We start from the raw sequence: 274,634 nt of genomic DNA on the forward strand, positions 1-274,634 counted from the left end.
CTCTAATACCTACTAACTAGGTATTTCCGCAACTAGCACATGCTTAATCTGAATCTCTTAACTCCAAAAGTCTTTGTATGAATATTTATTTCCTTTATAGTCTGTGGTGTCAGGTGAGATGTTCTCAAAAAGGCTAGTACTCGAGCCAGTATAAAAAATGTCAGCTCGAGTTGTCAAACTCGAATAACTCAAGTCAATGTCAAATTATTGTCAAATGTCAATTGTCATTGTCAAATTGTTTTTCGTTTTTCCGCTCCCGTCGAATTTATAGTGATACGAGACGTTTCGAATTGAATTTTCTCTTGATGCCATCGGCAATCAAATATTTTTTACGGATATGTGATCTGATTTAGAACTATTTAGTGAATATCTTTAAATTTTGCTAGCATAATCGACAAATGCTTCCATAGTCACCGTCGGCGTTATAGGTTAAAATAATTTCTAATGTAACGTATGGAAAGAGTCATTGAAAATAAGACTGTTTTTAAGTGATTGTAGTGTAGTTTTATTTCATACAGAAGTAATAGTCGCCTGGAAAGAGAAATGGGTCTGATCATATCTAGATTTCGAGTGAGTATTTTGATATATTCAATTAATCTTATTTTGTAACTCAGCCAAGACTATTTCTATTGTGGATTTATTAATCGTTCTGGCGCGTATTCAAATCTTCACCCATGACCTGTAGTGTTAGGTTTTTATAAGTGCGTATGAGTAGCAGTTGCTCGCGATCTATATTGTCTATATTAAAATAAGGTAATTGCCCGGAATTCTCATAGTCATGCAAAGCCCCTTGTTGGCAAAACAATATTCGTAATTTGTTTTGAATTTACAAAGCTACAATTTTTTTCAGTACTGTGATAGCTTTGTATTCAATAGAATTAAATATCAGCCTATATTATTGGCCTACTACAGGGCTAGGCCTCAGTGGCGTGCACTTCATAGATGCTGAAATACTTTGCCTACCCTAAAGACTCACTACAGACCTATGTTGGACCACAGAACACGTAGTTGGACAAGGAATTTTCCAATCACTACTTACTAATGTGCATACCCTAGTTATAAACCTTATGTTCGCTATTGCCAGGCGTACCTCCATAAATCAATATTTATTTATTTATGTATCTCAAGACAGTGCTGTTTAAAAGTCTATGTCCAGCAGTGGATGTTTATCGGCTGTTAATGATGTAATGATTTATTTAAATATAAACTTTATAAGGGAAAAAAACAATGACCAAATAAAATAGTAGAAAAACATCTTATTCTATAGTCTTATAAAGCAAAATCTGCCAGACTACCTTTGAATAAAGGGATTATTGTATTAAAATGTTATATGGATGGTGCAAAACATAAAAAAAAAATAACAATATAATAGGGGCTAGGCCTTAGTCCACCATGCGGGCTTTACACACATAGAGAATTCTCACTTGTGCAGGTTTCCTCGCATTTGAGACATGTGATGTTTAATTTAAAGCCTCAATAGCTCAACGGTAAGAGCGCTCTGACTTATCACCGTGGGCTGGTGGTTCGATCCTAACCCTGTTGGTCTATTGTCTTACCCACCCTGCTCTAATAGGATCTTACCAAATTTGGCTAGGCAGGGAGAACAACACGAGCAGAGAACGGGGAGTGTTGATCAATCGTCAAGGAATTCCTTAACCCAACAACCTGTAGTCACAAGTTCAGGACTTTGCTCGGAGCTCTTCTCTCTACCACACGATGGACCCGGCACCCGCACGGTGAATCCATGGAATGCTAAGATATTCGTTGCGACTGTAATGTTTATAAAACACCATTAATGGTCGCTGACTATTTTTTTGATCTTTTTGAGAGTATCAATTAACTTTAACAGATTACACAGTGCACACAATGGAAGCTCTCAAAAGGGGCATTTATTTTCCCATTTTTCAATGATAATCTATGATAATCTATTTATTATCTATTTATTATTATTATTTATTTATTATTGAGTGTTGTCACCCTACTTGAATAAAACAGCAATATACAATTCCACAGTACAAAAAAAAGGCCATTGTACCTTCCAGCGCACCCGATTATAATGCACATAATATACAATACAATAACAGTGGTCGTCCGTGCGTCCTGATTGATTTGTGCTAAGTATCAACATGGTAGTTCAGAATTATTATTGTAATCCGTAGACTATAGTTATGACGTGTCTGAAAATATTCGCACTCACTCAGACTGATGTTTGAAACGCCATATTTTTCTAATTAATAAAACTTTTTGATTTTAATTTGGCATGTAAACGTGATTGGAACTTATATATATATATATAAAAAATGATAAATATTCAAAATTTAAAAAAAAAATCAAAAAACGTTTGATTAAAATACGTTTTTTACGATGTCCCGCTTCCCACGAAAGAATCCCGCTTTTTTCATTTCACAAGTTCCTAAATCCCTTCTTGGTAAAAAAACTGGTAACGCTGGTTTACCTTACACGTAAAAAAAAATTATAAGGTCAGACGGTTCGAAGCGTGTGACGGTGTAAATATAAAAAATAAAAAAAAGTAATCAAATCTATTTTTGTCCTAGGTATCATGTAAAGTTATTTCAATACTCTGTCAATGATATTTGAATGTTCCGTTAGTAGATAGGACATTATGTGAGTAAAATAAGTCCGCCGCGCGCCAATCGTCAAATTCTTTGATCCTATAGCTATTGAGTTAATTAAATTTTGGATGTAGATCGTAGCTGCAACACTGTCTTTTTGTAGTCATCAAAATAAAACCTATAAAATTGATTGAGTTCCTGATTATAGATGAAATTTCCAAAAATCTTAGTGAGACAGGAAACTACTGTCTAAACTACTGTCCTTAGCTGATACTATTATTAGAAACAGCTAAGGACAGTAGTTTCCTGTCTCACTAAGATTTTTGGGAATTCCATCTATAATCAATTTATGCTATCAGATAAGTAGTATCGGAAAGGAGTTAATGTAAGTCAGTATTTTTTACACTCTAAATTTTAAAAACGGCACTAGAAGTGGGTACAAAAATAGTTCTAAATGACGAATTTAGAACCCAAGAAGTGCAAGGGTAGGGTAAACCTTGAAAGTTCTTGAGTTCTGAAGCCCCCTGGTGAATTGTCCTATAGTAATTAAATATGAAGCTGTCCGTTTCATAATACAGCGTTTTACGCTCTACGCTAGTAAATCTCTTTGGTGTTGCATGATCTCAGTATTTGCGTACGTAATAGGCACGTATCGGAAACAGCCGATCGCATAGATCGAGTGATATCATGTAGCTATTGTAGCAAGGCCTGGGTAACCTGAGAACGTGATATTTTATATTGTTATTAGCTATTGCCCTCTCTGTTACATATTCAATACTATATCGATGTTCGATAAGAATTACAATGGTCTAAGCCCTCATTCACACGAGAGTTTTTTTCAAAGTACGTTCAAATGAAGTTAAATGAAGGTCTATTTCCAACGCCCAAATATTGAAAATGCAACACTGCTCGAAAAAAAGCGTCGTGTTTTAAAAACCTACATACCTACATATATGTACTTGGGAATGCATTTGTTGTATTTGAACGCTTTTTGGGGTCGGATCACGAGGTCGTGAGTCCTGGATTGGACTATGAAATACTGAGCTTCTAACATTTTTTAGAGACTCAAAATCAAGACCTCCTTAATCCGGCTCCCTGCCCAATTTGATTTTTGTACGTCAAGCGGTTTTCGATATTTCGTGACCTTGTGGCTTTTGTATATATCAGCAGCGAGGAATCTAAACAACCCGATTCCTGGCGGGTTACCTTTTAAAAATCCTTACATACTCGTACATTATCATAATTATTCAGCCACAGCATTTCTTGTATCTGTACAAGAAACGTCTGCGCGCATGACTAAAAACACAGTACCGGGTTACCTATTATAAAATTTAAGCCTTCGCTACTGGTATGTATAGATTAAGTTTATATCGCTACTGATCATGAATGAGCTGGTTTGAGAAATTCCGAGTACTAACCCAGTTGGAATGTTGGAGGTGTTATTAAGGTGCATCTTTGTGTCTCAGTCATTGACGTACCTATCTAGGATTATATCCTGACATGCCGCTGAGGAGCCGGTCACACGGCCCACCATACCAAGCACCAAATTCCCGTTTTTATAAGGGAGACCTGGCTCTGAAATGGGCTTAATCCAGGCTAAAATGATAAAGTTAAAGACACATTATAACCCAAAAGTTGTCTAAACACAGCACAAAGTGCACAGAGACCAAAAATTGTCTCAAAAACGTGCACGTATTAATTTCTTTGATATGAAAGCGAATGCACTAGAGTGTGACTAACACATGCGGTTGGCTCTTATTGCGCGGTGATAGAGTTTAAATTACCGCGGTCGTGTCGCGCACTTTCGAGACGCTTTGTAGGTCGCGATTCAGTTTGAAGTTGAAAGCTGTCTTAACTTTGAAAAGTGTAACATATCTACCACAGAAACATTGGTCTGCACACGGTTAATGACGAGGGTATGACTATGTTAGTAAAGTTTGTGGTTTCGTTGTCAACCCATATTCGGCTCACTGCTGAGCTCGAGTCTCCTCTCAGAATGAGAGGGGTTAGGCCAATAGTCCACCACGCAGGCCCAATGCGGATTGACAGACATCACACATGCAGAGAATTATAAAAAATCTCTGGTATGCAGGTTTTCTCACGATGTTTTTCCTTCACCGTTTTGAGACACGTGATATTTTTTTTTTAATGCACACAACTGAAAACGTTGGAGGTGCATGACCCCGACCGGATTTGAACCCACACCCTCTGGGATCGGAGGAAGAGGTCATATCCAGTGGGCTATCACAGCTCACAAGGGCTTGTAGGGGATAATAGAGTAGATCCAGAATCTACTGAACCGATTTTGAGAATTATTATACCAATAGAAAAGTGGCTGGTGGGAGGCTTCAGCCGTGGCTAGTTACCACCCTACCGACAAAGACGTACCGCCAAGCGATATAGCGTTCCGGTACGATGTCGTGTAGAAACCGAAAGGGGTGTGGATTGTCATCCTCCTCCTAACAAATTAGCCCGCTTCCATCTCAGATTGCATCATCACTTACCATCGGGCTTACTTGTAAAGAATAAAGAAAAAAAGCCACGTTATCTGTGAGTGTCATAGGCGGGTGGGAACGGGAACTACACTGGTGAAACCGCGCGGTGTCGGCTAGTATACAGAGAAAAAATATATCTGTACGTATATCATAAACTAGCTGACGTCGCGCGGTTACACCCGCGTAGTTCCCGTTCCCATACAAATACGGGTATAATATATACCCTATAGCCTTCCTCGATAAATAGGCTATCTAACACTGAAATATTTTTTCAAATCGGACCAGTAGTTCCTGAGATTAGCGCGTTCAAACAAACAAACAAATAAACTCTTTAGCTTTATAATATTAATATTATAGATATTACAATTATTGTGATTCCATTTTGAACTATAGATGATGAAATGGTTCTTAGAAGTAATTGAGGGATCCATTGGCAAATCCCAAGTGATAAATAAGACGTTATCTGCCATTGACGAATGATAACGAAATACAGAAAAGTCCGTCAGATATTGGTCCTCGTATCGTCGGAATATTTTTTACTAGCTGACGCCGTGCGGTTTCCCCCGCGTGGTTCCCGTTCCCGTTGGAATACAGGAATAATATATAGCCTATAGCCTTTCTCGATAAATGGGCTATCTAACACTGAAAGAATTTTTCAAATCGGACCAGTAGTTCCAGAAATTAATTTCAATTTCAATCAAACAAACAAACAAATTTTCCAGCTTTTTTAAATATTAGTATAGATTACTAGATCTATCTACATTCTACGTGTACTAAACTCGTTAGTTCAATGGTTTGCCCATGTGGCTTCGGTTCTCGAGGTCCTCCGAGGGTTCGAATCCTGGTCTTTCTAATTTTCAGAAAACATCCTCAGCTGGAGCTACTTATTACTTACACCCCTGTGCCTAAGAGAGAATTAGCTCAAATTTGGAGTAGAGATAGAATATAAGCTGCATTAACACATAGGCTACTTTATTACTGAGAAAAATCATGTTTCCCGTGGGATTTGTGATGTACAGAACTTTCGAAATCGGTGTTATCATTAAATTACATATATGTACATACTTATTTTTACACGTTTTAGGTTACACGGTGCAGCTAGTACTACAAACAGTACAAACAGGCACTGTTCTTTGAAAAAATATTTTACAGTTGTGGAAATTTTCGGATCGGCCACCATTGATTGACCATGTCTTTTTCCTTCACGAAATTTATGTCGTGGGTCGCTTAGAGAACATCTTCCTAAAACTCCATCATTAATAAACTAAACCTTTTCAATTTCCAGCGCAAGAAAACAACGACGGACATACTCGAAAATCTCGAAACACAGATAAAAACCATCGAGCAAGATGGCCAGTACAAAGAGGAGACACACAAGCGCGTCATCGGCTACGTCATGGCGTATTCAGTGGCTCTTTACCTGCTGTTCGCTGTGTTGTACTACTTCATGTATGCCGGCCGCAGTCAGTACTGGCTGCATTCGGTACTGCACGCCTCGCCGCTGCTCATCCTGCCGGTTCTGTAAGTGCTACTGTCAAACTCTTGACGTCCTTTTCTGTCTTAGGATGTTCGCCTATTAATAATGCACTCGTCCTATTCTGGCTGTGCTTTATAAATGCTACTTGTATGCCGGTCGCAGTAGCTAGCTTGCCTTGGAGGGGCACTGTATCAAAATTAATTGAGGGGTCCAAATGAAGTGTAATAATTTCTAATTATGATGTTTCCAACTTTTGACGGCCTCCGTGGCGCAGTGGTATGCGCGGTGGATTTACAAGACGGTGGTCCTGGATTCGATCCCCGGCTGGGCCTTTTGAGGTTTTCATAATTGGCCCAGGTCTGGCTGGTGGGAGCCTTCGGCCGTGGCTAGTTACCCACCTACCGGCAAATACGTACCGCCAAGCGATATAGCGTTCCGGTAGAAACGTCGTGTAGAAACCGAAAGGGGTGTGGATTTTCATCCACCTCCAAACAAGTTTCCATCTTAGATTGGTCATCACTTATCATCAGGTGAGAGTAGTCAAGGGCTAACTTGTAAAGAATTAAAAGAAATCGATCCACAACTGCATCAGAAAGTTCATCCTAATTGTACTTCAGGAATTAAGATGTGGTTGGTTTCAGAGTCGTCTTCCTTCGTTCTGGGATATCGTGGTACTACAACTGGACGTTGAACAAGAACAGAGCGAAATTGAAGAAGATGAGGGAAGAAAAGAAGAAGATTCTAGAAGATGTCATGAACACCGAGACATATAAAGTACTTATCTATTTTAAAATTCCAAGTTGTTAAGTTAAATGTATGTTTATATAATACTAACTGACGCCGCGCCGTTTCACTTGCGTGGTTCCCTTTGCCGTAAGAATACAAGGATAATATATAACCTATAGCCTTGCTCGATATATGGGCTATCTAACACTGAAAGTGTGTAGGGTTAAAGGAGCCTTTGACAGTTAACAAAAACTCCCCTTGTCCACTCAAGTCACATTCCCCGCCTATTCCAAGTAAGGATAACCATAAGGAATTACACAACAAGAAATGTGGACGGCTCAAACGCCACGAACATACTGAAGCCAACTGGACGACGAGCGCCTCATATCGCAAGTAGTTCCCGCCAACTGATCGCTACCCCTCTCTAAATCCCTACTCTTTACGAAACAAGTCGCGCCACCTAGCGTCGGCACGAGCCAACACGAGATCGAGCGCCGTCATATCCGTCCAAGACTATTTCTTACAATATGAATAAATTTAAATGAATTAAATAGTAAGCAGCAAATAACCTTACTGTAGCGTAGGTGTGAAATTTATTGTTAAATTTAATATTTAAACTCAATTATAGGTCGCGAAAGAAATCCTGGATAAATTCGGTGGCCCAGACGAGCAGTTGAAAGCGATCAAACCATTCCCGCCTCTATCAGCACCCGGCACCCCCGGTATGTCTGTACTAACTTTTAACCTTGGATTTGCATTAACAGTGCCCAACGACATTTTATGCTATAGACCAGAGGTTCTCAAACTTTTTCTTCTTATAGACCACTTTCAAATTTAACTGATTCCGGGAAGAAATGTCTATCCAAACGTGACAAAAAATGTGATAAGATTAATTAATAGAAAATTTCGTTGCAACTGAATCAACAGCCACCACAAAATAACAGTTTTCAAAAAATATATAAATTGATTGTGTTGTGAGTGGAGGGCAAAAAGTAAAGTTATCCAGGCAAAAAGTTGTTTCAGCCAACTTTAATTTTTATATCTACTCACAGCACAAGGAAGCAATCAATTCACAATTATTTTATATAGAAAACTCTTCATTCGGTATCAAACCAGATAAATTTTCATGGACCCCTGTTTAGGAATCGTGAATCTTCAGTAGTAGCGGCGTTAAAGAGTAACAAACATACATCCATACAAACTTTCGCGTTTATAATATTAGTAGGATAGAATGAATATTTTGTTTGTAAATAATAATAAACGTAATTATGATTAAAAAGTAAATTATAAATGTTTCTCAATGACTTATACAGGTGTCCCGTAATCACTCAATATCAAATCAAATATTATAAAGGCGAAAGTTTGTGTGTAAGTATGTATGTTTGAGGACTTTTACGCTGCGGCTACTAAAACAATTTGGCTGAAATTTGGAATGGAAATAAATTTAACTCTGGATTAACACATAGGCAGGAAAGATCCATAGTTCCCGTGGGATTTGTAAAAAAGTGAATTCCACGCGAACGAAGTCGCAAGCGTCCGCTAGTTAATGGATAAAACGCAAATGGTAGATACTAACACCACCTAATTATCTAAAACTAATTTCAATAGTTTGGATGTGCACACTTGAAAACTTTTTTCTTGTGCAGACAGACAGATTAAAATTTTAATAAGCACTTGAGAAAACACAGTTTTAGTAAATACATAAATACTATACACAGACATACAGATTAATGTTGTTTATATATATATTGATTCACAGTGCAGTCACCACAAGTGCGACAGAGGCTGGCTATACAGAACACTTCCACTCCAATATCTAACAACATGATAGTGCCCGTCAACTTCCCCATGGGCGTTGGCAAGGGACCCAGACTTACGGTGAGTCATCATTCATCATCATTATCAGCCTCAGACCAATTATTGTATAGGACCTGCCTCGCTAGACCTTACTTTTCTGTCAAAGTATATGATCAACGATCTAATGCGATTATAAAAACTGTCTCTATAGAATCGATGTTAAATAGTTGTAATCGTGTTTGTCGGTTAAAGAGCTCCGTAAAAATACCTTTTTGTTTAATTGGATTGTGTAAAAAACGGGCAAAAACTTCTAGTTTAGTATAAGATATATACAAAATCTAAGCTCGTTTTCCTCAGAAAATGACAGACAATTTGGTTCGTGACTGTAAGTGCGATACAGGTCCTTCTATAATTGGTCTGAGTTATCAGCCTATGGACGTCTACTGCTGGACATAGGCCTCTTGCTTGGACTTCCAAACACCACAATGTCTTCGGTCCACCTAGTGGGGGGTCGACCAACACTGAGCTTTCCGGTGCGGGGTCGCCATTCCAGCACCTTCGGACGCCCATCGGCTCTTCTTACGGTGAGTGCTATTTATAAATTACGATTTATGAACAATATTTAAGAACACTTAATGCGTCATGACTATAATAGTTAGGCATAAGCTGTCTCGACATATTTTGGAAAAAATTATAGATAGATAGATAGATATACTTAATTTGCACACCACAAAGACAAAAACAAGTGAAACAAAAACAAATTAAGAAGAGATCAGCATACAAAAGGCGGCATTATCGCTAAGTAGCAATTTCTTCCAGGCAACCTTCGGTTTAGGAAAGCTTAAGGACATCAGCAGGTGGCGTAAAACAAAAATAACCATAGTATTAGTAATACACATACGTACAAATAATTTACATCCTAATACATAAACAATATTACACAAATACCTACAATCATGAATAAAATACATATCAAAATATACCTACTAATAAATACATTATATTGAAGAGAAATAATATATACAGATCGTCTTTACTGCACCAGATAATGAGTCTTTACGGCATTTTTAAAAATGTCCAGTGATCAGTGAATCAGTGTCTTGATGATGTGTTCTACAAAGTTTGACAGCCTCCGTGGCCCAGTGGTATGCGCGGTTATTTACAAAACGGAGGTCCTGGGCTCGATCCCCGGCTGGGCCGATTGAGATTTTCTTAATTGGTCCAGATCTGGCTGATGGAAGGCTTCGGCCGTCGCTAGTTACCACCCTACCGACAGAGTACATTTTTCATTTCTGTATCATTCTGAAAAGTGGGCCCAATTACGAACATCTTTGTAATGGGGATGATGACTAGGTTTGAATATATTGATTTTAATGATACATTCGGGTAAATAAGGTCAATGTTAACTAATTTATACATAAAAAGCAAAGATTGACTGGATATTTGCAAAATAAATAAGATTATAAAATTTCAAAATCTATTAGAAATATTTTATCGTAATTAGATGAAAATTCATACAGTTTTAGCTTCCTTACATTAAATGTGCCATTTTTTAATATCTGAACTATAAACATAAACGCAGAAATAACAAAGATATTAGTAATTTTGTTTAAACGCCCATACAAATCTAACGGTCATTAATTGCCCACGACGTCATAAGTTCGTGCCATTTTGTATGGGGCGTTTTTCAGGGACCGCGGCAGCGCCGCAAATCTGACCCTTTAAATCCCTGTAGCTCCGAAAGTAATGATCGCAGATACCCTGTTACTTTTACAAAATTGCTTTACTATTAGCATACTCTTAATTTATGTACAATTTAAAAAACTGTCATCATCCCTATTTAATCTTCGGAACCCTACGCATGGTCAGACATGAACTTTGCTGGTTGTTTACATCTTCATCATTTTTCTTTTCAGTCGGAACATCTTCCCCGGCCTTTGCCCGACAGAAATCGGTCGGCCTTGGACAAAGTGGTCGACTACCTCTTGAAAGACGGCCCCAACCACCGCATGGCGTTAATTTGTGCCGCGTGCCATTCGCATAATGGTGAGGAAAACTTTTCTTTGCACAACAAAATCGTTGACCAATAGTGTTATTTTATTTGTTAGTTTCAAAAGCGAATTTGAATTTAATTAACATTGCTTGGTAGTAAATATAAATATGTAGTTTAAAACCGAAATACATAAAACATAATGAATCCAATGTATATTAGTGTTATTAAAAAAAACAAAGCACAATTCAAGAAATTTTGTATGTAACAAACTTTCAAAAATTAATTATTTTAAAACACCCTGTATTTTCAAACACCTACCTATTGGCCGCGATGCCGCTATGCGACTCGTCGGTCCTTTGAGCTCATTTGCTTTAGCCTAAATTACGTCTAAGTTCAATGACTTCATACTTACGAAACAATTTTTTCATAAATTAAAAAAAAAAAAATTCGCTGGTGTGTGACTTAGCTTGACGTCATTTTTAATATTGTTAAGGGGTTTCTTGTATTGGACTAATAACGGTCGGGGCGGCTTACAGACAGTGAAACTAATGATGATGATGATGATGATGATGATGATGATGATGATGATGATGATGATGATGATGATGATGATGATGATATGTTTCAGGTATGGCGATGGCGGAAGAGTTCGAGTTCGTGTCATACGTGTGCGCGTACTGCGGACACATGAACGCGGCGCGCAAGCAGAAGCCGGCCGCGCCGCCGCTCGCGCCCGTCCGCGCGCTGCCCGCGCCGCGCCTGTCTCTGTCCGGTACGGTGCCTGTGTTAGTCCACTGTGCCTGGTGCCAGTTTGATACTGTGACGATCGCGTAAATATATTGATTTTGATTTAATATATTATCTAAGTGTAATGTATCTTCTACTTTTCTTTTTATGTGTACATCCGTCATTATGCATTATTCCTTGTATTTATTTTCTCATTTTCGATTGGTTGTCTGGAAGAGATCGCTCATTAGCGATAAGGCCGCCAATTGTACATTAGTTTTTAAGTTAATTTCTTGCCTGTTATTATTATTTTTGGTGTACAATAAAGTATATTTCATTCATTCATTCATAAACGTTAACGAACTGAGGAATTGAAACAGCGCCATCTAGTGGCACTACTGCGCAACTGTTTCAATTCCATATGAATTCGCGTTTACGTTTACGCGATCGTCACAGTATGAAAACATAGAAAACTCCCACTAGGCACTCTGTTCGTTGCGTACAATTATGAACCAAGAGCCCGTGGTAAATTTTGAAGAAGTGCTTGATAACTATTAAAAGGCCGAGACCGAAGGCCATATTAAAGCAATTATATACACTACGTATTGTTCGTTTGTCGATTAAAAACGAAACCACATGTTAGTATAAATGAATAAGTGTGCTAAGCTTAATTCTTACATTTTGTTTACAGGTTGTGATGAGTCGCCATCGCCTAGTTCCGGCAGCGACAGCGAATGCGACAAAGTCGATGACACTATTACTGAAAATGGCGGTAAGTTTCATAGAAAAATAATTATTTAAATAACTAATATATGACAATATATAACTAGCGCACCCAGTCAAACTTCGCTTTAACAGTAACGCAAGCAACCAATCGCAAGAAAGCTTCGCGACAAACGGAGTTTTTAGCCGCTTATTTAAAGAAAAATTCAAAAATAGTTATTCTCATGTTGTGACATGACCAAATCAATCAATCAATTTTATATTTATGGAAACTTTCTTTTTTCAGAATGCAGCCCTATTCGCCCCCCCTCACCGGTGGAGGAGGAAGCGAAGAGTGAGCAAGAGAAAAAAGAAGACTGACGAGAAAGTTGTTATTTATTGAGATAAAAATAATGCTCTGAGAGTGGGTGGTGAATTTAAACAAGGTGCTTGATAACTAATGATATTTAACCGCTTTAGCATTAGACCATCTGCTAGTTTAGTCAATCGTCGTCAAAGAGTATATTTATATGTTTACAATATTTTTTTTATGAATTTGAACATTTTGTATGATTAATATCTCATAAATAAAACAATGAACAGCATTTGTATACACAATTCATAAAATTGAGTGGTGCTCATCCTCAAATGTGCATAAAAAAATATTCAAAAGCATTTTGCTGAATGAAATTTTTCATGATACCCAATTTTACTGCCAAAATATACAAACGAAATACATAATAATACATTTATCTTTATAACAATTTTATTTACTTTTTATAGACATGATCTCAACTTCAAAAAGCTGCATAATATCTATATTATGTGCTTTGGACGTCATTTATTTAAAATGTTTACTTTGGTTGATGAAAATTTTATTGAATTTTGGTAATTTTAAAGAAATGTTTCTAAGAATGTCAAACACATACATTCTTAGAAACATTTCATTAAAATTACTGTTTGCAAATAACTAACATAAATACTCAGGAAATAGTAATTATTATACTCAAAGTTTCCCAAGAAATCATATCATCAGAACAATTTGACAGGTTTCTTAAATTTTCTGACAACAATTTTAATAGTTATCAAGCACTTCTTTAAAATTTACCACGCGCTCTTGGTTCATAATTGTTAAAGGTAATTAATTATTAAATTAATTAAAAGACAAGATGCATGTGGATAATGGAACAAAAAAAAGGATAGCCTTACCGCGAAGCAATATTTTAAAAATGTTTACTTAAAATATTAAAACCGATTTTAACCGGGATAATAATTTGAATTCAATTTGGATGTATTTATTTTCTTATATAAAAGTTTTTAAATGTATAAACAAAATTATAGGAATATCAAGATTTTACAATACTTTTGCATTGATGTTTTGTATAGTCGGAAGTGATATTTATGACGTCTCCGAAATAAAGTTGTACCTCCGCGCAGGTACATATTGCCCAGCGCGGGGTGATGCCATGCCGCCGCGCCCCTACGTTATCGGTGATACCTAAAATCTTGTATTGCGCGGCTTGACGCACGATGTTCCAAAACGTCTTATTAATAGGCTAGTTGAGCTTTTTAAATGATCATTATCATTCTACTAGATTAAATAAATCATATTATTATGAAACGTGAATACAAAAAAAAATTAAATTAAATAATATATTTTTGACAATACAAGCCAAAAAGCACTCGGCCATGATGGTATATATTTTATCATTTCATGACGTCACGTGAACACTAAACTTTAACCAAACGGTTTAGTGTTTGTCAAATTTATAAGTTAATAATTAGTTTGACGTTTATTCCTTAAGTACATGGAATAACATTGTGACGTCACAAAGTTGACGACATCGTTTTGACGTTTGGAAAAATTTATAAAATACATAATTTTTAAATTAAGTTTTCTATGAAATCCTTAACTTTTATTAATTAATTCGGACTTCGGACCCTTATTCCATGTGCTATACGAAATTAATATTGTTTATATTTTTGAGGGTCAACTACCCTATTGCATTCGGCTAAGTATATCACTGTACGCGGAGTAAAATACCAGTGGTGCCATCTGTTATTAACGAAAAGTACTAATGACGATTAGTGTATAATATGAAAAAAAAAACGAATATTTACTACACTTGCATATTAAATTTTATTACAATTTATCGATTGTATATATAATTATTATAATAATTATATATACAATCGATAAATTGTAATAATTTAAATACACAATCGCGTAGAAACTCGCGATTTATCGACTGAAGACCGTGCGCAATTTGTTGGCCGCGTGTTAAGTACGTAGACAAAGAAGTAAATAGACAGATATAAAACCTTGATTGCGTTCCCTCAAAAGTCTAAAATCGAGACAAGGCAATTAGATATTTTGGTGCCATGACGCGTGCCGTATTTTTTAGGCACAACGATGGTCCATGCAATAGTTATCGTATTGTGAGCACTAAATAACAGCCTCAAATTACGCTAATTAAAAAATTGCAAATAACCAGTTACCCTAAAATATATAGTGGTAAAAATGATTCAGTGCTATATTGCCGTGCCTTGCTTGATAAAACACTGTATCTACAAAACATCAATTGTTTCATTATTTGCGAGAAACAGTATGTACCTAGCTATGCATGTTTTAATAATATTTAAATGTCAGTAACCACGTGTGAGGAACTCATTTATGTGTGTTACCACAAAACACTATCTGAAGATACACGGTAATGTCTTGGCACGACAGTGTAGTATGATGGGATGTCAAAATCGTATATCTTTTGATTTACAAAGGTACGCCAATCTGTTGTCTATGGATTTCTCTGTCTACGGTTAAGTTTGTGACACTGAGAGCGTTTAATAAAATCTCATAATCCTATCCACAAAATGATGCAACTAATCCATTGACGATCAACCCAAAAATAACCGCAGAATTGACTTAATAATTTTATGCTGAAAACATTCTAAATAGTGTTCATAAGTAAAAAAAAAGGCGGACGTGTTGGTTATATTTAAATATTTTTGTTATAATTAAAAATAAAACATTTTATTACAAATTTTAATTGGGTGTTAAAATTTGATTAATGCTGTTTTATGCGAGTTTCTACTTTACACTGTAAAGTGGCTCTGTGTTATATTTTTTTTAATTTTTGGCCACTTGGATTTTTATGATACATACAAAAAGCTTTGTTTGCTTAATTCACACAATTTACTTGATCTGTTTTAAAGATGTTGTCAGAGGTTATATATTCAGGTAAAACTGAATGTCTTACATAATGATAGTCCATTCAAAAGACATTATTTTCATTTACCTACCAGATGGGTATTTCCTATCTTTATCGATGACGCCCCATATGTATACAAAGCGATACCAGTTCTTTGAATACAGATAATTTCGATATATTTTACAATACCGCAGTTTAGCAAAGTATACAGTTCAGAAAAAGTCATTGTTTGGCATTTAATCGTATGATTTTATAACTATGGTTCAACTTATTTTCCGCTTGTTTAGAATTCATCGACTAATCCATGCGGCAACGCCAGTCAATTCCAGCAAAATAGTTCCCAGTGTCCTTGCATTTGAATATTATTGTATTCGATAATCAATATTTGTTGTATCTCTAGACTCTAGAGGTTGATATGGTATCTTTGTGAAAGTGGTCGTTCTTTTCACAGCCATATTTAACAAAGGAAGAGCTATGGAAAATAAATAGTTATTGCGCTTACCTAGTTTTAATTGCTCAAAACAACCACAAAGTTCAAAATACAATCTAAACAGCATTTTGTGGTTTTTTATATGCTCATCTGTAGTTTTGTTAGTCTGTGATTTATTATTATATAAAATCCCATAAAATTTATTATCAATAAATATTTCCTAATGAGTCTTAATTATGACCCCAAGGTTTAGGAAAGCGGTACGGAAAATCCACGTTTCTGTTATTGAATATCATTTCTCAGTGTTTTCTAATGAGTATTAATAAGGTCTAAGATCATTGTGCAATTAAACAATAATTATAAACGAAACACGTAAATGTGCAAAGCAATAAAATAAGACGCATATTTTTCGCTATTACCTAACAACTTACGTACTTGAGTTTATAATCTATACTCTATACTAATATTATAAAGAGGTAAAGTTTGTAAATTTGTAAGTTTGTCACATTTTTTAAATGGGGTAATCTTCGGAACTACTGGTCCGATTTTAAAAATTCTTTCACCAGTAGAATGCTACATTATCGGGGAGTGCTATAGGCTATATTTTATATTGGTATCATATATATTAGCCGAGTTATGACAGTTTTGGTCATACAGGTCGGACTGAAAATCCTCTTAAACAGACTTATTCGCATGCGCTGCCTTAACTATTGTGTAAAATTGAAATTAATGTATGGAGGCTTTATGTATCTTTAAAAGTTCTACAAAAAAGTCCGCGACACCATACATCTATCTTCTATATATTAGCAGATATAGTACCTTTTGTGTTTTAAAAATTATTTATTTTATATACTTAGGTTTACGTCATTATTTATACAACTAAACTTTAATCCTTATTAAAATAAATTATTTAATAATCACAAGGATATTATGGAGATAAGATTTGCCCTTTACAGTATGTTAATTACTTAAATAGTTTTGGAGATAATACAAAATTTCTAAAAGTGGTAGGGTAGGGGTAGGATAGGCGTGAGATAGGGGTACGGGTGGGATAGGGGTAGGAAAGGGGTAGGGTACGGGGAGGGTAGGGGTAGGATGGGGGTAGGGGTAGGATGAGGGTAGGGTGTAGGTAAGGTAGGGGTAGGGTAGGAGTCGGTTTGGGGTAGGGTAGGGGTAGAGTGGGGGTAGGGGTATGGTAGGGTAGGGTAGGGGTAGGGTAGGGTAGGGGTAGGGTAGGGGTAGGGTAGATGTAGGGGTTGGGTAGGGTAGGGGTAGGGTAGGGTAGGGGTAGTAGTAAAGTTGACATCGAAATTTACGCGGACGAAGTCGCGGGCGTCCGCTAGTATATTTATATATATATAGTTTGATGACTTACGTCATGGGCCGGTTTTTTTAACTTCCGCATGCCTTTACAGGGGAGTTAGGGGTGGGGAGGGGGGGGGGGGTGGTTAATTTATACTTCCGTTTAAAAATTGACAAAATTAAATTACAATTTGATTTTCAAAAATTCAACAGTGTAAAACGGAGTAGAAACTCTGTTAGACAAAGTCTGAACGATAAACTTAAAAACTTATTTAACGAATGCGGTTTATTTCTATCGTGATAAAGTCCTATCTACGTCATTACCAAAAAAATAAAACCTGCTATACACCCTCGAACACGGTCAACCAGTTGCGCGGGTCCTTAAACTTTTCAAAATATTTTGCAATTTTTTTTAATTATAGTTTTATAAAGTTCGCGGCTGTTATAAATGTATAATACATTTCCGCAAGTATCCTAAATTTAGCAAAGGCTGCCACTATAGTAACTATTGAGTTAATTTCCAATTTTTTTTTTCTTAAATTCAAAGTTAATTAATTTCAAGTAAGCTTAGTTTACAAGCATTTTTGAAACGTCAGTTGACTATTTGTCAGAGCAAGTACATGTACCTACAGTACGGTTTCATGAATGCTACCTCGACTATAAATATTCTATAGATAATTATTACAAAATATTTTGAGAAAATGTCTGGTTATTTTTGAATAGACTATACTGACTATATGTTTGAGGCATACCTATAGGCCGTCTGCAGTTAAGAAATTACCTCAATATCTCGACATTTCAACGTCAAACGTAACAAAGTTTCTGTAATGTTGCGATAATACCACTTTGAAGTCGATTAGAAGAGACTACATCTAACTTTTGGAATGACACGTTCGCGGCTGGCACTGGCACCCGACTTGGAAGCGGCGTGTGTTACTGTCAAACTATTATTGACATTGCATACATTAAAATAAAGTCGAAAATCATTTAACACGACAACTGAACTATGTGATGCGATAAAAGCATGCATGTTAATTAATTTGCGTCTTTATTTCAAAGGTAATAAAGTCGATGTTATAATTATTAATGTGAGGCCTTCTCTGCGTCACTAACACCTGGAAATGTGTTACAACGCATAGTTCAACTTACAGGCCGTTTACTATACCTACTCGTACCATGTTACTTAACATTTTTTGTTAGTCTATGTGTTCATATACAATAAACACTACATTTATTGTGTGCCGCAATTAAAAAAAAAATCAAATTGGTGAAAAACAGCTAGGTTTAATGTCTTCGATCAATCACTATTTAAGTCTCCAATTTACCCTGACAATTATCGAGTTGAGGAGTTACAAGGCGCGCATATACACAGCACCTCTCTGTCGTCATACCCCGCACCCCTGTACAACGCGGGGGAGGACTCACTTCAACTAATATATATATATATATATATATATAATAATATGGGAATATTGGTCATATTATATAATGATTTATTTATTTTGCTATCATCCGCGAAAATTCGGCGAACCCATGCGACAACGTCACCCAGGTCCGACAAAATACTCTCTACGTACGTTTCACCCCGAAACCGGAGCATCCTCAGGAGATGTTGACTCTACAACGTGCAATTGCACGTTGTAGAGTCAACATCTCTGGGTTCATGGGTTCGCCGAATTTTCGCGGATGATAGCAAAATAAATAAATCATTATATAATCATGATGAACTTCCGCAAAGTAACGCCTGCTTCTATCCAATATTGGTCATATTTCTAAGATATGACAAATTTTCTTCAAAAAAAAAATGTCGTTTTTTTTTTAATAATGAGCTTTACGGCTCTGGGTTCTAGCCCTTTTGAGCCCGTAGTAACTTTGTCATCACGGTAGTTTAGTTTATTTTGAAATGTTAATCACAAACTCACAAGTTCACGTTCATTAATTTTAGACTTTATTCCGACGCTGGCAATGTCTATAATCGTTTGACAGTAACAAACGCCTCCACGTCGCACCGCGTGGTTTTCGCCGGTTGTTAGTTTACAGTTGTTACTTGTTTTTGGTATGGTACGTGTTTGGTTATGGTTTAACATGCCTAATTTAATCGTGCACTGACTATTTATGCATAATTTATTTCAGAATTTGCAAAAATGCAGCAAGTTGTGGCATTTTTGTTTCATTTATTAAGAGACATTAATTTTTGACATTTATGTTAAGTAATTATTTTTCCGGGCACCTCAATATATTTACGCGTCGTGCCTCTATATTGTCTATAAGTGTTTCGAATCATAGACACATAAAAACATAAAGCTCAGAAAGTGAGTCAATTTGTTATTTACTATTCACAGATGGCGCTTTTTTATGGTTCACAAAAGATTTTTGCTGTATTTTTTTTTACATTTTCTACAAAATCACAACATGTAAGTTTATTTTGTATTTAAGTACCTATATTATTTTTGTTTTTTGTACATTTGCTGCATTTTTAAAATTCTGACTGATTAAACTGATTTTAGTGTAATAAACTAATTTATTCGAGTTGTAATAATAAGTTCTTTCGAATCTTCCCTAGCTCTAGTTTTAGATGATAAAAAGTTAATTTTACTTACAACCTTATCAGGGCCCGCTACTTAATTATTTTGTTAATGTAATATCACACGAATAAGGATGACGCTTGATTTCTTAACAACAAAGAGTAACCTTTTCATACATTTAAACATTTCATGATTATATTTTTGAAATTATAATATAATAGTATATTCCATGAATGTTTATGAATGAATGAAGTATAAGCCAGTGACGTATTAATTAAAACCGTTTCTGAAAGAACCACGGGAAAGAACTGTCCTTAAATCCTAAAAGTTCATGATTTAATCTGCTTTAGTTAATGCCAACACATCACTGTGTTGGCATCGACTTCAAAGTTATCAGAAGGTAGCACATACGATGTTATTTTTCGCTTTTTAGCTTATTTTTATGATTTTGAAGTCTGTTTAATTTTTTTGTTAAAAAGATTTTATTTTTCAAACATTAAAAAAAACATACTTACGCGTCGAACCTACTCCTTTTTTTGAAGTCGGTTAAAATAGTAGTAACGCGGGTTGAAAACATATCGTTTCTTTTGTAGACTAAATTTGTTATCATTGAAACTCAGTTTTAACATCAGTCTCATTGTTCATTGTACGAAAATGCCTGACTCTTGAAACATGTAAAAAAGTTGATCAAGCGTATCCTTAAGGTCCCCGCATACACAGTATTCTCAATAAAGGATTAGGTCGCTTGTAGTCCCCTAATGCTGGAGTAAGACTTACACTGTGTATTACTTTAGATAACCTAATTCTATTTTATTGACAATATTATCAAATGTGTGGCTAGCCTAACGTTTATTTAGCGTATCCTTAAATTGCACTTATGAAAAAAATCTTAACCATTGTTTATTTTCCTTCTCTAGCTTTAATTTTTAATTTGCAGTTTTTACATTATTCTTTTACACATAAAACCTATTATAAAAAAAATACTATTTTATAGTATTTTTTGGTTCTGTTTATCAGATTTTATAAAATACATAATTATTTTATTTGGTTCCCAATATATTTTAATAGTTTTCAACAATATTTTTTTTATCGAAATTAATAAAAATTGGTTATGTATGTATACATTTTACTTGTAACTATATTTTGTTTGTTATACAAAAGGTTCAAACTGATCTTTTAATGCAAAATATTATATCACATACTCAAAAGCTTTTTCTAGTCAAATTGTTTATAAAACACTTTTTACGTGAAAAATTTTGTGAAATGCAAAATGTTATAGAAACCTATAGTTTCTTAATATTTTGGCCCTACATTTCTTTCCTCTTACATTCCTTGTTTGATAACGAAATTACAATTTATTATACAACAATAATTCCAAATTCGTGCAACGATGAATAGTTTAGAATTTTTAATTTTTCAAAAATTAGGTGACATCTTTACATTACATTTTTTTTTGCTTGACATTTTTTATTTATATCGTGGAACTGGTTTAGAAATAATAATAATTTTAGTTACCTTCAGTACTCAGAAAAGTCCAAAAACATTTTTTCTTAGATTTTGTTGGACCTGTCTTGCGCCTTCATTTAATGTAAATAATTTCATTACTTTTCAAGTTACTTTCTATAGAACATAGCCTGACCTGAAATATATTATTAAAACCCTTTTAAATAAAAAGGCCTTGTCCGGCAGCGCCATTGTCATATTTTCATTGCAACCATTTCATGCGAAAAAAAATTAGTTCCATTTTTTTTTCGCAACATGGCGAGGCTTTATAGTATTCTGGTTTGGCTATTACAAAATACGAGTATAGCGTTCAGACATTGTTAAATCTCAATGCTATACTCATTTCTATGTAGTTTTAATGTGTAATTCGGAATGTCTTGAATTTTTTACAATGTGTGTATTTAAAATATGATTATTAATTCCAGCCACTAAAATGACAAGTGCAAATGTCACTGAAATGTCATTTTACTAACTGGAATTAATAATCATATTTTAGGATGAGTGATAAATGTAATTTTCTTGAAAGTAATGAAATTTTAATTGGACGAATGTGGCGGAATCTGTCATTGAGTATAAAAAAAACTTGATTTTTTTTCCCTAAGAATCCTCAGCTGTAAGTAACGAGTCAAGTGGAAAGTGTTATGGAATTCGTTATTTATTGCTTGTGTCGTTGGTTAGCTGTTTTTTAAAGGAACTAATATATAAGTACCTAGTTGATGTGTGGTTTTATTTCTCGTTTTTTCTTTCCAAAGTTCAAAGGGCTAGAACAAAGTTCCTCGCACAGATAATATGGTAGAGATGTTAATTAAAATGCATTCTATAAATTATAATATTTAGAAGCTCTAGCTCTGGTCTGTTTCAACTAGGTTATTAGATAAGCTTTAATGAAGTACTTCCTACTTGATAAAAATACGAAAACTACTTACATTTTTTTATATTACCGTACAGTAACCGTCTCTTGAAAAAATTAAAAATATATTAAGTATTTTAACTTTATTTCTAGACCACCTTTAAGGACTGGTTTTTCATGAAGAAATGTTTTATAGCATGATTTTTTTCCTTATAAAAAAATGGTAAAAAATCAAGTAATTTAATTAACTTAAACTAAATCAACCATAGATATAAGATAGATAAAGTACCTAAATCTATGAAAGCAACGGCCTCTTTCTTTAGAAAGTGTGTTACTGAACGAATAACGGTATATTTGACGTTTTGACATTTGCTAGAGGTTTCGAACGTTTCGAATTTGACAGCTCCAAATCAGCTGCAATCTCCAAAAAAGCAAGGTCGAAATAATTGGAGATAAATGCAAAATTAATCACTCATATACGAGAAAATGATATATTATCAGTAGTATAAAGATAAATAAACATACCAAACGACTTATCGGCATCGCAAAACTTACTGTTCAAGAACAAGAAGAATTCAATTTAGTTCATTCATTGACTTGGTATCGTGTGCACGTAACCCGATTCTCGTGTGTGATAAGAAATTTATTATTTATTTACAATCGATATAAGGATAAGTGTGTAATATGTCAGTGCTAAATAACTTTACAGTGTCAATAGCAAAGGGGATAAGGCGTAAGTATTTATTTTGTTTTATCATTTTATCTATCAATTAGTTTGAAGTCATTAGTTTTGGAAACGTAACTGTTTTTATCGTTAGATAAACTTTTGCAAAGTTTTTTAGCGCAGTGATAAATTTCTGGCACACAGCGTGATAACAGAGAAGTCACTTTTTATCTGTTAAATAATGTTTGTAACATTAACCTCAAAACTTTTATAGACATAGATTGCTTCGTTACTTGCTCGAAGTTACATACCTTTGACTTATTCTATGGTAATTTGTATAATTACTAAAATTTGACTAAAGGTTTTGACAACCTTTTTTTGCACAGTTGGTATTGCCATGGTTCTTCAACAGAGAGGTCCTGGGTTTGTTCCCTGCTTGAGTCGTTTAAAGATTTTAAAATTTCTAAGTCCAGGTCCACATCACCCTACCACAAAAACATACCGCCAACTAATTTAGCATTATGGTATGAGGTACGGGTAGAGCTGAGTCTAGACGTGTGTAACATGTAATGTAATGCAAATTCTGCGTGGACAGCCCTACGAGCATTACATGTAACGCTCGCGCCGGCGTTTGGGCTAATCCATCGCCTGACGGTTTTTTGCGCGAACACAAGGATGCTTGCATTGCTCGCAACTGTTGGAAACCGCTCTTGAAATAAATTCTCGTAGACAATACGCTTTGAGTTCATGTGCCTTCCACACTGTTGACACTAAATTACACATAATCTTACATTACATGTTACACACGTCACAAGAATAAATCTGTATCTCTTCCAAGTAAGCCTGCTTCATCACATCAGGTGTGATTGTGGGGAATATGGTGGTATGACACTGACATGTAATGTGGCTTTCTATTGTACAACAAATTTCAAAATCCGGTCATTAGATCCAGAGATACCCTCTACAACATCATAAACATAAACTCACGAACTTTACCCACTTAAAATCTTAGTAGTAAAAGTTAAACTTAACAATAGCCCTGCCTGAATTCCTGCCTGCCTGGTTTCTTTACCGAGGAGTTATTAAAGACTCAATTTCAAGGTTTTGGTGTGATGACAAATCTTGATATATTTGATATATATATTGTCATGGCTCTATTTTCATTCTGTGGTGGAGACTTTTTAAAAGTACTTATAAAATATAAGGGAGCTTGAAATAAACAGTTTTGAATTTTAGCTTATCAAATACTTACATTAAGATATACTGTTTAAGGAACTGTTTATATTGAATTACTGCAGAACACTTCAATTGTATTCCTTCCTGTTTATTAGAATGATAATCTTGTATCATTTTGTAAATATAGGCAAAGTAGGTATAATTATTAAAATAATATTATGATATGCTGATGTGTAGGAATATTATTTATTGCTGATTAGCTTGGCATTTATAGAATGAAGGTTTTATAATATCCTTCACATATTCTTCATTTTCTCATATTATAAGTACATGTCAGTGGCTTAACCTTATAGTTGAAGCCTGTTGCAAATTGTATGTGGCTGAAGAAATATTGTCACAATGTTTATTTTTAATTTCCAATTTTGTCAATCCTGTCATCTAAGTTATGCCACTGGTCTGTGTTATAAAGTTCAGATAGGTTTCAATACTATGTATTCTTCACCAATACAACAAATGTATATATTACACTTCACTGCTATCATTTTGTATTATTGTATTATATCAATACAATATTTACAATATATACAATATACAATATTATATTGCGGTGAATTGTAATATTTGTTACCTCTGTGATAGACTGACTCGCAAATAAAAAACCGATAGCTTTTGTACAATACCGATAGTTTATATCATGACAATATCTCAATTTATTATTTACAATTGTCTAGGTCTATTTCTTGTCATGATACGTCAATGTACCGGCATATCATGACGTAAGTATCATGAGATAGTAGGACTAATATTTAAAACAGTATATTCCCTTTTCAAATACTTAGCCCTCATTTGCATGAGGGTTTTTTTACCAGATTTTAAAAAGAAAAACATTCAAATATAGTATGAAGTTAAATGAAGATCTATTTACAACGCCCACAATCAACAGTTATAGGGATATTGTAGCCAATTTATTACCTTCCTTATAAATAACCTGTTTGTGAAAATGGAATGAAAATCTGTGTAGTAATTTTCGAGTTCTTCTGTAGTCCATCCATCCTTCTTGCTTTAAACTAAGCTTAATTAAAATAGGTAAATGAAATTAAACTTTGACTATATGCCCAGACTATCGACATCTGATAGGGCTTGATACAGAGGAAATCATAACATTAGAAGTCCACCAATCCACATTGGAGTAGCATGGTGGATCTAAGCTCTAAATCCCTTCTATAAGGAAGGCCTTGCTCCTTTAATGCTAATAACTATGACAAACAAACCACACTACAAGTTACTACAAGTAAGGACTTTGTTCCACAATATACAGTGATCATAACCATTACAAGTTTAAACAATAACATTACATATTTAGTTTGCAATGAACAAACAAAACATGTAGACTGTCACTTTGTTTAATAACAAGTGCTATAAATAGATATTGTGGACCTAATCTATTAACATCAATTGAACTTCGACAAACACAAGATTAACAAAACAACTGGATGGAAAATGTAGAAGATTTTGAACAATTATAATGTTAACTATATAACAATACTTAGGGGACTAAACATTTTTTGGCGTTAAAGAGAGTGAGTGGTTTTAAATGCAGAGAAATACAAGATATTATTTTACCATTCCATACCATTATCAACCCATATTCGGTTCACTGCTGAGCTCAAGTCTCCTCTCAGAATGAGAGGGGTTATGACAATAGTCCACCACACTGGCCCAATGCGGATTGGCAGACTTTACACACACAGAGAATTAAGAGAATTCTCAGGTATGCAGGTTTCCTCACGAATGTTTTCCTTCACCGTTTGAGACATGTGATATTTACTTTCTTAAAATGCACACAACTGAAAAGTTGGATGCCCCGGACCCGATTCGAACCCACATACTCCTGAATCGGAGGCAGAGGTCATATCCGCTGGGCTATCATTGCTCTCTCATCTGCAATCTTCAACTACTCCTCCAAAACTGCTGGACCGATTCTTATGAAATTTTTTATGCACATTGAGTATGTCAGAGAATCGGCTACTATCTGTTTTTCAAACCCCTAAACCCCATGTTTTTCAAACCCCTAAGTGTTAAGAGTTGTCCATCCTTACATATTTTATTTACTCCTATACAAACGATACATAAAGGCAATTTGAACTTAAATACCATACCATGAAGTTCAAGTTTTTGTGGAAAAGTACCAAGAAGGCAAAACAATTGATTGACGTTAGTGTAGGAGTAGGGTAGGGTAGAAATAGGGTAGGGTAGGTGTAGGGTAGTGGTAGGTTAAGGGTAGAATTCGGTGGGGGTAGCTTGGGTAGGTAGGGGAAGGATAGAGTAGGTAGAGGTAGGGTAGGGTAGGGTAGGTGTAGGGTGGGAGTAAAATAAAAATATGTTTTTTATTAATACAGTAGGTAAACAATTTACACACAAGAATTATCATTACAATACAAATAAAAAAAATGTAAAACTTGTAAATGAAAAAAATAAATAAAAAATTAAAATAACAATACCTACCTATTGCTTTTATTAGACAATAGTTTTTCATTGTCGTTTTTACTGCAATGTTTCAATTGTATTTTCTTTATAATATATATTTTCTTAAATTGTAAAATATTTAACAATATTTTTTTTTTATGTATAATGTATTTATCTAATCGTTTAAATAGCTACCATTTTAGATTGCATCATCACTTACCATCAGATCAGGTGAGATTGTTGTAACTCTCTCTAACTTGTAAAGAATAACTTTTGCATTTATACTTGTAAATATTAGTAGATAAGCACCTTTGGATTGGGGTGTGTCTCTAAATTTATAACCATATATTTTTTATTTATTTTTATCTCATAAATTAATTTAAGAAAAACAAAAAAGCATTACAGTGCACTATCTACACGTGTAGGTATTTAGTGATAAAATATAATTCGCCTAATCATTCATTATCTGTTACACTGGCATTGGATATAATTTCGCTATGTTTTGTTATGTGTAGATAAATTACGTAAGGTCGTGCTAGGAGAACGATATCTATACTGTACTAGCTGACGCCGCGCGGTGTCTCCCGCGTGGTTCCCGTTCCCGTAGGAATACGGGGATAATACATAGCCTATAGTCTTCCTCGATAAATGGGCTATCTAACACTGAAAGAAGTTTCCAAATAGGACCAGTAGTTCCTGAGATTAGCGCGTTCAAGCAAATTGACAAACAAATAAAAAACTCTTCAGCTTTATGATATTAGTAGGTATAGATGATTTCCGTGTGATGGTTTATTTCAATTTCTCCTGCTTGCTCGAATGACTTTTCCTTTTGTGCGGTACCCTAAAAATAACCTATACTTAAGTACGATTTTCGTAGACAATCTTATGAAAAGATAGATCTTGAATTTCATTTCTCAACTGCAGATTTGCTGACAATTACTTAAAAGAAAAAATTCGCAGCTAGTGCTTTTCTGGTCTGTGAATGACCTAATTAACACAGCTCAACCTAGGACTCAAACCTGGAGCTTACCCAAACCAGTAAACTAATAAAAATAAAAATAGAAACCAAAATGAAAATTCAACAAATTTTTTAGCTTGCCTTATACATCACAGAAAGAAAAGTAACAGAAAACCACTTTAGGGGGCCATGTTATCTAATCTGCTAATCATTATTTTATTGATTACCCCTCATGGTCCGATGTTTGTAGCATTTGACTAACCGATATTGAGGTAAAGGTCACAGTAGATATTTGTTTGTTTATTTTATGTTTATTTACATACAATTGTCTCTGTATATAATGAAAAAGTTATTTATGAGCAATCACAATACCTACATAAATAAAAAATACTCATTACGTACATCTATATTATATATTATATTATTAAAATATATATATATAATATTAATATCTATACTAATATTATAAAGCTGAAGAGTTTGTTTGTTTGATTGAACGCGCTAATCTCAGGAAATACTGGTCCGATTTGAAAAATTCTTTTAGTGTTAGATAACCCATTTATCGAGGAAAGCTATAGGCTATATTTTATCCCCGTATTTCTACGAGAACGGGAACCACGCGGGTGAAACCGCGCGGCGTCTACTAGTAATATTATAATATAAAGCTGAAGAGTTTGTTTGATTGAATGCGCTAATCTCAGTAACTACTGGTCCGATTTGAAAAATTCTTTCGGTGTTAGAAATAAAAATTATTCCCGTATTCCTACGGGAACGGGAACCACGCGGGTGATATTGCGCGGCGTCAACTAGTATTAAGATATACTCGTAGCTCTCTCCGTCACTTGATATTTTGTGCTTTCTTATCTGTCATAAGTCATAACTTTAATAAAAATTTTAATAAAAAAAATTCAACCGACTTCCAAGTCAAAAAAACTTTAACTAAAAAGCAAAAAATAACATCCTACCTATGTGCTACCTTCTGATCAGTTTGAAGGCGGTGCCAAGCCAGTGATGTTTTAGTTAAACACGTTTTAACTACAAAATTTATGTGGTTCTTTCAGAAACAGCTTTAATTAAAACACGACACTGGCTTGGCACCGCCTTCAAACTGATCAGAAAGTAGCACATAGGTAGGATGTTATTTTTTGCTTTTTAGTTAAAGTTATTTTTTGACTTGGAAGTCGGTTGAATTTTTTTTATTAAAATTTTTATTTTTTTATTTTTAGTGTTAGCACACCTACTGCGTGTGTACAGTCACAACCTATCTAAGTGGAAAGTTCTTATCAATACAAAATTATCAAGTCCAAACACAAGGTAGCTACTGTGAGCCGTCGAGGAGTTCTCTTCACTGTGCTTCGTCTTCATCACCAGACCCTTAATACAGTCACAATCCATCTAGGTGGAAAGTTCTCATCAATACAAATTTATCAAGTCCAAACACAAGGTAGCTACTGTGAACCGTCGAGGAGTTCTCTTCACTGTCCCTCGTCTTCATCACCAGACCCTTAATACAGTCACAATCCATCTAGGTGGAAAGTTCTCATCAATACAAATTTATCAAGTCCAAACACGAGGTAGCTACTGTGAACCGTCGAGGAGTTCTCTTCACTGTCCCTCGTCTTCATCACCAGACCCTTAATACAGTCACAACCCATATAGGTGGAAAGTACTCATCAATACAAATTAATCAAGCCCAAACAAAAGGTGACTGCTGTAAATCGTTGACGAGTTCCATCGTCTGTGTTTCGGCTCCATCATCAGACCAACTCCAAACCTTCATAAAATTGTAGTGGTTTAAAATATCTTATGGAAACACTAACAAACGCACTAGCCGTCTCTACAACTTTCGAAAGTTCCCCTCAATTTCTCCAGGATGCCATCATCAGATCCTGACATGAAAAAAATGGAACCACCCTGGAAGTAAACCCTTCAAAACAAAAAAAGAATTTTCAAAATCGGTCCATAACTGACGAAATTATCGCTGGACATACATAAAAAAAAAAAAAAACATACATACAGCCGAACGTAGAACCTCCTCCTTTTTGGAAGTCGGTTAAAAATAGATTACATTGCAATAAATACTACTGGAGTCGAGTTATTTAAAACACACACACGTAGATAAAACTGTAAAAATAAGATCAAGGTCGAGGCGTCGGGTTAATGTAGGTAATTGAGACTTGCGTACGTAATATATTTGATACTTGCGGGTTAATTTAGTATCCCAGATGGTCAAGAACATCTGTTTACCCGACAAAGAGTAAGCTGTTTTGTGTTAGAGTAAGTTTGGGAAAGTTGCCATGCCATGACAAAAAAATTGGTTATTTAAAATCGCAGATAAGTATTTTTTTTAGTTAAAGGAGAATCTTTTTCTTAAGTACATTATTACCTAAAGCATTATTTTCTCAGTATTTTTTTTTCAAATGTTGAAATGACAGTACATGTATTTGTACCTATACCATGTGCGGTGAACTCAATTATGAGTTTTACCAAAACTGCATGCATGCAAAAAACCATTTTTTTAAATATTTACAAGTTAGCCTTTGACTACAATCTCACCTGATTGTAACTGATGATGCAATCTAAGATGGAAGCGGACTAACATGTTACGAGTAGGATGAAAATCCACACCCCTTTCGGTTTCTACACGACATGGTACCGCTAAATCGCTTGGCGGTACGTCTTTGCCGGTAGGGTGGTATCTAGCCACGGCCGAAGCCTCCCACCAAACCATTGCAGTGTTTAGGCTTTTATCTGGTACCCACTAGGCGATGCCACACGGTTACACTCGTGTAGTTTCCGTTTCTGTGGAAATACGGGTATAAATTAATATAGCCTATGCTGACGGGTAACGTGGCTTTTTATTGGTAAAAGAATATTCAAAATCGGTTCTGTAGATCCTGAGATTACTTACCTCCTACCAATAATACCACAAACTGTACCTCTTTATAATTTTATAGACTAGCTGTGCACAGTTTAACCCGTGTAGATCTCCTTTCGTATTAAAATAAGCCAATGTGCTAACCTATTTCTTTGCCAAATTTAATCGATATTCGTTCAGTCTTTCTGGTTTTATAAATGGTGTAAATAATAGTATTAAAAAAACCAAGGTCGATAGTCTGCGGTACTTGTTTAACAGGTTACACCGAAGATCTAGGTTATCAATTGCCCAAGTTACTGAAAAGAACAACTATAGTATATTAAAATGCCAATTTTAATATACTATAATTTATAAAAGTTTATATAAAAGTTCATAGCTCTTTTTTTAATAGTACCTGTAAGGATCCTCGTCCTTACTATAAGATAAGTTAATCACTGGCTCATTCGTACACTGGTATGGCAAGAAGATCGCACACGACCGCCTTGGTCAAGCGCCGATGATAGACTGTGACTGTCCCATTGCCCCCACTACCAATGTACATGAGTTAGTGTATGTAATATTGTAGTATACACAAACACTACAGTACCTAATCTTTGTACATGCCCAATATTCTCCATTCTCCTTCTGTAGATAAGTACCTCCCTGAGTAGTTAGGCATCTATGTAATCTGCAAATGATTTGACGCGTACTAAACATGTGATTGATCAATTTTTTTTTTAGTTTAAAAAAAACGTAGTTACATACAGCTTGCTGAACATAGAACCTCCTCCTTATTGGAAGTCGCTTAAAAAAAATAAAGTATGAGACACAATACGCTTGTATTGTACATTTACCTACATACACGACAAAATAGATACGTGTAGCTTAATTATTATTATTAGGTTAGTATACCTAAATGTTACCAAACCTGAAACACGCATGCGAACATACTATCCAAATTAGCATTCAAATATTGGTGATATTTACATAAGACTGGCAATTTATCAAGTGGCATTATCAGAAGTGGGATGATAACGAAGTTACATTAACCGCTTCACAAAACTATCTTTAGCGGAGCATTCCAAACAATTCCAGTGCTTATCAATCAACCCCTGGCCTTATTCTGCATTGAAGGCAGTTAACCGATTATTTCCGGTGCCTATCAAGTACAATGTTACTGTCAATGTGTTACCAAATGCGCAGATTCGGTTTTATCCAGGTGAGGTGGATGTCGGTTTTTTTATTCAATGATAAGTTATCTCTTGACTGCGACGATATTTTGTCTATTTCTTTTCACATGGACGCATGTTAGCACCGCACCACTGGTGTCGATGCAGTATAAGAAGGAGCAGGTTAATTTGGCAGAAATGCAAGTTAGCCTACGGGCTAATTTACGTTGTCAGAGATATTATATAATACGTTCTACGTATAATATCTCTGACAACGGATACTATTTGTTTTTTTTTATATACGTATTTTGTGGCATAAAACGCTGTCTGTATCTTTTATAATGCTTTTATGCTGCAAAGAACTGTAGATCTGAGTAGGTATATGTATATGGTTTCAATCAGAGCATATACTATGGTCAATTATATACCTCCACGTGTTCCCGATATAATACGGTATTGACAGACAGACTGACGGACGGATAGCTAAGTCAGGTTTTATAGCTTGGCACCTTCGTTCGTAACACTCCCGATGTTGCACGCGGGCCGGGCGTGTAGCGAAGACTAAAAAGCCCACGACTGATGCACATCACTTACCCGCACGCACGATTTCACACCTGCGCAGCCTTTCCCCCTGTGAGTGTTATCTACGAATTTGCCAGACAATAGTGAGGGGTCCTTTTTTTACTTAGAGGTAGGGAACCCTAAAATCGAGCATTGTCTGGTCAAGCCCAACTTTTCCGGTGCTTCCTTATTTACCAACAACATGGACCCCCAGTGGAAAACTACGGTAGAGTGATAGCGAGAATCGGTTATTGGGTCGCTTGTAATCTCGTTATCGCGGAGGTATGTACGCTATGAAAATAATTCTTTGTTACGAATTAATTTACGCGCATCACATGAGCAATGCTGTGATAGGCGGGCTTCTAGATTATTCCAATATCGTGATTAAATTAGCGAATTAATGATAACTGTGTTTATTATGTAGTAAATCTTTAATATAACAAAAACTTGAAAAATTCAGTCGGCTTTAAAAACATAAAAACACAAAAAACTGATAGGGACCTGGGTCTCTTTCTACAAACGTTGGCGCTTCGAAAACTACAAAATTGTATAAGAATGACAGATAAGGGCCTGTAGCCAAGTGGCAGTTCGTGACTACGATCGCAAACGCTTTGAAAATTCAAAAATATATAGGAATGACATTTGATATCGACAGGCTACGTGATGGAGTTATCGATTGATTCCGTCATTCCCATACATTTTTCTAGTTTCCGAAGCGTCAGCGTTTGTAGAAAGAGAATCGACATGCAACATGGCTAAGGCCCCTGAGCGATAACTTGATTAACAAATGTTATTCCCATATGTTACTGAGTCATCCTAAGGTCGAATTGCATTGAACAGCGTGATGGGTCCAAGTTAAGCAAGAACAAGGGTTAGGCCTGGCCTTTAAGTGGTCTGTTAAGTAATATAGCTTGCTAATGATGATGATGATTCCTTGCAGGCCTCCGTCAGAACAAGGAGCTATGCGACCGGATGTCCGGCCGACGGCAGCACGGCGGCAGCGAGCCTCGGCTGAAGCTGGACAAGTGCCTCATAGTCTCCAAGGTCACCAGATACGAATACGAAAAGTACGTCAGCATTTACTACTTAAGGTCATAGCACACTCAACTCTGAAAGCGATCGTAACCGTATCACCTCGCCGTCAACTAGGGAACTCTGCTGCGACTAGGAGATGCCGCATTTGTGCCGAGAGCGGTTTGACAACGAGGAGCAAGCGTGCACGAAGAGACGAGTTCAGACGTTTGAGTACCTACGCCTCAGGTTCAGATGATGAATGATTATAGTCCAGGAACTGGGGAACTTTTTCACAGATAATTATAGGGTCTTGACAGACAGACTTGCCAACGAAGTTATCCTTTAAGCCTTCTGTTTGTTCCTTAGAAGGAATGGATAATGGTAATAATAAAAATATCCTGTTCCTTACAGACACAGCCACGACAACATCCCGGATGCAGAACTGGAGAAGATATTAAGGAAGCGAGGCTCAGACTACGACTCCATGATCTCCAACCACAGAGAGCAGAAGTCCTTTGAAGAAGGCGTCGCTAAGAGTCTCAAGGAAATGGGATTGCAAGTTGAAATGGCTAGCAGGTACTTCGAACACAATTATTTCTTTAACTATTCAGTAGATCACCGGAACTTCATCCTTAACTGTTGACATGACGGCCCCTTTACTTTGTAGCAGCAACAGTGGTGTCATCTTCTCCCGAGAGCATCGGATGGGGGTACGGGCTTCGAGGGTTGGCCGTCTTACCTAAGTAAGACGCGGGGAAATTTGCGCCCCTGGTTATTTCTTCCAGCCCCTTTCGTGGCCGAGGCATTTTGTTCATTGCCCCTGCGCGGACTGCGATTCCTCGCTATCCAGCGTTAGGACTTAGAGACCATTCTAGAAGGGTGTTTTGGCCTGAGTATATAGGTCCGGGCTTCTCCGAGATCGTGGGTTAAAAGACCCACTTCCTAGTGACGTCAGATATCGGGAGAAGGCGCAAAGTCACTCAGCGGGCGATAAAGCCAGCTATGCTTAGAGTTTCTCTGCGAGGTCGACTCAGAAATGAGGAGATCCGCAGAAGAACCAAATCAGTGACCATAGCTGAGCGAGTTGCAAAGCTGAAGTAGCAATGGGTAGGGCTTATAGTTCGAAGATGGATGGATGGTTGGGTTTCTAAGGTGCTGGAATGGCGACCCCGCACCGGAAAGCGCAGGACCGAGGATCAAGCGGGTTTCAGGGAGCCGCTTGATGCTGGCGGCTCGAGACGGTGGTGTTTGGAAGTCTATGCAAGAGGCCTTGGAGCAGTGGACTGTTAATGATTAAGTTCATGTTACACAAAAACTATGTCACCAGTTAAAGGTTAAGAGACAATAAATATTTATCCATATTATCATTCTTGCTTGCCTTTCTCCTTATAGGAGAGGCAAATGCAAATGTCATTCAATGCCTATAAATAAACTCAATTCATACTAGTCTATCTAAACTATATCTACACGAGATCCAACAGACCATAGTCCAAATGAGTTTTTAAGCGAACAAACTAGGGGCAGGGTCAAAGATAACTATAATAAATAAGATGTAAACTGTTTAATAGTTAATCTATTGACTATTTCTGTTTAGATAATGTATATAATACGTGTTTTCCCGTGTTATTGCTGATAAAGGCTAATTATACATGATTTACATGTCAACAAACGCCTTTCATGTCATAGTCATCATGATTATCAGCGTATTTTGATACAGGGTTAGACCTCCCATATAGGAGAAGGAATATGGAAGTAAATCCCACAATGCTGTTCCAATGCTGGTTGGCGGTGATAATCAGGAGCGTAGCAATTAATAGCAATTAATAAATAGCCGTATTAGCCCCTGGCTGTACTTGTAAAAGCAAAAATTAGTAAAATGTAATTATAAAAAAAACTGATAGAGTTTTCACTTCACTTTTGAGACGTCAAGTTATGTCATGATTTATTGGTGGTAAGGTTGGTAAGGTTCCAAGTGCGCCTTGGTCCGAGAAGAACCCACAAAAAACTCAGCCATGGTTGTTTTTCTTTGTTTACCGCCATTTCACAAACGAGGTTCACTAACTTATCTAGAACTAATGTTATAGTGTAGTTCAACAACAAGCTTTTTTACCATTGCGATGGCGAGGCGATAAATATACAATCTCTTTCTGAGTTGATAAGTGTGCTATGAGCCTTAACCGGTATCAAGGTCAGCCAGCATTTATTTAATCAGGTGTGTTCTGCTATCGGCACCTCACATGATATTCATGCATTGATTGCAACAACAGGATTATGGAAATCCCTCAGTATTAGCCGATAGTGATCTGTCAGGCTTAATCTTGACAATTTCGTATTATTTGATAAGTATTTTCGCAAAAAAACATATGATGATGTAGGTGTTAATAACAAATGAATTATTTGTTTTCCAAAAACAATAATAACAGTGAATGACCGATTTTTAGACATGTAGCCTTATATCTACTTTAAGAACACTTTAAGACCTATACCGTTTAGTTGACGAATATAGGACTCTTTACATAGGACGTGCCTCATAAATAAATAGGGGAGGCTTTACGAAGTGTTTCTCTGTTTATACTTACAATATTTGTAGACACAGACCTTTGAAACGGCTCGACTTATTTATTATTTTTTCTTTGTATCTATGGTAGGTATCAGAAAAGATCTTAGTATATTTTTCAAAATATTTATTACTTATAGGTTTTTCTTTATTATAAGTTGTTATTGTTATTATTTGATATTTTAAATGAGATTTTCTGTATAATTATTAGTATTTCGGCGTTCATCATGGAATTTCAAATCGGTAGCCCAGTATCCTAGGGTGGGATACCTGGACTGGACTATTCTAGGGTGGGCCCGGCCCACCCGGCCCGCCCGCTATATACGCCTATGGCCTTGGGGCCTTGGGGTCACTGACGCTGATGATGAGTTTGGGGCTAAACGCGGGAACCATGGATTTTATATCGCTAAAAATTTGCCGATATTTTGCTTAATAATCTCCTCTATCTTGCAGTGAAAGTTCCATTAAAATTAGTCCAGTCTTTTCAAAGATTAACCCGGACTTACAGACTGCACAGACAAAAATTTTAAAAACTTTGATTGTGTTTTAGTATAGTATAAATAGCTACCACATTTTTTTTTAATTACAGACGGACACTTCTTCATTTATATGTATTGATTTCCAGGTTAACATACAATGACAAGCTGATAAACTGGTGCGACGTGGTGCTACCGTGCGGAGGTGATGGCACATTTCTGCTCGCCGCGTCGAGGGTCCGAGACGCTAAGTAAGTTTTTCTCTGTGTCCGTCTCGCATAGATTAAAGGGACCGCTTAGTAACCGGCCGCTCAGAGATATATATAATAACTAGCGGACTCGCTCAAGCTTCGCTTTGACTTATTAATTTATTTATTTGCACTTCTTCCCTATCCCTACCTTACACTACCATACTCCTACCCCTACCCCTACCCTACCCCTACCCTACCTCTACTCTACCCCTACCCTACCCTACCCTACAACTACCCTACCACTACCCTACCCCTACCCTATCCCTATACCATAAACCTACCCTACCACTACCCTACCCTACCCCTACCCTACCCCTACCCTACCCCTACCCTACCCCTACCCTACCCCTACCCTACCCCTACCCTACCCCTACCCTACCCCTACCCTACCCCTACCCTACCCCTACCCTACCCCTACCCTACCCCTACCCTACCCCTACCCTACCGCTACCCTACCCCTACCCTATCCCTATACCATACCCCTACCCTACCACTACCCTATCCTAGGATTTAGAGGTTTGAAAAATAGATGTTGGCCGATTCTCAGACCTACTGAATATGCACAAAAAATTTCATCAAAATCGGTCAAGCCGTTTCGGAGGAGTTCAAGTTCGAACACCGCGACACGAGAATTTTATATATTAGACTAGCGGACTCGCTCAAGCTTCGCTTTGACTTATTAATTTATTTATTTGCACTTCTTCCCTACCCCTACCCTACCCCTACCCTACCCCTACCCTACCCCTACCCTACCCCTACCCTACCCCTACCCTACCCTACCCCTACCCTACCCCTACCCTACCCCTACCCTACCGCTACCCTACCGCTACCCTATCCCTATACCATACCCCTACCCTACCACTACCCTATCCTAGGATTTAGGGGTTTGAAAAATAGATGTTGGCCGATTCTCAGACCTACTGAATATGCACAAAAAATTTCATCAAAATCGGTCGAGCCGTTTCGGAGGAGTTCAAGTTCGAACACCGAGTTCACGACACGAGAATTTTATATATTAGATAATCAACCTTATTCGTTTGCCGAAATTCAGTCGCTAACAAAGGACTCCAACATGAATACTGAGCATAGCAAGGGATTCAAAAGAAAGAGATGAAACTGTTATCGCACGGCAATGAAACTTTTCAAATCATCACAGTTAGGCAAATACTCGAAATTATATACAAGAGGATAAAGTATAATTTTGCGCATTCATTTAGAGTTATAAAGAAAGTCTTTCCGAGCAAAAAATATTGTAATTAATTGTAATTTAATTAAATGTTCCCAGCAAGCCAGTGATAGGGTTCAACAGTGCGCCGCACAAGTCCGTCGGGCGGCTTTGTCTGCCCACGTGGTGTTCTAACGATGTCAAGGGCGCGCTGACGGCTTTGAAGGAGGTATGTTGCTCTTTTTATTGTATACAAGTTAGTTCTAGACTACAACCTCACCTGATGGTAATTGATGATGCAATCTAAGATGGAAGCGGGTTAACTTTTTGGTTTGTTAGGAGTAGGATGAAATCCACGCCCCGACGACTACTGTCGTTCTACACGACATTTTTTTTTTCTTTTTATTCTTTACAAGTTAGCCCTTGACTACAATCGCATCTGATGGTAAGTGATGATGCAGTCTAAGATGGAAGCGGGCTAACTTATTAGGAGGAGGTTGAAAATCCACACCCCTTTCGGTTTCTACACGGCATCGTACCGGAACGCTAAATCGCTTGGCGGTACGTCTTTGCCGGTAGGGTGGTAACTAGCCACGGTCAAAACCTCCCACCAGTCAGACTTGGACTAATTAAAAAAATCTTAATCTGCCCAGCCAGGGATCGAACCCAGGACCTTCGTTTTGTAAATCCACCGCGCATACCACTGCGCCACGGAGGCTGTCAAACCGGAATCGTACAATACATACATACGGAATACATCGTACCGGAACGCTAAATCGCTTGATGGTTCGTCTTTGCCGGTAGGGTGTTTGATTTGTATGAGTCAACTACCCTATTCTATGCATCTAATTAACAATCACAGCCTTATATTTATTGCATCTAATCATCTTTTAGCCTGCTAACTTTTTGCCGTGTTACCCAAAACTTTCCCAATGACTACGTCCTTACCTAAGTGCTATTTACTTATGTAAGTAACACTTAGATGAGTAACAAAAGGGTGAAGTACCTAAGGCATGTGTTCCAGTAATAAGAACGGTAAAATGTCATTTCAGGGCAGGTTCCGTTGGATGCGTCGCTCCAGAATACGCACGACGATCACATGCGAACCCAAACTGCTGGACACCATCACACCAGTTGACTTGCACACCTTACACTATTGCAGGTAAGTGGCATTCATGGCATGACTCTCATAAATCTATAATATAAAAATGAATCGCAAAATGCGTTGGTAAGCGCATAACTCAACAACGCCTGGACCAATTTGGCCAATTCTTTTTTTTAAATGTTCGATGAAGTTTTAGGATGGGATAGGAGAAAAATTCGAATATTTGCCGGAAAAACCATAAAAATAGCCCTTTTCTTTTTCCCATACAAATGTTTTTCTGGCTAAAACGTTGTTAATTTGAGCTTTATTGTTATTGTATAAAGTTCATATTAATTAAAATTAAAAAACGGGATTGGGGTGGGGTAGGGTAGAGTAGGGTAGGGGTAGGGTATGGGTGAGGTAGGGGTAAGGTAGGGTAAGGTTAGGTCAGGGTAGGGTTAGGGTAGGGTAGGTTAGGTTAGGGGTAGGGTAGGGGTAGTTGAAAGTTTAGATCGAGTTCAACGCGGACGAAGTCGCGGGCGTCCGCTAGTAAATAATAAAATAGTAAGGGTATTTATAGCTTGTGTTATGGGTATATACCTGGTTTTATCACATGCTTTTTTTTGTGACTGTGGGAAATCTTTTTCTGAGATAACCGACTTACTAGGGGAGAAGACGGGTTATGTGGGACTTACCATTAGCTGGAAAACATCCATGGATGGATAAAAAATACCGTGGAGGCCGTCAATAAATAAAAAAGCTAGTTACCACTTTACCGGCAAAGACGTACCGCCAAGCGATTTACCGTTCCGGTACGATGCCGTGTAGAAACTGAAAGGAGTGTGGATTTTCATCCTCCTCATACTCATATTAGACTGCATCATCACTTACCATCAGGTGATATTGTAGTCAGGGGCTAACTTGTAAAGAATAAAAAAAAAAAACATAAGAAGGCTCAGAGACACTCAGCGGGCGATGGAGTTTTAAATAAAACTTGAATTTATAATATAAAAATAATTTAAACTCTTTAAATGCCACGAGCTGAAATATAGAACACTGGAGTTTTCTTTTAAAACCACAGCTTTATCAAATGCGCCAGAGATTTTCGATGATCTCGAAGAAAAAGAAGAGAGTATACGTTGAAAATTTGTTTGAAAAAAAGAAAAACTCAATATCTCATCGGCCAACCTAAGACTCCAACCAGGAGTTTTCGTTCCACCTCGTGAAATAACCATAGGTCTATAGAGATGAGACAGTTTTAACAACTTATTATATTGCTTTAACATTGACTTATACCTGCAGATATCCCCCAGTAAGAAATCCACTCGACAGTCCGGAGAGAGTGACAAATCCTGGCAGCTTCAATACGGACGACACTAACTCCGATATGGCGACTAAAGTTTTACCGTTTTTGGCTTTAAATGAGGTATGTATAGCTCAGAGAATCTAGCTTAATTATTCGTTATCAACCCATATTCGGCTCACTGCCGAGCTTGAGTCTCCTCTCAGAAAGAGAGGGGTTAGGCCAATAGTCCACCATGTTGGCCCAATGCGGATCGGCAGACTTCACACACGCAGAGAAACAAGCAAATTCTCTGGTATGCAAGATTCCTCACGATGTTTTTTGTTCGCCAGATTCGAACCCACACCCTCCGGAATTGGAGGCAGAGGTCATATTCACTGGGCTATCACGTCTCCCAAGCTTAATTTAATTATTATTATATGATTTTCATTTAATAAAGTAACTATCCTGTGTTGTGGCCCTCATTAGAAGGCTCAAAGTCACTTAGAGGACGATGGAGCGAGCTATGCTTGGAATTTTTCTGCGTGATCGAATCAAAAATGAGGAGATCCGCAGACGAATCAAAGTCACTGACATGCTCAGCGAGTCGCAAAGCTGAAGTGGCAATGGGCAGGCACATAGTTCGAAGAGCCGATGGACGTTGGAGTCCTAAGGTGCTGGAATGGTAACCCCGCACCGGAAAGCGCAATGTTGGGTGACCTTTCACTAGGTGGAATGAGGACTATCAAACGGGTTATTCATCATCATCATTAACAGCCGATAGACATGAATTTTGACTAGTAGGAGGTGTAGCTAGTTATAACCCTACCGGCAAAAATGTACCGCTAAGCTATTTAGCGTTCTGGTACGATGTCGTGTACAAATCGAAAGGGATGTGGATTTTCATCGTCCTCCTAACAAGTTAGCCTGTTTTCATTTTAGATTACATCATCACTTACCATCAGGGGAGATTGTAAGTAAGATTGTCAAGGGCTAACTTGTAAAGAATAATAATTCAAGCAAGAGGCTTATGTCCACTGCTGGACATAAGCCTCTTGCTTGAATTTCCAAACACAACAGTCTCAATCAGCCAGCATCCAGTGGCTCCCTGTGACCCGCTTAATGTCTTCGGTCCACCTAGTGGGAGGTCGACCAACACTTCGTTTTCCGGTACGGGGACACCATTCCAAACTTTGGGACCCCAACGTCCATCGGCTCTTCGATATGGCCTGCCCATTGCCACTTCAGCTTCGCGACTCGCTGAGCTATCATTACCATTTATCTTAGCCTTATCACGTTGGTGGCAGGTATTCATAGGCGAGAGTGTAACATCCCGCGTGTCTCTGCTGCGGCTGCAGATCGACAACGGCAAGTGGACACACACAAAGAGCTCCGGCCTGTGTGTGACCACCGGCACTGGCAGCACTTCATGGCATTACAGGTACAAATAAACAAAATACTATTGTAGGAAATAGTAGTCTGAGACAGATATGACGTCGCTTGATCTCATGTTGGCTCATGCCGACGATAGGTGGCGCGACTTAGGGAGTTCGAGAGGGGTAGCGATCGTTTGGTGGGAATGAGTTGCGATATGAAGCCTCGAAGCAGACTCTGAAATGGATAACAAAAATAAAAATAACCAATGTCGAACAAAGGTCCATCCTTATTTCAGAATTCTCAACATTCATCAGAACAACTTAATTAACAAATCAAACTTTAACCAAAATAAAAATAACCAATGTCGAACAAAGATCCATCCTTATATCAGAGACCCTAGAATGGCAGAGAATGACCTTGAGTGGAGTCACGCACTTGTGAATGTTGTGTTTAGGGTTGAAGGCGCCTTTGACAGTTAACTAACACTCTCCTTCTCCAACCAAGTCACTCTCTACGCTTATTCCAAGTAACCCAATTACACAACAAGAAATGTGGACGGCTGGAACGATTCGAGCATACTGAAACTGAAGGTGCGACGAGCGCCTTGTATCGCAAGTCATTCCCGCCAACCGATCGGTGCCCCTTTCTAACTCCCCACTCCAAAAAAACAAGCCGCACTACCTGACGTCATATCCGTCTTCAGACTATTATTTCCTACACTAAAGTAAAGAAGACGTGTGGCCAATATCTTGGCCTCTCTAGAACAGCGAGTTCTATATTAGAATGGGTATCCAAAGCTAATCTAGTAGGATCTTTGGCTCAGCAGGGAGAACAACACGAACAGAGAAGTAGATTTTACTTAACTGTCAAGGTCATCCTTAACCCTACACCCATCGTTCACAAGCCAGGGGCTCTGCTCAGAGTCTTTTCTCTCTGCCACACGATGGGCCCGGCATTGTCACAGTAAATCTGTGGAATGTTAAGCATTAATTTATCCCGTCTCTGAATAAACACCCGCTTTCAGTATTAACTGTCTCCGAACACACTCAGTCCTGGAGCTGATGAAGATCCTGGGGGAAGACTACAACATGAAGATGGACACCACGCTTGAGAAGGCGAGGGAAGTGGCCGAGCGATACAACCAGAAGCTGATGTTCCCTGCAGGTGAGGCACGCTCATCATTTCCCTATGTTTAAATCGCTTTTATTTACGGGTGTTATGGAGCCACTTAGTGAAGGGCGTAACAATAAAATAAATGTATCGATAAGTAACATTTATCACAAATTGTTCATAAACTTTGAAAATTTAATAAAGTTTTAATATCAAACTATCCATTTACGAGTTTTACGTTTCTTAAAAAGTTCATTCTTGCACAACCAATATCTAATTTTTCTTTGTATTCGAACCCAATTTCCTTCACGAGTGATCTCGGTAAAGTATTTACAAAAATATAATTAATAAACTTAATAACAGTATTTAATAAAATATATTTTCTTACTCCCATTTCATAGGTGAGACTATATAGAGGAAGCAGTATATATATTATTTACAAGGTTTAGTTAATTCTTTTATTTCTCATGGTTGTAGAAAAAGTATTGTATGCCACTGCACGTAATTAGCCATTGTAGCCCTCGTGATGTCTATTGTGCAAATCGTCTTCGCCTCATTGCACAAAAATCAATCGTGCAATGGCCTTCAGTATACAACAGTGGCATAAATAACTAATATCGATAATAAACTAGGTACGCTGCACATCCTTGTCTCAGGATCGTTAACAAGCGTTTGACAGTAGACAGTTAAAAGACATCTTTGTGTAAAATCGAATGTTTTCTAACGAAATCGAACAGTTTATACACTCAAACATCACTTGATCTGTGATCCTACTATGATCCAATGTCAAAATACCCAAAATAGTTTTTTTTATTCTTTACAAGTTAGTCCTTGACTACAATCTCACCTGATTGTAAGTGACGCAGTCTAAGATGGAAGCGGGCTATCTTGTTATGAGGAAGATGAAAATCCTTTCGGTTTCTACACGACATCGTACCGGAACGCTAAATCGCTTGGCGGTACGTCTTTGCCGGTAGGGTGGTAACTAGCCACAGCCGAAGCCTGTCACCAGCCAGACCTGGATAAATTAAGAAAATCTCAATCTGCCCAGACCTCCGTTTTATAAATCCATCGCGCATACCACTGCGCCACGTAGGCCGTCAAGTTAACCCAAAATAGGTTGACTGGATATGTTTTGGAAAACTGGATAATGGTTATGTTTTGTTGTTCAGATTCGGAGTACTTGGCGTATTCAGTGCGTGAATACATAACGTTCGAGGAGTGGCCCACGCCGCGCGGACTGCGCGTGCGCGACCGCGCCGGCGCCGTCAGAGTGCGCTCGCATTGTACGGACGCCGGTGAGTAATCTAGTATATACTAATATATAAAACTGAAGATTTTGTTGGTTTGTTTGTTTGGTATATAGCAAGGTTATATGCTGTATGGCAAAAAACGGGAAGAAATTTCATTTTGTAAAGAGCTTCTGTTACGTTAATGGGGATGATGACTAGGTATGAATATATAGATTTTTATGATACATTCGGGTAAATTAGGTCAATGTTAACTAATTTATACATAAAAAGCAAAGATTGTCTGGATATTTGCAAAATAAAAAGGATTATAAAATTTCAAAATCTATTAAAAATCTTTTATCGTAATTAGATGAAAATTCATACAGTTTTAGCTTCCTTACATTAAATGTGACATTTTTCAACATATGAACTATAAACATAAACGCACAAATAACAAAGATATTAGTAATTTTGTTTGAACGCACATACAAATCTAACGATCATTACATTGCTTACGACGTCATTAGTTCGTGCCATTTTGTATGGAGCGTTTTTCAGGGATCCGCGGCAGCGCCGCAAATCTGACCTTTTAAATCCCTGTAGCTCCGAAAGTAATGATCGCAGATACCCTGTTACTTTTACAAAATTGCTTTACTATTAGCATACTCTTAATTTATATACAATTTAAAATACTGTCATCTACCCTATTGCCTTAAACTGTTACAATAATTATGTATGACGGTACTGTTTCCCTTCAAACGATATTGTTCTAATAAAAAGTCTGCGACAGTTATATCTATCTTTTAAGGTTTTTAATGGTCATTATATTTTTTTGACTATCATAATCATATGGTAATCAAAATTTTTATAAAATAATTTCATTTTAGTAGGTTCGAATCCGGTCCGGGCATGCACCTCCAACTTTTATGTGCATTAAAAAAATAAAATATATCACGTGTCTCATACGGTGAACGAAAAACAGTGAGGAAACCTGAATACCTGAGAATTTTCTTAACTCTCTACGTGTGTGAAGTCTGCCAATCCGCATTGGACCAGTGTGATGGACTTTTGACCTAACCCCTCTCACTTCTGAGAGGAGACTCGTGATTAACAATGAGCTGTAAAAGGGTTGCTAATGATGATGATACATTTAATTTTATTTACTAGGTTTAGTGGTAGACGGCAGCGTGTCGTTTCCCTTCAACGACGGTACGGAGGCGTTGCTAGAGATACACCCTGAAGACTCCTTGATGACTGTGCAGATGGAGGACGCTTTGCCTTATTAAATTGTATATAAATACTGAAATAGAAAAATTTCGAACCCATTTTGGGTTCTTAATCAAGAGCCTGATCGGTTAAAGCTCGTTTATATTGTGGCGTGAGGGTATGATGAAAAAAACTCAAAATAGTTTAAAATATGCCTTATATTGCCTTAAATAAATGTTTTAAATAATTATTTAACGACCTCAGTGACCTTGTCTGTTGTATTGAATTATTTACAATTGGGATCAAGTTAGCAATGTATACTTTCTTAATTAATTGCGGCAGGAGCATGTATATATTACCGTTAAATTGTAAAATATGTTACTTTATAATTTCACTCGTGATATTATAATCTGCCGTCATATTGTGAACTGAAAATACTGATTACAATTTAACGTGTTATTTTTCGGTATGGTGACAGACTGACAGACAGACACGTTAAACTTATAACACCTTATACTTATCTTATCACACTTTTTACGTCGAGGGTTAAAAACATCACAGCACATTAACAAAGCCCTTACATAATTGGAAATTATGACGTTAATTAAAAATATGACACATGTTATTTCTTAGTGTTTGAAAAAAGAACTTAATTGCCTTAAATTTAGAGTTGAAACTTGAAAGTTGTATATTCTTTAAAACTACTTATTATTTTCTCAGTACAACTGTGACCCAGTGAGGAAAAGAGAGTGGACCTGTATATATGGACACACTTGTGCATTTTACTGCGTACTTATATTTAAGTCACGTAGTAGATCCTATAGATTTTTTTTTAAATATAAAATTGTATGGACTGTTGTATTCTCAGACCAATTATTGTATAGGACCTGCCTCGCTTGATGTTACTTTTCTGTCAAAGTAAATGATCAACGATCTAATGGGATTATAAAAACTGTCTCTATAGTATCGATGTTAAATAGTTGTAATCGTGTTTGTCGGTTAAAGAGCTCCGTAAAAATACCTTTCTGTGTAATTAAGTGGTGTGAAAAACGGACAAAAACTTCTAGTTTTGTATAAGATATATACCAAATCTAAGCTCGGTTTCCTCAGAAAATGACAGACAATTTTGTTCGTGACTATGAGTGCGATACAGGTCCTTCTATAATTGGTCTGAGGTTGTATTATATTGTATGGACGTGTTTAGCATAGACTAAGACTGAATTTTGTAATATTTTTCTTTATTTATCCTATTGCAATTTTCTATGTGATATAGTTTCCTTATTTTTAATTTTTTAAGATAATTATTTTAATTATTTTGTACGCAACGTCAGTGTTGTTGGAAATTATTTATATTGTATTGTTTATTTATGTACTTAAGTATAGTTGTAAGCATACGTGTGTAAAAATAGATTAATTTTGGTGTATGCGATTTAAAGCAGCTTTGACGCAGCAAACTGACGACGTTTACCTGACGAGTGGCATTTTTTTATTTAATTGATAGGGTAATTAAATAATTTTATTAACATAAACATGAACTTCAAGGATGTATTTCAGTTATTTTTATTTTAACATAAAATGACTAAACCGATTTCAATAAAAATACAAAAAAAATATTTTTATAAATTTATTAATAAATGATGATAACAGATGTTAATAACAGAACAACAGATTAAAAATAAAGAACGAAGTCAGACGCGGCGGAAGATTTTGTTTTATATTTATGGAAGACAATAATTGTAATCAATTTTCTCATTGGCAGTTTTTAATGCATAAATCCTTTGTCGTATTATTTCTCGTGTTAATTGATTTTCGATATTTTTAATCTTAAATATGATACAATATATCGTTTCCCGTCCACCTAACTTTCAATTTGGCAGGCAATAGTTCAACAAGCAGGGTTGTAACCCTGACCTTTTCCTGAAGATGTCAATATTAGTCAATAGAACTAACATAATATGTTTTCACCGCACCTCGTCAGTGAGCGCTGTATTTTACGTATAATCCTTATAGTGTTTAAATCCTTTGTTGTCACCATTTAATATTGTTAAAGAATTATTTGGTTTCTTGTCCAGTTTGTCGACCAATTACTAGATCATTATGCTCCTATGTTGTACACAAATCTCTAAACATAACGTAAAGGCCCTCTTTCACAATTATTGTCAATGGAATAAGACAAAACTATTAGACTTGTTTCAGTTCGCGACCAGCCTCTTAGGTATATGAGCATTGGAGGTGTAGAGGCGTCACCGAAGAGTAAGATAGGCCGCAAAAGAAATCGGATTTTCCGAGGTTTTAGCTGTTTCTTAGGGTCTTCAAGGTGAAGCTGTTTCTACCTAACTAAAATAGCTATTTATATCTTTAACTAGCTATTTCGGATGCAGCTAACTTTTGGTTGTTTTATAGATAGCAAAAATGTATTAAAAAGGCCAGATACCGTCTCCTGAACCAAACAGTGATGCAACTGGGAGTTTTATCGAGTTCAGAATCTGTTATCGCCATTCATGCAATGCTTAAATATCGATTTTGAAAGAAATCGGTGCAGGAATAAGAAATTTAAAAACGGCGACCTTTTTTTAATTTTACTTCAGAATCTGTTCTCGCCATTTATGCAATGCCCAAATATCAATTTTGAACGAAATCGGTGCAGATTAGAATTTTCAAATTTTTTTTTTTAATAATAACTTACCTGCATGTCAAACACAGACAAATCGTTAAATAGCCTCATACATGGGTACCTACATAAAATATTGAATGGTTATTTCTGTATTGTATGTATGTATGCCAATTTACTGTAAACTGCAAGAGCTTCGTTCCAATAAAAAGGCAAGTCTTAATCCATAAGACCTGAGTCTAAACTACGACTACAAAACATTAAGCCCTAAAATAGGACTCGAGTCTAAAAAGGCTTGAGCTTTATTTACGACTCGAGTCTTTTTAAAAGGCTTTCCAATCGCCGAGCTCTAAAAAACACTGAGTCCTAAAGATCAGGGCTAAAAGGCAAGATGTTTAAAGGCAAGATACCGTCTGCCTATTTTATAAGTCTATAATGGAAAGCTTCTAAATGTCATTCCCAGCTTAAGTCAATTTTAATTTATATTTTCTAAATTAGTTCAGGACTAGATGCGTACCATAGTTTTTAAATTTGTGTACAGCTGTATTAGCAACAATGTCTAGACGTTTCGAGGCGTTTATATTATGTATTTAATGCCATTAAAAGACAGTTTTATTATAATTTCATTGTTTTAATTTAAACTTTAAGTAGGGTTGAGGGTATGGGAGGGTGAATTTTGTTTCAAAGGTTTTTGTTTCTTAAAAATTAGTTTGATTTGTAGTCTGACCAGAAAAAAACCTTGTAATTTTGAGGAAAAAGAGCTAAATATTTTTCTACTTGCAAAGTAAGCACATAAGGGCTATAAAGTAATTGTGGCGTCCCCTTTCCAGATTTTATAGATTTCTGGTTAGGCAGTAAATTTTACTCTGAATAGTAATGTTATTGCGGATAAATTGTGTATGGGAGGAAACATCTAATAAATATTTCTCATAAATAGATGTTAGTTGTGGTTTTCGAAGTTCAATTCTGAGAGGGTCATAAATAAGTGTAAATCCTTATATGCCCATTATTAAACTTGTAGGCAGTGGCGTAAATATACCAGCATAGGTCCGTATATTGCCTACGTATAATACGTACCTACGCATATTCCTATTCTAGTTAAAAGCCTTGTGCACGCCAATGCTAGTTACATCACTGCTTGGAGCGAATGTTTATGTTCGTTTACTACAAAATATATTTGGTTGGAAGTTGGGGTTGGAATTAAATTAATACAAAAACAATTATATTTAAAGTCAGTATATTTGTTAAAAATTCGTACAGAGTAAACCTTCAACGGTTTAACATTTCGATACGGTTCCAGAACCCCATTGCTACAAAAAAAAAAAACAACTAGTAAGTACATCGTAAAGTTAATCAATGGAGTAAGTATGAAACACGTATCAAAATTCGTTGTTACCAAAAATATACATAGGAAGCGAAAATCACAGACTTGGGGAAAAGTAGACGGCGGTGTTCTCTTGACCTTATGCCAAATAAATCAAATATATTTTTTTCTAAATGTAGCAAGATCAACCTACCTGGAAAACATATAAAATCAAAATGATGAAAAAGACGCAAATCTATAACAAACAACGTATTTTACATCATAAAATATAGTTCAATAATTACGCCTTGAGTCACTAATTTATCATTATTATTTTATATCAATTAAGGTCAGTGTTCTTGTATGAAGAGAAAAAAATAAACTGATGTTGGTTCTACCCTATTGTTTTGTAGACAAACAAAATATATGATAAAACCTAATGTTGCCTACTTATTTTTTTGATTTCAAAGCACTCTATTTATCGTCTATCTTTTTCTTCAAGTCTGTGCAAAAACTAAGCAATACAATAAGCTATATTATAAAAAATAGCACCTATATTGGATGGATTAAGTAACTTTGCTATATACTAAACATATTAGGAAATTAAAATCAGTATGGCATCCATTTATAGAAGTTAATTGACACATCATATAATCATAAAATATTAATAAATGACTAACTACTGTTTTGTATTATATGTGTGAATTCTTAAATTAACTATTACAATATTTTTGATTATAGATATATAAATTATATAATACATATAAAATCACAGATATTTTGTAGTTTCACTATAAATTGTTTTTAAATCTTTAAACCATAGATTGGATTTCCCGCCACCGGAAAAACATACCAGCTTGTCTATGACTAAATTATGTTGGTAGGTTTATATTCTTGTAGTTACTGTTATTATAAATTATAACTTAGTTAACACAAGTCCTAAACTGAATACAATCATCTAATATAATAATTGAGTCAAAAATTGTAGAAAAGATTTTGAAACTTTTGCTACAAATTCGATTATAAAATAAAATATTACGTAATGCAAGGCAACCTTCCAATAAAATAAAAACTTAGAATATAATTTATGGACGGATAATAATAATGCACGAATTATCACAAAAATTAGATAGGTTATTTAATTTTTATCTATGTGAATTCAAAAATACTTATACAACTTAAAATTATTTTATTCCATAAAACCTAAACTTAAACAATGACTGAATCGTTGCGGTTTTTTGAACACAACATTCTATATTTAAATTACTAATAGATATAGAAACTATATTTTATTTAGCGGCTAGCTACCCTCTGTTTAATGAATTTAATCTTGTTAATTTTTTATTTTAGTTGTAGGTACGTATATAAAATCATATATAAACACACACAAAATGGCTAACACACAATCACACACAAAATGCAAACTCACAAATTAAAATTTCGTTGTACCTGAAAACCAATTTGAATTCGTCGCACTTTGTTAATTTAAAATCTAAATGACACTAGCAGGGTTGTTTACCCTATCATCTATCCCATTCTTTTTAGTATAAAACATTTCGTGTTCTTTTCGCACATACCAGATTTTTGTCACTATTTTGTCGTAGGTATATTGTACGACAAGAAATTTAGCATGTTTTTATTTAGCACGATCATTGTTAATGCTAAATTGAAAATTTATATTAAAAAAAAAAACTATGTTTATAAACATGACCATTATAGAACCCTGTGCGTACGACAATCCCAACCCAAAAAAAAAAAATCAACGGATTTAACTTCTATCATTTTAGTCCAAACCTTGGAATAATTTAGGCCTAGTTAGGACATTATACAGGGTGTTTAACTTGTCTGCGAGTAACCAGTGTTGGTGTAAGGGAGTGTGCTGTAGAGAGAGCTGCCTGTTCTGGAGTAGGCTTTGGGGTTCCGCCGGCGCGCCAGTATGAAGGCGATGGCAGCGATGACGCATATCATCAGGATGACGCCCGCCACGCAAATGGCGATCGCGAAGTGACGCTGCGATATGCAGATGGTGTCTTCTTTCTGTAAATATAGGAAAATATACCAATTTAGGTATGTATTCGATGGTTGACTTCCTCTTTTGACTAATGATTAGCTAATGCTACAGATCAGGAGAGTCCTGTACCGAAGGTTTACAATTAGTTTTTATTTGTCCTAAAACACTTATTCTTAGTGGCAAACCGTAGTTGGGAAGTAAGAGGTTAGTGACTATCCTATGAAGAATAGTTTCGTTAAGGGGATTCCGAAAGCTGAATCGCGGAAATATGAAGCAAAGAACAAAGTTACTGTTTTATGTTTCTTGTTTTTAAACAGCGTTTAGAAAAGTGATGTGTTAAACCACTTTTGAATAAGTGAAATAATTTAAGACATATTAAAACCCCCAAAAATAGAGAAACTCGCGATCAAGAATAGCTTAGTTGACAATGTCGTCGGCATTAGTAACAGCCTTAAGCTGTCGCTCTCGGACTTACCTTCTCCGATGTGACGTCATCGTTGTCGGGCGAGTCTGCCTCGTTGACCCACAGTCCAGAGAACACCTCCACAGTGGCCGGCGCGCCGTCGTCCGACTGACGACGGACACGGTTCTTCTTATGGGAACACGGCTCCTGGAAGCAGTTTGAAACAATAATTTCATTTTGATATTTCGTAAACGTATATGTCGTAGAAAAACGTAGTCATTAATAAAAATGTGGACATTATTTTGATTGCGAAATCATAAGATTACTTGAAAATAAGTCGAATCGCAATAACTTAAGAGTAAACATGATAATTATTAGGTTTGAGGTTATAGATTTTTCAGTGAGCCAAGCCTCCACGGCGACATATACCTACAATCACGATCGTTGTTGAGTCAACACCTATAGAGGATGTTCTAAAAGCATGTAGATAGTATTTTGTCATGTCTGTGTGACGATCTGCTCAAAGGAGAATACATATGCGGTTTCAACTGCGTCTCATCTCTTTTGTCGATGAAATTACAGGGATATGCCAAAACATCTATCCCTTAGACAGGCATAGGACAGCGCACTATTGGAAGTGTTCCCAGCATGTCCTACAAATGGTTTGCTTAACACGATGAGTGTTAACATCTCGGGGTTATCAGTTGTTGTCAAATATTACCTGCCTACTATAAAATGAATTAGGCTGATCATAGTTTAAATCTATACATAAAATAAATCTGTGGAGAGGTTAATTCTGTACATGAAATGTAGGTATGTAATTAGTGATACCAAAAATGCAATCAGTAAAATTTTTGTCTGTCTGTCTGTCTGTATGTTTGTTATAGAAATAAAAACTACTCGACGGATTTTAACAAAACTTGGTACAATTATTCTCCAAACTCCTGGGCAGGTTATAGTATATTTTTCATCACGCTACGATCAATAGGAGCAGAGCAGGGAAGGGAAATGTTGGGAAAACGGGAGAAGTTACTGCATTTTTACAGCGATACTACTGTAAGGCTGGATTAAAGAGATCTAAGGGCGGAGGAAATCGAGAGCGTCCGCTAGTAGTTAATAAAATAATAGTACCTAATGCTACTGAATAAGTTGATATTGATGATGAGGACGATGATAGTGATATGAATGATAGTGATGATGATGATAGTGTTAAAGCAGTAGCCACGTACGCAGTCGGTGGGGTGGTTGAGGTCGCACAGCTTGACCTCGCACGTGTAGTACACGGAGGCGGTGTAGGGAAACTTGTGCGCGGGGAACGACACGCGCGCCTCCTGCCGCGCCCCGGAGTACTGGAACAGCCCCATGATCTCGCCGTCCAGCGGGCAGCTGACAGACAACAAGATATTTTTATCAGAACCATTACTATTCCCATGGGAATACGGGGATAAAATGTTACACCCTGGTAACGTAGCTTTCTATCGGTGAAAGTATTTCTCAAATCGGTCCAGTAGTTTTGATTTTATTTACATACAAAAATACAAATCTTTCCTCTTTATAATATTAGCATAGAAGTAGATAAGAATATATTAAGTCACAACAGTTTATTCCAACTTGATATATCTTGAGCTGGAGCGCAAATCAAGGACTTCATTTGGTCTGTCACTCTACTTTGCGCTCGTAGTGTAAAAATATATTCTGTTTGTGTTCAAAGTTGGATGATCGATGAAACAGTTAATGTCTGAAAACAACAAATAGATAAAACAGGTCTTCATGACCGGATAAAACAGACGGAGGTTCTTTTTTTTTTTTTTTTTTAATTTATTTTATTGATAAGATATAACAATTATTTTACATATCGATACTCTCGCCAAACTGTACAGGCAGTTTGTTGGCGAGTTGACGCTCATTATTCTAGTTATTTTTTAAAAGTAATTGCTAAATCTAATTTTAATAAGATAATTAAAACTAAGGTAACCTAGGAATTTAATATTATAAAATGAAATAATACAAAAAAAAAATACAAAAGGTGCAAAACAATTCGCTGGCATAATATCTCCAAACTCCAAAATAAGACGGTTTATCGGTAATGACGACACAATACAACACCGTTATGTGACTTAAAGGCAGCAGCACTAGCTAAAGTTGCAGTTTTTCTAGCGACACCAGCGTCAGACTATAACTGTTGTTGACACCGATACCACAGGTGACACCTACCCATCGTCAGCGATTAGGCTCTGCTCGGCCCAGCCGAGACCGTCGCGCACCGAGCACTCGGACACCAGCAATCCGTACTGCCGCTGCTTCTCTAGCGACACCACCAGTGTCAGACTGTCACCGATCTTGACGTTCGACGCCACCTGCCAAATTTTCAAAAGCTTTTTAATTGTCGTATCCAAGTGACCGATTGGGAAAATGACTATGACGTCTTCCGGTGCAATAATGCAAAAACGTAAAGCTATCATTTGATTGATTGATTTAAATCATACATCGAGATACACATTAGACTTGTAGGCAGTGCACATGAATAATGATTAGATCACACGCCAGTGGTAGGTATTCTAGAGCATGATAGAAGTAGAGTAGAACATATGATGACGATATTTGACAAGTTGCAAAAGTGATATGGTACAGAAAGGCTAAAGAAAGAGTTAAAGATTATAAAAGAGATTCGAGGGGCGCTTGAGAAACTGGTAAGAAACAAATAAGTACTATGCTACATCAATCAGGGGCTAGTCCCACAGTAGAATTTGAATGTGCTCTATTTTAAGCCTCCGCGGTAAAACGCTAGTTAATCATCAAATACAATGTTTACGTACCTCCTTATCTTCGGGGTCACCCTTGAATATCTTCATCGTGACAGACGGCAACAGGCCTGAGTCTTCGTCGTACTCATCGCTGTCAACGAAATTATAAAAATTAAACTATAGTTTATTTAACCAAAACTCCTTTATTGAAATGATCAAAGAATTAGTAAATAATCATTTCTTAAATTGCCCGTCATTGTAAAGAGATTCCAGTCATAAGCCAACACAGCAATAAATAACGCCAGTTAGATGGTTAAAACCACCAAATATATATCTACGAGTATCTCACGGCTATAACCCTATCTAAGGATATTTCATAAATCTTGTCAACATCAATCATCTAATTATGGTGATGGCTATTTAGCTAATTACTTTCTTTACGACATTTTATCTTTTTACGACTAAAAGCAATCAGTTTCTGTCCTAAAACATACTAATTTTAATGTATTTTCTAAAGTTTTGAAACAGTCTAGACGGGCATTTTTGGTCATTGATTAAAATGTAACGGTTCACGATAGATATAAAACGGTATAACACGGAAAATAAAATAAAGCATCAGTAATGTTGAGTGCTCGAAGTATTTTAGGTACGTATAAGTACCTACCTACAATTACGAAGATATTTTCATTTAACAAGATTTGTGTTAGAGAACAAGTACTTAGATCTACTCGTAGCATGGCACACATAATTTTTGTCTTTGCAATTAATATTAGGCTTTCGATAGCGTTCCACATTCTACAATTTCGATGTTTTGGTTGGTCTGTCCGTCCTGAGTAATTAATAATTTTGGTAAGTCAATTTCACGACGGAGTGATGACTAGAATGTAAAATAAAATTAACTTCACGGAGTCTTTCCTAGTAATCCGGTGGCTCCGGTGTTAAGCAAGGGTGAATAATGGCGCCCACTACTTTTGCATTCTATTTTTCTTTTATATTCAAATTTCTGGATAAAATGACAAATCTGTGTCAGGGGATCGATAAAGTAGTCTTTTACTTATTACCTACGTTGTTTAGCATTGCTAAACGATCGGTATTAAACCTTTATACTGAATGTAATACTTTACATGAACATGTAATGCTGAGACTTTGCTTGGATGTTCTGTATGCTGATGGGCTGCACCGGACCCTGGCCGGTCAGCAGGCTCAGCGCTGGTGTACTCACTTGTCGGCGGTGAGGCGGTCGGCACGCGGCCGGTGCATGTGGTACAGCGTGAGGTCGCGGCGACGGTAGCGGCAGCGCACGTGGTAACCCCGGCCCTGCCCCGTCACCAGGCGCAAGTGGGGCTGCACTATGATGTTGTTGTAGTATTCCACCGTGCCGTCCTCCTGGAAAGTGATATCTAAGTTTAATATGAATTAGGAGTAAAATGTAAAGCCTTAGAGCCCCCGCTCACTTACAACTTTTAGTTGGCCGATTATAGAACAGGTATAGCGATGTATGACAGCCCGCACATCTGTCCAACTAAATCACGCACAATTAAAAAGTCGGCCAACTAAAAATTGTCAGTGACCGGCCACCCTTAGCGATACGGAAGGCGGTTGCAAGAAATTCTAAGAAGGAATTTGCTGCCGTAAAGCAGAAGCGTCCAAGCCAGCAGACCGATAGGCTATCCCTACTCCGGTCACTGACTATACTCAGTCGAGACAGTAAAAGGCTTCAGATTTATAGACCTCAGTCGTTGAATCCGGGTTACTGTCAACTTCAGCAGTTGCAATTAGTTCACGATAATATTACCCTCGTGATGAGATCGAATATTATCTTATTAACACCTCCAGTGCCTAAGATGCTCGCCCAAACATAATTATATTAATCAAAATCAAAAATCATTTATTTCAAGTAGGCTCAGTTTACAAGCACTTTTGACACGTCAGTTGACTATTTGTGAAGATTCTACCACCGGTTCGGAAGGCAGGTTCTGCTGAGAAGAAACTGACAAGTATTGAACTGTAAATATCACTCTCTTTCGATGCGAGGGCGAGATGAAAAGCGATATTTGCGGTTCGGCGACAATATTTAATTTTGTATTCACGATTGGCCTACTGGGAATGCTTCAGTGTTGGTTATATTTGTTTTTGAATTGTTATGGATCGTTGGCAATGATCAGTGATCGTGACGTGTGGGGTGACGTCACAGCCGGTTCCTTCCCACAGGAAGCGGATACGGGCGACATGAATGTGTAAGTGACCAGTAACCGAACAATTTTTATCGAGATCTAATAAAATATTTGAAAATTCTTCTAATGCCAAGCAAAAAATATAAATAATTTTTGTTTCTTCCTTTAAGTAGGTAAAAAACAATTTATTAAGCCTACCATACCATTAGTTGTCAAAAGGACAATGAAAAAAAATCATCATTTATAAAATCATTTCAAAATTACATTTGATATTCAAATATATGCCTCCGAGCATTCATTCTAGCATATCCTCAATAAATTCATCATTCTACGTCCTTAATTTTTCATTCTACAAATTGATACTTAGTAATTCCGACTTAATAAATAATTATAAAGTAAAACATTAAGGCCTGATTTCACCACCCTCTGATAAGTCTCGGGTATCTTTTTCACAAGATTTGCCTTTGTCACTTGACATAAAACAAAAAAGTGACAAAAATTACGCTTAAACTACAGTATAAATATACCTATCCAACACTTTACACTTATAAATATTGACCGGTCTAAAATGTACTTAAATATCTTGTAAACATAAAGTACACCCAACCCTATAATAGATTTCAACGCGCTGCTCTGCACCGGTCAACCTATAGTTTCGAAGCTAGAGGAGCAGAAGAGGGGATTTTTGTATCTGTATGAGTGTGGCAGATGAACATACTTAAGGGATACCTTGCTTGTTGTTGAGTACCTCCACTAAGAAGTCCTCAATATTGGTCAGTTCGCTTAGGACAACCCAAAATATAGCAAGCTTTAGCAATACTCAACCATCACGACTTGGGAAAGGTGGTTTAGTTGAGAGCTAGACTTAGAACGTGTGCATTTCGAAATCTGACAAATGTTTTTTTTGTCATTTTGAAGGAAATACCTAATTCCTAATATTATCTGATGATTTCGTCAAGCTACACTAATGAAAGTAGTATTTGAAAGAGCTTGTAAACTAAGCCTATTTGAAATAAATGAATTTTGACTTTGACTTTGACTTTATTGAAACACATTAGGTACAACTAAACTCATAAAAAATAGTCGTACATTAAAGTAAATCTATAAAATTAAAATAAATTAAAACTTTAAGTTAAAAAAAAACTATCATCATTATCATCATTATCAACTCATATTCGGCTCACTGCTGAGCTCGAGTCTTCTCTCAGAATGAGAGGATTTAGGCCAATAGTCCACCACGCTGGCCTAATGTGGATTGGCAAACTTCACACACGCAGAGAATTAAGCAAATTTTCTGGTATGCAGGTTTCCTCACGATGTTTTCCTTCACCGTTTGAGACACGTGATAATTAATTTCTTAAAATTTGTTAGAGGTGCATGCCAGAGTCGACCTCTACCTCCTAACTCGACAAAAACTATAAAAATTAAAATTTTATTTTTTTAAGTTTTCTTCCACCACTGACCATTTAATCTACCAAATCCAATAGGTCCCCCGCGACGATCGAGTGAGTACATGTTTGGTTTTCCTTTACGTTTACTGCTTGCCAACGTTTTGAAGAACTAGTCCAATTGCTCTAGTTTACATAAAAGTGTATCAGTTAGTATTTAGTAGTCACAGTCGCCGCCCACACGTCTATATAAGACGCAAGGCCAACGAAAGGTCGCCTGTTCGCATATCCTTCTGTCTGTCGTCTACAATTTATAATTTTGCACATATTATAATAAATACCAAGTAAATGCAAATTGAGCCGTGATAGCCCAGTGGATATGATCACGGCCTCCGATTCCGTAGGGTGTGGATTCGAATCCGGTCTGGGACATGCATCTCCAACTTTTCAGTTTAAGAACTGTGCAGTGTGCATTTTAAGAAATTAAATATTATGTGTCTCAAACGGTGAAGGAAAAACATTGTGAGGAAACCAGCATACCAGAGAATTTTCTTAATTCTCTGCGTGTGTGAGTCTGCTAATCCGCATTGGGCGAGCGTGGTAGACTATTGGCCTAACCTCTCTCATTCTGAGAGGAAACTCGAGCTCAGCAGTGAGTCGAATATGGGTTCAAATTAAAAAAAATACACATTATAATATATCAATCATTAGTAATCTTGATGTCTGTGTCATCTCTCAGCGATGTTTTCCATTACCGTTAAAGCAGGTGGTGTGTAACAATATAAATGTCATAAGTTGTCAAAGTGATGCTGCCTTATATTCTTATTCACCTTATATTTAATAATAAATTTTGGGACTTCACAGATATCCTAACTTTGAACCTCTGATGAAGGCAACCATACCTCAGACCTCACTGATATCACTGAATCACAACCATGAACCTCTGAGTTATTGAGCTATTTACAGACAGCAATAAAACCTAACCAACTTTGAATAAAAGTGGTAATTGACGCAACGAGGCCCATAATTTAGATCTCTATCTAATACCTGGGTTAAATAAGGTCTGAAGTCTGAACACCGCAATTATCTGGGAGCCCAGATGTACGAACAATGGCGGGGAGATAAGATGCTTATTTGTATGCCTAAGAGATTTTATAGCTCAGTGTGCGTTGGCTATATACTTTGAAAATAGGTAAAGAAAAACTTGTTTTACTTACTTAAGTGCTTTAAGCAACTTCTGATAGAAAAATCTATTATATTAGTATAAAAAAACATACATACAGCCGAACGTAGAACCTCCTTCTTTTTGGAAGTCGGTTAAAAAGGAGATCAAGCCTCAATAATTTCACAGAACTAGCCTATTCACCGCAGCAAAGACATCGATTAGTTGACGTAATATACTTTTAGCAGAAGGCTTCAAAAGTGGATTTAAAAAATAAGAAAACCAATGTCGAACCATAATTCACAATATTTGTCAGGACAACTTAATTAACAAATAGAACTGTAACCAAAATAAGACCCTAGAATGACAGAGAATGAGCTTGAGTGGATTCACACACTTGTGAACCCTGTGTGTAGGGTTTAGGGCGCCTATGACTGTTAACAAACAGTAATCTTTTCCACTCAAGTCACTCTCCCCGCCTATCCCAAGTAATCCATAAATAATTACACAACAAAAAAAGGGGATGGCTCGAACGCCACAAGCATACGGAAGCCAACCGTATGATGAGCACCTTATATCGCAAGTCGTTCACGCCAACCGATCGCTACCCCTCTCTAAATCCGTACTCTTTACGGAAACAAGTCCCGTCACCTAGCGTCGGCACGAGCCAAGACAAGATCGAACGACGTCATATCCGCCTCAGAATATTGAGCAAGTGTTGAGTTAGAACCGTAATTTTGACTTTGCGACTAAAATTAATTATTATCTACAAATCCAACGTAAAGTGCTCAGTACAATGAGAAAAAAAATAATAAACCAACGTTAGGTCAAAATTGAAGAAAAAATCATAAAAAAATCTCCTAAACTAAGCAAAATCGTAATAAATGGGGGTGATTCGGATACTCCTCGTTACAAGGCATCCAAATTTTAACTTTGAACGTCAACTCCCCGGCCACCCTGTATATAAAACGTGGTTAATATGCTTTTTTAAAAACAAATCATGTCTCAGACATCGTCACGTAGGTGAACGTATTTCTTCCTCATACCAATATATTTTTGTCTCCGCAAAAGGCTTTGTGTAGGCGTCGTTTTGCTTGCATTACGTAGGTGTCACATTTGTATAAACCTGTATAGTCGTTCGGGTGATTGGTATTTGGCGAAGCCTTTTTAAAAACTGGGGGTTTTTATCCTACTATTATTATAAAGGCGTAAGTTTGTATGGGTGTTTTATGGATGTTTGGATGGATGTTTGTTACTCTTTAACGCCGCAACTAATGAACCGATTTGGCTGAAATTTTCAATGGAAATAAAGTCAAAAAGTCAAAAGTTAAAATTCATTTATTTCAATTAGGCTTAGTTTACAAACACTTTTGAAAGGTCAAGATTTTGTCATAATTTAATTAAATTTAATGGTGGTAATAATAGTCGAAAACTTAAAACTAAAGTTACTAGTTAATAGATTTTTCTATGGATTAACACATAGGCTACTTATAATCCCGTAAATATTCATGGTTCCATTCATTCGAGGGATTTATGAAAAACTAAATTTCACGCGGACGAAGTCGAAGTGAAATTGATAGTATATGAAATAATTGATAGTACCTAAGTGTATACATGTAGCGTAACAGTGGTATTCATAGACGTTGTAGGGGCACCCCCAGTGGATCAATCACCCGCTAAGTGTCAAATTCTCAAACAATTAGAGGTTAAATTCGAAGTGGCTGAATGAAACCCCTACTGCGTCTATGTTGCTATCGACAAACCACGTGATCAAAATCTGTCAGTTCCATACAATTTTCTAGTTTTCAAAGCGTTAGCGATTTTAGAAAGAGAACCGACGTGCCACTTGGCTAGCGGGCAGACTTCCGGAGGGAGTTTTACACCTTAGCCATATGTATATAAGAAAAGAAATACGAGAAAGTATCTACCTATAATCTATTGATGGAAATATTTTCTGAGATAAGTCCGAACAAACACAAATTCAGCGTGGCAGAATTTACAACCTGTAGTGATGAATAGAACAGCTCCATGTAAATTTATTTAGTACAATTTTGTTTGCTTTTCTGTCATTATGTTTGATTAGGATGCCTTAACAAATAAAGGATGTTGTTCCTTAGGATTGTTTCTAATATTGACATTACATAGTGGTGTGTATGTTTTAAAATAAAGAAAAAAGGATTATTTTTTAACCGACTTCCAAAAAGGAGGAGGTTCTACGTTCGGCTGTATGTATGTTTTTTTTTTTTTTTTTTTTTATGTATGTCCAGCGATAATTCCGTCAATTATGGACCGATTTTGAAAATTCTTTTTTTGTTTTGAAGGGTTTACTTCCAGGGTGGTCCCATTTTTTTCATGTCAGGATTTGATGGTGGCATCCTGGAGAAATTGAGGGGAACTTTCGAAAGTTGTAGAGACGACTAGTGCCTTTGTTAGTGTTTTCATAAGGTATTTTAAACCACTACAACTTTATGAAGGTTTGGAGTTGGTCTGATGATGGAGCCGAAACACAGACGATGGAACTCGTCAACGATTTACAGCAGTCACCTTTTGTTTGGGCTTGATTAATTTGTATTGATGAGTACTTTCCACCTGTATGGGTTGTGACTGTATTAAGGGTCTGGTGATGAAGACGAGGGACAGTGAAGAGAACTCCTCGACGGTTCACAGTAGCTACCTCGTGTTTGGACTTGATAAATTTGTATTGATGAGAACTTTCCACCTAGATGGATTGTGACTGTATTAAGGGTCTGATGATGAAGACGAGGGACAGCGAAGAGAACTCCTCGACGGTTCACAGTAGCTACCTTGTGTTTGGACTTGATAAATTTGTATTGATAAGAACTTTCCACTTAGATAGGTTGTGACTGTACACACGCAGTAGGTATGCTAACACTAAAAATAAAAAAATAAAAATTTTAATAAAAAAAATTCAACCGACTTCCAAGTCAAAAAATAACTAACTAAATAGCAAAAAATAACATCTTACCTATGTGCTACCTTCTGATCAGTTTGAAGGCGGTGCCAAGCCAGTGTTGTGTTTTAATTAAAGCTGTTTCTGAAAGAACCACAGAAATTTTGTAGTTAAATGGTGTTTAATTAAAACATCACTGGCTTGGCACCGCCTTCAAACTGATCAGAAGGTAGCACATAGGTAAGATGTTATTTTTTGCTATTTAGTTAGTTATTTTTTGACTTGGAAGTCGGTTGAATTTTTTTTATTAAAATTTTTTACTATTACAAAGTCAGTTTTTATAATATTGTTGGGAGAATGTAGCCGGAGAAAATGTATTCGGTTTTATAACAGTGCTCAATTCTTTATTAAAACGGGTGTCCAGGGCTGCTCTTGTGGAATATAGCCAGATTTGTCTGATTGGGGAGAACTTGTTCGAAGAAGAGGATTGTTATCTGTTGGTTTATTTTACAAATAAATACAAAACTAATCTTGATTTATAAATATAATTGATTAAAAGATATTTGATTGTATAAAATAATAATATGCCAGCGCCATCTTCGTTCATTCCAAACAGAATTTAATTAAATATTTTCGTTATTTCGTAACATTCCTCACTTCTTGTGACACCGTGCTAGTGGACGGACGTATTGCCTACCTTACAAATTAATAATATTTTGGATAATAATATAGTGGTCAGTTATATCCATCAAGTTGTCTTAATAGTTCAAAACCCACTAACCAATATTAACTAGTTTAAAGGACGTTCTTAAAACTACATCTATTGGTCACAAGTCCGGGACTTCGCTCAAAGTTACGAGTATTCTCTGCGGGTTAATCTCGCAGGTTTATTGGTAACATTCTTGGTGGGAATTTTTAGACCTGATATGCTTTCTTTGAATAAACGTGTTTTGCTCTTTAATAATACCAGAATACTCTTCCATAATTATACGCCTCAAATTCCTCAATGCCTGAAAACGAAAGCCTTCCAACAGTGCGTGATATGCGCCTACTTCACTTATGTTGCATTTGCTGACCATCAGCTAAAAAATACGAAGGTCTGGTCATTACAGGCTCCAAGACCACATGTAAATGACTCAAGTTGAAGCAAAAAGTTATATTGGTTCACAGAACCGAAACACTTAGCCAGGTCACGATTCACGACTATATGTCATGACTCCATCGCTTTACATAATTTATATGACTCCATACAACCCGTTTGTTATTACGTCACCGCTTATTTGTATTAACTGTGAGGTAAGTTCACGATTTTTGTACAAAAAAACTTGCATTAACACTACTAATATCTTCGTCATCATCATCATCGTCATATCAGCCGATGGACGTCCACTGCAGGACATAGGCCTTTTGTAGGGACTTCCAGATATCACAATTCTGAGCCGCCTGCATCCAGCGAATCTCTTCGACTCGCTTGATGTCGTCAGTCCACCTGGTGGGGGGTCTACCAACGCGCTTTATAGTCGGGCTCGCCTTTCCAGCACCTTGGTATCTATATCTTGGTAGCATCGGCTCTTCGAACTATGTGCCCCGCCCATTGATCGAAAAACGTTGAGCTATGTCGGTGACTTTGGTTCTTCTACCTCACTTCCAACCTCACCTCACCTCCACCTTTTCGGTGTGTGCATTTTAAATATCACGTGTCTCAAACGGTGAAGGAAAACATCGTGAGGAAACCTGCACACCTGAGAATTTTCATAATTCTCAGCGTGTGTGAAGTCTGCATTGGGCCAGCGTGGTGGACTATTGGCCTAACCCCTCTCATTCTGAGAGGCGAGTTCAGCAGTGAGCCGAATATGGGTGGTTAGGAACACAATGTTCCTCTCTGCTTAGCGTTTTTGGACTACGAAAAAGTTTTTGTGTCTATCGAAACCAGGGTTAATTCATTGCATCGATGCCAGGCCGATTGGCGCTATATACAAGTGTTGAAATGTTTGTACGATCCTTTACTTTCTCTCGAAGATGTGTTCAAGGTTTTGGACAGGAAATGACAGAATGTTAACATAAACGCCGAATACATTTAACACTTAGATTGTGCAGACCACCAGAATCGCTGCAATTTTTGAGGAAATGCTAACCGACCGACCTTAGTCATTCCTCCAGGCAAGGTTTAATGATGAATGATGAATATGAATATGTATTAAAACTGGTCATTCTATCGCAATTTGAGATTTTACTTATATCATTTATAACATCAAACGTTACCGTGGCATAATGTACTACTAGCGCCATCTATAACTTACAATGAAACTGTAACAGGTCAAATTCTGTACATTTTCTACATTCTGTAAATTTTCGGAGTTCTCATGGGTTAATATTTTTTTTTATGAATGTTCGTCATTTCTCAAGTTACGTTTAAGGCAATATATACATTGACTATAGTTAAAAGGGTTGAAAAAGGTTAAAATTTGTGTCATTTTTAACCGATTTAAAAAAAACAAGAAGGTTGTCAACTCGTTGGATTTTTACGTCAAACGCAAAATTGTCTTGGGAATTTTGCAAGACAATTTTGCGTTTGTATTTCGTAATTTTCGCAAAATATATTTCGTAATTTTTTTTTCAGGATTTATGCACAATCTGAACATATAAATGCGAAAGGTCATCACGAAATTTTGAACACCGTTTGATGTACAAAGCCGAAATCTGGCAGGGAGGTAGTTTATAGTTAGTAGGTATCCGGTGAGAACGGATTTTGCGATAGGGATCGATTAAAGTGGCGGATGAAGTCGCGAGCGTCCGCTAGTTTTATATATAAAAAAAATATAAAAGATTTGTTGTTACTTGAGTTTACTGTGCGTTTGGATGAATCATTTCATACAAGTCAGTGCACATACCCGCCCGCTGCCTTCTCAGGCCACGCTCCGTTACACCTACGAACGTAACTTGACATGCGTTTCCTTGTATTGTAGGGCTACCACCTGGCTAAGTTTAAACGACATATGTCATACTAGGGTCGTTAACACTCCTCCAAATTCCAAAATAGATCTTAAATTTAACATAATATTATTTATACAAAAAATAAGAAGTTTGTGAGTTTGTGTAGTTGAAGGGGATAATCGCTGGAACTACTAGACTGATCTACTAACTATTATCTACTTCCCTGACAAATATCATCTTTGTACGTCAAGTCGTTTTCGATAATATATAATGAGATTTCTTTCGCTTTTTTTTAATAATAAATAACAGTATATTAAGATTTTATGCCTGCATTCCCACGGGGACGGATAATACGTGGGTAAGACCACAAGGCGTCTGCGACTTCGTCCACGTCATATATTTTTTTCACAAATCCCGTAGGATTCATGGGAGTCGGGAAAACAAGTACTATAATGCTGCTCAATAAGCTCCTCTATCTTCCAGTGAAAGGCCTATTATAATAGGTTCAGCCGTTCCACAGATTAGCTCTGGAGAACAAAAAGACAGACAGACAAAAAATAAAAAAGCTTACAACTATAAGCACTTGCGGAAACACTGTGTTAAAATCACAGACAGACATTTATCACAATTTAATTGATGATATGTGTGTATGTCTATATAATAATATCGACTTGTAGTAAGGATAGTTCTGTGTGTTGTTTAATCCAAAATCTCCTGTGTATCTGAAGGAGAAATTTACGTTTCAGGGAGTGCAGTCTGAACTGAGACAGTGTCGATTACTAACTCTATGTTTACCCGTGCATAAGACGAAATTTTATAAATATTCTTTCGTTGTGCAAGCCGTTAGGTTATGGAATGCTCTCCCTTTAAACATACGGCAATCAAAGACACTGAACATTTTTAAAAATGCCGTAAAGACTCATTATCTGGTGCAGTAAAGACGATCTGTATATATTATTTCTCTTCAATATATATATTAGTAAATTTTGATATGTAGAAAGAAAGAAGAAAGAAAATAAGTTTATTCACTTTTTAGTGTCACAAACAGTACATCCTATCTTAGATATTACATGACTGTCTGTGACACCAAACAGAAAGGGTTTACAGCTCAGCATTAGCCGTTCATCGCTGGAAAGCAATGTGCAGCGCTGATTTTCAGCTGAGACCCGGGTATAATCGGGTATGTATTTTATTCATTATTGTAGGTATTTGTGTAATATTGTTTATGTATTGGGATGTAAATTATTTGTATGTATGTGTATTACTAATGCTATGGTTATTTTTGTTTTACGCCACCTGCTGATGTCCTTAAGTTTTCCTAAACCGAAGGTTGCCTGGAAGAAATCGCTACTTAGCGATAAGGCCGCCTTTTGTATGCTGATTTCTTCCTAATTTGTTTTTTATTTCACTTGTTTTTGTCTTTGTGGTGTGCAAATAAAGTATATTTATATTTATCTTTATAGTTCTGATCAGCCCTGCGAGTCCGTGCGAGTCGAGATGCAGCTGGCACTTCGTATACGCATCGATTCCTATCACGCGCTTCCTCTTGCGTGCGCTTGTGCAACCTGCGGCTAAGTGAAGGCGACTGTTCACGAGACAGTGTTATTGAAAGAAAGAAAGAAAGAAAGAAAGAAAGAAAAATGAGTTTATTTCGAAATTATGCCACACATCACAATATCTCCACAAAAAAACATGAACACAAAAAAAAAAACAAAAAAAAAAAAATAGAAAATAGAAATATCTCCAGTATACCAGGACATCATTAAATTGAGCATCTGCTATTACAAAATGATGGTATCCGATCGAAACTAGTTTTAACAGCCGATACCAAAATCGAAACCGAATTTCAACTTCGGTCTCAGCTTCGGCCAATACCGTAACTTCCACATAAGTTATTTTTTTCGTAGGAAAGAAACAAAGTTTGTTAAATTAAAATAACATTTCAAAAATCTTAAAATTTGGTATCTCAATAACAAATCCACTGATTTAATTATGCGTTTATCAGCAATCGACACAGTTTTTTTAGGTCTACATATAAATTTAAGACTAGTTGTAAAATTATTTTAAAATAATAATTTTACAACTAGGTATATTTAATAAAATAATAAACCAACAAAATTGGCACTAATAGATGCGGTTTCCTGTGGTTGAGTGCCTCAGACCTTTGAATTTGTACCGCACTCAAATTCACCAACAAAATTCTCCGTCGTTTTTTAAGGGGGACATGGTCTAAGGGGACGAGGTACACTCACACATCGAAAATATTTAGCACCAATCAATATATCCTGTATCCTTACACTAAACACAACTGTAAATTTTTGTCGTAAAACACACACGTGCAATTTTAATACTTTGAAACATCGACTTTAAGACGCAGTGTGTGTTAGATCGTGATCATACTTTTAGGGTAACGTCTAGCGAGTCAGGTGCTATGGTACTTATATAGAGATGAGAGCTGATTAATTATTAGAATCGATCGCTAGAACCGATTAAAAGTTAAAAAAAAACAAATTGTTGAAATGTTTGCTTTTGTAAAAAAGTAAAAAAAGCTTCAGTAAAAAGCTGTTAATTCAAAATTACTAACAGACACTTCAGTACAGTGATCAGTTAGCTTAAACAACACCCACACATACAAGCAATGGAATGTGTGTGTATAAGAGATGTTAATTGTGGACCGTTCGGAAATCTGAAAGCATTAAACAAATATTTCGTTTGTTTCAAGTACTTTCGGTAAAAGTTACATCAACGCAGCATTGCGTTAAATGATTGCATGTACCGCGACTTTACGTAGTTTTATTTGAGAATAGCAAGCACTCGCGACTTCTTATAAGTTATTTAGTCTGTGTGCGTTTTTGCGTTTGTGCGTGCTTGTGTGCATGTAGTCAAATATTGAACGATATTAGCACTTGTTGTTGTTCGATTGTTTCCAAATTTGGAATTTCTGCTTCACTTAATCTTTACTTTGGATGTTTTTTCTACTTAGGAAGATAATTTGTCTCTAAGGCGTACAGACAATATAGGTAAACCGGAGGCTCAACAGCAAAATCTGTAGCTATGTAATCAGGTTCTTTTAATGAGGAATATCTGGCTAACATGACATAACCTGACAAATACATCTAGATGTTTTTTTTAACCTAGTTATTGTTTTATTACTATCATCATCATATCCACTGCTGGATCTGGACAGTCACAATCGAGTTATACAAAACAACGTTACAGAATAACCCTGCTGTTCTGCGGTAAATATGACCCGCCCACTGTCACTTCAGTTTGCTAATCTTTTGGTCTACGGATTTCCTCATTCCCGAATTTAAAAAAATAACGTTTTTTTTTAATTTAGACACTTGGTACTTACGTTATCAATGGACATGGTGTTGCATCCTTTCAGCGGTACCGTGTACTGCAGGTCGCCTTTCGCCGACACGTACTCGCGCAGGCACGTGGAGTTAGTGCCGAGCCCGGCTGGGTACACTATGCCGTTGAACGTGTCGTACACGCTGGAAACAAAAGCTTAAGTTAGAAAAAAAAGCCTGCGGTAGCCAGATACCCCATATTATGAAGGCTGAAAGTCAGAGGTAAATGGTACATATATAAATTCAAACTTAATTCAAAATTAATTTATTTCAATTAGGCTTACTTTTACAAGCACTTTTAAAAGGTCAGAATTATGTCATAATTTATTTTAATCTAATGGTGGTAATAATAGTCGAAAACTTAAAATTAAAGTTACGAGGGTTCCAAACGCGCCTTGGTCCGAGAAGAGCCCACAATAAACTCAGCCAAGGTTTTATAGCCTCGCAAGTACGTTGATGACACTCTCATGATATGCGGGCGACAGGGGTAAATACTGCGCGGGTGTGAAATCGTGCATGCGGGGAAGTGTATCAGTTGTGGGGGGTGCATCAGTTGTGGGTTTTTTCATTCATCGCTACACGCCTCCCTGTCCGTCGCACATCGGGAGTGTTACGAACGAATTTACCAAGCTATAGTAGCCAATTATAGAGTTTTGAACGTTGCACACCCGATGGTCCGCGCAGGCCGGGGGGCTTGTAGCGAACACTGCTTACGAGGCCAATACTATGTTAATATTCAAAATTCTGTGGGAATACGGGGATAAAATATAGCCTATACAAGTAACGTGGCTTTTCATTGGTAAAAAAAATCCAAAATCGGTTTAGTAGATCCAGAGATTACTCCCTACAAATCTTACAAACTTTACCTCTTTAAAATACTAGAATATAGGTTGGCAAATTCTCTCGATGGTCTGCGCGGGCCGGTGGGGGAGTAGAGATGCCCCGCGCGCACGACTTTACACCCGCGCAGTCCTTTCCCCCGGTCGCCCACATATCATGGGAGTGTCATAACTAGCCAAGCTATAGAAGAATAGATTTACTTTGCTACGTGATTAAAATGTGTTTGAATAAAAATAAATATCACAATATAATTACTGCATGAAATTGCTAATTCGTTCTCAAAGATCATTCAACACTGCAAAAAATTGTTAAAAATGAAGACAATAATTATAATAAAGCGTGACTTTTAATGTACCCGTCTACCTTGATATTAAAATCTGCTGACATATTATATCACTTCTTGTAAATTAGCATTATTTATAAGAGTTTGTTTTTTAAAACCAACAGGATAAATGTAAAAAAATGTAAATTTCGTCACACAGAAAAGAATAAGTACAAGTATTTAATATTTATATAGTTTTTCCTCATTCTAGTTCCTTCCGAAAATGTTTGCCTCGGAGAAGACAGATTCGTTGGTTTTGTGGTGCCATAAGTCTCTTCACTAAAGAAAGACTTCCAAGCACCACGGTTGTGAGCTCATGCATCCAGCAACTTCCTTTTACTTTTTTTTTCCTCTATTGTAAAGTACCATAAAATTACGATCTAGCCTACTCTTATGTGACTAATTAGTAATTTAACTTTAACCTAAACTTATTTATACATTATTATAATACTAAGATAATGTCCAATAACTCAATGTTAGTCTTTCACTAACTACTTTTTTATTTTTATTCTTTACAAGTTAGCCCTTGACTTGCAATCTCACCTGATGGTAAGTGATGAGATGGAAGCGGGCTAACTTGTTAGGAGGAGGATGAAAATCCACACCCCTTTCGGTTTCTACACGGCATCGTACCGGAACGCTAAATCGTTTGGCGGTTGGGTTTTACTCATTACGTCTTTAGGTCACTTTGTTCACGTGATCTTTGTGTTACTATCGAGCGTGTAACAGAAAGTTACTGGATGTATCGTGGTCCACCTGTTGATTAATAAATTAAATATCACGTGTCTCAAACGGTTCTCAATTCTCTTCGTATGTGAAGTCTGTCAATCCGGATTGTGCCAGGGTGGACTATTACCGTAAATCCTCTCATCTCATCTCTCAGAAGAGACTTTTTTAATTCTTTACAAGTTAGCCCTTGATGGAAAGTGATGATGGAATCTAAGATGAAAGCGGGCTAACTTGTTAGCTATAGGATAAAAATCCACACCCCTTTCGATTTCGTACGAACGACGGGACATCGTACCGGGATGCTAAATCGCTTGGCAGTTTGTCTTTGGCGGTAGGGTGGTAACTAACCACGAAAGAAACCTCACACCAGCCAGACCTGGACCAATTAAGAAAACCTCAATCGGTCCAGCCAGGGATCAAACCCAGGACCTCTGTCTTGTAAATCCACTTGCGCGTACCACTGCGCTGAGGCCGTCAAAATAAAACTAGTGTTGAACAGTGAGCACGAGTCTCTGTCATATTATGGGTTGTTAATGATGATAATGATGAAGTGAGAGGTTGTGTTGGTATTTGCTGACCTGTTGGGATGTGTGAGTGTGTGCGCGAGCGAGACGGTGACGTGCATGTTGTCCTTCTCGCAGGCGACGGCGAGGGTGTCGAGGGGTGCTAGCGCCTCGGGCCAATCTGTCACTGCATCCGTGGCCGTCGCTACTGATGACGTAGCTAAATCTGCGAACAAAATACGATTGTTTTGATTGTTTAAATTGACTTCGTGGCGTTCAGAACAATAAAAAACCGACCAAGTGCATCGGGCCATGCGCAGTGTAGAGTTCCGTAGATTAAGTTAGCATTTAAATCCCTTATGAAATGCACAAAATACAGATAACATCCTCACTTTGCATGTAGGGAAGGAACCCCAAAAAAATTATTTAATTCATCCACACATGACATATATGTGGTGGTAAGTACCCTGAAAGATATGTTTCAAGATTTTATTTTACGGATTTGTTTACATTGTTAATGTACACATGCTAATTTACAGCTATAATAGTCTTTGCGCTAAACGGAAGATAGACGGATGGACGGACAGATTGTCATGGCGAACCTATAAGGATTCCCTGTGGACTACGGAATCCTAAAAACCCTAAAAAGCTTACGTTGGTATCAGACGAACTGAAGGAAGTTGTTAAGTAGTAAGTAATCAGTAAGTGATTAGTTACGCTAGCTTACTCGCTCCGAGTAACTTGGGTAATAACTTATGTTCCGCTGCCAGGAGCACGGGTGCTTCCGTGTAATGTATAACAGTTACATCAACAGTTTAATGAATGAATGTATGAAATACTAGTACATCTTCACCATAGACGCAATAAAACATCCAGACACCGATCCTGAACTAAAAATCTCAATTGCACACAGATGCACATATGACGACAGACCGGCCATTAATCTATACTTATATTATAAATGCGAAATTAAATCTGTCTGTCTGTTACCTTTTCACGGCTTTACCACTAAACCGATTTGAATGAAATTTGGTATAGAGAGTAAGTGAACCTTGGAGCAGAACAAAGGCTACGTTTTTCGAACATAAGTCACAGATTATAAAAGCAGATTTTACCCGGACGAAGTTGCAGTCGTCCGATTGTTTCACACGCATACTCATATGTATATGTATTCTCGGCGCCATTATGGTGCTTCAGTTGTTTGACAGCGATATACCGTCTGACTATTTTAATACAAGTCCATGATCATAACTATGATAATCATATCAATACATATAAATAAAACTGTAGTCTGTGTGTGTGTTCAAAATAACCGAGTTTTCTTAAGTGCTTATATTATCGTTACACTATAATGAAACACAAGCAAAAAAGTTTGCCGGGTTTTGCTTGTCTGAGTCTCGGGACTGAACCGATTTTAATGGGACTATCAATGGAAGATAGGTATAAGAAGGAGGTTATTGAGCAACATAATTATAGGCTACTCGTTCTTCCAGAATTCATCCAAGATTTACGTGTGAAAAATCACGCCTTATTTAATTAGTACTGCAATAACAAATAACCACCAATATTTTAAGTATAAAGTTTGTAACAATTCAATGGACAAAGACACTAGCATCAGCTAGTGTATACTAATATTATAAAGAATATTATCTCTGTAGGTTTGTAAGTTTGTAAGGGGAAATCTTCGGAACTACTGATCGGATTTTAAAAATTCTTTCACTAGTATGTTATAATATGCTGAACTTAGTCCTACCAAGCCTCCCTAACTAAAGCATTTTAATTGATTTAATTCATACATAGAGATGGTACTTCTATATTGGACTTTAATAAACAATGCAATGCAGTTCGCTATTTTTAAAACCTGTCTAGGTATCATACCGCAGTACGGAATGAAGCCAAGCAGCTATAGAAACTGACCACAAAAAGTACACTTGTGTGGTTATTTTTGACCACGACTTCAAATATGTATAAAACTACGTCTAGAATGAATAATATATTGAACGATATCCAAAACTACTTTGTTTTATTTTAGCTTAAAGTTTGTCAGCCCAAGCTTTTACGTATATAACTTAGCAGTAGGCATCTACGAAGTTTTGATTCTTGGATATAAGCCAGTGGTGCTGATTGACGGTGCCGGATAAAGGCAACTTGATGCCCTAAACCAGAGGTTCCTAAACTTTTTTTCTCATGAACAGACTGGTTCCGGTAAACCCCCCAGCAGCTACATTACCATTTTCAAAATTGTGAAGATTAGATCTGACTATGTAATCTTTGGATATTATATAACTATGATGCGACTGAGTTTCAATTACAAATTATAAAATTTCGAAATAAAAATGTAATTGTCTCATTGATTAATTGATTATGATTTGTAGTGGATGTCAAAAATGTAAAGGTTTTAAATCAATAAAGTGATTTCATCACTTTATTGATTGAAAAACAGCAGAATTGATTTGTACTTTCTGCTGCATTAGATGAAATTATTTTATTAAGAAAACTCCCAATCCTGTACGAAACCACTATGAAGCCAGAGATGAATTTTCGTGGAAGCCCGCTTACGAATGTAAACCCCAATTTTTTCGTCTCCGGTGGACCACCTGGAGTCAATGCTCTAAGCAATCTTCCCCTGTGGGCCATATCTGTAAGCAAACTATAAATGTTGAATTAAAAAATACAGTAATACCACAGTAAAAATAGTATATTGTATTAATACGTAGTAGATACCATAGGTATATGTATTAATTAACGTCAATTTAAAAAGTTCGTATTTTTAAATTGCCTCAACTTTCATGTATTCGATTTTTTCTCGGTTTTTGTGGCGATAAAAATGTAAAAATTGCGCAAAACGCACAGAATATTGGAAGTTTTTTATAACCCAACGCGTAATTTATGGAGATAATTGTAATCTAGTATAGCTACAGAACATAAAGCATTGACGCCTATACCTATCCGTATCCTACCAAAAAGGAGAAGGTTCTATATTCGGTTGTGTGTATGGATATTTTTAATGGAGGTAATTTAGTAATAGTAGGTACATTATGATGCTGTAAGTTGAAAATTACAGCCGAGGCGATATTGCAACTTGAGTCAAAGGCGAGAGCTATAGCAAGGAAGCAAAGGTTGTAATTATCAAAGAGCACGTATGTTTTATAACACACTAGCCGACGCCCGCGACTTCGTCCGCGTGAAACTCTATGTAAACTTTCAACTACCCCTACCCTACTTTTCTGGTTAGTTTTTTACACCTTGTGTTCGAAAAACCTAAATATCTTACGGAACCCCATTTTTTTTCAAAATAAAATTTAGCCTATGTTACTTGTGGATAATGTAGCTTTCGAATGGTGAAAGAATTTTTAAAATCGGTCCAGTAGTTTTTGAGCCTATTCATTACAAACAAACAAACAAACAAACATACAAACAAAGTTTTTCTCTTTATAATATTATTAGTATTAGTATATTAGTTTAGATTTGCGAGGAAACACATTTGAACACACTTTTTGAAAATGAATGATCTTTGCCTTTCTACGCAGGTAAAATCGCTAGACACAGCTAGTATACGATAATAATATTCACAAGTCCAGTTATTAGGCAAGTAGGTACTAGGTATAGGTAGGTAGTAAGTAGGTACACTCGCATGACAATGTGGGGTGGACGACCGGTCGACGCCCAGCCGGCGCCGCATCCTCGGACGTATCCTGGGATTGCTTGTTAGATTGTATGGATATTGCTTATTGGAAATGACGTCAGAGAAAGGTTTGCATATTATTGTGAAAATAAAGATTTTCATGTTTAAAGTTGAATGAACTACCATGTAGGTACTTGAAATTTGACGACCTCCGAGGCGCAGTGGTGTGCGCGGTGGATTTACAAGACGGAGGTTCTGGGTTCTATCCCCGGCTGGGTCGATGAGGTTTTCTGAATTGGTCCAGGTGTGGCTGGTTACCACCCTACCGGCAAAGACGTACTGCTAAGCGATTTAGTGTTCCGGCACGATGACGTGTAGAAACCGAAAGGGGTGTGGATTTTCATCCTCCTCCTAACAAGTTGCTTAACTTAAATTATTAATTTTTAAGTTATGCTTAACTTAAATTATTAATTTTTAAAGTTTTTTTTTATTATTTTTGTATTTTTGTGTGCAATAAAGTATTTCTTCGTCTTGTACTTTATATAAGGTCGAGGAAAAAGTTTCTCCGCAATTTATATAAAAATTCAAATGGTTTTTTTATAAAGTTTATTTACATTTGACTAAAGTATAATAAGAGGGCGTAGTTTCGAATCCGGCTCGGGGATTGCACCTCCATCTCAATTTCTTAAATTAATCCGCATTTGGCTAGCGTGGTGGACTATTAGCCTAACTCCTTTCATTCCGAGAGGAGACTCGTGATCAACAGTGACCCGAATATGGGTTGTTAATATAATGTCTCCACTAGTTAAAGACCTTGTGGAGCATTATATAAAAAAAAAACTTACCGGTTTCGGAGGGTATCTGCTTAGAACGCGCGGTCGCGAATAGCGCTACCACTAGGAGGCGCCACATGCTTCAGTCTGAAACGAAAAAATAACCTTTAGAAGATCGCTTTTACACACTTTTTCTCTAATACAAAAAAAATACAAGTCCTATCTTTTATGTTTTTGACGTGACAACGTCTTATAATTCGATGAAGCCAGATGCAAACTCGAAAAAAGATGACGTCATGCGTCGTTCCCTCGCTCTAGGGTTGCCAACTTTTTTTGCAAGAAATAAAATATATCTCGCTCTAGGGTTGCCAATTATTCTTTACAAGAAATAAAGTATATTCTGGACTATGACAATTATTAAACAGTATTTTAGAAAAATTATTTTTTTTTTTTGAAAAATGCAACCATTCCATCAGTATTTTCTTAAGACGTTGTCACGTTTAACTATCGTCAGTAAACAGACTTTACAGACAACCGATTTTTTCTATGGTGTAAGTGTCGTATTCTCCTTAATGGGCGACTCCTCCTCAGCGACGTCACCGGGGGGTTTGGGCGAGTGCAGAAGCATCGCTTGATGGGGCCCGAAGGCAAAAGCAGAGTAGATGTGCGGAACGACTCTCCAAGGGCCTCTCCTCTGAGATTCGGACCTCGGCTTAGATGGTCGTTCGGGAAGGGAGTTTTGGCTTGAGTGTATCAGTCCGGGCGCCCCCGAGATCGTGAGTTAGTAAAATCTTTTTAACAATAAAACTCAACCGACTTCTAACTCACAACAATAAATTATAAAGCGAAAAATTACAACGTGTGTGCTACCTTCTGATTACTTTAATGGCGGTGCCAAGCCAGTGGCGTATTAATTTAAGCCGTTTCGGCAAGAACTACGAAAATTCTAAAACTTCATGATATAAACGACTTGAGTTAATGCACCACTGGTTTGGCACCGCCTTCAAAGTGATCAGAAGGCAGCACATACGATGTTATTTTATGCTTTTTAGTTTTTTTTTGTGATTTTGTAGTCGGTTGAATTTTTTTTTTAAAAACAATTTATTGGTCTGTTTTAGCGCCACAGTACAGAGAAGAGTTACAGTTTTAAAAATTTGTTTATAAATCATGAAAAAAATACGAAATATAATGTGATTTAAGAATTTTTAAAATTCAACCCCTTAAACGATAAAATAAGGGTTGTAAGTCTACATTGATTTACGCGGACGAGGTCGCGGGCGACTGCTAGTACACTAATAATTGTACAAACTACCTACAGTTTAATGTGTGGATGGATCCGTATGGCATCTGTCGACACAGTTTATACAGCTGCTTGAAATAACTAAACCTAGATACAAAGAAATTGCTGTATTACGCCATTTCCTTAACAACTGATAAATAATTACGCATGTATTTATATAGTGTGACCTACTTATTGGAAATTGTGAAAACGTTGATTAAAATTTTAATTGTTTAAATTTAAGTTATTTTTGAAGTGATGCTTTATTTTTGGGACTGTAAACCGTTTCGTAACGTAACGCGTTACGAAGTAACTCTATGTGGCTTCCCAGTTTTCTTATTCTCACGCACACGGCAGGAGGTTTAAGTTTGATTTTCATTAAATGTAAAGTTAAATGCGTTTTCACTAAAGTCCTTTTCATGCAAGAAGTTCCCCAGACGTGGCGCTAATGTCTTAATGGCATTCATTGTCATTTGTTAATGGTGGTCTTATTGTAATTTGTGTAAGGCGCTGTCAATTTTAGTTCAGGTTTTAGCCGCGGGACTTATTTCATGAAAAGGACTCTATTAAGGCGGTTTTTACACAAGTTTGAGGCTTTCCATAGAGATCGAATATATCCTGAAATAACACATAGGCAACATTTTTTGATGTTTCCCCGAAAATGGGACTTGTGTGGGTAAAGCCGTGAGACATTGTTAGTAATAGTACTTAAATATAATAGAGATATGTTTTGGGTTGGTAACGCAACTATTTTGAGTCATCTAATGTATAATTTCTTAGCAGAATGTCATGCTTGGCGGACCTTGACCTCTTCCGGGTTGATAGGGCTGCCACATTTTTGAAAATTGTGCAAGTGATTGTTTTATATTTTTTAAATCAACTTTAAGCAATAATTATAAAATTATATTCTTATTTATAACTGACGCCCAGCGGTTCCATCGCGTAGATCCTGAGGGAATACAGAGATATATACATGTAACTCGTCGATAACGTCCGTATTTCTATGGATATTTTTAAAACTGTCTAATGGTTAATACATACATATTATAATAAAATACAATATACTTTTTTACACCATCAGTTCTATCGACCCTCTTATTCCGAGGTTCGAGTCTCACAGAAGACAACGCTCTACTATGGTCCTATTATTTAGTCTATACTAATATTATAAAGAGGTAAAGTTTGTAAGTTTGTAAGTTTGTCACATTTTTTAAATGGGGTAATCTTCGGAACTACTGGTCCGATTTTAAAAATTCTTTCACCAGTAGAATGCTACATTATCGGGGAGTGCTATAGGCTATATTTTATATTGGTATCATATATATTAGCCGAGTTATCACAGTTTTTGTCATACAGGTCGGACTGAAAATCCTCTTAAACAGACTTATTCGCATGCGCTGCCTTAACTATTGTGTAAAATTTAAATTAATGTATGGAGACTTTATGTATCTTCAAAAGTTCTACAAAAAAATCCGCGACACCATATATCTATCTTCTATATATTAGCAGATATAGTACCTTTTGTGTTTTAAAAATTATTAATTTTATATTCATTATTTATACAACTAAACTTTAATCTTTATTAAAATAAATTATTTAATAATCACAAGGATATTATGGAGATAAGATTTGCCCTTTACAGTATGTTAATTACTTAAATAGTTTCGGAGATAATACAAAATTTCTAAAAGACGCAGAAATTCCGCTATATGACGCCCCGCGCTTTCATTTACGTAGTTCCCGTTCCCGTGTGAATATGAGGATCAAACATAGCCTATGACACTCGCAAATAACGTAGCTTTCTATTGGTAAAACAATTTCCCAAATCGGTCCAGTAGATCCAGAGATTACCTCCTATAACCACACGAACTTTACCTCTTTATATTATTAGCATAGTCTCTATTTCTCTTGGTCATGCCACCACTCTCGAAGGACTGGACCGATTTTGCTAAGGGTAGGAGTAAGATAGAGAAATTACAGGGTAGGGTAGGGTACGGGTAGGGAAGCGTAGGGGTAGTGTAGGGGTAGGGTAGGTTTAGGGCCGGCTTTAGGGTAGTGGTAGGGTAGGGGTAGAGGTAGGGTAGTGGTAGGGTAGGGATAGGATAGGCGTGAGATACGGGTGGGATAGGGGTAGGAAAGGGATAGGGTACGGGGAGGGTAGGGGTAGGATAGGGGTTGGGTGTAGGTAAGGTAGGGGTAGGGTAGGAGTAGGTTTGGGGTAAGGTGGGGGTAGGGTTAGGGTGGGGGTAAGGTAGGGGTAGGGTAGGAGTAGGCTTGGGGTAGGGTAGGGGTAGGGTGGGGGTAGGGGTAGGGTAGGGTAGGGTAGATGTAGGGGTTGGGTAGGGTTGGGGTAGTGGTAGGGTAGGGGTAGTGGTAGGGTAGGGGTAGGATAGGGTAGGAGTAGTAGTAAAGTTGACATCGAAATTTACGCGGACGAAGTCGCGGGCGTCCGCTAGTTATTTTATAATAGCATCGACTCTAACAGATGACATTATATTGGCATCACAGATCAGACGACACTATCTCTCTCTCTCTCCAGTCGGTCACTCATGACCGAGGATCGTGACCACCTGGGCGAGTCATTTTTCGAAATACAATGCTTCTCCATCGAATACGGTCGCTGGTCATTTGGACGGCACTGTAAAAGGTGCGGGCTCCTGTTTCCTTGAGGAGATCCGACCATCGGGTTGGAGATCGTGGCCGTTTGCCTTCCACATTTCCCACCACAATAATTTTCTTTTTTTTACGACACTATATCTACCTGCTCCAAAAAATCTTAAAAATTTAATACCTACATAGTTGACATCCCTAAGTTTCGAAGATGTTCAAACGGTCATATTGTTATATTATTATGTATTTGTATACCTATTAACTGTATAATTGTTATATGCATGAGAATAAGATATTTACGCTAATATGCTATAAGATTGGTAATTGCTTGTCGTGATATTGCAATAAAATCATGACCGTGACTTGTACATGTCCAAAGTTATATTTTAACTGACTCTTAACGTTAACTTTTGGTTAATAATTTTGTTATAGTCAATGTTATACGCGGAAATACCAAAATTGCATATAAATGACTTTAGTGCTTTTTTAACCCTGAACGGTAAAATAATATTTATACTATGTGCGGTTGCATGGTGCGGGTGACAGTTGCCTTATGACATTACGGACTATTATCGAGAATCGCGGTTAACTTTCAAGAGTGAACCGCACCATGCTACAGCGCACGAACTGTAACTAAATATCACGTGTCTCAATCGGTGAAGGAAAACATCGTGAGGAAACCTGCATATCAGAGAATTTTCATAATTATCTGCGTGTGTGAAGTCTGCCAATCCGCATTGGGCCAGCGTGGTGGACTATTGGCCTAACCCCTCTCATTCTGAGAGGAGACTCGAGCTCAGCAGTGAGCGGAATATGGCTTGATTACGACGATACGGTACTGTGACACAAATTAACGTCCTTTATTACATAAGTGAAGTGACACACTTTCACGTTCGCAGCTTGCAGAGCTTCTCGACACTTGTTAATTATATGCCCTTATAAGTTGCATCGTTTTTGGCTCAGCAACTGACCTCATCGTGGGTGGATCGTCAAGTTAGCAAAACACATTATGAAATATGGGTCAAGCACGAATGATATAATATTTTTGGAAATTTATTTTGTTAACTGTCGGTTGAGTTATTGTGTACGACTTCCTTTTAATTCTATACTTAGTTTTACCGGAAATGGCTTGGGTGGGAGAATTATTATATATACTAGCTGACGCCGCGCGGTTTCACCCGCGTGGTTCCCGTTCCCGTAGGAATACGGGGATAATATATAACCTATAGTCTTCCTCGATAAATGGGCTATCTTACGCTGAAACAATTTTTCAAATCGGACCAGTAGTTCCTGAAATTAGCGCGTTCAACCAAACAAACAAACTCTTCAGCTTTATAATAGTAGACTAGATTTTTTCATCGTATTTCGTTGAATTTGTTTACAGTAAAACATATATATTTCTGTATGAAATACTTTTACGCCTTCGGGTTATAAAATAAATATCTAAAGAAATCTTATTTAGGTATATTATGAAGATCTATGTTTTCGTTACGTGTTCTAATAGTAATTTTGATTAAATAAATTTTATTCAATTTAATTCCTTTTAGAATGGCAGTTATAAAGATTGTCGATAGAAGAAATATACCACATTTTCCTTAACGTCATGTCTTCAAGGCCTTGCAAAGCTTACAATGGAAAGCGTGCCGTGAAATTTTGAAATTGGAACATCATGAATTGTTTAAAAAAGGCATGAAACGGATTCGTTGATGTACAGTGCCAAAATGTGGCCAATGAAATGGTCATCGCATCTAACGGCACAGCAGTGACGGTGCGGCGTGCCACGGCGTGCTGCCCGAAACAGACGCTTGCTGACGTAACGCAGCCTTGTGCAACTGGCTCGGGCGGGTACAGTCGCAGAGAAAAGCTCTATCTCGCTCCCATATCGCACGTCTTATAACGACGACGACGGTGCGAAGATAATAATAGTGGGCTGGGGGAAAATTTCCTTTGCATTTTATACAAAAATTTTAAAGTTTTTTGACTAAAGTATGTAGGTACCATTTTGTTGGATAACTTTTTGCCATCTTGTAAGTAGGGACGCGATACCATTGCTATAGACATTTTGGGGCTTCTGATTTAAAAACTGCGACTATTAGTAGTTTTGGCAGTCCGCTCGTAATGTTGCACTGATACTGCCTAAAGAATTCTGCAGAGACCGGAACAGGTGAATACCAAAACCAGCCAGATACAAATGCCAAGTAAACCAAATACAGCCAAAGAGATTTTATTACAAGTTCATACATACTCGTACTGTAAGCGATAAGACTTTTTCCCCAACCTTTCCCCCAAAATTATGTGCGTAATTTATCTCTAAAATGACTAGTCCGATTTATATGCTGTTTTCAGAGATGGGTTTGTGAGTATTTTTGTAGAGATTATGTACCTACTCTAAAAGGTTTGAAAAAAAAGCAAAATTAGAAAATTTTAAAAAACGTAATTGAAAAAGCCAGCTAAATGTGTGTCGGGCCACGCGCATTGAATGAGCCACAGATTTATAACACATAGATAGTGTTCAGTCGCAGGATTCGTAAGCCTTTTATTATTAAAAACATCATCCTTACTTTACATGTAAAAAATATTTTTGAAGATTTTATTTCACGACTCTCTCTCTAATCTATTTCTATCTCTGAGCTAAACCGCGGACAAACAGACAGACAGACATAACTATAAGGGTTCCTTGTTTTCTCTGATACCTGTAAAAGGGTAAAATTAATTTAATTTAATTTAATTTTAATAATTAATTAATTAAAAATCCCCTACTTAAGACAATGTACGAGTATCTGTCACATGATATATATTTTTTAATAAAAGTAAAAAAAATATATATAGTCGATTTCGGTCGATTTGCAACTAAAAATTTATCAAATGAAAAAAAAGCGCGTGTTAGCTCCGACGCACGAATGGAGTTTACTCTTTCAGATCGACTGTCTAAATAGATGTATGTTGCCGAATAGCAGCGCACGGTGAAAGGTGCGCAGAATAGGTTGCGCACAAAAAACGTAACGCTGTCATTCGTTCATCGAATTTTACTGCCCATATTTTTTTCATGCCAGGGGCTATGTATGTATGAAAAATCGAATCTTAAGGTGAGTAAACTCCAAAACAAAAAATCCTATACATTTTTTAACGAAAACCTTTTCCCTCTCGACTATACCGGCCGATACATAGTCAGCGAATGTTGCGAGTACGTTCTTTTTACAGTCACAGTACGGGCGAGGCTGGCATTGGCCGGCCTTTCCTATTTTATACCTAAAGCCTGCGATAGTCAGACATTCCGCATTTTATGAAGGCTGAAAATTCAGACTATGTGCTAGAAAATTTGTCAGACTATAAGTAAGTAGTGTGGTAAGTAACTGTACCGTGGTAAGCTATTACGCTACTAAGCTATGTACAATGAGGTCCCGGGTTCGAATCTCGAATAGGAACCTATTTTTGGCTCACTGAGCACGAATCTAAGCAAATTAAATATCACGAAAATTTAAAGAAATTAAATATCACGTGACTCAAACGGTGAAGGAAAAACATCGCGAGGAAACCTGCAAATCAGAGAATATTCTTAATTTTTTGCGTGTGTGAAGTCTGCCAATTCGCATTGGGCCAGCGTGGTGGATTATTGGCCTCACCCCTCTCATTGTGAGACGAGACTCGAGCTTAGAAGTGAGCCGAATATGCGTTAATAATGATGATGATGATAATGAGCTTGAATCTCCTCTCAGAACGAGAGGGGTTAGGCCAATAATCCACCACGCTGGCTCAATGCGGATTGGCAAACTTCACACACGTAGAGAATTTAGAAAATCCTCAGGTATGCGTATGCAAGTTTTCTTCTTCACCGTTTGAGACACGTGATATTTAATTTCTTAAAATGTACATGCAGTGCATACCACGGTCTGGATTCGAACCTACGACCTCCGAAAGGCAGATGTCATATCCACTGGGCTATCAAGGTTATACGCCTATAATATATCCCGGAGAAAAGTTACATTTTTTTTATTTGGACAATTGAGGATCCGCACCTTACTTTCAAAACCACCAAGGTCCAAGGTTCACATTTAACTGGGTAATCAAATATGGACTTTGTAAATAAGTTACTACGTTACGTTTGTACTAGTAAATACGATTATATACTCATAGTAGGACCAGGCCTTCCTAAAATGAGGTTTTGACGGCCTCCGTTGTGCAGTAATATGCGCGGTGGATTTACAAGACGAAGGTCCTGGGTTCGATTCGTGTAGAAACTAAAAGGAGTGTGGATTTCATCCTACTCCTAACAAGTTAGTCCGTTTCCATCTTAGATTGCATCATCACTTACCATCAGGTGAGATTGTAGTCAAGGGCTAACTTTTTTTTTTTTTATTCTTTACAAGTAACTTGTAAAGAATTGATACAAAAAAAAGGTTAGTCTGGCTATTACAGCCTCTCGGTACATTTGTACCTTATTATGAAATAATCGGTTCACGTTTATTTATCTCACTTACCAACATTTTATCTGCAATGGCGGTTTTAGAGAAAGTCAATATCAGTTTTTGTGTGAAATTCTTTATTTGTTTTGCCGATAAAATTAGTAGGCGGCGTAAATCTTTCAATTTTACTTTATTTGAACTGCATAGAAATTTAGAGCTAGACTAAACCCATGTTTTGAAGTTTCATAAAAAAAAAGAACTGAAAAGTTAGCGTAACACATAGATTTTTAACCGACTTCAAAAAATCGACTCAATTCGTTACCTTCGTCATTTAAGTACTAACCATTTAAAAAAAAAATTGTTTGAATGAGTATACTTCCAGATTTAATTTTAATGAAAATCGGTTTAGTAATTTTGCTTTCGTCTGTAAAGGAAACTATTTTGAACAGTAAACAGATGATAAAAACATTTATGTACGAACGATACACGTAAGTACTCGAGAAACGACGGAAAAAAAAATTACCGAAGCTATCGGCTTTGATGAAAAAGGACAAATGATGAAAGACCAAAACAAAATAAAATCTAAATCATATATTATAATTTCGGATTGCAATTTGCACCGCATGTTATTTAGTTGCCACTGCGAACTTCAAGAAACAAAAGTTTTGGGCTTAATTTAGTATCTGTTCTTCATCATCATCATCATCATCATTAACAGCCGATGGACGTCCACAGCTGGACATGGGCCTCTTGCATGGACTTCGAAACAAAACAGTCTCGAACCGCGAGCATCCAGCTGCTCCCTACAACCCGCTTGATGTCCTCGGTCACCCCAACGTCCATCGGCTCTTCGAACTATGTGGCCTGCCCATTGCCACTTCAGCTTCGCGACTCGCTGAGCTATATCTGTGACTTTGGTTCTTCTGCGGATCTCCTAACTTCTGATTCGATCACGCAGAGAAACCCCAAGCATAGCTTGCTCCATCGCCCGGTGAGTGACTTTGAGCCTTTTTGTGAGGGCCACAGTTAGTGACCAGGTCTCGGATCCGTAAGTCATTACTGGCAACAAACACTGTTCGAAGACTTTCGTCTTCAGGCCTTATCTGTTCTTAGATGAACACAATTCTATTCTATTCTAATTTCATCTTGGATGTAAATACTCTAGTATTGGCAACAATAAACTACTTTGTATGGCATTCACACAGTCCATGATGTAATGCAACGAGCGCCGCATATCAAACTATGAGGGTCACATACATTTACATGACATTATAATAGCTGCTTGCCTCGTGGGCGCAGTGGCTATCTCTATAATTCACGTGCTAAAACGTCGGAGTATGCCCGACTAGTTTCGAACTCATACGGGGACCTTAATCATTGGTTCTTGCAACGCGGCACGATCTAAATCGCGCGGCGGCGCGAGAGATGCTATTGACTAAGGGCCCCGTGTGGATTCGAAACTAGTCAAAAATAGTCCAACGTTATATCACTTGAGTTATAGCAATGTTTTCATCATAAATTAATATAAATAACACTCACGATAGTTTAAATTCTAAAAAGGACCTAGTGTGCGAATTCATTATTAATCAGCATCATCATTATTCTCAGTCGATATGCGTCCTCAGCTGGACATAAACCTCATAAAAGGACTTCCAAATACGATTGTCTCGAGCCCTTAGACTAATTACATTAGGACCAGTATCGCACCCAAATTGTCTGTCATTTTTCAAGGAAAAAGAGCTTAGATATGGTATATTTACGGAGCTCGTTAACCGACGAACACGATTACAACTAAAAAACATCGATTCTATAGAACCAGTTTTTATAATCGCATTAATTAAATTATAATTCGTTGATACTTTGTCAGAAAAGTAACGTTTAGCGAGGCAGGTCCTTACGTATTTAGTCTGAGCTCGAGCCGTATGCATTTAACCACTGACGGTTACCCGTTTGATGTCAGCAATCCACCTAGGCCATACGTACTCGATGTACAATGTTTTAATGTTTAGTTAGCGATCAATATTAGTCTATTTTAAGTGCAAGGGCCTTAAAGGAAGTGCTGAAATGCGGGTAGGAGGGCTTATTGACAATGTTAATAGGGATGATGACAGTTTTTTAAATTGTATATAAATTAAGAGTACGCTAACAGTAAAGAAATTTTGTAAAAGGAACAGGGTATCTGCGATCATTATTTTCGGAGCTACAGGGATTTAAAGGGTCAGATTTGCAGAGCTGCCGCGGATCCCTGAAAAACGCCCCATACAAAATGGCACGAACTAATGACGTTGTAGGCAATGTAATGATCGTTAGATTTGTATGAGCGTACAAACAAAATTACTAATATCTTTGTTATTTGTGCGTTTATGTTTATAGTTCATATATTAAAAAATGTCACATTTAATGTAAGGAAGCTAAAACTGTATGAATTTTCATCTAATTACGATAAAAGATTTTTAATAGATTTTGAAATTTTATAATCTCATTTATTTTGCAAATATCCAGACAATCTTTGCTTTTTATATATAAATTAGTTGACAATGACTCTATTTACCCGAATGTATCATAAAAATCAATATATTCAAACCTAGTCATCATCCCCATTATACGTCTAAATACTATCAGAAATTAATACCAAATTACCAAAATGTTAACGCCCAAAATATATAAAAAGCGACAATCCATAAAACCAATATCAGCTTCTTACCAAACCGATTTAGTTACATAACGCGCTGAATGGCGGCACACACGCACTGTTGGCGATGCGTATCGGTATTGACCTTGTTTTAACATGACAACTTTAAAATAAATAGCATTGCAGCTTACGAGAATAATTTTATGGAATCTATTCGCGGTTTCATCCGTATTCCCCGCGAGAATACGGGAATAAAATATAGCCTATGACACTCACAAATAACAAGACTTGTGTTAAAAGAATTTGCCAATTCGGTTCAGTAGATCTTTAGATTACCCCTACCATAACACAAACTTTACCTCTTTATAATATTAGTGCAGATAGTATAAGTAGATAATGAATAATGTAAGAAGATATATTTTATAAATCTTGCCTATACCTACCTAAATGATCTATAATATTAATACCGCGTTTGCAAATGAGATGAAACTCGATTGGGTATATCTTGTTCATTTTAGGACATGAATGAGAGGGGTTAGGCCACCACTCTGGCCCAATACGGATTGGCAGACTTCACACACGTAGAGATTTAAGAAAATTCTCAGGTTTGCAGGTTTCGTCACGATGTTTCCCTTTACCGTTTGAAACACGTGATATTTAATTTCTTAAAATTCATATTGCAGAAAAGTTGGAGGTGCATGCCCCGGACCGGATTCAATTACTATTACCTACTAAATTTAATTTATACGTACATAAAGGTGCCCAGAAGGCTGACGGTATTGCCATGCTGAACGACAATACTGATTCTTTGACCTAAATATAGGCCAGCCTTTGTCGTCTAATCTGTTCGTAGATAAACACAGTTCTATTCTATTCTAATTTCATCTTGGATGGAAATACTCTACTAAATGATCTATAATATTAATACCGCGTTTGCAAATGAGATGAAACTCGATTGGGTATATCTTGTTCATTTTAGGACATGTCCAAAATTTTATGAAGCCTCGTCTTTCTTCATAGAGAAATAAAATAACTTATATTCGATGCAAACGTAAACTCGCGCGTAAAAACGTATTATCATGCTAGCTAACCACATTCCGACAGTGGCGTACATAAAACTTTTACCTAGGGTATGCACTTTATGTAAAACTTTGAAATTTTTCTGTCCAAGGTCATAGGTTTGTATTGATTCCTTAGGGTATGCACTGCATTTATGCATCTGTGAAGTGCACGACACTAAGAACAAGGTAGAACCAAACGGTTATCTATGTGAGTACGATTGAGATGATCAATAGCAGAGGTAAAGCGAAAACGATCTTCAAGTTGGAAAGAGATACAGGATTATAATGGATAGAAACAAAGAAGATAGAGCTGACGGCGAAATCTATAGCCATTTAAGACGAGCACGAAACTCTGAAATATGATCAAATTTACTCAAACCATATTATTATATACTCCAGAAAGCACTGGAGTTTGTCAAGTTGTAGTTTGTTGTAGCTGAGTTTTACCGGACGTCATGGCCGCAGCGCTGCAGGCATGTCAGTATATCGGACCGTGGGTGGCCAGCTTAACGACGACGACCTATTAGCTCTCTCATAGGTCTGAACATGGGTATGTATATTAATTTTTTGCCTATCTATCGTGTAGGTTTGTACAGCCTTCGGGGACTTTGCGAAAACGTCCGTTCCGTTTACATAGGCCTTTGTGTTGTGGGAACATTGTGAAATTGGAGTCGGTGTGTTTTGTAAGTTAGACACAGATAGGTGCGCGGTACTAGAACGTTACATAAATTGTTTGTACTCTCAGATCATAAAACTTCAATTGTTTTTTTATTGAGAATACAATAGGTAACTTAAGCTAATCCTAATAACTATACAATGCCCACGTGGAATGGTGGCAAGAGTACTGGCTGCATTTCCGTGCTGGACAGCCAGGCTGATCCTTTCCAAAAAATTAGCCATAATGTCACCAGTCGAGGCAGTAGCCACGGTGAAATAATTCGGAGAGACTTTTTTGCACTACTATGAAATTATAAATTATTATATTCAATTATTAAATTTATGTGCATTTTAAGAAATTAAATATCACGTGTCTCAAACGGTGAAGGAAAACATCGTGAAGAAACCTGCACACCAGATAATTTCTCAATTCTCTGCGTGTGTTAAGTCTGCCAATCCGCATTGGGCTAGCGTGGTGGACTATTGGCCTAACCCCTCTTATCCTGAGAGGAGACTCGAAGTCAGCAATGAGCCGTATATGGGTTGATAACGACGATGAAATTTAAACCTCAAATACCTATAGGCTTCTCCTTCGTGCGTGACATATCTTATTATGTACTAAGTTAGGGTAAAATTCTTTCATCTTTAAGCAATCCAATGGTATAATTTTGGGATGAATCATCTCAATCTAAATCTTAATTACACAGATGTTTGGGCGAGCATAGCTCTTCCAGATTCGAGTCCTAGGGCTAGGGAAAAGTAGCTTATATACCTCTTGGGCGTCTCCAGTGAAACATGGACTCCAAACGTAAGTCACTTATATGACTATGTGAGCGTAAGAGCTAAGAGAGTCGTCGACACGCACACAAGCGTACTTATCGTGGCGTAGCGATGCGTCAAGGGCTCCCATTTCGGGGCACATAAAACGGTTTGGAATCCTGTTACTACACACCATCTATGTGTTATAAATCTATGCGTTAAGGTAAATGGCCAGAAGAGTTGAATTTTTTTTTGATTATTATTATCAACCCATATTGGGCTCATTGCTGATCTCGAGTCTCCTCTCAGAATGAGAGGGATTAGGCCAATAGTCCACCACGCTGGCCCAATGCGGATTGGCAGACTTCACACACGCAGAGAATTAAGAAAATTTTCTTGTATGCAGGTTCACGATGTTTTTCCTTCACCGTTAGAAACACGTGATATTTAATTTCTTAAAATGCACACAACCTAAAAGTTGGAGGTGCATGCCCCGGGCCGGATTCGAATCCACACCCTTCGGAATCGGAGGCAGAGGTCTACAGGGCTCTTGTAGTTATAAAATATTAAAAAGTAATTAAAATATGGCTTAGAAGTGTCGAATGTCGTAATTTGTCATATCAAACACAGTACAGAGTTGTGGAACGTTTTGAGTCACGTTTCGTATTACCGGCCCATTTAATTCCAAGGCTGTTATTATGAAAGTAAGCGCCTACTTATACTTAATTAAACCTTAAAAGTATAGTTTTTAAATAGAACACCCGTTTGGGTTGACGAATGGACTAAGACTGAGTCTCTATTTATTAAATTTTATTAATTTTATTAAATTTAATTAATTATTAAAAAAATTTGGTAGATTCATTAAAATTAATGAATCTATTAAAATTAATAGAATATATAAAATTTTTTATTTAAATATCCCAAGATTTCCTTCAAAATTTATAGTGATTTCAACTGATTCTCTATTCCCTTTTAATTTGGAAACGATTTAGTAATTTTAATGTATTTGAATTTTATACAGAAAGTATGAAAAACCTCAGGATCCTATAATAGGTATTAAAAAAAATCTAACGTCGTCAGTGTTTTATTTATTTTTAACAATAAAGTAAGTATAATATATGCGTCTATGAAATAATATTTTAGAAATGCTTCCGAATATGGAAAACAGTAGATAATGAAACAGTTACATAGATGAAATAAAATAGGTAATATATAATAGAATGCGTTACAACAAAAAAAACATAACTGAAAACTATTCAACTATTAGTTAATAATTTAACGAAGAAACTTATGTTATGCAATGTGAATATTTTCTTCTGTAATCTCTGTTCTGTAATTCTTATCCCAATAAAATAACAAATGAAGATATATTATGTTTCATAAGCCGGATATGGTACTATATAATAATGCAGAATTTAATAAATTAATTAATGAAACAAATAAAAAAAACCGACTGCATAAAGTATAAAAAAACTGAAAAGAAAAAAAACAAGCTCAGTCCAGAAGTGAAGAAAGCAATTAGAAAACAGTCGGGACCTTAGATATTGGATAGAATGATTTTCTTCTACATTATTTAATAGGTCCCGACTGTTTTCTAATTGCTTTGTACACTTCTGGACTGAGCTTGTTTTTTTCTTTTCAGTTTTTTTATACTTTATGCAGTCGGGTTTTTTTATTTGTTTAATTTATTTATTTATTTCACACTTTCTAGTTACGATAGATGGTTAATTTCGGATTTATATATATACAAAGTACGATAATTTATTTTTTTTGGTACCCATATTGCAATATTAGAAAAAAATTTTTTTTTTTCACCTCGAGTCTATAGCGTCTCACAGACGTCTTGTTATTTTTTTTTTAGTTTCACCTAAAAAAAAAATAACAAGACGACTGTGACACTTGGGTTATTGAGACAAATCTAACGATATCCTAATTACCTAAATCCGTTCAGTGGTTTGGAAGATATGAGGTAACAAAGAATATTACATACATACGTATATACATACAAACATACATACAAGATACGCGCAAAAACCATAACCCTTCTTGCAGTCGGGTAAAAAAACCTTTAAGTGGATAAGTTACATTAAAATCTGATGAAGTAAAACTTTTTGCACGATCTCGCAACGAACAAACCGACAAAGCTATAAGGAACAAAGTTATTTCCTTCCTCTAAACCTGAAGTATAACTTAGTATACCTTCGCTAAGCGTTACATAAGCAGTCTTGTATAACAATTGACACATACCTACTAAGGTCGTATACCTAAGAAGGCTGCATCTAAAGGTCTACACCATTTACGGTTGGACCACTGTGACGTAGAACTTATTGGAATGGAGAGACCATCTTAAAATGGAGATGAGGACATCCATCTTGCATAGAAACTAAAAGTGGTCTAACCATTATTGTTGGACATATGCTTTTACAGATATTGTTAGAGTGCAGGGATCATTTAAAACTGGCTTCGCCTGCACTAGATGTATTACGTTTGTCATTACAATAGTACAATATAGGTATAGTTTGAAATAAAATGAGTGTCTATAAATACTACAAGCAGATGCCCGCGACTTCGTTCTCGTGAAATTCGATGTGAACTTTTCACCCCTATTTCACCCTATTTTATTTATATTTTCGCATGTTATAGATATAATAAACAGTCCACTAATCATTTTAGAAAAATATAATACAAAATATGAACGATTTACAATAAAAAACTTCAACCCTTTTTTTAACCCTTAGGGGAAAATGGAAAAATCTCGAATGACACTATTTTTAGTAAATAATAATAATAAAACCTTTTTATTCCAATATCCTCAGTTTATACATTTTACATTGTGTTAGTGATTTTTTTTTACAAATGTACTTATTATATAGTGTTAGTTAATGTTAGTGTTTAACTTAAATCTAAATTATTTGGGATATGGACCCCATTAGGAGGCCTCCCCCAACCTTTTCCACCTTTCCCTGTTCTTGGCTTGGTCTATTTTTAGTAAATAATACAAATATAACTTGAAAATGAAGGACTCTCCATACCTTAACTTTAATTAACTTTCAACCCCTATTTCACCCCCTTTCGATTTAATTTTAACAACAAAAAGTATCCAATAACCTTCTTCAAAACGTATTCGTATTTAACTACGTAATACATTATTGGTTACAGTATCGACTATTATTATCTAATGCCTTCCAACTAAATTTTTCAAAATATCTTCAATGCACAGAAATGAATCTGTTACAGTTTTATTATAAGTATGTATAGAGGATTTTAGACTTTATACTTTAAATGCGACTTTAGACTTTATTATTTACTCCACGAGAACAATAGGAATGACTAGACAATTACAAATCAATACGAGATTTTTACACAGGCCTCTGATTCTGATCTGATTAAACATTTTTTCTACGGGCAACTGAGAACCCAGTGACATTCGTTATCGACAAAAAATTGCGGCCAGTTGGTATATCTAGATGTTTTCTTTAATTATTGTGGTGTACAACATAAAGGGTATTAAATAAAATAAATAAATAAATATGTAGATGAATCAAGGTTACAATGATTTTATTCATCTTGTCTATGAATATCGCAAATAATTTCCTTATTTTTCTTCCTTATGAGATCTTGTGTTAATAAGAAGTGATATCATCGTAAGAAAATTAAGTTATAGAGTTGAATATATAATTATTGATCTTACAGTTATGGCATCATTAAATGGAAACTAATGAACCTATGAGTATTGTTTAAGGTGTTTGTCACTTTGGGTGTTTTTGTAAGATATTTGAGTATTTTACTACCCTTTGTTACATTGTAATTTTCTGCTGAATCAGACGCTATCGATTAAGTTAATAATAGACATTGCCAGCAATTGCAATTGAGTGTGCAAACGTAATCTAGTTTCCATTCCCCAATCCCTATTTCGTATAGTTTCCGAATGAAATATAATTATAAGCTTCAATAACTCAGAGCTCAACCTAAAACCCAAGCTCGACCCGACCTCGTATGTATGGAGCACTGCTCCTTTAGCTACCAGAGAATCAACGTGCTACATAGCTACAGGCCCTGGGGCCTGTAGCTATGTAGCACGTTGATTCTCATTCTGCAAACGCTAACGCTTCGAAAACTAACTGTGGTTTTGTTTAAATAATGCTATATTATGTACAAGAAAAATTCGGTCCAATATCTATGTATGTTTGATTTTATTTAATGTTTTTTATACCCTTGTGTTACCCACACACGCACAATTTAATGATGTAACCACAAACCCACATGTGACATCAAACTGAGCAGTATTTAAGGTTAGGATACACCGCATGTGAAAAAGTACAGACAAAAGACTGTGGTGTGTTGCTAAAAATTTAAGCGGTAGCTTTAAGCGTTTTCTGTTCTGTGTTTGTAATAGATACCTACTATGGAAGTATGTATTCATCAAAAGCGTAGACAGAGAATTGAAGACAGATAGAAAGATTCCAAAGAAAAAATACTGAAAAACAAATAAACAGTGAATTGCTACAGCGACTTCCTTCAATTGATCACTACCTCATGACGAAAGGCCGTGGCCTTATGTAGCGCGCAAAGTCACGGGCGTATAATTACGAGTTTATTTTATAACGAATTTTTACGTTTTTTTAGCCTTGATTCAGCGGTTGCACGCAAGCCCGAAACACTGTTTTACAGTGAGTTATTTATTACTACTAGATTTGCCAAAAATACTATATTTTTCTCAAGAAATCTTTCTTGAGAAAAATATAGTACGTTCAAAGAAAATATAGTACGTATTTTATGGAATAAACGAAACTGTATTTAATTAATGATTAATATTTTTTTTTAAAAAAGAATATTTGCTATATCTTTTTATTTTTTTATTATGACCAATATTCCCAATCCCCTCCAACTCGTAGCGGGCGTATTAGGAGTGGGTACGACAATAAATCAACGAGGTGGGGATCGAATCACCACCCCTCGGTGATTAGTCCTTTTGCCGTTGAGCTATTGAGGCTCTAATTATAAATTTTTTGTTCATTTATATTTGTTTTACTCGCTTAGTTCCCGCGTTTTCGTGAAAATACAGAGATAAAATATAGCCTGACACTCACAAATAATGGCGTTCTAATGGCACAAGAATTTTGAAAATCTTACCACTCAGTAAAAAGTTATGCGTTTTTATACATTAAAACGCTTGTTTTAAATTCAATCTCACTCCAATAAAAGTCATCACGGTCCAAATTCCATAGTTGTTCTAAGGAATTTGGATTGTGGTGACTTTGGGACTAAGCAGGTTTCATTTGTCCAGGTATAAACTATAAACCATATTGAAGTGATAACTTCTTATGGGGGGGGGGGGGGGGGGGTTAAACTGCTTCGTAACGTAACGTAACGCGTCACTCTGTCTGGTTTCCCTTTCTCTCACGCATACGGCAGCAAGTTTAAGTTATTACTTCTGTCGAGCGTCCTACACATACGCTTTTTTTTAATTTTCTACAGGATGCCATGAGAGGCCTAGTTTTATTTTTAAAATAGTTTTTCGAACGGTTGCCGGGAAGCTAAGCGGCTGATGACTGGTGACATTTTCATATTCTTCATCATCATCATCATTATCATATCAGTCGATGGACGTCCACTGCCTGACATACGCCTTTTGTAGGGACTTCACGATACTGAGCCTGCATCCAGCGAATCCCTGCGACTCGCTTGATGTCGTCAGTCCACCTGGTGGGGGGCCGACCAACACTGCGCTTTCTAGTGCGGGGTCACCATTCCAGCACCTTGGGACCCCAACATCCATAGGCTCTTTAAACTATGTGCCCCGCCCATTGCCACTTAAGCTTTGCGACTCGTTGAGCTTTTTTCATATTATTACGAGAAAAATATAAAAAATACAAAATTATGATCGAATTTCTTCATTAAGTGTCCAGTGGGGTGCACTTCATAAAGGGCATATAAGTTCTGATAACTCTGTAACATCACTCGAACGTCTTTAACCATTCGCTGCCCGCGAGTATTTTATCGAAAAGCCCGTCTGCGTTGAAGAAGACGACAGTCAGGGAATGCGGTTTTAATCTACCATTGTGAGCAATTAAAAAAAAATCTTTATATTCCTCTATCGCGCGGAGCATGATACTGTGCTCGCCTATTGCCCTTAGTTTACTTTATATTTTTTTACATGTCACGTAACGGATACGATGGGCGACCGGTCGTCCATTTAGGAGTCAAGTGGTATGATTTACTCGTAATAATGTAACTAAATCCTTAGAAAAAAACTCAGAATTTTATGCATTAGGAGTGCTAAAATGCTTACCCAATGTCAAAGACCGGTATACGCCACTGGAAGATTCTTGCGTTTTTTGTACCATGACACATACGTTCTTAAAGCGATTTAGAACTTCCTGCTAACATAACTTAACTCTACATTTGAATACATTAACAAAAACTTCGCCGAACGATTAATATGACGTGAACAATTATGTGAACCAACCTTTACAAAGGCAGAAGTTACAGGTGATTACGACCGACCTCGCGCCGAGGTCGCGTAAACAAACATCTATTTGCATTTCGAACGTGCCTTATCACTAAGTGTTAAAGTATATAATACATTAAATTTTATCTTCAAATACTTTGTTAACTGATGATGCATGCAAATTATTTACATCGAATATGGACTTTAACTGTGCAAAAATAAGAGTTAATTTGCATTGCATGTGTTCATCATCATTCACGTTTTTTTAAAGACATATAATAATGTGTTATTTGGTTGAGTGTGGCGGATTTATTATGGTTCTTTTTATTAGTTTTAAGTTCTAAAATTTGAATCAAGCAATAATTAAGTCAAGCACTTCCTCGAGCAAGCTTAGAATACTGTTTTTAATAAAATAAAAACAGTATTCTAAGTTTGCTCAAGGAAACCGCTTGGCGTGCTAGTGCTTTAGCACTAGTAGACGCCGCGTTTTGCAGTTTATGTCTGAACTGTTTGTGCCAAGAAATTTTGCCAAGGTCAACTTTTTTCCAATAAATAAGTTTGTCATGAAACATGAAATAAATTTTGGATAGAAGCAGGTGTTACTTTGCGGAAGTTCATCATGATTATATAATGATTTATTTATTTTGCTATCATCCGCGAAAAGTCGACGAACCCATGCGACAACGTCACGCAATTGCAAAGTGCACTTTGCAATTGCACGTTGTAGAGTCAACATCTCCTGAGGATGCTCCGGTTTCGGGGTGAAACGTACGTAGAGAGTATTTTGTCGGACCTGGGTGACGTTGTGGCATTGGTTCGTCGACTTTTCGCGAATGATAGCAAAATAAATAAATCATTATATAATCATGAAATAAATTTGCTAAGATCTTATTCACCGTGCCAGAGTTCCTCAAATAGACCTCTCCGGTTTTGCCAAGAAATAAATTTGCCAAGGTCTAACTAACTGAATAATAGAGCTGGAATGTAGTCATCTTCGCACGAATACGAGTTCTTAGTATTTCCTTATTTGTGTTTATCTATCTAGTATATTTATTTACCTATTTGATTAGAATTTAGTGTTCCTTATTGATCGTTTTCCTAGTATAAATAACTAACTAATGTATGAATATATACTTGTAGATAGATCCAGTTTGGTAGATTTGGAGAGTTATTAGTGAGAGAGTGTTGTGTGTTGTGTTTGGGGTGATTTGTGATGACCTATGGTTCCGAGACTTGATCGTTAACTATGGGCCTCACAAGAAGGCTCAGAGTCACAGAGCGGGCGATGGAACGAGCTATGTTAGGAGTATCTCTGCGTGATCGAATCAGAAATGAGGAGATCCGCAGAAGAACCAAAGTCGACATAGCTCAACGAGTTGCGAAGCTGAAGTGGCAATGGGCGGGTCCCAAAGTGCTGGAATGGCAACCTCACACTAGTAAGCGCAGTGTTGGTCGACCCCCCACCAGGTGGACTAACGACATCACGCGAGTCGCAGGGATTCGTTGGATGCAGGTGGCTCAGTATCGTGATGTTTGGAAGTCCCTACAAAAGGCCTATGTCCTGCAGTGGACTGGCAGGCCGATATGATGATGATGATGAAAAGCAGGGACGGACTGAAAAATGACTGAAAGTGACTGATATTTTGTTTTTTTTTAAATGAACACATTAACGTCAGTTGAGACCGCAACCAATTGCTAATTTAGACATATAAGTTCCTAATCCAAGCTTAAAGACGCCATTTACCCCGCCTCCGGTCTTCCTACACACACACCAAAACAGAAAGACTAATGTTGTCGCAACATATGACTCACACATTTACATATTGATTTTCCTCCCAATCCGTAGTTTTTGAACGATTTCGTCGTATTGGGTAACTTTGTCAATATGTGTATATAATGGATTGTGTGTAATCAATTATATTTTTACGAAACTGAATTCATCGTACCGAATACTGCTTCCAACACAAGGAAAAAAAAAACCGTTATACTAAAACTAGCAACATTATCTGCTAGAAAATCAGTGTATTATACTTTCATCCCCTTTTTAATCCCACATATATTTCACATTGTAACAATTGTGTGATTTTTTTAAAGTTATATTCGTGGTAAAATGTTCGTCCTTAAAAAAATGTAGTCCGTTAACGGTGAAAATTTCCAAATTCTTGATATATTTTTTATTTAATCTTTACTTTTGTCTAAAGAATAATTTGAAAATTGCGTGACTTAAATTTTTAGACAAACTTTCAACCCCTTTCAACAATAAAACTTGAAAAATACTTGGACACAATTCCATTTGACTATTGTCGTAGTACTTTTAGCTAATTTAGGGAACAACAAATATTTAAAAAAAAAATCAGCCGCTTAAGGATATTCGTCTCAAAACCTCTGCATTAACCTTCTGAACTGTCAATATACTCGTAACATAACGAGCATACAGACAAACATGTCTACAGTGTAAGCAAACGTCACGTATTATTGCACAACGCAAATACTTGGCGCGATGAGGTCAGGACAGCCAGGCAAAGCAAGGGCGAGCGCGGGTGTATGTGGCTGAGTGTGACAGTACACAGCCTTGGTCGAAGCCTACGGATCGGATTCAAGAGGATATAATCATTGAATAACAAAAAAAAAATGGGTTCCGTACATCAAAACGATACGATAGTAGAGAACCCTCAAAGGATCACTTTGATGTGTGTCTATGTTACCTCATTAATAATAATACTCTTTTTTTAAAAAAAAGCAAGTTAGCCCGCTTCCATCTTAGATTGCATTATAAATTACTATCAGGTGAGATTGTAGTCAAGGGCTAACTTGTAAAGAAAAAAAAAATTAAAACATACTACTTCTAAGGTTAAAAAGAATATCTCGTGAACACGTAAAGGTTTCGAGTTAAATTATTAAAACTACGGTATACGGTTTACGAGTAACTCGAAGCTGTAAAAATAATCAAAAATACGGTCTTATAGGCACTTATAAACCGTTCGAATCCGGTTCGGGCCATGCACACCAAATTATCACGTGTCTCAAACGGTGAAGAAAAAACATCGTGAGGAAACCTGCATAACTGCATACCTTAATTCTCAACCGTCAAACCGTATTAGGTCGGCGTGGTGGGCTATCAGCCTAACCCTGCTCATTCTGAGAGAAGACTCGTACTCAACAGTGAGTCTAATATAGGTTGCTAACGATGATGATGATTATAAAGTCGTATAATATTTCGACACTCTCAATCAAGTAACTCAAAATTTTCAGATCAAATATTTTATATCAAAAAATGCAAACTAGATATATATTCATATATGTTCAAATAAATACCAGACAAATAAATAAAATATAAATTAAAATAAAATAATAAATTGATAAAAGTTAAAACAGATACCTAATAAAGTTTTTCATTTTTAAAATATGCACAATAAAATGTTCTAAAATGGAGTAACTTCTCCTGTTTTCCCAACATTTCCCATCACTGCTCTGCTCCTATTGATCGTAGCGTGATGAAAAGTATACTATAACCTGTCCAGGAGTATGAATAATAACTGTACCAAGTTTTGTTAAAATCCGTCGAGTTTTTGTTCCTATAACGAACATACAGACAGACAGACTGACAGACAGTTGACTAACATAATATAAAAAAAGTAGTTGATATTATCTAATTTTTTTATATTATGTTAGTAATGTTAATCTTTCATTTTATTATTCTTTTTTGTAAGGACTGCATAAAGCAGTGAAAGCCTCCTCCAATTGTAGCCATTGTATTCTGTCTCTGGCTGTTCGTTGCCATGTTTTACCTGCCAGTAACCAACATACCTGATAATTATTTAACTTACGTTCAAGCAGATTGTAATGTCTTTACATACTTGAACTAAATCCAAGATACCTAATATGTCGACACATCGTTGGCACCGATGCCTTCATAGGACAGGTGGCCTTAGAGCTAATAAGGATGGATTGCTCAACTCTATCCGAACCAATCTATCCATTATAAGATAACATTTTACTTTTATTGGATAAAATCTTTAGATGTTGAGGTGGGAGGTGGTGGGTACTTATGGGAGGGTAAACCGCTTCCTAACGTAACGCGTTATAGACTATGAGCCCCTGGACCCCAGACCTTCGTCATTTTATAAAAGCTGAAAGTTTGTCAGCTCATGCTCCTACCATAAGTTAGTACGGAGCCAATTGTGGAGTTTGGACCGTGGTGGCTTTGGATAGTAGCAGGTTTTAAGGATCCAGACCCTCAACTAAGTATAAAGTGTAACTTTTTCATGTTTTCTATAATATAAATAATTATGTTCTCAGTTGCCAGTCACTTAGCTTCGCGGTAACATTTCGAAAACCTATTTCATTTAAAACTTCAAGGCAAGGCAATCCTTCGCTAAAGACTAGCGAAGGATTGCCATGAAGCCAAGTGTCATATTATGCCGATAAAAATATAAAAAAATGGTTTGCTTTATGTATTAGTATGCAATTATTTGTATGTATGTATAATGTATATTATTATTACGAACACGCCACCTACAGTAATTTGTCCTAATATAAAGCCTAAGGTTGCCTGGAGGAGATCGCTACTAAGCGATAAGGTCGCCTTTTGTATTCTACTTCTATGTTTCTGTTTTGCTTGTTTTTTTAATTATTGTGGTGTACAAATAAAGAGTATTAAATAAATAAAAATAAATACTTAGACGGTTGAGGGTCTGGATCCTTAAAACCTGCTACATGCCAAAGCCACCACGGTCCAAACTAAATAATTGTCTACCGTACTTACTTATAGTAGTAGCATGAGCTGTCAAATCATTTTTTATAAAATGACAAAGGTCTCTGGTTCACGAGCTCTCCGTCTATTACAGCGTCACTCACTTATGGCTTCCCTTTCTCTCACTATTAGCGTTTTTTTTACATTTTCGATGGAAAAACAGGGTAATGGTAACTTGGTCGTACTGACACTCGCTCGAGGTAGGTAAGTCGAGTTCCGGCAGTGACGTCACCACGTGGGCAGATGTAGGCGACTCAACCTTGACTTTATTATATTATAATTGTGTGATATTAACCAGAAATGTTCGCTTCTTATCTGATTGCTAATTTTTGTATTGATACGAAGGTGTAAATAATTATAGTAAAGCAATAACTTTTGGTAGGTGGGTAAATCGCGTCGTAACGTAACGCGTTACGCGGTGGTATAAGCCAGTGACGTATTAATTAAAGAACCACGGGAAGGAACTGTCTGAAAATCCTTAAAATTTTATAATTATGAAAAATCATTGTGTTGGCATCGCCTTCAAAGTGATCAGAAGGTAGGACATACGGTGTTATTTTTCGCTTTTTAGTTTATTTTTGAGATTTTTAATTCGGTTGAATTTTTTGTTAAATAGATTGATTGTTCTGTTTTTCGTATACCCTACCATAGTGAATGAAAGCGTCACAGCATGGGCAATTTTAATTTTAGCACAAAATTACTGAACCGATTTTCATGAAAATTAAATGAGACCAATCTGGCAGTACACTCTTTTAAACAAAAATAATTTTCAAAATTGGTTAAGAAATGACGAAGTTAAAAATGTTAAAAAAAAAACATACACGTCGAATTGAGAATCTTCTTCTTTTTTTTAAGTCGGTTAAAAGTTCTACACAATTAAGCTAAAAATAATCTCTACATAAGTTTTTTTTTCGCATCTCGGAAAATCTTTGTTGATTAAGTAATATTATTCTATCTATTAAATTACCGCTTAATTTTTTTTAATTCGTTGATATACTAAGTTAAATCTGTAAACCAATTACAAAGTGATTAAGAAACTAGGTATCTGTGATGATAGGCTCAGGCTCGATTTATCGGTCAATTGTTTTGATTAAGCGATGTTAAATCTAAAATCAATTAGTAATCACTATTAGTAATGAAGATTTTATCCAATTTAAATTATAGTAGGTACAGATTAGAGATATAGTACCTATCTATTTAGGGTTCTTTGAGATAGGGTTCGTTTTGTGAATTTGTACCCATCTCCATGATTATTTCTGACAGCCTTCTTCATATTATTATTACTTTTATTTCTATTTTTTTTATTTTTTATTATTTTACAAGTTAGCCCTTGACTACAATCTCACCTGATGGTAAGTGATGATGCAGTCTAAGATGGAAGCTAACATGTTAGGAGGAGGATGAAAATCCACACCCCTTTCGGTTTCTACACGGCATCGTACCGGAACGCTAAATCGCTTGGCGGTACGTCTTTGTCGGTAGGGTGGTAACTAGCCACGGCCGCGAAGCCTGCCACCAGCCTGACCTGGACAAATTAAGAAAATCTCAATCTGCCCAGCCGGGGATCGAACCCAGGACCTCCGTTTTGTAAATCCACCGCGCATACCACTGCGCCACGGAGGCTGTCTGTTTTATATTATTTTCAGCCTTCTTTTTCTCTACAAATCCCTTGATTGAATCTCACCTGATGGTAAATGATAATGCAGTCGAAGATGGAAGCGAGAAACTCCATTTCCGTTTCTACATGACGTCGTACCGGAACGCTAAATCACTTGGCGGTACATCTTTGTCGGTAGGATAGTAACTAGCCACAGCCGAAGCATCCCACCAGCTAAAAAAATCTCAATCGGCCCGCGGAGGATCGAACCCATTACCTACGGTTTGTAAATCCACCGCGCAAACCACTGCGCTACGGAGGCTGTCAAAGAAGCCTATTATTATATTATTATTTATAGCACCCTAATTTGAACAGCACTTTCCTCCGTTTAGGAGAATGAAAGAGAGGAGGAGAAGAGGAAAGAGAAAATGTATCTACTTACGACCAAGGCTTTTAACTAGAGTAAGCGCTATACGTAATGGTACTAAATTAAAGATTCCTTCATCAATACACGTTTGTAAAGAGATTTCAGAGTAAGCAGTATATTTTTCATCTTTATAAATAAATAAATAAGTAAATAAGATATGTATTTATTAGCTCTGATAATAACAATTATTCTGTAGCAATTTCTATTAAGTTGATAAACAATTAGATATACTAAATTAAAAATAATAATAAAAATAAAATAAAATAAAATCTTTATTCACCAAAAAAATATACAAAAAACCATAACATTGCCTGTGGTCTCCACACTAGATTGATCTGTATCGTGGAGACCAGGTAGGATTTTCTAATGCTTTCCTTTTTTGCTTTTTATTGTGCACCACACCCGCCTCTACTAAAAACCTAGACGATAGACCAGTTTGTCCGTCAGTAGAATAAGTCTTTGAGCAGCATTGCTTAACCTCGACTTACCATTCTGTTACCTTTCGACTCCGTAACGCTGATGTAATGAGCTGAATCTGAACAAATTGCATGTCCTACTTGCGAAACTACATATTTACCATACTAATTATATAAACTGCTTAGAACTTATGATTGCCTGGTACTTTTAAGCCACACACTCTATATTTGTAGGTATAAGTAGTAGATATTTTTTATTTTTTAACGGTCTACTACTAGAACAGGCTCCTTATAGGATGGAGCTTAGACCCACCATGCTACGGCAATGCGGGCTGGTGGGCTTAGGATCAGGATGATTAATTAATGAGCCGATGGCTAAACGTGCTCTCCGAGGCACGGGGTGTAACATCATACATTTCCCAACTGAAGAATTTTACTGAAAATTTTCTATAAGCATAAAAAGTTCGACACAGGATTCGAACCCGAAACTTGTGATCTGATTAAAGTAGGTGGATACCTACCTTAATCGGATCACAATCAATCACTCAGAGGCAATCATGTGTTATGTATTTATACTAAAACATAAAATCACCTATGAAAAATACCTGTTATAGAATAAAATATACCTGTAAGCAGTGGCGTGCATAAGGTTGTCGATCAGGTTATGCACTAGTAATAAAATTAAGCAAACTGAAATAATCTGTGTTTAATAAGCACTAAGAAATCAACAGGGTATGCAGTACTTTAATGCATGTGTGAAGTGCACGCCACTGCCTGTAAGCTATAAAAATTTATCACTGCATATTTCATAAAAAACTATATATGGTTCCTCTACATACGCCTATAAACAAGTAACATTAAGCTCAAAAAGTTGAATACAAAGAAAAACAAAAACAACACTTTCCAGTTGGAAACTCGTAAGTATAACTGAGTACTGAGTACGAAACAAAAGCCTTACCTTTAAAAACTTATTTTTAAACAAAACTTAAACTTGCAAGGCACCTTCACACACAAATCACGGAATACACGTCCTTATGTGCATCGACACTAAAACCACATTCCTTTGTAGCACACTCATATAAAAAAAAATAAAAAAGTTCACATCCTTGGACTGGCCATATGCTAACAATCGCGTTCCTTTTTCAAATATTATTCCAAACACAACATAAATATTAGATTGTTAAATAAATATTCGAATATTTGAATTATGACGTTTTAATTTGAATTTGGAATATGTTCGTTTTCGTTTAAAATCGTTTTGACGTCTCGCATGGCGACCGCGCGTTCGGAATTCAAGTTAGGTACTGGTTACTGGACGTGGTTTCAACCGGTTCGCTCCGGGCAAAAACGTCGTATGGCAATCGATTTTTTGCCGAACAAATATCGATCCGAGGAGATGATGTCAGTAAAAGGATTTAAAAAACTCGTTCTGACCATAACGGGAATATTTTATAGCCTGGACGAGGCTAGGTGTCTGAGAAGTATGACTTTAAATCGCCTACCAACTTAACATTACAGTAAGTAAATGTTTCATTGATTATTATTTATGGCACTCATAGTTAGTTCGGATATGGATTATAAGGTTCAAAGTTAAGCCGCACAGTACCTTGTGGGTTTCCTTGTCAATAAATTTTCAGTAACATTCCTGTATTTGGAAGTTGAATTCCCGTGCCTGGTAGAGCATTTAAGATAGTAGGTTCTATCAACTCTAGCGACTATCATTCCGATACACACCTCAATATCACATATACTGTGTCAATATTGACTAAGTTACGAGTAGACAGTGCACATGTGTTCGCGCACACACTTGTGCACTTTAACATCAGTTGCTTAAAGCTGGTCCCTGAAAAGTTGACCAGTGTTAAAACTACTATAGTAATATTTGACTATGACAAGAAGAAGAAGAAGAAGAAATATACTTTATTGTACCTACATTAAAAACAAAAATAAACAATAACTTATAATAACACTTAGAAACTAATGTACAAATGGCGGTCTTATCGCTAAAGAGCGATCTCTTCCAGACAACCACTGTGGAAGAGAAAAAAAAAACAATGTCACTGACTTTATTTTACAATGTCAGTAAAAACCTACGTCCTATGTCAAAGATAAAAACATACATACAGCCGAACGTAGAACCTCTTTTTTTGGAAATCGGTTAAAAACTACACATTACGCTTCGTTTACAAGCTTTTTTCTTGCTAAAATAATACTGTTATAATGAAAATCACTTAAAAGCTAGTTATGTAGTTTCGGGGATAAGGGTTAATATATGGATAGACAGATAGGCATAAACAAAAATCGGTTTAGTAATTTTCGTATATAATAAAATATAATATGGGAGTTTGAAAGCCTTTTTATTAGGTAGTTGGTTAAATTGTATAAAAACATTTAGTGAATGCATTAAGATATTAAAAGTTGAACAACCTTAACTAATGGACCGTATTTAGGTCAAGTTTGAGATAACTGGATTTGGTGGTGTCAAAAAGCTTTAAATGGTAATTGCTAACAGGCAATCCGTGACTTTGTCTGTCTGTTTTCCGTTAGATTATAACACATTCTATCTGTATTTCTTTAAGTCTCATGGCTTTATGTCCCATTCTTTAGGCCCATGTCTGTTTTCTATTGAATTATAACACGTTCTATCTGAATTCTTTTAAGATATACTCCTAATTTTGATTTTAAATATATAAGTCCCATAAACTTTGTATCTAAAATACAATAGGCTGAAATCTTCGAAACGAAGTTTTTTGTAATAATCTTCAATTTTCATTTGTTTTGTTTTCTTTGTTATAAGTGTGTAGGTATTGGTAGGTAGGTATTTCATGGGATTTTAAGTGGAAATGAAAGAAAATTGGCTTACGGATTACGATTCGGATGAATTCTTCGACACCTGAGCCTTCAGATATAATATAAATTTAGTATATTTCCTTTTTAATTTTTAAAATATGTAGTTATAGATATGTAGTAGTTTTAATACTAGTGTATTATTGTAAAACTTTATAAAATTTAAATACTACTAATAAATAAATGAATTGTCAAATTAATAGAATAAAAGTTTAACTTACGGATAGATTATCATACCTGCCAAAGTATGGTAGGTTACTTTGGTTCCGATATTCTGACCGAAAACTCATGGGGTGGAACTGTGCCTGCTGGAATGTTCTTTTACGCAGTCCTTACACTAATATCTAAAAAAAACATAGATTTGAATTGAGAACCTCCTCTTTTTTTGAAGTCGGTTAAAAATAAATAAACTAACGACGGCCTCCGTGGCGCAGTGGTATGCGCGGTGGATTTACAAGACGGAGGTCCTGGGTTCGATCCCCGGCTGGGCAGATTGAGATTTTCTTAATTTGTCCAGGTCTGGCTGGTGGGAGGCTTCGGCCGTGGCTAGTTACCACCCTACCGGCAAAGACGTACCGCCAAGCGATTTAGCGTTCCGGTACGATGCCGTGTAGAAACCAAAAGGGGGTGTGGATTTTCATCCTCCTCCTAACAAGTTAGCCCGCTTCCATCTTAGACTGCATCATCACTTACCATCAGGTGAGATTGTAGTCAAGAGCTAACTTGTAAAGAGTAAAAAAAAAAAAAAAGATTATATAATGAAAAAGAAAAATAAAGATTATCGACATCAGTTTCCATTATTTTGTCAAATATGTACTCGTAATAGGTAGTCTTTGAAAAATACTCAAGACGCATTTTACCCGCATAAAGTCGAGTAATTTTAAACATATGATGTCACTATATGACGCATATATGTATATCCTGAATGCTAATTAATTACCTATTTGCGCGCCTAGTAGTCTAGTGTAGTAGATTGTTTTCCGACTTCAGAAAATAAGGCCCAGGTTCGAAGCCTGTGCCAGACCAAACATTTTTTTAAGTCATCGGTCATTATCATGATCATCACACGATCATTTGAGTGATCCTTAGAAAATCAAACACTGATCAGTATTGGAGCAGTTACGTTGAAGCTCTATAATAAATGCTCTCTCCATTAAGGAGGGAGATTTGATTTGAGATTTGAATGGCCTGTTAAAATATATATATATATATATATTTATTCAAATTTATGTAAAAGTTACAAACAGTACCGTACCCTAATGTCGTAATGTGAATGAAATATACTGATAATGATGATGATGGTGATGAGCCGTGATAGCCCAGTGGATACACTTCTGCGTTCGATTTGGAGTACGTAGGTTCGAATCTGGTCCGGGGCATAAACCTATAACTTATTTTATTTGCATTTTAAGAAATTAAATAAATAAAAAAATTCGTGTCTCAAACGGTGACGGTAAATCATCCTGAGGGAACCTGCATACCATAGAGAGATATTCTTTATTCTCTAGGTGTGTGAAGTCTGCCAATATGTATTGGGCCAGCGTAGTGGACTATTAGCTAAAGCCCTCCACCATTTGAGAGGAGACTCGTGCTCAACAGTGAGTCGAATATAGGTTGGTAATGATGATGATGAATTTGATGATTTAACATTCACTGATTGTTAATCTTTGCATGGTATAGTTACATCTTCGCCATAAATAGTCCTTGAGGGTACCTACTTTGCAATGCACATTAAAATACATTTTTACATCTTGAAAATCAGGTTTTATTCAAAATTTTACTCTATAAAATCGCATATCGCATTCCATTTTATATGAAATTGAATTTAATTTACACATACTTTAAGGTATAAAATTCAGTGAAAAACAAATCAGGTACGTTCTTTTAAAAGTTGTAGTATGTAAAATACAAGAACAAATCGATATCATTCGTAATGAGTGTACAGTAAAATGGTACATAATTCCTTTGAAATAGAGTTTAAAATTGTAATGATTTTTGTGCGCATCTTTAAGACTTTGTATTAATTAAAGTTCAGAAAAAAAGACAAATACGATGATTGCAAAGAACTCCACGGTTTATAACACACTCGCATTTAATATTTATATTTTATTACTTCAACTGGTACAGGCCAATTCACTAACTTTGACATATTATGTGAGTTACCTAATATATTTGACATTAGATCAAAAATAACCAAATTTTTCGTATTCCGTAAAGCACATTGTTAACAAAAATCATAATGTCAACTGGGAAATGTCTATCATTATATCTAAGAAGGGTTGTTAGTAGGCACCTGATGTCATTTATAACCTTTATTCGAAATTTTAGTCCGTTAGTATTAAATAAGAGTGACATGAGAATTACTTACAATAGCTAGTTGTTACAATTGAAAACTCTGCGAACGTGAATATTGACTCAGTTAATATTTATATGAAGATAAAGTGCATACCCAAAGCTATTTTTAATAAATAAACTTATAAAAAAACTTCAATCACTCACCGACCCACTATTTAGTTAGTCTTATAAAAATGGGTGTATTTTATTTGTTAAGGGATTTTTAGAAGAAACGAAATTAACATACAAATAGATAGTCTCCTAAAGTATCGTAGATTCTCTGGTTCTGATATTTGACATAAATCTAAGGGTGGTGAAATCGCAGAGCACAGCTATTATAGTTTGACGAACACAATATATGTAACATAAATAACATAATGTATAATACACTTCAAATATAACCAAATAGAGATATGTTAATTTAATTATTTATTTGTAAAAGTTGGCAGTTGATTGGGGAATAGTCCGAAGCGTCTTCCAGGAATAACTCCGCCCTCGCGAAGTGGTTTCTTGGAAACAGTCGGAACCAGTCCTTGCTTACAAGACGGGAACATTTGTATAACAAAATCAAACTGCATAAATGCATCATTTTCGCGTTTTCTGCAAAGATTTTTTAATATTACACTAGGGCGTCGAAACTGAGGAGAATCCTTTATAAATGTTATAATGCTCCAGGCTTCTCTTAATATAAATTAGACAAGGAATAAAAGAGTTCAACGCGTACTCAGCTGCTAACTTTTTATTTTCTAATTGAAAATGGTATACTTAATTGTAATATGTATCATCTAAGCCTAAGGGAAACTAATCTTTGTCACAAAAGCATTACGTCGTCCTAATTTATCTATACTTATAATAAATCTGTAGAGAGGTCAATTCTGTACATGAAATAGATTTCCAAAATAACTATCAGGGGGTGATTAATGGTCGATACTGATGCCAAAAATGCAATCAGTAAAATTTTTGTCTGTCTGTCTGTCTGTCTGTCTGTCTGTCTGTCTGTCTGTCTGTCTGTCTGTCTGTATGTTCTTTATAGAAACAAAAACTACTCGACGGATTTTAACGAAACTTAGTACAATTATTCTTCATACTCTAGGGCAGGTTATAGTATACTTTTCATCACGCTACGACCAATAGGAGCAGAGCAGTAAAGAGAAATGTTGGGAAAACGGGAGAAGTTACTCAATTATTTAAGCTTTCGTCGCGTGGTATTTTCGTTATAGAAACAAAAACTACTCGTTTGATTTCAACAAAACTTGGTACAATTATTTTTCATACTCCTGGGCAGGTTAAAGTGTACTTTTTATTACGCTACCGTCAATAGGAGCAGAGAAGCGAAGGGAAATGTTGAGAAAACGGGAGAAGTTACTCCATTTTTTAAGCTTCCGTCGCCGTCGCATGGGCCCTACCATAGGGGTAGTAGGATAGGGGTAGGGTAGGGGTAAGGTAGGGGTAGTGTAGGGTAGGGGTAGGCGTAGTAGTAGGGTTTCACGCAGACGAAGTCGCAGGCGTCCGCTAGTATTATAATATATGTATTATCTCCATCTCAAACTGCAGTGCGGAGCTTTGTCAATATCAGACAATTTGTCTACTTCGGCGGATAAGTTTTATGAAAAAGAGATAATAGCTACTTTATTTTATTCTCTACAAGTTAGCCCTTGACTGCAATCTCACCTGGTGGTAAGTAATGATGCAATCTAAGATGGAAGCGGGCTAACTTGTTAGGAGTAGCATGAAATCCACACCACACCCCTTTCGGTTTCTACACGATCCGGAACGCTAAATCACTTGGCGGTACATCTTTACTGGTAGGGTAGTAACTAGCCACGGCTGAAGCCAGCCACCCAACCCATCAGCTAAACCTGGACCAATTAAGAAAACCTTAATCGGTCCAACCGGGGATCGAAGCCAGGACTTCCGTCTTGTAAATCCTTAAAAAATATCTTATAAGTATGCATAAATTAGGTAGTAATTAAAATTAAGTTATATCAATAATCTAGAAGTGTTACTAACGCTATCTAGTGATAGCTTGATAAAGATCTTGTCCGTATCGATCTACCGAGAATTCAAAACCACACTACTTCGATTTGTGTAAAAGTTTTGGTATTTCTCAATAGATGGCGTGGCAAATCTAAATTTTAGATGATGATGGTAATAACAATATTATCATCATCAGCATAAACCAATGATGTACTCCGCGCCACGAAACAGGTCCCATAGACGCTTAAGTCCTAATGGCGCTCATTGTCATTTGGTAATGGCGGTTTTGTTGTTATTTGCTTAAGGCGCTGTCAAATAGTTCAGGTTTTGAATGAATTCCTATGAATACTTAGGCCATCATACCAAAAAGGTTATATATGAAAATAAAAACAAGAGGGGTTGTAAGTATGCATGGAAAATCTTTAATTTTTCAAGTTACATTTGTAATAAATAAAAATAATTAAAAAAATAAAAAACCCGACTGCATAAAGTATAAAAAAACTGAAAAAAAAAAAAAAACAAGTTCAGTCCAGAAGTGTAGAAAGCAATTAGAAAATAGTCGGGTCCCGACAATCTCATACAAAATAGTACCTATAGATAACTAATAAATAACGTTTTTTTAATTGTAGTTTTTTTAAACATGGCCATGAAATACCATTTTAGAATTCTCACAAAAAGTTGAATTTGATACCGATATTGCAATAAGAATTTTTTTTTTTCACCTCGAGTCTATAGCGTTGCAGTCTACTTGTTATTTTTTTTAGTTTCACCTATCTAAAAACACTTGGGTTATTGAGACAAATCTAACGATATCCTAATTACGTAAATCCGTTCAGTGGTTTGAAAGATATGAGGTAATAAAGAATATTATATACATACATACAAGATAACCCTTCTTGCAGTCGGGTAAAAATTGGTATGCGTACTATCAGAAAAATAATAAAAATAATTATTAATAAAAATAATATATATCGAGACTTTCGTATTTTTTTTTAAATTTCGTTCATGTTTTGAGTTATCTATACTAATATTATAAAGAGGTAAAGTTTGTAAATTTGTAAGTTTGTAAGTTTGTAAGTTTGTAACAATTTTTTGAAATGGGGTAATCTTCGGAACTACTGGACCGATTTTAAAACTTCTTTCACCAGTAGAATGCTACGTTATCGGGGAGTGCTATAGGCTATATTTTATATTTCTATCATATATAACTACCGAGATATCGCGGGTTTTCTCTTACAGGTCAGACCGAAAAACTTACTTATTCGCATGCGCTGCCTCAACCATTGCGTATAACTGAAATAAATGTATGGAGGCTTTTTGAACCTTTAAAAGTTCTACAAAAAAGTCCGCGACACCATATATCTATCTTTTATATTTTAGCAGATATAGTACCTTTAGTACTTTAATAAATTATTTAAATTTTAAACTAAGGTTTACGTCATAATTTACACAACTAAACTTAAATCCTTATTAAAATAAATGATTTAATAATCACAAGGATATTATAGAGATAAGATTTGCCCTTTACAGTATGTTAATTAGTTATATAGTTTCGGAGATAATACAAAATTTCTGAAAGTCGCAGAAATGCCGCTATATGACGCCCCGCGGTTTCAATTACGTGGTTCCCGTTCCCGTATGAATATGAGGACCAAACATAGCCTATGACACTCGCAAATAATGTAGCTTTCTATTGGTAAAAGAATTTTCCAAATCGGTCCAGTAGATCCAGAGATTACCCCCGACAACCACACAAACTTTACCTCTTTATAGTATTAGCATAGAAGTCGCTTGGGAAATTATAGTCTTTTGGTCATTGCACTACGCACAAAAGGCTGGACCAATTTTGCTAAGGGTAGGGATAGGATAGAGGTAGGGAAGGGGTAGGATAGAGGTAGGGTAGGGGTAATTTAGGGAAAGTGTAGGGTAGGGTACGGATAAGGTAGGGGTAGTGTAGGGTAGGGGCAAGGTAGAGGTAGGGGAAGGATATGGAACGTATAGGGTAGGGGAGGAGTAGGATAGGGGTAGGGTAGGGTAGGGGTAGGGTAGGGATAAGGTAGGGGTAGGGAAGGGTTAGGGTTAGCGGTAGGGTAGGAGTAAGGTAGGGGTAGGGTAGGGGTAGATTAGGGGTAGGGTAGGATAGGGTATGGATAGGTTACGGGTAGGGTTAGGGTAGGGTAAGGTGGGGGAGGGAAGGGTTAGCGTTAGCGGTAGGGTAGGAGTAAGGTAGGGGTAGGGTAGGGTAGGGTAGGGTTAGGTAGGTTTACGAGCAGGGTAAAGTAGAGGTAGAGAAGTTTACATCAATTTTTACGCGGACGAAGTCGCGGGCGTCCGCTAGTGTATTTGTAAAATGATAAGTGGACTATTTATTATATATAAAAATGCCAAAATATAAATAGAAGGGGTTGAAATAGAGGTCGAAAGTTTTTATTGATTTTCACGTGGACAAAGTTGCGGAGTCCGCTAGTTTATAATATTGGTGTATTTTAGCTTAGTGTAGTTGAAAATATAAAAAACCTTTTATGGATATCAAAATTTTATTTAGCAGATGTAATTATATTATATTTTACAAAAATAATGTTAAAATACTAAAAAATAAATATATCTATAAAACAAAATATTAAATAATCTACAGACCACATAGTCCAACATCCTAATTTAGGATTTCATTAGCATTTATATGAGTACATAAAATTATAACAAAATAATAAAAAACCTATGATAAAAATGTTTAACAGAAAAATTTACTTAGGCTTAAATATTTTTCACGAAATAATTTTAATATTTATTCAATTTAATATTTATGAATTTCGAATTTAAACTCACTTTACATTCTTATAACTTTTTTTTTAAATTATTACTACAAACCACATTAGGTAAGTATTTATATGGTAACTGGTTGACTGAAATATCAATGTCAAGCCAAAATATCAGAAATCAGATAGCTGAAAAACTACTTTTGTGATAAGGATTTTGGAAATTTACCCTATGGAGAAATTCACGGACATCTGCCAGTTATTTATTTATAAATCAGGTAAGTCCAATATAAAATCAAAGTAAAACACCTACATTAAAGAAATATTATTATAAAAATAAATTATTGATTTTATAAAATTTAAAGTATTTACTAAACTTTTGTCAATATTTCTACATTTTTTCTATCATTATCACAGAAGGTAAAATATTACCTGTTCTAGCGGGTAATTTTAAATAATTATTTTTTTTATGTCGTACGATAAAAACAAAAGATTTACTCAAAATCCACATTCTTTAAAAATAAAGTCAAGAAGTTACTTAAAGAAATTTAAATTTATTTGTTATTTTTAATATATCTAATCATCTGACTGTTTGTGATGTTACAATAACTCTAATTTTTACATACTAAGTGTAGGGGTAAACAAACGTATTTGACAAGTAACCCTATAAAATTGCTTTGTTTTTGTTATTTAAAGGTTTTTCTTAAACATCACTAAGTACCTAAAGTAGGTAGGTGTTTAAATTATTACGATGACAGGTAAATGTTGTTAAATTTTCTAAAATGAAAATAAATAAACGGCTAATGTTAAATAAATTACATAATAAACAGGGACTGTTGTTTTATAAATGTGAACACTCATTTTGTCTATTACCCAAGTAAGCTCCACCCAAGTTAATGTTGGCCAAAAAATATCAATCAAGTTGAATGGGGTTGTTTGGGTCGGTTAAAAACAAGTTGTTAATTTAAAACTATTGCTTATTTATTATTTACATAAATTATATCTCTTGCTAATTTTACAACAACAGGTAAAGGTAAACTAGCTAATTTGTCACAATAACTTATTTTTTTGTGATTAGATTTTACATTCCTTTTCTGTATAGGTAAACTTGATAGTCCAGTATCAAGCAAAAAAAAAACAGCTGGTTATTAACAATTTTTGATGACCTCGATACTGATATAAGTTGGGAGGCGGGGAGTTTATTATTAACTTAATAGCAATCAATTGTAAAAAGCTCCACGAATCCTGAACTATGATTATAAAAACTTTACGATATTTACAATATTAACAGTTTATTCTAGTTATGTAGTGACAAGTTTGTCGATCCACGGCACAAATTTTTGTATGTTTGTGTAAACGCCGGGTAAATGTTCCCGACCGCAGCCGATGCCCCACGAGACTAGACCGATGAGGGTGCTTCGCCCCTGGTACTTCAGTGTCAGAGGGCCCCCGGAGTCGCCTTGGCAGGAGTCTCGACCACCCTGAAGGTAGAAAAGTAACACTGTAATGTAATTTATGTTTATTCAATGACTATAGCTTGGCAAATTCGTTCGTAACACTTCCGATGGTCTGCGCGGGCCGGGGGGCGTGTAGCGATGAATGAAAAATGATGTACCTCACTTCCCCGCACGCACGATTTCACACCCGCGCAATATTTCCCCCGTCGCCCACATGATATGTGGGCGACGGAGGGAAAAACTGCGGGAATGTCATCAACAAAGTTGCCAAGCTATGCCAAGCAGATGAATAATATTCAGTAATTCAGACAGATAATATTTAGTAGTGTTTGTTATTTCTTCTGATTGATAATCAAAATTACCTGTAAAAATAGTCTATCTCCTAAATCATACATTTATAACAGACTAGCCTGTAACTTCGTCCGCTTGAAATTTAGTTTTTCACAAATCCCTCGGGAACCGTTGACTTTATCTGGATGAAAAGTAGTCTATGTGTTATTCCAGAGTAAAATCTATTTCCATTCCAAATTTCAGCCAATCGGTTCAGTAGTTGCGGCGTTAAAGAGTAACAAACATCCATACAAACTTTCGTGTTTATAATATTAGTGGGAAGTGGGATAGATAGTGTGTAGTCGCAGGATTCGTAAGCCGTTCTATATGCCCCGAAATGGGAGCCCTTCACGCTAAAAGCCGTGATAGCCCAGTGGATATGACTCTGCCTCCAATTCCGGAGGGTGTGGGTTCGAATCTGGTCCCGGGCATGCACCTCCAACTTTTCAGTTGTGTGCATTTTAAGAAACTAAATCTCACGTGGCTCAAACTGTGAAGGAAAACATCGTGAGGAAACCTGCATACCAGAGAATTTTCTTAATTCTCTGCGTGTGTGAAGTCTGCCAATCCGCATTGGGCCAGCGTGGTGGACTAAGGCCTAATCCCTCTCATTCTGAGAGGAGACTCGAGCTCAGCAGTGAGCCGAATATGGGTTGATAATGAATAACGACGCATCATTACGCTACGATAAGTACGCTTGTACGCGATACGCGGCTAGGTAATTAGCTTAGCTCTTACGCTCACATAGTCACAGACATGGCTTACATTTGGAGTGAAAAATTGTTAGGTGTTGCGAGTCTATAGGACTAAGTTCTAAATATATAAAAGCGAAAGGTTCATTATGAAATATCGAAAACCGCTTGATGTACAATTTGGCAGGTGCTTTATAGTTAGTGGACGTCCGCAAAGAACAGATTTTGCGACAGTGCCGAATTAAGGAGGTCTAATGGCGGACGAATCAGCGGGCATCTAGTTAATAAGTACCTCTTTGTACCCGGCGCACAGGAACACGTCGTGGATGGTCTCCCGCCGGCCCGCCGCACGGAACCATCGCTGGCAGCGCTCGTTTGGTATCACTTCCACATCCACCTCCTGGAAATGGTAAAACAATATTGAAGCGCATTTGACACTAGACAGTAAAATCACGAACAATGAAAGAAAGAAAAAGAAATATTTTATTTGGACACACACTCACACATAATACACAGAAGACAACAAAAAGAAAGAAAGAAATTAAATTATTTATTGAAGTAAAACTTCTTTACGCACGCTTGCTTGGATCTATTGAACTGATTTTGTAAATTCCTTTACGCATAGAAAGCCATATAATTTGTATAGCTTGGCAAGTTCTTTGATGATACTCCCATGATATGTGGGTGACGGAGAGTGAAGGAATGTATGGGTGTGAAAGGCGTGCGCGCGGGGCAGAGACTGGAACCCGCCTCCCGGTCCCCGCGAACCATTGGGAGAGATACGAACGAATTTGCCAGGCTATATTAATTTAATCCCCGCGTTCCCACGGAAGTGGGAACTAGTAGTAAGTATTAAATACCTGTAGTACGGTCGGCACCGTGCTCTGTCCGTGCCGCGTGCGTCCCCAGCCCGCGACGGTCGCCATCTTGCCCGCCAGCTTCATCTGCTTCTGCGGCAGGCATACCTGGAAATGTTACAAAATATACATCATAAATTAATACGTTAGTTAGTAAGTTAGTCATACGTTCTTCAATTAATGAACACACAACAGCGCATTACAGTATTCCATGCTGTGCGAAATGTTGTTTAATATTCAATAAAGTTAGTAGGCTCTTGTAAAACAACTGACTACTATTACCTTAAGTGTTGATTGCTCACAACTTCTCTGTACAGTTGCACGTATCTCTTTGCTTCGTGAACTGGTCATTAAAGTAAGTATCGCTTGTAAAAATAACTAACCAGTAGTATAAGCTGCTTGAACACCACCTCTGTGTCCAACTGAACGCACCTTCTTACGCTGCTTCATGAACTGGTCAATAAAGTAAGCACTTATAAAATAACTGACCAGCGGAATGTTTTGTTTGAACACCACCTCTCTGACCTCACGCACCTCCTTGCGCTGCCTCATGAACTGGCCATTGAAGTTAGTAAAACTGGTCACTAAACTTAGTAAAAGAACTAACCGGTAGTATGTGCTGCTTAAACACCACCTCTCTGTCCAACTGTACCAGCGCCACATCGTTTCGGAAGTCAGCCGGCTCGTAGGACGGGTGTACCTCCTTGCGTTGCACCGCGAACTCCTCGTGGGAGTACCTCTCCCCCGCGTCCCTCACGTCCCACTCCCCTAACCGCACGCGGAGCTGGGAGTTTGGGGTTCTGTGGAAAACGGAGAAGAACTAGATTATAAGATGAAAACTGATTAGGTTAGGTTTCAAAATTAAAACTACTACACAAATTTAAATGGTCGCCGACCTTTATATAAAATAAAATGAACATTATTCTCAATGGCGTGCATAAGGTTCTTAACTAGGGTAGGCAGTGTACGTGAAAATTGAAAATTGTAATGGGTCAGGGTAGGCAGTACATTTTAGTGTTTAAAAAGCGCAAGAAATTAATAAACCAAGTTTCACAGTTCGTCATCAACCCATATTCGGCTCACTGCTGAGCTCGAGTCTCCTCTCAGAATGAGAGGGGTTAGGCCAATAGTCTACCACGCTGGCCCAATGCGGATTGGCAGACTTCACACACGCAGAGAATTAAGATAATTCTCTGGTATGCAGGTTTCCTCACGATGTTTTCCTTCACCGATTGAGACACATGATATTCAATTTCTTAAAATGCACACAACTGAAAAGTTGGAGGTGCATGCCCCGGACCGGATTCGAACCCACACCCTCCGGAATCGGAGGCAGAGGTCATATCCACTGGGCTATCACGGCTCTTTCACAGTTATGTTAAGAGTTTAGAAGAATATAACTACATCTATAAATGTAGGTAGGTACTTATTACATATCAAAATAAGAGGGAAACTAATAATGATAACACATTATCAGTACAATAATGACATTGAATTTTTCTATTGATGACAATATAGATTAGGATAGCTGAGATAATAATAGCGTAATCTCACATAACAATATAGTGTGTAATCTATGTAATGATCATCTAATAACTATTAAATTAAATAATCTGTGATTTTAGCCTTGTGCCTAAAAAATTGGCCTTTGCTTAGACTAATAACCTATAGATCAAACCCAAGACCTCTGTTAAGAATTACAGCATTACCAAATACGTCAGAGAGGACGTCAGTCGACTTAGATTCCGCGCCACGATACCAGTTCCGTAGACGCGGCGCTAATGTCTGCGCTGTCAATTTTAGTTCAGGCCGCTGGACTTTTTTGTGGCGCGGAGTCTATAATAAAAGGCTGTCAGCTGACTATGACTTACGTGGCAACACAATGGGCAGCGGTGACGACCCATCTATCAGATATCAGCGCTCCACCGCAAGCCAACTTCTTGCTGAGGAAACCTGACTTGATCAGTGCAGCTTGCCATGGATGGGACCCGAACCCGGTGGAGTGACCACCCACGATACGGTTGGACCTTGTATAGTGTTCACCACAACCTGAAAATTTTCAATTTTCACAAATTATTTTCAATCCAACTAGCTCGGTAAATAATTCTTTATATACTCAGAGGCACAATTATCCGCCCACTTTAATACGTGAGTATATTAAAGTGGGCGAATAATTTCGCCTCTGAGTATAGTTCGAAATCGAAGAGCGACATTGTACATTACTATACCAGTCTTGCTTGTTAAGTCTCTCTTTGTAATTTTTGTAAATAACAAGTGCGGTATAAAAAAGCAGAGAAGAAATTTCTGAAAGCTATTTGAAAAAAAATAAAAATCCTGATTTGGAGTTCAAAATCAAAGCACATCTCTGTATTACTATGCAATAGGGAATTGCAAAGTCTGTCTTTGTTGCTAAACATCGATGCGTAAAATTTTACTTTACTAAACTAGAGTGGAGAGGGATTTTAAACGTAAGTAACTATTGTTTTCTTGCATGTTAGTACTTATTTTTAGAATGCAGAAAAGCTATATTTGAACGAGAAAGGTTCAATCTTGAAATTCTCCGCTTGCTTGTTATCCAATAGAGGTTACAACAGCGTACAATAAATTTACAGACTTGCAATATTACAATTAAAAAAAACAGACAGACATTAAAATGTGCGCGAGTTATAAGGGTTCCCTTTTTGTACTACGTACTTTCGGAACCCTAAAAATAGCGCCTGCTTTGATCTAATAGCAGTTAGTCATGTGGACTTAACTGCTACTTTTCAGTAGCAATAGCCACACCTGGGTGACGTTAATCAAATAGTTAACATGGTTAATCGTTAATTCGCTACAAAAAAAGTTAGCTTCGTAAACGTTAACGCGTTACAGTTCGGAAGAATTAACGCAAGTTAACGTTAATCGTTAATCAGTTAATATGACTTTCTAAAATTTCAGTTTCGTTGCGTGAGGGAACTTATAAAACCTGTTGGATTACGTTCTGGAAGTTGACAAGATAAGAACTAAGCAAAATACTTGTATATTCCTCTTCATGAACATGTTGGAGTTCTCGTCTGAAAACGAGGATCGTTTTGGTGTTAAAATGTCTTTACCCGCAGAAAACAAACGTTCAACTGAATATCTGTGTCATTTTTATGTTGGTGGTGGCAAGTAGTATTTTGACCTTAATTTCTCATCCATATAGAAAAATACCTATATAAAATAAAATTTCTTCACCATTACACAAATAAAATAACTCATACTACTCCAGGATAGTTAAAACTAACTACAAAGCATCATTCACGCTTGTAAGAGAAGCCGCAGAAGCGTGTGCTGACCGCTGTGCAAACAAACAGAAAGGTGCACGATGATTACGAAATAAACGCTGTGCGGTATTAAAAAGCAGAAAAGAAACGACCAATTTTGGAGAACACTCAAGAAATCATAATCCTGACTAGGAGATACAAATACATTTATAGTTAAAACCTCTCCAAGTTATGCTAAATTTTAGTTTAGTTTAAATAATTGCTAAAGCAATCTTAGCTCCAGAAAGAGCGAGTTCAAAATATGGCTCTATCAGTTACAGCATCATAAAGGACTTAGTAATTGTAGAGAGTTCAACTGCTTTAAAACATTGGTACCCATGTAGCAATAATACTACAACTACTAGCAGTTAACTTTTTTTTAGCTAAATTCCCATATTTTCTTCATCTTGCCTTCTATAATTAAAAAAATAACAACAACATATGAAACGCCATTTTGAATTTTCATTAATTTGGCGACGCATAAAACCTTCATAGATCTATTGATTTCTAGCTTCATTTTTTTTTATTCTTGAGTGTTCTCACCACCTTCAGATAAGAAAACATTAACCCGATTCATAAAACACATCTCACCCGGGTAGCTAGGCTTCTGTGGTTTGTGCACGCTCGTATGCACGGGTACATAATCATCAGTGCCACCTTCCGGTTTGCTAACCCCTACGTTGTCAGTGTAGAACCCATCCAGGGGCGAATGTGTTGTACTTTCGTGGTATGACGGTTTGACGTGGTAGTAGTGATTGTAATCTGTCCAGTCCGGCCGGTTTGAACCGGTCTGATCTGGATTATGCTGGTCCGTTGGTTTCGGCCGGTGCGATCCGCTTTGATCCGGATTGTGTTGGTACGTGGGACGGTTGTAGTGCGGTTTGGGGCGGTTTGGCTCCGTGTAGATGATGATCGGGTCGTCGTATGTGTTTGTTTGGTAGTCGAACGTTTCGTGCGGCAGTGAGCCGATGAGTTCGATTAGGTCACCTGTTGTGTGAGATTTTGAGTTTTATATGTGGCTGTTTATTAAGTGATTGTATTAGTATTTTTTCTGAACACGCATTCTCACTCTCACACATCCATACATACGCGCAGAACTTATAATAAGATCGTTTCTGGAAATCGGTTCAATATTCCATGTTAGCTGTAGGTAACACTGAGTTAAAATTAAGAATTGAGATAAGTTTTGAGGACCTCTGAGCAGTGGATATGAATCCTGAGTCCTGAGTGTGATTCCAGCTCAGATAGTGTAGTAATTTATATTTTCTAAATTTTCTCTAGTCTATTCTGGGGCTGTGGACATGTGGCACGTCTATTCTTTTTCTACGATCGCAAACGATTCGAAAATTTAGGTCACGCAATCAAGTTATCGATCGAATCTGTCTTTCCCATACATTTTTTAGTTTTCGTTGTTTAGCGTTTGTAGAACGAGAATCGGCGTGTCACATTGCTACAGGCCCTGATTGTAATGCCTGAATAAACCATATAGGATAGCTTTAGTTACTCTATCGGTAAATATGTAACCAAGGCTTCATCGTGGTAACCATTCATTCAGTATACCACTAAACCAAATGTAATACAATTTTCAAAATTGTAAACCTGAACTGTTGAATTAGTTGTTTTTAATTTTTTGGGAAGCAATCTCTGGATACCCCTGTTTTAACGTAACAGAGTAAAATATATTCAATAATCAACACTCAATTGAATAATCTGTGTATATATGAAAGAGAGTCGTGTTAGTTACACTATTTATAGCTCAAGAACGGCTGAAAATTACTGGAGAGGTAGGTAGGAATGAGCTTAGAACCAAGAGAAGGAAATAAGATACTAAGGTATCTTACTTCCTTCCTAACTAGGGTAGGGTAGAGGAGGTAAGTGTAGAATTTCACGCGGACGAAGTCGCGGGCGTCTGATAGTAATCAAATACAATCTCCATAACTAGGTACTTCATTAATCATTCCTAAATTACGTTCTTGTATAACACAAAAAAACGGAATAGACAAAAGAAATTAACGTGTAATAACATAAGAGGTTACACAACGAATTATGAAGACCGGAAACATCGATTATGTTAGATACAATCAGTCACGCCGGTCATCCGTGTCAGATGATTCAATACTTCAATCGATTAGTTACGCATTTAATAACAGGTAGGAGTTATGACATTGCAATTTTTATCTTAGATGACCGTCATCGTTTTTATGATGCTAGTCGCTCACCATCCAATAAATCCACGTGCCTGCACTAACGGCAGGACATCCGATAAAACTGATCGTGTGTTGGTCACGATGTGCATCGATCATGCAGAGATACCAACAAACGATCAGATAAGCATGTGAGCTTATTGGATGGTGAGTGGCTAGCATAATCGAAAGTTTTGCAGCCTATTTTGAAATTAATAATCTATACTAATATTACAGAGAGCTTAAGTTTGTGGTGTTGTAGGGGGTACACTATGGGTCTTAAGAACCGATTTTTAAAATTCTTTTACCATTAGAAAGCTGCGTTATTTGTGAGTATCAAAGGCTATTGTTTATCCCTGTATTCTCACAGGAATGAGAACTACATGGGTAATAACGCGAGGCGTCGGTTAGTTTAGGATTACTTGAAAAAAATTTATCTTAATGTCTCAAACAAGATCAGAAAATTGACTCCGAGAAAGCGATTACAAAATAACCTAATGGCTAAGTTAAATCTCGATTTAAGAGAAACCTTGTGAAAGCACGGATCAGTGACTAGTCGAGCGTTAAGACAATAGTCGAGTCGAAAAAAAACGTAATTACATATCCGGGGAAGGTCAACCGAGTTTGGAAAGTTGTAATGTATGTAATTATTGAAAAAAGCGTATTATGTACTGTATTTAATTCAATTGTTACTTTCTACGACTTGACGAATTTTTTTTTTGCTGAATCGACTTAATGACACTTTACTAATGTTTTTTGTACTGATTGTAGGGTGATGATATCACATAATGATAGCTAAGTATAGAGAAGAGTTTTATCGTATAGTTCAATACATTCTTACCCCATCTTTAAATTTCTGTCAATTTTGAAGTTTATCATACTTTTGGAAGTAAAGAGTCATATTTTAAACATGTTAATTAAATTCATGTCAAAATATGTTATCATCATATCAGCCGATGGACGTCCATTGCAGGACATAAGCCTTTTGTAGGGGCTTCCAAACACGACATCAAGCGAGTCGCAGGGATTCGCTGGAAAATATGTTTTAACAACTGTTATTAGGATGAAATGATATTGTAAAAGAAATTTTGCATACTATAATATATTAGTTCATTCTAAGTACTTAATTCAATAATTTTAAGATTAAATCATGTGCCACAGTTTAGCAAATAAATCATGATTTGATTTGATTTAATTTTAAATTATATATTAGATATATCCTAATCACACCAATGTTATTAAACCGAAAATTTGTGTGGTCTTAAAGATGTTTTACCTATATGTTGTTGATTGTCACTCTTTCACAAAAACTATATTTAATGGATTTGGCTGAAAGGAATGAAGATAGACTATATCCTCTCATAACATATTAAGCTACTTTTTATCTCAGAAAAAGCTATCTATGGCTTTGGTGGAAATTAATGATTTATGAAAATCTAAATTTCAGTCGAAGTACGAGTATTTTGAATATCCTTAAATAAATAAATGATATCTTGAAAATTCATTTCTTTTTTAATAAAAGTAGATACATATTTAAAATCAAAGAAGAGTTGTAAATTATATCACTACTATGATATCATATTGACCATTTGTAGCGAATTGATAATTCGATAAGTGATAACATAAACCAGTCTCCAGCAGATGATATAAAAATTATCTAAAAACGAATGCAAATTTGATACTCAATAAACATATGTTCTCCTTTTTCCGAAACCCGGTTCTTTTTGATTGTGTAACTTCAAAAAACCGGGTCGTCTATTCAAATCCGCGTTGCATAATAACACAATTGCTTTTTGCGCGAGAAAGTGCAAAGTCATTATAACACATTACGAAATACGGGTGAAGAGGAAAATTGGCCCGTAAAAAAGTTCATTTTATTGCTATTCAGTTCCGGAAACGGAATTAATTAATTTGTTCGGATAATTGTAGCGTATAAAATTGATTGGTGGTTGCAATTCGAATAATTGTAGCGTAAACTTGATTGTTATGGTTGGTGGGTGGTACAAATCAGAAACTGTTGGAGTGATTTCATAAAAGTATTTTATACACCATTGATGAGTTCCCTACTAATATTTACGGTCGAATTCAGAAACCTCCTCCTTTTTTTGAAGTTGGTTAATGATAAAAGTGGTTGGAGGCCATCGGATCAGCTTCCACTTTCTCACAGGAAGTAAAACAATAATTGTAGTGTTGTTATCAATTGTAATTTATAATACTGTATGATTTTTTGAAAAGAGCAACTGTTGAGTTTTTTGCCTGTTCTTCTTAGCAGAAACTATCTTCCGAGCCGGTGGTAGAATCTTTACAAATAGTCAACTGACGTTTCAAAAATGCTTGTAAACTGAGCCTTCTTGAAATAAATTAATTTTGATTTTTTTGAATTTTGTTTGACGGACGTTATTTGAATGAAAATCTGCTGCAATTAAATTGAACTTGCAATCAAATTACCTGAACATAGAATCAATGCTTATCCTGTGGGAACTCTCTTTAGGGAGAGAATTTTGGAAAACACTTTCTAAACGGTTTTTTCTTACCTACTACATAATATCTATCTGCACAATTTGTTACGTAGTTTTTTTCTTTTGTTTTTCGTTGCAAGGTAGCCCATGACTATAAATATCACCTGATGGTAAGGATGATGAATCTAAGATGAAAGCGGGCTAACTTGTTAGGAGTAGGATGAAAATCCACACCCCTCTCGGTTTCTACACGACATAGTACCGGAATGATAAATCGCTTGGGGTCACGCCTTTGCCGGTATGGTGGTAACTAGCCACGGCAAGTAGTTAAACTGTTGTGTTGTTTTGATCAGTCAGTAAAAATTGCCTTTCCTAACAGATTTTCTGTTGTTTCACTCTGTATATTTTGTTCTACATCCATGAATAGGAAAAAGTCTTTTTATTATTTATATTTTTGTTCTCTGTCTTTTAATTAAGAAAACCTCAACCGGCCCAGCCGGGGATCGAACCCAGGACCTCCGTTTTGTAAATCCACCGCGCATATCACTGCGCCACGGAGGTAGTCAAACGTCGTGTTTACTCTACGAATGACGATATGTTTTGTTTATGACAAATTGAACACTCAGATTACATACATAACGAATGATAGTTTTGTTTCTGGTAACTTGTTTAAAAACGCTGTAGCTTATGACTGAGACCACACTTACCATACCTAGAATATGAGAGAGAGTCCATTGTATTCATACATAACTGAGTTTCATAATCCTATGTCTTATGAATAAACATTGCGAACCTTTTGTTTCGTCGCGCAATACAATAATTTGGGTCGATTTGGAAATATTTCGCCTTTTTTTGGTCACAGTGTGGTTTCTTGGAGGTTCTTTTGAAATGTTTTTTCAGCTGACGATAATATATCTAATGTGCTGTGTTTAATTAAGTATGCATTGTTTTGTAAGTAGGTTTATTGTTTTTTGTTAGACTATATTAATAATAATTGCCAAAGCAGATGACCAACTTAATCTTTGCAAGTAAATGCAAAAAACAGCCTGATCTGATAGCAATTTTGGGATTACTAAATTAGATATAGACATAGACAAATCCGGGTACCACACATTCTTTAATCTACATAAGACGAGAACCAGCAATTGCCAGATAAACTTCTTTTTATGAAAACCGAAGTGTTACAGCTTATGCTATTACCAGTAGCCTGTATTATTAGTAGTATTTAAAGCCTCAATAGCTCAACGGTAAGAGCGGTTGGACTATCACCGAAGGGTGGTCTTTCGATCCCCGCCCGTTGGTCTATTGTCGTACCCACTCCTAGCACAGTCTTTCCCGACTGGTTGAAGGGGAATGGGAATATTGTTCATATTATAAAAAAAGATATGGCAATTATTCTTAAAAAAAAAAACTGTAAAGTACGGTAGACAACACTATTGGATTTTGGATCGTGGCTTTTTGGACTTTTCGAGGTAAGTGGTTTCATGGTCCAGATCCCCATTTTTTAAATATTCATCGGCATGATATGAGAGTCGCACTAGTAAGCGCAGTGTTGGCTGACCCCCCCACCAGGTGGACTGACGACATCAAGCGAGTCGCTGGGATTCGCTGGATGCAGGCGGCTCAGTATCGTGCTGTTTGGAAGTCCCTACAAAAGGCCTATGTCCTGCAGCTGATATGATGATGATGATGATGATATGAGACATCGTGGACCCTTGCTACATTTCCAAAGTCACCACAGTCCAAACAACATAATTGGCTTACTAACAGCATAGGACGCCATTTTGATGTACTTACAGTCTTCCTGAAATAAGGTGTGTCTGGCTATACAAGCGTTCGATTTATTTTATATTATTACAACCGGGTATATTATGAGAGCCATGATAGCCCAGTGGATATGACCTCTGCCTCCGATTCCGGAGGGTGTGGGTTCGAATCGGGTCCGTGGCATGCACCTCCGACTGTTTAGTTATGTGCATTGTAAGAAATTAAATATCACGTGTTTCAAACGGTGAAGGAAAACATCGTGAGGAAACCTGCTTATAAGAGAATTTTTTTAAGACTAGTGCTCAACAATGATCCGAGTGTAGGTTTTTAATGATGATATTATGAAAATTTAAATATATAAATGTAGTATCAATAAGTAGTTAGGACATATTTGGTTAAATACATACATGTATGTGCAATGTGTTTTATTTGCAAGTAACGCCATATTGCGTGAATCAACAACGCTTAGACGTATATTGTGTTCGAAATTAGTCAGACTAAGACCGACATTTTTATATTTCAGTTTTAACTATAAAACTTACATTAGCTGAGTTATAAAATTATATGTATAGTATACATATATTACAAATTTATTACTTTTGGAGCAATAAGCCTCATTAGTTCTACTTAGATGTTAGTCTGGATGTTTGTTTGGATTTTTGTCACTCTTTAACGACGCAACTACAGAACCGATTAGGCTGAAATATAAAACTAAGATAGATAATACCCGGGGTTAACACATAGGCTACCTTTTATCCCGAAAAAATTCATGGTTTTTGAAAGATTTGCGAAAAACCGAATGCGACTAATAGTTTAGTTAATAAAAAAATCCACCTACTTGCATTATGGACAACAGGCGCAATCTCCGTGGGTCGCTCGGTGGTCTCCTTGACTATGCAGCACGACCAGATCATGCCCCCCGAGCAGAGGTCCATGGGCTTGCCCCCGTTGATGACACACGAGATGCTCAGACCACAGGAGAACCTGGCCCCTCGGTAGCGACAGGACTGGGGTATCACTGGAAATTAAAATTAAACTTTTAACACGATTTTTTTTTACAATCTTACCTAGTAGGTAAGTGATGATGTAATCAGTGGCGTGCACAAGGTTTTTAGCTAAGGTATGCACTATAGCAAAAAATTGTACAAAATTGAAAATATCTCCTCCAATCAAGTAAAGTACTCTAAAGAATTCTCAGGGTATGCCTTGCGTTTATGCACATATGAAGTGCATGCCACCGGAATCTAAGATGGAAGCGGGCTAACTTGTTAGGAGGAGGATGAAAATCCACACCCCTTTCAGTTTCTACACATTGCAACGGAACGCTAAATCGCTGGACGGTATGTCTTTACCGGCAGGGTGTTAACTAGCCATGGCCGAAGCCTCCCACCAGTTAGACATCAACTTATTAAGAAAACCTCAATCGGCCCAGCCGGGGATCGAACCCAGGACTTAAGTTTACTACATCCACCGCGCATACCAAGGCGCAACGGAGACCGTTGGACAGTACTGTGTATTGTGTCAATGTCAATATTTTTGGTAACTAAAAATCACTTCCTATAAACAGACTCCAAATGCATGCTACAATTTTGAATTTTACCCTATAATGACGTCGAGGTGCGTATTTGCGTAGGCTTCATTAAATAGCCTATGGCAAATAACGATCGGGAAGAGTTGTTTCCATAAGAAGTTAATAATTCTCAAAGGACTGTTCTCTCTAGACTCGCTGAGCATAGAATCAAACCGAAAAACTAAAAAACATAACTGAGTAAGGTCGTCCAAACAAAAATCGTCTAAAAATTTCACCCTTTCATAAATCAAATTAATTAGGCTCCAAAAGGTTACCACTCAGAGCCGTAAAACCAGTCAAAAAAATCATAAATTAAAACATCGATTGTGAGGGTAGTGCGTGAACAAAATGAATAATGAATAAGTAAAGTTCTTCACAAGATTAATGTGATAGGAAAACGCACTGTAAGATAATGTTTGCGCATAATTTAAATCTGATTAGATTGCATTGCCGTAAATATAAAACGTGAATAAACTCGGTGTAAATATCAGTATCGCGTGTTTGATGTATTACAGCTATAGATCAATAAAGATTAGTGCGAAAATAGGATACTTTTACAATCAAAGTTGACGTTACGATATCATATTCGGGTTTACTATATTTTTAGTCAGATTATACACAAAACTTCATCAATTTGGCCAATATTTCAGCTCTGAAAGAGGTTGAAATAAAATACCTGGGATAGAACAGTTCCTCTGTGCTTTACGCGGGCTAATAGGTTGGCGTAGAGGGTCGTACAAAATCCCCACTCTATCCGTGGTACGGAATACATTATGTTCGTGGCACGGGCTTGTTTAAATGTAAATATACATTTATACGCGGAAGGCACACGAAATCTTGTACACCGTTTGACGTATAAAGTTGAAATTTAGTAGGAATAGCAGACGTCCGTTATGAATAGATTTTGCGTGAGGGCTATATTAAGGAGGTCTAAGGGCAGACGAAGTCATAGCGGTCCGCTAAATTTAAAATATAAGTAAAATCGAAATAGATAATAAGTACTTAAGTCATCAAATTAAATTGTGTTATTTGCTCTTCTATGACTTTTTCAGTACCTAGTGTATGGTACCTAGAACAGTTTGCATGATTTTCCGGCTTCGATATCAGCACAGAAATCTATTAAAGTGAAGTAACTAAATAATATTTTTTTCATTTTAGTTTTTTTTAATAAGCCTTTATTTAACTTACTGTGGTAATCTGTAGCAAATAATTTATTTATTATTATATGTATGTAAAATCTTGGAAGCTAGCTAAATTGCGAAGGATAGATATCGTAATCGTATCGTCCAGACATACAATCGTATCGCGCAGTATAAAGCGCACCACACGTACTTCATTCACAGTAAAAGCGCAGTGAAACCGACTCACGAGTGAATCTCGGCCATTCACCGTCATATTGATCGGGATCGAGATCGAATCGCGTGTTACGTCGTTTGTGTAATATGACAATTTGTAATCAATGTGACGTCATGTAGCGTAACTTTTTATTGGATTATCTGCGGAGGTCGGTGACCATACCATTTATAGATGTATTCACATCAAAAGCACATTAGGGAACTTTAAGTGATTTTTCTGAAAAAAATAGGTTGTTCCTTGTTGAAGAAAGGGGTCAATCAAAAGAAGAATTTATGAATTACATGGAATTTATGAATTACAATACAGTATTTCGCAAATATCTTGCCGTCAAAAATTCGACATTGATATTGTCGAATTTTTTAGATTTTCATTACAATGCCGTATTAATTAATGATGTAAGAATACACTATACAAACATTCAGATCACTAGGAATTATTCCGCAGATAAAACCTAAATTCTGTAAAGTTACAGCGGTGTGACATCGTTTGTTTCCATGGCGACGTCGTTGTTAATAATATTTTAATGTTGGCACCCTAATCATATAGTTCAAATTCGAATAAGTCGTGTTATTGGCGAAAACTTCGCCGACGAGCATAAAATAGTAGAATACGGATCAGTGTCACGTGACCCTGACGTGAGTTTAACATTTTTTACCCATCCCAAAAAAGTTTTGGGATGGGTAAACGCCGCTAAAGAAGTTTTCACTTCAATAATAATAATAATAAGGGTACTTGACTTTTATCAAATTTAATATAAATAATATTAATTTCGTATAGTACATGCAAGGGTCTTTATAAATATTAATTTATAAAGTCTAATAATTTCATAGAAAAAATTATATATTTTTAAAATTTTTACAAAAGTCAAAAACGCTGTCGTCCTCTTTGTGACGTCACGATATTACTTGAATAACTAATAATTTTGTCAAACACTAAACCGTTTGGTTAAGTTATAGTGTTCACGTGACATCATGAAACAGATAAAATATAGACCATCATGGCGGATAGCGTTTTGGCACGTATTGTCGAAAAAATATTTAAAAGTTATTATCTTAATTCATGTCTCGAAAAAATATGATTATTTTTCAATGATAATGAACAATTCAAGACTCTAAAAAAAGTATCAACTAGCCTATTATGGTTTCTTTGGTTGTAGTTGGTTGTATATATAAAAAAATCGAACGAGAGTTTTCGTAATCGTAACGAGCGCCTGCCAGAATTATTTATAATACACTCGTAAGTACCTAAGTATAATAACTAAATTACGCTATAACATTTTCTAGTTCTATAACAGTTTTAATGGTTCCAAGTTACTGCACTGTAATTCCAGTACGATTATTAGTTTATTATGCAGGAAATCATTTGTACCTGCCTCTTATTACCTTTCACAATTCATCCGAGGTGATTTGATAGAGAAAGTACTTCATGTCTTACGTAATAAGTTTGACATTTGCGATCATCATTTATGTGACGTCATTCAAGAGGTACTCTAATCCATTGTAATAAAATCCTATCCTAGATATGTCTGACTGTTAGACTCCGAACTGGCGAGAGTCAGATATACTTTGTTAAGGGTGGTAGAGATTGCTTATAGCAATAAGGCCAATTTAATGTTTTTTATTTATTTTTGTATTTTTTATTTACTTTTGTATCTTTGTGTTTCATTAAATTTTTCAAAGAAAATGTCGTATGGTTATCAGAAGCTACTGCGTTCAAATATTACGTACGTTTGAATCCCACTTCTGATATTACAATATAGACGTGGTATTAAATAAAGTAAGAGTCTATGACCGGCATTTTAAGCTCTACAGATAAGACTGACTATAACATTCTATGCTCCTCTATTATCTTTGGTTGGCTAACAATAGTATAGATATAGAGTAATAAGTTTATTCTACCTGTGTCTTCGACGGTTTCTACACGACATTATACCGGAACTACAGAATACATACTCGTATGTTCAAGCCGGAACGCTAAATCGCTTGGTGGTAGGTATTTTCCGTTAGGTTGGCCTGTCTACTACCAGATGAGACCTAAGCCAATTTTTATTATTATAAAATCCCAAGACTCAATCGAATCTTGCGATTTTATAATACGTGTCTCAAACGGTGAAGGAAAACATCGTCAGGAAACGTGCATACCAGAGAGTTTTCTTAATTCCCTGCGTGTGTGAAGTCTGCCAATCCGCATTGGGCCAGCATGGTGGACTATTGGCGTAACCCCTCTCATTCTGAGAAGAGACTCGAGCTCCGTAGTGAGTCGAATATGGGTTGATAACGGACGAACGAAGACTCAATGTATAAAACTATTTATAGGCAAAACTAATAAGATAACTTGAAATAAATATTAATTTTTTCTATCAGTCTATGAAATTTTTAATAAAATTTCTCAGCCTGGTGTTGGGAATTTAATTGTCGTTGAAAAGACATATAATATCAAAAAATACCATAGCAAATACTGTTTTAACAAATATATTTTTAAGCAGCTCCGATATTGACAAAAATTAAAATCCACAGGTAACTTTTTTGTTATACGAATTACATGATTATTATATAGGTCTCGTTTTATGGTCTTTTTTATTTGATGTGTTTAACAGTTTTATTGCATAAAATAGGACGCATTTTATTCAATACAAGCAGACGCCGTGCGGTTTTACCCGCGTGGTTCCCGTTCCCGTAGGAATACAGGAATAAAATATAGCCTATAATACTCGGGGATAGTGTAGCTTCCCAACAGTGAAAGATTTTTTCAAATCGGTTCAGTACATCCAGAGCCTGTTCAAAACAGACAAACAAACAATCAAATATTTCCTCTTTCTAATATTAGTATAGACAGTATAGTTCTGTAAAGGTGCACAAGTAAATTGGGCATGGATGTTTTAAGTCATTAATTAAATTTTCTTGCAGAATTCTATTAAAAGTTTTGGTAAGATTGCCTTCGCCTTACCAAAAGCATGACCTGACTTGACTTAAGACCGACTAACGGCCTGCATTTGATCACTTTTGTCATTATATGGCAAATTATTCAATAAAAAATATTACATGAGGACTGGCTATATGCACATGCAAAGTCATAATAAAATTATAATACTTAGATTCCTAACGATAGACAATACTCACTTTTTCCTAACAAATCCATAATAGACTGGTCATCCTGCGTCGTACTGTATCCAGTTTGGTACGGAACTTTTCTGGTCGCTAGAGCTTCTAACAGCAATATGTCCTTTTCCTGGCCATTGACTGGTCGTCTCCTATCCGATGCGGAATCGTCACTCAAATCCAAGTTGTCTTGTAAAGTCAATACGTCATTCTCAATGTCGGAGCACACACAAAAATTCAGCGCGAACAAAAATATAACAACGCACAATCTTCTTCGAATTTTGAAATTCTTTCCCGCCATTTTGTTGTGAGCGTTTGGAAACACGTACATATCACTTTTTATTGCACATTTTTGAAGGATTTGTTACACTATTAGATTTAGCATTTATTTATTTCTTGTAACACTGTTTATTATTATTATTATTTATTAAGATTTGTTTTATAAACACTTTTTTATTTTCTTAATAGAACTTGTTGGAGACCAAGATTTTCTTAAACCTTAAGGAGGACTTATATGATATGGTTTTTTTAGTCTATGTCCACGTGTGAACGCGGGAGGTTCGAAATCGGAAGTAAGCGTTGTGTTGGCGCGAAGTTACTTTTCACTTTCGTTGCTATAACATTTTCACTGAAGTTACGTAGCCGTGAATATAAACACACATCTGTGCATTATGTTAATATGTTACGAGTATCCGAATAAATCACCAACCTGATGTCAAGTTTCGTAATTATCTGCTTTGTTATTTTGTGGAAGTTTTTTGTTTATTTTTTTAATACGAATGTATCTAGGTTAATACTTAAAAAGATAACTTTATCAAGTGGGTTTCGTAAATAGCTTTTTACTTATACGTAATAAATAAATTATGACGTGTAATAAAAATTAAGTATGTAGATTTATTAATTGCAAAACTATTTAAGAGTTTATTTCATGTATACACTCGTAGTTGCTTTAGATTACTTAATCTAACTATTCTGCTTTGTTTATTAAAGTTTAAATATGAAAAATGTGGAGCATTTTAAAAGTATTGTATGAAATATGCATTTCATATTTAAATTTCTGAAATCTGGTCTTTGTTCATAAAAATATATAATTTTCAGATCCGCGGCATACTTAAAACATACATACATATACTGTTAAAAACAATTATATATTTTTTCTTCGTCTAATCTCAATTCAAATATCCCAAGTATAATAAATCGTTATAATTAAATTTAAAATTTAAAAGAAATATATTTATTTTTCTCATTTTATCTCGCTCTCAATTTTGGTACAGTCTAATTATATTCCGTAAATGGTTTCCATTATTTGAGATATGGCGTAAAGCATTAAAATGCAGAAATTTTGTAATTTTCTATAGATAACGCCCGCATTAAAAATATTTATGTAAAATTTACAAATATGGTGACGTAGAAATACCTACCTACTTATTAAATTATATTAGTCAAAAAATTTATGTACTTCGAAATACTGTGACAAAATGGGGGCACATAAATCGTAATAAATATATAACATCGTCGTTATCAACCCATATACGGCTCACTGCTGAGCTCGAGTCTCCTCTCAGAACGAGAGGGGTTAGGGCAGTAGTCCACCAGGCTGGCCCAATGTGGATTGGCAGACTTCACACACGCAGAGAATGAAGAAATTCTCTCACGTGCAGGTTTCCTCACGATGTTTTCCTTCACCGTTTGCGACACGTGATATTTAATTTCTTAGAATGCACACAACTGAAAAGTTGGAGGTGCTTGCTCCGGACCGGATTCGAACCCACACCCTCCGGAATCGGAGGCAGAGATCATATCCACTGGGCTATCATGGCTCAAATATATAACATAAATAATAATAATAATAAATAAACATCACTATCTAGCCCCAAAGCAAGAGTATAACTTGTCAAGAGTATAAGAGTAAGAGCATAACTTGTGCTATGGGTATAATCGGACGCAATTTATGGCCTCCGTGGCGCAGTGGTGGACGGCGGTCCTGGGTTCGAACCCCGATTAGGCTGATTGAGGTTTTCTTATTTTCTGGAAGTATAGTTACCCTAGTTACCCTAGCTACGGCCGAAGCCTTCCAGAACCACCCTACCGTGGGAATTACATGTAGTTCTCGTTTTATTTCATTGATTTGCTGCATTCTAGAGTTTTATTGCTTAGAGTAGAACGCATTTTATTCACTACTAGCTGACGCCGCGCGGTTTCACCCGCGTGGTTCCCGTTCCAGTAGGAGTACGGGGACAATATATAGCCTATAACCTTCCTCGATAACTGGGCTATCTAACACTAAAAGAATTTTTCCGGTTCTGATATTTAGTTCCTGAGATTAGTGCGTTCAATCAAACAAACAAACAAATTCTTCAACTTTATAATATTAGTATAGATACTAAGTTTGTGTGTGTGTAAGTATGTTTGTTCCTCCTTTACGCTGCGGCCACTGAGGCTATTTCGCTGAAATTTGGAATGGACATAGATTTTACTCTGGATTAACACATAGGCTTCTTTTTATTCCGGGAAAATCCATAGTTCCCGCGGGATTCGTGAAAAACGAATAAAAAATAAATTATAGTAGCTGGATTTAAATCTCAGTAATTAGAATAGGAATATTTTTGCGGATGATAGCAAAATAAATAAATTATTATCTATTATACAAAACGCGCTAAAGGGTGTGTCTATTTTGAAAGAATTTGCTTTCTGAACCGGTGGTAGAGTCACTACTGGCTGAAAGACTCGATTTTTCATAAGGTCAAGGACAAATTTGAATTTGTGCCGTATTATACAGTTAATAATTGCTATGAAAACTCTTTAGGTTCTATTAATATTATCATTGAATCTTAATAAGTTTTATCTCCATTGATATAAAAGCATGTAGAGATTAGAGATTCAAATCTTCATTAAACGGCCGCTACTGGGCACTCTATATTAAATTACGATGTTTATTGAATACTCACTCGATGTTTCTGAACAGTCTTGATCTTTGAATTTTTTCATTGAAAATAAATGATTAAATAAAAATATTTTTTAAGTATTTAGGAGGAATATTTTTTTTATTCTATTGGAAATCAATGACGTCATTGGACATTTATTCGATATGTATCTACCTATTTCTTCCTTATATGCGACACTAAATTTGCGTATTCTGGAGTAATGAAAAATTCTCAGAGTTGTTGTTTATTATTTTGCTGCTTTTTTAAGCCCTGTGTGTATATGTGTATGTTAGTAAGCTACTAAAGATTTTAATTGTTATAAGTTTGCTTTATAAACAACATATATTGTTTTGTTTTAGCTTTATTCCACCGCAGACGTAGCGAAAAATTTAAACAAAAATACTATCTTTTTAATATAAAAGAAAAATTGCTATATTTTTGAAATATATCGATTATTATTACAGAATATTACAAGTGCTTATAGCATGTCGTAATAAGTAACAAGCAGTGGCTTGTGTTGGTAGTGGTATATCGGAGAAGGAATTTTCCAATTAGTACAATTTGTACATATAATGCCTACCCCAGTTGAGGCATTATACGTACCTTGTGCACGCCACTGTTAACAAGAATCAGTTAACAAGTAACAATCCCATTATAGGAGATGTCGCACGTGCCTCCGTAACAAGATATAACGAGCAGGATAAAAGCAAACAAAATTACAATTTGCGATAAGTATCAAGACTACGTGGTCACACTTCAGACCGCCTCTACTTTCGCTTCAGCTTTCCAAAAGACCATTTTATCTGAACTCAAAACAACGTAAGTGACCTACAAATAAATAGCATACTTATAATTCCAACTTTAAGATTCAATTTCCCTTGACTTTCAATAACGATATATTAACTAAAGCATTTAGTGTAATATGATATTGAACTTTATTGGTTTGTAATATAGTTTAAATTGGTTTGGGATTTGCTTTCAGTTAGGCCCAAGACTGCTTTCTTTAATGACTTCTGTTAAGGTTAATGGTAAGCTGTTAATACTTAATCATGTTCTTATCATGCCAGTAGTTGTGTTAGGCAATAAGCATATACGAACTTCCTTGGTCTAACGTCTTAGCAGAATCCTGAGGTTCCAGGTTCGAATCCCGAGGAGAACCAGAGATAATTTACATTTATTTTTCTTTACAAATTAGCCTTTTACTACAATCTCATCTAATATTAAATGATGATACAATCTAAGATGGAAGCGGGCTAACTTGTTAGGTGAATGAAAATCCACACCCCTTTCGGTGTCTACACGACATCGTACTGGAACACTTAATCGCTTGGCGGTACGCCTTTGTCGGTAGGGTGGTAACTAGCCACGGCTGAAGCCTCCCACCATTCAAAAAAAACATAATTCAAAGTATCCTCGAAGAAGGTTTTGTTGGTAGGGTGGTAACTAGCGGCCTATATTATATGCCTACCACCGGATTAAACATGAGCCAATTTAGAAAATATAAAATTTAAGCTAACCAGTGCACCTCATAAATGTAAAAATGCACCGCTTACCCTGAGCACAAATCTGTCTGTATTGAAGATGTTTTCCATTTTGTACAATTTATATACAAGTATAATGCATACCTTATTTAAAAGACACTGGCTAACCCAAACTGGGAATCGAACCCAGGACCTCTCTGTTGATCCACATCACTACCAACTGCACCAGAGAGGTCGTCAATCTCGGAAGTACGAGTAAATAAAGAGGTCTATGACTAGCAATAGACAACAGAAGGTCCATCGGCTGATAATAATGATGATCAGTTTTACAAGTTGGGAATCGAACTCAAAGTCTTTCAGTTCTAAAGCAATACTTTATCTAATTTCTCAGTGTCAAAAAGCTACGGTTATGTAATGAAATCCTTTCCCTTTCGGAATGTTCCTTATAAGGCAAATGAGACGTTAACGTGACTTGAATTAAAATGATCCTATTTGGTAGTGTGATACAATCTTACGATGTCTACCTTTAAAGGAGAGTCAGTATAATTTTGAGGAAACCTTATATCATCCTATTCTAACGTCTCACAAAAGGGCCAGACCTCTCTCTTTTATATAGGAGATATGCACTAGCCTGCACAAGTTATTTAACGAGGGTATGCACAAATTTACTTGTTTTAAAATAAATTTATGTAGAGTCAACATCTCCTGAGGATGCTCCGGTTTTGGGGTGAAGTGTACGTAGAGAGTGTTTTGTCGGACCTGGGTGACGTTGTCGCATGGGTTCGTCGGCTTTTCGCGGGTGATAGCAAAATACATAAAATATTATCTATACACGAAATAATGTAAACGCGTTGATGTCTTTACTATGATAAATTCACGAAGTTAACGCAGACAAGTGCTAGTGCTTTTGTTATTCGACTTATAAGTTTTTGTATGCACATAAATGTATGATTATTTTCTAAAAACTACTGATCTGTATTGAGTTTTCATATTTAAATGCATATACATGGAAAGATTTTCTTATAAGTACATACTCGTAATACGAAGGACAAATTTATAATTTTCAAATAATTAATTATTTTTGATTGAAATAAAGAATTGTGTTTTGCTAACTTAACCAAGGGCTAAATAAATAAAATGAAAAGCTGACAATTTTTCTTGTATCTTCGACTTATCACAGATTCTTGTAGATATGAAGTTTCGATGTGAAACTTCAACTGATTAAAACGGAAGTACACTTCTTTAAACTCCACGGTTCGTACAGTACAGTTATAACGTCACATCCGGTGCGCTTAACTCTCGGTTTTGAAGCAACACCGTTACGAAAAGTCACACAAACACACACACACACACACATATACGCTACACAAGTAAAGACGTCACGTTCTAGTTGACACGTGACAGTACGCGGAAATTTGAAAATTATAACTGTCATTGTGACTTGTGCTACCATAGTTGAGGGATAATGTGTTGAAAGAGTGCGAAGAGCAATAGGTGCAGTACTTTAAATAATATTATTTTTCTTTATGTGGTGGTTTTTTAAAAAAAAAATATTTGTCACACATTTTATAATATGACCAATTTTTTCCCATTCCCCTCCAACTAGTCGGGAAAGACTGTGCTAGGAGTGGGTACGACAATAGACCAACGGGGCGGGGATCGAACAACCACCTTTCGAATGAGTCCGACCGCTCTTACCGTTGAGCTATTGAGGCTATACTAGCGGACGCCCGCGACTTCGTCCGCGTAGAATTTAGTTTTTCACAAATCCTGTGGAAACCATTGATTTTACCGGGGTTAAAGTAGCCTATGTGTTAATCCAGGGTATCATCTATCTTTGTTTACAATTTCAGACAAATCGGTTGAGTAGTTGCGGCGTTAAAGAGTAACAAACGTTCATACAAACTTTCGTGTTTAAAGTATTAGTAGGAAGTGGGTTTTCTATAGCAGCAATTGCTGTGTAGCTGTCATTCCAAGTATGAAACGTATTTTTTTTTAAATATTTTTAACGCAATATTTTTTTTAATAATATTTTATTTTATTTTTAATATGACCAATATTCCTCTTTCCCTCCGTCGAGGTTGTATTAGGAGTGGGTTCGACAAGAGGCCGGATTCGTTATTGAGGATATATTCATCATCATCATATATGATGATAGTCGTCCACTGCAGGACATTGGCTTTTTGTAGGGACTTCCAAGGAGGATCATAACATATGAAGGAATAATGTCTTCAGTCGCCAGACCCTTAGCTTCGTAAAATCCTTTCTAGAGACTCTTATAGTTAGTTAAGTTAAGAAAATAGCTATCACAGTCCAAATTTCACACTAGGCTACCGTTATGGTAGAAATAGGTGGACTAGGTAGACCGAAGACATCTGAACACTGAAGCGGTTTGGCTGAAATTTGGAATGGAAATAGATTTTACTGTGGATTAACACTTGGAATACTTTTCATCCCCGAAAAATCCATGGTTCCCGCGGGATTTGTGAAAAACTAAATTTCACGCGGCGCAGGCGTCCGCTAGTATTAAATAAAATGCATTCTACTTTATGCAATAAAACTCTAAAATGCAGCAAATCAATGAACATAGAACGAGATATGTGATTCTAACGATTTCCCGCCAAACTCAGTCCTGTAATTAACATCATCAACTGTAGGAAGTAATCTTGTTTAAAAAGTTGTTATTCGGTCGCTTTTTATCCGCTTTAGATCGTATACAAACTTCCATAAAGCCTTGTTTTAAGGTTATTTGTTAACGTTTTATGTTAATTATTACGTTTATTCTCTTTATGTATTATTTTTAACCGACTTCAAAAAAGGAGGAGGTTATCAATTCGTTGGAATCTTTTTTTTAATGTATGTTCACCGATTACTCGAAGACGCCTGAACCGATTTGAAAAATTATTATAATTGATCTTATAGTATAATGAATTATGGTTGCGCGTTCTTATTTAATATTAAATAGTGTCATTTATACTTTTTGGTTGTAAAAACTTTATTATTTTGTCCATCGTTTCTTATTAATAATTAATAATTTAATATCGTTAACCGTTTAATATTTGACAATATTGAATGTGCTACTTAATGATGATTATTTACTGTTTTATTCTTTTTATTTAATTTTCAGTTATTTTAAATATTAAATGCATATTTTAAGTCGAATGATTAATAACTTACCGTAAAATAAAGTACCAAAAAGAGATATACCTATTTAATTAGTTTGAATAGTTTTATACGTCACATTTTTGTCACATATATTTTTTGATATTTCGATATAAACTCTATATATATTATAGACGCGTGTATATATGCGTGGGTCGGTCGCACTACTGTCACCTACGCTATACTCACTAAATAGTGCAGTGGTCGTAAACATTTTCTTGCGAAAGTTACCGAGCTTAAGCGACAAGAACCAAAATTGTTACCTGTCATTTATTTTACAATGTAAACAAGCTGTCTCTAAGCCTATGCATTTCATCTTGAGCCATCATGGTGAAGTGTCAGGCTATCTCTTATAAAAATAACTATGCGTATTGAGTAAAGTACTCATAGTATCTAAAATAGGCCATAGAAACATATAGTAATATTATTAAACCGTAATTTCGATTTCAATGAAACAAAGCCTTCAAAAATGAACTTGAATCCATGAGTACTAATCCAATATAAATATAAAAATAAAAGTAAGTATAAGCAAATATAAAAATATAAGTTTAAAAGAGAGAAGGAAAGGGTGATTTTTTTCAACATGAGATTCATGAAAACCATTATATGGATGAATTTAAGTAATAAAAGTATAGTTATACGGGTGTCGAATTGTTTTTAATCGCTCGTGAACAGTATATATATCTGGATGAAAGGTACCTTTTCTGTTACTCTTGACGTTGCCTTACATTATATCTGAATGATTACAACAACATATATTTTTTGATTTGAGTGCTATTTTAGGGTAATCGATTGTGTAATAAAAGCGTGGCAATATTTATGTTTAACTGATTTACGAATTTGTAATATACATACATAATTAATTATTGTTAAATAAAAAATCAGTGGTAAAAGCTCGAGTTCTTTTACCATCGATTTCGTTTATTTTTTTTAGTTTAGTACTCGTATTACCAAGCTTGAATATCAAATAAATTTCAATTTGTGTAAAGGTAGCCTTCTGTTCTTCGTGACCGCGACCTGCGACCGCGCGATCCACTGCTTAGTATGATTTTATATGAAGCACTAAAAATAGTCCGAGACTTCGTCGCGCGACCACTTTTGTTTAGTGCTCCATATAAATTCATACTAAGCAGTGGGTTGTGCGACCCTGTCTCAATCGCAGGTCGCGGTCGCTTAGATCGAAATGCCTTTAGAATTTAATGAAACGCAATATTTTAAATGAAAATAGTAGGAATGGTTTCAAACCACTGCCGGCGCCAGGGAGAGAGCGACTTGAAAGCTACTGGTTTTACTTTTGAATTTTTAGATCGAGCACAATCTAATTTTGAGCCACTTGTAACTAGATCTACTAAATTATCTACAATAAAACTAGTTTAGTCATACTAATGAATATTGTAAAGATGGTTTTAAAAGATAAATTACAATTGATTTTTTCGTCGGCTCTTCACAGCAGAAGCTGCTTTGCGAACCAGTGGCCTCTAGAAATAGTTTACTTTTGAAACATCTAGTATACTTAACCTACTTAAAATAATCGAAATTTGGTCATTGTCTTTTTTTTTTTAATTTCGTTTACTTACTTGTACTGCATGGGTACTTACTAGGTACACAAACAATAGAAGCAAATACAGTATTATTAGCATATACAGTTAACAGTTAATCACAATTTTGTTTAAATATTCTTATTCGTTTTTTTAGTTGTCAATTAAAGAACGTTCTAAATGAGCCCTAATCTAAAAAGAAACCTACAATGAAATCAGTTTTTTTTTTGCTATCACCATATCATACTAATTAAGTTTCCGTCCTTCAACATTATAATATGTTCTCGCGTGAATGAGCAATGGCCGTCACTTTCTCCAGTGTCGTAACGTTACCGAATCTCTTACCGAGTGACGGTTTGTTACCGTTACCGCGTAACGTAGAAAGCTGACCTCAACTTAAGGTACAGCGTAAGGACTCTTGATATAGACCGAGGGCTTGCTGTAGCCAGATATACTTCATTTTATAAAGACCGGACAATTGAGTATCATTTTATTTGTTTATTCAATGACAAGTTAGCTTTTGTATGTCAATTCTCACGGGGAGCGATTCCACTAACCATTCTTTATAGGGTCAACTCTCTTTTGTTAGGTGAGAATTTTTTGACGGCCTCCGTGGCGCAGTGGTATGCGCGGTGGATTTACAAGACGGAGGTCCTGGGTTCGATCCTCGGTTGGACCGATTGAGGTTTTCTTAATTGGCCCAGGTCTGGCTGGTGGGAGGCTTCGGCCGTGGCTAGTTACCGCCCTACCGACAAAGACGTACCGCCAAGCGATTAAGCGTCCCGGTATGATGTCGTGTAGAAACCGCAAGGGGTGTGGATTTTCATCTTCCTCCTAATAAGGTAGCCCGCTTCCATCTTAGATTGCAACATCACTTACCATTAGGTGAGATTGTAATCAAGGGCTAACTTGTAAAGAATAAAAAAAAATAATAAAATGGAGCTTGGATCCACCACGCTGCTTCAGTGTTAGCAAAGACACGGGGGTGCTTCATCATCAACTTCCCAAAGGGTTTTTAGGGAGAATTATTTAAAAGAACAAAAGCACAATATTGCTAACCGAATGATTATTTTATAATATAGATATGTTACGTGCTTACAAAATCACCGCAAAAAGTTATCCGAATTTAGCAACACCACTGAGCGCATACATGCACAATTTTATGTTTCATCATCTTCATCATTATCAACCCTTATTCGACTCACTGCTGAGCTGGAGTCTCCTCTCAGGATGAGAGGGGTAAGGCCAATAGTCCAACCACGCTGGCTTGATGCGGATTGGCAGACTTCACACACGCAGATAATTAAGAATTATCTGGTTCTTTCGTTTGAGACACGTGATATTTAATTTCTTAAAATGCACACAACTGAAAAGTTTGTCCGCTTCAGTTTTGATGCGCTAGTGCCCTATCTCTACTATAAAATATCGTTGGCTTGACTTGAGTATTCGAACCGGTGGAAGCCGGCGAGGCAGTTAAGATGACTAATATTTTTTTTAATCAGATTCGTCATTGACGAAAATTATGGAGTCACTACAGAAAACAAGTTAGTATAGTTTGGCAAGTTCGTTCGTAACACTCCCAATAGACCGCGCGGGCCGGGAGGAGGTAGTAACCAAAAGGCAGTTGAAGGGTGCTATGCCCATACAAGAATAATAATATAAAAAATATACTTACGGCCAATTTCATCAAAAAATTTTGGTTTCTGTCCTTTTGTCAAACTTTTATCACCTATATGTCCATCACTATTTGTTGCACTCTCACCAACTATGTCACTGTTTTTCACCAAATTATGAAATTTCACCGGTATTTTTGGTTTTGCCGCTTTGTATTTCAAATTTTTTAAATGTCCATCTTCGTCTAATATTGTTATATCTTCAAACGTATTTACTGCGTCGGTATCTTTTCCGAAATTCTTGATTACTTGCTTATCAAACTTGTTGTCATCCAAAAGTCTTAAATAACCAAAGTTTAAGCTGTCACTTATTAAGTTTTTTGAGTCGTAAAGGTTTTCGTTCACTGTTTCCGATTTTTCTTCAACGCATAAAATGTTTTCTTCTTGTAATATGATTGATACTATTATAAATATAGCTAATTTGTTAACCATAATGTTTTGAATAAATTAATATTTTCAATAATTTACGAAGTTAGTTATCTAGAAAGTAGTGTTTTATTTTAACAAAATTTATAATAAAATTACAAATTTATAAACTGTTGGTATATAATTGGTTTTTTTAAAAAATAGTAATAATTAGGAACAATAATAATAATTAATTTGATTTTAAGATATTTTAATTATTGAATAAATTAATATTTTTGAATAATTAGCACAAAAATAAATTTAAATGATCAAAAAAGTTTTTTGATTAGTCACAACTAGCACAACACTGTCACTTAAGTACCAGGGCATAATAAATCACTAACAGTCCTTCACTAATGTTCAGTCTTCCACTTCAAGCTGCTTTGAACCACTGAAGGTTTTTTTTTTCAACTATAACCGTAATATTTTAACAAAAAGCGAAAGTCCGTCGACCGCGTTGTCAAGACAAAGCTGTTGTGACGAAAAATCGATCTTTAGAGACAAGTTTGGAGAAATGAATATTATATAACACTTGGTCTTAGTTATTATCTAGCCGGCAATGTCCAGTTACTTGTATTTCCGAAGCGTGCCAATTGATTGCTGAGTTTCCGGATTGGTTAACTCCATTGGAATATATTATTTGATGTTAACTTTGTCGCCATCTTATTAATCTATAATAATCTATAATCTATTTCCATTTCAAATTTCAGCCAAATCGCTTCAGTAGCCGCTGCACAAAGGAGAAACAAACATACAAACTTACACACAAACTTTTGCATTTATATATTAGTGTGATATATTTTTTTATTCTTCACAAGTTAGACTTGACAATATCACCTGATGGCAAGTGGTGATGCAATCTAAGACGAATGATGATGGGAGTGGGTTAATTTGGTAGGAGGAAAAAGAAAATCCATTATTTGTAAAGAACCAACGTTCGGTAGGCAGGTTCTGCTGAGTTCTAACTCTGCCGGCAAGAAACTCAACAATTGCTCTTTTTAAAGGAAATCTAACAATATTATAATTTACAATATATAGTTTTTTTATTATTGTGAAAGAATACATTAGGGAGCTTAAACTAACTTATCCTAATAGCTATAGAAATCATGCCTACGTGGAATGGTGGCAAGAATACTTTTATTATTTATTTATTTATTCTTTACAAGTTAGCCCTTGACTACAATCTCACCTGATGGTAAGTGATGATGCAGTCTAAGATGATGGCGGGCTAACTTGTTAGGAAGAGGATGAAAATTCACACCCCTTTCGGTTTCTACACGGCATCCCACCGGAAATTATATAAAAATTGAGCCAGCCCTTCAGTCACCAGTAGAGGCAACTAGCCGCAGTGAGTTACATAGTTAAAATCGTAGCAATTTCTTGTATTTTTACTTCCTGTATGAAAGCTAATTTACTAGCTCAACCACTAAAACATCCAGCTAGACATCTAAGGAAATTTCCTACCTTGTTTACATCACATCAATTTATGTATTCATCCACTTAACCCACTTACCAGCTAAAGTGAAAATTGCTCGCCATGTTATCGTATTGTAATGAGAAGTAATTTAGTACCTCAAAGTAGTTATCAAGATGTTATTGAAATATCACTAATTTACCACTCGTAAATATCGATAACGAAAGCGTATAATATTAATGTAAAGAGGACGCCTGCAACTTAATTTGCCTGCATTTTCCTTTTTTTTAAATCATATTTAAAAATATAAATATAAATAAATATACTTAAAAAATACACATCACTATCTAGCCCCAAAGTAAGCATACAGAGTAGCTTGTGTTATGGGTGCTAAGATAGTTGATATTATAATATTAATATACAATTATATACTACATATAAATACTTATATAATGTATAAATATACACAGACGGTGGTAAACACCCATGCTGATCACACTAATATTTACCAGTTGTAGGAATCGAACCCACGGCCGTGGATGCAGAAAGCAGGGTCACTACCCACTGCGCCACGCGGCTGTCAGATCAAGTTTAGTATTTTTATTCTTTACAAGCTAGCTCTTGATAAGAATCTCACCTGATATTAAATGATGATGGAATCTAAAATGGAAGCGGGCTAACTTGTTAAGAGGAGGATGCAAATCCAAACCCCTTTCGGTTTTTACACGACATCGAACCAGAACGTTAAATAGCTTGGCGGTTCATTTTTGCCGGTGACAAGCCACGGCTGAAACTTCCCAGAGACCTGGACACATTAAGAAAACCTCAATCGTCCCAGCCGCGGATAGAACCCAGGACCTCCGTCTTGTAAATCTACCGCGCATACTGCGCCACGGAGGCTGTCAAACAACACTACGTCTACAAGCAAAACGAGTTTGTCTGTTTGTTGCGAACCTATCACTGGTTTGGGAAGCTGCTTTTACTGAAAGTAGCCATATATTTAACAGATGCTTTTATTGAATAATATTTTTAATTGCTGCATAATCATCATCATCATTATCAGCCGATGGACGTCCACTGCTGGACACAGGCTTGCATGAAACTCCAAGCACAACGATCTCGAGCCGCCAGCATCCAGCGGCTCCCTGCAATCCGCTTGATGTCCTCGGTCCACCTAGTGAGGGGTCGACTAATTGCTTAATTTGCAATTTTGCAATAATTTTGATGTAAGAAAAAGAAACTGGGTAAAAAAAAAACAAAGTATAATAAATAATTATATTGAAAATTAAATTCAAAACCACAACAAATAGCTATTTAATTTATAAACTTATACTATAAAGCTTCACACTGCCATAGAGATCGTAAATAAAATGCTTAATAATACTAGCGAACGCGCCTTGATAGCCTAGGGGATGACCTCCGCCTCCGATCCCGTAGGGCGCAGGTTCGATTCCAATCCAGGGAGTGCGACTCAAACTTTTCAGTTATGTGCATTTTAAGAAATTTAATATCTCGTGTCATACGGTGAAGGAAAAACATCGTGAGGAAACCAGCAGCCCTGAATTTTCTTAAATCTCTCTCTGTGAGATAAGCCTGCTTATGCCGCATTGGGTGAGCGTGGTGGACTCAGCAGTGAGCCGAATATGGTTCCGTTTGTGATTGTGGATGTTTTTCTGTGTTGGAAAGCCGAATTTTTTCGTGGATGAATACTTAGGCGTCCGCTAGTTTATGAATATATTTGGGCTACAAATGACTTTTGACTTTAGCCATCTCTCGGAGAAGTTTCCGCAGAATCTTGCCGCTGGGCGTCTTAGGTATTTCCGCCACGAACTTTACGCCGCCGCGGATGTGCTTCGGGTTTGAAAGCTGGAATATAAAAAAATCATAATAAACTAAACAACTGGAAAAACAAACATGGTGGAAGCATGAAACCAAGGTTCTTTGTTAACTTTCGACACGACTACATACCTACATACATGAGACGTGATTTGTCGCATAGCACTGCTGCTATGCAAATAAGATTTTGGTGTCCCAAGTTTTATTGTAACAAACATTTAGTGCAAACCAATGAGGCAGTTCGCTGAGAGGTTGTTTTGGACGGTCTCGGTAGATTTGAAGAAGAAGTTTGCTTAATTTTGTTTTTGTATTCTTTACAATTTACAATTAGTCGTAAAGCTATAAAAAGCAATGGGCAGGCCACATAGTTCGAAGAGCCGATGGACGTTTGGGTCCGAAGGTGTTGAGATGGCGACCCCGCGCCGGAAAGCGCATTGTTGGTCGACCCCCCACTAGGTGGACCGAGGATATCATGCGAGTTGCAGCAAGCCGCTGAATGCTGGTGGCTAGAGACCGTTGTTCTTGGAGGTCAATGCAAGGGGCCTATATCCAGCAATGGACGTCCATCGGCTGATAATATATGATGATGATGATGATGATGATGAAAATTCTTTCTCAAAATAAGGGTAATCAACAAAATAAAACCTTCGTAGCAATAAAAGCCTTAATCTCCTCTTCAGTCAGGCTACTCCCGGGTTGGAGTACAACAAATGCCCGCGGTACCTCCCCTGCACTTTCGTGTGGTATCCCCACCACTCCCGCATCTTTGATACCCGGGTGCTCGAGCAATACCCCTTCTAGTTCTGCCGGTGCTACCTGTAAATAAAAACAGGGTTTTACAACAACAAAATCGAGGTCGTACTGCAAAAGTCTATTTTACCGCTTGCATGTAAAGTGAATTCAAATTTTAACCCACTTCAAGGAAAAAGATTTTCAATTGAGAACCTTTTTTTTCTTTGAAGTTATACGAATTTGTTTAATATTTAGTACTTCATAACTCACTATGAATTACTAATTTTTAACTGATTTTGGACTTACAAATTATTAAGAATATCCATAAAAATCGGTACGGTTTACAAATGAATACGTTCCTCCAATACGAGTTGTAGAAAATGTTCAACTCTTTAACGATCATTAAATTTTAATGATAATGACTGGGAGCAACGGCTTAACTCTCCAAGCCTCCGAGGCCGTTGAGGTTACACATAGAGAAGATTATAAAAACATACAGATGTTCCTACCTGAAAGCCTTTATACTTGATGAGTTCCTTCAGCCGATCCACAATAAATAAGTTCTTGTCCTGATCGTAGTATCCGATGTCTCCGGTTTTAAAAAACCCTTCATCATCGAAGTCTTCGCTGTTGTCTTTGTCGACGTAGCCTTTCATAATTGTGATAGTCTTTATGCAAATTTCTCCCACTTGGTCATGCCCCACGGATTTTCTTGATTCTAAATCAACGATCTGTGTAAAAGAGGTTTTTTTTTAATATCTATAAGTTTTAAAAGAGTAGATTATTCTTACGATGTGTGAATTACGTAAACACAACTGCTTACAATTTTTTTTAATTATAATCCTTATAATTTTTTTAATATTTAGGGTATTCTCAAAAATAAATCTACATGCAATATTTTGACTCCAAAAACCTTTAGCCGATAGATTTGATTCGCTTATCAAAGCCCGAAAAGCGTAAACTCCTACATCAATGTTCTTAGTTTGATTAAATTTTTTCTTTGGTTATCATTTAGCCACAGAATTTGTTTATTAATCTTGCATTTAGCATTAAAAGTCTGTAATGGCCAAAATCCGTCCGCCCATACTCCTACCTCCTACTCTTACTTGACTTTGCGAAGTATCAAGTTACAAAGATCGATTAATTGTCGAAGTAAAATAGTAATTTTTATTATATTCTCCTCGGGAGGATATGAGAAGTCTGCCAATCTGCATTTGGTGTGGTGGACTAAGGCCTAACCCTGTTCATTCTGAGAGGAGACTCGTGCTTAACAGTGAACCGAATATGGGTTGACAATGATGATGATGATGATGACTACGGGAACGGGAACCACGCGGGTGAAACCGCGCGGCGTTAGCTAGTAACAAATATTAGTAGGTAAATAATCAATCAGCGAGGTTTAACAAATATGTACGGAATTCTCGATGGGCGAGTCCGATCCGAATATGGGTTGTTAAGACGTCTGCCAAAGACGGATTTTGCGAGAGGGTCAGAGTAAGAAGGATCGCGGGCGTTCACTTGTTACCTAATAGACTACTTCTACTTACCTTTATAACAGTGCCAGGTGCAACATGTCCCACTCCAGCGACTTTGTCTTTTAGGACATCTTCCAGGGTATGCCTGCTCCCACACAATGTGATCTCGGTCATACCATACCCTTGCAGTACAGCTTTGAGATTTGGAAATCTGAAATTTAAACGGATTCATACCATTTTCCCGTCAAACTGCTGATCCTTACCGCAATAAGGTCAAACCAAACCAACATTGTTGAACTTTTTTTTTTAAATCTTTACAAGATATCCCGTGACTACAATCTCACATGAGTAAGTGAAAATGCAAGACGGAAGCGGGCTAGCTTGTTAGGAAAATCCACACTTATGGTTTCTACACGACATCGTACCGGAATGCTAAATCGTTTGGCGGTACGTCTTTGCCGGTAGGGTGGTAACTGGCCAAAGCCTCCCACCAGACCTGAACCAATTAAGAAAACCTCAATCGGCCCAGCCGGGGATCGAACCCAGAACCTAAGTCTTGTAAATCTGCCGCGTATACCACTGTGCCACGAAGACCGTCATTTAGGGGTCGGTTTCAGCACCGAGAGGGTAATCCCCACCAGATTATTATAGTACCCTCTCCTTCACTCACAGTATACAGTAAGTTAGAGGGGGACGATAAATATTTTCACGTCAAAATCTCACTCACCCCTTGACCGGTTAAGAACTCACAACTACTAATCACTTTATTGCGCATAAAGGGGAATGCCCATTCTCGGCCCAGGCCAACCTTAACCAATTTAGAGCCTCAATAGCTCAACGGTAAGAGCGGTCGGAATCACCACCGAAGGGTGGTGGTTCGATCCTCGCCCCGTTGGTCTATTGTCGTACCCACTCCTAATACAGTCTTTCCCGACTAGTTGGAGGGGAATGGGAATATTGGTCATATTTAAATACTTTATCAAAAAAGTATGTACATTTTAAATTCATCTTTAAATTGTTCACAACAGGGACACTCTAAGATAGTTGACCATAACAGTCTGAGTTTTTTGAAAACCTATCATTAGTTTGTTTGTTCGTTTTCTTGTTTGTTAAGCTTGTTGCTAACAGAAAAAAATAATACAAAATAAGCAAGCTTCAAATGTTACTTCGCCGCTATGTAATCAATGTAGCTTCAGATGTTATTTTGCCCTAGAAGAGTGATGACAAGAAATGTATTTTTCTTCAAGACTTTTACTAAGCCAATTATGTAACCAGATCCTTATTTATACTTCATATTATCCTCTAAATATGTTTTTATAAGGGGGTATACCTGGGTTACCTGGGCCGAAGATGTATTGCATTGGAAAACAGAAGTTGATCTAAACCGTCAAACAAAGATTTATGTTTTCAGAATAAGAAAACGTAAGCGTGAGCTAAAATGTTAATAGCGCCATCTAGCGGCAGACAAATATAAACGTAGCGAACACCCCTTGGATTTACATCGGGGTTTAAAACTAACCTGTCTCTCACTGCTGCAATGGTATCATCCTTCAGAGGGGCAGCTCCAGAGTAAACAATTTTCAAGGAGCTAACGTCATAAGTTGATTTGAACTTGCACACTGCAATAAGGACCGGCGGGGCTACTGTTATTTGGCCTATCTGAAAATTTTTATTTACATTAAAATCTGCACAGTCCCTCCTCTTGACCCTTCGCTAGATAGGTGGTGGAATCGTGGCTCAAGACCTTTTTTGAAAAAGCCCCTACAAATCCTTATCCTTAGTGATTGCCAAAAAATTAGCCTAAATACTGCATATAAGATAGACCAGCTATAGCTTTTTATCAGCTTCTAGCGGACGCCCGCGACTTCGTCCGCGTGGATTTCAACTTTTCACAAATCCATGCGGGAACCATATACGTATAAACAATCCCCCCCGCAGGGAGCTATCGGCTTTTACTCAACATAAAGAATCACTCTATATCAATTTAAAAAAACCCGCATCAAAATCAGTTGCGTAGTTTTAAAGACTTAAGCATACATGAGGACAGAGAAAGCGACTTTGTTTTTTACTATGTAGTGATAGACCAGGATGACATAGGTTCAATTCCCGTCGGTTCGAAAATTTTTGATATTATGTATCTTTATCATCATTATTTGAACGGCCTACATGACCAGGCTCTCTCCTTAAAGAAAAGGGGATATAGGACTTAATCTCACCACGCTGCTCCAATTTGGACTGGCGGGCTCAGGGTGATAGTATATAACTCACATGTTGATCATTACAATAAGCTGGCAATAGAGGTTATATAAAAGATCTTCAAAAGACTTACTTTGTATACCTCGATAGTCTTCATATACAAATCGATATCAAACTTCGGCAAATGCACGATTATACCTCTATTAACGAATACTCGTATGCTGCCAAACAATCCCATGACATGATACCATGGATTAATAAGCAGGACCGGCTCCTTTGGATCCATTGAATACGACCTATAAGGAAAGTAGCTTAAAAGAGAGACGAATAACTTAGCATTCCATGGATTCACCGTGCAGGTGCCGGGTCCATCGCGTGGTAGAGAGAAAATCTCCGAGCAGAGTCCCGGACTTGTGACTACAGGATGTAGGGTTAAATAATTCCTTGACAAAAACCTCAAAGTCCATAAATATGTGAAAATAGGAGCCAAATTCAATACATGTCACAAATATTTGGCGATATTTTGCCAATAAAATAAATGAGCAAGTGGGTGCAAATTTCTATAGATTAAAGAACTTAGAATTATAAAGCACAAGATTTGATTTGTGATATTGAATTTGGCTCCCATTTTCATATAATTATGTTTTTATTGGATATCATAACTTTTTGTGAAGATAAATATTTAATGATTAATTTTTTAATAGCAGACGCCACGCGATTTCACCCTCGTAGTTCGCGTTCCCGTAGGAATACTTTTGTGAAAATAAGAAGATAGTGGGATTTTCATCCTACTCCTAACAAGTTAGCCCGCTTCCATCTTAGATTGCATCGTCACATATCATCAGGTGAGATTGTAGTCAAGGGCTAACTTGTAAATAATAAAAAAAAGTGTGTCAGCTCCGACGAATGCAGTTTACCCTTTCAGATCGACTGTCTAAATAGGTGTAAGTTGCCCCCGACATACCTACACTATGTACGTCTCAATATTTACACTTAAAAAGTAAAAGATGCGCAACCTAGGTGCAGCAGGCTGCACGCTGTTGGCGGCAGCGCACGGTGAAAGGTGCGCAGAATAGGTTGCGTACAAAAATCGATTTTATATTTATCGAATTTTATTGCCCATATTTTTTTCATGCCGTAGGCTATATATGAAAAATTGATTCTTAAGGAGTAAACTCCAAAAACACTTACATTTCACAAGAAGCAATAGAACCAAAATGTGTCAACATGACTCCTTTAGGCAAACCAGTGGTCCCTGAAGAGTACACTATCACTGCTGTATCAATTTGCCCCGTCACATCTATGACGTCAAAATTATCTAAACTTATATCTTTTGTGGATTCCACGAATTCCTCATACGATAATGTATTATTTTGTTTTTCTCTTCCGAAAAGTATAAATTTTTCAATGAATGGTAAAGATTGTAAGGTTTTTGAATGTGATTTGTAAGAGGCGGGTGAACAGAAAATTATTTTTGGTTTCGATATATTTAACACGTGTTTTAGTTCGCCTGAAAAAAGAAATTAATTAGTTAGTCACTGCAAAAAGTGATCCGAATTTAGCTATTCCACTAAACGCACATATGTACAATTTTGTGTTAATTTACAATAAATCATCGTTATCATTATCAACCCGTATTCAGCTAACTGCTGAGCTCGAGTCTCTTCTCAGAATGAGAGGGGTTTGGCCAATAGTCCACCATGCTGGCCCAATGAGGATTGGCAGACTTCACACACGCAGAGAATTGAGATAATTCTCTGGTATGCAGGTTGCCTCACGATGTTTTTCCTTCACCGTTTGAGACACGTATTATTTAATTTCTTAAAATGTACACAACTGAAAAGTTGGATGTGCATGCCTCGGACTGGATTCGTACCCACGCGAAACAATCGGAGACAGAGGTCATATCCGCTGGGCTATCACAATATCCGCTGGGCTATAACGTGGAGATCTTATTAGAAGGCTCCAATTGACTCAGCGGGCGATAGAGTGAGCTATGCTTGGACTTTTTTTTCTTTACTAGGGCTTACTTGCCTTGACTACAATCTCACCTGATGGTAAGTGATGATGCAGATTAAGATGGAAAAGGGGTAACTTGTTAGAGTTAACTTGTAACCCATTTTTGGTTTCTACACGACATCGTACCGGAAGGCTAAATCGCTTGGTGGTACATCTTTGTCGGTAGGGTGGTAACTAGCCACGGCCAACCAATTCAATAAAATATCAAACTGCCCCCGAACATCGAACCCAGGACCTCCGTTTTGTAAATCCACCGCGCATACCACTGCGCCACGGAGGCCGTCTCTGCGAAACTAAATAGAAAATATAAAATCCAAAATTAAACTGAGTTGGGAATTCAATTCCGCTTTTCACAGCATTACCTGCGCCTGAGAGGTCATCAAAATGGGTGGAACCGCAGGACATAGCTAGTTTAACATGATAATGAGAACATACCATCAACATATCCTGGATTAATGCAAGTCAATACAGCGCCGGTGCTTATAATTCCTATACAAGCGCTGAAATACTCCTGCCTGTTCTCTGCACATATGCCGATTGTGTCTCCTTTTCTAACACCCATGCGGACGAGAGAGACGGCAAGATTCATGGCGTCTTTGGCCATTTGTCGGTAGGTTAGCTGTTCATGGGTTTTTCCGTTGATCTGAAAATATATAGAATACCCTAAAAGGTCATAACTTCGTACCTGTATATAAAATTCAACATACTCGTAACAAGACTATAACAGTCCAAAGTACATCTCTTCTCATACGAGAAGCCTTCTATGAGAAGAATCTCTTCTTGAAGACTTTCGTGGTGAAGTGGTACGCGCGATGGATTTACAAGACGGAAGTCCTGGGTTCGTACCCTGGCTGCGCCGATTGAGGTATTCTTAATTGGTCCACGTCCGGCTGGCGGAAGGTAGTGGTATGCGCGGTGGATTTACAAGACGGAGGTCCTGGGTCCGATTCCCGGATGGGCCGAATTAGGTTTTCTTAATTAGTCCAGGTCTGGCTGGTGGAAGTCTCGTGGAGTTACCACCCTACAGGCAAAGACGTGCCGCTAAGCGATTTAGCGTTCCCGTACGATGCCGTGTAGAAACCGAAAGGGGAATGGATTTTCATCCTCCTCCTTACAAGTTACCCAGCTTCCATCTTAGATTGCATCATCACTTACCATCAGGTGGTACTGTAGTCAAGGGCTAACTTGTAAAGAATTAAAAAAAGAGGGGACCTGGAGCTTTGACCCACTACGCCATCCCAAATAATGTCTGTGTAAGTGTGTATATACTTTACGTTGCGGCTACTGAAGCGATATGGCTAAAATTTAAAATGGAAATAGATTTTACTTTAGATTAACACAAAGGCTTTTTTTCATCCCGGAAAAATCCATGGTTCCCGCAAGATTTTTGAAAAACTGAACTACACGCGGACGTAGTCACGAAATTGAAAAAATGGTGTACTCACCAGAGCCAATTGGTCTTCGCATATCCATAACTTCTGTAGCACGTATTTGGCAAAGTTTCCATGAGCTGGCACTTGCAATAGCGAGTCCTCACCATACAAGTAATTAGGGTTTCGAAGCATTTTATTATTAGATCTAAAAACGAAAATCATAAATGTCAAATGAATTAACATTAAATCACATCCAAATGATGATGAAAACTTACTAAAATCAAGCCCTCATTCGCACGAGAGTTTTTTTAACGGACGTTAAAAAAGCATTCAAATACAACAAATGCGTTCCCAAGTAAATGATCATACGTCAGCGTTTTTAAAACACGACGTTTTTTTCGAGCAGTGTTGCATTTTAAATTTTGGGCGTTGAAAATAGACCTTCATTTAACTTATTATATGTTTCCGTTTCCGTGGGGATACGGTAATAAAATAAAGCCTTTTATACTCACATATAACGTGGTTTCCTATTGGTAAAAGAATTTTCAAAATCGGTTTAGTAGATCCAGAGATTACCTCCTACAACATCACAATTTACAAGCACACAAACTAACAAATATTACCTCCTTAAACTATCAGTATACCTATTATAAATAATTAATTATACTATATGTATATTTTTACACAAAACCGTCGCACAATTGCCTACTGAATCGTTTTTACTTATTTACTCTCATAACTTGGACGATGACAGTTATATATTATTACGCATATTAACAATAAGGCCCTGTTCCATGATTACGAAGTGCAATATTTTATCGATAATTATGATTGATTGATAGCTGATGTTTTTTTTTATTATTCTTTACAAGTTAGCCCTTGACTACAATCACACCTGATGGTAAGTGATGATGGAGTCAAAGATGGAAGCGGGCTAACATGTTAGGAGGAGGATGAATATCCACACCCCTTTCGGTTTCTACACGACATCGTACCGGAACGCTGAATCGCTTGGTGGTACGTCTTTTTTTTTTTTTTTTTTTATGCAATATAGGCCAGCGCTTGACTACAATTAAGCCTGATGGTAAGCATTAATGCGGTCTAAGTTGGAGCGCGCTTACCTAGAAGATGCCTATTCACTCTAGCTTTGAAGGTGTCCAAATTGTATTTATCAGGAAACACAAACGCCGGAAGGGCATTCCAAATTTTTGCTGTACGAATTAGAAATGTAGATGCAAATCTTTTCGTACGAGTTGCCTGGACATCCACAATATATGGATGCCACCGTTTGCGACATCTTGCTGTTCTGTGGTAGAAAGGGGAAGGAGGAACTAGATGGTGAAGTTCCTGAGCACACTCGCCAAAGTATATCCGGTAAAAAACCGACAGACAAGCTACATTGCGACGATGTTGCAAGGTCTGCAATTTCGCCTGTGTCAACGGTTCATTACCAATTATCCTTCTAGCGCGGCGATCTATCGAGTCTAATGCATCAAGCTGATATTTTGCAGAACCATCCCAAAGGTGACTGCAGTACTCCATACAAGTTCTGACTTGAGCTTGGTAGAGGGTGAGTAGTTGTTGGGGTGTGAAGTACCGCTTGACCTTATTCAGGATTCCCAGTTTTTTGGCTGCAATTTCAGCTTTTGATTCGATGCATTTCCCGAAATTGAGGTTGGATGAGATGGTAATACCCAGGAGCTCAATTTGATCGCTAATTGGAACAGATATACTCTGGAAAGTGTGAGCCAGGGTGAAAGGGCTCCTTTTCGCAGTAAATAGACATGCCTGAGTCTTGGTAGCGTTGAACTTAACCAAATTGGCATCACCCCAATCTGACACCATCTTCAGGTTCTTGTTCACGCGGTCGACCAAGGCCTCTCTGAGCTCAAGAATCTCAGCACCGCTGGCTCTAGGGCTAGATGTGTAACTCTCCGACACAGTGCTGTCATCTGCATACCCAAAGATACCGGGATTGAGCAGATCGTTGATATGCAGCAGAAAAAGCGTAGCGGAAAGAACAGATCCCTGAGGTACACCGGCATTGATATCCAATAAGTCAGAAGAGCAGCCATCAACGACTACTCGAAATGACCGTTCCCTCAGGAAATCAGATATCCAGCAGCAGAGATCAGCGGGTATTCCGTACGCAGGGAGCTTACTGAGAAGACTGACGTGCCAGACCCGGTCAAAAGCTTTTGAGATGTCTAGGGATACGGCAAGTGCTTCCCCATGTTTCTCAATGGCTTCGCTCCAAGTATGTGTAGCATACACCAGAAGGTCACCAGTAGACCGGTTCGTACGGAAGCCATACTGCCGATCAGACAAGAGGTCGTTTTCCTCTAGGTATGCAAGGAGCTTGCCATTAATAACCCGTTCCATAGCCTTGCAGAGCATGGACGTGATGGCTATTGGTCTATAATTGGCCGGGTCAGCGCGACTTCCCTTCTTTGGTACTGATTGCACATTCGCAACTTTCCACGATTTAGGGACTTGAGCTGAATGAAGAGAAAGGCGGAACAGGCGCGTCAAGATTGGAGCTAACTCAGGGGCACAATTCCGCAAAACTACTGCAGGTATTCCATCCGGGCCACTAGCCTTATTCACGTTGAGGTTACGAAGGACTTTAAGAACCTCCTGCTGGTGGATACGTACTTCCGACATAACGGAGTCACACGAAGGAAGGATAGGTGGTGAAGTATTTCCAGCATCTAAACGTGAATTTTCTGCAAACAGAGAAGCTAATAGGTTAGCTTTATCTGTCGCAGCAACGGCCAGCGATCCATCTGGTCTCAACAGGGGCGGTAAAGAAGGGCGGCAGAAATTAGATTCAACCGACTTTGCAAGGGACCAGAAAGCCTTACTACCACTGGGGTGCGTAGCAAGCTTACGTCCCAAGCGATTAGTGCGGTCAAATCGAGCCCTTTTTAGGACCCTTTTGTACGACTTGGCGGCGATATTGTATTCCCTTTTCAATTGCTTTGCATTCGAAGCTTTTCGAGAGCGAGCACTCGCCCACGACACAAACGCCGACTGCTTTCGTGCTTCCGCAACTGCACATTGGACATTGTACCATGGGGGAGTTTTACTATTGGGCGCGACGTCAGAAAACGGAATGAAGTATTCCATTGCCTGACGTATCACCCCAGATATTGCACTCTCGCAGTTTGAGGGGTCATTGGTAGAAAAACAAACCTGCCGCCATGGATAAGATGCGAAAAAGTGTCGCATCTCATCCCAGTCTGCTGACCTGTATCGCCAAACTCGTCTCTTAGTGACGGGGTTAGAGGCGGGAGGGTAAAAGTTGGAAACAGACTTCACCAGACAGTGATCGGAAGTGCCAAGGGGAGCTGCAACTGACACCGAAAAACTTTCTGGATCTGTGGTCAGCAGAAGGTCTAAACAATAGGGAGTGTGCCCGTCGACATCCGGTACTCGGGTGGCCTCCTGAACATGTTGTGTTAGGTCAAAGGAAAGTGCAAACTTGCGTACCTCGCGACCAGCATGATCAGTATCCAGGTATGGAAACAACCATTCCCCATGATGGGCATTAAAGTCCCCCAGAAATACCAGCCGAGCAGACGGATATCGACGTTGAACAGTATTGGCAGTTTCAGCAAGATAACTGAACAACCGAGTTGTCTCCTGGTCACCGCTATGCGAACGGTAGACACAGGCATAGACAGTTTTTTCTACGCCGGTGTCCACCAGACACCACAGAACAGAGAAGTGTGACACCTCCAAATTACGAAGACGCTGACAGCAAATATTGTCACGAGCGTACAAGCAGACTCCAGCGTGAGGTGTAAATTTATGCTCAAACGAATATCCGGGATACTGCAAGTACGCCACATCTGCTGGGCATTTTATTTGCGTCTCCGTAAGGAAGAGCATGTGCGGCTTTATGGTCTCAAGGTGGTGGTGGACCGCTACGAGATTTGAGTGCAAGCCTCGAATATTTGAGAGGTGCACTGAAAGAGAGAGGTGGTGCAGCCGCTGTGTAAACCGATTACTATTTTTCTTTCTCTTCATTATAGGGGGGAGTGAATAGGATGGAGATGTGGTAGTTGTATAAGGTGCTGCATTCTAGACTCCGTGACTATTGTTGCGGAAACGCTAATGGTAGACCCAAATTGGAGACCGCGGGGACGCCCGAACCCCCCTGGGAATCGCCATTGTGACCTCTCACCGGTTGCCAACCGGCACAATGGAAGCCATCCCAGGATTTTTCGCTAGTTGGCGGGGCAGCCTTTTGTAGGTGGCTAACCTACAATCGGGCCCCCTACTAACTGCGGTCGGCCAGCGGCGCACCGTGCTTCGGATCCCGCTGCTCTCCAAATTGAGCCGCCCGGCGCCTCGACAACTCAGGTCAGAACCTGTCACTGAATGCAGCACAACTATACAGACCCACTCTCCATGTGAAGGCTACTGCAAGCATCACTCCGGAACACGAAACGTTTTGTGGCAAAGCCACTCAACGAATCGCTTGGCGGAGCGTCTTTGTTCGCAGGGTGGTCATACTAGCCGCGGCCCAAGCCTACCACCTATTAATTTGTCTTTGTCGGTAGGGTGGTAACTAGCCACGGCCGAAGTCTCCCACCAGCCAGACCTGGACCAATTAAGAACACCTCAATCGGCCCAGCCGGGGATCGAACCCAGGACCTCCGTCTTGTAAATCCACCGTGCATTCCACTGCGCCACGGAGGCCATCAGAAAATGATGTCCCTCGGTTTTCCCGTATAGTTCCCGTTCCCGTGAGAATACGGGGGTTAAATATGCCTATGACACTAAGAAATAACGTAGCTTTCTAGTGTTAAGAGTATTTTGAAAATCGATTTAATAGATCCAGAGATTACTCTACTAATATTATTAACAAAAAAAATGTGTTTATAGGTGAAGGTTTTCCGCTTATTTTTAGGTGAGGCTTCTCTGTCTGCTTAGTCACTCAATTATTACTACAAAAAAATCGTTCGATAACTTATTTCTAACATATTTTATTATCAGGCCAATTTCAGTAATCACACAAGTTGGAGCGTGAATAAGGTCTTTAAATTGCAACCTTTGATAACATTATCAAAATTAACAACACACGAGCATTAAGTATTATATCATATTATCTTCGTGTGTGTTTGTTTTATACTGTAGGTAGGTAGGTACAGTGATAGTCAAGAAATATAATTTTATCTTGTGTACCTACTTGGTTTTATCAAAATTTATCTGTTTTGATATCAAAACAATAATAATTACTTTATTTCTTATTTTTTTATCCATATTTTTTAAACATGACCAATATTCCTCTCCCCGCCTTTTAGTCATAAACACTGTGATAGGATAGAGCCGTTATAGCCCAGTGGATATGACCTCTGCCTCCGATTCCGGAAGGTGTCGGTTCGAATCCGGTCTGGGGCATGCACCTCCAAATTTTCAGTTGTGTGCATTTCAAGAAATTAAATATCACTTGTCTCAAACGGTGAAGGAAAAACATTGTGAGGAAACCTGCATACCAGAGAATTTTCTTAATTTTCTGCGTGTGTAAAGTCTGCCAATCCGCATTGGGTCAGCGTGGTGGACTACTGGCCTAACCCCTCTCATTCTGAGAGGAGACTGGAGCTCAGCAATGAGCCGAATATGGGTTGATAATGATGATGATCTTACAATCGGGGCATATTTAAGATGAGAGTGAATAGACATCTTCTAGGCAAGTGCGTTCCACCTTAGGCCACATCTACAGTAGACAACGGGTGAGATCGTGGTCAAGCGCGAACTTATTCCATATAAAAAAAGTTATATTTTAGCCTATTACGACCCACTAATATCCCCGGTCCATAGTTCGAAGAGCCGATGGACATTGGGGTCCCAAGGTGCTGGAATGGCGACCGCGCACTTGAAAGCGCAGTCTTGGTCGACCTCCCAGAAGGTGAACTGAGGATATAAGGGTGGGGTATAAGGGGGAGGCTAGTACCAGTCAGTCTTACCTGCTCGTGGTGCACCCTGCAGAATGACTGACGAGGCTCTGGCGACCGACTAATGGCTGTATATCCATTCGAAATTGGATTATGTAAATACCACAGACTGGTGTTGGACAGCAGTGTCACTAGTGCAAAAAAATCCAGCCCTGCGAATGACCAACCCGCATGCCTAGCGTGGTCATTTATGGGCAATTTCCTTATTATGAACTACGTCAGAACGTTAAGGCAATCGCTCCTGAAATATAAATCGCTCCGCAAGGTGTCTATTTACCCTTAATTAGTAGAACACATTGGAAGTGGTAGATTGACTGGCGGTAGCTGGTATGGTACGGCAGCATAAAGCTGGTAGGAACTCTAATAGTATTGGAGAAAAGTAAAATAAAAAGTCTTGAATAAATAAAAACCTTTAATAAAATTATAACATAGTAAAAACAATAATTATTTTGATAACAATAGTCCTTTCATTCCCATGCCCTGGCGATTGAAGATTACTCCTTTAAACGATTTCCTTTAAATGGTTAAGAAAAACAAGGAAATTGCTGCATTTTTCACGATGCTGAAACTAGTATGCTTCACAATAAGAGTTACGTCTGAATAGGTGTCCGAGTCCACTCGGTCCGAGTATACTGTGTCAACGCAGCTTAAGGTATGCGTCCATATTCGCATCGTAAGGTTGCCTGTCCACCAGAGCGGAGCGAGGGAGTGTAGCGGAGAAACAGACTGATGCGGAGCGGAGTTGCGTACTATGTCTGTACACTGTGTTGCGGACACTTGCTATCTAAATTTGAGTGAAGAATTACTGGATAAACTTGAGCGCATTCAGAATGTTTGTATAAGATTCATATTTGGACTTCGCAAATATGACCATGTTTCCGAATTTCGCGAAAAACTCAAGTGGCCCTCGATCCGCCTTCGCAGGAAAACTCACATTCTGTCTTTTTTGTATAATGTCCTGTTTAATCCTACGACTCCGATTTATTTAAAAGAGCGTTTTAGCTTTCTTAGTGATACTCACTGTCGCTCCCTTCGCTCCGAAGACAACCTAATCTTAAAAATTCCTTCCCATAATACTTCCTTCTATTCTAAATCCTTTTCTGTTAAAGCTGCTCGGCTCTGGAATTCATTGCCCTTAGACACTCGGCGTGCCCAATCTCTAACTTCTTTCAAACGGCTGGTAAACATGCACTTTTTTCCTCCCTGATCTTTTAATATAGCTTATTAATCCAAATTACGCTTGTATGTGTATGTTTTATTTATTAATCATTTTTGAATTATTTTGTTTATTTATTTTTCTTTTGTGTCTTCCCTTAGTTGCCGTCATGTTTTTATGTTTTGCAGGTTTTCATGTATGTATGTATGTGTGTATGTATGTATGTATGTATATATGTATTTCTTTGTATATATGTATGATGTAGTTAAGTATAGTATATGTATAATTATTGCTTAATATTTATGTATACTATTGCTTAATATTTATGTATTTAAATTACTTAACTTTTCTTATTTTTTGTGTGCGTATACCCGAATCGGTGCTTACGTTTTTTTTTTCTCTTCCACAGTGGTTGTCTGGAAGAGATCGCTCTTTAGCGATAAGACCGCCATTTGTACATTAGTTTCTAAGTGTTATTATAAGTTATTGTTTATTTTTGTTTTTAATGTACAATAAAGTATATTTCTTCTTCTTCTTCTTCTTCTTCTATGTCTGTCCACCGGAGCGGAGCGAGACTGCGGAGCAAAGTGAGAGAGTAATACGTAGCGGAGTTGCAGACTATCTTCTCCGCTTCCCCACACGTGATTCCCCGCTCCATTTCCCCGCTCCGCTTACCGGTTTTATAAGAATTTTTAAACTTATTTATTTATTTGTGAAAAACTATAATCTCTTAAACATTATAGTGACTGGAAGATTTTCGTTTACATTTCATTAGAAAAATTACAATCCTTTGGTTATTACGGTAATACGCTAATACTAATACTTAGATTCCATTGAAACTAGGACTACTTGTCTAAATAATATGATTGTGCATTTCTTATCAAAATTATTAAAAGTTAACAAATTCCAGGCTTTTTCTCGCAAAAGTAAACCCGTATCCGCTTTTGTTTTTTAATTTACATTGTCCACGAACACAAAATTAACGTATTAATATCTCGTACTAGCTCGTAAACTAGCTCGTAAGTCCCTGTACATTTAAGAGGAGCGAAGATTTTGTGCAATCCCATTGGTTAATATTTCTTCGTTTCTCGGCTCCGCTGCCTCGCTCCGCTTCGGTAGATTGGCAGTATAAGTATCAGACGATTAGCATTAAACGAATCGTAATAACCTTTGTATAGAAAGTCATACAAATGTGTCCACTAATCCGCATCGTAAAATATATAATTCGTTTAATGCGGTGCGTCCAATACTTACGATGTAGATATTTGGACGCATATCTTTAAGGAGTAATTTTAAAAAATAAACATCTGATATGTATGAAATATACATCATATAACTGTAATTGAGTGTTTATGTACAATAAGCTCGTAAATGTCTTGGGTTACAGTTTACTTTTCCTAGATTTGGCTATTTTCCTTAACTCCCGCCTCAGAATTTTCCCCGTCTGGTTCTTCGGCACTTCATCTATGAACCTCACGCCACCTCGCAAGTGTTTTGGATTCGATAGCTGTAAGAAATTTAATTGGTTTAGTTATTAATCTATCGTTATCAACCCATATATGGCTCACTGCTGAGCTCGAGTCTCCTCTCAGAATGAGAGACCAATATTCCACCGCGCTGGCCTAATGTCGATTAGCAGACTTCACACACGCAAATATAAAAAGAAATGAAAATTCTCTGGTATTCAGGTATCCTCACGATTTTTTCCTTCACCGATTAAGACACGTGATATTTAATTTCTTAAAATGCACACAACTGAAAAGTTGGAGGTGCATGCCCCGGACCGGATTCGAACCCACACCCTCCGGAATTAGAGGCAGAGGTCATATCCACTGGGCTATCACGTCTCTCAAAAAGAATAATTTGTTTAAATAACTTTCTTTATTTACTATGCAACTAAATCAAATGAAGACAATTAGCCACCTTTGCCTCGGTTTCGACGCGCTATTGACATATCTAATAGTATAAAATCAATGGTTCTCACCCTTTCAGCCACATAGTCTTGTATCTCCTTCTGCGTCAGCGTCACTCCGGGCTGCAACACCACGAAAGCCAGTGGAACTTCTCCCGCGGCGGGGTCGGGGATCCCCACCACACCTGCTTCGCGGATGCTAGGGTGTTTGAGAAGCACTGCTTCTATCTCTGCAGGTGGCACCTGAAAACATGTTTTTTTTTTACTGAAAAACATAACAGCCAGTTTTCTCCCTAAGTTCACTTTCATTTAAACGGCATTTACAGAACCGGCCCGGCAAGAAGCTTTTTTTCCTGTTTGCCAGACGCTTTACGACTCTGGTTTGTAAACCGAGCGATTGAGAAAGGCGAATTAACAATCTATGAGCAATTTATTTATTATCTATATCAGCATTGCCACCTTGCGAGGAATTCCCCAAATGCCGTGGATTTTTTGGGGAATCGAGATATGTTCTTTCCCCAAATTGGGGATTTTCCGCTTCGATTTGTTGGGATTTAGAAACATACGTATTGACAACACCGATTTATTATTTACCATGTCAAATTGACAATGACTTTGGAAATCGAAGCTGGCAGTATCCAATGGCATATAACATCAAAGCTAGGAAGTGATTGATTTATGGGAGACAATGAATTATTTCTGAGATGAAAAATATACTCTTTTATAATTTTACGGGTCATTTGCATTTTGGTAGTTGAGAGAGTAAACTTCACGAATCTTGCGAGCGTTACAAAAACATAGCCTGCAAATATATCTGTCAAAGAAGTCATAACCGAAGAATAACCGGGGTATGCAAGCTCGGTTAAGACAACCGCCCGTTTTACGTCCTTAACCGGCATATGGGCTGTGATGAACACGAAATTGGACTTAACGGCGTTTAACTTATTTAAACGGTTGATTAGATATGTTTAATCGAATGTCGGTTAACTCAAACTTAAATGAAACGTGGTTAAAGAACTTTTAATTAAAACAAAGCATAATTTTTCCATATTGATGTTTAAAATAATCTACACTGACCTGATAAGCTTTGTATTTGATGAGCTCCTTCAGCCGATCCACGATGTAGAAGTACTGGTCTTCATCATAGTATCCGATATCACCAGTCTTGAGAAACCCTTCGTCATCGAAATCCTCCTTCCGATCTTTGCCGATGTAACCCTTCATTATCATGGCTCCTTTGACGCAAATCTCACCTTCCTGGTTGGGGCCTAATGCTTCGCGGGTTTCCGGATTTACTACCTAACGAATAAAATATTCTAGGTATCATATATTACGTGATTTAATTAGAAATTAAGAGATCAGCAGAAGAACCAAAGTCACCGACAGAGCTCAACGAGTTGCGAAGCTGAAGTGGCAATGGGCGGGGCACATAGTTCGAAAACCCGATGGACGTTGGGGTCCCAAAGTGCTGGAATGGCGACCCCGCACTAGTAAGCGTAGTGTTGGTCGACCCCCCACCAGGTGGACAGATAACATCAAGCGAGTCGCAGGGATTCGCTGGATGCAGGTGGCGGCTCAGTATCGTGATGTTTGGAAGTCCATGCAAGAATCCTATGTCCTGCAGTGGACGTCCATCGGCTGATAATGATGATGATGATGATGATGTTACCTTGGCAATGGTGTGAGATATAACATTCCCTACGCTGCCAATTTTTTCTGGATTCCAGTTCATAGTAATTGCTAACGTGGTCTCCGTCATTCCATAGCCTTGGAGTAAAGCTTGGACGCTTGGAAATCTGGAAGTGATACAAATTATATTAGTTTGTTTTTCCTCATTTCTCCGCTTTAAATTATGATTCGATTATGATGAAATTTGACACAAACGAGTAGATAGATAGCATATTGATAGGCTGTGATAGCCAAATTCAGGAGGACAGGAGCTTTCCTCTAGGTGATCAAAATAAATAGCCCCCCCCCCCTGCGGGGCATTTTAAATGCCTAAGGAGGTAAATGGTGGTCAGGGCTTCAGAGTGAGGAACCTCCTCACAATACATGCCGTCTTAAGAATCACTGCCTTCTGTATCCGACCCTTGATTCAGCAGTTAAGCGAAAGCTTCTTAAGGTGTTTGCTTTTGAATACAATAAATATATTTCTCATCCTCCATATTATTATTAAAAGAAGGTGGTATGGAGGCTTCGGCCGTAGCTAGTTGCCACTCCACCGGCAAAGACGTACTGCCAAGCGATTAAGCGATCCAGTAAGATGTCGTGTGGAAACCGAAAAGGGTGTGGATTTACATCCTCTTTCTAACAAGTTAGCACGTTTCCATCTCACATTGCATCATCACTTACCATCAAGTGAGATTGTAGTCAAGGGATAACATGTAAAGAATTAAAAAAAGTGTTTGTCTGTATACCTGTCTCGCACCGCTTTAGCAGTCTCCTCGTAGAGAGGGGCGGCGCCGCAGTACACCACTGACACGGTACTAGTGTCGTACGTCGACTTGGATTTGCATAGCGCGATGAGCACTGCTGGCACTACGGTCAGTTGGGACACCTGGAAAATAAATATATAAATAAAATTGTCTGTCTGCGCCTTCAAAATATCTCTGTTTCCTCAAGCGTTAATAGATTTTGGAAAATACATATATAAATAAAATTGTCTATCTGTGCCTTCAAAATATCTCTATTTTCTAAAGTGCTTACAGATTTTTTTAAAGAATATTTGCTATATATTTCTTAAATATAACATTGTTATTACAGGCAGACCAATGATCTCTTGACCATTGTGTATACGCTCTAGCGGCCAGCGGCTCCTTGAAATCTGCTTGATGTCCTCGGTTCACCTAGTGGAGGGTCGACCACTGCGCTTTCCGGTGCGGGGTAGCCACTCCAGCACCTTGGGTTCTCAACGTCCATATCATACACATATTTTAGAGATGAGAGAGCCGATGCTCTTTGAACTATATGTATGGTATAGAGTGAGTGCTAATAACAATTACTAGTCAAAGTGTAAATACTACCGCTTGCTGGTCAGGAATTCTACAGGCTCCGTACAATATGTTTCTAACATACTTATTACTAAATATTTTATCTATTAAACTGACTACTCTGTTTGGCTTCCCTTTCTCTCATGTAAACGGCATCAGGTTTAAATTATTCTGTCGAGCGTCCCAAAACGCACACGTTTTTTTTTTCATTTATATTTTCCTCTGCCTAATATTAGAAACCAAGTCCCCAGTCGCCATTCACGTTAGCGGCATTAAGGGTCTCTAGCGAACGGTTGCCACGAAGCTAAGGGTACGCGACTGAAGGAATAATTTTTCATGATATTCCGGAGAAAATATCATTGAGTTTTATGCTTGGATATGGATAATTGAGGAGAAACCTGCTATCACCTAAAGCCACCAAACTCCAGAATTAGCTTTCGTACTTACCTTTGGTTAAAGCATAGGTTGACAGACTTACCGCCTTCCTAAAATGAAGTAAGTCTCGCTATCACAAGCTTTCGATCAAGCTAAGGTGAAATAATCGTGTCGTATCGTAGTGTGTAAAATCAAGGTTATTGTTCGTTCGTTGATTCGTCAAGAATACTTATCCTTGGTATGCTCTTGATAATGCCGTCTATATCAGTCATTAACTCTAGTTAAGATTATCTGATTACTGCGAGTATTTGGACCTGATGACTTAAAAGGTGATAATACTAGTAGTAGCAAATATTGCGACTCATTTATTTAATATTTACTAGCTGATTACCGCTATTTTGTCCGCGTAAAATTATGATTGTTACTATGCTGCGGGAACTCCCCTTAGAAAATAGATTTTAGAAATCGTGCCTTAACGGATGCCTACGTTACAATAACTATCTGGGAGCCAATGTGTTAACGCATGTAGGGCATAAGGGCATAAGGGCATAAGGGCCCGTACCATTTCAAAATCAACCAGCGTCTATTCATCATCCAGACTTACTTGTCGGCTCTATTAGCTCAGGAATTAGGTCAGCGAGCAGCAAGAGCCATTGTGTAGCGTATCGTGTAGAGAACCATGTCGAAATAGCCTACCGCCACTCTTTTTAAATAATATTAATAAAACTCCTTACTCAAAAATAAATAGATAAATCACCTGATACTTCTCTATGGTCTTCAAGTAAAGGTCCACGTCAAACTTTGGGAGGTAGACGGTAGTAGTACCCCTCGTGAAACCGCCCAGGGTACTGACCAGTCCCATGGTGTGGTACCAGGGAGTTATCGTTAGCCCTTTGAGCGGAGGGAAGGCTACATTCGGCCTGTAAATATAGACAGAAAATCCACGTCAAACTTGAGGAGGTAGATGCTGGTAGTAGTTAGTACCCCACGTGAAACTGGCCAAATTCTTGGTGTGATACCAGGGGTTACTGTCAGACCTTAGGCCCTTTGAGTGGAGAAAATGCGAAACGTTATCTGGATGTATGTCCACTACTCCTTCAGTCGTGTTCCTCACATATGAGGGTAGTGACCACCTGCATTGACTTTCAGTTTTATTTTTTCACGCCATCGTCTCCTGTCTTTGGCTAACCGGATAGTAGACCGTGGATCAAGTGTGATGTGGATCTGATCAGACCAATGCTTCAAGTTACAACCTCGCGGCCTCTTTTCTTCCACTTTACCAGTGACCATCTGTTTATCGAGATTGTTTTTATTTAGAAAGAATACAATAAGGAACTTAAGCTATCCTAATAACTATACAAATCATGCCCACGTGGAATGGTGGCAAGTATACTGGCTGCATTTCCGCGCTGGACAGCCAGGCTGATCCTTTGCGCAAAAAATGAGCCAGCCCTTCTGTCACCAGTCGAGGCAACAAGCCGCGGTAAATTGATACGGTAAAATTTTTTGGCACTGCGACTTCATGGCATATATCGAGATTATCTCCTTCTCTCCTTTATTTTTTATAGTACTGGGAAGAGCGGGACCTTCTAATACTGGTCCAGTACTTACAAGAAGGTTCCAGCCCTTTAATAATGTCATTATAATTTTGATAACTGAATAAAATATTTGATTTGATTTGATTCATGGCAATGTGTCTGAAGGACTCAAGAATTCCCTTGAGGTAGATAGTATAGAGCCTAGTTTTGACTCCGAGTTGCCTAAGTAGTAGGTCCGAAAAGCAGTCCATGGAATCCGAAGCATTTTCCTCCAGCACCACATTTCGAACACGTCAATACGTTTGCGGTCTGAAAATCTTAAAGTTCAAGTCTCAGCTCTATAAAAGAAAATAGAGAAGACGAGAGTACGCAATAGTAAATACTACTACTACTACTTCTTCGTTAGTAGTAGTAGTATTTTTTTTTCGTAACGAATTAAAAGGATAATACCTACGAGCACAGTGTTACGATGTTGTGGTGTGTGATGACCACTCCCTTGGGCAGACCCGTGGTGCCGGACGAGTATAGGATGAATAGCGTATCGTTGGTGCCATCCACGTCGGCTGGCAAGAATTCTTCGAATTTCACGTTTTCCGTTAATCTATAACCTATAATATATTTTTTTTAGAAATAAGTCCTCTTTAAATTACCTCTTTGGCGTACCTCGTAACTTTAATTTTAAGTTTTCGAATAATTATTATCACTATTATCTTAAGTTTAATATTATTACCTGACGTTTCGAAAGAGCTTGTAAACTAAGCCTATTTGAAATAAATGAATTTTGACTTTGACTTTGAATTTGGCGCAGTTGGTGATTTCAACGGCCAGACCAGAGCTAAACCAATTTCATCATTCATCACATCAACATCACTGTTGAGCACGAGTCCTTTCTCAGATTGACAGGGTTAGGTTAGTCGCACACGTAGAGAATTAAAAAAATTCTCAGGTATACAGGTTTTCTCGCGATGTTTTTCCTTCACCGTTTGAGATACGTGACATTTAATATCTTGAAATTCACATAACTGGAACGTTGGAGGTCTCTGAATCTTAGGCAGAAGTCATATCCACCGGGCTCTCATGGCTTTTTTATCCATTTTAGACATTGTAAAACCCTAAACCAACCTCTCTGTTAACATTCAGATCACAAACAATTACTGAGAGGTTTCCTAAGGTTGTAGAGTATGTAATTTCTGAATCTACTGAACCGATTTTGAAAATCATTTTGCCACTGCCATTAAAGTAAGTATTAAAGGTATATATATTTTTATCCGGAACGAGGAAATCCGTAGGAGAACGAAAATAATTGATGTAGCCCAAAGAATTAGCAAACTGAAGTGGCAGTGGGCGGGCCATATCTGTCGTAGAACAGATGGCCGCTGGGGCAGACGTGTTCTGGAGTGGAGACCGCGTACTAGCAAACGCAGTGTAGGACGCCCTCCAGCTAGTTGGTCCGACGACATCAAGAAGGTAGTGGGAAGTGGCTGGATGAGGAAGGCGGAGGATCGTGTGTGGTGGCGCGCTCTCGGAAAGGCCTATGTCCAGCAGTGGACGAATACAGGCTGTTGATGATGATGATGATATTTTTATCCCCGTTTTTCACCGAAAACGGCAATTACGCGAGTGAATCCGCGGGACTAGATTATAAATAATGCATAATAATAGGGTAGTGAGGTTTTTGCATACCGCCTTTCGGAATATTCGCCCCATCACTCGGTACAGCTATATCTTTATACAGAACCACGTTAGCTGGCCGGTCGTCTCCAAAAAGTATGATTTTCTTCAAATACGGTAGAGTTTTGTATATTTTCGCGTGCGTCTTATACGCCAGTGGTGACAGGAAGATGTATTTAGGATTGGATATCCCGCACACGTGTCTGAGTTCATCTGAAAACAATTATTATATTATACAGATTTTTAATAAAGGATACAATATGGAACTTAAGCTAACTTATCCTAATAACTATACAAATCATGATCAGATTTTTTTAAAGAACATTTGCCATTGACCAATGACCAATACTCATGACATCACATATTCATCACATTCCCCTACAATAAGTCGAAAAAGACTGTGTTAAGAGTGGGTACGACAATAGTCCAGCTATCGGAGATCGAACCACCACCTATCGGTGTTGACTGTTGAGTCAAATCCACTTACCGTAAGGTTAATAAAATTTGTAAATGATGACCCTGACCTACCAAATATATGAAAGAGTACCTTGCAAGCAGTTTTAAAACAATTGCTAACGACGCTATGGCTTGACAGACCGTCAAGACTAATTATGTGTCGTAGACGGTACTTGACGACAATCAAAAAATATTGGAGACAAGGGGACAACAGCACTGAATGAAAGTAGGTAGGTAGGTTTTGTATTTTGTACAAAAATCGATGTAACTTAAAAACCGTAAAATTTTGGTTAACATATATTGCGTTACTTTAGTAGTTCTTGATGTCAGCTATCACCCTGTAAAGTATGTCGTAATATTTATTGGACACCCTGTATACGATATTGAGACTTTATGTTAACAATGTCATACGGTGCCCACTGACAACCCTTCGTGGATATCATACAGTAGTTAGTAGTTAATTCTTAGTCGATTTGATGTGTGTTTCAATAGCTGGTTGAAAGCGAGACAAATTAAGATTACAATAAGTAGTATTTAATTTAAGTTTTACAAAAAACTTTTGCTATAAAAAACGGTATTACAATGTCAAAGACTATTCAACTGACAAACAATAATAATTATTCGTACATTTTGTTAACGGACACAATAATAAATACAGTTTTAATCATGTATTACATAATTATTAATTTTAACATCAGTAATATAGTCATTATGTCATCATCATCATCATCATCATATCAGCCGATGGACGTCCACTGCAGGACATAGGCCTTTTGTAGGGACTTCCAAACATCACGATACTGAGCCGCCTGCATCCAGCGAATCCCTGCGACTCGCTTGATGTCGTCAGTCCACCTGGTGGGGGGTCGGCCAACACTGCGCTTACTAGTGCGGGGTCGCCATTCCAGCACTTTGGGACCCCAACGTCCATCGGCTCTTCGAACTATGTGCCCCGCCCATTGCCACTTCAGCTTCGCAACTCGTTGAGCTATGTCGGTGACTTTGGTTCTTCTGCGGATCTCCTCATTTCTGATTCGATCACGCAGAGATACTCCTAACATAGCTCGTTCCATCGCCCTCTGTGTGACTCTAAGCCTTCTTATGAGGCCCATAGTTAGCGACCAAGTCTCGGAACCATAGGTCATCACTGGCAACACGCACTGTTCGAAGACTTTTGTCTTCAGGCACTGAGGAATTTCGGACGAAAAGATGTCGCGAAGCTTCCCGAATGCAGCCCAGCCGAGTTGGATTCGACGGTTCACCTCTTTCTCGAAATTGGACCTACCTAACTGGATCATATGTCCTAGGTATATGTATTCGTCTACAATTTCGAGTGCAGCGTTCTCAACTATAACTGGGTGGAGCGATACATGAGCATTACACATTATTTTTGTTTTGCCCATGTTCATTTTCAGGCCCACCTGTTGAGAAACGCTGCTGAGGTCATTGAGCATGGTACTAAGGTCATCCAGAGTCTGTGCCATGATGACTACATCATCCGCGAACCGCAGTTGAGTGATGTACTCGCCATTGATGTTGATGCCAAGTCCGCTCCAGTCCAGAAGCTTAAAGACGTCTTCCAGTGCGGCGGTAAATAGCTTCGGAGAGATCACATCTCCCTGACGCACTCCTCGCTGCAACTGGATTGGCCTCGTAGTCTGATCCTGAATACGGACTGACATAGTGGCGTTTTCGTACAAGCACTTCAACGCTTGGATATACCTGTAATCAATTCGGCATCTCTGCAATGACCTTAGCACAGCCCAGGTTTCCACCGAATCGAAGGCTTTCTCATAGTCCACAAACGCTAAGCAAAGTGGCTGGTTATACTCGTGAGTCTTCTGTATAACCTGCCGCAGCGTATGGATGTGGTCTATGGTACTAAAGCCTTTTCGGAAACCGGCTTGTTCGGGAGGCTGGAAGTCGTCAAACCTATTAGCGAGACGATTCGTAATGACTCTCGAGAACAATTTGTAAACATGGCTTAGCAGCGAGATGGGTCTGTAATTCTTCAGCAAGGTGTTGTCACCTTTTTTGAAGAACAGAACCACCACGCTCCTATGCCACGCCTCAGGCGTCGTGCCCTCGTGAATGACGGAATTGAACAATCGCTGAAGGACTTTAAGTATCGGTTTTCCACCCGCTTTCAGGAGTTCTGCTGTGATTCCGTCCTCACCTGGCGCCTTATTGTTCTTCAGGTGTTTGAGAGCCACACTAATCTCGTATAGGCTGACGTCCGGGATATCTTCGGTATAGTGTCGGGTCAACTTGGCTCTGGGGTCTTTAGCCAAATTGGCAACAGGCTGCTGAGTAGTCGTGTATAGCTGTCCATAGAACTTCTCGACCTCACTTAATAACTCGGGCTTGGAAGAAATTAGATTACCGTGTTCGGTCTTCAAACGCGTCAGCTGCCTCTGTCCAATAGACAGATCTCTGGCGAAAACTTTCGAGCCTCGATTATTTTCAATCGCATTTTTAATACGCTCGGTATTGAAATTTCGCAAGTCGCTGGTTTGCGACTTAGAGATCTGTCTACTGATTTGTCGGTATTTTGACGCATCTGCTGAAGACTGTAATCTCATTTCTTGCCTCTCTTCCATGAGTTTAAGTGTTTGGTCCGAGAACTTTTTGGTTCTTTTCGCACGGTGGGTCTTATAGAACTTAGACCCAACGGAATGGACAGTTTCCACGAACCTGTTGTTCAGATCGTCCACAGTTTCGCAATTTGCTAGGCAATCAAAGCGGTTCTGCAGTTCTAGTTGAAAGGACTCGGGGTTTTGAATATGGGCACGAGTGGGTCGGAGCGTAGACTTCACCAGTCGATACCGTTCCAGCTGAATGTTGATATTCAACGTGCCTCTAACCATTCGGTGATCGCTACCGGTTTTCACCCTATGGATCACAGAAACATCGTTGAATATTTGCCGTCTGGTAGACAAGATGAAGTCGATCTCGTTTTTCGTGGAACCATCGGGGCTCATCCAGGTCCATTTCCTGTGTGGTGGCTTCTTGAAGAAGGAGTTCATCATAAAGAGGCCCTCCTTCTCCATGAAGTCAGCCAACATTTGGCCCCTATCGTTCCGTTGCCCATATCCAAATCGTCCCACTTTCAACTCTGAACCGCTACGTTCGCCCAGCTTTGCGTTAAAATCCCCCATCACAACATTGTAATAAGAGTTTGAGGCATGTATGGCTTTAGAAATATCCTCATACAATACCTCTACCTCCTCGTCGGGATGTGTCGAGGTCGGTGCGTAAACCTGTATAACCTTCAACGAATACCGTTTGGTAATTCGGAGGACCAGGAACGCTACCCTGCTCGACACACTCTCGACTTTTACAACATTGTTCACGAGGGACTTGTGAACGATAAATCCGACACCACCCTGGGACTGTTGGTCGCCCTCCCGGTAGTAGAGCATGTTGCCGGATTCAAGGATTATCGAGCCCTCCCCCTCTCTTCGGACTTCAGACAATCCTATGATATCCCAGTGCAACTTGCTCATAACTTCTTCCAGCTCGATGACCTTTTCGTCGGACCTCAAAGTGCGTGCGTTGTATGTTGCCAGGTCTAGTCGTCGGGGTTGGCAGCGGAATCTCTGCCGGAGATTCTTAACACCCCTTGCCCCGCCGTTACCATAACCGCTGCCAGAGCCAGGAATAGCGGGGCTGCCGGGGACTAGGGGCTGTGTTTTGTTTTTGCCGTCCATACAAAGTTTTGCCCAGTACTGACCACGCTGGGCATGCGGGTTGGTCAGCGCAGTGCTAGATTACTCGCGCCGGTGTCGCTGCTGCCCGACACCGGCCTGAGGCATTTCGTAATCTAGCCTGTGGGAATGGATATACCGCCATTCGTCGGTCGCCAGAGCCTCGTCGGTCCATCTGCAGGGTGCACCACGAGCAGGTGAGGTTGGCAGTTGGGGAGACTGACTGGTACTAGCCTCCCCCTTACACCCCAGTCATTATGTAAATTTAAATAATTATAGTGTATTTAAAATAATGTAATTAAGTTATATGACTATTTTTAAAATTTTGCATGCTAGTACCTAGCAGTTTTTGTAGCAAATTGTATGCCAACATTTATTGTATCAAGATCTGTATTTAACAATTTGCAAATAAAGAAATTTGAATTTGAATTTGAATTTATTAATCTGTCATTACGATCCCTTACCGATTTGAAATGTCATAGAAATAGATGAGTTATTATAAAATTGGTTACATAATTATAAGTAGATATGTATAGTTAGAGACAAGTAATTGTTTTTATCAGGAAATAGGTACATTAAACCGTGTGATATCAATTACAATGTTATCATAGATAAGAAGTTATCTCTTTACTATTATTATAACTTATAAATAGATAACCCGGGACCTTAGCCATCGTCGATTCACTTTCTACAAACGCTAACGTTTTGAAAACTAACAAAATGTCATGGGAATGAGACATCCGATCAACAATTTGATAACGTGATCTGTCGATAATGAATGTCATTGCCACACATTTTTAATTTTAGAAGCGTTAGCGTCTGTAGAAAGAGAATCGCCGTGCCACATGGCTACAAGCTCTGACGTTCATCATTCCCACTAATTTCTTTGCATAATACCAAATTGTACTAGACTACCTAATTCGTAGCGATTTAAGAAATCCGTGGTCTTTTTTTACTATTTTCTTTTTCTATTACTTTTTTAGATAGGTAGGTACATTAAATAGCTGGTTGACGAATACAGGACTTTTATGCCTCTCTACGAAATAAATTGAGGGTTTCTGGAACACCCAAAATCAAAAAAAACAAGAAGCAATGTCTTGAAAGTTTTTTTTTATTATTTTTTTTTATTCTTTACAAGATGTGCAATGACGTCTTGTAAGTGATGATGCAATCTAAGATGGAAGCGGGCTAACTTGTAAGGCGTAGTATGAAAATCCACAACCATTTCGGTTTTTACTTTCTACGACATTTTGGTACCGGAACGCTAAATCGCTTGGCGGTACGTCTTTGCCGGTAGATTGGTAACTAGCCGCGGCCGATGCCTCCCACCAGCCAGACCAGGGATCGAACCTAGGACCTCTGACTTGTCCACTGCGCTCCGGAGGCCGTCAAAAACGTAACGTAACGTACCATTGGTGTATCCTATATTTATAGTAGTTGCTACAGCTCCAGAACAGATCACTCCTATTATAGAACTCCAGAACTCCCGTCTGTTCTCAGAACTCACTGCGATCACGTCTCCCTTTCTAATGCCCATACGACGGAGCGAGACGGCTATGTTCATGGCTTCTTGTGCCATCTCACCATAAGTGAGGACTTCGTTAGTTGCGCCATTTATCTGCAAAAATGGAATTTAGGTCTCATAAAATATTATCATTAATCATTAACAACCCATATTCAGCTCACTTTAGAGTACGAGTTTACTCTTCAGAATGAGAGTGGTTAGGCTAGTAGTCCACCACGCTGGCCCAATGCGAATTGGCAGACTTCACACATGTAGAGAATTAAGAGAATTCTCAGATATGCAGCTTCCTTACGATGTTTTTCCTTTACCGTTTGACACGTGATATATAATTTCTTAAAATGCACACAACTGGAAAGTTAGAGGTGCATACCTGAGACTGAATTCAAACCTACACCCTCCGAATCAAAGGCAGATTTTTTGTCCACTAAGCTATCACAGCCGGAAAAAAACATGTATTCGTACATAACTTTTAAATCCCTTTATCAAAAGGCTCAAGAGACGAGCACCACAAGATGTCATGAAATAAAAACTACATTATTATATTTGGGCAAATCGCTGGATTTTACATTGAACACGCCTTAGTACAAATTCTTAAAATCCAGCTGAATCCAGTGCATTTAAAAAAATTAAATATCACGTCTCAAACGGTGAAGGAAAAACATCGTGAGGAAACCTGCTTAACAGAGAATTTTCTTTATTATCTGTGTGTGAAGTCTGCCAATCCGCATTGGGCCAGCGTGGTGTACGATTGGCCTAACCCTTCCCGTTCTGAGAATAGACTCGAGCTCAGCAGTGAGCTGAAAATGAGTTTATAATTATGATGATGACGTGTCTCTGTCACTCTTGTGCTGAGTAACATTTATTAATATGGGCATAAATAGTTGTAACAAAAAATAGGGCAATTTGCCTGTACCTAATGCCATTACTAGTGCTAATAGTGAATAAAGAAGTAAAATAGGTATTGCTATTTTTTCCCTGACTAGGTTTTTTATTTTCTTGTCTTTCTCATAATTCATAAGGAATAATTTCAATGTTATTTAAATTTAACAATTCACGTCGTTATCTAGATACGTACTACATATAGGTAAATATTGTAAATACATACGTTGTAGTATCTGCATTTGTAATCTCTGTCCCAGTCGCTTTCAGAAAATGTAAGCCACTTAAGTTCACTAGCGTATAATTAGCGAATAACCAGCAATTTGTTCGCAATTTGTATGTTTGACATAAATTTTACATTAAAATAAACGAAATCCAAACGAATATTTTCCATAGATTTTATCATTTATTGGTTTTCAACCAAGATGACCAAAACAGCTCACCATTTTGTAAAAGCAACCAAGGTAGAGTCCATTCATGAAAGAAGTCCCGCCATGATGCCATAATATGAGCGCCAATAAGCTTAAACCATTAATAACGGTTATTAATGGTCTAAGCCAATAAGTCATTAGCGCCGCATCTGGGGGAATTCTTTCATGAAAAGGACTATAGCGAATGCAGTGGCTGCTCTGTTGACTGTTGTCTATGGTTTGTATGATCTTCAGACTAATTAGATAAGGACATGCCTCGCTAGACGTTACTTTTCTGTCAAAGTATATGATCAACGATCTAATAATATGCGATTATAAAAACTGGCTCTATAGAACTGATGTTTCATAGTAACCGTGTTCTACGGTTAAAGAAATCTGTAAAAATACCTTTTTGTGTAGTTGAATGGTGTAGATAAAGGGAAAACAGTTCTAGTTTAATATAGAAGTTATATACTAAATCTAAACTCGTTTTTTTTTTCAACAAAATTACAGACGTGAATTTAGGTGCGCTACTCCTTCTAGTCCTAATGTAATTAGTCTGAGATGTGATCCAATGCACAACCCGATAGTTGGACAGATGTACAATTAATAATAAATGGAGTGAGTTATAGTATGCGCATTATCATCTGAGTCGTCCGGTCATAAAAGTCAAAAAAGATAGGAATGTGCAGCGCGCCTACCTGCGCACCCTAATTATCGATAAACGGCTACCTGCGCACGTGCTAATGATGAGTCAATAATGATTTGGACGATTCTGATTGGTCGGTTTCTAATGTAATTGCATTGCGTATTTTTTTTGCTATAAATGTGTTTACTGCAATTAAATAAATACATTCATGTGTTACTCGTTGCGCACTATGGATACTAATATATAATAAATTTGGCAGAAGACGAAGATTCTGATGATGAAGACTCAGATGAAGATTAATTTTATTTAGTTAATAATTATATAATATGAAATATGTATTATATTAAATCAAATATTGTTAATTTTTTTAATTTTGTGAACAAGATACGATAATAAACTTTACTTATCGATAATATGTCTTTCATTGTTACACCCTTCACTAGACGGCTCCATAAGACCCATAAGTGCAAGCGAGATAGATATAGAGAAATGATTTATGGCCCTAAGACTCAGTTGTTAATGCTATTATAGTATGCGCATTATCATCTGAGTCGTCCGGTCATAAAAGTCAAAAAAGATAGGAATGTGCAGCGCGCCTACCTGCGCACCCTAATTATCGATAAACGGCTACCTGCGCACGTGCTAATGATGAGTCAATAATGATTTGGACGATTCTGATTGGTCGGTTTCTAATGTAATTGCATTGCGTATTTTTTTTGCTATAAATGTGTTTACTGCAATTAAATAAATACATTCATGTGTTACTCGTTGCGCACTATGGATACTAATATATAATAAATTTGGCAGAAGACGAAGATTCTGATGATGAAGACTCAGATGAAGATTAATTTTATTTAGTTAATAATTATATAATATGAAATATGTATTATATTAAATCAAATATTGTTAATTTTTTTAATTTTGTGAACAAGATACGATAATAAACTTTACTTATCGATAATATGTCTTTCATTGTTACACCCTTCACTAGACGGCTCCATAAGACCCATAAGTGCAAGCGAGATAGATATAGAGAAATGATTTATGGCCCTAAGACTCAGTTGTTAATGCTATTAGTATAGTGACCTACAAGGTCACTAACGAAGGAAGGTTGGTGAAAAAAATGAAAACTGAATTAATCAATCTAGAAATGAATCTTAACGCGATAGAATTTTTCAATATGACGTTAGTGAATAACGACTTTTATGTCTGAAATTCTATCCATATAAAATAAGAGTCAGTCAGTCTTATTTGTACAGATATAAATATAATTCTCTATGTTACCGAGTATACTGACCTCACACAAGAAGTTACAAAAACTCGTTCTGCGTGTATAGTCAACTATACTAATAGCATTAACAACTGAGTCTTAGGGCCATAAATCATTTCTCTATATCTATCTCGCTTGCACTTATGGGTCTTATGGAGCCGTCTAGTGAAGGGTGTAACAATGAAAGACATATTATCGATAAGTAAAGTTTATTATCGTATCTTGTTCACAAAATTAAAAAAATTAACAATATTTGATTTAATATAATACATATTTCATATTATATAATTATTAACTAAATAAAATTAATCTTCATCTGAGTCTTCATCATCAGAATCTTCGTCTTCTGCCAAATTTATTATATATTAGTATCCATAGTGCGCAACGAGTAACACATGAATGTATTTATTTAATTGCAGTAAACACATTTATAGCAAAAAAAATACGCAATGCAATTACATTAGAAACCGACCAATCAGAATCGTCCAAATCATTATTGACTCATCATTAGCACGTGCGCAGGTAGCCGTTTATCGATAATTAGGGTGCGCAGGTAGGCGCGCTGCACATTCCTATCTTTTTTGACTTTTATGACCGGACGACTCAGATGATAATGCGCATACTATAGTTACGGAATATTACGTTCGTAACTTCGTTTTAAGTACACAAGTGTCTAATAATTTATTTAAGTTATTATCTACCTATTGGTTAATTTACACAATATCTTCGATAAATTATAGCCTATGTGCCATTATGATATATCTATCTAGGTATGTATACTAGGTAGGTAGGTGTTTGTTTAAAATATGTTCAGCATTTCTTGCATAAAACAGCCATTATTTATACAGGGTGTATATTATCTATACTATCTGTATGTATATCTAGGTACCTATTTAATTATTTGCACAAACATTCACATTTCATACCAATACGATAATAGCTCAGTCTGTTTGTTATTGTACTTATTTTAGGTAAGTGGGAACGTCTAAAGAGTTGAACCAATTTTGATAAGTTTTGTTAAAGTGATAGATTGGAGTAAAGGTTTTAAATTAAGACCACGTTCATATATTTCTATATAATATTATTATTATAGGTCATATATTTTATGGAAAAAAACAGGAATTCGACGCATCCGATGTCGTTTTTAATAAATTAAATATATACCAAAATAGTGGAATATTAATAAATAATTTAAGCTTACTAGCTTATTACAAACATGGACATTTAAGCCACAATTTTCATCAAAGAACTTTAAGTTGTAGTGATAAGGTCCATTTTATTTTAAATTCGTTTAAATCTATGTTTACAAATAAGATCATAAGACTTTAAACCGATGCAAGATATAATTAGTTATGTAAATACATAATTAGGTATTACATACAATAGGTACGTACATCGTAAAATAAAATAACCAGACAACAATGAATACATGATACTAAAGTTCATTCTCATTGTTCATTGCTGTTTTTCAATCGTAATAAGTTGAGTAGCTAAGACTATTATGTATTCTGTGTTATTCCACACTTACCAAGGCAACTGTATCACTGTTTTCCTGTATTTTGTTCAACACAAATTCACCAAAGTTCAACGAAGCGGGCACATACCGGTCTATGGGACCGTATATGTATTTTGGGTTTTTTATCATTTTAGATCAACACAATCGCGTTTGGCGGCGGTGTGAAATGAACTGCCGGATTGGCTACTAGTGACTGGTCCTCGCGTTATTACGTGATTGATGATTCGTTGTTATTAATATACATACTTACATGATGTTTGTTTAGGTTGATAGCGAGTTTATGATGTAAAATTGAAATCATTTTACTTGTACAGGTACTCTGTCGGCATAATTATACGGAAACGGGATTTTTGCGAGAATCAGGGTAGGGTACGAAGAAACTTAGTAAAATTAAATATCCATGTTATGTACCATCTCTACCTTACATAGTTGTTCCTGAGTAATAAATACAGGAGCCTCACCCTCTATGAATTCACACACATAGTGGAACAGAGTAAAATCTCCCGCAGATGAAAACCTATGGTTGAGGTTAGAAAAGGAAAATTTAGGATATCTGTTTTTAATTTCTGAGAAAAGAAAAGAAGACTCTGAGAAAAGAATAATATTTAATAACGAAAAGATTTACCTAGAACCATATTGTGAGACTTGGTCACTGACTATGGGCCTTGATAAAAAGCTCAAAGTCACTCAGCGAGCGATGGAGCGAGCTATGCTTGGAGATTTTATCTGCATGATCGAATTAGAAATGAGGACATCCGCTGCAGATGAAACAAAGTCGTGAAGCTGAAGTGGTAATGGGCAGGCCACATAGTTCGAAGAGCCGATTGACGTTGGGGTCGGACCGGAAAGCGCAGTGTTGGTCGACCCCCCACTAGGTGGACCCAGGAAATAATACGGGTTGCAGGGAGCCACTGGATGCTCGCGGCTAGAGACCGTTATGTTTGGAGGTCCATGCAAGAGGCGTATGTCCATCAGTGGACGTCCATCGGCTGATAATGATGATGATTATATTGTGAGATACAGGAAATTCGTACGCAACATAAATGAAGAGGAAAAGCGTGAAATAACTAGAATTTGCTATCACTATAGAAGTTTTCCCTAAAAAGATTCCCCTCTTATTCATGTATTGAAACATCAATCAAGACATGGAGAAAAATCAGGAGTAAGTAATGGCCACGTGGAACCAGACTGCAGAGAAGATAACATTCAAGGTACCAACATGAAACAGGTGGCTAAAACAGCGAGAAACGATAAAATTGAACCGGTATATTTAGGACCCTATAATTTCACCACAATATAATTCATTTACACCACAATTCAGCAGAAATAAAATGTAGGTAACCACCCTAACTCTGAGTCCATTAACAATATAGTACATTTCAAGCTTCTACACTAATTCATAGTGATCTATGGAACGGACCTGTTCCAGGACAATTATCTACGAAGCCTTCGTGTTCCACACAAAATCCGAAATAACTTATCAACCAGAAGACAATATTAATGGAGTTTTATTACTGAAACTAAAAATTCTACCCCTAAAGGGTTATTAGGGGTAGAATTTTGAAAAGAACTTGAACGAGATTATTTTTAGAAGTAGGTACGGTACACACATGGCAATTTTTAAAAAGGTAATTTGAGAAATTGAGGACTTTCCATACAAACTTTCAATCTCTGTTTCACCGCCTTCTGATTTAATTTTCGTGACATATACGATACTTTATAGCCTTCTAAGTATTACAGTCTCATCGCATAAAGTTTTATTTGATTTCATTCAGTAGTTTCAGGGTGATGCCCGGTCATCTTAAAATACCAATATTTTTGGCTTCAGTATCGACTATAAAATGTACAGAGTTTGAAGTGTTACAGTTTTACTATAAGTACGAGTAATTCTATATTATTCTGTTGTGATAGATTAGATAGATAGATATGTTTTTCTATTGTATCCGTGTACTTAATTTTTTTATAATTTTTTTAAAGTGTTTTGTTCGCCGCCATGTGGACGTCATGCAATAACTGCAGTTCAGTAGGTATTTTGTGTAAAATAGTAACAAGCATAAAATAATCCACTGTGACATTCCTTCAAAGGCTGGTTTTTTCAATAATTTAATATCAGCTGAGCCGCTATTGCAGCTATAAAAAATACCAAACGATAAATGATTAAAACGCTATCACTGATACCGCATCCTACGTTTATTATAAAAAAGAGATCAAAGTTTACCAGATAAACGTAGTATAACAACGCTATTGAGGCGCGTATTATTTCATTTAAATACAAGCGGACCCCGCAACTTCGTCCGCATAAAAGTCGATGAAAGCTTTCAACTACCCCTATCCTACCCATCAAAACTGCACACTCGACGGAAGCTTAAATAATGGAGTAACTTCTTCTGTTTTCCCAACATTTCCCTTCACTGCTCTTCTCCTATTAATCGTAGCGTGATGAAAAGTATACTATAACCTCCCCAGGAGTATGTAGAATAATTGTACCAAGTTTCGGTAAAATACGTCGAGTAGTTTTTGTTTCTATAACTAACATACAGACAGACAGACAAAAAATTTACTGATTGCATTTTTGGCATCAGTATCGATCACTAATCACCCCCCGATAGTTATTTTGGAAATATATTTGAAGTACCCACAGACCCACACAATTGACCTCTTTACAGATTTATTTTATAATAAGTAGATAGATATCCAGAGAAATTAAATAAGTGTAGGTATTAATATTGGATGGATTATTGAATTCTATCCATCGTCTATTACTTTCTCTGTCTACGCTTGTTTAGCTCTCATGAATTAATGATAACGACGGGGGTATCTAAATTCATTTATTTCAAGTAGGCTCAGTTTACAAGCACTTTTGACACGTTAGTTGAATATTTGTCAAAATTCTACCACCGGTTCGGAAGGCAGGTTCTGCTGAGAAGAAACTAGCAAGAAACTCAACAGTTGCTCTTTTAAAAAAAACATATAATATTATAATTTACAATTGATGAGTATATTACAATTTCTTATAGTTTTACTTCCTGTGTGAAGGTGGAAGCTGATCCAATGGCCTCCAAGCAACTTTATCAGTGAGAAACTCATCAATGGTGTAGTAACCTCGACTAAGTAAATGTTTTTAACACATTGCTTAAAGATATCATCATCATCATCATCATCATCATCATATCAGCCGATGGACGTCCAGTGCAGGACATAGGCCTTTTGTAGGGACTTCCAAACATCACGATACTGAGCCACCTGCATCCAGCGAATCCCTGCGACTCGCTTGATGTCGTCAGTCCACCTGGTGGGGGGTCGGCCAACACTGCGCTTACTAGTGCGGGGTCGCCATTCCAGCACTTTGGGACCCCAACGTCCATCGAACTATCGGGTTAAAGATATGCATACTTCTAATGCCGGATCTTATACCATAATCGTCGTCGTCATCAACCCATATTCGGCTCACTGCTGAGCTCGAGTCTCCTCTCAGAATGAGCTTAGGCCAATAGTCCACCACGCTGGCCCAATGCGGATTGGCAGACTTCACACACGCAGAGAATTAAGATAATTCTCTGGTATGCAGGTTTCCTCACGATGTTTCCCTTCACCGATTGAGACACGTGATATTTAATTTCTTAAAATGCACACAACTGAAAAGTTGGAGGTGCATACCCCGGACCGGATTCGAAGCCACACCCTCTGGAATCGTAGGCAGAGGTCATATCCACTGGGCTATCACGGCTCTCATATACCATAATAGTTCCTCATAATGTGGGGTAAGGAATAAGGATTCTTTTGACGGGTAGGTAAAAATAAAAGTCAGTCAAATATTTAATATTGTTACAGTTTATTTGATTGGTGTGGTGTGACATAGATCACGCTAAGTAGCTATACGTGTCCTTCTCCCCCTCCGTGCGCTCCAGGTACTCCTTCTCTATGAGGATGTCGATGCATTTCTACAACATACAACATTGCATTACAAATAATAGGCTAGTTGACACTTTTTAAAAGGGTCATAGCAGGGGCGTAGATATCGCCGTATCAATGATAAGGGGCCCTCGGACTACAGAACCCCTTATGTGTAAATGAAAAATTTGTCAAATTTAATCCACAATCTCACTTGATTCCTTGCTTAAGCGTGCGCCCAACAGTTGGAAACATCCTACATAGGTTATATCATTGTCATATTTATTTTAAGCGATCATTTTTGTTTCTTTTGTGATAAATCTTTGCCCGTCATTAATTGGGCCCCCCAACTAATTTTGATATGGGGCCTCTCCAAGGCACGCTACGCAACTGGGTCATAGATTGAAAAAAAAATTACTATATTTTTTGAGACATGATTATATAAAATATATATATATATATATATATATTTTGACAATACGAGTCAAAAAACATGATGGTCTATATTTTATCTGTGTCGTGACGTCACATAAACCCGTAAAGACTAAATCTTATAATAACAAGACTGAGAGGAACAAAAAATTGGAACCGCCTCAGTATGACATTTTTTGACATCAAGTAACATCGTGACGTCACAAAATAACGACATCATTTTTGACATTTGGAAAAAGTTTTAAAAAGTACATCATGTTTAAATTATGTTTTAAAAGAAAAAGTCAAATTTGACTATCTCTAGAGACTGTACCACCGGTTCTGAACACAGATTCTGCTAAAAAGAGCCGCCAGTAAATTAAAATTAAATCATCATTCTTTACAATCAAAAATTCGTCTCTACCTCTTTCTATCTTGAGTATCATTTTAGAAAGAGATAGACGAATTATAAAGCAATAGTGTCGAGTTGTAAAAAAAAAGATTCCGGCTAATTGATACATTGTCCTCCTCCTTTTATTGAAATCGGTTAAAAATATCTCGTTTCTTGAGCCTATTGAAGGTTGTATCAGGTTTCTTCATCATTAGATTCATTGCAAGTTGATTTGGATGTTTTAGAATACGATTTTTGGTATGTTGTGTTTGTGTTTCATATAAATAAATAGTAACCTTGATGACAGGCACGCGTGGCTTGAACCGCGAGGATAGTTGGTTGAGCACTTCCACCACGAGGTGCTGGTGTTTGAGGGTCTTGCGGGTCTTCATTATCCTTACTATGGCAGCCTGTGGAATAGAATAATATATTTTTACATTATCTATACGTTTAAACTGGATTATATTTATATACTAGCGGACGTCCGCGACTTCGTCCGCGTGAAAGTCGATGTAAACTTTCAATTACCCCTACCCTACACCTACCCTACCCCTACCCTATCCCTAATTATCTTTGCTATAAACCTCACGGAGCCCTAGACCTTTCCAACGAATGCAAAATCTTTGAAATCGGTTCGTGCGTTCTGGAGTTATAGCGTCAGGAAGGAAAACCCGACTTATTTTTATATAGTAGAGATTTGCATAATGACAGTGTTTTAACTGCTCAAATATGTTAAAGATTTTATTTTGCAAAAATAATATTGTTTAGCCACGATATTTTTTTGTTGTCAGTCATAGATCAATTTTATAAATCAGCGCCATCTATGAGCATTAGTCATAACTAGAACGCAACATATTTGAAACAATCCTTATTTAACGCCATCTATTGGTAGTTTAAAATAACAAACACTATTTCGTTATGCCTGTAAATGGCAGCATGCTTTATAAAAGCCGCGCTTGATTACATTTTTCGTAACGCATTCAACAACTCCAAGTCAAACGTGTGTAAAGAATGATTACTTTTAAGTGTATTTTTAACATTTATGACATCATAGTCCATGTTCGCATAATGGCAGTGTTTAAAATGTTTTACTAACACTATATTAAATACTTTCGTCATTATCAACCCATATTCGGCTCACTGCTGAGCTCGAGTATCCTCTCAGAATGAGAGGGGTTAGGCCAATAGTCCACCACGCTGGCCCAATGCGGATTGGCAGACTTCACACACGCAGAGAATCAAGAAAATTCTCTAGTATGCAGGTTTCCTCACGATGTTTTTCCTTCACCTTAAATATCACGCATTTTGAGACACGTGATATTTAATTTCTTAAAATGCACACAACTGAAAAGTTGGAGTTGTTCCCCGGACCGGATTCGAACCCACATCATCCGGAATCGGAGGCAGAGGTCATATCCACTGAGCTATCACGGCTCTAATTAAATACTTTACTAAAGAGATAAAGTTTGTGTTATTGGTTTATTATGCTAACGGTAATCTCTAGATCTACTGAACTGATTTTGAAAATTCTTTTATCACTGGTAAGGCTATATTTTTTATTATTAACAACGCGGGTGAAACCGCGAGGCGTCAGCAGTATCATATCAGACGATGGACGTCCACAGCAGGACATAGGCCTTTCGTAAGAACTTTCAAACATCACTATACTGAGCCAGTCTTCAGTCCACCTGGTCGACCAAATTTTTTTTTATTTTCATTTTTTTTTATCTTTACAAGTTAGCCCTTGACTACAATCTCACCTGATGGTAAGTGATGATGCAATCTAAGATGGAATCGGGCTAACTTGTTAGGAGGAGGATGAAATCCACACCCCTTTCGGTTTCTACACGGCATCGTACCGGAACGCTAAATCGCTTGGCGGTACGTCTTTGTCGCCTTCCACCAGTCAGTCAGCTTTCTTCGCTTCGCTTTGTAGTGCGGGAAGAGCCGATGGACGTTGGGGTCCCAAAGTGCTGGAATCACTTTGGGACCCCAACGTCCATCGGCTCTTCGAACTACGTGCCCCGCCCATTGCCACTTCAGCTTCGCAACTCGTCGTCGTCGTCGGCAGTAACAAGGTAAGTAAAGGTGCGCGCCCACCTGTATGAGCATCTTGCGGTCCTCCTCGATGTGTTTGTGCGTGGCCTCCTGCTCCACCTTCAGCTCCGTCTTCAGCGGGATGTTGATGTTCACGCGCAGCTTTTTGCTGGGACAAACAAACAAACAAACATTTTATTTATTTATCTTTTTATACACATACTAGCGGACCCGCTCAAGCTTCGCTTTGACTTATTAATTTATTAATTTGCACTTCTTCCCTATCCCTACCTTACACTATCCTACTCCTACTCCTACCCCTACCCTACCGCTACTCTACCCCTACCCTACCCTACCGCTACCCTACCCCTACTCTATCCCTATACCATAAACCTGCACTACCACTACCCTACCGCTACCCTACCCCTACCCTATCCCTATACCATACCCCTACCCTAGCCTACCCTAGGACCTACTCAATATGCACAAAAAAAATCCATCAAAATCGGTCAAGCCGTTTCGGAGGAGTATGGCAACGAAAATTGTGTCACGAGAATTTTATAAACATAACAGGCTTAACCTAAAGTGTTTATATAAACTATCTATAATTCCTGCATTACTTGAACGTATCTGCTAAAAGTTCTGTGAAATTCAGCAGGCGAGGAGAAAAACAAATCTAAACCCGGATCCCACTCCAATACTAAGCAATTTTAAATTCAACGGGATATCACTTTTTAACATAAATACTAGCAGACGCTAACGACTTCGTCCGCGTGGAAATCAATGTAAACTTTTAACCCCGAAACTTTAAGGGTTGAATTTAAAATGTTCTATAATCACAATATATTTCGTATGTTTTTTGTTGATTTATGAACAGATTTTAAAAACTGTAACTGTAAAAATTAAGGACTCTCCATACAAACATTCAACCTCTATTTCACCCCCTTCTGATTTTATTTTAGGGTCAAAAAGTACCCTATGTTTTGCTCAAAGGTTCCATTTACCATTGTATTAAAATTCATCTTGATCGGTTCAGTCGTTTAGCCGTGAAAAGGTAACAGACAGACAGACTTACTTTCGCATACTATATTAGTATAGACTAGCGGACGCCCGCGACTTCGTCCGCGTGAAAGTCGATGTAAACTTTCAACTACCCCTACCCTACCCTACCCCTACCCTACCCCTACCCTACCCTACCCCTACTCTACTCCTACCCTACCCGTACCCTACCCCTACCCCACCCCTAATTTTCTTTGCTTTAAACCTCACGGAGCCCGAGACCTTTCCAACGAATGCAAAACCGTGGAAATCGGTTCGTGCGTTCTGGAGTTATAGCATCAGGAAGGAAAACCCGACTTATTTTTATATAGTAGATGAAGGCTTGGTCATTGGTCAGCCTCTCTCTCTTTATGGGAGAGTGGATATGGAATTTTTAAACCCCCCCCCCCCACGCTGCTTTAATGCTGGTTGGTATGAACTACTATTGGTCGACAATATGTCTTTCTCTACACGAGATTTATCAGCAAAAGCCTGCAAGGCTGTAACACAACGAATCCAGGACCAATGATTTTAAACTTATTTCGTGGTTGTTCATTATGAATGTTATTTAAACGGGTACATACCACGATAAAATGACGAGATTTTTATTGTCGATATTTCGACCCAGTTGCATGGATCGTGGTCATGTCGTGAGTGTGGTTTGCCTAAACAGCCAAAAACGCGAGGTCGTTGAAAAAAGAAAAAGAACAAGAAACAGGGTAGATCGATTCTGCCCCTAACAGCTGACTTCACTTCTCATCTCGCAACTTCAGTCCCGTCGTGACCACGATCCATGCAACTCTCGTCAAGACAATAAAAATCTCGTCGTTTTATCGTGGTATGTACCCGTTTAAATAACATTCATGAATCCACGACCTTTCGAACAGCACAGGGCAGCACATTATACAGGGTGATTCGGGGGGTTACTATGAGCTCTTATAGCAGGACAGAATTTGAACTGCACTGCTTATTCGTACTGTGACATCCGTAAAGCAGGTCAGGCAACTGCACGTCCGTTACGTGAAATTATACGATCCATCAAAAGTTACTAATTTATCAGCTTTTTCTGAATTGTTTAAATTGTATATAAATTAAGAGTATGCTAATAGTAAAGCAATTTTGTAAAAAGAACAGGGTATCTGCGATCATTACTTCCGAAGCTACAGGGATTTAAAGGGTCAGATTTGCGCCGCTGCCGCGGATCCCTGAAAAACGCTCCATACAAAATGGCACGAACTAATGACGTCGTAGGCAATGTAATGATCGTAAGATTTGTATGTGCGTTCAAACAAAATTACTAATATCTTTGTTATTTTGTGCGTTTATGTTTATAGTTCATATATTGAAAATGTCACATTTAATGTACCATATTACCATAAAAGATTTTTAATAGATTTTGAAATTTTATAATCTTATTTATTTTGCAAATTTTTTTTTTTTTTTTTTAAAAGAATATTTGCCATATTTTTTTATAATATGACCAATATTCCCATTCCCCTCCAACTAGTCGGAAAAGACTGTGCTAGGAGTGGGTACGACAATAGACCAACGGGGTAAGGATCGAACTACCACCCCTCGGTGATGAGTCCAACCGCTCTTACCGTTGAGCTATTGAGGCTTCAAATAAAAAATATCCAGACAATCTTTGCTTTTTATGTATAAATTAGTTAACATTGACCTTATTTACCCGAATGTATCATAAAAATCAATATATACAAACCTAGTCATCATCCCCATTATGGTCATATAGTAATTTCGATATTGTATTCAGAAGTCGATTGTTACATTTTGAAGTAATGGTGTTATCTTTTTTTAGATGTGTGATGAATATGAAATCTTTTAACTTAGAGAGAGTGACTATCTACTGTATGAGTTGATAAAAGGAACTGACCTATTATAGACAATTACAATTATACATTTGTATGTAGTCTTTTTGTAATGTAGTCCTATTTATTGTTATTTTTATAATTAGTCCTAGTCCAACGGAAAACATTAGAAAATCCTACCTGGTCTCCACGATACAGATCAATCTAGTGTGGAGACCACAGGCAATCATATGGTTTTTGTACCTATTTTTGGTTAATAAAGATTTTATTTATTATTTTTTTTTTATTTTATATAGTCTAACACCATTAAAGTAAAGTAGGTGTGTACACAATTTTAAAGTCGGAGCAAGCTGAGTTTGTAACTCAAAATAGTGAATTACTTTCCTAACATTTACACTAGATAGGTAGGTAGGTACTAATCAAAGAGTATAATAATTAAATGTGTACTTTGTTAATAAATGTGTACAAACTGCCATTATAATATAATTTAAGACGTATTTAAAATCAAAGTATTTAAAATTCATCAACTCCGGCTCCACGTCCCGCGATACAAATGAAACACTATACTGCAGCCTTTCTTGATGAGTACTGTTTACTAACAAAGAAATTAGAAATAAGGGTAGAAAACAAATGTCATTTCATAACTTATTTATTTTAAATTATGTATGGTTTGTATATAAAATACATTAACCATATATTGATTGATCTAAGCTTATTAATGAAATTTATTTTCATTTATCTAAGAACAAGTTAATTATAATTACTATTAGGTGTGAAATGACTAGTGATTTGTACCCTCACTTTAATTTGTTACAGGTGTTGTGTTGTTACAGGTTTTAGGTACCTATATGAATTTCTATTTCACTCAAAATTTGGGTTAGTTACATGTAGTTAGAGAAAAGTCTTTATTTTTTAATTTACATTGATTGTCATATATGAAAGTTATAATTTAAATTACCAGGCAAAATGGCAATGTACAGTATACAAAAACGTTTTTTTTTCGAATTAGAATATGAAATGAATTATAGAACTAATGAATAAATGTTGTCATTCTTAACTACCGAGCAGTTACTGAATCGCAAAATATTAGGATTTTGCATCGGTCTAATAAGTTACACTAGATATGGCGTCCGGAACAAATTATGTAGTCACTCAACATAAGTTCGACGAGCTTATGACGGTTAGTCTGCCATGATCTGCCAAACGAGTTGGTCGTCCTGTGTGCCTAGTGGGAGTTTTCAATATTTTCATACTGTCACTATCACGTTGACGTTTACGCAAATTTATATGGAATTGAAACAGTTGTGCAGTAGTGCCACTAGATGGCGCTGTTTCAATTCCTTAGAAATTCGCGTTTACGTTACGTGACAGTAACAGTATCAAACTGCCACTAGGCCCTCTGTTGTCAAACGCTAACATAGAGAATACTAAAATATAGTAAACAAAGTTGTAGTGTTTATGGTTAGAACATTATAATTACGCTATTCATATTATTAAAAAAAATTACAATGGTAAAAATATAATGAAATTTATGAATTATTTCCCATTTTTTTTACCAAGAAAAAATTCAATACAAATATTGACCATGTCAAAGAAAAATAAGGCAGATATGCTATAATAGATTTCTACCTAATTTTTATTTAGTAAATATTGTTCTCCATAGCAGCTCCAATAACATAGCTCCAATAACAATTTTTTTATTTAATTTAAATAGGTACATATTGAAAATGCCGAATTACATTATGAAATACATGAAAAGACCCCACTAAATAAAGCTCCACTTACAATGAAACAAGTTTTTATTATTTTTTCTTTTTCTTTAGTAATAATTACAATGGTAAACGGTGTATCGGTTAAATATAAAAAATAAGTTTTTATAATGGATACTCAATTAAAATAAAACAATTAATTGTAAATGTTTTTGTTTTATAATATTGAGAAATAAAACAACTGTTGGATATTTGCATAAAGAAACTTCACTATCAAAATCGAAATAAAAAATTTCGGTCTTTGTATCCCCCTTTCCTAAAAATATTTGCACTTACTTTATATTATTACTCGGCATCCTGCAGCATAGAAACATATACGAGATGTTTTTGACAAGTTCTAATCTAATCTTAGAACCCTAGATATCTTAGATCCTTGTACAAACAGACAGACAGACAAACTTACTCTCGCATTAGTACGGACTATGGATATATTTTACGCGTAGGATAAATATTTTATTGTAAAATTAATTACTCAAAATTTTCAACCGTACTCGTACTCTCAGAGACAAGGGTATTAGGTAAGAACTGGTCAGTTAAATATTCAATTTTTCTTTGCTCGCTACGCCCGTCAACAAAGTTCGAAACTACAACTCTATATATTATTTCCTCTGTGTGATTTTGAGATGAATATTGATATTGCGTATCACTACGGGTTACCATACTAATAATATAAAGGTGAAAGTTTGTGTATGTGTATGTTTGTCACCTTAACTTCTGAACTGATATCGCTAGAATGGAGATAGATTTTACGCTGGATTTTGGATACTTTTTGTCTGGAAAATGTCATGGTTACCGCGGGATGCGAAAAACAGAATTTCGTGGGAACGAAGTCGCGCTCATTTCAAAAGGCCGTTATAAAATACGCCAAAAATAAATATTCGCAATTCAAAGTCAAAGTTATCGTAGTCATCATCATCATCATCATCTAGTACTTAATATTCACAATATTTAAATATTAATAATTAATGTTTAAACTTACGGACACTACTAGTTTATTAATATAATTCATTAAATACCTACACTCGATATGAGCTCCTGTCTCAACTCTCAACTCATTATTTGACTAATAATATGGTGGTTGATAACTTGAGACGATTTAACTGTTATGTCATCAACTCCTAAATCACTCAGTGAACTGTTTAAATAAAAGTGAACGAAAAACAAAAACATTGTTGTGAACTTGTAGAGCAACCGAACTGAACTAATGACTGAGCTACTGAGCTAGAAGAGTGATATAGTTTACATTGATCAAAAGATTCAAAGAATCAAAGATCAGTGACACATTTGTCGCAAGTCATGTCAATGTAATTTTAAATTATCGCGGTAAAATTACAAATACATCGACTGTCGTCTGAAAACTGTCTAAAAACTATCTTCGAAGGTCATTTCAAACTCAAAACTTATGGTTTTAGTTTCATAACTTATGTATTATGAAAAATTGCAATAAATTATCTAATAAAAGTTACATACACCACAGAAAAATCGATTGTAAATTATTAAATAAAATAGTAGGGTAAAGATGGAATGTTAAGGAAGTTTTTGAACGTTAGTAAATAACCATAAATAACAAAAGACAATGTCATTGCAGCCCTCAGACAAACTATAACGTTCAACTATCGTTCACATTTTACGATGTCATGGTACGCGTTTCAGCAATTCAGAAGCAGGCCAGCTTTTGAACTGCTTGGATATTGCACGATGACTTATTAAGTCCCTCGGTCTTTAGTGTGGATATTTATTTTCGTGGTTCAGTATCATTAATAGAACATAATTTTATGTAATATTTTTTTTTCAATTTATGACTCAAAAATAACAAAACAATGGACACATAATAACAAACAAACTGCGCAACTGATGGCAGAGCTGTTTGATGTTACCTATTACCTAGTACGGCGATAGGGTGACCCTCAAATTCTTCTTTTAAAGTAAATAACTTTAGCTAACGATAACTTTGTTATTTTAGAGTTTAAAAAAAAAAGATAGAAAAAATATGCGATCATTAAATTTTGTTTATGTACAAAATTATAAAAATATCCGTACTAAAAAAAATTCTTTCTGTATAAAATATCTAGTAGTACTAACTTTTTGTATCCTAGGTATAGATCAACAACGGAAGACTCCGTCAGTTCGGACTCATCGTCCTGGCACACCAGCAACTTTGCCTTCAGCAGGATCTGTAGCACCTGCCAACGGAAATAAAGTGCATCAAAATAAAGCTAACGCAAACATAATAAAAAGGAATATATTATAATATATTCACAAACATAATAAAAATTAATATATTATAATATATTTTCGGATCAAGGCGCGTTTGGAAACCCTGAAAATTTAATTTTAACCGGTTGTTGTGTACAACCGACGATACTTTCCTGGCAACAAAAACACAAGCTACACAGGTTCTTCGCTGGGCTAACACGAGGTCCCCGATATCTGACGTCATCCGGACGGACCCACGATTTTGGGGGCGCTCGGATTGATACATTCAGGCCCTCTAAGCCGAGGTCCGAGTCTGAGAGGAGACACCCTTAGAGAGTCGTTCCGCCCACACCTTTTGCTTCGAGCCCCATCAGGCGATACTTTTGCGCTCGCCCAAAATCCCCAGTGACGCAGCTGAGGCCCCATTAAGGAACCTAAGGCACTTACATCATCATCATCATATCAGCCGATGGACGTCCACTGCAGGACATAGGCCTTGTGTAGGGACTTCCAAACATCACGATACTGAGCCACCTGAATCCAGCGAATCCCTGCGACTCGCTTGATGTCGTCAGTCCACCTGGTGGGGGGTCTACCAACACTGCGCTTTGTAGTGCGGGGTCGCCGTTGAGACTCCAACGTCCATCGGCTTTCCGAACTATGTCCTCGCCCATTGCCACTTCAGCTTCGCGACTCGTTGAGCTATGTCAGTGACTTTGGTTCTTCTGCGGATCTCCTCATTTCTGATTCGATCACGCAGAGATACTCCGAGCATAGCTCGTTCCATTGCCCGCTGTGTGACTCCGAGCATTCTTATGAGGCCCATAGTTAGCGACCAAGACTCGGAACCATATGTCATCACTGGCACCACACACTTTTTTTTATTTTTTTATTATCGTCAGAGTTAGCACGGAACTGCATGGCATTACATCGTGCTAACTGCCTCTAGGGTATTTCCCATTTCTTTTTCTCCTCTTTTTCCTTTTCGCATTTGTGCATTTGTGCATATTTCTGCCACTCGTCTTCGCTCGACAGCATACGCTCAATCAGGCTGCCGGAGTCTACGTGGCCATCTACCCTATGTCCATCGCCATCGCCCCATGTGTGTGGCACCACACACTGTTCGAAGACTTTTGTCTTCAGGCACTTAACACTGTCAGGGAAACAATAGGTCATAGCTCTAAATACTACCGTACGTACCTGTATGAGGAAGTCGCCGTTGATGCCCGTGTGCTGCTCGAGCTGGCGCACCGTCCACGATATGTTGTCGTTGTACTGCAGCAGGACGGCCATCTGGAACGTGCTCGCTTGCAGCGTGTATCTGTTTAAAACAAACAACTTTTATAGTTTTCTGTGTTTAAAAAATAAAGTTTAAAAACTATAACCCGACTACGTAAAAAGGGGTCTAAAAAGAACGAAACAAGAAAATATTTCAGATTGAAATAGATAAATGCATAGGAACAAAAATGTTCATGGTAGAGCTTTGGTAGCACCAATCATAAACTTCACATGTACGTACAAGCACCTATGTTTAAAATAGAAGTGTTCCTGACATAATCACATTAGACCGTCTACAGTCGAGGTTGGTTTGAGGTTTAAATTCCGTCATATATATTTTTTTATAAAATTTATAAAGCCTATGTCTCAATTTGAATTATTACGAATCTTTTGACACCTCATTTATTAAAATCGGTTCAGTAGTTTAGGCGCTACAGTGGAACAAACATACATACATACATACATGATTGCCAAAATCATTACCCTTCGCCGTAGTCGGGTAAAAACAGACTGTGACGACCAGAGCTTTGTGGAATCAACCATCATGATAGGGAGATAGGAGAGATCTGATAACCCAGTAACTTTTCAGTTATATGCATTTTAAGAAATTAAATATCATGTCTCTCAAACGGTGAAGAAACACGTATGACGTTACACCATTATTGTATTTTGCGAATGATCTACCAACCTACGATGAACAATAAATCTAAAATACTAATATTATAAATGCGTTTTTATGTTTGTAACTCTTTAACGCCGCAGCTACTGAATTAATTTGACTGAAATTTGAAATGGAAATAGATTTTACTCTGGTTTAACACATAGGCTATATATTTTCTTCGCGAGCGTCCGCTTAGTGAGTAATAAATGACGTCGACTGTACCTGTTCTTAAAGCAGTTGGTGACCAGCTCGCCCTTGCTCATGTTGTAGAGCCAGTTGAGCTTCCTGCCGGAGTGCTGTGACGAGTAGAACGTTGTGAACCGGTGCACTGAGCGCTCCAACTGAGAATACGTAGAACATTTTTTACTCCTGATTACTAATTACTAATAAGTTAATAGAGATGATAACAGTTTTTTAAATTGTGTATAAATTAAGAGTATGCTAATAGTAAAGCAATTTTCTAAAAGTAACAGGATATCTGCGATCATTACTTTCAGAGCTAAGAGATTTAAAGGGTCAGATTTGCGACGCTGCCGCGGATCCCTGAAAAACGCTCCATACAAAATGGCACGAATTAGTGACGTAGTTAGTCGTTACATTTGTATGGGCGTTCAAATAAAATTACTAATATCTTTGTTATTTGTGCGTTTATGTTTATAGTTCATATATTGAAAAATTACAGATTTAATGTAAGGAAGCTAAATCTGTATGAATTTTCATCTAATTTCGATGAAAAAAATTTAATAGATTTTGAAATTTTATAAACTTATTTATTTTGCAAATATCCAGACAATCTTTGCTTTTCATGTATAAATTAGTTAACATTGACCTTATTTACACGAATGTATCATGAAAATCAATATATTCAAACCTAGTCATCATCCCCATTTTAAGTGTTAACAAGTTAATTTGACGATAAATTTTTTATTTATGAAAATTCTTGATTCTGCTAGCTAACTGAGTTACCAGGAAATGAAAATTTCAGAGCGTCCAAACGAGTTAAATTACCACGCAATATGTAGAACAATATGGCTAATGTGAAAAGTTGTCTATGGAATTAGGGCTAGTTCCGACATGACTGAAACCATGAGTGCTTGCGGATTGATATTAGTTACCTCAGTGGGCAGCTGGAAGCTGGAAGACTGCTGGAAGGGCCAGGAGCCGGACGACAGCACCTGGATGCTGAAGTCGATGTGCAGCGGCTGCTCCGAGCTGTTCGCCATGTGCTTGCGGAAGTTCTCGTTCAGGTCTTTCGATACTCCAATGTCCTGGGGAAATGTATCGACAATAGGGTGTTCAATGTTATGCCACGGAATAGCTGGAGAACTGGTCGACATTTAGGAATAACTAGAAAGCTGGTCGACAATTGGGAATAGTTGGATACATTTTAGAACAGCTCTCCAGCTGTTCTTAAATTTCGGCCAGTACATTTAGGAATAGCTGGAGACCTGGTCGACATTTAGGAATAGTTAAAGACATTTTAAAACAGCTCTCCAGCTATGCCTAAATGTCGGCCAGCACATTTAGGAATAGCTGGAGACCTGGTCGACAATTGGGAATAGTTGGATACATTTTAGAAACAGCTCTTCAGCTATTCCTAAATGTCACTATCACATTTAGGAATAGTTGGAGACCTGGTCGACATTTAGGAACAGCTCTCCAGCTATTCCTAAATAATAATCAAAACATTTAGGAATAGCTGGAAACCTGGTAGAAATTTAGGAATAGTTGGAGACATTTTAGAACAGCTCTCTAGCTATTCCTAAATGTCGACCAGCACATATTTTAGAAATATCCGGAGAGCCGGTCGAAATTTAGGAATAGTTAGAGACATTTAGGAACAGCTCTTCAGCTATTCCTAAATGTCAATCAGCACATTTAGGAATATCTGGAGACCTGGTCGACATTTAGGAATAGTTGGAAACATTTAGGAACAGCTCTCCAGCTATTCCTAAATGTCGACCATCACATTTAGGAATATCTCGAGAGCATGTCGACATTTGATGCAGGCTGAACCTCCCTAATACAAAACTGACCTAGCTAGGGAGTAGTGGGGCATCTTATTTGCAAAGAATATTTTGGAGGCTATCTGAATTTTCTATACTTTATAGAGTATGTAAATAATATAATGATTTCATGACTTTTCTTTCCTTCACATCTTTTAAATAATATGAAGTGAAGTAAGTAATTATAGCAAGCATCATCATAAGATCTTCAAGACTCTTACCTGGAACATCCTCTGTAATTTACTTGTATATTCGAAACCGCACGCTTGCTTCAGCTTTGAGATCATTGAGGCCTGGAAATAATGAAAAATTTTATATTAATGGAAATCCGGTTATTGTTCATCATCATCATCCATCATCATATAAGCCGATAGACGTCTACTGCAGGACATAGGCCTTTTGAAGGGACTTCCAAACATCACGATCCTGAGCCGTCTGCATCCAATACCTTCGACTCTCTTGATGTCATTGTCCACCTGGTGGGGGGTCGATCAATACTGCGCTTTCTAGTGCGGGGTCGCCATTCCAGCATGCAAATTTCTTTCATTCAAAAATACTAAAATCAAAATAAAATAAGGGTGGGGAATAGGAAGGTGAAAAATATTTTGCGATCTATTCTCATAACTATCAGATATACACTAAAAAATACGAGCCACGATAGGATACGAGAGGTATTACCACATGAGCGAAGTAACATTTTTCTTCTTTTTATCTACAAAAACTTCATTATAATCGGTGGAGCCGTCATGGAAGCTGTGGCCACAAAAGACATTTTTATACACCTGCCTGAACAATATTTTATTTATTTTGTATTTTTTTTTATTCTTTACAAGTTAGTCCTTGATAACAATCTCACCTGATGTTAAGTGACGATGGAATCTAAGATGGAAGCGGACTAACTTGGGAGGAGAAGAATGAAAATCCGGTCCGGAACATACATACACCGTACCGGAACGCTAAATGGAAACTAAACGGAAGGCCGAAGCCTCTCACCAGCCACACCTGGACCAATTAAGAAAACGTCAATCGGCCCAGCCGGGGATCAAACCCAGGACCTCCGTCTTGTTAATCCACTGCGCCACAGAGGCCGAAATCTAATATATAAAATTCTCGTGTCGCGGTGTTCGAACTTGAACTCCTCCGAAACGGCTCGACCGATTTTTGTGATCCTTAGCGTGATTGTCGGCCAGGGTGGAGAGTCGGCCAACATCTATTTTTCATCCCCCTAAATGTTAAGGGTAGTCCACCCCTAAATTTTTTTTTTATTTTTTAGGCAAAATTTTTTGTTTTTATTTTTTTATGACGCATACAAAAATACATACAACCCTAAATTTTCACCCCTCTACGATCAACCCTTATATTTTATTTGTTAATTAAAAACTATAATTTTTTTTGGTAACTTTTTTTTTTATTTTTTGATGACTTAGAATAAAAAATCTCATAATACTTTCAATTTTTCACCCCTCTACGATCAACCATTATTTTTTATTTGTTAATTATAAACTTTAATTTTTTGCCAAAAACCCTAAAATAGCCCTTTTCTTTTTCCCATACAAATGATTTGTAACTAAAACGTAGTCAATTTGAGCTTTATTGTTATTGTATAAAGTTCATATTAATAATAATTAGAAAACGGGGTAGGGATAGGGTAGGGGTAGGGTAGGGTAGGGGTAGGGTAGGGGTAAGGTAGGGGTAGGGTAGGGGTAGGGTAGGGGTAGGGTAGGGGTAGGGTAGGGGTAGGGTAGGGGTAGGGTAGCGGTAGTTGAAAGTTTACATCGAGTTTCACGCGGACGAAGTCGCGGGCATCCGCTAGTATATGTATATAATTGTTACCTCGGCATCGTCGCTCGCCGACATGTGTTGCACGAGCCGCTTGGCGAGCATTTTGCTGTAGAACTTCTGGAAGACGTCCTTGTCCTCTATGTACTTAAATACCACCATCTGTAATATATACGGAAAATCCGTAATAGCCCAGGGCATTATCATCAGCCAAAATTTTATTAGCCAATAGGCCTGTTGACACTTTTTTTTTAATGGTCTTAAATAGTTCATCATTGGTCTACTAGACTGAAAAATTTCTTTTCATATTTTTCGAGACATAATTACATGAAAATTTTACATGACAATATGTGCCAAAACGTATGTCGGCCATGACAGTCTACATTTCAACTGTTTCATGACTATAAATCCCATACAAATGGAGCGTTTAACAAAAATATTAGATTATTACAATTAATTCGACGTTAGTGTGTTAGTGACGTCACTAAAAGGACGACAGTGTTTTTGACGTTTGAAAAATTTTAAAAAATACGTGATATTTAAATTAAGTTTTATAAGAACTCCTTAACTTTTATTAATAGATATCGATTCATTTCATGTACTACACGAAATTAATATTGTTTATATTAAATTTGATATGAGACAACTACCCTATTGCTGGATTCTAAAATTAAAAAAAAAATACCTTTTATTATTTTAAATTAATTACAATGCATTTATTGCTCGTGTAATATCTACCGTGTGCCTTTATATAAACGAAATTTATTGCAGAATTTCTCGATGGACACTAGCTTCCAAGGCATCGGTTATTACTAGTTAGTTTGGAATGCGCCATTTCTATAGCTGTTATTAAATTTCCAACATCATTATCAACCCATACTCGGCTCACTGCTGAGCTCAAGTCTCCTCTCAGTAGGGTTAGGTCACCATGCTGACCCAATGCGGATTGGCAGACTTTACACACGCAGAGAATTAAGAAAATTCTCTAGTGTGCAGGTTTCCTTCATTGCTTGAGACACATGATATTTAATTTCTTAAAATGCACACAACTGAAAAGTTGGAGGTGCATGCCCCGGACCGGATTCGAACCCACACCCTCCGGAATCGGAATCAGAGGTCATAACCACTGGACTATCACAGCTCTCAAAAATTTCCAGGGTCAGTGTAAAAGGAATCCTTAATTAGACAAAGTAAACTCACAACTTGATTAAGCGTGTCTTCCAGTTCTGCCTCTTCGGGGTTCTTGCTGGACTTCTTCAGCAGCAGGTCACAATACTTGGCGAGCAGCTCTGGACTCTTCGACGACGAGTTCGCTGCCTTTGTCACTGCATTACCTGAAAATATATACTCTATGATATCTATGGACGCGATTTATCGAGTTTTTGTATCGGAAAAATTGATGGTGCTCGCATTGAAGGGGATGCTAAGATTAGGGTCCAGGAACATTCGCCTTGGCCTTTCCCTTCCAATTATTTCATTTCTTTTGTTAGTCTTTTTCATTCATCATCGACATCATATCTCATAAAAACGAAGGTGAAGTGACTGAAGTGAAAATTCTTTAAATAAATAAACATTCCGACAAATCGAAAACCTATATCAATTCTCCTTCAAAGAAAAAAAAACATCATCATCATCTAATAACCTCGGGCATAACTGCATCACAACGGTTCTTAAAGTGTACAAAAGGGGTTTGTTTCAAAGTTTTCTAAAAACGCCATCTAGTGGTAGTTTAAAATAACAAACACTTTACCTGTAGATGGCAGCACGCATTGCCCGATTACATATTTCGTAACGCACTCATCAACTTATTCCTCAAGTTTATCTAGTAGTGCGTAGTTTTGATTCAAAATTAAGAATTAAAATACATACTGTTAATAAACCTCCCGCAGGCCTTGTCCAAAGCTGTGACGAAGCCGGACTCGTTGAGAAACGCGACCAGCACTAGCGCGTTGTATTGCTTGTGCACTTCGAGGATCGTCGACACGTATACTTTCGGGTCCTGTAACAGTGCACAACAGAAACATTATCTTCTGATGTCAGGGGCGGTTAAGATGGCTAAGGGGATGTTAAAAGACGTGTAAGGTTTAAAAGGATTTTAGGGATTGTAAAGGGGGTAAGGGAATGTTAGGAGACAAGTATGAGATTAAAGGAATAACATTTTCCCGTGTGCGAGCAGTCCTTAATTTTCGATGGCGATAGTAAAAGCGATGTAATGGGTAATAAATAAAAGGAGAGATGAAGGGACGTCAGGGGGAGTAATGGTTGTGCTGCTCCAGTAGACGAAGCAACTACACAAAGTAAATACGGTTTAGGGGATGTAAATGTACGTGAAGAGGGTGAACGGGGCGTGAAGAGGATGTCAGGGGACGTGAAAAGGATGTCAGGGAGAGTAAACTGACACTGTGTGTGCGCAGTCGCCGCACTTGTCAGCAACTCCTGCACATGGATGTGCTACTCCAGTAGACGACGCAACTCTAAGGCGGCGCTTTAGGGTGACGAGAATGGGGTGAAGGGTACTTGAAGCTGACGTGATGAGGATGAATGGGATTTTCAGGGGATGTCAGGAGCTGTAATATCTCACAGCATAGATGTGCTGCTTCAAAAGGGGAAGGCGCTTTAGGGGATGTTAGCTGACGTGAAGGGGGTGAATGGGATGTCAGGGGACGTAAAGGGGATCTCAAGGGGGAGTCAACTCTCACCGTGTGAGCGCAGTCGTCGCACTTGTCAGCAACGGAGAAGGCTCTTTAGGGGATGTTAGGTGACGTGAATGGGGTGAACGGGACGTGAAGCAGACTTGATGAGGCTGAAGGGGATTTGAAGGGGATGTCAGGGGTTGTAATATCTCACCGTGAGCTATCACAGTCGCAGTCGCCGCACTTGTCAATTGTGTGCTGCATATGGATGTCCTGCTTCAAGAGGGGAAGGCGCTTTAGGTGATGTTAGCTGACGTGAAGGGGGTGAATGGATGTCAGGGGTACGTAAAGGGAATCTCAGGGGTGTAATCTCTCACCGTGTGAGCGCAGTCGCCGCACTTGTCAATAGCGTGCAGCCCCTGTGCATGGATGTGCTGCTCCAGTAGACGACGCAACTCCACCAGCCCATTTGGTATACGAGCTACCAGACTGTACATGCGTCCCAGGTCCGCGTTCTTGTCGCCGTCCAGAAGTTTCTGGAAACACATATTTTTGTCTCATCATCATTATCAACCCATATTCGGCTCACTGCTGAGCTCGAGTCTCCTCTTAGAATGAGAGGGGTTAGGCCAATAGTCCACCACGCTGGCCCAATGCGGATTGGCATACTTCACACACGCAGAGAATTGTGAAAATTCTCTGGTATACAGGTTTCCTCACGACGTTTTCCTTCACCGTTTGAGACACGTGATATTTAATTTTTCAAAACGGGACACGTGATACTTTCATGTACATTATGCTTAATAACGTCTAATTTACCGGAAGTGAGCGTAAAGGTCAAACCTCATTATTACGCCTAAAACTAGTAACGGAAGTGCCTCGACTGCGGACAAGCTAACCGAGAGCCTGACCTTTTACTACACTTCACTTTCACTTTCACTGTACGAGAGCTGGTGGACATTTTTTGGGTACCTATCAGAGGCAAGTTGAAAGCTTGTCTTGTATTTCTCCTATACTAACCTAACACAGAAGTAGAGACCTGTCAGGGGTTTTTTTTTTTTTAATTTAAAAAAATAGGCAATTTGCAATTTCCGTACTTTAAAATTAAACACTTAAATAGTAAAATAATCAGATTATTAGTCAGACTTTGCCAGGTGCTTGCAAATATTTTTTTTTACTCTTTAAATATTGAATTTAATGAACTCTAAGCCTAAGGCGGTTTAGGGGATGGGACCTAAAGGGGATGTCAAGGCGAGTAATCTCTCACCTGGAACTCAGAGTGGAATATCTCCAGGTGTTTCTCAATGAGCACCCTGTCGCAGGTCTTGGCGAGTCTCTCCATGGTCGTCTCGTGGAGGTACACCTGCACGCGTCTCTGCTCCTCCTGTAGTCGCTGCTCGGCCTGGAAACAAACATATTTTTTTTAAATATTTGCCATGTTTTTTTTTAAGAATCACTCTTATGTCTGTCTGTCCGCCTGTCAGATGTACTTTTCTCTGAATATAACAATTCAAACTGATTCAATAGTATAGGCTAGTTGCTGATTTTTTGAAAGGGTCATATAATGTTCATTACTGTTCTACTAGATTGAAAAAAAAAATTATATTTTTTTGAGACGTGCGGTGAGTCTAAGCTCCATAATATTCTTGAGACGGCGCGTATTGTGAGGAGGTTCCTCACTCTGGAGCCCTGACTGTCAGTTGCTTTGGCACTCAAATGTCCGGGATGGTTGAATTTAAAAAATTTTTAATACTGTTTTGTATTATTAACATTGTTGTTAATAATACAAAACAGAGAATAGCCAAGAAATAATCTGATAACATAGCCATAGGGGTTTATTACCTTAATCATATATTCTGTTACAGGATTATTCCTCAAGAAGTCGGTGCTCTCTCTGGTGTAGAATCGTTCTGTGTCCTCCAAGAAGACTGATTCAAAGGTCTCCTTGTAGATGGCCAGGTTCTGGCCGCGTGCCGAGGGTTCCTCCTCGTTCAACCCCAACGCCACATAGCAGTTGATTACCTGGAAATATAAAAAAAATAAACACCATTTTGTAATTTTTACTTGGAATATACATTATCCACTCAATTTACAGCGTTACGACCGTTCGTATCTTTAGCTACTTTTGTGCGTTACTATCGCGTCCCAGGTAAGACGTCCGGACGTACGCTCTTACCCAATCGATTAACAATTTAAGGAGAAAGCCTGAAACCGGTGCCAGTGACTAAAGTGACCTTAGCTGGTGGGAGGCTTCGGTCGTGGCTAGTTACTACCCTACAGCCAAGGACTTACCGACAAACGATTTAGCGCTCTGGTACAATGTCGCGTAGAAACCGAAAGGGGCGTGGATTTCATCCTAACGGCTAAAACTTATGTGATACAACGTCGGAGTTTGTCCGACTAGTTTCGAACCCATACAGGGCTCTTAGTCATGAGTTCGTTCTTGCAACGCGGCACAATCCAAACTGATGATAAATTAAAAAAAAATCTCACCCCAGAAACAAGTCTAGTGTTAATGGTCTCCCCGTTCCGTTCCCTCTCGATGAGCTTCAGTACGGCGTTGGTCACTTGCTTGTTCAAACATTTGAACAAATTGTCTCGCCACGTCACCAGTGCCAACTGGTATATCTCGTAGATGCCCTGCGGATAATAGAAAACGGAAAATTTATTTTCACAGAAAATACAATATATGTATGTGCAATAATAAATTCATAAAGTTTGATTTACCTAAAAAAAACCCTCCCCCTAAAACCGCCGCGGTTATTATTAGTGACGTCAGACGCATCAAAAAAGGGGGTGACCTATGCTGAGGTCCTTGAACAAAAAGTGAAAGGTACAGTTCAGCGTTGGAGGATACTAAAATGTCGTCATGAACCAGACACGCCATATTAGCGTCCTCCAAACGAATCTAAATCACTGTTCGGGGGTATGTAAAACACATATGTATAAAGAGTATGTAGCATTATGCTGAGTTGGAACCCTTTTTTGGGTTATGCCACACATCGCAGGATATTGTCCTGTCATATTATTTAATAATAATAATAATATGCTCCCGACCGACTTTTCGGTCACGGCGGCTAATCTCATGGTGAGATTAACCATGTACACAGGAGATATTATAGTGCACAAGTGTATGCGCAAGCACAGGTGCACTCTCTCTTCCCTCACTCTCGAAATCCGATGGGACGGCAGACCGACACGGGGGTGTACTAACACTGCCAACTTCTCAACTCCAGGCTGCTATTAAGATTTTCCTTGTAAGAAAAATCCCAATAACCTATTTTGTTTTTGTTGGCCTGACCCGGGATTCGAACCCTGGACCTCATTGTCCGTAGCTGAACCAGCTAACCACGGGGCCAGTGAGGCAGTTAGTTAATTATTTAATATGACAATCTATACTAATATTATAAAACGGTAAAGTTTGTAAGTTTGTAAGTTTGTCACATTTTTTAAATGGGGTAATCTTCGGAACTAGTGGTCCGATTTCAAAAATTCTTTCACCAGTAGAATGCTACATTATCGGGGAGTGCTATAGGCTATATTTTATATTGGTATCATATATATTAGCCGAGTTATCACAGTTTTTGTCATACAGGTCGGACTGAAAATCCTCTTAAACAGACTTATTCGCATGCGCTGCCTTAACTATTGTGTAAAATTGAAATTAATGTATGGAGACTTTATGTATCTTTAAAAGTTCTACAAAAAAGTCCGCGACACCATATATCTATCTTCTATATATTAGCAGATATAGTACCTTTTGTGTTTTAAAAATTATTAATTTTATATACTTAGGTTTACGTCATTATTTATACAACTAAACTTTAATCCTTATTAAAATAAATTATTTAATAATTACAAGGATATTATGGAGATAAGATTTGCCCTTTACAGTATGTTAATTACTTAAATAGTTTCGGAGATAATACAAAATTTCTAAAAGACGCAGAAATTCCGCTATATGACGCCCGGCGCTTACATTTACGTAGTTCCCGTTCCCGTGTGAATATGGGGATCAAACATAGCCTATGACACTCGCAAATAACGTAGCTTTCTATTGGTAAAACAACCTTCCAAATCGGTCCAGTAGATCCAGAGATTACCTCCTACAACCACACGAACTTTACCTCTTTATATTATTAGCATAGAAGTCTCTATTTCTCTTGGTCATACCACCACTCTCGAAGGACTGGACCGATTTTGCTAAGGGTAGGAGTAAGATAGAGAAGTTACAGGGTAGGGTAGGGTACAGGTAGGGAAGCGTAGGGGTAGTGTAGGGGTAGGGTAGGTTTAGGGCCGGGTTTAGTGTAGTGGTAGGGTAGGGGTAGAGGTAGGATAGTGGTAGAGTAGAGGTACGGGTAGGATAGGGAAGTGGTAGGGTAGGGGTAGGATAGGCGTGAGATAGGGGTACGGGTGGGATAGGGGTAGAAAAGGGATAGGGTACGGGGAGGGTAGGGGTAGGATGGGGGTAGGGGTAGGATGGGGGTATGGTGTAGGTAAGGTAGGGGTAGGGTAGGAGTAGGTTTGGGGTAGGGTAGGGGTAGGGGGGGGGGGTAGGGTAGATGTGGGGGTTGGGTAGGGTTGGGGTAGTGGTAGGGTAGGGGTAGTAGTAAAGTTGACATCGAAATTTACGCGGACGAAGTCGCGGGCGTCCGCTAGTATTATATGATAATATTATGATATTATGAACAAATTGTTTTGTGTGGCATAATGCTGTAATAAAGATATTTTCTTTCTTTCTTTTTCTATATGTATTTCATCCCTATACGAACGCTTTTGAAAAGTTAATTACATCCTATGTTTTATGCTTTACAAGTTAACAATTGACTACACTCTCATCTGATGGTAAGTGATGATGCAATCTAAGACTGTGATGGACCTGCCAATGCATAACTTTAAGCAATGTGTTAAAAAACATTTGCTTAGTCGAGCTTACTACACTATCGATGAGTTCCTTAATGACAAAGTTGCTTGGAGGCCGTTGGATCAGCTTCCACCTTCACACAGGAAGTAAAACTATAAGAAATTGTAATGTTGTCATTGATTGTAATTATAATATTATTGTATGATTTTTTTAAAAAAAAAGAGCAACTGTTGAGTTTCTTGCCGGTTTCTTCTCGGCAGAACCTGCCTTCCGAACCGGTGGTAGAATCTTTACAAATAGTTAACTGACGTATCAAAAGTGCTTGTATACTGAGCCTACTTGAAATAAATTAATTTTTGATCTTTTTTTTGATTTTTTCTCGTACCGGAACTCTAAATCTGCATCTGTCAGCAGTGACTCTACCACTGGTGTCATACCTTCCTGCCCTCCTCGCACTCACGCTTGACCCAATGCCTGTTGAGGTAGGAGCAGATGCCGTTGAGCACGCGCGACGAGAACTGGTACTCCTCCCACTGCTTGGTGTAAAACGCCAACACATCCTCGCCCATCAGGTCGGCGCCGTTCTGTGGGCATAACGCATTGTTATGTACCTATTTTACATTAATAAAATATTAATTTCTTAAAATGCACACAACTGCATGCCCCGGACCGGATTCGAACCTACGCCCTCTGAACCGAAGGCAGTGGTCATCACATCTCTTTCATAGAAATTGGCCGACTTCACACATATAGAGAATTCTCTGGTATGCAAGTTTCCTCACGATGTTTTTCCTTCACCGTTTGAGACACGTGATATTTAATTTCTTAAAATGCACACAACTGAAAAGTTGGAGGTGCTTGCCTCGGACCGGATTCGAACCAGCACTCTCCAGAATCAGAGGCAGAGGTCATATTCACTGGACTATTACGGATCTCTATTATTATTTACTAGCGGACTCCCGCAACTTTGTCCGCGTGGAATTCAGTTTTTACAAATCCCGCGGGAACCATAGATTTTTCCGGGATGAAAAGTATAGCATAGGTGATCCTGTGTAAAATCTGTTTCCATTCCAAAATTTAGCCAAATCGCTTCAGTAGTAGCGGCGTTCAAGAGTAACCATCATCCCAACAAACATCCATACAAACTTTCGCGTTTATAACATTAGTAGGATTTAGCAGACGTCATCTACCCATATTCGGCTCACTGCTGAGCTCGAGTCTCCTCTCAGAATGAGAGGGGTAAGGCCATTAGTCCACCACCAAGGCCATTAGACCACCGGATTGGCAGACTTCACACACGCAGAGAATTAAGACAATTTTCTGGTATGCAAGTTTCCTCACGATGTTTTTCCTTCACCGTTTGAGGCACTTGATATTTAATTTCTTAAAATGCACACAACTGAAAAGTGGGAGGTGATTGCCTCAGACCGGATTCGAACCTGCACCCTCCGGAATCAGAGGCAGAGGCCATATCCACTGGACTATCACGTATCTCTATTATTATTTCCTGGCGGACTCCCGCAACTTAGTCCGCGTGGAATTCAGTTTTCACAAATCCCGCGGGAACCATGGATTTTTCCGGGATGAAAAGTATAGCATAGGTGATCCTGTGTAAAATCTATTTCCATTCCAAATTTCAGCCAAATCGCTTCAGTAGTAGCGGCGTTCAAGAGTAACAAACTTTCGCGTTTATAACATTAGTAGGATTTAGCATACGTCATCAACCCATATTCGGCTCACGGCTGAGCTCGAGTCTCCTCTCAGAATGAGAGGGGTAAGGCCATTAGTCCACCACGCTGGCCCAATGCGGATTGGCAGACTTCACACACGTAAAGAATTAAGACAATTCTCTGGTAGGCAGGTTTCCTCACGATGTTTTTCCTTCACCGTTTAAGACACGTGATATTTAATTTCTTAAAATGCACAGAACTGAAAAGTGGAAGGTGATTGCCTCGGACCGGATTCGAACCAGCACTCTCCGGAATCAGAGGCAGAGGTCATACCCCCCCGGGCTATCACGGCTCTTCGGTAGGATTTAGCATACCTTGAGTAAATTAATAAGGTAGATCCTCAAAAACTCTCGTAGCCTCTTGTACAGCTCCAGACCGACCAGCTGCGCGCCGCCCTGAACCTGTCCGCCCTGGAAACAACAACTTTGTAAAACTGTGGAATAGAAATATGAACTTGGGCAACGAAGTCCATTATGAACATTGAATAATTAATTTATTTAAATTGTTATCCTTAAAAAGTCGACAAATCCTCTACTATGTAGCTAATTGTACGCCTAATGTATTCATTAAAAGTCGGCATTCAATGAAATAGCTAGGGCGATAGTTAATTGAGTTAGAGACATTCACAGTTTGTGACAACAACCTGGTGTGTTAAAAGTCAGCCCTTTGACAGATCAGGGCTAAGGTAAGCAAGAAATAAAATCAGTAATCTATACATAATTCCTAATAATATCCCTACAAACCAACCAAACAAAAAAATTCACGGCTGGGCTCTTATGATAAGGTTGTCCAATTTATAAATCTATTTTCAGGTGACAGTGATGACTAACTTATCCGAGACTTGGTTGCTAACTGTGTCGCCCTCATAAGACGCCTCAAAGTTACTCAGCTCAGTTTCTCTGCGAGATCGAATCAAAACTGAGGAGATTCGCAAAAGAACCAAAGTCACTGACATAGCTCAGCGAGTCGCGGAGCTAAAGTGATAATGGGCAGGGCATATAGTTCGAAGAACCGATGTATGTTGGGGTCCCAAGGTGCTGGAATGGCGACACCGCACCAGAGAGCGCGGTGTTGGTCAACCCCCCACTAGGTGGACTGAGGACATCAAACAGGGAGTCGTTGGATTCAGGCTCGAGACCGTGTTGTTTGGAAGTCCATGCAATGTCATGCATAGTTTCTATGTGTAGGTCCATCGACTTTTAATGATGACACAATTAATGTTTACTTTCAGGTGTCCAGTAATTTGTGAACTCACTCAATCAATCCCACAACTCACACTAACCAAATGTCAAAAATTCATTAATTGAACTAAATGAAATAAATTCATTAATAAAACGACACTCACCTATCTCGTTAAACGTAGCGAACAGTGTTTGGGCTTATTGTATTTTAGGGACTTCTTTGAATACTAGCGTAAAATGAACGGCCAAGGCGTCTTATTAATTGGACAATTCAATCAGATCAACGCCAGGCCGGCCTTCTCATCCGTTGCCCAGTGACGTGTTCACTTTGGTAACATATTATCATCTGAAGACGAAAGTCTTCAAACAGCGCGTGTTGCCAGTGATGATCTACCTTTAGCGAGTTATGTTTGGTTTCTATGTGTGATCGAATCAGAAATGAGATCCACATGACAACTAGTCTCTGACATAGCTCAGCGAGTCGCGAAGCTAAAGTAGCAATGGGCAGGGCACATAGTTCGAAGAGCCGATGAACGTTGGCTTCCAAGGTGCTGGAATGGCGATCCCGCACTGGTTAGCGCAGTGTTGCCAAACCCTCACTAGGTGGACCGACGTCATTGTTTGACTAACATCCGTTGTTTGTAATTCCATGCAAGAGGCCTAAGTCTAGCAGTGGACATCCATCGGCTGATAGATTACATATCATCATCACAATTAGCCAATTTTAATTGCCTACTACAGAACCAGGTTTCATATCCCCTCTCCTTTAAGAAGGGGAACCTGGCTCTGATTTGGCCGTTAAAATAAGACTGATAGTGATGAAAATTTAATTATTTTCATACCTGTTTCCTTGCAGCAAACGGGGCCTTGCTGGCATTCGCTCTGGACATTGGCGAGTTGTTCTGATGCACGGACGTACAGTAGTTGTACACGTGACTGTGGATTTATATAGTCAAGGAAATGGTCAACATTTGAACTAAATCGCCATTACTTGCAGTGTTGCCAATTTGTGGAGAATTTCCCATATTGCGGGGAATTTCAATTTTAATTCTAGGCATCCTATATTTTAAAATATGCAATTAAATATTTATCTATTGATAAATAAATACACAATAAAATAAAAATGATTGTCAATAATTATATTCCAAAAAACTTCTAATACAGATAATATCGCAAAAGTACTAATTTGGGGATTTTTGCTTGTAGTTTGTGAGATAACTACTTAACCAATATTGAAAATTCTTTTACCAATAGAAAATCACGTTATTTGTTAGTGGCATAGACTAAAATTTATACACGGGAACGGCAACACAGCGGTGAAACTTCTTTCTGCTGACTACTTTTATATACATTTTATTATAGAAAAGGATACGTATAAAAGTCCATGTATCTGTTTCTTACGATGTGCTGTCGTCTGTACACCAGCTCGATGCCTTCTTGTAGGTCGCCCCATATCTGTAACATGTGCATAAGAGTCATAACTAGGGTAAGCAGCATACATACAAACTTCAACATAGAAATCTCCTCCAATAGTATCCAGTGTAGGCAATGTATTTTTGCATCTATGGAGTGCACTTAGTATGATAGTGAACAGGACAGATGGGTTTACGTGCTTTCGCAGGCACGGTGTAACACTGCTTACACTGGGTAGCAGTTGAGAAGGATGGAATTTTGACGAAGATAAGCCGTCCCAAAGAAAAGGAAATTCATACCGTTTGATTTAATCTCTGGTTTCTAATACATCCATACATGTATTCATTACAATGATGAATATGTGTGTATGGATTTTTAAAGGTAACCAGCCGGGAATCGGCCTGTATAGAGTTTTCTCCGCTGCTGGGTAGCTAATGAGAATTTGTTGGAAGAAAATTCCATACACTGACAAGGATTATAACCCATCCTAAACAGAACATTTCCGATTCAGATAAGTTTACCACTGGACTAACGAGGTAGAAATAAGCGGAAAAAAAATATTCCTTACAAGCTAGCCATTGATTACATTCTCACCTGGTGGTAAGTGATGATGCAATCTAAGATGAAAGCGGGCTAACTTGTTAGGAATAGGATAGAAATCCACACCCCTTACGCTGTGTATTTCCAGTGACCCTGTATATTTGTCATGCGTGCTCACGTATGACAAAGAAAAAATGCAACAGATGAGATCGAACCAAACACCTTTCAGATTTCAGTCCACTCTTTAACCGTTGAGCTATTAGGTTTTTTTTATTATTATTAATTACAAATTAGCCCTTGACTACAATCTCACCTGATAGTAAGTGATGATGCAGTCTAAGATGGAAGCGGGCTAATTTGTTAGAAGGATGAAAATTCACACCCCTTTTTGGTTTCTACACGACATCGTACCGGAACGCTAAATCGCTTGGCGGTACGTCTTTGTCGGTAGGGTGGTAACTAACCGCGGCCGAAGCCTCCCACCAGCCAGACCTGGACCAATTAAGAATATCTCAATCGGGCCAGCCGGGGATCGAACCCAGGACCTCCGTTTTGTAAATCCACCGCGCCTACCACTGCGCCACGGAGGCCGTCAAATAAGGCCGGAGTAAACATTATTTGCAAGTGCGAAGTTTTAATGAATTGTTAATCTTCTTTATGAAGTTGTAGGTAACATTTATTGTCCATTGTGTAATTTACACGTCTTTATGTAATAGTTACGCTGCAATTAACACTTTCTTTAAACGGTCACATAATAGTTGTACCTACAGCACCTAGACTTACCTATACCTATTAATTTACGCAGGCAGTTTCTATTGTAAACTAGCGGACGCCCGCGACTTCGTCCGCGTGAAACCCTACCCCTACCCTAACTATCTTATATCCGTCTCCTGGTTCTAACCTATCCCTCCATCAATTTTCAGTCAAATCGGTCCAACCGTTCTTGAGTTATAAATAGTGTAACTAACACGACTTTCTTTTATCTAAATAGATTTTTTATTGAACAGACAGACATGAAAATTAAAATAAATGTTGTTTTTAGCTGTAAAAAATCTTCTATCCTAAATATTTGGGGTTTTGTAAAAAGGAAAATCTGGGAAATGTTATTGTTCGTCTCTTTATCTCTGGAACGCGTTATTGTATGAAATGAAAGAACTTCATGGCACATGATGATTTTAGTCAGACAGACAGACACATACTTATAACGCCCCTCTATTTGCGTCAAGGGTAAAAAAATAAAAAAAAATTAAAAATAAATAAAATCCTAAATATATCCTGGAAATTGAACCCTAACCCAGTTTTAGGCCTAACTGCACCCGAGTCAAAAAGTCATGAAAACTGCGTATCGATGGCTCAAAAATAGACCACGGTTCACGCTAATTCACGCTTGGCGCTTTGAATAATCCCGTAAAGGTATATTACAAAAAAAAAAAAATAACGCTAAACGATATTTTTAATGTAGATCTTGGAATCGGGCCAAAGGAGTGTCTGCGTCTTTATGAATAAAACTCTAACGAGTATTTTAGAGATTTTATTTATGTTTAGAAATACCTAATCTAAATCTATTTACTATTTATATTTATCTTATATTTTCCTTCCAATAGTTCAACGGTAAAAGGCCATCAACAAATTAAAAAACGGAACCTTTTTAGAGTTGCTTGGTTGTCCATGTGTCATGGTTGTCCCCATCGATATAAATCGTTAGATGGGCCCTTCCATACTAAAGACTGCACAATTTTATGTCATTACTCAAAGACGTGCACGCACATCTTATCTTAGTACGTAACAAGCGCATGCTGTGAATGGACGTGGACTTGAAAAAATATTTACTGTTTTTTTTTTTTTTTCAATCTCTTAATTATGCCTTCGTGTTAATTTTAGAAGTGTAAAAACACAAGCTACAACATGAATAAAGAGAAATGTGTTACGAGTGATGACGTACTCAATGTGGGAAACCAATCACAATTCCGCGACGCTTTGAGGCCCATCTAACGATCTACGATCGATGGTCGTCCCTATATTTCTAGGACGCGTGGAGGTACGGATTTGAAATTATAATCATATAGACACTAAGGTCCACAGTTCCATAAAGCTGTGAAAAAATGTAAATTCAAAGTTAATGGAAAAATAAAAACCGGACAAATACGGATCGGACTCACCCATCGAGAATTCCTTACATATTTGGTTAACCTCGATGATTGATTACCTACTTTAAATAAATATTTGTTTCTAGCTGACGCCGCGCGTTTTCACCTGCGTGGTTCCCGTTCCCGTAGGGGTACGGGGATAATATGAAGCCTATAGCCTTCCTCGATAAATGGGCTATCTAATACTGTAAGAATTTTTCAAATCGGACCAGTAGTTCCTGAGATTAGCGCGTTCAAACAAACAAACAAACTCTTCAGCTTTATAATATTAGTATAGATGACTTAGTTACAAAATATAGAGTACCTAATAATTATCGTTTTCAGGCTTTTCCCAATAAGTACTTTTGTATTACAAATTTTATCATAAGTACGGAGCATTTTAAGTTCACAATATGACGGTAGACTATAATATCACGAGTGAGATTATAAACTAAAGTATTTTACAATCTAACGGTGACATGTACATCACAAATATCATCCACATATAGTATGCAATATAGTATTGCATGTACTGTTTATGACATTGATAAACATTTTTCCTTTTTTCATTCTCTCCGTGTCCAAAACTATTATCGTCATCATCCCACATTCGGCTCACTGCTGAGCTCGAGTCTTCTCTCAGAATGAAAGGGATTAATTAGGCCAATAGTCCACCACGCTGGCCCAATGCGGTTTGGCTGACTTCACACACGCAGAGAATTAAGATAATTCTCTGGTATGCAGGTTTGAGACACGTGATATTTAATTTCTTTAAAATGCACACAACTGATAAGTTGGAGGTGCATGCCCCGGACCAGAATCGAACCCACACCTTCGAAGGCAGAGATCATATCCACTGGGCTATCACAGCTCTCGAAAAAACTATTATACATCACAAATATCATCCACATATAGTATGCAATATCGTATTGAATGTACTGTGACATTAAATTAAAAAAAAAACATTTCTTCTCTATCATTCTTTCCGTGTCCAAAACTATTCACATCAAAACAAGTTTCCTTAAACTATATAATATCCACAAAGTTAATGAAAATTCAGGTGCAGATTGAACGTCGCAGTTTCCGCCAGCTAATCGTCGTCGACCTCTAAACACGCTTAAAGAGAATTGTGTTTAACGCAAAACAAAGGCATACAGTTAGGTGTTACGCAAAATAACGACGTCGGCTCGCGAAATAATCGAGATTACATACGAATGCAACTGTGGAACTGGGTCACCGCTGACTCCGCCGACTTCTGTGTAGGTACCCTAGTGTTTACACACTTTTTGCACATCTCATAACTGTTACTAGATATTCTTAACACATCGGCCATTTTGTCACGAAAATCCGACTAATATTATAAACGCGAAAGTTTGGATGTATGTTACTTTTTAACGCCGCAAGTACTGAAGCGATTTGGCTGAAATTTGGAATGGATACAGATTTTACTCTTTTTATCCCGAAAAAATCCATGTATCCACGAGATTTTTTTTTTTAATTTTTTTAAAACTGAACAGAATTACCTGAAATTTGAAGTAGAGATAGATTATAGTCTGGATTAACACATAGGCTACTTTTTATTCCGGAAAAATCCATGGTTTCCGCGGGATTTGTGAAAAACTAAATTCCACGCAGACGAAGTCGAAGAACTATATCTATACATCTTCTTTAGTGCGTGATAGTGATAGTGTTTTTTAAATATACTTAAACAATACACATCACTATCTAGCCCCAAAGTAAGCATACAGAGTGGCTTGTGTTATGGGTGCTAAGATAGTTGATATTATATAATATTCATATACATTTATATACTACATATCAATAAATACTTATATCTATACTAATATTATAAAGAGGTAAAGTTTGTAAGTTTGTAAGTTTGTCACATTTTTTAAATGGGGTAATCTTCGGAACTACTGGTCCGATTTTAAAAATTCTTTCACCAGTAGAATGCTACATTATCGGGGAGTGCTATAGGCTATATTTTATATTGGTATCATATATAATAGCCGAGTTATCACAGTTTTTGTCATACATTTCGGACTGAAAATCCTCTTAAACAGACTTATTCGCATGCGCTGCCTTAACTATTGTGTATATTGAAATTAATGTATGAAGACTTTATGTATCTTTAAAAGTTCTACAAAAAAGTCCGCGACACCATATATCTATCTTCTATATATTAGCAGATATAGTACCTTTTGTGTTTTAAAAATTATTAATTTTATATACTTAGGTTTATGTCATTATTAATACAACTAAACTTTAATCCTTATTAAAATAAATTATTTAATAATCACAAGGATATTATGGAGATAAGATTTGCCCTTTACAGTATGTTAATTACTTAAATAGTTTCGGAGATAATACAAAATTTCTAAAAGACGCAGAAATTCCGCTATATGACGCCCGGCGCTTTCATTTACGTAGTTCCCGTTCCCGTGTGAATATGGGGATCAAACATAGCCTATGACACTCGCAAATAACGTAGCTTTCTATTGGTAAAACAATTTTCCAAATCGGTCCAGTAGATCCAGAGATTACCTCCTACAACCATACGAACTTTACCTCTTTAGGTATATTATTAGCATAGAGGTCTTTATTTCTCTTGGTCATACCACCACTCTCGAAGGTCTGAACCGATTTTGCTAAGGGTAGGAGTAAGATAGAGAAGTGACAGGGTAGGGTAGGGTACGGGTAGGGAAGCGTAGGGGTAGGGTAGGTTTAGGGCCGGGTTTAGAGTAGTGGTAGGGTAGGGGTAGAGGTAGGGTAGTGGTAGGGTAGGATAGGGAAGTGGTAGGGTAGAGGTAGGATAGGCGTGAGATAGGGGTACGGGTGGGATAGGGGTAGGAAAGGGATAGGGTACGGGGAGGGTAGGGGTAGGATGGGGGTAGGGTGTATGTAAGGTACGGGTAGGGTAGGGGTAGGGTGGGGGTAGGGGTAGGGTAGGGTAGGGGTAGGGTATACGTAGAGGTTGGATAGGGTAGGGGTAGGGTAGGGTAGGGGTAGTAGTAAAGTTGACATCGAAATTTACGCGGACGAAGTCGCAGGCGTCCGCTAGTAATGTATAAATACACACAGACACTGGAAATACCCATGCTCATCACACAAATATTTTCCAGTTGTGGGAATCGAACCCACGACCGTGGATGCAGAAAGCAGGGTCACTACCCACTGCGCCACGCGGCCGTCGATAGTGTGTATCGCTATTAATATTTTTTGCAATAAAAGGGTAGTGTTCATTTAATCTACGGAACCCTACACTGCGCGTGGCCCGACACGCACTTGGCCGGTTTTTTGTCATATAGGCTGATAACATAATAATAAAGAAGAAAAGCATGAGGCGCACAAGCATAGTTAATTACAGTGATTTTCAGATAGCATGGGTACGGTGACAGTCGCTTGTATGACGTTCATAATACTTAATAAATCTATACTAATCTATACTAATATAATAAAGCTGAAGAGTTTGTTTGTTTGTTTTGTTTGTTTGATTGAACGCGCTAATCTCAGGAACTACTGGTCCGATTTGAAAAATTCTCTCAGTTTTAGATAGCCCATTTATCGAGGAAGGCTATAGGCTATAGGCTATATGTATTATCCCCATACTCTTACGGGAACGGGAACTACGCGGGCAAAACCGCGCGGCGTCAGCTAGTACTTAATATTATTGTGAATTGCGGCAAACTTTCAAGAGTGAAACGAACTGTCACCCGCACCATCCTACACGAAACGAACTGTAGAGTATTATTTACCTTACCAACTACACGAGTATATCGAGTGACCACCTACGCGTTAAACCGCAATCATTCTATTAACGGTTTGTCATTGACCCGTTAATGAGATACGCATTAAAATTATTATTGTGGTGTTTTTATTATGTACAAAGTATATCTTAAGCGTACATCACTAATCACTCATCGAGTCGCGAAGCTAAAATGAACAGGACACATAGTTCGCAGAGCCGTAGGACGTTGGGGTCCTAAGGTGTTGGAATGGCGACCCTGCATTTGAAATTGCAGAATTGTCGACCCCTGCTTGATTGACTTACTTCAGGCAAATTACTGATTTTTTTTTACATATTTGTCTATGACAACTTAGCCGTTGATTGCGATCTCACCTGATATTAAGTGACGTGACACGATATCGTACCAGAACTCTAAATCGCTTGGCGGTACGTCTTTGCCGGTAGGGTGGTAACTAAGAAAACCTCAATCGGCCCAGCTGGGGATCGAATCCTACGTCTTGTAAATCTACGCATACCACTGCGCTACCACTTTATAAAATAAGGGAAGTCTGGCTATAGCAGGCTCTCATATTTATTTCAAAAGAAAGAAAGAAAGAAAGAAAGAAGAAAAGATTTTTTTTCAAGTATTAGTGCTCGCCGCGTTGCAACGACTTGTGGTACGGACAGCTTCAGTGTGCTCGTGGCGTTCGAGGCGTCTACATCTCTTGTTGTGTAATTCTTTATGGGTTACTTGGGATAGGCGGGGAGAGTGACTTGAGTGGAAAAGGGGAGTGTTTGTTAACAGTCAAAGGATCATTTAACCCTACACACAACGTTCACAAGTGCGTGACTCCACTCAAGGTCATTCTCTGCCATTCTAGAGTCTTATTTTAGTTCCAGTTTTATTTGTTAATTAAGTTGTCCTGACAAATGTTGTGAATCATAACCTTTGTTCGACATTAGTTTTCTTATTTTTGTAACCACTTCTGAGTCTGCTAAAATTAGTAGATTGTTAGTAGGTCTTCGTTTTCACTTTTCGGATAGACCTACACTCACGTCTGAATGGTTTTAGATGACGTCGTTTTAGACTGGCGCAAAATCGACCGATAAATCATTCAACAAGTCCACTTAATGTTGCAGATCGATTTCCTGCTATTTTCAGTCTATTTTCGTTTGTGATATTTTTGTCGTGCAATCTCACTATAATATGAATGGAATGTTTATTTACGCTGTAGCGGAAATACATACTAAGCTGTATAACCGACTTCAAAAGGGAAGAGTTTGTCGGAATATTTTTTTTTTCAAGTCTATTTCCCGACTGCACGAATATGCGAAGAAGATTATTGTCGGATTTTTGTCGGATTATTATCGGATTTTTTGTCGGATTATTGTCGGCTAATTCATGTGATTATTGTAGGTAAATTGTAATAATGTATGATTTTTTTAAAATAGAGCAACTGTTGAGTTTCTTGCCGGTTTCTTCTCGCAGAGCCTTCCGAACCGGTGGTAGAATCTTTACAAATAGTCAACTGACGTATCAAACAAAAGTGCTTGTAAACTGAGCCTACTTGAAATAAATGAATTTTGTTTTTTTTTTTTATTGTCGGAGTATACTTAAGCCAAACTCGATGTGCAATGATTATCAACAAACAAATTAAAAATGAAGGTAGAAAACGTATGTCAACATCAACCAATATTCGGCTCACTGCTGAGCATCTGATAACTTGATCACGTGACCTGTCAATACCCAATGTCATTCTCAAACATTGTTAAATTTTCGAAGCGTTAGCGTTTGTAGAAAGAGAATCGACTTAATTTTCGAATCTGCTGCTATATATGTACATGGCTACAGCCTACAGGCCCTAATAGTGTTATCAGACGTCAAGCAGCGCTGCAGGTATGTGAGCTTACTTGATCGTCAGTGGCTGACATTAGTATAGTTATCGAAAAAACGTAGGATATTGAACGATATCATGACTAGACAATCAGGGCACTTATAAGTTATCTTTATCTAACTTTTACACCTACATATTAATTTTGCTAAATCATTGATAAAATATAGAGAAAATAAACAAAAGGCTTTGTATTCAAAACAATCCAGAGTATAATGTGAAAGTAAGTTTGTCTGTATGTTACCTTTTCACTTTTCAATGTGAGATATTTACCAATAAATATGTTGATAATTTTTAAGTCTATTTAATTTACTAGTCGCGTCAATGAAGCATTTTCCTCGGCAACCATGGATTTTTGCGGGATGAAAAGCCTATGTGTTAATCTAGAGAAAAATCTATCTCCATTCCAAATTTCAGCTAAATCGGTTTAGTAGTTGCGCCGTTAAAAAGTAACAAACATCCAAACATCCATTAAAACTATCGCGTGTATAATATTAGTAAGATAAAGAAACCTTTTGAAGTAGAGTCGGAAAGATTTATACTGTTTAAATAACATAGATTTTAAATAACATAAAAACGCGATTTAAAAAAAAACATCAAAATCGGAGCTGTTCTTGAGAACTTCCGAAAATTGCTTGTTCTATGTGATCATGGATGCGAGAATACAACGGCAAATCAGAAATTAATCAGTTTAAGAATTACTTTTTTCTTCAATATTTTTGTAGTTTTAATGTTAAGGTGAGGAATTTTGAATTTTCCTATCTTCTAAGAAATTTTCAAGCAGCGTGATGGGTCTAAGCTCCATAAGACCAGGGCCTGGTCTATTTCTACTGACTACTATTTAAAATTATATCATACCTACTCTCGGAAAAGATTGAAAAGTAATAAAAGTTTCGAATTCACCAGTTAGCCCAGTGGATATGACCTCTGCCTCCGATTCCGGAGGGTGTGGGTTCGAATCCGGTCCGGGGCATGCACCTCCAACTTTTCAGTTGTGTGCATTTTAAGAAATTATATATCACGTGTCTCAAACGGTGAAGGAAAACATCGTGAGGAAACCTGCACCTGCAGAATTCCTTAATTCTCTGCGTGTGTGAAGTCTGCCAATAAGCATTGGGCCAGCGTGGTGGACTATTGGCCTAACCCCTCATTCTGAGAGGAGACTCGAGCTCAGCAGTGAGCCGTATATGGTTTGATAACGACGAATTCTAAGCTCGCACTTGAGTTGTACAAAAAAAAAACCTGTTACAAAATAGCCCCTCTAAAATCGTATCAGAATCCCTCCCATCACAAACGTGATTCTTAAACTCCATCACGTGTTTAAACACGCGGCGTGTCTCGTGGGAAGCCCGTACGGGACACTCGCCTCATTGCAGCTTACTAATTGGATTCAATTATCGAATTTATTAATAACTAAAGCACCAAAGTCTTCTAAGTGTAATCGCTTATTTAAATGAAGTATTATGCAAGTTAGTAGTCAAGTAGATTGAGGGCCTGTTTAAGAACTTTCTGGTAAAATCGGATAGTCTAAATGTAAAATTTGTCACTTCATATTAAGCCAGATTTACATTTGTCTGACGTGTCGTGTCGTGACGCATCAGAACAGAATCGGTATCATACATTGACCCTCACAAATATGCCTATGACCCTCACAAACATGGCTTACTAGTGTTAAAGAATTTTCAAAATCAGTTTCAGTAGATCCAGAGATTACCAGGGGCACTGGTATTTCTTTGTTTTTCGTGTTGAGTAAGTGCCGATGGCTCTATATGGGACCACTATAGAAAGAAAGAAAGAAAGAAAGAAAGAAAGAAAAAAAGAAAGATAGAAAGAAAAATGCGTTTATTTCAAAATTATGCCACACATCACAATATCTCCAGTACACCATGCCATCCAGGACAATACCCTGCGATGTGTGGCATAACCCAGAAAATGGCCCCCGTTCAGCATAATTCTACGTGACCATTTGAATTTATAGCGACACCGGGGGGTTTGGGCGAGCGCAGAAGCATCGCATGATGAGACCCGAAGGCTGAAATAAAGATAGAGGACGGAACGACTCTCTAAGGGCGTCTCCTATGAGACTCGGACCTCGGCTTAGAGGGCCATTCGGGAGGGTGTAACCGTGACCTGAGTGAATCAGTCCGGACGCCCCTGAGATCGTGAGTTAGAAAACCCACGTCCGGGTGACGTTAGATATCGGGGACCTCGTCTTCGCCGGTGAATTGTGATTGGTGTGATTGTGTTGGGAAACATTGTCGGTCGTCATGTCATCGTCTGTATCGTAAAGGACGTATTAAATTAAATTAAACTATGTGATTAACGCATGGATTAATTTATTGACATACACACACTCACACATTCCCCCACACACACCACAAACACACAACACACACATACACACCCAACACCACACACGCATATTCACATAATATATATTGTAATTATTTTGAATTATATAAACTTAGTATTAAGAACTTACCAACTAACTTAACTTTACTACCTAACTTAACTTGTTTGTCACACACTTCATAAATTGTTATATTCTTGTTTCACTACTGTGGAAGAAAGTGATTACCACAATACAGGGAATCCTAGTGTGGAGATCACAGACTTATGTAAATTATTTTTATGTGTACTAGTGAATCAATAAATATTATTATTATTATTATTATTATTATTATTGGGTGGCACTGGTAATTTTGTAGGGACAGCACAAAGTTTTCCCTCTTTAAACTATTCAAATTATTCAAAATTCTTTTATTGAGCTTCATTTTCATACCAAATATATGACGAAAAGGCAACTGTGCTAACAGCATTAAAAGATTTTGTACTACAACTGGCAGAATCTATACTAATATTATAAAGCTGAAGAGTTTGTTTGATTGAACGCGCTAATCTCAGGAACTACTCGTCCGATTTGAAAAATTCTTTCAATGTTAGATAGCCCATTTATCGAGGAAGGCTATGAGCTATATATTATCCCCGTGTTCCTACGAGAACGGGAACCACGCGGCGTCAGCTAGTATTAATATAAGTAGATTAGATATTTACCTGATCCAAGTCAATCGGCCGAGACGGTTGAGGATTTTTCAGCAGAGAACTGGAAGAACTCATTGTCTCTCAGTGATTGCACAGCGGCCCGGAACACATAAGACGGCGTCACTTGATCACAGCTCACTTGTTATTTACAATAACATAATCATTTGGTACTAAACTCTGATTTAGGGCACTGTTATGTAGTTAGCTGTGGGTGCTGGTTTCTGGAACAAAAGAAACTACATTATAGAGGTTTTATAATTCATCCTCATTGTTAGCAACACATTTTTGGCTTACTGTTGACCACGAGTATCCTCTCAGAATGAGAGGGGTTATAGGCCTTGATCAACCACGCTGGCTAAATGCGGATTGGCAAACTTCACACACACAGAGAATGAAGAAAATTCTCAGGTATGCAGGTTTCCTCACTATATCTTTCCTTAACCATTTGAGAACCGTGATATTTAATTTCTTAAAATGCACATAATTGAAAAGTTGATGGTTCATGCCCCGGACCGGATTCAAACATATGCCCTCTGAATCAAACGCAGAGGTCATATCCACTGGGCTATCACAGCTCATAGGTTTTATAATCACAATTGAAAAGTGAAGAAAAGAAAGTGGTTAAGTTTTGGTTCGAAAGACAATGGTTGTTGTGAAATTATAGGCGGTACGTCTTTGTCGATAGGGTGGTAACTAGCCACGGCCGAAGCGTCCCACTAGCCAGACCTGGACTAATTAAGAAAACCTCAATCGGCCCAGCCGGAGATCGAACCCAAGACCACCATCATGTAAATTTTGACGTCCACGTCATTTTGACGGCCACTGAGGACGTCAAATAGTGATTATCATAGGCTATGTTACATCTCCGTATTCTAACAGGAACGGAAATTTTCGCGGGTGAAACCGCGTGGCGACTGATAGTCACTAATATACCGAAAGTATGGTAAGTTTTTCACTTTCTGTACATTAAAAAATAACTATTACAAAAGTACATTAACAACCATTTTCCTTATTGATACATCACTCTAAATGATTGCCTGTAATAGAAATAATTGCTTTTACTTTCACTGAAAAAGTTAATACGGACCTAATAGTAATACTTTGTACAATTTGTCAGTTGATTTTATATTTTTTACAAGTTAGCCCTTGACTACGATCTCACCTGATGGTAAGTGATGATGCAATCTATGATGGAAGCGGACTAACTTGTTACCCTTACTTCGGTTTCTACACAACATTGTACTAGGACGCTAAATCGCTTGGTGTCTTTGCCAGTAGGGTGGTAACTAGCCACCACCAAAGCCTCCCTTGTCCAGCAGTAGATGATCATCAGATGATGATGATGATTAATATGATGATGGAGATCATCATAATCAGAACGTATTCATGTAAGAAAATCCATTCAATCAACTTTGCATCCTTGGTATTAAGGAAGTAATGTGTTTTTTACATCCTTTTAAAATCACCTTGATAATGTTACTTTCCCACTTAAGTTATTAACCTCTTGTTTAAAACAGGTTTAATACAAATCTCTTTAAATTATTTCAATAATTTAATAACTATCAACAACACCTGTAGTAAAATTTACTATCAGATAAAATGTTTTAAATCCACACTATCCTTACTAATGTTAAAATTTCTAAAGTAAACCTGTCCGTCTGTATGTATGTCTGTATGTAAAATGTTATTCATGTATGTTACCTTTTCACAGCTAAACAACTGTACCAATTTTGATGAATTTTCTGTATGTATAATGATCTGTTGGACCTTAGAGCAGAACATAGACTACTTTTCATTCTGAAAAAATGCATGATTACTGCGGTTAGTGAATAACAGAATACTTAACAAAGTTGCAGGTGTGCATAATGCTCATGAGTTTTGTATGCTTTTGTTTACTAAGGAATGTTAGGCAGAAGGAATAAAATGAATAACTTATTTTAAATAAACATTGCTTATGACAGAATAAAACTTGGGAGGGAGCCGCTTGATGCTGGCGGCTCAAGAATGTTGTTTGGAGGTCCATGCAAGAAGCCTATGTCCAGCAGTGGACATCATTCGGCAGATGATGATGATGATGGTGATGTACAAAATTTTGCAGGGCAAGCAAGAAACATGTTGCCCTGCCCTAGGCCTGCTAACCTGAAGCATAGGTATTAAAACTATGCCTGTAATTTCACCAGTACAGTGAAATTACAGGCAATGGATCTGACACAGCAATGCTGAACAAAGAATGCATGATAATAGTACTTGTCTCGAAAAGCAGTATCATAAAGATACCTATTACTAAGTACTTTGCACCTATACTGAAGCCATATTCAATGTGCAATGTTTACTAACAAACAAATTTGAAACGAAGGTAGAAAACGCACATCATTTCATATGTTATTTATTTTAAATTACGTATTTTTTTTTATAAAATGTTATTCAAAATATATTACTTAACTATAACTATATTTAATAGTTGTAATTTTATTAATCAAATTAATATTGATTAATTTAAGAACAAGTTAATTATATTTATTATTAGGTGACTAGCAATTTTTAACCTCACTTGTAATTTGTTTGTTGGTAAACAATGAACATCAACAGGGCCGGACCGTCCATACGGCGAACGGAGCGGTCGCTCCAGGCGCCAAATCCTAGGGGGCGCCGAAATGGTAAAGACAAGATCGAAAAGAAATTTATGTGATGAATTTACGTGTGCGAAAGGCGCCATAATTGTATCTCGCTCCATTCTAAAATTTACCTCGGTCCGGCGCTGAACATCAAGTATGCTTTAAGTATAGAATACTTATTGCAGTTTAGAGTAATATTGGGTAAAATATGTGTAAACCTCAGCCTGCAAGTTTGTTACTTTTTGCACAAACTTTTTTGCAGTTTTAAACGGAAATAGGTTTTGAATTGAAAGGCAAAGATACAACACAACACATCTCATGAAGACAAAATGACATATAATTGTCAACCAATAGCACAATTTGAAGTGTTGGAAATTCAAAGTGGACAAGAAGTTTAGTACATGCTATATCTATTTTGATAATCTCTACACTGTTATAAATGTTTCCTCTATGACTCCTCTACATATTGCCACATTGTGTGTGTAACGTCTATGAAGATGGTGAAATGAGATGTGATGTGATGAGATGTTGAGAAAGATTTGTTGTCACACTGATAAGTGACTGTGTGCAGTTCATTTATAGACAACTAACATATGCCTGTAGCTTTGTGTGAAATTCTGTTTTGTTAATGAATGAACTAACTAAAAACAGCTTTGTGGTTAGGCAGCAAAATCTCTATAACTTGCTTAATAACCTTTGCTTGTCTAACGGCAGCAAGTTCTATATTAGAACGGGTATCCAAAGCTGCTCGACTAGGATCTTACCAAATTTGGCTAGGCAGGGAGAACAACACGAGCGGAAAAGGAGAGTGTTAATCGATTTTCAAGGAGTTCCTTAATCATATGTAAATTGGTCACAAGTCCAGGGCTCAGAGTTTTTCTCTCTGGCACATGATGGATGCATCCGCACGATGAATCCATGGATTGTTAATATTTGTCTCAAATCCTGCGGGTGCCATGGGAGTTTCTAGGATGAAAAATAGCCTATGTTCTGCTCCAAGGTTCTATTTATATCTCTACCAAAGTTCATTTAAAAGGTTCAGTAATTAACCTGTGAAAAGGTAACAGACTAATAGACAGACAAAAAGACTTTGAATTTATAATATTATTATTGATAATGCAAAGGTTTTGATGTTTCACTAGAGATATAAAATAATAATTTAGATATAGGACTACTTACAGAGATCAAAAACAAAATAAAAATAATCATAATACAACAGGAAAAGAGAAATTTCATAGAAACAAAGTCACAGCAGTCGTTCTATACAGTTTATTTTATGCATAAAAAAGGTAAACTCTTGGTATCTATTAATAAAATCACTTGCACTATTACACAAGACTAATAATAAACTGTGTCAAGAGAACAAATGAAAACCAACTGCATTTCCAAACAAAAACCCGCCTAACAGTTATGTCCATTCAAGCATAAAAATATTAACATATTGAATACGACGGTGAAAAAAAGTAAAAACAATTTTCGACGTTACAACTTTCTATTGAACTCGTCACCGTAATAACTCGGAAAGTTACAAGTAAATGAACATTAAAAAATTATTATCCGTCTTAACGAAAGGAAAAATTAAAAGTATCACAAAGGAATCGAGATTTTGCAACTTGCAAGGGCAAACTTTGTGTTTTTTTTTCTCTCACTTCCTTCACGAATCTACGACTTACCTTTTGTAAAGCCTTAGAAAAATATCAACATGGCACCTTTTTATACACTAAATTAAACACTTAACTAAAGATTTTGTAAATAAAAAACGTTATTAAACACTGATTTCATCACTTGCACGAATATTCAATACATATGTATCATGAACGCGATGTAACATCACCTGGGACGGTCATTGGATTTATCTGACAATTTGACAGATATTTCTTATTACACTACCAAATTAAATATCACCAATCAACTCACAGGCCTCACAGGTTAATACTTAAAAATGTGTACATTCAAATTTGTATCATTATACTTACGTAGGGATAACTCTTTTTACACGGTCATCAACCACATTTTGTTTTATATTTATATCAGCGAACAAAACTAAAACGTTTGAAAATCACTCAATACAATATTGTACAACCTAATTTTATTTAAATATAACTCATAGCTGTGAAATAAAGTTTTAACATAGGTCCTAAATTTATTAGCTATTTCACACAGTCACTTCATAAATGAAAAGACATCCGCGAAAGAGCAAGAACTAGTGCATTTCTCTATGAGCAACTGAGACAACAATATTGATTCGTATATTGTCATCAATGACTGCTAGATGTCGCTAGTTTCATAAAGCTGCGTTCAATTTACGTTAATAAAGAAATTAAATTCCTAGAAATTGTCTAACCATCCGATTACCCTACCTTTGTTACTCGTATTATTTCTTTGCAAATCTTTATCTTTGCAATTTGAGAAAAGAAGCATATTTAATTTAAAACACATGGCTACTTTAGTTCATGAAAAAATACGGGCCATATGTCTATAGCAAAGAATACACATCTACGAGTCTATGGGCAGTGGGGAAAAATGACACTGACAACTTAACAAGTGACAGTGACATTTGGGTTAACAATAATAATAGTCCTGCTGGTAGTTCTAATAATTTACTAACTTTTCGTTTTCATACTGGATTAATATTTAGAATACAAATTTTTATTAATTATCTAATAATTCAGATTAACCAGAGTCTTACGAGTTGCGATGTGCTACGTGATAATAACCGGCCGCAGTTTAGCATGGTTGCTGTTGAGTTTGGTCGCGTTTATGCTAATTTTAACCGGTATTATGACTCCAAAATGGCTTTTAGGGCAGCCTGAAGTGTCGAACGAAAAGAATGTTACCAAATTCTACGTTCCCAGTGTTGGAATATACAATAGGTTTGTCTTTATTTTCCTGTGTTTTCTCTTTAGACTTATAAATTATTTATGTTTCACAAATCTCTGACTCTGAACAAGTGAACTGTACGATATAATCAGGCGTTAGAGATAAAACAATACAAGACATAGTTTTTGGGATTGAAAACTATTAAGGTGAAACTAGGCATCTGCTATATGATAACAGATTAAAGTGTAATGTCACCCACTGACCATCCAATAATGGATCTCAGATGTCATGTTTTATCAGATGTCCTGCTGTGAGCGCTACAAACTCATGATCCTATTGGATGGTCAATGGCTGACTTAATATATATCTACATTACAGATGTATTCGCATGAGACATGACAGTTACAACTGTGCACCATTTTCTCTGTATGGCCTGGCCACAGATGCTGAGGTGTATCCGAAACCTTGGAAGGCAGCTTTGTTCTTCTTGTCTTTGTGTAAGTATAAGTCTTCTTCTTGATGTAGCGTTTCACTGCTTTTGGTCTATGGAATGCCCACTGGCCCATACAACGTTGGCCCAGGTAACTCAGGTATACACCCTGTGTATAACTAGGTACATGGAGAAGATAGTATGATGTATAAATAAAGATCTGGTTAAATAATTGGCTTAATAAAATTATGTTTTTTTGAAGAAAAATACATTTTTTATGTATGTCGCCAGTGTACCAAAGAGTAAAAAGTGTAAAAAGCGGTGAAGTAACATTTGAAGCTGTATTATTTTTCTTGTTGTATTATTTTTTTCTGTTACCAACAAGCTTAACAAACAAGAAAACATAAGTTTTAAAAAATATCGTAAAACTCAGGCTGTATGGTAAATTAAAAATATCATAAAATGTTGTAGCAAACTTTTTTTTTGATAAAGTAGGAATTTCATTATTAAAGTACAATTATCAAGATTTTTTTAGGTATAAGTAAATTGCCAGGTTGTTAGGATAGGCTTGGGCTGGGATGGGCCTTTCCCTTTCCCCTCCAATACTGGTTGCTGCTAGGTACTGCAACAGTTAAGTATAATTAAGTAGTCGTCATCAACCCATATTCTCCCAGAATGAGAGGGGTTAGGCCAATAGTCCACCACGCTGGATTGGCAGACTTCACACACGCAGAGAATTAAGAAAATTCTCTGGTATGCAGGTTTCCTCACGACGTGATATTTAATTTCTTAAAATGCACACAACTGAAAAGTTGAAGGTGCATGCCCCGGGCCGGATTCGAACCCACACCCTCCGGAATTGGAGGCAGAGGTCATATCCACTGGGCTATCACAGCGCTTAAGTAGTAGTATAAAGAAATTAAGTTTTTCTATACAAACTTAAGCTGAATAAATGACTTTATTCTTTAATTATTATTATTATTATTATGATAGTCATTAATTTTCAGGTCTGGTAAAATATGCTCTTGATGATGATGATTGTAGTATAATTTGTGTTTCAACTATTTTCAGGTGCAGCCATACAATTCGCTACAGTCCTGGGTGGTGTAATGGCGTGTTGCGTTCAGTCTGTTTTCAAGAAGAGCGTCATTTCTTTAGCAGGAGCGACACAAGCTTTAGGAGGTTAGTATAAACACTGGACTGTCAGAATAACAAAATAGCTGGGACTGAAGGGATCACAAGGCAGAGTCAGACAACAGAATGTTATTGGTGGGTTGACAACATATCTAATTTCACGGGCAAAAACTGGCTACTGAAGACAAAAGATTGATCAACATTTTGAACAGTCTTTTGCAGCATCTTTAGGGGATTTTCACTGCAATAGACCGATCAACTTTTTCATTGGTCTTTTGCAGCACCTGGAGGAGACCTTCACTGCAAAGGGTTCTTTTTAAATAAAAGAAATAAGAACATTTAAAATTATAATAAAATTATTAAAAAAAATTAAAACACTTACTATCTAATCAATTGTTAACTACTGTAATTCATACTGTAGTTTTTTAAGTATTTTGTAAATTATATGCATTTTAAGAAATTAAATATCACTGCTATTTTTTACTGACAAATAATAGGAAAGCTAAGCTAACTAATCCTAATAACTACAAATCATGCCCAATTTAAATTAAAAAAGTCAAGAATAAGCCTCAAAGGGCCCAGCCAGTTGCCTTGACTGGTGACAGAAGGGCTGACTCATTTTTCGCATAAATGATAACTTTAAAAATTAAATTGATTCCAGGATTTTTTGGAGTGCTAGGACTGTTGTTATACCCCTGGGGTTGGGGATCGGCCAGAGTCAAGAGGTTGTGTGGTGAATATTCAGAGCCTTATATACCTGGAGAGTGTTCTATTGGTAAGATTCTTGTTTTTTTTTTTTCAACTTTACTTTTTACTTTGCTTTCTTCTTTAGCCCTTGACTAAACCCGATGGTAAGTGATGATGCAATCTAAGATGGAAGCGGTCTAACTTGTTAGGAGGAGGATGAAAATCCACACCCCTTTCGGTTTCCACACGACATCGTACCGGTACGCTATATCGCCTCACGGTAAGTCTTTGTTGGTAGGATAGTAACTAGCCACAGCTAAAGCCTCCCAGCAGCCGTATTATGCAATAGTTTCCTAATCTATTACTATAAGTATTTTTTATATTATTATTATTTTACAGGATGGGCCATGTTTGTGACAGCGACTGGTATAGCACAGATATTCCTCGCCAGTGCACTGTCAAAGACAGCTGACAAAGCAGCCAACTCGGACAAAGTGCAGTTCCAAATGGATGAAGGCAACCAATTGATATGTATCGCTTGATAACGCCATCTGTGGGCCGAGTAATTGAATCTCTGCGTGCCATTTGTAAAGGTATTGGCACAGTATCAATTTGAACTCCATCCACTTTTTTTAAATGGTCTGAAATAGTTCATTATCGTTCAACGAGACTAAAAAAAAAATTCATATGTTTTTGAGACGTGATTACTTGAAAATTTTAGTTTTTAAATATGTTTTTGACAATACGAGCCAAAACGCCTGTCGGCCTTTAATAGTCTATATTTCAACTGTTTCATGACGTCACTAATAAATCCCATACAAATGGAGATTTGACAAAAATATTAGTTAACAATTAGTTCGACGTTTAGTACAAGTGTGTTTAGTTCAAGTATGTTAGTGACGTCACAAAATGGACGACAGCGTTTTTGACGTTTGGAAAATTCGATTAAATACGCGATATTTAAATTAAGTTATAAAGGAAACTTAACTTTTATTAATAGATATCGATATATTTCGGACCCTTATTCCATGTACTACACGAAATTAATATTGTTTATATTAAATTTGTGTCAACTAACCTATTTGTATGAAATTCCATACTGCAACACAATAAAATCAGCTGTGGTTTGTGTTGCATTATGGTTAGGCTTAAATTCATTAATTTTTATTAGGTTTCATTTATACCGTCAACCTCGAACATTTTAATAGATATGTCAATAGCGCGACGAAACTGAGACTGACGAAAGTGGCTAATTGTCTTAATTTCATATAGTGTCATTGTGAATTACGAAACTTGTTTAAACAAATACTACCTAAATATTATCTATAATGTCGAGTTGTGTATTCAAGAAGTGTAAAAATCATATAAACATCAATATAAATGTGCGCTAAGTCAGATTTTTTATAGGCACGTAACATATCTAATTGTAGAAAATATCAAATATCAAATCCTTTATTTGCTGATGCAGTTTACAAGGTCTTAACAAATAAATATAAATCCTTGGTCAACCTACGATCGGCAAGCCGTAAACGCCAATTCTCTTAGCCGTAGCCAAGTTAACGTCTAGCAAACGGCGAGGCAATACGGCGTCGATCCCTTTCCGAGTTGATATGTGTGCTAACCTTTAAACTAGGCTTCCTTAAGGCTGCTACTAAGGCCTATATGACGATTTGAATGTATGACTGCATATTTGCTGTTTTGCTTTAATATCTTGTAAGTTATTTATTCAAAAAGTAAATAGTTAACTTTGTTGCAAAGAAGATGGTCCAAAATTGTGTACTTTAATTCTTTTGAAATAATATTCATTCTCTCCCAAGAACTGCAACAATATTAAGGGTAATAATGGCGGATTAATGACCTTTTCAACGCAGTAGTCGATTTGATGTTTGCTGTCAATTGTCATGTCATAGTTGTTTAAGGGCGCCATCTTGATATAACTCAAAAACTTGGGTTTTAATTTTATTTATTTATTTTTTATTTAGTTAGATTTTGATAAAATCCTTGTATTTTTAAAATTGTAATCATCACATCAAACATATAGGCTGTTTTGGTGCGAAACTTGGCAAAAACAGCATATTTTTTGTTGCAATTAAAAAAAAGTACCTACAATTTGCTCGATCGGCGACTCTGAGCCTTCTCATGAGAACATTTTAACTATTATATAATGACTCTTAAATATATAAAATTAAAATATTGTACCTATGTTTCCACGCTTCGCTCTACTGAACAAAAACCTTTATTCAAATAGAATAAAAATAGAACTATATAAAAACATCTTTCTCTTACGATAAATCTTTTTTTCGAATATAAGTAGACTGATTTTTTTTTGTGTGCCGCATATTCTTATGATTATTTTATATTTTTTAAACGATTTCTAAAATTTTTTTTTGATCTTAAAAGTTATTATCTAATACTATTGTAATGATATTATTTTATATGTAGGATAATGATCTTTCATAGTAATCTGTTACCGATATCATTTATGTTTATGAAAAGTCGTAAAACAGAATCTAGCATTGAATTTATCATTGCGTTTTATATTTTCTATTGGCGAAATTGTCTAATAGACTATAAGTTTTAGACTTAAACTGACAAATATTCTCAAACTAACCATAGACTGAAACTTAACTTCCATTTTATACATATACACCTATATTGTCTATAATATCTTAGTCATAGGTATAATGATAATTCCATAATACTCACATAAATAGAAATATTGAAATAATAATTAATGTGACCAATGTTTATAATATTTTTTATTGGTGCTTTATATAATAAAATTGGCCAGTGCAGTGCTATATTTTTTGGCTTTAGATGTATCAGTATTATTATTTTTTTTATTTGAAATTCTTAAATTTATATACCCATCAGAACTGAGGGTATATCTTAAGGTTTTTATACTTATCGGCTATGTAATTTAAATGTTAAAAATGTTCCATTTAGGTACTATGCTTTGTCGGTTTATGTCAATAAGGTATATAATAAAATAAAAGTAACCAAGTATCTCTGTAATACAAGAGTATGATCCCATAGTATAACTATATTTTTCTTTTTATCTATATAAATAAAGTCTGTATATAGCTTGCGGGCGACGGGGGGAACTGACTGCGTGTGTGCCAAGTCGAGCGCGTGGGGGGGGGGGGGGGGGGTGGGGGCAGTGTGAAGGATTGCGCAGGTATGAAATCATGCGAGCGGGGTATCGCTTCCCCCCTCCCGACCCGCGCGGACCGTCAGGACTGTTACGAACGAATTCGCCAAGCTATAGCTCTAGGGTTACGGGGTTGGACTCAAATCTGACAGGTCCAGGGATCTATTCCGTCTTGGACTACTTTCCATTCTTGGTATTTTAACTTTGGTTTTCTATCTCCGTTTAGTTAAAAAAATAAAAAATATTTCCTAAAGTTATTAAAAGGCGTTTGTTTTGGTATATATAGGAATAGACCGACAATGTATACCTACTTTTGAATTGAAATTATAATTTTGAATTGAATTAAAATTAATTTAATTTATTTTAATATACGAATAGATGTATCTACATTTGCTTTTAAATATATTCTAGTGATTAATATATTTTTACTTGATGTATAACTTTTATAAACTAACCCTATATGTATAATTTAAAATAGAATAGGTATTCTTAATCTTAAGACTTTACAACTTCAAAAACCTCTATTTTAAAGACATTCAATGTTTTTATAACATACCTTCTATATGTATAAAGTAGGTATAATTATGTATCTTTGTTAGGTAAAACAATATGTACAAACTTGTGTTTTCCCCAAACAATGATATCGGATTGTATTTAAACAAACTACAACACATTGTGCCTTGCTTCAATTTAATAGTTTCATTATAATGTGACCCGGGTTTCTGCATTTGCGGTCGTGGCTTCGATTCCCACAACTGGGAAAACACACACTTGTGTAATTCTGTATGCGTTACTTGGGATAGGCAGAGAGTGACTTGAGTGGTAAAGGGGAGTGTTAGTTAACTATCAAAGACTTAACCCTACGCACAAAGTTCACGCACGTGAGTCCACTCAAGGTCATTCTCTGCTAGTCGATCTAGTTCTCTTTACGAGATAAGTCCTTGACACATGCTAGCTTGATGATTTTTTATATGATCTCGTAACGCCATCTGTTAGTTTTGAGGCAACACTAATATATCATCACCATCACAACTTTACTCATAGGTGATAGATATTATTAATAATAATACATGTTGCATTTATTTTTTATATAAAAATTATGAACGATGCCTATACATATAATATCTTGTATCTCTATATTGTTAAGGGAACTTAAATTAAGAAAATATACAACTTTTTTTGAAATAATACCTATTTAAGATCTTAATTATAGAATGTAAGTATTTTATACTTGAACTATTTTTGTCTGTATTTTTACACATTTTAATTATATTATATTAATACTATGCAATATAATTATATTATACAAGAATATTTTGTTGTTTTATTAAAAAAAATATATAACTTAAAGTAAGTCGTTGATCCAATGTTGAACCTATACATCGGATCACGAGCTCCTGGGTTCGATTCCTGGGTCAAGCTATGAGATACTTTCTTTTTTTTAACCCCCACACTAAAAGAGGGGTGTTTATAAGTTTGACGTGTCTGTCTGCGGCACCATAGCTCCTGAACGGATGAAGCAATTTCAAATTAGTTTGTTTTGTATGAAAGGTGATTTATATGCGAGTGTTCATAAACACATTTGACGAAAATCGGTTGAGCCGTTTAATAATTCTGGTGGGTGAAAGTGGGAAATAATAACTGAATGTCTGCAAATATACTCGAGTGGAGTCTCAAATGAAAGCGCACTAAAAGAGAGTATTATGACTTGATCGAGTGTGTAATTAATAATTTCATGACATAAAATTAAAGATTTTTGAAAAACCCCCGAAGGTTTTTCAAAATCTTCAATTTTATGTCATTATCTATGAAAGGTGGGACCAATTTCGAGAAACTTTCTCATTTTCAACAAACATTCGGGAAACTTCGCGACATCTTTTCGTCCGAAATTCCTCAGTAATGACCATATGTCATCACTGGCAACACGCACTGTTCGAAGACTTTTGTCTTTAGGCACTGAGGAATTTTGGAATTTCGTCCAAGTTGCAGCCGAGTTGGATTCGGCGGTTCACCTCTTTCTCGAAATTGGACCTACCTAACTGGATCATAATTGACCTAGGTATATGTATTCGTCTTACAATTTCGAGTGCAGCGTTCTCAACTATAACTGGGTGGAGAGATACATGAGCATTACACATTAATTTTTGTTTTGGCCACGTTCATTTTCAGGCCCACCTGTTGAGAAACTCTGCTGAGATCATTGAGCATGGTACTAAGGTCATCCAGAGTCTCTGCCATGATGACTACATCATCCGCGAACCGCAGTTGAGTGATGCACTCGCAATTGATGTTGATGCCAAGTCCGCCCCAGTCCAGAAGCTTAAAGACATCTTCCAATGCGGCGGTACATAACTTCGGAGAGATCACATCTCCCTGACGCACTCCTCGCTGCAACTGGATTGGCCTCGTAGTCTGATCCTGAGTACGGACTGACATAGTGGCGTTTTCGTACAAGCACTTCAACGCCTGTCATCCATTCGGCATCTCTGTAATGACCTTAGCACAGCCCAGGTTTCCACCGAATCGAAGGCTTTCTCATAGTCCACAAACGCTAAGCATAGTGGCTGGTTATACTCGTGAGTCTTCTGTATAACCTGCCGCAGCGTATGTATGTGGTCTATGGTACTAAAGCCTATTCGGAAAACGGCTTGTTCGGGAGTAGGTAGTTAGTTACAACGATATAATTTATTGTTTTTATTCTTTACATGCATACAAAATCACCGCAAAAAGAGAGCCGAATTTAGTTACTCCACTGCACAACTTTACCTCCCAAAAATCATTCGTACTCGACCTAAAATAGGCCTAAGTAGGTAGTCCGCAGTAGGAGGCCTTAGGCGCTTTTGGTCGCCTCAGTTTTGACGCGCGAATGACTTATCTCTATTACAAGGTGACGCCGCGCGGTTTCACGCGTGGTTCCCGTTTCCGTAGGAATACGTGGATAATGTATGGCCTATAGTCTTCCTCGATAATAGGGCTATCTAACACTGAAATAATTTTTTGAATCGGACCAGTAGTTCCTGAGATTAGCGCTTTCAAACAAACAAACAAACAAACTTTTTATTATTAGTATAGATAAAATCTTTGTTACTATACGTGCCTATACGTACCTATGTCGCTGGTTAGTTACCTACTTAGTAGGTATAAAAAAGAAATCATACGTTGTCACACCATAATTTAAATAAAGAAACATGTCCGCCATTTCTAAAATCTCAATATGGCGGCCAATTCATTATCTATGCAGCCCCATAGCAATTATACTACCGTATCGACGGCTAAGTAGTTCTGTTTTACGCCAATTACAGGACAAAATAAGTAATAACTACTTGTTAGGTAATTTTACGTTGTATTTCTAGTTATGTTATGACTTTATAGTCTAAGAGTTAGTGGATAATATTGTCTAAGTAGGTATGTAAAACTTAAATAAAGACGTCTCTGAAATTTCAACATGCCGAACTGTAGTATCCTCGGCAAGATGTGTTATTTAATTTGCGGCGCAGCCATACGACTCGTGTTTAATATTTTTTTTAATAACACCATAACCACTTAATTACCTTGTAACTATGACCGTGATGCTGGTTCGAATCCGGTCCGGGGCATGCACCTCCAACTTTTTAGTGTGTGCATTTTATGAAATTATGTATCACGTATCTCAAACGGTGAAGGAAAAATATCGTGAGGAAACCTGCATATCAGAGAATTTTCTTAATTCTCTGCGTGTATGAAGTCTGCCAATTTGCATCTGGCCAGCATGGTGGACTATTGGTCTAACCCCTCTCATTCTGAGGGGAGACTCGAGCTCAGCAGTGAGCGAATATGGGTTGATAACTACGAGTATGAACCGCAATAATAATGTGATAAATTATACAGTAAAGTCAAGCGTTAGCAAAAATTTTACATTTTAAAAAAGCTCTTTTATCCTATGCGCTATGTATTTATTAATTAGGTTTGTGTTGCGTCATGGTTAGGCTTAATTTAAGTATGTATTTTGTAGAATAATAAATAAACAATAATAAATAAATAGGTACTTAGTTAGGTACCTACTTTTAGCGTAGATCGATCGATCGTAGGTACAATTCCAGACACTAACCAAGATAAGAGATACTATAATCTCAGCAGTAGGTACCTAATACTATAATATGATTATATGATTATAATGATTATCTAACCAGTGTTAAAAAGTTCACTTCTTTTGTCGCATTAGCTCTTAGACTATATTATTAGTTAATATCACGTTGTCTACCTCTTTATACATTATGACATTATATTATATACCTACCCATTTGAATACAAGAAAGACTTGTTATACAATTTCAATTAATTGGATAAAAACTAGAAATTGAATGTGTTTTTGAGAAATGACCCCTAATTTCTACACTAAAATATTCAATTTTCCATTATTATTTTCATTTCAACATGATTGAAGTGAAGGCTGTAGTAGTTAGGTAAACGTAATTGGGAATTAAAAATAAAATTTAAAACTAAATCCGACGAGATACGTCTACTGAAAAATCAAGCTCTAAATTTATATGAAACAAGTAAATTCCTAAAATTGTTATGTTGTAAATAGGTACAACCCACGCTAGTTTCAGCAAAATCAGTTACAAAATATTTAGGTATCCTTTAGTCCACAGGTTCTCAACGTGGGAGACAATGCTCCGCCGTGGGCGAGCTTAAATAATTAAAATCCACAGTCCCTAATGTGGGACGCTACATGCGTTGACACATTAGCACCGTGTCATATCAGAGAGACAGAATCAGACCGGGAGCCGCAGCAGAAAAAGCTGAAACCGGGAAGTGGCTCAAGTATGCCTCTCTGACAGAGAGTTACATACTTGTATCTTTTGCCGCGGAGACCCTTAGGCCCAGGAGTCGCAGTGCCAAAAAAAAATACCGAATCATTTCACAGCGGTAGTTGCCTCGACTGGTGACAGAAGGGCTGGCTCATTTTTTGCGCAAAGGATCAGCCTGGCTGTCCAGCGCGGAAATGCAGCCAGTATTCTTGCCACTATTCCACATGGGCATGATTTGTATAGTTATTAGTATAAGTTAGCTCAAGTTCCATATTGTAGGTATTCTTTGTATTCTTTCTCAATAAAAAAAAAATTAACTAGGTAAAGGTCTGTAGCAAAAGGTGAGTAAGTAAACCTAAGAATGTGTTTTACAAAACGTTCGATTTTGAAAACGGCCGCGGGCTAAAAATTACCGAATCAAAGGGAAAAATAGAAGTTTTTGATTGATGACTCGCGCGGGAATCGAACCCCCGAGGAAACGTCAGCGATAATCACCGCTCTCGAGCGCGTGATTGATTTAGCGTCTGCCCAGTAAGAGAAAAAATGTAGGATATAAAGGATTTCGCTGCGATATAGAAGTACCTATCTACCTACCTAGGTACTCAGTGCATTACTCTTATAATGTGCACTAGAGGACGCCCGCGACTTCGTCCGCGTGGAATTCAGTTTTTCACAAATCCCGCGTAAATCCAGATCCCGTTAATCCAGAGTAAAATTTATTTCCATTCCAAATTTTAGCTTCGGTAGCCGCAGCGTAAAAGAGGAACAATCATACTTACACACACGAAAACTTTCGTCGTCATCAACCCATATTCGGCTCACTGCTGAGCTCGAGTCTCCTCTCAGAATGAGAGAGGTTAGGCCAATAGTCCACCACGCTGGCCCAATGCGGATTGGCAGACTTCACACACGCAGAGAATTAAGAAATTCTCTGGTATGCAGGTTTTCTCACGATGTTTTCCTTCACCGTTTGAGACACGTGATATTTAATTTCTTAAAATGCACACAACTGAAAAGTTGGAGGTGCATGCCCCGGACCGGACTCGAACCCACACCCTCCGGAATCGGAGGCAGAGGTCATATCCACTGGGCTATCACAGCTCTATTTCACAGCCTATAAAATATTCGTGTGAAGTGTGATAGCAGATAGGAGATGCCCCGTGGAATCTCCTGCCTAGTTCTTTTCTATAGTTAACAAGATAAAATATACTTAGTCTATGGCACTCACAAAAATATACTTAGTCTATGGAACGTGGCTTTTAGCGATAAAAGAATTTTCAATAGATCCAAAGATTACCTACAACCTCATAAACTCAAAAAGTTTAGTATTAGTAGGTTTCAAATAGTATAATAGTAGTAGACGCCCCGCGGTTTCACCCGCGTAGTTCCCGTTCCCGTGGGAGTACGGGCATTAAATATAGTTCCTGTTACTCGGTGAAGATGTAGCTTTCTAAAGGTGAAAGAATTTTAACAGTATTTTAGATTTTGCGGTGTATAAACCGGTCATTGCAACTTACACTTCGCGGTTTTCCCGTGGGAGTACGGGCATTAAATATAGTTCCTGTTATTCGGTGAAGATGTAGCTTACTAAAGGTGAAAGAATTTTAACAGTATTTTAGAAACCTTTGTGGTGTATAAAACCGCCCATTGCAACTTCAGCTTTTCACTCGTTGAGCTATGTCTGTATCTTTGATTCATTTGCGGATCTTTTTATTTCTGATTCGATCACGAAAAGATACAAGTACTTCCTTTGCCCTATCATACTCATAGATTGGTATAAGTTTCCTCGTTCTTGAAAATGTTTATTTGACCATATGTTACGGTTTCGGTCATTATATTATTTAGGCATGAGCGTTGGCATGGTTATTATGCCTGAAGCATTGTAACCACATCCTTTTGTCTTTTGTCATAAGGTGAACTTATAGCATTCTACTTACTACTTACTACACTGCGTTTTCCGGTGCTGGGTCGCCATTTCAGAACCTTGGGACCCCAACGTCCATTGGCTTTTCGAACCATGTGTTCGCCCATTGCCATTTCAGCTTTGTGACTCGATAAGCTACTCGCAGATATGTCTGTAATTTTGGTTCCTCTTAATTTCTGATGCGATTAAGTATAGATACTCCGAGCATGTACCGTGATAAACCAGTGGATAGGACCTCTGCCTCCGATTCCAGAGGGTGTGGGTTCGAAGCCGGGCATGCACCTTCAACTTTTCAGCTGTGTGCATTTTAAGTAATTAAATATCACGTGCCTCAAACGGTGAAGGAATATATCGTGAGGAAACCTGTATACCTGAGAAATTTCTTAATTTTCTGCGTGTGTGAAGTCTGCTAATCCGCATTATGCCAGCGTGGTGGACTATTGACCTGACCCGTCTCATTCTGAGAGGAGAATCGAGCTCAGCAGCGAGCCGAATATGCGTTGATAACTCCGAGCATACCTCGCTCCATCTCCCGATGACTAACTCTGAGCCTCAGAGAATACAATCTATGTACATAGAAACACTATGAGCTGTGATAGCCTAGTTGATAAAACCTCTCCCTTCGATCCGGAGGATGTGGGTTCGACTCCGGACCGGGGATTTACCTCCAACTTTTCAGTTAATTATGTGCATTTTAAGAAACTAAATATCACGTGTTTCAAACGGTGAAGGAAAAACATCGTGAGGAAACCTGCATAGGTAGGTACCTGAGATTTTTCTAAATTCTATAAACGTGTGTGAAGTCTGTCAATCCGCATTGGGCCAGCGTGGTGCACTTTTGGCACATTCATCTCATTCTGAGAAGAGACTCGTGCTCAACAGTGAGCTGAGTATGGGCTATTAATGAAGAAATATTTAATTTTTGACGGCCTCTGTGGCGCAGTGGTATGCGCGGTGGATTTACAAAACGGAGGTCCTGGGTTCAATCCCCGGCTGGGCCGATTGAGATTTTCTTAAATGGTCCAGGTCTGGCTGGTGGGAGGCTTCGGCCGTGGCTAGTTACCACCCTACCGGCAAAGATGTACCGCCAAGCGATTTAGGGTTCCGGTACGATGTCGTGTAGAAGCCGAAAGGAGTGTGGATTTTCATCCTCCTCCGAACAAGTTTGCCCGTTTCCATCTTAGACTGCATCATCACTTACCATCAGGTGAGATTGTAGTCAATGGTTAACTTGTAAAGAATAAAAAAAAATGGAAACACTGAGTATCTAACATTGGCTCGGAAGATCCATAAATCACCGGAGAGGCTTACAACATAAAACACCGGTCGTCGATTCGATTCCGGGCAATTTTCTCCCCGGGGCAGGAATTAGTTGCAATTAAACCGCGTATTCACATAAATGGGTTTATTTTTTCAAAATTCCTTTCTACATCTGAAAATTGCTCTCGATTTAGTTTTTTTTTTATTTATACCCTAGTCAGTCTTGATTGATAGCTATGATTTATTTACCTTTTATCTAGATACTTATGTTTTTTTTATTGTTTACAAGTTAGCCCTTGACTACAATCTCACCTGATTGTAAATGATGATGCAATCTAAGATGGAAGCGGGCTTACTTGTTAGGAGGAGGATAAAAATCCACACCTGTTTCGGTTTTTACACGACATCGTACCGGAACGCTAAATCGCTTGACTGTACGTCTTTGCCGGTAGGGTGGTAACTAGCCACGGCTGAAGCCTCCCACCAGCCAAAAAGTTTTCTCCTTTGCCTGAGGCAGGCAATATTATTTCTATTACCTACTGCTTTCTAATTTTTTGAGTCTATTAGTAAGGCTCAAAATGGCTAGAATCTTGAGCTGTGAAGCGAGTTACAAGAGTCATTACCTAGCATATATAGTATCTGACATTTTTTTTAATTTTTGTTATTGAGATATTAAGCTAACTAATCCTAATAACTATACTAATTATGCTCACGTTGAATTATCATCATCAACCCATATTCGGCTCACTGCTAAGCTCGAGTCTCCTCTCAGAATGAGAGGGCCGAGGGGTTAGGTCATTAGTCCACCACTATGTCCACCACGCTGGACCAATGCGGATCGACAGACTTCACACACGAAGAGAATTAAGAAAATTCTCTGGTAGGTTATGGTATGCAGGTTTCCTCACGATGTTTTCCTTCACCGTCTGAGACACGTGATATAGAATTACTTAAAATGCACACAACTGAAAAGTTGGAGGTGCATGCCCCGGACCGGATTCGAACCTACGCTCTCCGGAATCGGAGGCAGAGGTCATATCCACTGGGCTATCATGTAGGTATACCTACTGTTAATATAACCGCAATAGTTTTATCTCGCTCCGACTGTCAATCCGTGCGTACATCTATTTAATTACACCACCGCTTCAGACCGGCGTGTACTAATTGCGGAGCGATTGCTTGATTATAGGGGGTTCGATTCCGTGCAGTTCTCACGCGCGCGCCTGATGTATTGGGGCGAGTGTTGTGTGTAGGGGGTGCATGATGCTGCGATAAACTGACACTTGGTATAGACACCGGCACCGTGACAGCTCAGTGGATATGACCTCTGCCTCCGATTCCGGAGGGTGTGGGTTCGAATCCGCTCCGAGGTATGCACCTCCAACTTTTCTGTTGTGTGCATTTTAAGAAATTAAATATCACGTGTCTCTAACGGTGAAGGAAAACATCGTGAGGAAACCTAGAAAGAGAATTTTCTTAATTCTATGCGTGTGTGAAGTCTGCCAATCCGCATTGGGCCAGCGTGGTGGACTATTGGCCTAATCCCTGTCATTCTGAGAGGAGACTCGAGCTCAGCAGTGAGCCGAAGCCGGCAAGTAAGTTGAACCAAAATGACAGTGCTAGGCGCGTCCTCCGTGGTTGCCTGATACATTAAAGGCGTCAAATAATTAAAATTTCGTACTCGTATGTCGATAACAACCGAAATTGAGTATGCATAGTTCAACTTAGAGGCTATCTATATGATCCAAGAAAAATAATAAGGAATGGGTAGATACAAGCATTTAGGTATTTAATTTTTTAATGTTATCATCCTGTCATTCGACATTAGGCCTTTTACACACACATCCGTTACGTGTCGCGGAGACGAAACCCCATTCGCAAGAGCGCTTTTAAACGGACGTTTAAAAAGCTCTCGTGCGAATGAGGGCTCAGTTGCTGGTGGTACAAATTTAACGGACGAAGTACAACATTAAAAGGCTCCGTTGACGTGCGCATTCTAAACGTCGTTGCTGAGAAAATCGACATATTTTCTCGTAGACTCTGAGTGAACTGATAAGGATTTATGAGTGAGTTGCTTGTAAATAAAAATAGGTTTTAGATTAACATAAAATTGAAAAATTTGAAAACCCCCAAAGGTCATGAAATTAATAATTACATTCTCGATCAAGTCATCAATATTCTCTTTCAGTGCACTTTCATTTGAGACCCCACTCGAGTATATTTCCAGACAGTCGGTTATCCTTCCCTACTTTCAACCACCAGAACTTTTAAACGGCTCAACCGATTTCCACCAAACATATCTAAGAACACTCGCCCGTAAGTTACCTTTAATGAAAAAAAACTAAATTGAAATTACTTCATCCGTTCGGGAGATATGGTGCCACGGACAGACTCACACGTTAAACTTATAACACCCCTCTTTTTGCGTTAGTTATTACAATATAGTGTTAAGCTAGCGAGTTAGATTGTTCCTGTAAGGCTAGTTTTAAGTTAAGACGCCTTCTTCGTCCAGTCACTTCCCACTACCTTCTTAAGGTCATCGGAGAGCGTCCTACAGTATCTTGGTAAGTGTTTTCCACTCCAGAACAAGTCTGCCTCAGCGGCCATCTGTTCTGGACAGTGACCGCCCACTGCCACTTCAGGTGAAAATCCTCTGGGATATGTCGATTACTCTTGTCCTACGAGGTCTTCATTCTTCAGAGGCACTCCAAACACTACCCTTTCCATAACTCGACGAGCTTGTTTCAGATTGAGAAAATCTGGAAATTGGAACATCATTGCCACCCTACAAATCTGGTCGGTCGAAAATGCAACGATTTGAAATGTGTGTTATTTCGACATCGTGAAAATTTTTGATCTTAATAAATTGAAGAGTCCATTTCTTTTTATTTTTCAAATAATTTATCATGGCGGCTGTTCGATTGGCAATAATGCTAAACAATTTTTTAGATAAATGGTAAATACACTTGTAAAAATCAGCTATAGATCTAATTAGGCCAAATCACTAACTTTGTTGTAGGTATAACCTACCACCTAATATGGTCAAGGTCATCAACATCATATCAGCCGATGGACGTCCACTGCAGGACATAGGCCTTTTGTAGGGACTTCCAAACATCACGATACTGAGCCACCTGCATCCAGCGAATCCCTGCGACTCGCTTGATGTCGTCAGTCCACCTGGTGGGGGGTCGACCAACATATGCGCTTTCTAGTCGCCATTCCAGCACCTTGGGACTCCAACGTCCATCGGCTCTTCGAACTATCTGCCCCGTCCATTGCCACTTCAGCTTCGCGACTGGTTGAGTTAATATAGATAATTGAAATTAACAAGGAAAATCGTACATCATAAAGGCTCCTAATCCTAATCAAACAACTTTCTAAACACATTCTACTGTGTCAGAAGCTTTAGCTGCTTGATTATAACAATTAAACAATTAGTTACGCAATAGATTTAACGATACAAGTTACATAGGTAATTATTACCCTATAATTATGAAAAGGTAACAATTAAAAATGTATTTAAGAAAATAGAATAAGCCATTGTTAAGTTCGGCTTTAAGATCAATTTGATATTGCGTCTACTGAACAAGCGGTGCTTTATGGAAGGCGTCCATTGATCCGCATCCGCATTGGACGCAACGCATCACATGGATTTTAGTATTCTTTGTATACAATTACGTGTCATATATAAAGTCGTGAGTGGACGCATACTACAAGTATATTCTCGGCGTACGTATCGGATGAAACGCATCAAATGAGTTGAAATCGAGAGCTGTGATAGCCCAGTGGATATGACCACCATGACTATGAGCCACCGATTCCGGAGAGTGTAGGTTCGAATCCGGTCCGGGGCATGCACCAACAATGCAAAAATCATTTATTTCAAGTAGGCTCAGTTTACAAGTACTTTTGATACGTCAGTTGACTACTTGTAAAGATTCTGCCACCGGTTCGGAAGACAGGTTCTGCTGAGAAGAAATCGGCAAGAAACTCAACAGTTGCTCTTTAAAAAATATCATACATTATTATTATTTTACAATTGATGACATCATTACAAATTCTTATAGTTTTACTTTCTGTGTGAAGGTGGAAGCTGATCCAACGGCCTCCAAGCATCTTTATCGTTAAGGAACTGTAGAGTATAGATTCCTATAGATAAGTGATCAATAGTATAGATTTAGTTACCTAATTTGGAAAATGTTCGCAGCCATCTTGCGTAGGTCGGAGCTGGCAGGCACATAGCGTGCGTAGCGTGCAGCGTCGTAATTATCTGTGGAATTCATCATTCTGTTCCATCCTTTCCCTTCTTTTATCTTTTAGTTTGCCTTTTGTTTTTGTAATATAAATATCTGCTCCTGACATATGTTGCAATGTTGCGAGGTATACTGAGATGTTTTTGACGGCCTACGTGGCGCAGTGGTATGCGCGGTGGATTTACGGAGGTTCTGGGTTCGATCCCCGGCTGGGCCGATTGAGGTTTTCTCAATTGGTCCAGCAGGCTGATTATGTATCTCGACGTATCACTTCTAACTGTGTAACGCAAAGCTAAATTGAACACTAGAGTGTTTTTGCAATTCCGATTATGTAAGACAAAAGACAGCCACAATGCCTAGTGATATCGTTCTAGGCGCAAAATTTTATCGACATTATGCGACTAAATAAAATACACCCTTTCCCGGTACTACTTACTACGGGTGCGGCATACTTTTGCACATATACGCATTATACTTGATTTTGCTGTTTGTCTGTGGTGAAGTGAAGTGCCATAGTTTCTTTGTTGGTAAACAAAGCCGTATTAAAATATTAATAAAAAAATTGGTTTCGTTGGATCAAAGTACTTGCTACTGCTAGTTTTTGTTTTCAATAGAAGTAATTAATTAATCATTTTATCGTATACATTTTTATTAGTGTTAATAGTTAATTTATCAAAGTAAACGGCCACTTTTACATAAAACATTATCTACACGAAAGTTCTTCAAAGTTTTATCGTCTGTAAAGTATATTGTATAGTGTTTTGTTCATTAAAGTTCATCGCTTGCAACTAAAGATGTCCGGGAAACTCAATGATCGCCTTGGCTTGGATCAAACTTGGCGATGGGTTGTTTTGGAGGGCCTTTGGAAAGTCAGGCTACTAAATAAACCTTCCGTGTTCGCGTCTGCCAGTGGCGTTGTGTAAGTTATCACATATCTATATTCTATATTATTATTTTAAAGAGGATGAGAGGAAATTTTTGATATTGTAGGGGGTAATCTCTGGATCTACTAAACCGATTTCGAAAATTCTTTCACCAATAGAAACTCACATAACTTGCGAGTGTAATAGGCTATATTTTATCCCTGTAGTCCCAAGAGAGTGAGAACTATGCAGGTGGAACTGTCGAGCATCAGATAGTAATTATATTCAATTGAAATTCATGATTTTCTATTATAAGTTTAACATAATACTTGGTTTTGTGACTAGCATATTGCATTAACAAGCCTTTTTAAACCACAACTATACCTGCACCATGTAACTTTTAAGTTCTAAGCATTAAGTACAAGACAAATAATCAAAATCAAACTTTGTCTCATTATGCAGATGTATTAGAATTGTTTGTATTTGTAGGTGTTTGTTTTAGTTATATGGGAGCGCGCGTGTGGGGTATGAATTAAACTCCCATAATTAATATAAAAAGGTATATTTAATATTTGTACACGGAATAGAACTAAAAATAGAATGTACAAACTAAATAACAAAGATGAATCGAATGCGTATGTGACGCATTTATGACGTTGAAATGAGAGCCGCGATTTAGCCGTAAGCGTGGTAGCCGGTTAAGCCGTTTAACGTACTCTGCCCTAGTGGGGCCAAGATTAAGTATTTATAATACTTTACAAACAAAGGATTATTGTATCCCGAAATATAACGGCTGTCATTGGAGAATCGAACTGGCGCCTATGCGTCGAAACTCCTGTCGAATTGTTATTGGCTAAGTGTGAGCACTTAACAAGGGTTGACATTCCATCGGCGTTACGTAATTCTAACACAAAGGAATGTTGCGTGGTTTTTGTACAATGCAGCTTAAAGAGTTATAAATAACTTACAATTATTATATAACCTAAATATTAATGCATCGCCACATCAGCCCCCCGGGAGACCGTTAGGTCGTAAGCTTCGCTGGAAATTTTACGCGTCTGCCTGAGCGAGTAGTTATTGCCGTTGGCGTAGTGACAGGCGATGTAGGAACTGCGGGCACGAGAGATTCGTTAATGACGTATGCCGGTTTTAAACGATCGATTGAAACCGTAACAATTTTACCAGCGATATCGATTTTAAAAGTTTTCTCTGACCTTTCAACGATTTTATATGGGCCAGAGTATGGATGTTGGAGCGGTTTACGTACTGCATCTTGCCTTAGAAAAACAGCAACGGCGGACGATAGATCCTTACTAACGAATGTTTTCGAATCTCCGTGTCGAACGACCGGTGTAGGTTTTAAAGCGCGTATATGTTTGCGAAGTCGAGATAGAAAATCGTTGTAATCCGTGACTTCCGACGTGGAAGGTAGAAACAGATCACCAGGCAAACGTAAGCTTTCACCATACAATAGCTCAGCGGAGGTTGATGCTATATCTTCCTTCCAGGCGCAACGAATACCGAGTAAAACAAGAGGCAAAACTTCATACCAATTTTCATTGTTTTGGCACATGATAGCGGCCTTTAATTGTCGGTGGAATCGTTCGACTAAACCATTTGCAGCGGGATGATATGCGGTGGTAGTAAGGTGCTGTGCTCCCGTGAGCGTAGCAAGCTCTTTAAACAAATGCGACTCGAATTGACGACCACGATCGGTCGTAATCCGTTGCGGGCATCCAAAACGTGCGATCCATCCACTAATGAAAGCGCGCGCTACTCTTTCGGCGGTGATATCTTCGAGCGGTATCACTTCGGGCCAACGCGAAAAACGGTCCACCGCGGTTAAGCAATAGCGATAACCGTGTGATATCACTAGTGGTCCGATTATATCAACGTGAATATAAGAGAAACGTGCAGATGGAGGAGTAAAACTATGAATTGGAGCTCTAGTGTGTCGTGAAACTTTCGATCTTTGACAAGCGAGACAGGCTTTAGTCCAGGCTCTGCAATTTTTACGTATATTAGGCCAAACGTATCTCTCTGTCATCAGTCGAATGGTGGGCGTAGCACCAGGATGACTTAAACCATGGACTAAATCGAAAGCCTGTTTACGGAATTCAGGTGTGAGATAAATGCGCGGTCTCGGTCCTGAAATATCGCAAAAAACTTTACATTCGCTCGAATCAGAAATTTTAATTTTCTGTAAGTCTAACGAAGTAGGGTTGTGCAATAGATGTCGAAGTTCGGAGTCTGTCTCTTGGGCTATAGCAAGTTGTTGCAAATTAATGTCGTTAGAAATCGTTTCTATTCTTGACAGTGCATCAGCTACGATATTGTCGTCTCCGGATATGTGTCGTACGTCGGTCGTAAATTGCGAAACGAAATCGAAATACCGGAATTGACGTGGAGAACAGTTTTCCGATGCCTTGCGAAAAGCGGCGACAATTGGTTTGTGATCGGTCCAAATCGAAAACGTTTTAATTTCAATCATGAAGCGAAAGTATTTCACAGCTTCGTAGATTGCTAATAGCTCGCGGTCGAAAGGGCTGTACTTGCGTTGGGCAGTATTGAGTTTTTTGGAGAAGAAAGCAAGGGGTTGAATATTACCTTCAACTTTCTGTTGTAAAACGCTGCCTATCGCGACGTCGGAAGCATCACAAACTAACATTAGCTCTGCAGTCGGATCGGGGTGAGCTAGCATTGTAGCGTCTACAAGACTCTGTTTACTTATATTGAACGCGTGCTCCAATTCATCTGTCCAGATTACGGGTGTGTTTGCCTTAACGTTTTGACCACTAAGAAGTCGATTCAATGGTGTTTGAGTTTTTGCAGCGTTAGGTAGGTACCTTCTGTAGAAGTTAATCATACCTAAAAATCTCCGAAGTTCTTTTAGAGTTTTCGGCTGCGTGAAGTTTTGGATAGCACTGACTTTGTTAGGCGTAGGTCTCGTGCCATTCGCTGTAACCTGGTAACCCAAAAATTCTACTTCTGAAGCACCGAATACGCTTTTTGCAGAATTTATAACGGCGCCGTGTTCACGTAAGCGTTCTAATACAAGCGCGAGGTGACGTTCGTGTTCGTCGTGGTCCCGTGACGCGATCAAAATGTCGTCTATGTACGGAAAAGCAAAGTCGAGGTCTCTTAACATTTCGTCCATAAACCTTTGAAACGTTTGTGCGGCGTTTCGGAGGCCAAAAGATAAAAAAGGGAACTCGAATAAGCCAAAAACACTTGTAATCGCTGTTTTAGGTATATCAGCGGGGTTCACAGGAATTAAATGATAAGCACGCACTAAATCGATTTTGCTGAAAACAGTACACCCATACAGGTTATGCGAGAAGTCCGCGATATGACGCACTGGATAACGGTCCGGTATTGTACGCGCATTCAAACCTCTATAATCTCCGCAAGGACGGTCCGTACCGTCTTTTTTTGGTACGAGATGCAGCGGAGCAGCCCACGGACTGTCAGATCTACGTGCGATTCCGGCTCTAACCATGACTTCGAACTCGCGTTTAGCGCGAAGCAAGCGGTCCGGCGCTAATCTGCGTGGTCGGCTGTATACGGGAGGACCGGGCGTAGTACGAATATAGTGTACCGTTTTATGTTTAACCTCTCGTATCGTAGGCTCGCCGGAAGGTCGCGTGACCTCAGGATACCGTTTTAATAACGTGTGGTAACGCGAGGTACCTGTAACCGTTTTAATTTCGCAAACGGGGTGGTTGACGGGCTGTGCATTTACAATTAAAGATGTATGCTTATCAACTAAACAGCGGTTTCTTACATCTACAAGCAAATTATAAAAACACAAAAAATCGATTCCTATAATAGGTTTGGTTACGTCGGCTATCACAAAACGCCAGTGAAAATCCCGACGCAACCCTAAATTAAGCGTTAAACTAATCGTACCGTACGTATTTATTTCGGTACCATTAGCGGCAAACAGTTTGTAATCGCATTTCTTAACTAAAGACTTATTGTTATAACTTATTCTACTTAGCGGATAAACACATAAATCAGCACCAGTGTCTATTAAAAATTGAGCCTTAGTGTTCTTATCTGTAACAATAACGCGACTGGGTGAAACGGGACAGCCATTGTCAGTCGCATTCATTGACTGCCCGATTCGTTTCCCGTTACACTATTACGCGAGAAGAAACACGGTTCGCGGCACTTAGTAGATTTTTCTCGAAACTTTCTATGGTACCAACACAGTGTATCAGCTGCAGGATTGTAGGCGGGTCTTCGGGAACGGTGGCGCCAGCCGTGTCGCTCGTTCGGGCGAGTACGGGCACGCGATAGCTGCGCGTGCGGAGGTGACGACATGGCAGCCACTTGACGTGTCAACTCGTCGATAGCTCGCTTGAGTTCGCATACCTCATCGTTTGCGGTAGGTGCGGCCAACTCGTGCACTTGCTGTGTTCCGATGACGTCACTTACGGTGTCCGCTAGCTTTGCGAGTTCCTCTAACGTGCTCTTTTGCTGCGAAGCGAGGATCACTTGAATGTGAGTCGGTAGGCGACTCGACCACAGGGAACGGACAAAGTCGTCGGGAACGTTAGGGCCTGCGAGATTTTGTAAATGTCTCAAAAATTGAGACGGTTTACGATCCCCGATGTCTTCGTGGGTCAGAAGTTGACGGACCCTTTTCTCTTGACTCACAGATAACCGAGCAATTAACTCCGCCTTCACTTTTTCGTACTTGTCAGCGGCCGGCGGGTTTTTTATGATGTCCTTTATTTCAGTGATATATTTTATGTCCAAGTTCGCGATAACGTAATTATATTTGGTCGCGTCGACGGTTATGTTCGCGAGCGCAAATTGACCCTCGAGTTGTGCGAACCATAACGCCGGTTCGTCGGGCCAAAAGGGTGGCACTTTAACGCGCACAGCTTGAACCGATTGTTCTTCGCGTTCGGACATTGTCTATTTATTAACTACTGACTATTCGAAAGCACTTTATGACTATGTTTGGGGTCACCACTTTATGACTGTTGTCGGGATCACCACTTTATGTCTGTTTTCGGGGTCACCACTTTATGACTGTTGTCGGGGTCACCACTTTATGACTGTTGTCGGGGTCACCACTTTATGGGAGCGCGCGTGTGGGGTATGAATTAAACTCCCATAATTAATATAAAAAGGTATATTTAATATTTGTACACGGAATAGAACTAAAAATAGAATGTACAAACTAAATAACAAAGATGAATCGAATGCGTATGTGACGCATTTATGACGTTGAAATGAGAGCCGCGATTTAGCCGTAAGCGTGGTAGCCGGTTAAGCCGTTTAACGTACTCTGCCCTAGTGGGGCCAAGATTAAGTATTTATAATACTTTACAAACAAAGGATTATTGTATCCCGAAATATAACGGCTGTCATTGGAGAATCGAACTGGCGCCTATGCGTCGAAACTCCTGTCGAATTGTTATTGGCTAAGTGTGAGCACTTAACAAGGGTTGACATTCCATCGGCGTTACGTAATTCTAACACAAAGGAATGTTGCGTGGTTTTTGTACAATGCAGCTTAAAGAGTTATAAATAACTTACAATTATTATATAACCTAAATATTAATGCATCGCCACAGTTACATTAAGGCTAAATATAAAATCCTACCTTGATTAGTAATTTTTTTATGATGATTGAGGCTAGCCACTTAAAATAATTAATTCAAATTTCAATTACAATATATAGTTAAGTTAAATCCTACAAGTATATGTATCTCCTACAAAACTGGATAAAATATAAGGCAAATCAAAAAACAAAAGAGCTCAGTTTAATCCCATAAAAGCCCAGTTGCTGCAGAGTATAGACTAGAGGGTTTGCCAGGGATATAGGTCCATAAGCACAGCAATAGCCCAGTGGATGTAACCTCTGCCTCAGATTCCAGAGGGTGTGGGTTTGTATCCAGTCCGGGGCATGCAGCTCCAACTTTTCAGTTGTGTACATTTTAAGATATTAAATATCACATGTATCAAATGGTGAAGGAAAACATCGTGAGGAAACCTGCATACCAGATAATTCTCTTAATTCTCTGCTTATGTGAAGTCTGCTAATCCGCTTTGGGTCAGAGTGGTGGACTATTGGTCTAATCATGAATGAATGAATAGTATTACCTAATCCAGTGTATGTAATTCTTAATGATAATAATTGCTAATTCAAATAATAATTTGTACTTTATATTTTCTTTTATTATGTACATGTTCAGCTTAATAAATATTGCACATTTTGATTTGTTAAATATCATCATTTTGATTTGTTAAATATCACATATAATGAATATTGTTATCATTTACAATAATGTATTGTGTATGATAACAATATTCATTAACCTGAAACTAAAGGATCACAAACATTCTTCGTCTGAAAAGAAGCTCAACATAAATACAACAAAGTATTATTTTTGTTATCACCATCTCACAGAAATATATTGTAGAACCAAGTAATATACCTGAGGTATAAATATATCAATAAACCCCCCCCTAGATTTGTCATTTATATAAACTCTTAATCAAGATATAATACATAGGCCATTTCTTATCTCAATATTCCCACAGGAATGAGATCTACTTAAAGAAACCGGGGGCATATGTAGTTCATGTAATAAAAAAATATTTTCTACATTTCAGATCAACATGAAGATGTGGGCTCTAAACTTTGAGTGCCAGGGACTGACTATGGAAGTCTCCATGTCGCTGGTCACCATTGAGGTGCAAAACACCTTGAAAAAATTGGTGATTCTGAATCCTTCATCTCTATGAACGATTCATGAAGAAAGAATTAAACAAACATTTAATGAACAGATTTTTTATAAGATTATTATCAATAATGACATTGCATATGAGAGAAAATTGTCAAATATAATTTCATTTTAATTTAATATAGTTAATTATGACATCACTGTATATAAAGAATATGATTATTATCATTTGGTTAATTTCAGTATTACATAGTATTAGATAAAAATTTTATTGTAAAATTGCACATCAAAATATGTTTTATTATCTATTATTAGGAGGAAATATTATTTAACTATTATTATTATCCCTAATAGCCCAGTGAATGTGACCTCTGCCTCCAATTCCGGAGGGTGTGGGTTCGAATCCGTTCCGGGGCACGCACCTCCAACTTTTCAGTTGTGTGCATTTTAAGAAACTAAATATCACGTGTCTCAAACAGTGAAGGAAAACATCGTGAGGAAACCTGCATACCAGAGAATTCTCTTAATTCTCTGCATATGTGATGTCTGCCAATGTAATCCGAATATGCTGGCCCATATTCGGCTCCTGTCAGAATGAGAGGGGTTAGGCATTGGCCTTCCCTTACCTTATCAGCCGATAGACGTCCACTGCTGGACATAGGCCTCTTACATGGACCTCCAAGCACAACGACCTTGAGCCGCGAACATCCAACCAACCGACCAACCACGCTTTCCAGTGCGGGGTCTCCCGAGTGCGGGTAGGCACTAACCCCTCTTACTGGGGGAGACTCGAGCTCAGCAGTGAGCCGAATATGTGTTTATAATGATGATGATGATGATGATGATGATGATGATGATGATGATTATTTAAGTAATTGTAAAAGAAAAAATTGAATACTACATTAGTTGTTTATCTATACAATTCAATAATTTTAAGAACAAAACATGTACCTACCACATTGTAGGAAATAAATAAATAATGATTTGATTAAAAACAATGTTTAATGTTAAGCAGTTAGGGCCAGGTAGTTCTATATTTGTGTAACATCTATTACTTAAAAATAAAAAATATATTTACTTGTGTTGGTATTTTTTATTCAGACTTGATATATTGTTGTTGACAAATTTTGTTATAATATATATCTTTCATTCTTTAGTTTAATTTAATCAAGAAACGACCCTACTTACACATATAGGTACCCCCTCTAACAAAAAATAGACTGAAGTATAGGTAAATATTTAACAAAAATGTAAATTAAAAATTAATTATAGATTAATTAAAAACATGACTACAATTTGAATTATCAACTTTAATAATTTGCTTCAAAATAAAAACACATACGCGTGGCGCACTAAGTAGTGCTCCTGCATCCACGGTCATGGGTTCGATTCCCACACCTGGAAAATATTTGTGTGAAGAGCATGGGTTTTTTCCAGTGTGTGTGTATTTATACATTATATAAGTATTTATAGGTAGTATATAAATGTAAATGAATATTATAATATCAACTATCTTAGTACCCACAACACAAGCTACTCTGTATGCCTACTTTGGGGCTAGATAGTGCTTTGTATGGTTTAAGTATAAATAATTATACAGAAGGCTTGGTCACGAAAAAATATATCCAGTCCTTTGTCTGCATAGCTTGAGGGTTCTAGCAACTTGTTATCATGGTTTTGAGTGAGGAATCCTTGGACAATACTGCCATCACAAGGATTACTGTTTTCTGTATCCAGCCCTTGATCTAACAGCCAAGTGAAAGCTTCTTTAGGTGTTGGTTGAAACATTGTTAAGCTCTTCACTTCTTCAAAATTATTAGTGATTCTCCTAGAAAAATAAATCATAATGTAGGTATACATGGTACTGCCCAACAAGTTCTTATAAAGTAGGTATATAATATACTGACCTGTGATAAGTCTCCTCCTTCGGCTGCATAGCTTGAGGGTTTAGGAAACCAGAGTTCATGGTTTTGGAGTGAGGAAACATTTTACAATATGCACCCAACTACAAGGCTCCACCGTATTTCTGACACAGCAATGTTGTACATATCTTCATGGGATCTAGGAGCAGCTCCCAAGATGGGGGTCATCATGCAAACATTGGTCACCTGAAAGAATTGAAGTGTGTATTGCAATGTATTATGTATTTTGCCTACATAAAAGTAACAGTTATATATAATTTATAGTATATAATTTATATTTGGATCCTGTAGTTTCATTAACTGACAGTTATACCTAAGCAACAGCTTACCTACAACCAACAGCGGTCCCTATTGGGCAGGTTTTCCTCAAGTGGTCTTATTGCACTGGTTCCATATGTACAAGTCATAAGATGCACCACCAAATTGAGCATCCACTATGTTATTATTAGATTGGCATCACATATCTGAAATATTAATTGACAATATATAAATAAGTTAATGTTTAAATAAAAGGAGGTACCATGCTTTTATTCAATTCTAATTGTTAGCCTCCTAGTAGCTCTTGGCTTGTAGGCCGAACTATTGTCACATGGGTGCAATCAATGTGCCCTAATACCCGGGCAATCCAAATTTTTTCATAAATCTGTAAGTAGATGTTAATCTAGATTAAGCACCTGGGTATATGTCTATTTACAGTAACATCCTGTGATATGAATAAGCACTCTGTGTATTATTTATTAATCTCAATCAATAATCAATCTCATTTTGCAAATAAGTTTTTATGCAAAATCAACCTATGAAAGATTCAGTGTGGTAGTGAACACAAATTAGTTGAGTCTTAGAAAAAAAAAACTAAAAATATAATGAATAGGTTATGTTAGTTTCATACTGTGCTATAAGTTAGTTTCATACTTACTTATTTATAATGATTTTGTGTTTAATGCAAAGGGAACTTAACACATTTTTTTAAACAGCTGGGGTATTCAGGAGCGTCAGCGACTTCATGTAGGCATTTGCTAAAAGATGCCTTAGCCATCACAAAGCCATTTGTATGATCCATTGGCATAAAAGTTTAACGCTGCCAAGACCTGTAAATAATATTCAATGGTTTAATTTAGGTTCTTAGGATGACAGTGACCGATCTTTAGATAATATTATTTGTTTCTTACAATCTAACACAAATACTACTGGACTGATTATAAAAAATCTTTCACCATTGGTAAGCTACAGCACAGAGTAATATAGGCTATATAAAATATAGCCCATATTACTCTGTGCTACCCCATATTCCCACAGGAACGGGAACTACACCAGTCGAACTATGGTGTGTCTGCTAGTACTGATTAAGCCTATTCCAAATCTTAAACCAACTTATCCTATGATGGAAGCTCACCATATAAAAATACCATATTCGGCTCACTGCTGAGCTCGAGTCTCCTCTCAGAATGAGAGGGGTTAGGCCCATAGTCCACGTCACTTGCTCAACGCAGAGAATGAAGAAAATTCCTTCATTCATTCATATAACTTACTTATCTCTAATTCATTGCGAACAGCAGTTGTTCGAAGACTTTGTATTTCTTCTAAAACCTGCTGGTATCGCGACACGAAAGTTTTGCAATGAACTCGACAAAGACATCTTTTTCGTTCCGTTTCCGCGTACAATACAAATGCTACATGCATTGTATTGTACATGGCAATGTCGGTAAACACTACAAAAATAACACAATTAATTAAATTCACTTCAACTAACTCTAAAACTGTAATTCTGCTTTATGAAATAAGTATGTAGGTAGGTACCTACTATATATTCTCAACTTTCGTCATATTTTACATGAAAAACTTTTCTAATTCTGATTTTATTGACCTACAAATTAATACCTTACTTACAAGGTATAGTACAAAATTCAAAAAAATCCTAAAAGTACTTTTATTTGTAATTATTGAATCACAGGCGTCAAGTAAACTTTATTAAAACACTGCTCGGTATTAGTTTCTATAGCGATTGACTTTGACAACTTCTCTGTCACCCAGTTGTATGATCATTATGCTTACATAATCGCTTAAACTGACTATCGATACGTAAAAACTGCGTTATAACTTGGATAAATCCCTACAAGTGACCGTGACAGAGAACGATCCAAGATGACGTCATTTCGGTGGGAGATGTGTGTTACATGATCGCAAAAACGAAAAATCGCTGTCATTTGTTGTCGTGACTGTGATTTTAAAGCGTTCACCGAGTTACATAATGACCCTGCAGGTCTGGCTGGTGGGAGGCTTCGATCGTGGCTAGTTACCACACTACCGACAAAGACGTACCGCCAAGCGATTTCGCGTTCCGGTGCGATGTCGTGTAGAAACCGAAAGGAGTGTGGATTTTCATCCTCCTCCTAACAAGTTAGCCCACTTCCATCTTAGACTGCATCATCACTTACCATCAGGTGAGATTGTATTCAAAAGCTAACTTTTTAAAAAAAATATATATATTTAATAAACTAATCTTTGTTTGATAACATGAGTACGGTGATAGTCGCCTGTATGATGTTCATAATCTATACTTATAATAAATCTGTAGAGAGGTCAATTCTGTACATGAAATATATTTCCAAAATAACTATCAGGGGGTGATTAGTGATCGATACTGATGCCAAAAATGCAATCAGTAAAATTTTTGTCTGTCTGTCTGTCTGTCTGTCTGTCTGTCTGTCTGTCTGTCTGTATGTTCTTTATAGAAACAAAAACTACCGGACGGATTTTAACGAAACTTGGTACAATTATTCTACATACTCCTGGGCAGGTTATAGTATACTTTTCATTACGCTACGATCAATAGCAGCAGAGCAGTGAAGAGAAATGTTGAGAAAACGGGAGAAGTTACTCAATTTTTTAAGCTTCCGTCGCGTGTACTGCCTTAATGGTTAAAGCTACATAGAAATCATGTATGACGGAAATGTTTTCCTTAAAATTATCTATAAAAACACAACAGCATATATATGTCTATCTTTTATAGTTGACTCACAATAACACGTGTAACTCCCGATAGCTTAGCAGTTCGGAGCTTTCTAATTATATTTGTCTACTCTTATGTTTATAACATTCATCACTTATCCCTAATAAGAAAGTTAACATTATTACCTACTCAATAAAAAAAGAATCATAAAAATCGGTAAAGAAACACCAAAGTTATACATGAAATACGCTAAGCCATCGCGCGTGAATACTAATTCATGCTTTAAGGATTATTTTTGTGTAACGGTTGCCGCGCTCGACGCGACTCGCGGTGAGAGGAATAAATAAAGAAGTGCAGCCTTAATGAGTAGGGTAGGGGTAGGGTAGGGTAGGGGTAAGGTAGGGGTGGTGTAGGGTAGGGGTAGGGTAGGGTAGGGGTAAGGTAGGGGTGGTGTAGGGTAGGGGTAGGGTAGGGGTAGGGTAGGGGTAGGGGTAGGGTAGGGGTAGGGTAGGGTAGGGGTAGTTGAAAGTTTACAACGACTTTCACGCGGACGAAGTCGCGGGCGTCCGCTAGTACGTACTATTATCGCGGCAAACTTTCAAGAGTATTATATGACTAAAAAGTGATTACGAATATAAGAAAACTAATGTCAAACAAAGGTTATGATTCACAACACTTGTCAGGACAACTTAATTAATAAATCAAACTGTAACCAAAATAAGATCCTAGAATGGCAGAGAATGACCTTGAGTGGAGTCACGTACTTGTGAACGATGTGAGTAGAGTTAAAGGATCCTTTGACTGATATCAAACACTCCCCTTTTCCACTCAAGTCACTCTCCCCGCCTATCCCAAGTAAACCATAAAGAATTACACAACAAGAGATGTGGACGGCTCGAACGCCACGAGCACACTGAAGCCAACACGAGGTCGAGCGACGTCATATCCGTCACAGACTACTATTTCCAACACTAAACGGCGATAACAAAAGTGAAACGATCCTACATGAAACAAACTGTAAATAGTTTTTCATCGTATTTTAGTTTTTGTGATAATCTAGCATTATTCTTTCGACGAAATGTCCTAGACTACGCCATTTCACATTGTTAAAATAACGTAAATACGGGTTTTTCTTTAAATAATGTTAGCAGATACTTCTTTCTTCTACGAGGAACACTAATGTACTAATGCCACTTTTAAAATGACGGTAGTTATGTAATTTCGTTGAAAGATGATTATAAAAATAAAGATACGATAATAAACGATGTGGGGTAATCCAGTGGTAACATACACCGAAGGATCTACGTACAATAGTGTACCTACTACCTAGTTTAGCATAGAAAAGATCCAAGAAAAGCTTGGTTGCTGAATAGGCATCTTCTTCTTGACAGAATGGTCATGCTTCCAGCGATATGCGACACTTTCTGAGCAATGCTCCTCCACTTTTGGCGATTGCATGCATTATGGAAACACTCCACCATGATTGTGTAGCAGCTTTGACTAAATCCGTCCAGCGGGTTGGTGATCGGCCTATAGATCTTTTGCCTTCGACTAGGCCCTGGCATTTTGTAGGCAAGGCAAAGTTTTCCTATCTCTTCTTGCTATTGAGAATTTCTTGGGAGACGAATATCTTAGCAATCCATGGATTCACCGTGCGGGTGCCGGGTATATTGCGTGGTAGAGAGAAAAACTCCGAGCAAAGTCCAGGGACTTGTGATCTGGATGCAGGGTTAATGAATTTCTTGACAATCCATTAACACTCCCCTCCTCTGCTCGTGTTGTTCTCCCTGCCTAGCCAAATTTGGTAAGATCCTATTAAAGCAGCTTTAGAGTTTGGGCCAACAAACATCATGATTCAAAACTAAATAGCCTAACCACTTGACCAATAAGTACCTAACAAAGCATGAGTCAAGAGCACAAAAACACCGCGCGATATGAAACAAAAGGGATATCCGATATCTAGATCAATAGATCAACAGTTTGATAATTATAACTTTGTATCGACATAACGTTAAAAAATCTAAATTTATTGCTTCGATCCTTGATTGATCTGTGATGAATTCCATGTTTAGGATTTTAACAGCGAAATATGTGGAGTCGCGATTTGAAAACAGACTTTTTCGTATTTTATTAAAAAGTACCCTTATTCGCGCGGGAGTCATTTAGGTACAATAGGGATGATGACAGTTTTTTAAATTGTACATAAATTAAGAGTATGCTAATAGTAAAGCAATTTTGTAAAAGTAACAGGGTATCTGCGATCATTACTTTCGGAGCTACAGGGATTTAAAAGGTCAGATTTGCGGCGCTGCCGCGGATCCCTGGAAAACGCCCCATACAAAATGGTACGAATTTATAACGTCGTAGGCAATTAATGATCGTTAGATTTGTATGGGCGTTTGAACAAAATTACTAATATCCTTGTTATTTCTGCGTTTATGTTTATAGTTCATTTATTAAAAAATGTCACATTTAATGTAAGGAAGCTAAAACTGTATGAATTTTCATCTAATTACGATAAAATATTTTTAATAGATTTTGAAATTTTATAATCTCATTTATTTTGCAAATATCCAGTCAATCTTTGCTTTTTATGTATAAATTACTTAACAATGACCTTATTTACCCAAATGTATCATAAAAATCAGTATATTCAAACCTAGTCATCATCCCCATTATGCTGAAAAGGCGACTCTTATAATTTTGCGTGAGATGCTTTTATAAATCATAATGTACTTATTACAGAATTATTGTACGTCGATTTCAGAATAAAGAGTTATTATTCGCGAATGCATTATCTTCATCACAATTGAGTTGTTAAGAATATGAAGAAGAAGCCGTGAACAGTGAAAACGTGAATACGGGAAGCTGGAACAGAATAACGGAATCCAGGGTTTTGATTGTCACAATAAACAATAACCGTAAGCATTTAGACTCTTCTTCTTTCCCCGTTATACACAGGGTCTGCTTTCCCAATCAATCGGCGCCACTTCGAACGCTAGTATGCGTCTTCGTCAGAGAGTCCCAGTACTTTACGTTACGTCAGAGTCGATTTGCCCATCTTCTGAAACAATAGAGCCAAAATATTTAAATTGTTATTGGTTTGACGTTATTTTTTACGCGGACGAAGTCTGCGTCTGCGATTTGTAAATAAAAGTTTGTCCCCTCCACAGTTTTCTCTGTGAACATTTTAATTGATCGCAGTTTCTTATATTCTCGACATATTAATGCTCCGATTTCGGTGTGTAGTGGGCACCGGACTGATTTAGTGCCGCGGGCGGCCCCGTCGACTTCACGTCGGAAATTTATTACTTCCACGGAAATCTGATCATAACATCACGCTATCCAATGGGGCTGATAAATATTTAAACAAATTTATCGCTTTTGATGTCAGATTCACCTACATACTTATTATCAGTCGGGAGAGATGTCCACAGCTGCTTATAGTTCTTTTGTCACTTCTTTTTCGTTGATACACTCTTTACAGAGGTCGTCTTTGTGGTGACATGCTTTATGTCGTCATTCTTCTGTACTCTCTCTACTCTGCTAGTACATTTGTGGAGCGAATTAAGAGCGCTTTTGATCTGATCAGTCCATTGGTGACCTGCCACGCGCTCTTGTTCCATCAACCTTTACTTGGACCACAACTCGTTCTATTGCAATGTCTCATCGTTTTATGAGCAAAGAAAGTGAGAATACGACCCACAACTCGTTCTGAATCGTCTCGTCGTGTTATTTTATGTGCAAAGAGAATACGACACTGGACGATGGAATAAAGACGCTTGATGCAGAGTTGCAATGCTGTGTTAGGGCTTCTTTCTAGGTTATGCCTTGTACATATGCTTTCTTCTGGTTATGCTAACATCGCAGGGAATTATTCTAATGCTCCACGGTTTGAGTGGACAGTTACAACATATATTTTGTTATTTAATAATGTATATGTGGCGTTACTTTAAAATAAAGATCTTTCTTTCTTTTTTTTTGAGGATTAAAACGTCGATTTGGAACTGTGTCCAGAAACGCCATACATACATCTCCAGCACCACCTTTATATTGTGTCAAGTCACAGCACCGACAAATATGCGAAACACCTGTCAAGTCGCATTTTAGTGGACTTTGAGATATTCCTGTTTCTCCATATTCTCTTGAGCCGCCTTTTGTAGGGACTTCTAAACGGTTACGTCATATAATGACGTCACGCGGTTTCACCCGCATGATTCCCGTTCCCATAAGAATACGGGGATAATATAGCCTATAGCCTTCCTCAATTAATGGGCTATCGAAAACTGAAAGAATTTTTCAAATCGGACCAGTTCTGTTCCTGAGATTAGCGCTGTCAATCAAACAAACAAACAATCTCTTTAGCTTTATAATATTATTCCCTGTGACATATTTTTAGGGACTCTCCAAAACAACAGTCCTCTGTCACTAGTGACTCGTTGCAATACGTTTTATGACGTCAGTACGACGTAATAAGACAAATACAGCGCTATCCAATGCAGGTTTGATAGTCCAACACCTTGGGATCCAAACATTAAACGTCTTCAAACTAAGAATGGATACCTCTAAACATCACGCCGTCTGATTTTCTTTTTATTAAAAAATCACGTTCAGAAAATGGCCCCTGGCGTTCGGTGGTTCGAAAGTAGGTACGATCAGAAAAAAAATACAATAATAATAATTTTTAGTGAAAGTTAAAATTTGACTCAATCGTTTTTCAGGATTAACTTCAATCCTATTGATCGTGTATGTACTATTGTCTTTTAACTAACTTCCAAAATAAAGGAGAAGATTGATTGAACGCGGTAATCTCAGGAACTACTGGTCCGATTTGAAAAATTCTTTCAGTGTTAGATAGCCCATTTATCGAGGAAGGCTATCCCCGTTTTCCTACCGGAACGGGAACCACGTGGGTAAAACCGCGCGGCGTCAGCTAGTACTAAATATAGGTTCGGTAGATCCAGTGATTAACTCCTACAATACCATTAGTATAGACTTGTACATATTATGTATTATGTGGTAAAGATTAATACATTTTTTTGTCAACTCTACCCATGAATAACTACGTGGTGCTGTTACGGAATTTTCGTTAAGTCATGATTATAATAATTTTCAAAATTTGTAATTACAGTATCAAGCTACCGTTTTCACATAAATAATACTTTTGATTTTTGACCTTTGAATTATATTAACAGGGCATTTATTTATGAAAGAAATATTTTGTTTCAGAGAAATGAATTGGAATCATCAATATGAATTGAAATTATTATTTTTTATTGACATAGAATACAATAGGAAACTCATGCTAGTTCTATAATTAATGCCCACGTGGAATGGTGGCAAGAATACTAGCTGCATTTCCACGCTGGACAGCCAGGCTGATCCTTTGCGCAAAAAATGAGCCAGCCCTTCTGTTACCAGTCGAGGTTCAGTTCACTGGGCTATCACCGTCAGAGCGGTGATAGCCCAGTGGATATGACCTCTGCCTCTGATTCCGAAGGGTGTGGGTTCTAATCCGGTCCAACTTTTAAGTAGAAATTAGATATCACGTGTCTCAAACGGTGAAGGAAAAATTTCGTGAGGAAACCTGCATACCAGAGAATTTTCTTAATTCTCTGTGTTTGAAGTTTGCCAATCCGCATTGGGCCAGCGTGGTCGACTATTAGCCTAACCCCACCCATTCTGAGGACTCGAGCTCTATCGAGAATATGGGTCATAATAATGATAGATCTTAATTAATAATCATAATCGTTAATTATGACTCTACTACCGGTTTGGAAAGTAGATTCACATGAAAAGTCGAATGAACTTCATTTTAGATTGAGCGAGTTAAACGATAAATATTCTGTGTAACTTAACAGTTGGTTTTAAAAATAAAAAATCATATTTTCCAACAACTTCGGCATTGAATTCTAAATTATTTTGCGACATAAATTATTTTCAAGGCTATATTTTGAGTGTTAAATCAACGCATCCATAGCATAGGTAAAATATTCCTAACACGATTCAAAAAATTTAATCGTTTTTCCTTAAAAAAGTTGCCCAAAGATAATTTAGTTCCGATAAATTCATAATTGCAGGTTAGGAGAGTATATTTATCGAATTAATCGATCTGGAGGCATCAAATCGGGACAGGCTTCCGACCGCAGACGCGAGACTAGCTTGTTGACCTGGCTTTGTCTGAGTATCGATTCAATACACTGGTTATAATAAAGTTTTGTCAATTACTTACGATTTATTTGTATTATTATTTATTTGAAGTACTACGTAATTATCTAAAGAGTCACTAGTCATTAAACCACAGACACACACTTATTTTTTCAAAAACGGCCTATTTGAAATAAATGAATTTGATTAGAATTTCGAAGATCTCTCTGTTGCAGTTGGTAGTGCTGTGGTTCTCAACAGAGAGGTCCTGGGTTCGATTCCCAGCCCAGATTAGGATTTAATTAATACATTGGCTCAGGTCTGGTCTGGTGGTAGGCAAAGGCTGTGCCACGCTACGGCAAAGACGTACCGCCAAGCGATTTAGCGTTCCGGTCGCGTAGAAACCGTCAGAGGGTAGAATATAGTGGTGACGCTTCCAAGTAAGCTCGCTTCCATCTTAGACGACATCAACACTTAATGTCAGGTGTGATCGCAATCAAGGACTGACTTCTCAAAGACTTAAAAAAAGATTTGTAAGTGAATCTATACTAATATTATAAAGCTGAAGAGTTTGTTTGTTTGATTGAACGCGCTAATCTCAGGAACCACTGGTCCGATTTGAAATATTCTTTCAGTGTTAGATAGCCCATTTATCGAGGACGGCTATAGGCTATATATTATCCCTATATTCCTACGAGAACGGGAACTACGCGGGTGAAACCGCGCGGTGTCAGCTAGTATACAAATAAACAGAAAAATTAACCACCACAAATAGGCAGTAACGTAGCAAGGCGTAGGCAAAGTAGGCGGCCGCTTACGGCCTCGCATTCAAAGGGGCCTCGCAGAGCCACAGGGCCCCGCGCGACAATGCGAGGCCTCTACATCATCATAAAACTTACCACTTCATAATATTAGTATAAAAAATATTCTCTTTCAGCTTTAAACTTCTTCCACTATCATATGAATATAATAATTGTATTATTAATACCTATATACGACTTTAAATAATAAAGCACTACATGAATCTAAAGGAGAAATTATGGTTTCTTTGAGCCATCAAATTCGGACAAATGAGAACCTGCTCTATAGTTTTACGTCGGTTAAAAAATTTTAATAAATAAATACAACCAAATAGCAATTTTTTCCTTATTCCGATTTCTGAAAGTTTCCCTCGATTTTTCCAGGATCCCATCATCAGCTCCTGACATGATTATTATGGGACCAACTGGAAAGCATACCCTCTCAAACGAAAAAAGAATTTTTCAAATCAGTTCAGGCGTCTTCGAGTAATCTGTGAACATGCATAAAAAAAAAGTTTCCGACGAATTGATAACCTCCTCCTTTTTTTGAAGTCGGTTAAAAATGGGCCTCGCAGATACTTCTTTGCCCACGCCTAGATTTGTACACGCTATGCCACTGCAAATATGTTCACTTTACTTAAACCCAATTTCCTAAATAATAGATTTTGTGACTTTCGTCACTACAAGTCGGTGTCATGTCTTGCGGTCAAAGACAGACATAAATTATTATTGTTCGTTTTCAAAAAAAAAGCCTCAATTTTTCCTCCCTAAATTACTAAATTTGAACTTTGTGTCAATTACAATAAAGTACAAATTAATTCAATACAATCGTTCGAAATAAGTTTCATTGGATTCCCTTATCATTTGTATCGTATGAAGCATCCATGGCATAGTGGCGTAAGTTGGTTACTGTTTTTCTAAAATATACTTTATTTGAAAAGATATAAAGTTGGATTTTGTTTAAATTAAAGTATTTTTCAGTTCAGGTTAGGTTGCGTTAGCTACCTCACGAGGTGTAGGTTCGAACCCCGCCTCGGGCGTTTTATGTACGCATGTAGCCATGAATTATTGTCGAAGGGTGAATATTTTTTTGCTACTAAGCAAGTAGCAACATATTGTGAGAGAAGACATAGTTTTCCTGTCGAATTTAGAGACTTAATAATGAGAGTTTTAATGATGAACATTGTAGACTGTAGAGTATTTTTTTTTAATTGAGGATGCTCTGAGTGAAATGTATGTAGGTATTGAGGTTTTTGTCAGTTCTGATATTTAAGGGACCAATTTAATATCTGGGCGAAGAATACTTTTTTTATTACTTCGTATTTTCCATAGAAAATATAATTTTGTACTTACAGTTTTGATTTAGCAGTGCCCGTGTTATTTAAAATTCTATGGTAGCAGTATATCCCGATTGAACCCATCCATGAATATATACCTAAATGCAAGTAATTTAAACATCTACGTTTTATTTTTTTTAAATAGTCTAGTCCGCCAAAATAAACCTTTTATAAATGCAAAATTACATAAAATTTGTCCGAAATACCTGATATTTATAAGTACATAAGTATTTACAACAATTTTAAGATTCCATTAATTATATGTTTTGATTTTGACCCACTGGTCTAGTAATATGGCAGAGGGAAACTTGACACAAGACGTCTCCCCCATAAATATAACCGCCGAGTTCCCTTTCGCTACTTGATTAGACGGTAGTTTTGAATTTCTTGACTTGATTAGAACATTATAATATGCATCGGCGGTTTCCTTGCTTAAGCTTTTTGCTTGATTTCTTCGAAGTATGTTTTTAGCGATTCTGGATTCCTAGAAAATAGATCGATCGAGTAAAACTTGATAGACGTCTTGACTAGTTTTAATAATATGCAACGGTTTATGGGCGTACTGAAAACTGAAAGGTCAGCGATAGAACCTGATGGGCTTAAAACAAATGAAGAATATATTAAGAAACTTAAGCTAATTTATCCTAACAACTATCCAAATCATGCCCACATAAAATGGTGGCTAAAATACTGCCTTGATTTCCGCGTTCGACTGTCAGGAGGATTCTTTACGCGGAAATAAGCCAGCCCTTCTTTCGCCACTTGAGGCAATTAGTCGCAGTACACTAAATTTCTTAATATATATATATATAGCGCGGAATGGCGGGACAAGCGGCCGGCGCCTGAAGGGCAGGCGAGTCCGTGGTGGCCGAGCTCATCTACGCGGGCTCCGCAAGACGTGCAATTGTGCTCCGCGCATAGCACAGCTCCAACCCGAAGAGCAGCGGCAATGCGGAATGATTCTGGGTCTATTAAAGTGCCAGTATTAGGTGATGGATAAGCATGGAGCCAATGGCCTGACTCTGGTCTAGAAGATGCCAGAAGCCTCGCCCGGTCCCTGCCAGATGTGACTTCAAGCAGAGAATTCAACGTTGAAGCTGATATTGTAGTGTCCCAAGCCCTTTGTGTTTTTGGTCTGGTCGGGAAATGATTTGATCCAGTTAGCCATGCATTCTTAGCCTCATCCAAGCATGCAATCTCGCAGTTTGTAGCCGAAGGGGCTTTGAGGACTTTACCTGCGAGATCGAAAGTGCTATGGATTGAAGCCAAGAATGCTGGCAGAGCAATATCGGAAATTTTGCGAGTACCCAAACCACCATACCTAATCGGTAGAGTGGCTTGGGTCCATGCCTGTTCGTTCAGACTAATATTTAAAATGGATTCGATTTGTGATTTTAAAAGCAAATCTATTTGTAAAATTAGATGGTCATGTTTCCATATAGGGCAGCAGCGGAGCAAGTATGTGAATTTTGGTATTAGTAAACAGAATTTTACAATAAAAAGAGCAGAGTGGCGGCTAATTTTGAGGAGGCGGTCCGAGTGGTTATTAAATTTTGAAATCGAATTAGTTAGAAGAGGAGGGATGGCTTCATCAAAGACGGGTGATCCAAGGAGATGTAGACTATCCTTGAAAACGGTTTTAATATTTGGCGCGACGTTACTGAAATTTTGATGAATTTGTGATGCCAGATGAGAATCTACGGAGTCAGAAATATACAACTCGCATTTATTGAAGTTTAGCTCAAGGCCAATATCTCTAAATTTATTGTAAATTTGTAATAAATCAGCTAAAACTGTTTGTGAATCACCACCCAAAGTGCCGTCATCGAGGTACCATACATTTAATTTTGAATTTAGACTATGGATTATTGAATTTATTGCCAAACTAAATATTGCTGGACCTTGGGGATCACCTTGTTGACAACCTAAAGAAACATAATTGCCCGTGATGCTGGGCTTATCACGATAAATTTTCTTTCTTAAAACATTTCATAGCTTGAATGGGGGAACAATTTATATCTATACTAATCTATACTAATATTATAAAGAGGTAAAGTTTGTAAGTTTGTAAGTTTGTCACATTTTTTAAATGGGGTAATCTTCGGAACTACTGGTCCGATTTTAAAAATTCTTTCACCAGTAGAATGCTACATTATCGGGGAGTGCTATAGGCTATATTATATTTTAATATCATATATATTAGCCGAGTTATCACAGTTTTTGTCATACAGGTCGGACTGAAAATCCTCTTAAACAGACTTATTCGCATGCGCTGCCTTAACTATTGAGTAAAATTGAAAATAATGTATAGAGACTTTATGTATCTTTAAAAGTTCTACAAAAAAGTCCGCGACACCATATATCTATCTTCTATATATTAGCAGATATAGTACCTTTTGTGTTTTAAAAATTATTAATTTTATATACTTAGGTTTACGTCATTATTTATACAACTAAACTTTAATTCTTATTAAAATAAATTATTTATTAATCACAAGGATATTATGGAGATAAGATTTGCCCTTTACAGTATGTTAATTACTTAAATAGTTTCGGAGATAATACAAAATTTCTAAAAGACGCAGAAATTCCGCTATATGACGCCCGGCGCTTTCATTTACGTAGTTCCCGTTCCCGTGTTAATATGGGGATCAAACATAGCCTATGACACTCGCAAATAACGCAGCTTTCTATTGGTAAAACAATTTTCCAAATCGGTCCAGTAGATCCAGAGATTACCTCCTACAACCACACGAACTTTACCTCTTTATATTATTAGCATAGAAGTCTCTATTTCTCTTGGTCATACCACCACTCTCGAAGGACTGGACCGATTTTGCTAAGGGTAGGAGTAAGATAGAGAAGTTACAGGGTAGGGTAGGGTACGGGTAGGGAAGCGTAGGGGTAGTGTAGGGCTAGGGTAGGTTTAGGGCCGGGTTAAGGGTAGTGGTAGGGTAGGGGTAGAGGTAGGGTAGGGGTAGGGTAAAGGTACGGGTAGGATAGGGAAGTGGTAGGGTAGGGGTAGGATAGGCGTGAGATAGGGGTACGGGTGGGATAGGGGTAGGAAAGGGATAGGGTACAGGGAGGGTAGGGGTAGGATGGAGGTAGGGTGTAGGTAATGTAGGGGTAGGGTAGGGGTAGGTTTGGGGTAGGGTAGGGGTAGGGTGGGGGTAGGGGTAGGGTAGGGTAAGGTAGGGTAGGGTAGGGTAGATATAGGGGTTGGGTAGGGTAGGGTAGGGGTAGTAGTAAAGTTGACATCGAAATTTACGCGGACGAAGTCGCGGGCGTCCGCTAGTATATATATATATATATATGTTTATATACATATATATAATTATTTTTTATGTTCTTATTTTTAATTACTAACACTTCTTCTTGTTGTTTCCGCCCGCGTCACCACATGGCTCCACGGAAGACCATCACTAGTCAATGGTGCATCCATCACTAGCGTAGCACATGCTGAGTGGTGACCATTTTGGTACCACACACATCATTTTTTTGGATTTAATTTAATCATTAGTTTAATATTTCAATTATTACTTTGCTATATTTTTAAAATTTCTTTCTTTTGTTTTAGGTATTTGTTGTTTTATGTGTGTGTGTGTCCAAATAAAATAATTTTCTTTCTTTCTTTCTTTCGCAATACAAATTTACATAGTATCTTAAGACACCAGGCAGGTTTCTATCCCTATGCCATTGAATGCCTAGAACTCGTACGAAGTGATTTGCTTCTTCGTTTCTTATACGCATAACTAGGGTATGGAACTCTCTCCCTAAGTCAGTATTCCCCAATTATTACAACCTGCGCATCTTTAAGATGACAGTGAATAGGCATCTTCTAGGCAAGCGCGTTCCACTTTAGGCCACATCTACACTTACCATCGTGGTACTAAGTACTTACCAGGTGAGATCGTGGTCAAGCGCGAGCTTATCTATACTAATATTATAAAGCTGAAGAGTTTGTTATTTTTTTTTCTGTCTGAGTAGGTGCCGATAGCTCCACTACGGCGTCACCGGGGGGGTTGGGCGAGCGAAGAAGCATCGCCTGATGTGACCCGAAGGCTGAAAGAAAGATAGAGTACGGAACGGCTCTCTAGGGGCGTCTCCTATGAGACTCGGACCTCGGCTTAGAGGGCCATTCTTCAGGAGGTAACCGTGACCTGAGTAAATCAGTCCGGACGCCCCCAAGATCGTGAGTTAGAAAACCCACGTCCGGGTGACATTAGATATCGGGGACCTCGTGAAGAGTTTGTTTGTTAGTTTGATTGAACGCGCTAATCTCAGGAACTACTGGTCCGATTTGGAAAATTCTTTTAGTGTTAGATAGCCCATTTATCGAGAAAGCCGAGAGGCTATATTTTATCTCCGCTAGCAGTCAGCTAGTTCCTTATAAAAAAGAAATTCAAATAATGGACAGAAGAAGCACTTAAATGGAAAAATCTTCCATTAATCATCATCATTATCAACCCATATTCGGCTTACTGCTGAGCTCGAGTCTCCTCTCAGAATAAGAGGGGTTGGGCTAATAAGCCACCACCCTGGCCCTATGCGGATTGGCAGACTTCACACATCAGAATTAAGAAAATTCTCTGGGTATGCAGGTTTCCTCACGATGTTTTCCCTCACCGTTTGAGACACGTGACATTTATTTTCTGATAAGTTGGAGGTGCATGCCCCAGACCGGATTCGAACCCACAGCCACCGGAATCGGAAGCAGAGGTCATATGCACTGGGCTTTCACAGCTCTTACTATTAATACGAGTACTAGGGTAAGTCCAGGATAGATGCCCCACTTTTCGAAAATGCTAAATAACTCCGAATTTTATAATCTTAGAGCATTGCGTTCTTTAGGAGATATTAAATATATTTCTTAATGTTCTATATTATCTGAATCTTTCTGATATAGACTGTGTAGATTTTGTGTAAATTGTAATTTTATGGACCTCTAAAAAATGGGATAGACGCCTACTGTGGCGGATAGAAGACTTATCATGAAAAAACTTCTGAGGATAGGTGCCCTTAGTGGGGATTGGCGACTTAGATTGAACATTGTAATTGATTTGTTCTAAAATCAAACAACTATATTATTAAAATCAGTCTTTATGGTGTTTTATATAACTTTCATTTTCATTTCTTGGCCATCTTTGTCAAAGTTATACTTTAGCTGTAGCTTTTTAGCAAACTGGTATGCTAACTGACGTATTGCTGTTCGGTCCAGCGGAAATCCAGCTTCTCCTAATTTGAATGTAAGAGCCACGGGTCGTTTTTTGTTATTACAGCATGTTTTCATAAAACAAATAAAAATAAATGCTGGATATATATATTTTTTTTCAGTAATAATTATGCCAGACAGTAACTACAATGATATGATGCAATACAATACAAAGTAAAAGTAATTCAAATTTAAAACAACAACACATACAGTAACTTTAAAAATAAGAATTGCTGTTAACGGCAAATCTTCGTCTTAATATTTTAGATGGTATTCATTATATTCTAGAAATCTGATTTACGCCTTTCTCTCCCGTTTTCATCTCTTCAAACGCTGCTAGCATACTGTCTTCGGTCTAGGTTACAGTACGAGGGACAACACCCTGTTTCCTTTTATATTTACGAGGCATTTTGCTCTCCTGCAACAACACAACACTTATAATAAACAGTCGGGGATAGTTGCCCTTAGGGGCATCTATCCTAATAAAAAACGGGGCAACTATACTTTTTGTAGGGGATAGATGCCCTTATCAATAAAAACAAAAGTTGAGTTCCAATTACTATAAAATATATCAGTTTACATAGGCTAATCTTCAATGCAAGCAGACAAATAGAAAAAATATTGACATTATAAGCGAGAGAAAAAATACACTGTTGAAAGAACTTACGAATCTTATTTTGGCGCCTTTTGTCGTCTCACCGCGGAACATTTTTACTCACACAGACGAAACGCATGCACTCCGGTCGAAATTCCTCCCGACACTAAGGTTTGCAGGGGGAGGACTCGTTACTTACAGTAAAATTTAACTCCTACAGTGCTCCTAACATAGTGAAATAAAAATCAAGTCATCTATCCCACTGGGGCATCTATCCTGGAATTACCCTATTAATTAGTAACTGCCATTGTTGAAGGTGAAATTATTGCCTCAAAACGCAATATGATGATAAAATTGTTATCACATATGCCTTAGGTTAAAAGACGGGTTTCTCAGACAATAGTTTTTCCATTCATCAGGTGGCTCGTAGTTTGGTTCCGTAAAAAAAATATATTCAGCCACTTCTGTGGGTACATAGAAGCCTCACAAGTGATAATTATGACCGAGGCGCTGTAAGACAAAAATATCATTATAATATATTTCGGTTCGCCCCACCATTGGACCTGTGGATGTTACCATACAGTAAACTCCTGGAATTTTCATCTACAGGGTGTTGAAAAATTAAACACACTTTTTTTGAGTGAGCCTAAGAGTGCAACACACGAGGGCTAGAATATCGGGTAATTGCTTATGAGACTAGGGCCTGTACATGTACCTAGCCATGTGGCGCGCTTCTCTTTCTACAAACCCTTCGAACTAATTGACTCTGCTATCGACAGTTCACATGATCAAGCTCTCGATCGGACCTGTCACTCCCATACATTATTTTAGTTTTCAAATCGTTAGCGTTTGTAGAAATAGAATCGACGTGCTACGTGGGTACAGACCTAGGGCTTTGGTTTTAAAGGATGCTGGGCTTGTGAGATCACGCTCCTGACGCCACGTACGTCGTACGTTCCATTAACCATGTTCGTTCATTCAAGCCACTGATTTTTGACGTCACTGTGCTTAACAAGACACTGCGAGTTGACTGTATTATTGCTAAGAAGGCGTTATTAGTGGTTATGTCATCGTATAATTAGATAGGTACAAAGTTGATGCATATTCAACGTAAAACAAGGCACTCACTTAATAATATCTTTTTACACAGAAACAGGCTTGACACGATCTTAGCTATGGTAAGCGGCTGTAGTTCAAGGTGGAATGCATTTCGCTAAAATATTCCTAATCACACTAACATTGTCTTTATAATCAAGTAGAACAAAAGAAAACAGAGATTTTTTGATCCTAGCCATGTGAAGAAGTGCATATTCACTATAAAAGATGCGCAAGTTCGTTGACTTGAATACCTTTGCCTAGAAGAAAATTACAGGTAATATTTTAAGTTTTGCGTTTATCGAAGCATCCTGTACATGAGGGTTTCGCCCGCGGCAGCTCGTATGATGCAGGAGGGTATAATTACCGTCGCTTTCTGGGAACGGGCTCTGTTTGCTACCGTGATTAGATGCTGCGGAGATACCGGCCGGTATATTATTTACCGACAGCAGAAAAATGCTTAAACGCCGACAAATTAGATGCGTGTCCTAAACCCCTTGACAGTCGCTTGCGTCTCTCTGACAACATCATGGACCTTCACCTATCTTTTCGGCTCTCTCAAAACTCAGCCTCATATTATATATTATAGGTTGCCTTTTTACCCGACTGCCTCAGAAGGAGGATAATGTTTTTCAAACGTATGTAGGTATGTCCATTTCTTTGGCATACCCTACAGCTCAAACTAGCTCAAACAGCTGGACAAATTTCGACCTCAAAATTCTTACCTAGTGATATAGGATATGACTATAATCAAATGGTTAGAATTTTATATCTAGACATTGTGATACTTGTGTTTCTCTCTTCAGTTCAATACGCTTAAGCAGTCGGGTTTTTATTTTTAAATCACACTAATATTATAAAGGCGAAAGTTCGTGTGTAAGTGTGTGTGTGTTTGTGTGGTGTGTGTATGTGTGTGTAAGTGTGTATGTTTGTTCCTCCTTTGCGCTGCGGCTATCGAAGCGGTCTGGATGCGGACACGCGGATGAAGTCGCGGGCGTTCGCTAGTCCTGAATAAAATTTTAAATCATACTTTTATTATAATAGTATTTTAGGGAGGTAAAGTTTCCGAGGTTGGTCTCTGGATCTACTGAACTGAATCAATTTTGAAAATACTTTTACCAATAGAAAACTTCGTTATTTGTAGGAGTAGTCTATATTTTATTTCCGGGAATGGACGCGGGTGCTATGAGCAGTATGAAATAAGAACCTTACAGTTCATTTTTATTATCACCATCTCAAAACCATCATCATATCAGCCAATAGACGTCCACTGCAGGACATAGGCCTATTGTAGGGACTTCCAAACATAACAACACTGAGTCACCTGCATCCAGCGAATCCCTGCGACTCGCTTGATGTCGTCAGTCCACCTGGTGGGGGGTCGGCCAACACTGCGCTTACTAGTGCGGGGTCGCCATTCCAGCACTTTGGGACCCAACGTCCATCAGCTCTTCGAACTATGTGCCCCGCCCATTGCCGCTTCAGCTTCGCAACTCGTTGAGCTATGTCGGTGTCTTTGGGTTTTCACGGATCTCCTCATTTCTGATTCGATCACGCAGAGACACTCCTAACATAGCTCGTTCCATCGCCCGCTGTGTGACTCTGAACCTTCTTATCAGGCCCATAGTTAGCCTCAAAACCGATCGCTTTAAAGTATTAAAAAAAATTACACTTATTTATGGAAAGACCTACCAACACGTGAACAAAGCCCAGGTTTAAAATACCAAGACAATCAAAGGGTTTTAAAATTCCTCTCGGATATAACTTTTTGTGGCCCGCGAACCCCTCGCTGCGAAGCGTGGTGGACACCTGCCTTTTACGACGTAATCGTCTGTCTATTCTAACGCTTAACGCTCATAACTTTTATTAAGGTCAAATCATAGACAATAAATATCTATTGGTTTTAACTGACGCGAGAGATCATAGACAAAATTATTTAATACTAGCAAATGCTCGCGATATTGTCCGCATGATAATCAGTATTTTATAAATCCCACAGTGTCCATTGAATTAGAATCGGAGGGTGTAGTTCAAACTTCAAATCCGGTCCGAGGCATGCACTTCCAACCTTTCAGTTATGTGCATTTTAAGAAATTAAATATCACGTTTCTCAAACGGTGAAGGAAAACATCCTGAGGAGAATTGCACATCTGAGAATTTTCTTAATTCTCTAGGTCTGTGAAGTCTGCCAATGCGCATTGGGCCAGCATGGTGGACTAATGCCTAATGGTTGTTATGATTATGATTTGTGTTTAACTATCGATCATATTTAGGGTACAATCTGTCTTCATTCCAAATTTCAGCCAAATCGGTTCTTTATTTGCATGCAGGAGTAACAAACACACTTGGGTATACACATTACTTTACCAAGATTAATTCCCCCCACCATATTGTATTGCCCCGGTATTTTTAATCTCAAAAATTTCTAAAATTTCACCTGATGGTAAGTGATGATGCAATCTAAGATGGAAGCGGGCTAACTTGTTAGGAGGAGGATGAAAATCCACACGCCTTTCGGTTTCTACACGACATAACGACACCGGTAGATTGTAACT

The 274,634-nt window shown here is 37.5% G+C and overlaps 10 protein-coding genes and 2 long non-coding RNA genes across 17 annotated transcripts; 3 read left to right on the forward strand and 9 right to left on the reverse strand.

The window, feature by feature from the left end:
• The first annotated feature begins 232 nt into the window (after positions 1-232).
• LOC112052991 (endoplasmic reticulum junction formation protein lunapark-B) lies at positions 233-22,173 on the forward strand. Its single transcript, XM_052886826.1, has 9 exons — positions 233-570; positions 6,354-6,589; positions 7,187-7,319; positions 7,900-7,993; positions 9,031-9,149; positions 10,985-11,114; positions 11,690-11,833; positions 12,479-12,559; positions 12,797-22,173. The coding sequence occupies exons 1-9, from the start codon at positions 544-546 to the stop codon at positions 12,868-12,870; spliced, it is 1,038 nt and encodes a 345-aa protein (XP_052742786.1). The 5' UTR covers positions 233-543; the 3' UTR covers positions 12,871-22,173.
• A 530-nt stretch (positions 22,174-22,703) lies between these two features.
• On the forward strand, positions 22,704-48,145 carry LOC112053000 (NAD kinase 2, mitochondrial). Its single transcript, XM_052886823.1, has 11 exons — positions 22,704-23,041; positions 33,100-33,226; positions 33,585-33,749; positions 36,356-36,457; positions 37,743-37,851; positions 38,675-38,784; positions 40,009-40,132; positions 41,296-41,429; positions 42,390-42,529; positions 43,648-43,773; positions 44,875-48,145. Exons 1-11 carry the CDS (start codon positions 22,993-22,995, stop codon positions 44,991-44,993), a joined length of 1,305 nt encoding a protein of 434 aa, XP_052742783.1. The 5' UTR covers positions 22,704-22,992; the 3' UTR covers positions 44,994-48,145.
• Positions 48,146-48,744: 599 nt separating this feature from the next.
• LOC112052989 (cuticlin-4) lies at positions 48,745-103,057 on the reverse strand. Its single transcript, XM_024092239.2, has 10 exons — positions 102,703-103,057; positions 74,772-74,846; positions 70,377-70,527; positions 67,910-68,051; positions 55,208-55,371; positions 54,058-54,136; positions 53,456-53,598; positions 52,471-52,627; positions 51,314-51,448; positions 48,745-50,864 (listed from the first exon to the last, which is right to left on the reverse strand). The coding sequence occupies exons 2-10, from the start codon at positions 74,836-74,838 to the stop codon at positions 50,664-50,666; spliced, it is 1,239 nt and encodes a 412-aa protein (XP_023948007.1). The 5' UTR covers positions 74,839-74,846; positions 102,703-103,057; the 3' UTR covers positions 48,745-50,663.
• A 9,628-nt stretch (positions 103,058-112,685) lies between these two features.
• LOC112052990 (serine proteinase stubble-like) lies at positions 112,686-138,432 on the reverse strand. 3 transcript variants are annotated; one of them, XM_052887180.1, is made up of 9 exons: positions 138,294-138,432; positions 130,733-131,420; positions 125,526-125,705; positions 118,870-119,265; positions 116,866-117,043; positions 115,602-115,794; positions 114,998-115,102; positions 114,430-114,537; positions 112,686-113,139 (listed from the first exon to the last, which is right to left on the reverse strand). In XM_052887180.1, exons 2-9 carry the CDS (start codon positions 131,040-131,042, stop codon positions 112,960-112,962), a joined length of 1,650 nt encoding a protein of 549 aa, XP_052743140.1. In that variant the 5' UTR covers positions 131,043-131,420; positions 138,294-138,432; the 3' UTR covers positions 112,686-112,959. The 3 variants fall into 3 exon arrangements, with proteins under 3 accessions (XP_052743140.1, XP_052743139.1, XP_052743138.1); XM_052887179.1 differs by lacking the exon at positions 118,870-119,265 and having other exon boundaries at positions 130,733-131,325; positions 138,294-138,422; XM_052887178.1 differs by lacking the exons at positions 118,870-119,265; positions 138,294-138,432 and having other exon boundaries at positions 130,733-131,378.
• A 6,137-nt stretch (positions 138,433-144,569) lies between these two features.
• LOC112053001 (uncharacterized) lies at positions 144,570-153,217 on the reverse strand. Its single transcript, XM_052887181.1, has 9 exons — positions 153,012-153,217; positions 152,002-152,209; positions 150,739-151,057; positions 149,681-149,843; positions 148,871-149,010; positions 147,424-147,562; positions 146,386-146,607; positions 145,790-145,960; positions 144,570-145,174 (listed from the first exon to the last, which is right to left on the reverse strand). The coding sequence occupies exons 1-9, from the start codon at positions 153,180-153,182 to the stop codon at positions 145,052-145,054; spliced, it is 1,656 nt and encodes a 551-aa protein (XP_052743141.1). The 5' UTR covers positions 153,183-153,217; the 3' UTR covers positions 144,570-145,051.
• Positions 153,218-159,301: 6,084 nt separating this feature from the next.
• Positions 159,302-179,137, reverse strand: LOC112057207 (uncharacterized). The gene is made up of 10 exons (XM_052887182.1): positions 178,969-179,137; positions 174,118-174,325; positions 168,557-168,757; positions 167,328-167,481; positions 166,093-166,255; positions 164,388-164,527; positions 163,640-163,766; positions 163,048-163,269; positions 162,043-162,213; positions 159,302-161,565 (listed from the first exon to the last, which is right to left on the reverse strand). The coding sequence occupies exons 1-10, from the start codon at positions 179,083-179,085 to the stop codon at positions 161,440-161,442; spliced, it is 1,629 nt and encodes a 542-aa protein (XP_052743142.1). The 5' UTR covers positions 179,086-179,137; the 3' UTR covers positions 159,302-161,439.
• LOC128198991 (uncharacterized) lies at positions 176,203-177,249 on the reverse strand. The gene is made up of 2 exons (XR_008251693.1): positions 176,771-177,249; positions 176,203-176,253 (listed from the first exon to the last, which is right to left on the reverse strand). It is a non-coding gene; the product is annotated as an uncharacterized LOC128198991 (long non-coding RNA).
• A 3,632-nt stretch (positions 179,138-182,769) lies between the features above and the next one.
• Positions 182,770-226,180, reverse strand: LOC112055541 (cullin-1). 3 transcript variants are annotated; one of them, XM_052887183.1, is made up of 21 exons: positions 225,979-226,180; positions 221,400-221,608; positions 210,020-210,102; positions 209,490-209,583; positions 207,781-207,876; positions 206,174-206,320; positions 203,366-203,512; positions 202,715-202,894; positions 202,140-202,274; positions 201,250-201,408; positions 200,109-200,238; positions 199,440-199,573; positions 198,294-198,401; positions 196,682-196,753; positions 195,570-195,722; positions 194,677-194,795; positions 193,716-193,836; positions 192,402-192,502; positions 185,750-185,855; positions 183,946-184,059; positions 182,770-182,897 (listed from the first exon to the last, which is right to left on the reverse strand). In XM_052887183.1, exons 2-21 carry the CDS (start codon positions 221,460-221,462, stop codon positions 182,817-182,819), a joined length of 2,343 nt encoding a protein of 780 aa, XP_052743143.1. In that variant the 5' UTR covers positions 221,463-221,608; positions 225,979-226,180; the 3' UTR covers positions 182,770-182,816. The 3 variants fall into 3 exon arrangements, with proteins under 3 accessions (XP_052743143.1, XP_052743144.1, XP_052743145.1); XM_052887184.1 differs by lacking the exon at positions 225,979-226,180 and adding an exon at positions 225,676-225,861; XM_052887185.1 differs by lacking the exon at positions 225,979-226,180 and adding an exon at positions 225,182-225,206.
• A 364-nt stretch (positions 226,181-226,544) lies between these two features.
• LOC112055543 (LHFPL tetraspan subfamily member 2a protein) lies at positions 226,545-233,538 on the forward strand. The gene is made up of 5 exons (XM_024095713.2): positions 226,545-226,875; positions 227,201-227,319; positions 228,324-228,434; positions 229,048-229,161; positions 229,473-233,538. The coding sequence occupies exons 1-5, from the start codon at positions 226,700-226,702 to the stop codon at positions 229,613-229,615; spliced, it is 663 nt and encodes a 220-aa protein (XP_023951481.1). The 5' UTR covers positions 226,545-226,699; the 3' UTR covers positions 229,616-233,538.
• A 15,889-nt stretch (positions 233,539-249,427) lies between these two features.
• On the reverse strand, positions 249,428-250,240 carry LOC112057609 (uncharacterized). The gene has a single exon (XM_024098055.2). The coding sequence runs from the start codon at positions 250,238-250,240 to the stop codon at positions 249,428-249,430; it is 813 nt and encodes a 270-aa protein (XP_023953823.2).
• Positions 250,241-252,180: 1,940 nt separating this feature from the next.
• On the reverse strand, positions 252,181-254,086 carry LOC128198951 (uncharacterized). 2 transcript variants are annotated; one of them, XR_008251654.1, is made up of 3 exons: positions 253,929-254,086; positions 252,488-253,849; positions 252,181-252,390 (listed from the first exon to the last, which is right to left on the reverse strand). XR_008251654.1 is itself a non-coding variant. In XM_052886930.1 (2 exons), the coding sequence occupies exons 1-2, from the start codon at positions 254,006-254,008 to the stop codon at positions 253,600-253,602; spliced, it is 330 nt and encodes a 109-aa protein (XP_052742890.1). In that variant the 5' UTR covers positions 254,009-254,086; the 3' UTR covers positions 252,181-253,599. The 2 variants fall into 2 exon arrangements, 1 of the variants encoding a protein (XP_052742890.1); XM_052886930.1 differs by having other exon boundaries at positions 252,181-253,849.
• Positions 254,087-270,483: 16,397 nt separating this feature from the next.
• Positions 270,484-271,366, reverse strand: LOC128198990 (uncharacterized). The gene is made up of 2 exons (XR_008251692.1): positions 271,057-271,366; positions 270,484-270,807 (listed from the first exon to the last, which is right to left on the reverse strand). It is a non-coding gene; the product is annotated as an uncharacterized LOC128198990 (long non-coding RNA).
• Between the last annotated feature and the right edge of the window lie 3,268 nt (positions 271,367-274,634).

The sequence above is a fragment of the Bicyclus anynana genome, chromosome 18 (assembly GCF_947172395.1).
Source record: "Bicyclus anynana chromosome 18, ilBicAnyn1.1, whole genome shotgun sequence".
In the NCBI taxonomy this organism is placed as follows: domain Eukaryota; kingdom Metazoa; phylum Arthropoda; class Insecta; order Lepidoptera; family Nymphalidae; genus Bicyclus; species Bicyclus anynana.

Excerpts from the sequence above, each read along its gene's own strand:
- LOC112053001 (XM_052887181.1), bottom strand. The coding sequence starts at position 153,182 with ATGTTAATTCATTTGACATTTATGATTTTCGTTTTTAGATCTAATAAT. Across the intron at positions 152,210-153,011 it reads GCGAAGACCAATTGGCTCTG|ATCAACGGAAAAACCCATGA; the intron begins GTGAGTACACCA and ends ATATATTTTCAG. Across the intron at positions 147,563-148,870 it reads ATTGCAGCAGTGAGAGACAG|ATTTCCAAATCTCAAAGCTG; the intron begins GTTAGTTTTAAA and ends TTTAAATTTCAG.
- LOC128198951 (XM_052886930.1), bottom strand. The coding sequence starts at position 254,008 with ATGTTTCCTCACTCCAAAACCATGAACTCTGGTTTCCTAAACCCTCAA. Across the intron at positions 253,850-253,928 it reads AAGGAGGAGACTTATCACAG|GAGAATCACTAATAATTTTG; the intron begins GTCAGTATATTA and ends TTATTTTTCTAG.
- LOC112055543 (XM_024095713.2), top strand. The coding sequence starts at position 226,700 with ATGTGCTACGTGATAATAACCGGCCGCAGTTTAGCATGGTTGCTGTTG. Across the intron at positions 226,876-227,200 it reads AGTGTTGGAATATACAATAG|ATGTATTCGCATGAGACATG; the intron begins GTTTGTCTTTAT and ends TCTACATTACAG. Across the intron at positions 229,162-229,472 it reads ACCTGGAGAGTGTTCTATTG|GATGGGCCATGTTTGTGACA; the intron begins GTAAGATTCTTG and ends ATTATTTTACAG.
- LOC112052989 (XM_024092239.2), bottom strand. The coding sequence starts at position 74,838 with ATGTGGCGCCTCCTAGTGGTAGCGCTATTCGCGACCGCGCGTTCTAAG. Across the intron at positions 68,052-70,376 it reads ACACTCACACATCCCAACAG|CGTGTACGACACGTTCAACG; the intron begins GTCAGCAAATAC and ends TTTTGTTTCCAG. Across the intron at positions 51,449-52,470 it reads TCAACCACCCCACCGACTGC|GAGCCGTGTTCCCATAAGAA; the intron begins GTACGTGGCTAC and ends AACTGCTTCCAG.
- LOC112052991 (XM_052886826.1), top strand. The coding sequence starts at position 544 with ATGGGTCTGATCATATCTAGATTTCGA. Across the intron at positions 11,115-11,689 it reads CGCGTGCCATTCGCATAATG|GTATGGCGATGGCGGAAGAG; the intron begins GTGAGGAAAACT and ends GATATGTTTCAG. Across the intron at positions 12,560-12,796 it reads CACTATTACTGAAAATGGCG|AATGCAGCCCTATTCGCCCC; the intron begins GTAAGTTTCATA and ends TTCTTTTTTCAG.
- LOC112052990 (XM_052887180.1), bottom strand. The coding sequence starts at position 131,042 with ATGTACGTGTTTCCAAACGCTCACAACAAAATGGCGGGAAAGAATTTC. Across the intron at positions 125,706-130,732 it reads TATGGATTTGTTAGGAAAAA|TGATACCCCAGTCCTGTCGC; the intron begins GTGAGTATTGTC and ends TTTAATTTCCAG. Across the intron at positions 114,538-114,997 it reads CGGTGCCGACCGTACTACAG|GAGGTGGATGTGGAAGTGAT; the intron begins GTATTTAATACT and ends TACCATTTCCAG.
- LOC112057207 (XM_052887182.1), bottom strand. The coding sequence starts at position 179,085 with ATGATAAAAAACCCAAAATACATATACGGTCCCATAGACCGGTATGTG. Across the intron at positions 166,256-167,327 it reads AACATCGTAACACTGTGCTC|GCCGAATGTAGCCTTCCCTC; the intron begins GTAGGTATTATC and ends CTATATTTACAG. Across the intron at positions 163,270-163,639 it reads TATCTCACACCATTGCCAAG|GTAGTAAATCCGGAAACCCG; the intron begins GTAACATCATCA and ends TTTATTCGTTAG.
- LOC112057609 (XM_024098055.2), bottom strand. The coding sequence starts at position 250,240 with ATGTCCGAACGCGAAGAACAATCGGTTCAAGCTGTGCGCGTTAAAGTG.
- LOC112053000 (XM_052886823.1), top strand. The coding sequence starts at position 22,993 with ATGTCAGTGCTAAATAACTTTACAGTGTCAATAGCAAAGGGGATAAGG. Across the intron at positions 33,750-36,355 it reads CAAGTTGAAATGGCTAGCAG|GTTAACATACAATGACAAGC; the intron begins GTACTTCGAACA and ends ATTGATTTCCAG. Across the intron at positions 42,530-43,647 it reads GAAGCTGATGTTCCCTGCAG|ATTCGGAGTACTTGGCGTAT; the intron begins GTGAGGCACGCT and ends TTTGTTGTTCAG.
- LOC112055541 (XM_052887183.1), bottom strand. The coding sequence starts at position 221,462 with ATGAGTTCTTCCAGTTCTCTGCTGAAAAATCCTCAACCGTCTCGGCCG. Across the intron at positions 203,513-206,173 it reads AGTGCGAGGAGGGCAGGAAG|GGCATCTACGAGATATACCA; the intron begins GTATGACACCAG and ends TATTATCCGCAG. Across the intron at positions 199,574-200,108 it reads CTGCGGGAGGTTTATTAACA|GTAATGCAGTGACAAAGGCA; the intron begins GTATGTATTTTA and ends ATATATTTTCAG.